Here is a 288358-nt window from a genome sequence, read left to right as displayed (position 1 = left end):
CCAATAACAGCTTGATCGGTCATGTAATTAAGGAAATATGACGACTTTAAGATAGTCGCTTTCCATGTAAAGTATAGCAAAGTAGCACTTTCAATGAGTGATAACTTTCGTAAAGGAAGCATCTTTCTGTTTTGATTTATTACTTTGATGAAATAGTTCTTTGGTTTTGCCAATTTTGGAATGTCATTACGGGGTCATCCGAGGTCACTCAGGGGTCATCTGAGGTCAAGTTAGTAAAAACTGTCGTATGGGCATGAAACTTGATGGGTACAGTCAACATTTCAAGGCAAATTTTTGGAAGTTCATTTTGGGGTCACCAGGGTCATCTGAGGTCAAATTAGTAAAACTGTCGTATGGGCATGAAACTTGGTGGGTACAGTCATCATTTAAAGCCAAATTTTGGAAGGTCATTTTGGGGTCACCAGGGTCATCTGAGGTCAAATTAGTAAAACTGTCGTATGGACATGAAACTTGGTGGGTACAGTCAACATTTAAAGCCAAATTTTTGGAAGGTCATTTCGGGGTCATCTGAGGTCAAATTAGTAAAAACTGTTGGATGGACATGAAACTTGGTGGGTACAGTCAACATTTAAAGCCAAATTTTGGAAGGTCATTTTGAGGTTAACAGGGGTCATCTGAGGTCAAATTAGTAAAAACTGTCGCATGGGCATGAAACTTGGTGGGAACAGTCAACATTTAAAGCCAAATTTTTGGAAGGTCATTTCGGGGTCACCAGGGGTCATCTGAGGTCAAATTAGTAAGAACTGTCGTATGGGCATGAAACTTGGTGGGTACAGTTACCATCGGCCAGATAATCGTGCCCAGCCGATAACCGCCAAATTCATTTACCTCTCTACCAACAGTTATCGCAAAAGCAGGCGGTCACAAAAGCAGGCGAGACTCGTGGTTCGAGAACCGCCTTGTTTACATAATGAATCATTGTGACTGAACGGAATGACGTGTGACGCTATAATTTGGTCCATATGTGTAAAACAAATAAGGCTACACATATCTTTTTACACCTTTGCATTTTGTCAAATATTTTTCGATTTGTTTTAAAAAGTACTTAGAGGGGAACTTATAAGTTGTGGACCCTATATTTACAGGTGCATCAATTTTATTTCTCACAAAATGACTTATAATTATGATGATTCCAAACAAGATTGTAAGAAATGTCAGTACCAAGATCTTTGAAACTGAAAAGATCTCAAAACCATGCTATGTATTTTGTAATCAAATTTACCTTTACTCCTGGTACTCCTGGACAAATAGTTTAGCACTATGGAAGATGTATTCTTTATGTTCCATCACATTGCAAACATAGACCAGGGCGAAAAAAGGCAAGCTATTTGACTTATATACAGAAGCTATTGGTGGATACCAACAATGATTTGCAACCAGATGCTATTACCTCACTAGCTATAATGGATCGTGGTTCTTGGAGAAACTACACAATCAAATGAAATGAATTAATGCAAACCTCAGGTGATAGCCCAGTATTATAGATTCAATATCTTACTAATTTTTACTTTACCTATGCCCTTGAAGTCAAAAAGTAATAACTTACCGGGGTATATTTTAATGCTTACTTTTATCTACAGCACAAAGCTAGGGATATACAAAGAGAACTGTGGCTTGGATAATGTACTCATATCATGGGGACATGATGGTGAGTTATACTTGATATGTGACACGATCTGGTCCATGGGGGCCAAAGGCGACAAATTTGAAACTGAGATAAAGGTAAAAAAATGGAGTAAAAAACAATAAAACACATAAGAAAATAGATGTCAAAAACTTCATAACTTTAGAACCCAGTATGCTAGACATTTGGTGTTTTCAGTAAATGATAGCCTATTGAATGTATAATGTAATAATTACAGTTACTCAATTTTCAAAAATGCCTGCTTTGGCCCCCATGGCCCAGATCGTGTCACATATTTGCTTATTTCAATTATTCAATCCCTTTGAATTTCTTGTTCATTCCAGTTCAGTATTATGTTTAATACAGACATTGCTGTATGCAGTTAAGGGGCTACTATACCCCTGGCCAATTTTATGCCTATTTTTGCATTTTTCTCAGAAATTATAGCACATTGGTGACATGTACATGTATATGTATGGTAAGACATGTATATTATAGGGGCAAGGACTACAACTACTGTACTGAAAATTCAGCAACCCAACAGTGACCCAAAGCAAGTAGTTATTGATTTATTGATCAATATTGGTTTCCCCTCATTTTTGAATGTAACCCCACAACTGTTGTCTGTGCTGAAATAAAATTGACAGTGCAGTAGTTGTAGTCCTTGCCCCTATAATATACATATCTTACTTATCACCAATGCGCTATAATTTTTACCAAAAATGCAAAAATAGGCACAAATTTGGGCAGGGGTGTAGTATCCCCTTAAAGAAGTTTCATTAGCCATTGACAAGTAAGAAAAATAGTTAGTCACCCTTTAAACCTTTCCAAATTCAACCTTCAACATAAAGGAAAGAAAAGGAATGTCCAAAAATAGTTTCTTATGAAAATTGCTGCAGGGTGCAAGTTTTCTATACCTATTTTAATATCATTACTAAATTAAATAGGCTTAAAAAAGATCCACCTATAATGAACCTGTTGCCTACAGACTGTATGTACATTGGTCATCAGATCAGTATTCGCTGTCGTAGTGCGCATTAGAATATGACTGTTGCTATAAGTGAACTCACTGGATTACTTTTTCTTTGTTACGAACCACTGATCGAAATGATCACAAAACAAAGCCTATGGCGTATCAAAATTCAAAACAGGTGTATGAGCCCGGGCTTGGAGCAGTAACCAATGGTTGCTAACATGCACTGCGACAGCAAATAGTGAAATACAATTAACTTTGTGATAATTTTATTCATGAAACCTGTACAAATCAGTACATGATAAATGCTGTAACCATTGTTTGTGCATAAGTGGTTTTTTTCTGTTGGATTTGAACATTGATTGCTAGTTGATAAATTTTAATTTATCAACTGGCAATCAATGTTCAAAATCATAAGTTGGCTAGACTGAAATTGTTTACTTACAGGTGTCATCATATTTTATAAGATATCATGAAAGATATACCTTGTCTTTCATGATAAGTTATAGACTGCACAATAGTGCACATTGGGACCATAGACTGTCTTGAGACACACATTTATCAATGTTACACTGGGTTAATGTACTGAAAAAGATAACGTATATGTGACCTGCTCTGACGAAAACCCGCCATAAGTCCCACTCAGCCATTTCGAGATACAGCGAGTCAAAATTGGGAAAGGGGTGAAAAACCTTGCAGATTTTGTTTTTCAGTGTTTTTTATTTTTTGATTGCTTAATATGTTAACTTTAACCTACCATTGAAAACAAAATATTCTTTTACGTCTAAATCATGCAATTCTAGCCTTTTCTGAGCCAAACCAAGTGTGCCATTTTACAACTTAAAGCCATTTTTCTTGCATTTGCCTTTTCTTTATGTGTCGCTTCCCCCTTTCCCATTGACAGACTGGGACCACATGTCCCAGAAACATAATTTTGATATCAAATGAGCGCTGAAGACCTATACTAAATGATGACATCAAAAACTCAATTTTCAAAATTAGTGACTTATGTCTGGTTTTGTGGGAGCAGGGTCACATATATATATATACCTATTATAGACCCGTTACAGAGCCTGTAGATGACTTTGAACTTGACTTTTCGAATTTGATGTCGCAATTGAAATTGACTTCTCTCTGTGTAATTAGGGTCATAGATATGATGCGTTATCACATAATGATAGTTGATGGGGACAGGTACGTAGCAATTATAATGCACTGTATTGAACTTTGATCAAAATCAATATTTGTAATTAATATGGAAGGTGATGACAAGTCTTCCCTATTTATTTGCTCATGTATAGAAAACCTTGGACCAACATGAAAACAAATAGCTATTATGGTTATTTAAATCTTGTGTGTTTTATTAGGGACTGCAATGTTTCATTTGTTATCTCATACATGAACTGTAGCACAATCTAAAGTACTGACAGGGTCACAAACTTTCTAGGGTCAAAAAAATGTACAATGTAAGGGAACAAACCAAAAGTTATAATTGCTTTCGTTAAGAGGCTGGCCCCCTCCCGCCTTCTAACGTGAATTTGAAATATTGAAAATTCCAACCCCAAAGAGCAACTTTTTTCAAATGTAATCCAAAGTTTTTACCCCCCCCCCTTAACAAAAGGACTTTCGTTCATAGGACGTCATTAAACTTTTGATTTATTTCCTATTAAAAGAAATTGTTTGACATCATTGGTGTTCTTTTTTCCGCTCAGAATATCTGTACCAAGTACTGGTAGCTAATGGCTGTACAATACCTGAAGAGGTAGGTATAGTTAGCAAGACATCAATGTACTTTATAGTAAGACACAGTCATATTTTTATCATTGTTAATATTAGAACCCCAAGTTATTTTAATATATTTTGACCCATATCATATAATGTGTAGTTATTTGAAACTGTAAACAAATAAAAAAATACTTAGAATTAAAAAAATGAAACTAAAAATAATGATGGCAAACTTATTTGGCTTATAAATGGTACATTTATGAACCATGAATTATACAATGATGTATATATTCATACGTAGCGGTAAACGTAAATAGAAAGTAAAATTATACTACTTCTACGATACTCAAATTTGGTACACTCACCGGAGCGCTTTCACCGGGTCAACCAGTGTCTTCAGCGGATGTTATTGCTCTGAAGATTGTTGTTGCTAGTGATGTAGTACCTCCGATGACGTCATCAAGACGTCACAGATGTTGATGACTTGGAAGATGTTGAGCCAAAATCACCAGCAAAAAGATGGGTGTGGGATGGGCAGCCCTTGTAGCCCGTTGGCAGCGAATGCTGCATACATGGAGCACTTTGAACATATTGCTCTAGCGTCTGCTCCTCACCCACCGCATACGTGGTATCGTTATGTGGATGAACTTTCTGCGTAATTAAATCGGCGCATGTGGAAGAGGTCACAAATCACATAAACAGTCAGGACCCTAATATTAAATTCACACGCGAGGAAGAGGGAGATGGGCAACTCCCTTTCCTTGATACGCCATCTTGGTCGAAGGCCATCATCGGAGTGATGGTACTTGATCCTTCCTTCTGGTTGATTGGTCACCAATCAACCAGATAGAAGGATCAAGTACCATCACTCCGATGATGGCCTGAGATGGAAGGATCAAGTACCATCACTCCGATGATGGCCTTCGACCAAGATGGTCGAAACTGTCAGGTCAGTCAAATTTGACTTGGTTTTGGCAAAAAGAACATTATGTTAGTTGTATCACACAAACCTGATGAATTTCTTCAAGAATCATATGCCATCATTTTGAAATTTCTTTTTTTTGATTTTGACTGCAGGGTTTATGTATGATACGCTACCATTCCCTCTATCCATGGCACACAGGAGGTGACTATACCTATCTATGCAACAACAAGGATGTGGAGATGCTTAGATGGATCAGAGAGTTCAAGTAAGTTAACTATGCAGGAACAGTAAGGGAACAAACCAAAAGATGGATGACTAGTTTTGTTATCAAGCTTATCCCTCCTTCCCATATCTATAATGAAACCAGAAATGGGTCTAAATTACTTCATTTTTTTAAAACCCTATCCTAGAGTGGCAAGTTTTCTGTGTCACAGAAAAACAGACAAATCCACAGAATTAAAGGAAAACACAGAAATTCACGGAAAACATGTTTTTCCTTGAAAAAAAAAAAAAAAAAAAATAATGAGATGTGAGGTAAAAATCAAGTTCTTCTTCAAAGATATCAGGTTTAAAACAGTTAAAAGATAATGCAAGTAACTTCTTTTTACCCCAAATGTGAACACTGAACTGAAATTACATCACAAAAAATCACGGAATTTAGTATTTAAAACGACGCATGGAAAATTGTGGAATTCTGTGTTTTAAATCACAGAAAACTTGCTACTCTACCCTATCCCTCCCTAATGAAACTTGAGTTTATTTATTGGGCTTCATATATCTATTGGTTTGTTTCCTATCTAGGGGGATGGAGCCAAAGGGGGAGGGAATGCTGCAGTTAGGACCTCCCCCTACCACTGATAGCTACTGATGCCTCCAAATACACTAACACTTTATATGACAGTTATATAATTAGGGATTCAATCATGTTTCACCATTGTTCATCACTGATTAAAAACAATGCGTCTGCAGCTTTAGCTGCCCGAGCGAAAGAAAATCACACAGACAATGAAAACAACAATGAAAACAAGCTAAATATCGTCTAATTCTCACGATGCCTCCATTCAGAATATCTGTTTGTTATTGCCACTCAACCTTAACATCGGTGATTTCTATGTTGATAGCCTATCAGCAATAAAACAAAAGAATGAAGCGGTAATGTTTAGCTGCTACTTTTAAAATAATATTAAGAAAGTGTTTACGCATAAGTTCCAGTCATGACAAATTTTACGCGCTCATGTGTAACACGTACGCGTAACCCTGCGTTCGCGTATACGCTACTGGAAAAGTGTGGATTCATCACAGATTAACAATGCTTGACTCCTGTACAAAGGAATAGAAAGAGTTATTGAACTTGCAATGGAGTTTGCCTTTCTTTGTGGAATTGGGGCTATGGCCAAGCTACCATAGTGATTTGGTATTGGTGCATAATATTTGTGTTTCTTTTTATCTTGCAGTAAATTTGACCTGTACTCAAAGGGTGATGTTCTTCCAGACATAGATGCCTTACGTCCATACTACCAGTCCCTCATTGATAAGTACGTACCTGGAAAAATCAAATTCTAGAACTTTAAACAGGTTTAGAAAAAGTGGGGGGATGGTCACTGGGTTTAACAGTTGTCACTTGCTTTCGCAGTTCGTTGGGGTTGCTACGGTCAAAATGCCCTCTTTGTAGGATTAGTACAAAACAAGCCCAAATGTTTTCATGGAGTAATCTCAAAACAGATGGGGCAATTGGATTTGTGGATTTCAAAGCCAAAGAAGAGGACCATGGAAGAAAACTTCAAATTCAAAGCCAAAGAAACCAACACAAATAAGGTTAGGCTAGTTGAGGAAGTGAACCAGTGAAGAGTTTAAAGCCAAAGACAGAACAAGGAGGGCCTCTGAAGAATATACGAGTAAAGAAAAAAAAATACTTGCAATAAAAATAGGATAGCAAAAAAGTAAACCAGTAAGGATTTCTAAGCCAAAGAATGCAACACAAATACATGTAAAACCAAAGAACGAACAAAAAGGGCAGCTGAAGAACAACAATAAAAAGCTTGCTTAATATATGAATCTACTGAATGATAATCCAATATAATCTACAATTCTATATTATGTAATATATATATTTATTTAAATTTTTTGATTTAGAAAAAGGGTTTATAATTATATTCAGTGTGTGTGTGATTTAAAACTTACCAATGCAATATGACCAAATCAGAATTTTATTTTTATTTTTGAAACTATAATATGTTGTGATTGAGTATTCATGGCATACTTAAAGGGCATTTGTGATCCACAGCCTCATCCCCCACTTTTCTCAAAAAAAAGTTGAGATTTTTATATCACTGGAAACCTCTGGCTACATAATGTTTATGTACAAAATATTTCTTGCAGATTAATTCGTTTTGCAAAGATATTGTGTAATTTGAATTTCGTTCTGGTGCACCAGAACGAAATTACAACGCATTGTCTATGGAGCAGTGTAATACACATAATCATGCATAACTCATAAACGCATAAAATCGGAATCAACTGAAATTTTGGGAATATGCTTCTTTTCGTGGATATGTACTGAAAAATGTCATAAAAAGAGGATGCTAGGATCACGAAATACTCCTTTAATTAGATATTATATACCAAGTGCTATATATAGGCCTATAGTGTACTTTTCTCCATGGGACAATTATATAAGTTTTCATGACTTTGAATGTTCTTTTAATGAAGATAAATTTTGGTGCTTTCAGCAGGTAATGAAAATATATGGGGCTACCAATTATGGACAGCCATTGCTACAATAAGTAACTACAATCTGGGGTGTACAGCATGTTTTGACGACAGTAATATTTTGTGAATTGTAGACCCAAATTTTTTCCGGCCAGGATGGCGCTCAAGAATCTAAAAAAGTGGGGGGGTCAATTTTTTTTTGACAATTTAAAAAAAAATTAGTAACTACTATAACATTCACAATAGGCCTAGGTCTATTACGTAACATTGGCACAATTTCGTAACACATTAATCTTTTATATGGCTCTTCCAATTTGCCGACAATCACATAACTTTCTACATATGGTTTTGACGACAACAGTCAATTTTTGCCGATAAAATTGTGTATTTGGGGGGTGTCACACCCCCCTCTAGCATCGCCCCTGATTACAATTCGGTTAAAAGTAGTTATTAATGAAGAATTACAACTTTGAAAAAAATTTGGTCTAACACCCTTATCCCACTTTATCGATTCTTATGTGTCCTGGCGGAAAAAAATTGGGATCAACAATTACCAATTTTGTCTGGTCTGATTATGACGATCGAAACGAGCTAAATATTTTTAAGTCGTCTGGGAAATCAAGACCTGTGGTCCCCACCACTTTCAAAAACCTGCCTTACAAGGCAGGCCTATCATTTTTATGATAGGCATGCCTTGTAACAAAAAAATACAACATTACTGACCCCTGTATGCATGACATTCTTGCTTGTAACTGCTTTATCAGTGATCCAAGCAATTTTACTCTTGTGTCGATTTTGCCCTTAACACTTGCAGGGCATGTTAACACATCCATTCTCTTAACAAAAATGCAATCTAATTTTTAGATTTTGTAATCATTGAAAGTGCCTTTAATTACCTCACTTAAAACTACCCTCTAGAAAACATTTCTGGTGTAATGAAAATAGCATTTGTCTCCTATTTGTTTAAAAAAAAATAGGTGTGCTGTGAATATTTCTCTCTTAAGGGATGGGGTATTTATTGTGGGACATTAGAGCACATCAGACATATCAAATTGCATTCTCAATACGAAGAATGTCCTTCTGATATCAAATAATTTTGATTTTTTGAAATTCGCAATGTAATACACATTTTATGGCAAATCATTAAAAATTGATATTTTTGATATTTTAACAGTACTCATAGTAAACTTTATAAATCTGATGATTTCTACTTGAAGTGTATGTAGGTGGGATGAAAAGCCGACGATCAATTGGAAATTTTGACCTTTCGTATTGAAGATATGGATTTTTTTCCCAAAACACCCAGCTACATACACTTTTAGAATATATCATTAGATTTATAAAATTTACTTCGAGAACTGTTACAATGTATATATCAAAAATGTGAAAAATATCAAATATTAATAATTTGTCATAAAATTTGTATTATATCGTGAATTTCAAAAAATGAAAATTATTTGATATCAGAAAGACATTCTGTGTATTCAGAATGCAAGTCGATATGTCTGATGTGCTCTCATGGCCCACAAAAAATACTGTCGAAACGCTTAAAACGCTCATTCCAGATCCCTTAAAATACTGGGCATATCTGATATTGGTCCTAAAGCTCCATGATCAGTTGTAACATGTCTATATCGAGGGGTCAGAGCCAAAAGGCCCAAGGTCCATTTTTGGTCAAAATGGGATTTTGGTACCAAAATAATCCTCACAACACTAATCAAGCTATAGCTACAGAAACTATTATCAGTGAAAATGTAAGGACCTACGTGTATCACTAATGCATGAAAAAAGTACAAAAATGACTGTAAATGAATGGCATCTTTTTACTTGGGGCCTTTTGGCTCTGACCCTCGATATGCTGCGTCTATTAATATGTTTATGTATCCATACATGTGTTCAGTCATACTGCGTGTTTCTACTGGGGAACGGTTGGCGGGTAATACGGTTTAGTTTAGATTGTTACACCCGGCAACCGTGATCCACCTCATGAGGTAGACGATGTGGTATGACACCCGTTATTTCTGCCAGTGGAAACACAACGGTTAACGGTTGCTGGGTGTTGAACATCTTTTATGTTGATTTCATGTATCACATCATGACCTTAAAAGCAGCTTGGGGTCAGGAAACTACTTTCAGTACTTCCGCGGTACACACCGCAACCCTTATTTTAAGCGCCTGTAGAAACGTGGTGGTTGTTGCCTGAATCGGATTATGGGTTACCGGGTAATACCGAGTAAAAATACAGAGTGCTCAGTGTAAACACGCAGTATAACACTGGTTAACTAAATTTAATACATAATTAATTCACTTCTTGCTGCACTGTACATATGTAAACAATATCATTTTATATATACCCAGACTTTGCATACATTTCTATCATAGGGTGATGTGAACCAATGTTTTGTACATAGTATGTTTTCAAACATGTCTGTAAAGGGACCAGCTGGTGCATTTATTTTAAGAAGCATAATTTGAATAATTCTATACTAATTAGAACCTTCCAGTGATGATTTAAAAATACACTGCAGTGGCATGTCCAGGGGTGCTTTGGGGTCTGAAGCCCCCAAGACTTTGTTAAAAATTATGCAAAATCAGCCGTTTTTTTGGCAATTTTAGCCATTAAGCCCCCCGCATACTCTGAAAACCCCTCTGAGCCCCCCCCCCTCCCCACAGGAACAGATCCTGGACACGCTGGTGCAATGCCATCTAATTCATTGACTATAAAGTCAAGTCGGAAGTTAGGTACTACTGTTTCATGCTTGCTACTTTAAAAATGGGATAAAACTGAAGGTAACATATGCAACCTTTTTGTGTGGGAAAGTGATAGATCAACAATTGCATTCCAACTTTTCTAGCTACTTGAAAAAGTTTCAGAAAAAAAACCAAGTTAAGTAGTAACATTTGACGGTACTGTATGCAATTGTTTTTTGTGTGTGAAAGTAATTTAACAATATGGAATAATAAAAGGTGTAATGTAAAATTATTGGGGCCAATGTTTTGCAGTATTGTTTTCTAACATGGCTGACATGTGACCAGTTGGTGCACTCATTTTGAGATTTGTACATTGAATAATTCTATACTAGTTTTAAATCCTTCCAGTTATGACACTGCCATCTAACTGAATGGCTATAAGGTCAAAAGTCAAAGGAGTTAGATACCAATTTTTCTTGCTTGCTACTTTGATAATTTGATAAAAGGTTTGGTTTAAATGTAAGTAGCAACATTTGTAGGTACTGTATGCAACCTTTAATGTGTCAAAGTATTATAATATGTAGCATAATAAAAGATTTACAATTGCATTTCCAACTTTTCTAGCTACTTGACACATTTGTAGAAAGAACACAAGTTACTTATGTAAATAGTAACAATTAATGCCAATATATGCAATCTTTTGTGTGTGATAATTAATACGTAGTAATAAAATGTGTAAAATTGCATTTCCAACTTTTCTAGCTACTTGACAAATTGACCAAAAATGGGCAATTCCAATCGCATCATTCTGCAATTTGAAGTTTGCCTATGAATTTCTTTTTGATGCAGCAGCCAAACATGTAATGGAATAGCATAATGGAAACTATTTTTGGTAGTGAATGATTAAGGTAGGAGAAACGTTTCCAAACCACCCTAATTTCCAGTAATTTGCATATGCAAACTTTGCATTGCTGAATGATGCTTGGAATTGCCCAAATAAAAAATGAAAAAAGTACAAAAATGACTGTAAATGAATGGCATCTTTTTACTTGGGGCCTTTTGGCTCTGACCCTCGATATGCTGCGTCTATTAATATGTTTATGTATCCATACATGTGTTCAGTCATACTGCGTGTTTCTACTGGGGAACGGTTGGCGGGTAATACGGTTTAGTTTAGATTGTTACACCCGGCAACCGTGATCCACCTCATGAGGTAGACGATGTGGTATGACACCCGTTATTTCTGCCAGTGGAAACACAACGGTTAACGGTTGCTGGGTGTTGAACATCTTTTATGTTGATTTCATGTATCACATCATGACCTTAAAAGCAGCTTGGGGTCAGGAAACTACTTTCAGTACTTCCGGTACACACCGCAACCCTTATTTTAAGCGCCTGTAGAAACGTGGTGGTTGTTGCCTGAATCGGATTATGGGTTACCGGGTAATACCGAGTAAAAATACAGAGTGCTCAGTGTAAACACGCAGTATAACACTGGTTAACTAAATTTAATACATAATTAATTCACTTCTTGCTGCACTGTACATATGTAAACAATATCATTTTATATATACCCAGACTTTGCATACATTTCTATCATAGGGTGATGTGAACCAATGTTTTGTACATAGTATGTTTTCAAACATGTCTGTAAAGGGACCAGCTGGTGCATTTATTTTAAGAAGCATAATTTGAATAATTCTATACTAATTAGAACCTTCCAGTGATGATGGAAAAATACACTGCAGTGGCATGTCCAGGGGTGCTTTGGGGTCTGAAGCCCCCCGCACTTTGTTAAAAATTATGCAAAATCAGCCGTTTTTTTGGCAATTTTAGCCATTAAGCCCCCGCATCCTCTGAAAACCCCTCTGAGCCCCCCCCCCCTCCCCACAGGAACAGATCCTGGACACGCTGGTGCAATGCCATCTAATTCATTGACTATAAAGTCAAGTCGGAAGTTAGGTACTACTGTTTCATGCTTGCTACTTTAAAAATGGGATAAAACTGAAGGTAACATATGCAACCTTTTTGTGTGGGAAAGTGATAGATCAACAATTGCATTCCAACTTTTCTAGCTACTTGAAAAAGTTTCAGAAAAAAAACCAAGTTAAGTAGTAACATTTGACGGTACTGTATGCAATTGTTTTTTGTGTGTGAAAGTAATTTAACAATATGGAATAATAAAAGGTGTAATGTAAAATTATTGGGGCCAATGTTTTGCAGTATTGTTTTCTAACATGGCTGACATGTGACCAGTTGGTGCACTCATTTTGAGATTTGTACATTGAATAATTCTATACTAGTTTTAAATCCTTCCAGTTATGACACTGCCATCTAACTGAATGGCTATAAGGTCAAAAGTCAAAGGAGTTAGATACCAATTTTTCTTGCTTGCTACTTTGATAATTTGATAAAGGTTTGGTTTAAATGTAAGTAGCAACATTTGTAGGTACTGTATGCAACCTTTAATGTGTCAAAGTATTATAATATGTAGCATAATAAAAGATTTACAATTGCATTTCCAACTTTTCTAGCTACTTGACACATTTGTAGAAAGAACACAAGTTACTTATGTAAATAGTAACAATTAATGCCAATATATGCAATCTTTTGTGTGTGATAATTAATACGTAGTAATAAAATGTGTAAAATTGCATTTCCAACTTTTCTAGCTACTTGACAAATTGACCAAAATGGGCAATTCAATCGCATCATTCTGCAATTTGAAGTTTGCCTATGAATTTCTTTTTGATGCAGCAGCCAAACATGTAATGGAATAGCATAATGGAAACTATTTTTGGTAGTGAATGATTAAGGTAGGAGAAACGTTTCCAAACCACCCTAATTTCCAGTAATTTGCATATGCAAACTTTGCATTGCTGAATGATGCTTGGAATTGCCCAAATAAGCAATTTAGTTTTATGTATCAACATTTAAAATTATTGCATTTGTAAGGAATATGGTTATGCTTGCCATTTATGTCTATCTCATATTTGTGACCAGGACAAGCCAAAGAAGGACAACATCGGCCATGTTGTTGACTGCTTTACCATTATAATCAGCGTTCGAAATTTTGGTTGTCCGTTCACCCGGGACAACTAAACAAGTCGCCGGACAACCAAAAATACTGATTCGGTTGTCCACCGGACAACCATAAATCTGTAGCCAAAATTCACCTTTGTATGTGTAATCGTGTATCTTTTATCACATATCATGTAGGCCTAAGAACCACGTACCTATACACTGATATTCAAGTATATTAATAGCAAAAACTTGTACGGACAACCAAAAACTTAGACGGACAACCAGAAATTGTAACCTGGTTGTCCGTGGGACAACCATTTATTTTTCCTTAATTCGAACACTGATTATAATCCTACTGTTCTTCATTCTTAATTTCTTTATTATAAATTCTTTATTTTTAATGTCACATTTTGTTGGTATTTACATCAAAGTTGATTTCGGTGCAAAAATAGCCTTTTTGCAACATTGTCCTTACTTTGCCTGATCTGATCACATTTGTGATGTGATCAAGCAAAATCAGTCGGAACTCGGTAATTTTGATTGTGAATTTTGTTCATTTTGAACAATTCCAACTAAAAACGAAGGTGATTTACTCACGTTTTAGTGACGTTTCACCACTACACTAGTGGCTTCATCAGACTGGCAACTCATCACATCTGACTGCTTGCTTTTATAGGCAACATGATGCACAGTAGACGGCGTGATGAGTTGGTCAAAGATGTTGTTTAGTGTGTAGGGCCCCTCGTCCTTGTTTAGAGATTTGAAAGATTCAAAGATTTGAAAAAGGTAATATTGATGTTGAAATGTAACCAAACAAAGAAAATATTTCCTTCTATTTCCTGTTGTTTTTGAAACGCTTTAATTGCTTATATCTTTGGAGCTGATTGTTCAATTTCAGTGGGGTTTCTGCAAAATGCAGCTTTGTAAATGCTTTTTACTACCTTAAAAGAAACCGGAAGTTTAATATTTCCGAGTTCCGACTGATTTTGCTTGATCGCATCACATATGTTGCTATTTGTAACAAAATGTGAGCGCTTATGTATACTCTGTAGAATGAATTTACAAATAATATGAATTTGTAACCTTTAATACCTCATGATTATTATGTATTGTTCAAAAACTTATGTCCATATTTGTAAAATTTATCATATGAATATTACTTCTATCAATGCAAAATATTGTATTATAAAAAATTGATACCATTAAACATTCATAATTAATTCAATTAAAATGAATTGCACTGGCTTTGTTTTCCTGGAGTGAGATAGTTAAAATAATTAGTTGGAAGCCATGGGCATTCTTTGATTTTCAAAGAACGTTTACATCAAATATACTCCATAAATGTTCCCCAAAAAATTTGGCAAGGGGGGACATCCCCCTACAAATCATAATCTACCTTTTTGGATCCATTCTGCAGCTTAAATGCAATAACCAGTTAACTTCAAACTTGATATTGAGATTGCATATATAGTGACCTAATGTGCTGTTTAGTTTTGTGGTATGTTATTTGCATATTTATGAATATTGCATATTATTATTATTAACAAACCTTTGTTATTTACACACCTTTGTGTGGGGGGCCACCTTAATTACGAACCGCGTAATTCTAGTTAGCACAAAACACAGTGTTTGGGGCCAAATTATTTTGTGCGCTTTGCACTGGCCCATCAAATAGCAAAACACACACACACACACACCTTCATTTGGGTCTAAAGTAGTCTGAAATTAATTTTTGTGTGCAAAAAAGTCCCAGCAAAATCGGAACAAAATATGCTTGTCCCCCGTCCCCCTAAATTTGAATGCTTCCACTGCCACTGAACACCAGAAGTTAAGGTTGATATCATTTTTCTTCGGAAGGGGGTCCCGAATATATGACCCCCCTATCACGGGCTAAATTTTTTAACGACCCCCTCTATCTTGGGTAGAAATTGTTTATTTCCCCCCTTCCGCCTACACAAACTCAAGACAAATTATTCATTGCCGGAACAAAGGCACTAAGCGCACCAAAACTTTAGAGCAAAGAAAGTGCGCAGAGTGTGTTAAAATTTTGATTGTAAGTGTAAAGAAGGCGTGCGGAGTGGGCAAAAAAATTGAGTCACCGGCGCTTGATAATTCTGTAAGTCCCCTATTTTTGGTGGTAAAAATTATAACCTTCCCTATTTTTGGTCTAAAGATTGAGCCCCCTATATTTGGTACCCCACCCCCTTCTGAAGAAAATGAGATCCCCCTAGTACTCAAGTTTGGTTTGGGCATGGGCGTCAATCCCGGACACTGTTTGACAATTTTAATAGGCCGATTGCCCCCCTCACATTTAAAGCCGGATTGGCGCTTATGGGTTTGGGTATGGGTGTATCGCTGAAAATATGAAAGGGGACTCGTCAATATATGATTTTGCCATCGATATACCACGTATACAAAAATTCGACATTTTCGGCTCGATTTAACAACTTTTCCCCAAACTTTTGACAATTTTCAAAAATTTAGGCTAAAGTGAGGCAAAATAGAAATTTTGAAAAAATTACCCACAGTACACTTGAAATTGTAACTTATCAAACAATTCGGGTACAATCTTGGCACCAAGGTTTTTCTTGAAGAAAATTGAATGATGACTTCAATTATCTTTGGTGCTTATTTTGTAAGTGGTGTCTTGTGTTTGGGGTGGATTTTGGATTTAAAGGGCAATAGAGGGCAAATGTCAAAGTTGCTCAAATGTGGTTAACTATCTTCAGTAGATAACAAGATGCCTGTATAAGCTATCTTCAGTAATGAGCAAAGTACCAGTATAAACCTGTCTTCAGTAGATATCAAAGTACCTGTATAAACTATCTTCAGGAGATAGCAAGGTACCAGCTATAGCCATCATCAGTATAGTAAGCTGCCTGTGCCTGTATAAGCTATCTTCAGAAGATAGCATTGTGCATCGCATGTATAAGCTATCTCGAGTAATGAGCAGGGTACCAGAATGACTCGAACTGTCTTCAGTAGATAGCATGCAACTGTATAAGATATCTTCAGGAGATAGTGGATAGATGGTGCATGTACATATGCTATCTTAAGTAATGAGCAAGGTACCAGCATAAGCTGTCTTCAGTAGATAGCAAGATACATGTATAAGCTGGCTTCAGTAGATAGCAAGGTACCTGTAAAAGCTATCTTCAGAAGATATCATTGTGCATGAGCTAACTTCAGTAATGAGCAAGGTACCAGAACAAGCTGTCTTCAGTAGCAGGTAGGCCTACCCGTATAAGCAGCATGGTGCATTAGCTATCTTTTCTGAGCCCGTTTCTGAGCGTTGACCTTTAATATTCAGGATCATATATGAAATGAAAGCATGAACTTGGTGAAAAGCTGTGAAAGGGTTGTGACCATAGGCGTAGATCCGGGGGGTGGGTTTACCCAAAAAATATTTGCCAAAGGGGTGGTCCATACAATCACCCCCCCCCCCCATGTTGACACCTGAATATGGGTTTCTGATCAAATGAACCTCATATTTGCCCATTTTAACCCCAAAATTTTTGCGCGCATTTACTTTTGCACCATAAGCCTATTTCACCAATTTAGCTACAAAACAGCAAACTTATTCGCGCGCATTTGTATACCATAAACTTAATCTGCCAAAAGGTGCTGGATTCACTATACTTCCAAGCTTCCCCCTATTGTCAAAAAGAAATCTACGCCACTGGTTGTGACTATATTAATAAAGAGTAATGTCATCTGAACATTTATGGTTGTTATCTCATTTTCCCATTCGTTGTCCTTTCTACGTTTTCCTTTAAAATTTCGGCCTGTCTATAAGTGTCTCGGGCCTCTCTGTGATGTGATAAATTCAGAACGGCATCAGACGGTGTCAGTCGGCGTCTCTGCCGTGATTTCGGTGTTGCTAATCACTTCCAATGGCAAGAGGCACTTGAACGACCTAAAAAGCCACCCAACCTTTCCTCAACAGTTTGCTCATATTTGGGTTGAATCGTCAAAGTAGCCCAAACAGGTGTAAAATGACAATTGACCTGTTGCTCTCTCGTTTACGCTCTCTTTTTGATATAGGGAAAATGCGTGGAGGTGTGAAATTGGCAGTTGGTCGTCCCTGGCCTTAATCAAACGAATGGCGGCGCATGTCATTCATGTCTGGGAGTTTTATAGCTCCATGGGATACGGTGATAGTGTGTGAGTCTTGTTGGGTGTGTGATTTGAGGAGTAGGGGTGTGCGTGTTGTGAGTATGTGGAGCCTGGTATGTGGGGTTAGCACGTGAGTATGGAGGAGGGGTGATCATCAAAGCACAAAGTATAGGTCTACACACAAAAACATACATAACCTCAGTGGCGTTAGTAGGCGGCCTAGATTTCTTATTAACATTGGGGGATGGGGTTGTGGAATAAAATTCTTGTATTGTGAATCCAGCAACTTTTGGCGACAGAGTAAGTTCCCGGAGTAAGTTTAAGGTACTAGTGTAAGAGAAGCGAGTAAATATTTTCCCATATTAAAGCTAAACTAGTGAATGAATAGACCTATGGTGCAAATTCTGGGGCTAAAATGGACAAATGTGAGGTTAACTTGATCAAACCCCAAAACAGGCGTTAACATTCTGGGGACGGGTCTGTGGATGATTGTATGGACCATCGATCCCCCTCGCAAAATATTCGGGGGGGGGGGGGGGTATCCCCCGGGATCTACGCCTCATGTACCTCTTGCTCTCCTCTGATATCTATACAGGTAGCTCTGAAGGTAGCTAATCGTAAACTATTCTGAGTATTAAATGAGCATCAGATGATGCATGTAGGCCTATATGCTATCTGAAATAATGAGCAAGGTACCAGCGTCTTCAGGAGATATCAAGATACATGTATAAGCTGTCTTCAGTAGATAGCAAGGTATGTATAAACAGCATGGTGAATAAGGTACCAGCATAAGCTGTCTTCAGTAGATAGCAAGGTACCTGTATACGCTATCTTCAGAAGATAGCATGGTGCATGAGCTAACTTCTGTAATGAACAAGGTACCAAAATAAGTTGTCTTCAGTAGATAGCAAGGTACCCGTATTTAAGCAGCATGGGGCATAAGCTATCTTAAGTAATGAGCAAGGTATCAGAATAAGCTGTCTTCAGTAGATATCATGGTACCTGTATAAACTATCTTCAGGAGATAGCAAGGTACCAGCTATATAAGCTATCTTCAGTATAGTAAGATGCCTGTACTCTGTGCCTGTATAAGCTATCTTCAGAAGATAGCATTGTGCATATATAAGCTATCTCGAGTAATGAGCAATGCACCATGCTATCTTCTGGAGATAGCTTATACAGGTGCCTTGCTATCTACTGAAGACAAGCTGTCTTCAGTAGATAGCAAGATGCCAACTGTAAGCTAGGCCTATATTCAGAAGATATCATTGTGCATATAAGCTATCTTCAGTATGAGCAAGATACCAGCACAAGCTGTCTTCAGTATAGATAGCAAGGTACCTGTAAAAGCTATCTTCAGAAGATAGCATGCATGGTGAATAAGCTATCTTCAGTAATGAGCAAGGTACCAGAATAAGCTGTCTTCAGTAGATAGCAAGGGGACACCTATATAAGCTATCTTCAGAAGATAGCAAGATGCTGGTGTAAGATATCTTCAGGAAATATCAACTGTAGGCCTATAAGCCATCTTTGGTCAACGTTTCTGTATAGTTTACGATTAGCTACCTTCAGAGCTACCTGTATTGCTATCAGAGGAGAGCAAGAGGTACATGTACTTAACTATCTTCAGAAGATTAGGCTATCATGCAAAGGCGTAGATTCCGGGGGACGGGGATACAACCCCCCGAATATTTTGCGAGGATGTTAACGTCTGTTTTAGCCCCAGAATGTATTCCACTTTTGCACCATAGGCCTATTTCACTAATTCAACTTTAATATGGGAAAATTTCACTCGCTTCGCGCGCACTAGTAGTAAACTTACTCCGGGAACTTACTCTGTCGCCAAAAGTTGCTGGATTCACAATAGGCGGGCCCCATCCCCAACGTCAAAATGAAATCTACGCCACTGAAGTTATGTGTGTTTTTGTGTGTAGACCTACTTTGTGCTTTGATGATCACCCCTCCTCCATACTCACGTGCTAACCCCACACACCCCGCTCCACATACTCACAACACGCACACCCCTACTCCTCAGTCAAATCACACACCCAACAAGACTCACACACTATCACCGTATCCCATGGAGCTATAAAACTCCCAGACATGAATGACATGCGCCGCCATTCGTTTGATTAAGGCCAGGGACGGCCAACTGCTAATTTCACACCTCCACGCATTTTCCCTATATCAAAAATAGAGCGTAAACGAGATAGCAACAGGTCAATTTGTCATTTTACACTTGTTTGGGCTCCTTTGACGATTCAACACAAAGATAAGCTAACTATTGAGGAAAGGTTGGGTGGCTTTTTAGGTCGTTATTAAGTGCCTCTTGCCATTGGAAGTGATTAGCAACACCGAAATCATGGCAGGGACGCCGACGGACACCGTCTGATGAAGTTCTGAATTATCATAGGCCCGAGACACTAGAGTGAGTTGTCCAACATTGAATGCTCAGATGACATTGCCCGTAGTTACGCAGGATTTCATTGGGGTGTGGGGGGAGGGGGTGCTGATTTTGTGAAAAGTGGACTTTCTTCCCAAAATTTGGACGTGCGTACGGGCCTCTTTTAATATAGTCCACTCACAACCCTTTCACCAAGTTCATGCTTTTATTTCCTAGGAGCCTGAAACGGTCAATGCTAAGAAAACAGCTTGATTTGTTTTTCATACGTGTTTGTTTTAAGCTTGATGTGTTTGTTTTAAAGGAGGATTTCGGGATCCTAGCATCATCTTTTTATGACATTTTTCGAAAAAAGCTCATTCCCAAAATTTCAGTTGATTCCGATTTTGAGTTTGCGAGTTGTGCATTGTGTATTTACCTCGATGGTATTACACTGCTCCATATTTATGTCGAAATGCGCGCAAAGCGGGTTAAAATTTGTGACTTTCTCCGCTTGGAGAGGGCACAGACTCGATTTAATGCTAAATTAGCTGATTCGATGGCTGATATTGGGAGATTCGCAGCGAGTGATATTAATTGTCTATGGCGAATGGAAAATCGCTCGCTAGAAATCGCTCGCGGTCGCCTAGGGCGGCAAACGTAGAGGGGCGCAGAAAAAAATGTGAAAAGTGAAAAAAGAAAAACGTGAATGGAGGAAGAAAGGGGAAGAAAAAAATAGCATATAAAAAGAAAAAACGGGAGGAAAAATAAAAAGGGGCGGAAAAGGAAAAGGGGACACGAGAAAAACGTTTTTCGGCACTATGGGATCTTTTAATGTTCAAGGGCACGTGCTCTTATGATGCTATGCCACTGGGTGGAATGCCAAGCAGGTACAAACCTCTCAAATATCAGTAGGTAGGGCCCCTATCATATTAATTATAATTATAATTACTGCCCAACACAGTTTTTGGTGACTTTGGTTTGAGAGTTGTTTTTAGGTAATTTTGGGTCGCTGATTTCAAATATAGCATAAGTTTTTGCATATCACGTCAAATTTTCACTCTATGGTATACCCCGCTTATATGAGAGGGTGTATTGCCCGGGTCCATAAAGTTACTAAATCACATGAACCCAATTCAAAGTCAAAAGGTAAATGCATAAATATCGACATAATAATATCAACTATATAAAGGTACACTAATTTGGCAAGAAGATTTGCCTTAGCATGTTTATGGAACAAATTTCCGTCTGCATGACTATAAATCATGTAGAAATATACAAGGTTCCATGTGTTTCAGAGCTCCATTATGTGGTGCAAAGCATCATGGGAAGGTATGATTGTCTGCTATTAAGCTGTATTTATCCCCGTATTTATCAGTCCAATTCCACTTAATGTACAATATTTTTAAGACAAAGGCAAAAAGTATAACTCATCCTGTCCTTGCTTATTAAACATGTGTTCTAAATAGTAATTCATGAAATTTCACCATTTGTCATAAAAAAAACACTTGACATGATAGGGAAAAACTGATGCCATATTTGAAATCAGCGACCCCAAATTAGTTAAAAACAACTTTTAAATCCAAGTCACCAGAAAAAAAGTTAAATTTTGTTGGCCAGTGAATTATGAAAGGTGCCGAGAGGGAATGGAGCAGGTTAGTTGAAAGACGGATCTAGCATAGTAGCGTGTACCCTCGGAAATATACTTCTAATCAATGTTTCTAGATCAGAAACATGTGGCATAGAAAAAGATGTTAAATCATTCAAAAAGTGTCCATAGGGGTCAACACATGCGACATGCCGTTCTTGAGTTATAAGCAGAAAGGTCAAGATTGGGGCGGTGGTCGTTAGTTTTTGGTCACACAGGAGTCGAACAATATAAATGCTACTATGTCAATGAAAATGGTCTCAAATTGTTCATTATGTAGGCCAAAAATGAACTATATTCTAGGGCCTATAGGGGTCAAAAACTGATAAATGCCCTGATTTCAGCAAAACTTGTCTAAAATTGTTTGTTTGTCAAGTAAAAATTTGTCAAAATCATAATAATTTTCTGTCTAGAATAATTAATGTAAAAATTTGAAATTATGACGAAATAAGTCAACCCCCATACTACCCTTTTGATCATGACCTAATCTGGGATGTTTGGCTGGTACAAACTTATTTTACATGACAGACAATTTGAGACCAGTCTCGTTGAAATTGGAGCAGATTTTAGTTGTTGATCCCTGTACATGCTAAAATTAGATCTTTAACCTTTCTTCTGATGAGAACAGTCCATCGTAGATAGGTCAAACTGTACTTTTTAAATCCTTAGAATGTGAGAAATACTTTGGAATGTAGTTTTGTTTTACAACCAAGAGAACTACACAGACACTAAATAGAAGCAAATAACAGCATTCTACTACCATGTAAATCTTTCTTCTAGATTTATTAATATATTCATACAAATAAAACTGTGATACATTATAGCAACAGAGGGTAGGGGGTCTATGTCATCAGGGCAGAATGAGAGCTCCCTTGTATAAATCCTATAGGTTCATTATTCCAAAGGTTCAGCATCACAAAATGTGTTTTATCCTTCAAAAACATGAAAATAACCTATTGTAAAGACTTCATTTGAGGATTATACAGGTTTATTTTGCAAGCATTATGATCCTCCAAGTCTATGTGGTCCGATTTCACGAAGCATGGCTAGTGGTCAGGCTTCCTAAGCCAGTAGGCAAGCCCTACAAATGTGGATCCATTGTATTGAGTTATCTTTCTAGGTGATGTATAATGTGAAATTGTAAGCACTGGTATATAGGACTAATTGGGTTTAAGTCTGATGGCTTAGGAAGCCTGACCACTAGTCATGCTTTGAGAAACTGGCCCTGTAAGTCTTAAGACTTAGGCTTACATAGGCTTCTTTTTCATGCTTTTGCTACACAAACTTTCCAGATGCACTAGGTGCAAATGGTTCATAATTCCTGTTTTCATTCAGCATGCTCAGATTAAATTGTGCATATTTCAGAATGCAGAATCTTGAAATGAATGAACTGTTGTAATTACTACATGTTAATATCATGGGTGTGCATGAGGGTTATGTGTTCTCTTCAGTAACGTTTCACAACATTAAGACGATAGTACTCTATACACGTAACATTTTACAAAATAGGTACCTGTCATTTTGTTACTTTGCTTAATGATGATTTAATTTCTACTCGAAAGAGAATATTACCACTTGGTTAATCCAAGTTTCCTTTGTAAAGATTTGAAGAAAAAATGAGTTGCTTTTAAGATGTAAAATTCAATTTTCTTTACATACTTCTGGCAAATATTCTATTTTCTGTGTAATTTACAAATTTTACACATTTTCATGACTATAGTGTCGGAATAAAGTATCTTTAGATGTAGCATGTTACACATGTCTCTGATGTTTACGAGGTTGACATTTAATCAAATGATGTCAGCCTTGAATAAATTGATTAGGTAGGATAAGTAAAAAATTGCTCCCCTCCACAACAACAAAAATGTAATGCATCAACCCATCTTATTTTGAGGAGATATGCAGCTTTTAGCATGTTTAGTATTCATAAAACCCATGGTATTTATTAAGTAAAGAAAAATATTAATGTAACTCCAGGTAAAGATTGCACTAGTCAGTCTAACAATTCACAATACATGTAAAATATGATATTAATAAAAATGATAAAAATAAGCAATACAAATCCCAGTTTTCCTCAAATCATATTGCAAAATGCTTGATACAATACATTTTTTTAGTTCTGTAACAGTGTTTTTTCCCATAACAGTGCATTCAATTTTTACTGAAAAGAAATGAATATGAAATATGGGAGTAGTAGATACACCATAGAGTATTTGATACCATCAAGCAAAACAAGCCTAAGCATAATATATTGTGATTTCCATACTGATGAATACCAGATCACTATTAACGCCCTGAGCACTACCTGCCGATCTAACATTGCCTATGATTGGTCAATTATGTGATATCTTCACTTTAATTACCAATCAGAATGGAGCTTTGAAAATAATTCACCCCAATTTTTTTGCATGGTGAAATTATTCTAACAATGTTGCTGATTGGTCCAACTGATAATGAAAACTTCTTTTTGGCCAATCGGCTGGTAGTCCTCATGGGGTTAACCATCATCCTCCTCCTTCGGCTGTGGAGCAGGAGACCACAACAACATTTCTCCATGCACAGCAATCTTTGGTAAGTGCTACCATCTGCTCTGTTTCAATCATACCTCCATTGTACCCTAGCACATGTTGGATGTTGGTTAAATAGGAGATGCATGGGCGGGCATCCAGGTTTACGTTTGCCATGAGGTGGCATGTAGAGAGCATACCATCTAGCAAGCTTCTTCTCAGGCAGTCGAAGAATGTGCCCTAGGAATCACAGCTTACACAGTTGATAAGAGGCTCAGAGCTGATCATGACATGGTGTTTGAGACCTGATCGTAACCCAACCGACCCTAAAAATAGGCCCAACCCTAGACTTTTTTCTTAATTTTTTTTGCATTTTTTTTTTAAATTAACAAAAAAATTAACAAAAGGAAACAACAAAGTTCCAAGGCCTTTATCATAAGCAATTTACAGCTTTTAAAAAAAATGCCGGCTGACCTACCCCAATTTTTTTATGTTACGCCAATCAAACAATTTTGTTTTAGGCCTTAGCATAATCCTATAGCAGGAGGTAGCAAAAGAAACTACTAACCATCCATACACAACCTGTTGAGCTTTTTTTTTTGTGTAAATTTGCCTAGCAGCAGCAAGAATGACATAAATGTCATCTAGTCATGAAGGGGTTAGTTTATAGTTACTTGGAATTCATCAGTATATGTGACCGTCCACGGCGAATGAGCCGTAATTCCTCCCCGGTCAATTTTGTTTTATTTCATGTTTAAAAATAAACATCATAAACTTAAAAATGGTATATCATTTGACTTCAAAGCGATATCCAGAAGCGGGGTTATGGTTTGTTAAACTTTGCTCCTTCAACAAAATTATAGCATTTTTTGTTTTTACATGCGTCTCTTTTTCCACATTGCTGGCAATACAGTCATAATTGTTGATTATGCATACCTGTACAAAATACAATGCCTGGTAACCCACCACTTGAACAGGATTTAGCAAAAGCAAACAAAGACCAGAGCTATTAAAAGTTCTATAGCCGGCCATCTAAGGTAGAAGCTTATTATCCACTTCAACAGTAGGATTATTGATTAGTTTTTGACTATTAAAATGAGACGGATGTCGGGCCAGCTTAAGTTATCGATGAATACGACCTTCGTACACATTTTACACCGTAACACAGAATACAATTTAGGGAATTTACGGCTCGTTTGTGCTGCCGGGTCACATATGAAGATCACAATGACATTCAATATTCCTTTCTCTACACATTGAAAATATTAAGACAGTAGTTTTGACAACTTCATTCTTACATATTCTTTTACCTTATTATGCTTGATGGCATCATCAAGCTTTCTTGCTTTCTAAGATTTATGACATTCACACATGAGGAAAGGGGAGAAATAATGGTCCCTAGGTTGGTCAGCAAAAAAGCTTTGTACAAATATATGGGACAATTTTAGTAAGTAATTTATCTTATGTACAAATGGATATGTTTTTGCATTATGTATGAGCAGACATTTCAGCATTGGATACTGCTCTCAGTAAATAAGATACAGTGGCTATATTCATAATTGATGCAAGTAATTCCTTGTAACTAGGGCGAGGTATTCCGTTCATGTTCAGCTTTGAGTGAGAGGGACAATTCTGAGGAAAACTTTGTACTGAGTTACATTAATTTTGAGCAAAATAATTTTCTGTATATCCTATTTAGGAATTACACTTACTGTGCACGATCCCTTCACTTAAAGCCATATTATAACATTTGCTGAGGAGGACGCCCTCACTGAATTTTTTTAATTCATTTTTTTACACGATTAAATTGTACTTTATTAAACCAATATAGCCTGCAAAAATCAAGACTCTAGGTGCTGTAGTTTTGTCAAAATCAGAGATTTTGAATAAAAGGCTGATTCAGCCCTTTATTATTACGATGGAATTGTTAGTCGAACGCATACACGATGTTCATAACACACAGTATGTACGGCGTGCGTGACGGTGATGTACACAACAAAGGGTCGTACCACAACATGACCGAAGGAGTGGTACGTATTGGCGACATGTGCGCTGGTAGTAAATTCCAATTTTCTTTGCTTTGCCGTAGTTGTTCGGCTCAAAGATAAAAGGGGATATATCTGACAGTAAAAGCTAACATTTTATGGCAAAGAAATGCTAATCTATTTTGTTTGAAAATGTTATAATATTGCTTTAAGGGAAGTTTTGCATATAAGTTAAAGTGTCTATTATGAATACAGCCAGTGCCTTAATGATAAATATTACAGAAATTATGTACTCTATTCCATTTATGACTGGGAGAACTTGGATTCAGCCATCTTTGGGTGTCACCTATGGAGGGAAAAATTATGCCATGCACCTCCAAACATTGATTTTAAGTGTGCTCATGTTTGCGTGGTATTGTGCCCATTACATGCATAAAGCAATTTATGTATTAACCTTAGTAATGCTCATGATGTAAGACACACATCATTTGATTTTGGGTCTTCCCTGAAAAATACCAAAGGTAAACTATTTTGGTTCCCATGCATTGTAATCCAATAAAGCGGATTTCACACATACGAGGCATCCAAATTCTCCCAATTTTGTGGCTTGACCATAAAACTACTTGGTATTTACAAGAGTTGGCTAGTTTTATTTGTGTGTTTCAAAGTGTCCACTTTCAGCAAACATTCTTTCATGTACAATACAATATATATACAAAACCATTCTCAACAACATGTGTGACACAATCCGATCCCAATCACACCAAAGTTGGTAATAATGAAATTGATTGAGATAGGCCAAAATAAGGAACAGAAAAATACAAGAAAGTGGACTTACAAAAGTTTGTAACTTTGCAACCAAGTATGCCATGGACAGGGATCTTAACATCAGTAAGCTTAGGTACTGAGTGCGTTAGTAATGGTAATAATACCATTTTCAAAATGTTCAATTTTGGTCTGAGCGGACCAGATCGTGTCAAATACAGGATATTGTGAACAAAAAAGTACATTACTTTAAGGGATACATGTCGGAAGTGTTAATTCTGCAAAAAGATATTTTCCATTTTATGCAAGCTATCACTGAAGTACAACACTTTCTAATGCAACAAATTAAATTCCAAATATGACTGATTCCAACTGCAGTGACAATGCTGTGCACTTACAACAACAAAATACTTAATGTGTGATTGTGCAATAAAATTTGAGTTACAATCACACTGACAAATTAAACACTTTTCTGCTACATCGTACTACAACACTAATGAAATGGTCCACCTGATTTAACAGATTCTTACAATGCAGATTTCACTTTTCGACATTAGTCCCATGATTTTCAGTAGTTTTCAGTCTCATAAAAAACAATAGCTAAGAGAAAAATTGGGCAACTTTTAGAGTAACCCCTATGCCTTGCCTTAATTTAAAAACTCAATCAATATTATACATGGCCAATAGCATGATAAAAATTCATAATGTAAAATCTGCTGTATAAATATCTTTGAGACACCCTGTCAGACAGGTCTTCAACAACAAGCAAGACAAACTCACATTAAAACCTACATATTCAGTTGATTTCCCTTCCCTTAAAATGACCTCAACTGGCCTGACCTTGCCAACAGGCAGCAGTAGCCAAGACACTTGAATGTTGATGTTGCCATTAGTTGTTAACATACAACAAAACTTTGTCACATAGTTGTATGTGTATACGGAAGGCACCACATCCAATTTGGCCCTATAGCGCAATTGGAGCCCGGTAATCATACCCTAGAGACATAATAAATTGTTACATGCGTAATAACTAACATTTGTACAATGTTATTGTTTTTCATTTAAATAAAAAACAACAGTGCTATGCAAATGTTCAGGGTAGGATAGAAAGAGCCATCTACCGGTATCTATTGGGGCACCGATAGTGGTACAATACCAAATTAGACGTTGTGCCTTACCAACATCATTCTAAATCTGTGTAAGACCTGTTTTTGATTTTTTTTTGTACGACTAAAGGTTAAATCCACACACAACTCCGATCTGGGTTCATGCCAGATTGACTATGGTTGCCAGATTGAATATGGTTGCCAGATTGACTATGGTTGCCAGATGACTTTTAACTCGGCAAAATAAAACGCCCTCAAGAGTCATTTAGCCATCCCCAAAATAGCATGAAATTATTGTTGTCATTATGCTTACTTGTGGTGACTGTTTATGATCCTTGGTCCAATAAAACTAGGCATTGCAAAAACCCTATTAATCCTCCACTTGAAAGACGAAACATTGGGCTATCCCAGTTGAAATCCATCCAACTGTACGGAACACAGGGGGTGTAGATTTCAAATGAGTCACTCATTCAGGCAACTCGATTTAAAATACATACTCTGTGTGTGGGAGACTAATGTCATGTCTCCCTTTCGGATGTATGGATTTCAACTGGAATAGCCCATTACGTTAGAATAATTAGAGAACGCTCATGCTTATATAATCAAGATGGGTTTCATGTTGACGCAATATAATTATTAACATAACATTGATATAATTAATAATATATTGAATTTCATTCCATGAAACTCATCATGACGTTGATGGTTTATGACTCTCTTGGCTTTGCTCGTACTCGGCAAGTATCGAGATCAATATATTCATGTATAAATTGTGATCAGAAGCGATAGTATACTGCGCAATGAAGCAAAAACTTTCACTTGAGCCATATCTTAACATTTTCTTGCAAAGTATAGTTATAGTCCAATAATGAAGGGTAGCCACCTGCCTATTTAATACTGTACAGAGTTTTTAGTTGAACCGCGATTAGCCAAGACATAATGAGTACAAAATATTATACATCCTCCATCCCAATATATTTACATTATAGTTGCAGCACTTAGTGTACACTGTTCATGCAAGAACATAATCATTGCTTTAATATCAAGTATTTTAAACATATATGTAATGGAGTTATTGGCAGTTATAACTACTTCATGTCAAGGAAATAGTATTATGAAGCATGAAGCTATACTCTCAGAAACAAGTACATATTGGAGAAGAGAAGCATCTGTGGGGAGTCTGAATACTGTATTCTTACGATCTTAGCTCAATTCTACAAAGACATGCATATGAAAATGATTGGTTAAGCATATTTGATACTTTTTTTCTCTGATCGATTCTAGGAGGCGGAGTTAAGAATGATGATTTAAAAATGTAGAAAAGAGATCACATAGAAGTTGGTAAGAATATTGCACCTTGTCGCATAGCTACAGCCCTTTCATATTGCATGTACATACATGGTCTGATTTCGTAGCATTAGTGGCAATTTTGCAACATTGGCTAGAATCCCTTTTCCTTGCTGGATGTGTTGCTAATGTAAGCTGGTAACCAATTCTATCAACATATGAAGTAGCACCACACAAATTCTTTCCATCACACATCAAGAATAGCACTTGCTAATTGAGCACCTGTGACCATTCCAAATGTGAGTGTATATGCAAGCTTGGATGCAGCCAGCCTGGGGTTGATGATGATGATGGTGGTGGTGGTGGTGGGTGGGGGGGAGGGTAAATGCCTGTTGAAGTGGACAACCATCCTGGTCAGTGGGATTGGACTCATCCCAATAATCATGAATCTGTAGGGACACTCATCCCTATCTCCTTCTGCATTACTCCAATAGCAACCAGTGTTCAAGCTGCGATGCTGTGGTCCAATTTTAGTAAATAATTTACAATGTTTCAATGGCAATCACATATTTTTTCAGTATGTCAAATATGAAGCATAAAACCTTGGGAGTGAATATTAATAACCACACATGATTGCTGCCTCTGAAAGTAATAATAAATATGGCATGTGATTGTTCATTTAATAATCAGGCAAATGAACAGTCCTGAACGAATGGGGGTGCTCCTGCACTTACAGCAAGTCTCTGACTAAGCTGTGTATAACAGACATACATGTATTAATGAGTGCTCAATGCCCAGTTTGTAATATTAATCTGCTACCATATGTGCTCTCTAAAAAAGACTTGTGCTCTTTAAAAAATGCTTATATCATCTTGTGAACAGGCCTTAATAGTGTACAAAGCAATTATTTGCTAGATGGATCTGATACTTTTACATGAGCACAATACCAAAATATATACTATATACTTACATGACTGGTTGAAAAAAGATATTTAAAAATTCATCTTTCCTACAACACTTCACAATTTAATGTCTACACACAATATGGTGCATGACAATGTTTTTCTCCTCGCATACAAATGACTGTTTTAAGGATGGTTCTGAATTTCCCTAAGACAGGCAATTTATGTTTCAACATTTACAGTTCTCCTTGCCATAGCACATTTAACGTTTGGTACCGAAAGCATTAGGTAGTGTAAGCTTTAACATAATAAGTCTCTATTTTCTATGTTACAGTTTATGAATTTGTATTAGTACACAATAGATCCTTATTATTAAACCATACATCGGTGCAAACATACCAACAACACTGATATGCATTACCCTGTATACAGACAGACACATTCTATAACAGTTGGTATTAGATACCAAATTCTTCATACAACTTTCCCTTAGTTACGAGTCCATCTCTTCTGGATATCATCTTTGATAATGTGACAATCCTGCCTCCTGAGTCCATCAAACGGTCTCAACATTTCTAGTCTTTTCAAGTTCAAACTAGTTTTTTTTCACAGAAACACTACATTGCTTCAAACGGTTGTATGAGTAGATGGTAGCAGAGTAACAGGTGATGATGGGAAGCCGGGAGTCTCTGGCGTTTCCGGTTCCTGAATGTCTTCTGTGTCTGCTGCCGATATGATACTCCGCTCTGTATCAGGGCTTGGGCCATCACTGTTGGCAATGTATGGAGTACTAGGAGTGTAACTGGGAGGATCAACTGATTCTTCTGTCAAAACAATATACATACAAATATACAGGTTACAGCTGGATCAAAATATGGTGGAAATTATTCAAATAAGTTGCTCAATAGGCTTTTATATACAACAAGTATGCATTATTTTGGTCTCCAACATGACATACCAATTTGGTGGAAGAACATGCTTTTTTCTTCCCCAAGTAAACATCTCCATACTGCTTGCTGTTGGATGAGTTCCATTAAAGGTAGGTGATCAGATTTTTTCCTATTATGTTTTGTGCCTCTACCCAAATAATCCAATTTCCAAGTTTTGAGGTAAATTGCACTAGTTGTTTTGATATTAGAAGTAAAAACATGTTTCACAACAGCCCATAGAATGGTATGTGTGGTATACCACAACTGGGGATGAGGCTATCACTTTTTCGTCTCAACATCTAAACAAAATATATTTTAGGCCTAAAATTCCACCAGGATTATAAGAAAATATGAGCTTTCTTCTGATGCCAAAATCTCCATTTTGATAGAAAAAAAGTCGGGAGGGGGGATGAGGCTGTGGATCAGGTCACCCATCTTGAATTGACTCTTAATTAAGTAATCAAATCTTTTAATACAGCACAATAATGTAGAGAGTGATAAAAAACAGCAAGCCACTTACCAGATACAACTGTAGGTGTTGTTGGCTCTGAATTTCCTGATGCTAGCAATGCTGTCTCTTCTCCTTGCGAGTCACCTGAACTTCTATGGTTTCTGTTCACATCCGGAGGGTGATGAAGAGGAAATGCTATTGGAGTTGGTTCATATGGGGGTGGACACTCTGTGGGTAGATCCACTTTGAAAAATCTATAGAGTAAAAAAAAATAAAAATAATTATACATGTATGTTTATGATCAAATCGTATGTATTGTATTCTCACAATTTTTCAGTCTCCAGAGAACATGGCTTTTAAAATCACATTACTGCACTTCTTTCTTTTTGTTCACTTTTGGAAGTCTTATAAAAAATATAATAAGTAAATTCAGCTACAAAGTAACAAAGACAAAAAATAAAATTAAGCAACATGTAGAATGTACTCTTTTCCACAAAGTCAAATGTGTGATAATTGAGTTGAAGACACCCTATTCCAGAATCCTCTGTCTTCCTCATGAAAATATGATAAAATGTTAAATAACACAAAGCTGTGAGAAACAGATTACCTGGATGCAAAATGGTTGCAGTTACAAAAATAAATACTGCCAGTGGCACCATAAGTGAGATGGGAGAGAAGCAGAAAGAAGATGTCCCTTGTCTAATGCCTGTATCATACTAAGACGTCACAAAGATTGTAGCAAATTACGCTTTTCACATCAACATCCATCGCTTGATCAGAAAAGATACCAAACCTTTACTGTTGACACTGTTTTTCTCAAAAAAGAGAGCATACTCCGTAACAGGCTTTAACATTTGAAACTGTCTGTTAAGCTTCACATCCCTCTTCACAGAATTAAACGACCTGTCAGGTGAGAGATTTAACTTAAACATCACAGAGTCTTAAAGATTGCAGGTGAGCTAATCATCGCTCTTCTGAGGGAGTACAGGAGAGTTTTACGAAGAGTGATTGCTCTTGCTCCCTTCATTAGTCAATACCTGATACTACTGGAGTTCCAAACTGGATTTCATAAATAATTGTTGACCACTTACGAGTATGGAGGGGGTGGTTCTCTGTAGCCAGCTCCATCAATGTCATCAAGGTTAGGAGGGGGTGGAGGGCCAGAGCCTGGTTCAAAGTCCATCATACCGCCATCTCGTAACTGCTGGGCTCCTGAAGAGCACAAAAAAATAAACATGCAAAAATGGTTAATGGCAGCATAGATTCTATGATGGCAGAGAGGTTTAGCTGGCTCTAAAGCCAGTGACAATAGGGAACTCTACACAAGATGCGGGATCTGCATTAAAACACATTCCTTAGATGCGTGTCAATGTGATCTCCTTTTGTACCCTCTTACGTGCGTAGATGGCATCGCATCATGAGGGCTCTACATGCACACAGTATTGCATCATGAGTACTCTACATGCACTGTAATGCACTTACAAGAAACAAGCTCACTACACGACTATTTCTCCTATGGATGTGCATCCCAAGAGATCGCATTGAAATGTTTTAATGTGAATCCCATTCTTGTGTGGACTAACTCATGAACTATTCAACTGTTCATAACTTAAAATTTGTGTGTTGTCAACTTTGTTTCAAATATTTGTTGGCATATTAAAGGTGAATGACCCGATTGACAACAGCCTTCACTTTACCCCATCAACATTTTGACATGACGAAACCTTTTCTTGTAACCCCAGCAAAAGTTTATGCTTTCCTTTACAGGCATGAACAGGTGATGGCTTCAAGCCATCTGACATGGTGGTATACCATTCATACTGATCTATGGACCATTGTATTACATATTTTTGCCCATGATGTCTAAACCACTGCAGCAATTAATCTCAAAACCTGGAATCTGATTGTTTTGATTACAAATGTAAACCATGGACAAACACCTTAGACAAAATTACGATTAGACAACCCGCTTTTACTCCCTCAATTCAATTACATCAAAACATTGAACTTAGGGAATATAGCAATAACAGATATTGGAAAGCCACATATTTGATTTCCTGTATTATTATTATTACTTATTGTTAAAAGGAGCAGGTTATCTTGCAACTGGTTCTGTATATACACTACTCAAAATATTTAAAGGATCAGAAATTGGCAATCCTGAATTTCCTTCATTCTTCCTGTTCTCATGGTGCTGACAAGTTTTCATTGGAATTCAGTACTTGGCAGTGCAGTTGAAAAATACTTATAAATAAGTCTGATCCTTTAAGGGGGTACTACACCCTGCCCAATTTTGTGCCTATTTTTGCATATTTCTCAAAAGTTATAGCGCATTGGGGACAAGTAAGACATGTATATCATAGGGGCAAGGACCACAACTACTGCACTGGAAATTTTATTTCAGCACAGACAACAGTTGTGGAGTTACAATCAAAAATGAGGGAAAACCAATATTTGATCAATAAATCAATAACTACTTGCTTTGAGTTGCTGAATTTTCAGTACAGTAGTTGTTGTCTTTGCCCCTATAATATACATATCTTACTTGTCACCAATGTGCTATAATTTTTGAGAAAAATGCAAAAATAGGTAAAAAATTGGCCAGGGGTGTAGTACCCCCTTAAATATTTTAAGTAGTTACATGATTAGGGCTCAAGACTTTACTTGCTGCAGCACAAATTGAACATTGGTTAGAGAAGCCTGGTCACCTTTTCCAATGTTCATGTATTACTAATTGCAATTAAATATCAATATTGGATTTCAAGGTAAACAGTTCTCTGTATAAATATCATAATGTCACTGTGTACAAGAGAATGGTTATTGGATTTTATTGAAATGTTGCATTCACACATCATTGACTAGAATGCGTAAGATACGTACTGTAGCGTAAGTAAGCCATGCGTTTTTGTCGCATACGATAGACCATGAACAGCATCATTCCAAGGAGGATGAAAGACGTTAGCATTGTTAATACCCATCTCATGTTATCTGTTACATCAACTGAAAAAGAACAGAAAAAAATTAGATAATTTAGCAAATAGTTGTGAAAAAACATAATAACAATATCACTACATTCACAAGAGCAATTCCAATTTTGATGCAAGAAAGAGCAATCGACAAGCTGAAGGACCTTGCCAGATACTATGTATATATCCTATACCCTAGAAACTAAAATCAGGTACCTGGGAGTCAAGGTTATGGCAGTGAATAACACACTATATATCCACCCTGCAGTGCAAAGCCTGATATCATTTGGCCTTATCAGCAGTGTTTAAAATTAATAAACAAATGGAAGCTGTCCGATAGACAACCTGGCCTAATCGTTTTGGTTGTCCACCTTATTGTTGGACAACCTTTGTTTGAACCAGGATTTGAACCTGGGACCCTTGGCTATCTAAACCGGCACTCTTCCCACTGTGCTATCAAGGAAGCCAATGGGATTGAAGCATTATAGTATACTATTATAGAGGCCCATGGTTCCAAATAATTTAAGAAGAAATAGTATTTTGTAAATTGTAACAAATTACAAAAACAAATTATAAAACATGGCGACTAAAAATTAATTAGTATTCCAGGTCAAACTTATAGCAAAACAGTTACAGTGTGTGTGGCCTGACAGAACTATCCAACATATGTGATTGGACACTACGAATGAGCCGTAAACTCGGCAAATTGTATTCTGAGTTACAGTGTAAAATGTGCGTGAAGGTCGTATTCATAGGTATCTCAATTCAGTGCGACAAGTATCTCATCAAACACTGTTTAAACCAATCAATAATCCTATTGCTGAAGAGGATAATAAGCTTCTACCTATTTCTATAGAATCCTTAAATAGTTCTAGTATTTGTTCGCTTTGGCTAAATCCTGTTCAAGTGGTGGATAACAAAGCATTGTATTTTGTATGTATAACCAACAATTAACAATGAGAGGACATTCCTGAACCTTGTTGACTTGGGGATGATTTGAAATGACCCCCAATTATGACTGTTTGATATTTATTACCAGAAATGTGGAAAAAGAGACACATGTAAAACCGAAAAAAGGTACAATTTTGTTGAAGGAACATAGTTCAACAAACCATAACCCCGCTTCTGTATATCGTTTGATGTCAAATGATATCCATTTTAAAGCTTATGATATATATTTTCTAAACACAAAATAAAACAAAATTGACCGGGAGCCGACTTTACGGCCGATTTGTGGTGTCCAGTCACATATAGGCCGTATTAGCAGTGTTCAAAATAAGGAACAAATGGAGGCTGTCCAACGGACAACCTAGCCTAATCTTTTTGCTTGTCCACCTCATTTTGGGCAACATTTGTTTAAACTGCTATTATTGCTACAAACATCATTCATTGCATCCTGTTGGGTTTCTTTTAGTTTTTTTGATTATGAATGGGACATAACAATTGATCCTTATTGCCATTTTCATTGAAAGGTAATGACAAGACGAAATTTGTTAACAGAAAGTTTGTGTACAGAATTTGGTTGTCCATCCGACAACCACTATATCATTTAAGGTTGTGCAAATTCAATTTTGGTTGTCCTGGGTGACCAATCAACCACTTATTTTGAACATTGCAGTTGCAGAATCAAGTAGGCCTACAGGGAATGGAAAGCCAGGACATGATCTAAGGATGTTGGGCTTTTATAATAAATTTTACTTTTGAAAATTTCCACAAATCTGAATGCAGTACTTACTTCCTTTTTGTGGATTACTGCCATCATCACTTAAACATGTGTAGCCGCAGCATACTTCTGGATCTCGTAGATAATTCTGACATCTGGGTTGACCACATTGTGTTTGTACACACATACTCTGTTCCCTATTGTGACATGTGCATTCCATGCAGGGATCATAGCCTTGTGGTTTGTATCTGTCTCCTTCTCCAACTAAGTTGCCCTTTCGATCTATGCATGGCTGTGTTGGTGCTGCAAATGTAAAAGGGATCAACGTTATTAAATACTTTACACACATGGAGATAATAAAAGTGAGGCAGATCAATTATATTCTGCGCATTCTCTTGGTCGGGCTGATGTCACAAAGGGGAAATAGCCTTGTAAAACCCAGTGTGCGCATGTGCAGTTCCCCTTCTCGAGCTGGTTGTTATGAGCGCGGCGCGCGCTTGTGCAAAGGGGATGAAGGGGACAATGTTCCCGGATGTCCGACAGAGTGAATACTACCTCTTTCAAAATACGAAATAATTATGTATCTCACCAGTATAGAATTAAGGGGAGGATACACATTGTAGGTAAGGAAAGGGACAAACTAATGCCAAAGATCAGTCTATTATGAACAACCAAAGACAAGGGATACTTTACATTTAATAACCCTAGTTAGTCCTTAAGAAATAAGAGCGAATCCGTACTACTTGACTACTTTACATAATTTTCAGAGAATGAACAGGACCAACTCTCAGTTTGTAGTACTGGCTTTTGCAAAGCCTATTCAACGATGAGATAGAAGTGATGTAATAAATCGGATTAACTACCATAGCAATAGATTAAAGCAATTTAGACTATATCGCCCTGCACTACAAGCAGGTTGCACTCATCACCTGTGTATGTCTGCAATCATAGATTGAATACAATACCGCTCTTTTCAGGTGCGAGTGATCAGCATGATATGGTTCAATGCATGTAGTGTAGGAAGATATATAGTCAAAAGTTGTATTCATCTATTGCTATGGTATTTAATCCGATTATTACATCACTTCAACAGCGAATATTGAGGAAATACTGCAACAACTTGATTTCGAGAAACAAATCTCTGACCATCCATGAATCGAACCAGGGTTCATCCACATATAAGCCAACTTAAATGATCAAACACAAGCAGGAAAACACATGTAGATCCTCAGTTCAAATCATCTCATTTTACACCCATAAATTTACTTCTCATTGGCGTTGCAACCTTATGATGCCATGGTACAGGTACCCCGTATGCTCCAATTTTCATCTTGATGATGATATGTGCCAAGGTGTCTCTATGAATCCTAGAAATGCCAGATCAATTCAATCGCCCTGCTTCTTCTTTAATGCTCGCTATCACTAGTAATAACTCGGAATATAGAATTACAATTTATACCAAGGCCTACCAATTAGACAGGTACACTAGATCATCTATTACTACCTGTATGATTCAAATGACGCCGGAAAAATGCAGAAAACAAAATGAAATTACCAGAGCAAAATATAATCACTGGAGGTCAACTCTCTCATATAAGCAGTACATAGCTTAGGAACTGTGTCAATAGGATGTGTGTTAATTTTATCTTATCTTAATGATACACTGTGGTGACTATCAGGCGCCGCAATAAGCAACTATATGCTGGCAGATGACTTTCACTTCCGGTCATCAGCTAAAATTTGTCGCTGCCAGTAGATTTATCTTTGATAAAATATGACACAAATTAGTAGTACCAGTTCAATCTTTTAAACCACATTTGCGTCCTTTAATGGTTCATTCCATTAAACATGATAAGGGAAGGGTAAATGTATTGTTTTCATTCCAATAAGCACGCAGTGCGCTTAACAAAGTCATTTTGGGTGGGCTCTTATTTTTGACCTATTTTTTTTTTTTTGTAAGAGGTGTTTATTAGAGACAAATTTATTTACGTTCTAAAAGGGTCCAGAGACATTGCAGTAGCTTTTCTGATGAAATTATAACATTTGACATCAGATAACCTTTGACCTGGCCCCTGCAACGTGTTCCAAAATGTTCCCCAGATCATTAAGTTTATTGTCACCAAGTTCGAGTCCGGTACCCCTTATAGATGTCCAAGAAATGCATTAAAAAATTTGACCTCTGCATGACCTTTGACCTGACCCCTGCAAAATGTTCCCCTGGTAATGAGATTTGTTGTCACCGAGTTTGAGCCCCACACCCATTACAGAAGTCCATAATGCAATTGTAAGATTTTACTCCCTTAATGACCTTTGACCCCAATTCTGTATGAAAGTTATAGGCGTGTGGTATAGCTGATGCATATATGCAAATGACATCAAATGTTGTACTATATAATATGTGGCAGAAAAAGCATTTTGAAGGTATTTGCACAGAGCATACCTTGAGAGGACACTTCGCTCATTTGCATGGCAGTCGGACTCTCCATTGTATTTGTTCATTTGTGTATGGAGAGCAATGGCGACCCTTCATTGTATTTGTTCATTTGTGTATGGAGAGCCATTCTTGGAGCCCATGGGACTCAGGCTAGGTCCTCAGGTAGAGTCAGACGCTGTATATACTAGAAACGCATATTCTTAATTCGCGTTTATTCAATGTTAGCATTAAATTGGGATTGAGCGAGGGCCAAAAGCAATGGAAAAACCTGAATTTGTTACATAAAAAGAAATGAAAATAAAAAAAAGTCGGGTTCCACCGAGTACATATTAAATGGGTGTAGAAATTGTTCTGAAAATATTAATTAATTTAGACAAACATATGGGATATAATGAACCTTTGACATGACGCCATGATGACATGATTTTATTAGTCGTTTTATATCACCTATACCATGTCTCATAATACCAATATTTTGTAATTTTATATAAGAACTAATATTTTGCATCATAAATGCGCAGTCCATATGTACAAACGAATACTAATCTTCAAGATATTAAGCTTTAGAAGACTTCAACTAAGCAGGTCATAGGTGCTGGCCTTGTCCTATTGTACTTGTTCATTTGTGTATGGAGAGCTCACTGACCTGTATAGAGGTCAATGGGAGAGCTTCTTTACAGGGCACTTCTCCATCGGTTTCAGGGCGTAGTTCATTGAACTCAACGGGCTGTTATTTGAAGTGCTTTTATGTTATTGCAAAACAGATCGTGGCGAAAGCTAATAAATAATTCATACCAGGGTTTAATTGATCTGGGATGCGGACATTTCATTATTCGCAAACCACCGAATTCGATATAGATTTGCGTTGTAAAATGAAAATGTGAATTAGAGTGTCATCCCCTTGGTATTTGGTTAAATACCAGAATTTCCCCCTTAATGACCTTTGACCCCAATTCTGTTTAGACCAATACCTTTATCATAGATAGCCAAACCATTATACTGGTGTAGGCTCCCAAATATTTCTTTACTAGTTAAGTACCAATAGAATATAAAGTGTTAGTTGCAGTATTTTACCTATAGTATCATATGAATATAAATTCATTGGTGTTACTACATTCATTTATCAAGGAATAGACATTTTGTGTTTTGTTTAATTATTTTCATGACTTTGTTTTTATTTCATCATTTCATAAGTTACAATTTGATTTCTTCCTAATTTATTTCTTCCTAACTTTTTTTTGATGTCACAATTATTACAAATTGAAATGAAAAGAATAGCTTCCAGCAGTTTCCAGTGTGCCCTCTTGTAGTTTGAGTTGAATTTACAGCCAATAGAGGGCCTCCTACAAAATATTACACATAGATATAATATGTGACCCGCTCCCACAAAACCAGACATAAGTCAATAATTTTGAAAATTGAGTTTTTGAAGTCATCATTTAGTATAGGTCTTCAGCTTTCATTTGATACCAAAATTATGTTTCTGGGACATGTGGTCCTCATTCTACGGTCTTTCAGTGGGAAGGGGGGAAGCGTCACATGAAGAAAAGGCAAATGCAAGAAAAATAGCTTTAAAGTTGTAAAATGATGTTTAAGGACTTTGTTTGGCTCAGAAAATGCTAGATTTGGGTGCTTTAGATGTAAAAGAATATTTTGTTTTAAATGGTAGGTTAAAGTAAACATACTAAGGAATCAAAAAATAATAAAAACTGAAAAACAAAATCTGCAAGGTTTTTCATCCCTTTCCCAACTTTGACCCGCCGTATCTCAAAATGGCCAAGTGCGACTTATGGCGGGTTTCGTCAGAGCGGGTCACATATCACCTGGACTTATATGAGTGTCCATCCCTTACCACAGCAGCAGGATATTTAGTTGTCGAAAAACATTTGGTAGATTAAGGATCACTACATCCATATATCATGACTTTACTTTCAAAATGAGACTTTTTCATCCTGAAAATTATAAGGCGCATTACATGAACTAAGACATGTTGCAAAATCAGCACATTTTTACATAATACCTATGTTTATACGACGTAGGTGTACAAAATGTGAAATCCCAATCCAAACACATTTTCTGATTTGACAAAACCTTCAATCTTTGGTACCAATGGCGACCAACTGTTGAAGCTTTTAATCGCCAGCAAATGCATGTATGTACATAACGTAGCATTCAATAGTACGAATGTATGGCTATGAATATATGCATTTATCATGACGTCTCGATGGGGACTTTCTGGAATTCATAATAGGCATACACTGTACATGCTGTAGTGTTCAATGGGAATCAGTTATGAACATTCAAAGCACCTGGCTGTACCAGGGAAGCCCCCAGTCATCAGTATTTTGTATTGCTTGCAATGCGTGCAGTCAATATGGGGACAGGTCAAAAGTTTTAATTGTTTTTAAGTACTCAAGATAGCGTCAAAATCAAAAAGAACTTTGAATTTGATGGAGAAGGAGGATGAAACAATTCAATCAGGGAATCCAACAGCAGTTGATACATGTACTTTTAATGAACCTAGGAGAACCTGGAACTGGAAAAGGAAGTAAGCCTAAAAACTTAAAATTGAACATAATTTAAACCATTGTGGCAGAATACGATGAGTTGGCGCCCGAGTTGGCAGTTTTGGCACCTCATTTTTTTTTACTTCAGAGCAAAATTTGGGCACCTAAATTAATAAAATTAGAAGCCACTGGCTCCTCAATTATTTATTGCACTGTATGGACATTTTATAACTTACTAAGGGAACAACCCAAAAGTTTGAAGTCCTGTAAATGAAAGTCCTTTCGTTAGAAGACTAACCCCTTCCCCCATCCCCTCTAACATAAGTGTCAAATATCGAAAATTTCAACCTGTATTCATAGGATACAGGGCCGTCGCTATCATGGTGAATGGTGTTATGGAAGGGGTGCCACAATGCTAGGATATTGATCACATTTATGGAAGAAACAAATATTCTGTTTCTAAAATATTTTTCTTCATACTTTTTGGAAAAAAAAAAAAAATTATGACTTGCTGGAATTTCAAATAAAAAGAAATTAAAGTGCCATACAGCTGCTTTAAAAAATGAACTTGCAGGTTGCGAGTTCTGCACTCTATATTGATTTAAAATCTTTTTGAAGCAACTGTAAAATGTCAATATTGTACTTCAAAAAATTCAAAAAATGTAATATTATATATTAAATCCTTAAAAAAAGATAACTTTGACCGATGTTTTAAAGCTTTAATGTACGATCTTTTTTCAGAATATACCTTTATTTTTTTCAAAACTGATTTTTTGGCATATTTGTAATACTTACACATGTTCCAACTTAAATCTATGAGCAAACTGTCAAATTCGCCCTGATGATTTTCTGTTGGTCCGACATATTATCATAATTTTTCAGATTATGATAATATGTCGGAACGATCGCAAATCTTAATCTCCTACGAAGCCAATTTGGTTAAGTTCCCTCCACAGCACACATGTGGAGGGAGCATAACCTAACTGGCTGCATAGGAGACTAACTCTGAGGCCGTACTCGAGATATTTCGAGTGATAGAGGTGAAGTTTATGATGTTGTTTCTTTGCAAATTTCCAATGTTTTTCGCGTCCAAATATTGGGAACTTTCATAATGATTGCATATTATCATTTGAAAGAAAAAAAGAAAAATTTAAAAAGCTTGTACATTAAGGCTTTAACTACTTTTTTACAAATGTAATTGGACTTTTTGATCCCTCCCTCCCTAATATGGGCACTGGATATAGCCGATACATATGTGCAAGTGATGTAATTGTAGGGTGTAACCTGTAGGAGGAGAAGCATTTTGAAGTTACTGGCAGAAAGAAGAAAGAAAGAAGAAAGATCGGATAGCAAAACAGTAGGCCTACCTAGCTCAGGCTAGGTAAATACCCTCTGTACACTAACACTAACCTGACCATAAACCCTGTCTAATCTTAAACCCCAAGACTAATACTAAACCCTAACTCTCTGCACCCAAACACTAATAGTAAACCCTATGATTAGTCCTAAACTTTATGACTAATCATAAACTCTAAGACTAACCCTAATCCCTAACCCTCTGCACCTTAACACTAACCCTGATCTTAAACCCTATGACTAATCCTAAACCCTAATCCTAAACCCTAACACTAACCCAAAGCCTTAAACCCTCTGTACCCTAACACTATTCCCTGATCTTAAACCTTACATCTAATCCTAAACCCTAAGTTAACCCTAACATCCCTATCCCTGTAGATACACATGCCTAAAACACTGGGTGTTGTGAATATTCTATAATATAAAAAAACATCAGACATGCTGAAGTTACTGATGTTCTTGTCCAGGGTACGATTTAACTTGTGACGCGGAGCAAAATGCTCCCCATTTTGGACAACCTGCTACACAAATTTCAGCTTGTATAGCAATTTTTTACAATGTAAACATATATGCTAATATATAAGAACATCACCTAAATAATGTTTTCGCTAAAAATTGCTATGCAATTTTTTCAAAGTAAATCGAACCCTGTCTTGTACGCATTCCTCAGCCTCCTCAGAATTTGTAATGGACACAAATTCCTGCCCATTTCTGTCCAAAAGCATTACTATTTTCATTAAGTGTTCATGATCCTGTCAATATAATTAACATGAACCAATATCAGAATTTATCAAACAAAACTTTTGAGCAGGCATGAGAGGTCAACAGTTGTCTGGAAGGGAGCCTGAAGGCAACACCAACATTTCCTGACCTCTTATCAAAATAATACCACCATATCTAGGCAAAGCAAAATAAGAAATTTAAGGACAAAGATTTTAATCTAGGTACCACAGCTTTATCTACAAAACCATGGATCCTTTCAAGTAAACCTATTATGTCAGCTATTATGCTTGCTTAGACTTCAAGAAAACAAGTATTAAGAAAGCTGAAAAGAACAGGTGCACAATGTAATACTGGATTTTATTCTTTAAGATTTAGGAAAAAACCAAACTTAATATTTTAAAACAAATACAATTCTACATAAACTTAGGTGGTGGGTTGATGAGTGTCAATGAAAAAATATGGTACTATAGTAAGGAAATCAACTGTTACCTTCACATAACATTAAAACCCTAACAAGTATGGTCCTCAAGTAGCCTACAATTTTGCAAAATGTATGGGAAACAGGACTTCACAGGAAACAGGACCTCTCCACCACTCAAGCAACAAGCATAGTTGCCTAAACTTTAGGCCTGAATTGTGGGAGAAATCACTGAGAATCTCCAAATTTCTCTCGTAAAGTAGTTTTATGAGTTGTGAAATTGTCAAAATTTACATAGAGATCTTTTAGACATCACCTACATACATGCTGTATTGTTTGTAATAAACTGGTGTTGCATTTTTCCAAAAGGGGTTGTTTATTACTTAATTTTCAGGGACAGAAGCTTCAAAATTCGCGGCAATCTTGGGAAGATTCACTCACTTCTGGCTTCAAATTCAAGATGGCAGCGCCCACGGAACTATGTGAACACAATATTTTCACAGTAAATACAATGAAATTACATCTGTAAGTGCACCATCCAACAAGAATCTGATGAATTAGTGAAATTCTACTCTCGGCCCGCCAAAAATTGCATGCTCCACCCCTCTCGGCCTGCCAAAAAAACTTTGCTCCCCCTTTGCACATGCCAAATTTTTGGGATCCCAATATGCAAACCTTAAATGGTCTAGATACATGTTGCAAGTGCAGCGAGCAGGAAAATTTGCATATTTTTAAAGCGTTTCTGTACTATTTTCCCAAGCCTTTTTAAAGCATTATATTTTAAATGCGCCCCATGAATGTGTGCCAAAAATCGCTTCCTCCCACCTCTCAGCTTGCCAAAAATTGCTTCCCCCCTTTCGGCCCATCAAAAATTTCTTGCCCCCCCCCCCCACGGCTCATAATTATTGCACAGCCCCTTAGGCAATGAACTGGATGGAAGTTTGGGTATTAGATTTTGTCCATTTAGTGATCGTCACTGACATGACTGGACATTTTTGCATTTTGTGTCCATTCTAAATGAGGATTTTGTTTTGATGAAAGAGTTAAAAGGCAGACACCTTCCATAAAAACATTAGTTGGAATTTGAGCAACTATATTACTGATAGAGGTGGCTGTACAAACATGCATTATTGTGCGATCAATCTATTATATTGTATTATTTTTGTGGAGGGCGTCTGCCTTTAAAATTTGGTCTCTTTTGTCAAAAATTAAAAACTAAATGAACCTGGGAAGAAAGGAAGTGGGCACTGACCAGGCTATCAACGGGTCGTGTGAAGCAAGTACGCATGTGAGCCACTAATTGATCCTGTATAGCATTGTGATCATGATTATTTCCTGTATGATTATAACCCAGCCAGCTAGCTAGCCAGCCATTAAAGATCCTCTTTGGGACCATAACACAGTATTACCAAATCCGCCAAGTGGTAGCCCAATTGATTTACAATTCACTATTGAAGCTTTCCCACAAGACTTTTTGGTATTTTCTGTCCACTGCACTAGAGGAACCAACATTTTTACGAAAAACTGGGAGACTTTTCGCCATTGGTTCCCATGATTTTGTGTTGTTTCCTGTCCCATTCAAAATGATACTTAAAAATTGTGTGACTTTTCAGTGATTTGACCTTTCGTATTCAGGCTGAAAAGTTTGACAACACTGTTAACACCCAACTATGGAAGTGTTAGTCTAAACAAGTAGGCCTTGGATTTCCTATTTCCTAGTTGTGTATAAACTGTACATTGCAAACAGTATACCACTGTATTACATTATTAGAATAACCATAGAGCCAGGGGCAAGGTTGCCATTAGTGGGTCTTAAGTGTTGAGCTCTTTGATCAAGATCAAAAGCTTGTCAACTTTGCTACTTGCTCATGTGAATTCTGACTATTCACACTTAAAAGTGCTTTGCAAATATGTCCGAGTACTTTTTCAGTATTAGAATAAAGACCAGAGCATTATCGGTCAATGATCAGTACAATGTAAGAATATAGACCAGTATATTATTTAGACTTGTACCTGCGCCTTATCTGTTTTGAGGTCATTGCGGGAAATCGGAGGGGTTTGCTTTGAATGTCCAGGTATTCTTCTCTCATGTTTATCATTACAGTCCATACCCCGGTAATTCTTTGTCACTGGCAGTGGTTTAGCTTGTAAGCGCTTAATTTCATTGGTTCCTTGACTGACAAAAGACTGCATCATAACGGAACAGCCAAACCCAGTATTCAAACAATTTTACTGCAGAGGACGCATTATTTGGGTGTAAAGGATAATGATGTACCCTTTATTTCTATTCTAATATATTACCACAAAATAGTGTGATTTAAAGAGAAAATATCACTTTTTTGCCCACATTGTTTACCTCAAGGTGGAGCTCGTACGTATAGCCAAAGCGGAAGTGACAGCGAGTATTGCGGAATATTGAATGCGTAACCAAGCGTAATGCTTTGCGTAGAATGTGTAACAGTGTTAATTTAAGTACTGCATTGCGCTTTGCTGTGCGCTGTTATGCGAGAAGAACATGAGGTTTTTGCCCTGGCCAATTTAAATAATTAAAGGTCTTTCACGCTTCCGCTAATCACAGTGTGCGATTTTGAATAATGGGTCGTGGAGGTAATCAGTGCTGTACGGTGCAAAAACTGATTGAGGAGCCAATGGCTCCTAACTTTATAAATTTAGGCGCCCAAATTTTGCTCCCAGGTAAAAAATCTGAGGTGCCAACGTAAACTGAACAGCCACGTGTGTTGAATGTTCATACATTGTAGCTGCTGTACTTTGATCTACATATTCCCATTGAACGCTACATACTTCATACGCAGCATGTACAGTGTAGGCCTATATGTTTTCCAGGAAGTCCCCATTGAGACATGATGATAAATGCATATTCATAGCATATATTCGTACTCTTGAATGCTACATTACATACATGTTTTGTTTTGGGCGATTAAAAGCTTCAGCAGTTGGTCGCCATTAGGCGCCAGGGATTGAATATTTAGTCGCCATCAGCAAAAATCTAGTCGCCAATGCGCCTAAAATGGTCGCACCGTACAGCACTGGAGGTAATATAATTGATAATATCGGCCATTATCTAATCATATATTTTCTGGTATACCAGAACGAAATTCAAAATTGACAAAATTTTTGCTAAACAAAAATCTGTAAGAAATTTTTAGTACATAGAAGCCAGAGGTTTCCAGTGGTATAAAAATCTCAACTTTTTTAGGAAAGTGGGGGGATGAGGCTGTGGATCACGAAATGCCCTTTTAATTGCTGGAATAATTTTTGTTTATAATGTGGTTTTCCTTCAGCTAATGACTAATGTCTTAACCCCTGTCAAAACGATGCAACCTGTGAGTAGATTCTTACACGTAACAATACCAATTTTAGGCATTAAAAAGATCAGCATGAACTAATTTCTGCCGATCCGTTATTTTAACGATGATGCATACCTGGCCGAAGTGATATCGGATCCAATTAACTGTTGAGCCTTAGTAAATGAAACATTCTGCTTACAATGTACCACAAGGTAAAGCCACTCACCTCTATCACAAAGAAATGCTCCAAGAGTGATATTACAGGGATGTAACTGCCACTGCCATAGGTAGAAATAGATGCCACGCTGTACATCAAGTGCCAAACAAAGCTGCAAATGGTCGGCTATATTGGGTGGTATTGCTGATGGCATGGCAATATTTGAGTTAGCAAGCCCTTGACTCCTCTTCATTCCAACCGGTACATCAGGTACTAGCTCCTCCCAATCGGAGCTGTTTGAGTCCCTCTGTAGGATATACCCCATCCAGTATGGGGAATCCACTTCCCAATTTTGTCTGATGACATAGTCTAACTCATCGTCAGTGACCATGGCTAAATTGCCACCCTGTTCTGAGCAGTAGTCCTGTGCCCCTGCATGTGTTAATGGACCAGTGAATGCTTCAAAACACTTTTCAGTTTTGCCATAATATGTCCAGCCAGCTGGACATTGATCTAGAAATTTAAAAAAGCAAAGAAAGAAATAAAAGATTAGGGAATACATGTAGACTGACAGGGTTTCCCAACAAATGGCTAGTGACCTTATTTGGGGCTGTGCATGCGCTCATTTACATGGATTCACAAGACGTCCAATAGTTTAGCTGCTAAGCCCCAAATTTGGTACAATTGTGTACTTTGTGATAAAAGCATGGGAGTTTGTGAAAATGCTCCAATCTTGTCAACAGATACACCAAATTATTCGTCTGATCACAAGGATGTCAAAACTGTATAGTTTGTGCTATCTACGACCCATCGCTAGAGAGTTATTCTACAAAAACCTCGTTTTTGGGTAAAAACATCACATTTTTTGGTTGTACGGGGGTACAAATTTCAACTTGCTCCGATTTTGCCAAAATTGGTGGCAAATTGTTTGTCTTGACATAAGAATCAAGAAACAGTATAGTACTTATTATCCAATGTGTACAGTTTTTTACTTTTTATTTGCAATGGAAGTCAATGGTCAACAGGGCCCTATGGCCAGCCGAGTGGCAGTTGACATTTTTAACCTCTATCTCAGCAGGTTAACACAGTAGATTCTTTTTATGACTTGTTTCAGCAACAGACAATTTGCCACCATTTTTGTCAAAATCGGAGCAAGTTGAGATTTTTACCCCTGTACAACCAAAATGTGTCATTTTTGCCCCAAAATGAGGTTTTTATAAAAAACGCTGTAATGATAGGTCGTAGATAGAACAAACTATTATTCATGTTTTAAACCCTTGTGATCAGATGAATAATTTGATGTGTCAATGTTTTAAATATCGTATGTCCCTAGATCTTTCTAGACATTTTCTAGATTACAATACCATTGCAATCCTTACCTGCTATTATTCTTTCTGCATGTCCTTTCCTATTATAGGACTGTGTACTTGATTGCTGAAGGGATCCTCCAACAAAATTTACAAATAAAGCTGAAAGATACAAGGTTCAGAAAATATAAATATTTCATTAAACATTTTCAGAAAAGGGTTTGAAATTTATTAATTGGCACACACATGATTGGGCTACCAGTCACCCTCAACTTCTAGCTTAAGGCAATTACCATGTCAATGAAGAGTGAAGAAGAGTGTTTACATTATGTGACCCATCACATCGAAACAGACCACCTTGCAGCAGAAATGAAAATGGAGATTTAAACACTAGGTTAAACCAAAATAGAATACTTTGGTTAAACTGCTGTTTTTTAGCTTGAAAATGACACCTTACTTGTTGAAATCAGATACAGTAAAAATGTTTTATGAGACAAAACAAGCTCAGAATTTCTTTTTATTTTCTTTATATTTTTTCATCTTCTTTCATTGTTATCTGCCAATGAAGCTACATGTAGCCGCGAAGTGGTCTATTTCGATGTGATGGGTCACATGTTAAAACTGGCTCAGGCTTGGACTCAATACTAAATCACCTACTTTTAGAGTCGGTCAGGTAAGGCCAATCAAATAATTTTTGTTTTGGGCCCAATTGTTTGTCACCTTGAAAGTCATTCTCTTGCATACAATGTGTAACCCAATTTTTAAGAATAGTTTCTGCTTTTTCCTGGATCACATCTTTTGTTCACCCAATCCTCAAATTGTGGAAATTTTTTTTCACTTTTATAACTGCAGTCAGGGCAAAGAATGGGAGAAAGTAATGTAATTTGTAAACACCCAGAAGCATCACTGTGTTATAGAGAAATTGATTGATTTTTATCCTTTCTCTAGGTACATGTATGACTGAATCTGTATTTAAAAATAAAAATTTGTGCGTAAACCAGGCCTTGAAATTTTCAAAGGCACTCATTTCAAGGCCATTAGGAAGCGCACTAAGGTCACTATGTACAATAAAAAAGAATGCTTTGAAATAGAGGGGCACCAAGGCCAAGCTTAAGGGCAACACATTTTGTAGGCTCTAATTGCTGCGGATTTACTAGCAGATTTACATGATTGAGAACTACAAGGTAATTAGAGAATTGAATATAAGGTAAGTTCCTATGTACCTAAATTGATACAGCCTGATAAAAAAAAAATCAACATACCAGGATCAGTGTACCATAAAGTACAAAACCACTCACTAACTTCAACTTGCATTACCGGTATAAAATAAAACCTATTAGATCAGGGGTGCGATTCAAAACTTGTGAAATATCTTGAAAGTAGTAGAAAATCCTGAAAAACAATGAGAAATAGGGCTAAAATCCCCCCAAACGGCCTAAAAATGAATAAAATTGACCCTGAAGAATCACACCCCTGCTTCGTAGTTTTACACACCATTGATGACATCATGTGTTTTGACCTGTAATAAATTACAGGTCAAAGGTTATCTTTATTACCAATCCTTCAAAATACTTTTTGAATACTCAATTTCATGTAATCCCGCTGCTGAGAATCGCAAATTTCAAAAACTTCTGTCAGATACTGAACTTTGTTTGAGTAATCAGTGGCTCAACATGCTGAATTTTATACTGCCAGATCGCTTTTGCAGAAAATCGCTTCTCACGCATGCTCAATATTTACTTCCGTTTTCAGAGCGGCATGCTGATTAATCGATGCAAATCGCCGATGCAATGCGAGTTGAAGTCGTTTGACACAATATGAATGCATCAATCATTTCCTATCAACTGGTTCTTATTTTGCAAATTAATTTACCTTTCTCGAGCATTAACTTCCGGAGTTAATTATTGACAGCAATGGATGCAGTTGTAAAAAATGTATTTTGTGGTCTTTTTAATATAATATTACCGTATTCATTCCAATAAGCGCCCAGGGCGTTTAACGAAGTCATTATGGGATGGGCGCTTATTTTTTACATGGTTTACCCAATTTTTTCCTAACAGGCGTTTATTAGAGACAAATTTACATACGTTATAAAAGGGTCCTGAGACGTTCCAGTAGCTTTTCTGATGCAGAAAATATATTGCATGTTTACACAGGACTTCTAATCCCCCAGCTATTTCACTGTATCGACGTCTATCCGTCACTTCAACATTAATGGTACCCTTTAGCAAAAATTGAAAATACCCTGGGTGGGCGCTTATTGGGGCATGGGCGCTTATTGGAACGAATACGGTAATTGTCATCTGTAATCGCGATCACCGTGACTTAGTATTAAATGCAAAAGCGATTAGTGATGATGCCTTGAAAATGACGGCAATTGCCCATCGATGCATCACAGTCGTTCAGCGATCAAGTATTGACATTCATATATGCGCAAAGTCGACGTAGAGTAGCCCTACTATCTGGCCTTTTAAACACGCTATACCCAGGCCTTCATTGTTGAAAATTTCAGGAGCTGTTAATCACTCTCCTGAGTTTACTAAGGTGAGGAGCTCCATCTTATAAATTCTGTATTAAAACATAGGGATTCAAGTAGTGAGGAGCTCAGTAAATCACACTCCTGGAATGTTGTTAAGGAGAGCTGTAGGAGCTCTGGTGCAAGCGAGCTCCTCAAAAATGAAGGTCTGTATACCTGAGAACCGCTAAGACCCAGTGACCGCTCCACCCGAAGCGGGGGTCACTGGGTTTAGTTGTTCTCTGGATATAGGATTGCCACTGTCTATAAATGCCATATAGTAGGGTTTAATGTCGAACAGCTGCACGCTTACAAGAATACCAACACAATGCATCAGGTGGATTGTAAGAGCAAGGTACTGTTTTTATTCTGGTGTGAACATGAGGGGAGCGAGGCCGAGCGGTTAATGCGTTGGACTGTGAATTCAAGGGTCACTGGTTCGAATCTGAGGCCCGCCTGAGCTCGGCTGGCTCTTTGTGTCCTTGAGCAAGGCACTTCACTCTACTTGCTTAAAGTGCTTTGGAGGATCTTCAAGGAGCCTTCACGGCTCTGTTTAAAGCATAAATTTACAATAGAATTAAGGAGAGAATAAACAACTAAGGAGAGCTAAAATCACTCGCCTGTCATGCCTGTATCAGATTTAAAGAGAGCAGTAGAGAGTGATTGCTCTCGCTCCCCTCAAAAGGAGAACCAAAAACCATGATCATGAACTGCCAAAGTCTAGAGATGTATGACGTCTAACTACCATAAACGTGGTCATGATGAAACTTGAAAGTGTCTGTTGAACTGTTTTCAATATCATGATGGACGATCCGGTGAACGTGATAGGAATTGATTCACATGATTGACTGTTTTGATGCCAACGGCACGAGACACACACTACACTTAGCGCGCGACACGAGGTAGCGCGTTATTGCCGTCTATACCGCATACGCGATCAGCACAGTTTACAATCAACGCGGGTATGCAGGCCCGCTAATTGCCGGTGCTGATAAAGAGCTAAATAATACGGCTATATATTGTACGATAATTTATGAACGCTGAACAATACAAAATTATATTATTTGGCTGAATGATAAGAATCCATGATGATATATCATCATGATGAATGATCATGGAATTCCGTATCATATGCCCAATAAAATTAGTTAATAATCATTCATTGTAAACTTAGCTGATTGAATGCTTCTTCCTCACATAGCATATTGAATTCTTGCACGGCATAAAACAGTACAAAATACGGCAATGAAAACATTGTCAAATGTCTGCTCCTATGTAAATAGCTAGCTATGGCTTTCGATTGTTTTTACACGATTTCATGGATTTGAAGCAACATAATTCTGAAACTTACCATGAAAAATAACTCCAATACAAAACGTGGATGGTGGCGATTTCATCATGCAATTATTAATCTACACCTCTGGTACATTAAAAAATCAAAATTATATATAAATATGATATTTAAAGCGTTAATTATAGCATTTTTCTTGTTTCACAAAATCACTTCCATTTGTCTATCATCAAACATGGCTACGTTTTGTGTGTAAAGGGTTCGTGGGCAAGTCGAATTCGTTATAGGGGAGTTTTTAGCATGTTAAAAAAATTAGTATAAATAATATAAGTTTGCACTGGATAATCTACAAATGTAATAATATTGCTAGCTGGGTAAATAAATATATACCAACGTGTGTTTATTAGATATTTGTTTTTTAATTATTATTGTCGCAAAATTGTATTTAATATATCTCATTTCGAGATGCTCGTCCCCATTTATGGACCGTACCACGATAAGCATTACATCCCAGTGACACTGTGACAGGTGCACAATCAGCCAATCTTGTTTTGCGTTTCACAGCGCACAGCGAAATTAAACAAAATTCCTTTCAAAAAGGAAAGAGGTAGACTGTGATGTTCGGATAAAGGGATGTTTTCATTTGCCATAATAATTCTGGCCATTCATTTAATAGCTGGGCGTTGGCTACCCCTGAGGTAGGCAAGTGAATCACTAAGATATGTTTATTTTTGTATAATTTATAGCAATTTTGAATTGATTGTATGTATGAATATTATATGTGATATAGGAGTGTCGGTGGTGGAGGGGGGGCTGGGCAAAATGGAGGGGATCAAAAGTTTTAGGTCTTCAAAAGGGGGGGATAAGTTTTCACCAATATTGATAACAAATTTCACGCGCTTCGCGCACAAGCATAATTGAGAATTATGGTCCGTTTTAATACCAAAATCAACCTTTGATTTTAACCAAATTATTACAGCAGGATAGCATAATAGTATATAGGCCTACATGTTAGGATAGGCCTATGATCGATCACTGAGAAAACAAGTTCTTGGCAGTACACAATGCAGCTATGTAAGCATCGTAACGGTGTCAAAATACGATCACATCAAATCAGCACTTAAAGCCATATAACATTTTCATACAAAATAGTTCCCAGCAAACACAAAAATGTTTTTAAAACGTTTTAAATAAGTTATATTTTGGGTTTTGGTTTAGGTAAAAACGTTTTAATAACATTAAAATGTCGGGTTGTATAAAGGTCATGAAATCGTTTTAAAACGCTTTGTATGAAAACACACTACAACAATATATTTTAAAATGTTTTTGAAATGTCATTGTAAACTATTTTTGCAAACATTTTTGGCAACATATTTTGTCAACACTTAAATAATATTATGTTAAAATAGTTGCACCCAGCAAACACAGAAATGTTCTTAAAATGTTTTCTACAAAACGTTTTAATAACATTTAAATGTCGGGTTATATAAAGGTCGTTAAAACATTTTAAAAACGTTATTGTAAATATTTTAGGCAAACATTTTTTGCAAAATATGTTTTCAACCCCAAAATAACATTCTGTTTAGAATGATTTGTACCAAGTTTTCAAAAAATGTTTTTGGAATGTTATTAAAACGTTCTTATACCCTTTATATAACCCGACATTTAAATGTTTTCTGTAAAACATTTGTGTTTGTTGTGCAGTAAATTACCAACAAATGTTATTTAATGTTATGAAAACGTTTTATACCATTATTGTACCCTTTATATAACCCGACATTTACACGTTTTCTGACAACCTTTTATAACCTTTTGCGAATGGTGTGGAAAACGTTTTGTGTTTGCTGGGTTAGTACAGACTAATATTTCTATCGTAATATTAAAACGACGGTTCCTGCGTTTTATTCAAAATTTGACAAAACTACAGCACCGATGGTCTTGATTTTTGCAGGGTAATGTGGTTTAATACCCCGGTATAGTACAATATAATCGTGTAAAAATAGAATTTTGAAAAATATTGAGGGCATCCTCCTCAGCAAATGTTATAATAATTATGTTAGAAGGTATCCAGATCTCTATAGGCTCTATATCCATGATATCATAGTTTCACTTTCGTCCTGCTCTCTAAATGTAAAAGAGTGAAAATCTCACTCCCGAAAAGAGTGATTCACTTATAAGACCAATCAAAAAGGAGTGAAATACGTTTTTTTAACTTTAAATACACTCAAAAAAGAGTGAAAACCACTCTAGAGTGAATTTGAACTCTTTCAAGGAGTTAAATGAAGGACAACTCTAAAAATGTGTTGTCCTTCATGAACTCCTTGAACGAGTTGACATTCACTCTTTTAGAGTGGTTTTATTCTTTTTGAGTGGTTTTAAAGTTTAAAAACACATTTCACTCATTTTTTTTTGGTTTTATAAGTGAATCACTCTTTTGGGGAGTGAGTTTTTCACTCTTTTACATTTAGAGAGTGATATCTCCCCCACAATAGAGTATCCAAGGGTAAGTCACATGAGAGGTTGGAGAGAATAAAATACGCCAAAAGTGGTAGTAGAGCCAAAAGTGCTCGATTGTATTGTCGAGTCAAAAAAGCAGCAACAGGAAATATCTCTCTCATGGTATTTTGCTGGATTAACTTGTGTTATCTGATTATCAAGTGGAGTAGAATTACTAGAAAGCTTGCTCAAGAGATCTCCAAGAGAGGAGCTTATGGTCAACATAGCAGACCATTTGGAAAACACTAGCATACAGGTAGGGTAGTGAAAACATAGTCTTCACGCCTTTGAATGAGACTGTGGTAGACCAGGGGTTTCCCTTGGGTAGATAGGATCTTGGATATTGCCTGATCTTGGATCATGAACTGAGACCATCAAAGGAATCTCATCAAAAAGTCAGCCTATCGAGATCTCCATGCAGGCTTAGTTAAGTAATAGCAAAAAGAATTATTTGTAATAATATAAGTTTAATATTATTCGTTGCATAGTGATTTGATTGACAGACATAATGCACTAATTAATAAATAATCATAAGTTGTTTGATATAATGAACAGGATGTTTTAATGTTTACTGTTGAGTGAACTCGGTAGCAGGTGATTTTGGCCTGGGTCATTTTAGTGACCGTAACAAATCATTTTAGTGATCGTAACAAGTTGGGGGCTCGTCTGGTAACTGAGAAACAGTTGATATTAATTTACTGAGTCTCAAAGTGAAAGTACAGTATGGCGTTCAATGCAAAAGTGTTTCTTGAAAATATAACTTGGAAGAAGTTTGATGTGTTGAAAAAGCCTGATTTAATAGAATTTGCGAAATACTATGATCTGAATGTAAAAGCATTCAGCAGAAAACAGGTAATCAAAAATGCCGTGATTGATGTTTTGGTTGATGAAGAGGTTTTCGAGGAATCCATTTTGGACAAGCAAAAAAAGGTTCAAACTGAAATTGGTGGGATTCAGTTAAATTGAAAGAGTTAGAAATTCAGTTAAAACCGAAGAATATAGAAATGGACCAATAGAAAATGGAAATGGACCAACAGAAAATAGAAAAACTGGAAATGATCAAGTCAGAGAATGAAAAACAAGATAAGATAGCTCTTGAACAATAAAAATAAATAAAAATAGACATGGAAAACAAAAAGCTATAGCGCTCGAGCAACAAAAGTTAGAAACGGAAGAAAAGGAAAAAGTAGCAAAATTGGAACTTGAGAAACAAAAGATAAAGCTTGAACACCAAAAATTGTAAATGAAAGAAAAGGGAAAACAAACAAAGCTCCAAATAGAAGCACATTTGAAAGAAAAAAAAATCGAGGCAAAATACAAGTTTGAGCAAGAGAAAGTAGAAAAACTATGTAACAATACCCATCAGGTTTCTCCTCAAAGTCTGCTTTGATAGTACATAGTATGTTAAGCTTGTGCCTAAGTTCCAAGAAAAAGAGGTAGACAAGTATTTTCAACTTATAGAGAATTGACCCTGCTGTTACAAAGTAGTTTTGTTGGGAGGGCCAGAGATATACTAGTACTCTATCAATAGAAGCTGATAGATAAGTACAATGCCATGAAGAAGTCAAACAGACAGTCCGTAGAGGTGCAAGAAAGCAAGCAGACCAAACTCATGTTGAATTTGCAAGAGAAAAAAACAAATGTGACGTGACTTGTCAAAAGCAGACACTTTTGGGCAAGATCGTAAATGGAGAAATAATAGCCAAACATCTGCCCGGGGTGATTTTTTCACAATTTGGGTTTGTTGCGAATTTGTGATGTTATTAATGTTAAAAATATTGTCTGATAGTTTCAGACCGGAATATAACTGGCATCTTTATTTATTTATTTATTTATTTTATTTATTATGCTTCATCACTGGCTCATATACAATTACAAAATATATTATATATAAATATTGCACATACTAATCAAGACAAGGTAAATAGAATAAAATGCCAGCGAAAAGAATGGGACAAACAGGTGCAAAATCACCTCTAGGACCATCCCACCTTTCGAATTTAGAAAACAAATTATGGGGAAAAAAACATCACTGCCCCATCCCAAATTAAATAAGCCTACAATTTGCGCACCTGCAGTAAGAGCTCCAAGAGCATGTTTTCAAAGAACAAAATTTTGAGAAAATGAGAATTCAAAATTCAACCACCCCGTCTTGTATTTTTGAGACATTTTCAAGGTAATTCCTACTCTCAACATTGTCAGTAATATTTTTAAAGGCCGATATCTCAATTTCCAATTTTATAATACCATAACTTACGAACTCATATCTTCGCTTAGGAATGTCCGATTTCATTGGGGAAATGGCGTTATGGAGCAAAATATCTCTATATTTAAGATACCGTATGTAAAAACCTCAAAATTTATAACCTGCCCAAAAGTGTCTGATTTTGACATGACACGTCACAAATGTTTGATAGGTGGCTCGGCTCGGGAATTAGGGAATTAGTTCTCATAGAAGAGTTCAAGAGATGTGTCATGCTGACATTAACACTCAATTGGATGAAAGTGCTAGCAACATTGCATGAGGCAGCAACAATGGCAGATGACTATATGGCTTAACTCATAAGTTGAATTTAGAATACACATGTAAGAGAAGCTATGGAAACATGTCTAACCAACCTAAAGTAAATCAGAGTGGTACCCAAGAAGGGAAAAATCAGTCCACTTCACAGCAAAGTGCAGGTAGTAAAGGGACCTCAGGTGAAGTATGCAAATTGTTTTCTTGGTTTTTTTTTGTATATAACATCTATGTGGCTCGTTGGAAACCACATCAGTAACCTGATAAGTGCAGCATCATACTCGATGAAACTTTTGTTTGTCTTATTCAACTCTGGACAAGGCACCGGCCATAACATTATCTATTCCTTTGATATGCTAGTGATGCCCATGATGCATTCTTGTAAGGTCAACTCCATCTCACCAATCTTGTGACGACAAGCACAGGGCACACAGTGTTACATCAAAATGTTGCGATGCTAAATGCAATGCAAGACAATCCTTTTCAATTATGGAGCAATTTCTTTGGTGCTTGTTAAACTTCTTTGATTATTAACATATAGGGTGATCAACTTGATCTTCACCCTCTTGCACGAGAGCACTACCACAGCCTACATCACTAGCATCAACCACCAGCTTATACTGCTTCTGAAAATCAGGTGCTGGTAGCACAAGTGAACGCATCAGAATTGAATTGATCTTGTCAAATGCATTCTCACATTGCTATGTCCATATGAATTTGGCAGTCTTTTCAACATATCAGTCAGAGGGATGTTATGTCCGGAAAGTTTGGACTTTCTGAAATATCCAACCATACCTAGTAATGGCATGTGTTCTTTTTTGGTTTTAGGTATGGGGTATTACTCAATAGCCTCTACTTGGGCTTTGGTGGGTTTTACCTGACCTTGACCTACCACATGTCCAAGACATGGCAAAACTCACTTTTTACCAGATTTAATGTCAAATTTGTTTCAGACAATTTCTGAAACAATTGATGAAGCTGCCCCATGTGTTGTTCGCAAGTTTGAATGTAAACAATTAGGTCTACATCTTCAACATACGCTGATCAACATCAGCTACGATTCTCTGAAAGGTTGCTGGCGCAATTGTTAAACCGAATGGCATAACCTTGAACTGATAAAGACCAAATGGTGTACAGAAAGAAATCTCTTAGGCACGGTCTGTGAGTGGAACCTGCAAGTACCCTTCGCCGGTTCGCTATCTCTAAGGACCGCTATCTCTAAGGTTCGCTATCACTAAGGTTTGCTATCATTAATTACAAACAAGGTCCACTATACCTAAGGTTCGATATCACTAATTCGAAACAAGGTTCGCTTTTTCTAAGGTTCGCTATCACTAATTTCAAATAAGGTTCGCTATCACTAATTTAAAATAAGACCCGCTATCTCTAATTTAAACAAGGTTCACTACCTCTAAGGTTCGCTATCACTAATTTTAGATAGACCCTTATCACTAATTTCAAATAAGGCTCGCTATCTCTAATTTTAAATAAGGTTCGCTATCTCTAATTCAAAATAAGGCCCGCTATCTCTAATTCGCTATAAGGTTCGCCATAAATTAGAGATAGCGGGCCTGATTTAAAATTAAAGATAGCGAACCTGATTTGAAATTAGAGATAGTAGGCCTATTTAAAATTAGAGATATGGCTGTTACGTTCAAACTTACTCACAAATTTTGAAATCGTCAATGCTTGGAATAGGGTACGAACCCGTCTTTGAATGCAAATTTACAGATCTGACACGAGTCTGTATGAACCATCTGGTTCAGGGAAACATGGTGAACGCCACTCACTGTCACTTGACTTGGTTCAATGCAATGATGATCATTGTCTAACACACGACTATTATTGAATCTCTTTCTTGAGATACTCCATTTTCAATAGATTCACTCTGTATGGATGTCATGGAATGCATCATTCATTCTGTTTGGAGTATTAGGAAAGACACAGTCATGGACAAAAGTTTGGAATATTTTTATTTTTTGTATCAAATGCAGTTTTCAATCATATTAGGAACAGATTTATTGTTCTGGAGTAGTGCTCAGTTGAATTTAATTGAAAGATATGAATGTCATTTGATGTTTACATCACACAGTTTGTCAATTAAACAAAAAATTAGTTGAGGAAGTGCATTACAATGGAAGGATCACACAATCGCAACACTTTTTGGTGTCTCTTTGTTTCACAAAATGAGATTAAAGACACTAGCAAACTGTATTGTTTAAACAAAAACTGAAACTCTCACTGTGACATGTTCAGATAAGTCTCTTGCTTGAGAAAACACATCTCAATATTTGGTGTGTCCACCCCTTGCCAGCTCAAGGTCATTTACACGATGTGACATTCCCTCGACCATGTTTGCCAAGGTCCCTTGTGGAATATCTCGCCAGCAAGCAATGAGGGCGTGTCTAAGTTCCTGCAGGGTGATTGTTTGGTTGTCCATGTTACATATCCTGCAGGATACTTCTGACCATAAGTTCTCTATAGGGTTCATATCCGGGCTCAAAGCCGAACAGTCCAGGTGTTCTACATTCTCATTTTCAAGGAATTCCCTCACGCGTGTAGGGCTCTGTGCGTCGTGGTGTTGTCATCTTGGATCACGAAATCGTTCCCGAAGTCTCTTCTTGCAAACAGAAGCATAACTGTATCAAGAACATACAGGTATTGGTCCTGGTTCATGTGTCCTTCTAGCATGTTGAGGTGTGATTTCGACCTACTGTGAAATGCTCCCCATACTGTGATTCCACCACCATCTCCCTGGACTCTAGGAAGGATACAATACTCTAGCAGGGTTTGACCAACCCACAGTGTCGACGTCCTATTCATATAAATATAAATTTAATACTCCGTTGGTGAGCGTGGTATTTCACCGAACGCAAGAAAAGGAGTTCTATTTGATTGGCTAGCAATCGATCGCTTAGGTCGCTCATTAGTCAACTACAAACTCAAAATGGAGCAATGTATTCAATTCGATTGAAATCGATTATTCTATTATTGACGTAGATAAAGAGAGTGATAGTGTGTCAATAATGTACATTGTATCGCACCTGGATTTTACATGCATTCCTTTATATAATTATTTTCTCAAAGAGTTGAATATTATCATAATTTTTATAGTGGATTTCAAATTTTGTACATCAAAATTGCAGTTAAACATATCCACAGCAAAATACCGGTCCTCACTAATTAGTGAATTTAATTTCCAGTTAGTGTATTTAAACTAAACCTGTGATTTAGCTGACAACAAATAAAATTTTCTTGCAATAGAAATATCATATGGGATACTGATATGGTAGGCCGCAACAGCCACAACGTGGAGCTGCTAAGCGTAGCTGACTTTTTGCTCCGTGGAGCCAAATTGACCAATCATGTTAGAGTTTTTCATTACTCGGAGGTAAAACTGACCAATCAAGTACGACTTACTCATTACGTGAAGCGAATTTATTCATTAAGAATTTGCCAGACGAGCTTCACGTAGTTGCAAGATATCCTCGGTCACGAAAGTTATGATTCAAAAAGTAGTTTATGAAAAGTACGAACCGACTTATTATTAAGATGGACATGCACTCATAAGAAACTCATACAGTATTGTACATAACTATATAGCTAGGCAGAGTGGTGGTAAACCATGCACACAATTCTGCGATCTGCAGTGTATCGCCGGGAGCTAATTTGTACAACTTGCGCGGCGTGGCCTGCGGAATTCGACCTTCAGCAAACCAGTTCGGATTTACTTTATATACTAGTAGGCCATACATACTGTACTAGTTACTGTCCGTTTTCCTATACACAATACTCAGTGCGCTCACCATTGACGCGTGACCTCTACAAATAGTGTATGTTGACGTCACTGTGTAAAAAAATAACCGGCCAATATTTAAAGTATTCTCTGAAATTCTAGAAAATATAGTTTTGTAACATGTCCTAAATTTTTAGCTAATTTATGTGTTTGGAAATATTGGTACTTTTGTGTTTTAGGAAGGATATGTAAACGACAGATAACACCAAAATATATGAAGAAATTATTTCTAATCCGTGTTAAGTCTGCAAACCAATATGCTTCTCATTTTCAAGAATGCTGGTTAACAATAAGCACACTATTGTCTCATTTCGTAAACAAAAACCCACACAGTATTGTTACCTTGCGTTCGCTTTATAATCATTCACCCAACTGAAACTATAATACCAGCTCATTGCTCATTGCACAGGTAAAACAGACACAAGTGCAGTGTGTATTTAACCAGAGAAGATCTGATGTAACATAGTTGAGCTGTTTTCATTGAGTGTTATCTTGGTTTAATAGCTTTTAATGGGGTTTAAGTCCTTCAAAGGTCGTGGTGAATTCTACTGTAGACATGACTGCATCATGATTATTTTAAAGTCAACAACATTCAACAATATGATCACCGTGATAGTATGACAGTATCAGTACCGTTGGTGTCAGTGATCCTGGCCTGACACAGTAGACAAACAAACAAACACGCCACACACATGACACATGCATGCAAGGTAACATTGACTATGCACTAATCAAACAATGGTATTGATCCTGTACAACTGGTTGTGGTTTATTTACATTCGATTCATTTAAAATCCCCATAGTAAACATTAATTTTGGCAAGAGTTTTTCTCTCTGGAACGAGGATGCATCCACTGGCTCCGCGTAATGAAAAGATCTAACATGATTGGTCAATTTAGCTCCGCGAAGCGAAAAGTAAGCTACGCGTAGCAGCTCCACGTTGTGGCGGTTACGGCCAGCCATATACTGATCATGCGAAAATCGTAAAAACATAGAATAGAAACAGTGTGGCAGACTCTCAAAATCTCACATTGTATGCTTAGCCTGAGTCGCTCGGCCTATCTCGAACAAAATCACCATGCGTAGCTGTTGAAAAACGTGAGGATTCATCGTACTATCACGGCAATTTTGACACGAAGATATAGGGACGATGACGGTGTGCAACCTGTCTTCGGACCGTGAATCGGTCATCTTGTCTGTAGAGGAGGAACCGGGCTTCTTCACTGAAGATCACATTACGCCAGTGGCCTACTGTCAAATCCATATGTCTCTGTGACCAAAGCAAGCGCGCATACCGATGTCTTTGCAGAATTATCGGCTTTCTTATTGGTCATCTTGCGCAAAAACCTGCACTAACCAGTCTATTGTTCACAAGTTTCCTGGTAACAGGCGCGTTTATGGACCTCAGCCATTCTGTTCGTAGCCAAGATGCAGACTTCGTGCGGCCATTGCGGCAAAGTCTAGTGTAGTAGTTCCGGTCTCTCGACGTCTCTTCAAAAATTTAGAGACTGTACCTTATGTAATTCATAAAGCGGCATCAACATCCTTCCGTTTGTAGCCGTGATTACGTAAGTCAGTGACGCGGGCGTATAAATCTCGTACCCCATGATCAGAAATATCGTATACAACATACAGTTGCAACAAAGTAAAACTGGTTTCTTCACACCGTAATGCAAAGGCCAATGTAACCTTATGAATCATATCGCTACATTAGGTATTATGTGATATGGAATGGTACCTTGACCTTGACATACATCCGTGATCCATTTTGCATGGCTGACGGGTCATTGATGGTAAGAAATCTGCACTTAAAAACAGGGTTATGCAAAAAAATAAAAATATTCCAAACTTTTGTCCCATGACTGTAGTTTCAAAATCTTTGATCAAATTTCCAAGAGTAAAGACTGGACCAATGTAAATAACGCGAGACTGTGCGTTTCCGTCGATAAATATTTTGTTCTGTCGGCAAATACTTTCAAAATGTTGTTTTTGATAACATACTACAAATTCGGATTCCCCTCATGTGTAATAATTTTGCTACTCAATTAATAATTAAATTTGATGATATTTATCTATTTAGAGTTCCTATCCTTTTCAATGGCATGGGGATTTGGTAACGCTTGCTGGTCTTGGTAGTCGTGCCCACGGGTCAAGTGCGTATATATAAATACGTACATGTATTTATAAATATAATCGAAGCATACTGCTATTGATTCAAGTAAATGAAGTTCTTGGTTCGGAGAATCGCGCGGAATGCGAACTGCACAAACCGCAATGACGGAGACGTCTCTTGGTAGTCGCTTTGGCTGCAGTGACACTTCTGGCCGGAATCTGTGAGTTTACATAAACTGCAACCCCGCCTCCTCTTGAGAGGGTACGAGAATTTGAAAAAAGTTCGTGTCCTTTCAAGGAGTATTTCGTGATCCTAGCATCCTTTTTTTATGACATTTTTCAGTAGATATCCACAAAAAAAGCTTATTCCCAAAATGTCAGATGATTCCGATTCTGCGTTTGCGAGTTACGCATGATTATGTGTATTACACTGCTCCATAGACAAAGTGTTGTAATTTCGTTCTGGTATACCAGAACGAAATTCAAGTGTCACGATATCTTTGCTAAACAGATTAATCTGCAGGAAATGTTTTGTACATAAACATTATGTAGCCAGAGGTTTCCAGTGATATAAAAATCTCAACTTTTTTTGAGAAAAGTGGGAGATGATGCTATGGATCACGAAATGCCCTTTTAATATTGCCCATAAAGTCAGGATAGTGCGGGCAAATCCAGGATTCTGTAACGACACCTACATCAACAGACTCTTGTTCCAGGAGCAATTCAAATTCGTCAAATTTGTTCATAAGTGATTGTGCATTTGTAAGCACAAAAGAAGAACATACATAGTTTATTATGGTCCACAGTTTTTAAGTAAGAACTTTTTAGCGTGTTTACAAGCGTTGACGAGCTTATTGCGTTTGTTCAAAGTAGCCAGAGATTGTTTGCAAATAATAAAATTTTCCCCATGACATCTGTTTGAGGCACTATTGTATGCTCTGGCTTATTTTCCACGTAATTCTGTAGTCGGTGTTGCTATCTTTTTGCTCCCATATGTATTGGTTAGGTTCCGTACTAAGTTTCCTTGTTTTGTTCTTAAAAATGATTTGTGATTAGCGTAACGAGTTTCAAAGGGTTGGCCGCAAGACAAACGTATGTTTGATCTGGTTTGTCGTCAGCGGTTTGTCGTCAGCGGTTGCCACGCCGCAGCGGTGGCTTGGTACACTATCGATCCTTTAAGATTCTTTAAGCCAGTGGCCACGCAAAGGGCATTCATTTTGCTTTCTCTGGATTTGGCTGGTTCCGGCTTTTGGACAAGATTGTCTCTCGATACTTTGCTGGATGTTGCTCATGCAGGAGTAACTTATTTTGATGCTATTCCTGTTGAATATTTTGTGGAGTACGTGGTTCTGCCCAATGTTAGTCGGGACGTTAGAAGCTACGTTTTTGCTGAAGTGCGGATTGTACCATGTGTCTGTGGCGATTTCTCCTTTGGTTATCAGGTAGATCAGGTTCGTGTTGTGATCTTGGCTGTGGTGTGGGGGATTTAATCTGGTAGTTATGTTCACTTTTGTCAAGCGCTTTCTGGTATAAAGGAGCGGTGTGGTTAAATGCCAGTGGAATGCTTCCTCATCAGAAGAAATCTCCGAGAGCCGCTTTTTGATGGATTCTGGAATGTTTATAATGAGGTGTAGAATAAATGAGCCAACTAATTCACAAGATTCAGCACTGTCATAGCTTCCCATGGTGATGTCAAATAAGTTAGAACATGATTTCTTGTCCCGTGATTCTGCTGACTTCTTTGCATCATCATAAAGGGATAAGGGACCAAGTGTTTGTGAATGGTCCCTAATTTTACATGACCGCTATCATTGAAGTCTGTTTTTTTCCAAGCGAAATCATTAGCACCAAAAACATATCAGAGGATTGTGGTAGGAAAGATGCAAATAGTCAAGACCCCTGGTAAGAACTTTGCGAGCACACAATTGTATTTGTGAAAGAATAATTTGGTACATTTTATATCGAGAAAGTACAAATTAAAACAAAGTTCTCACGACTTACATTATGGAGGTTGGTGGCCTGTGACCAGCATCCACTGGTCTTCAATGGCTTCTGATGTTGGTTTTGTTGGTAGCGGAAGATTGGGTCATCTGACCGGAAGTAGTAACTGATGTTGACAAAATATTTATACATATATTTTGTTTTTCCTCTGACCTGCAAGATATATTTGACTATATACTACGAGTGCCTTCTGAATCGACAGTGGTCGGGACAATGGTTTGTATTTTGGAAAACAAATTGTGACCAAACCTTGATACTATACCATTACTCACTTAAAAAGTCATTTTGTAGAACTTTGCACAAGAAAATAGTACGTACACATTTCTTTGGATTTGCTCCAACTATACAATTATTTTGGCTTACAAGATGATTGACCAAAACGTAAACAGAGTTTTGTTTTAAAACCAATTTTGACATCAAGGGACTTTCCTCCTTCATTATCTCACTCATGACATGAGATGAAAGCCATCGGTCTTTTACGTCTTTCATACTACAAGTGTCAATGGTCGGGACAATGGTTTGTATTTTGGAAAACAAACTGTGACCAAACCTTGATAGTATTACTCACTTTAAAAGTCATTTTGTAGAACTTTACACAGGGAAATAGTACGTTCACATTTCTTTGGATTTGCTCCAACAATACAATTAATTGATATATTTGACTTACAAGATGATACCAATACCAATAAAAACCATTACTCCAGAACTACTTGAGCGCCCTCTCCATGCAAATATGCATTTGTGATAAAAGATGAATGTTAATCATCCTGTTACTCCCGACACGTTCTGAGGTTGTTTCAATCATTCTTAACTATTTCTAAGGATTTCTTTACTTTGAAATGTAAGAAAACTTAACTTAACCAAATTTTCATATATTTTGTCCTCGTGTGCCTTTCAAACGGAATAAAGCCCCTCTAACATTAGACCTCTATTTATGACAGTAACTATACAGTTATTACAAATTTAAAGGCTTCAGAGGAGTTTTAGGAGAGATGCAAATAGTCAAGACCCCTGGTAAGAACTTTGCGAGCACACACTTGTATTTGTGAAAGAATAATTTGGTATATATATATTTTATATCGAGAAAGTACAAATTAAAACAAAGTTCTCACGACTTACATTGTGGAGATTGGTGGCCTGCGACCAGCATCCACTGGTCTTCAATGCCGACTGATGTTGGTTTTGTTGGTAGCGGGAGATTGAGTCATCTGACCGGAAGAGGCAACTGATGTTGTCAATATATTTATATATATATATATATATATATATATTGTTTTTCCTTTGTTGATAGAATTCACACTTGACGAAGGGCAATTCTACACGTGCACTTTAGAATTTCTTAATGTAACATATGGAAAGGTTTGTATACAAAACGATTCTCTTATAAACCATATATGCACAGTTTCCACCTCGATACACATGAGCACACATTTCGTCCAAGCGCTTGTCTCTACACAGTCTTTGATCATACTACACGGTTGAGTGCATAGCATCGTAAGAGTTGTGTGAACTTCTAGCTGAAACAGGCCTCTGTGATTGGTTTTTGTCGAAACCTTTTAAAAGTGTTCCCTTCATCCAATCAGATTTAAAAAAATATCAAACAAAAGCTAACACTTCCCCCTAAAAACACTTTTCCCCATTAGGTCAACAGATAACGCAATTCAATGTTATAGCAAGGCGAATGTGGTAAATCTGTTGAAAACTACCTAACCAAGCACATGTTTTGACCAAAATGTAGGTTTTAAAAATCTGTAGTGTTCCTTACAATATTTTTCAAATTTTATGTCATTAAATGAAAGAGCACACTTATATTGTCCATATATATACTAACCTCATTTTAATGAGCAAATATTAATGAGCAATGACTAATTCTCTTTAAATTGCAAATCTTGTGCAAAAATTTACCATTTTCGCCTGTTTTGCCATACGGTTGTAAATTTAATGAACATGATGAACTACGACTTTGCTAAAGAGCGCTTACAAATTGATATGTTTATCCAAAACGAAAGTAAGAGACGCAATCGTTGGGCACCAAATGCGTCGGTGCACGGTGTAATCAATACTGTATATATTTGTTATCGTATCGCAATTATAACTTTTAAGTTATTAGGTGTAAATTATGGAATCCTGTTCAATATGAACAAAGTTCAAGAATAATTAAAACTGAGTACAATGGCATTAATCAAGTGCGATTCTTTTGACCAATACACATGAACTTGCACGAACTTGATCTTTCATATACTTAAAAGAACAATGCGTTATTAGCTGCTGTAATAACTATCTTAGGTTTGAAAAACTAGGATAGTGATTGTATCCAGTTGTCAACATCACAAACTACTCCATTTATTTAACGTGTAACTATCACTTAATTTCCCACTATTTGTCATAGTTGACTTCTGATTTGCGTTAAATTGGATTGTCACTGTTTGTTAGTCGTTGTAGTGATATAGCGTTAGTGCTTGTGTAAGTGATTGTGCTAATGTTAGTCCAGTGTTAGCGTGAATATTAGCATTGGTCTTAGTTCGGTATTAGTGCTAGTGTTTTGCTATTGGTACAGTTTTAATGTAAGTGTTGAAGTTTGAGTTATCAAAAGGCGAGTACCATTTTTGAAAGTGAGGGGAACACAATATCATTATTAGTCATTGATTCTCCTGTGCATTGTCACTGTTTTTTAGTCGCTTCAGTGCTGTAGCGTTAGTGCTTGTGTTAGTGATTGTGCTAATGAATGTTAGTCCAGTGTTAGCGTGAATATTATTAGCGAGCTTTGGTCTTAGTTCGGTATTAGTTCTAGTTTTTTGCTATTACTGTATTAGTGTAAGTGGTTAAAGTTTGAGTTATCAAAAGGCGAGTGCCAAAGGTGTAAATCCATTTTTGAAAATGAGGAGAATACAATATCATTGTTAGTCATGAATTCCTTTGCGCAGCAAAACGAATATCTAGCGCATACCTTTTTAATACAATAAAAGTTCTGTAAAACGTCACGGTAGTAATTTTAAACATGGTTGAATCCAGGACCTCCGTCTGTATTACCAGAAAAGTATTGCCAAGAGTGGTGTTTGAGGAAATTGTCGTTGGAAGTATTTTATATTGATTATTTATTTTCATTGTAGGCAGAAATGTAACTATCCGTAGTGCGATAAACATTGGATATGACACACGCAGATTATTGCCATTTCGTTCAAACCTATTAATTCGTATCGTGCAATTGCCTTTTTTCACTTTTAATTACCACTCGGACCCTTTCCCACTTTGTGCTACTGCTGGCACTGTCTCTTTTCTGCAATAGACACAATAATAAACAGAAAACACAAGACCTGTGTTAAAAATCAAAATTTAACGTTTATTTTGTACACATGATAATACTTGAATCACAATATTAAGTAGTAACATGGTCGAACCAAAACGTAAGCAGAGTTTTGTTTTTAAAACCAATTTTGACATCAAGGGACTTTCCTCCTTCTTGTATTTTGGAAAACAAACTGTGACCAAACCTTAATACAATAATACTCACTTTAAAAGTCATTTTGTAGACCTTTACACAGAAAAAGAGTACGTTCACATTTCTTTGGATTTGCTCCAACTATACAATTAATTGATATATTTGACTTTCAAGATGATACCAATACCAATAAAAAAACATTACTCCAGAACTACTTGAGCGCCCTCTCCATGCAAATATGCATTTGTGATAAAAGATGAACGTTAATCCCGTTATTCCCGGCACGTTCTGAGGCTGTTTCAATCATTCTTAACTATTTCTAAGGACTTCTTTACGTTGAAATGTAAGAAAACTTAACTTAATCATGTCCTCGTGTGCCTTTCAAACGGAATAAAGCCCCTCTAACATTAGACCTCTACATGTATTTATGACAGTAACTATACAGTTATTACAAATTGAAAGGTTTCATTAGATGAAGTAAAATTATCATTGTGAATATTGTTAAAGGACACGCATCGAACTTTAAACGTCCACACCAAAGTACTAGTACCCTAATCGACTACATTCAATTAAAAAGTGTGGAAAAACAATAAATATTTTAATTATTCTCATTTTAACATAGTATTAGGGATAATTTTACATGACCGCTGTCATTATCGTTTTTTCGTCAGCAGATATAAGCGAAATCATTAGCATCAGAAACATATCATAGGATTGGCAGGAGCGATGCAAGTATTATAGTCAATACCACTGTTAAGAACTTTGTAAGAATAATTTGGTATATATATATTTTGTCTTTCTTGTGAACAACAAAAAAACAACCCAACTGTTGATAGAATTCACACTTGACGGAGGGCAATTCTATTATGTGCACTGTGGAATTTCTTAATGTAATATAGCCAAACAGAAGTGAGACACAATCGTTGCGCACCAAATGCGTCGGTGCACAGTGTAATCAATATTGTGTATTTGTTATAGTATCACAATAATATTAACTTGAGTTGTAAATTATGGAACCCTAATATGCACACTATGCACAATATGCATACTACGTTATATGTTCAACATGAACAAAAATTAATTACATCATTATAACAGAGTACAATGGTATTAATCAAATTAATCAAGTGCGACTGATTCGTTTGACCAATGCACATGTACTTGCACTCTTATACACTTTAAAGAACAATACATTATTAGCTGCTGCAAAACTATTTTAGGTTTGAAAAATTAGGATAGTGATTGCGTCAATATGTCAATATTACAAACTACTCCATTCATTTGACGTGTAACTATCACTTAATTTCCCACTATTTGTCTTAGTTGACTTCTGATTTGCGTTAAACTGCAATGTCACAGTTTGTTAGTCGTAGTGATATAGCGTTAGTGCTTGTGTCAGTGTTTCTGCTAATGTTAGTCCAGTGTTAGCGTGAATATTATTAGCGAGCTTTGCTCTTAGTTCGGTATTAGTTCTAGTGTTTTGCTGTTAGTACAGTTTTAGTGTAAGTGTAAAAGTTTGAGTTATCAAAAAGCGAGTACCAAGGGCGTAAATCCATTTTTGAAAGTGAGGGGAACACAATATAATTTATTAGTCATTGATTCTTTTGCGCTGCAAAACGAATTTCTAGCGTATATTTTGTTAGTACAATAAAGTATTGTAAAACGGAAGTTATTTTTAATCATGGTTGAATCCAGGACCCCCCGTCTATATACCAGAAAAGTATTGCCAAGACTGGTGTTTGAGGAAATTGTCGTTGGAAGTATTTTGTATTGATTATTTATTTTCATTGTAGGCAGAAAGGAAACTATACTAATATCCGTAGTGTGATAAACATTGGATATGACACACAAAGGTTATTGCCACTTCGTCCAAACCTATTTCATATCGTGCAACTGCCTTTTTCAAACCCACTTTTCCCCTCACAATATGGTTTAATCGCCACTCGGTCCTTTTCCCACTTTGTGCTACTGGCACTGTCTCTTTTCTGCAATAGACACAATAATAAACAGAAAACACAAGACCTGTGTTAAAAATCAAAATTTAACGTTTATTTTGTTCACATGATAATACTTGAATCACAATATTAAGTACATGGTCGAAACCAAAACGTAAGCACAGCTTTGTTTTAAAACCAATGTTGACATCAAGGACTTTCCTCCTTCATTATCTCACTCATGACATCGAGATGAAAGCCATCTGTCTTTTCCATCTTTCATACTACAAGTGCCTTCTGACTCGACAGTGGTCGGGCAATGGTTTGTATTTTGGAAAACAAACTGTGACCAAACCTTGATACAATTACTCACTTTATAATAGTGGGTAATTGTATTGTAATAACGTCATTTTGTAGAACTTTACACAGGAACAGAGTACGTACACATTTCTTTGGATTTGCTCCAACAATACAATTAATTGATATATTTGACTTACAAGATGATACCAATACCAATAAAACCCATTACTCCAGAACTACTTGAGCGCCCTCTCCATGCAAATATGCATTTGTGATAAAAGATGAACGTTAATCATCCCGTTACTCCCGGCACGTTCTGAGGCTGTTTCAATCATTCTTAACTATTTCTAAGGCCTTCTCTTAAGTCCTTGTGTGCCGTTCAAACGGAATAAAGCCCCTCTAACATTAGACCTTTAGTTATGACAGTAACTATACAGTTATTACAAATTGAAAGGCTTCATTAGATGAAGTAAAATTAACATTATTAATATTGTTAAAGGACATGCATCAAACTTTAAACGTTCACACCAAAGTACCCTAATCGACTACATTCAATTAACAAGTGTGGAAAATATTAAAATTATTCTCATTTTAACATATATTAGGGATACTTTTACATGACCGCTGTCATTGTCGTTTTTTTGTTTTTTGTTTAAAGCGAAATCATTATCATCAGAAACATATCATAGGATTAACGATTGGCAGGAGCGATGCAAGTATTATAGTCAATACCCTGTTAAGAACTTTGTGAGTACACTTTGACTTTAATCTTATTTGTAAGAATAATTTGGTACATATATATTTTGTTTTTCCTGTGACCAACAAAAAAAACACTGTTGATAGAATTCACACTTGACGGAGGGCAATTCTATATGTGCACTCTGGAATTTCTTAATGTAATGTAGTCAAACAGAAGTGAGACACAATCGTTGCGCACCAAATGCGTTGGTGCACAGTGTAATCAATATTGTATATTTATTATCGTATCACAATAATAATAACTTGAGTAAATTATGGAACCCTTATATGCACAATGTGCATGCTACGTTACATGTTCAACATGAACAAAAATTAATTGCATCATTATAACTGAGTACAATGGCATTAATCAAGTGCGACTGATTCGTTTGACCAATGCACATGTACTTGCACTTTCATACACTTTAAAGAACAATACGTTATTAGCTGCTGCAAAACTATTTTAGGCTTAAAAAATTAGGAGAGTGATTGCATCGATATGTCAATATCACAAACTACTCCATTTATTTGACGTGTAACTATCAATTAATTTCCCGTTACTTGTCTTAGTTGACTTCTGATTTGCGTTAAAGTGCAATGTCACTGTTTGTTAGTCGTAGTCGTGTTATAGCGTTAGTGCTTGTGTAAGTGATTGTGCTAATGTTAGTCCAGTATTAGCGTGAATATTAGCATTGGTCTTAGTTCAGTATTAGCGCTAGTGTTTTACTATTAGTACAGTATCAGTGTAAGTGTTAAAGCTTGGGTTATCAAAAGGCGAGTACCAAGGGCGTTAATCCATTTTTGAAAGTAAGGGGAACACAATATCATTATTAATCATTGATTCTTTTGCGCGACAGCGCCAGATGTCGCGCCTACGTGACACAGGGGGTGTTTAAGGGGAATGTGTTCCCTCTGAAGTGATACACTTTTGCAAAATGAAGGCCCAATTGAAACCATTTGGAGGACTACTTTGGTACTATTTATTGTGTACAAAAAAAACCGAAAATTGGTGAAATGATGGCCAAATTACAGCCATTAGTAGGCATGTTTTCACTGCTTTATGACATAGTGTAACTGTTGGGTGTCCAAAGCAAAATTGAAAAGGGGCTGTATTAGGGGATTCACCACCCCCACCCCCCCCAGACGTGAGAAACTTTTGCAGACTGAATACCCAATTGAAGCCATTTAGTGGGCCATTTTGGCACTATTATTATGTACAATTTCCTAAATTGGGTCAAATGAAGGCCGAAATTGAAGCCATTTGTGAACAAGTTTTCTCTATTAGTGTGTAAACATAAATTGTTGGGTGTCCAAAGAAGAAGCGAAAAGGGTGATTTGTTATCCATATATAGGGGGTTTATGCTGCCTTCATTTTGCAAAATAAAGCTCCAATTGAAGGCCATTCTTTAAGGGTCTATCATAAAGAATTAATTATGTATGTTCTGAATCACCCAGGCATGTGACACACAGCACATTATGGGTTTGATTGAAGTAGGAGGGCCAGCCCCTCTGTCGAAAAAGTGTGGGGGCACTGGCCCCTGGTTCCACCGTAGTTGCAATCGACAATGGGTGGAGTACACATTAAAGTGTAGGCTTACAGGTCGATCCAAAACGTCATATAGTCAGGCACAGCTCAGACTGGTCATGTAATAAGGTAAAGTCGAACCGTTGGACTATGTACCGGTAATGAGCTGCGAGTCAAGTAATTCCCGGGAATAATTTAATGGTTATATTAAACATATCGTAATGTTAGGTCGTACATCATGTCCTGTCGCTATAGGATTAGGATAACCAGTCTGGGTACAGTCGTATATACAAGTAGTATCAGTAATGGCAAAAACAGAAGCAACAGCAGTACTATACTTAAAGGAGGACGGTCCGATTCCATCACATGATATTGCTACTTGGTTGAACTCTTCACCTAGCAGCTTAGTTTAGAATCCTGCTTGATATCAGTACTAAAATAGTTCATCCATTTTGACGAAGAAAAGTGGGAACGAGGTTGTTGAGGAGATCATCCTCCTTTGATTCGGGTCGAAGGACAAATTGAACTACGAAAATTTTCAAAACTTGCAGGAACACTGTCAGCCGATTATGACTGTCTGTACATTTTTAGACTGGCAATGTCGATTTGCCACTACCGGGTGCTGCGTGCAAATTTCTAAGCTTTTTTCAATGCATGATAAATACCATAGTAGTCGGAAATAACAAAAGAAGTCATGGAATTATTTTATCATAAAGTGAGGAGACGAAGAAGCAGAACAAGGAAGAGAGTAGCTGTTCGTGATATGGTCTTAGTCACTGTTCACGTTAATTTATTTTAATATGCTTAAGGCCTAAAAAAGAGTCAAGTCTTTATCAGTTATTGTTGTGGGTCCATTGCGTACGTCAGGTAATGTCAGTTGCGAAAGTAGGGTTGATTAGGGTAGATTGTATGAGACAACCTCTATTTCAATTCAGTTCAAATCAGAATCAATGACCGGAGGCCTTCCAAAGTCAAATTAGCAATAAAGTCAACAATTCGGTCAATTCACAATACGATGCGCCTCCAGCGGTTGCTGGGGAGAGACCAAAATACGTAGTGCATTATGGGAAAATGTCGACATCCAGAGCCCGCGTAATACGAAATACAACACAGGGACATAATATGTTATTGTGTGAGTAAATATCAATATAGTGATATTACTTGTGAATGCACACTAAATAAACAATTAACAATCGTAGCAGATCCATTTTCTACATTAATCCAATGGTGGCCCTGGAGGGCAAAATTGGACTGGCAAGAGCAAACGCTGGCGGCGCATCGTATTGTGAATTGCGAGAAATTAAGGCTAAGTGCCTGCATGGGGAGTCAATGTTAGTAATGAAAGGGAGTCATAGCAACCGCTAAATACACCAATGGAAGCGGAGTGTACTGGTTAATGCTCACTTGTCTTTTGGATAACGTTTGTTGGGTGTGCCTATGTGTGTGCTGTATGGGTGTGGGGAGCGTGTGCTGGGGGCGTGCACATTGCATTATGTTACTTGATTCACACAACAACATACCGACCAGATATTTGTTCAATATTAGTGATCATCTGAGGATTTATTATGACAGGAAATGTTGAAAGGCTTTTGAATTTGTTTGCGTCATTTTGAAGAGGTCCTTGGAAATATACAATGTGGGTGTGGAGTGTGTGGTTAGGTGCATGTTTTTTTTCGCCCACTGGTGTGTATGTGCGTTTGTTGTGCATGTGGAACTGTGGATGGGGTATGTTCGTGCTTGTATTTGCTTGTGTGTATGCGTATGCCATGTATGCGGGAGTGGTGTGGTGTTCGGGCTGTGGGTAGTTATAGTGTGGGTAGTTATAGTCTCATCTCAAGTTGAGAGTAACGCAATGTTGGATTCCGCAGTGGCAGATTCGAATCAGCGCGTTTACTTGGTTGCGTTACCAGCGTACGGAAAAATCGTCCTGCCACGTGTGTATATGCCTTGCGAGATTAGTTATTTCGCGATTCGAATATGCTATTGCGAAATCCAACATGCCGTTATTCTCAACTTCAGACGAGACAGACCGGTTGTCATTGTGTTTGGAGTGTGTACAATTCAGGCCGCTGAATGTGTATATGCGTCGCGTGCAACTTTTCTACAATGTCTAAAATATTTAGAATAATATGAGCAATAATTTGTGATGTAAGAATACGGTGTCTTACCTTAAGTCATCGTCATAGAAGTGTAAAATAGTTTGGCAAAAATGTATTCCTTGTTTTGCTTGCGTGTCGTCTCAAAAGCCACGTGTTACAAGTACACATTGCGAAACGTTACTTTTAAGCCATAATGTACGATGTCAATTGTTGATTGTTCTTTACCAGATGATGAAATAACATTAGCTATAATGTCAAAAGTTTTCAGTCTAATTTAAATCCAAATAATGAGGTAAATGTAAGAAAACCCACTGGGTAACTTGGTCGTTTAACATCATGATATGGGGCTCTATGGGAGATAACTCATAAGTCATAACTAGGACATTAATTAGTTGCCCTACAAACACTATGAATTTGAGGTTCCAATGAGGAATAGGACTTTGGTGTGAAAAAATTAACCAAATTAACTTTAAAAGATCGTACATTATGGCTTTAACATCTATTCGTTCTTCAATATTTCGTACTTACATGCAAAAGTTTCCAAATACTGCCAATTGTCTCTACCTAGAAAAAAATCAATATACAGCTAATGTTGATTGCTCTATGTTTTATACAGATCACCATTTTAGCAACAACATTATCATCGCTAAAAACAACATGGCAGTTATCGAAACGTCCTTTTTTCTCTTTGAAAAAATCTCTTATATTAGTTTGACGAACATTTAAAGAAATAATCGTATAATGAACAGGTCACGGTGAATATTTTAAAGAATTTCTGTCCTTTGTTACCACTAGATTCGCAATTGCGAAATATTATAGTACAAGAAAGTCTCAATTACATCATCGTCAACCAAAATACATACTTGATTATGTACAAAACATTTCATACAGTGGACACATAGATTTAAAAAGCTTAATAAATAACTACGTTATTATATAAAATATAGTGATATATACATAAACTTTCTTCTGTACATTGAACAAGATATCAACATTGAATACCGTGGCACTAAACAGTATTTACTATAAAACTAGGATCCACGATAATTACAATATATCACAAACCGGGAAAGAACCAAAACTAAAACCTTAACTAAAAAACTTAAAATCATGACAAATGTGGTCAACAAATACTTCATTGTTTTTTGAACTAATTTGTCAAAAATGCCTTTGTATCTGTTGTGAAAAAATCTATGTGGTGATTTTATTTGGGGCTATATTTGTATTTTTCATTGCTTAACTTAATTTACAATGTTTCAGCTGTGGTCGAGACCAGCAGACCAGCTGTTGCCAAAAATAGTTTTACATCCGTGTAAGTTGTAAAACCCGTGTAAACTATTGATTTTGTAGTTTAAATCAATTGTATTTATTTGTTTGTCAGCTACCTTCGACTATATTCATAAATACGTATTTATAAATACGCACGTGACCCATGGGCACGACATACCAAGACCAGCAAGCGTGACCAAATCCTTATGCCATTGAATAGAATAAGAACCCTTTAAGACTGGAAATACGAGGGTCATTCAAAAAGTTCTGAAATTACCCATGGATATACTCGTAAATCTAGGTTACAAAATAAAAGTTATTTGATTAAAATGTGATTTTTTGGTTGTTAAGATGTGTTGATTTAAGTGAATGTTTTGTAGCCTAGATTTAAGAGTATAATCATGGGTAGTTTCAATTGGCTGGCGCATAAGATAATAGAGATGTAATGATGGAGGTAGAACATTTTGAATGACCCTCGTACATGGCTCCTGCCATTACACTTATTTGTAAACTGAACAAGTTGATCATGATGCAGTCATGTCTACAGTAGAATTCACCACGACCTTTACAGGACTTAAACCCCATTAAAAGCTATTAAACCAAGATAATACTCATTGAAAACAGCTCAACTGATTAAATCAGATCTTCTCTGGTTGTACACATGTGTCTGTTTTTATCTGTGCGGTATCGCAATGCGCTGGTATTATAGTTTCAGTTGGGTAACCGATTATAAAGGAAACGCAAGATAACAATGGTATGTGGACCTTTGTTCACGAAATGAGACAATACTCTGCTTATTCTTAACCAGCATTCTTGAAAATGAGCAACATAATGATTGTTGACTTAACACGGTTTGGAAATAATTTCTTCATATTTTTTGGTGTTATCTGTCGTTTACATATCCTTCCTAAAACACAAAAGTACGAATACTTCCAAACACCTAAATTAGTTAAAATTTTAGGACATGTTACAAAACTATATTTTCTAGAATTTCAGAGAATACTTTAAATGTAGCCTGTACCGTTTTTTTGTAGCATCCTTCAGAAGTGAGCGGTCCGTTACCAATATTTTCAGTCAAATCTCCATTCAATTAACACGGGGAGTTGGCTAGCTCATGCCTTGCCCTCACTCATATTTTTCAAAAGTGCGACTATTTCTGAACATCTAACCTAGCTGTAATTTTAGGTCATGTTAGAGAAATATATTTGCTAGAAGTGTGGAGAATACTTTAAATATTGGCCGGTTATTTTTCACACAATGATGTTAACTAGGCAAATGCATATTACTTCTAACATACGCTATTTGTAAAGGTCGCGCATCAATGGTGAGAGCACTGTGTATTGTGTATAGGAAAACGGACAGTAACTGCAGTATGTTTCTTATATAATTTATTTTTAGTCAGCTAAACTTTACTGGTGATACTGGTAGTAAAATTAACAATGCACAAGAAATCCCTACAAAATTCAATGACATTTTCACTAATATGGGAACTACCCTTGTTAATAAATTACATCTCCTATTGGTTTTCCACTGATCGATGACATTAGTCCAATCCTACATAAATCAATAATAAATAGTACTAATAAATTACTGTAAACCTTTGACGAGAGCGTACTTTACTACACTCGTCGCGTATTCACTGATGTGTTACATGCACATCCGATTGGCTGATTAGCTGTTAACGCAATCTTCTGTTGTCGAGTCACTGAAATACGCGTCTTATGCATTGTCAGTTCCGCCTTGTCAATATCGCGGAAATATGCTCTCGTCAGAGGTTTACAGCAATTTATTGTTGTAACTCACTAATTAACAAAATCGTGCTTGCAAATTTTCAAATTGCACTATTTTCACAAAAGTGGGACAATTTGGAACACTTAATGAGGTATCACATTCTGCGCATAGTAATCGTAATATTAATTTCAATGTTGTTAAAGCCATATGTGTGATTTGCTCCACAGCGACGCCCTCATTTTTCTCAAATTTCTACTTCTTGCATGATTGTAATGCCTAATGGTGTACTAAAATACCACAATGCTTTAATTACAGTAAAATTTAGAGCTTTTATAACCGATCCTCGGTTTTATACGCCAATGCCCCCGTAGAGCTCCACAGTTAAACGGATACGTGGTTTTCTTTCATTTTAACTCATTATTTCGGCTTAATGATCAAAAACTCTCCCTGACAGTTGTTGTTCATATTATGTAATTTTGGCAAAGAATAACAAAATTAAATTTGACCAAGATCATACATTATGGCTTTAATTCACCATGTTAAGAAATTACGACCATACAAACAAGTGTGGACTTTCTTTAGCACGATGTCTATGGCTGGCTTAATCCAGTGTGTTATTTATGTAATAGTTTATTTGCATGAACTGTGAATAGAACTTGCATTTGTCTATGAACAGCTCATAGTTCGCTGTCGTAGTGCACGTTAATACGCTGGCGAAGTTACGTAATAATCGGATTAACTACCATAGCAATAGGTGAAAACAATTTTTGAATATACCGCGCTGCAATGATACGTTCACGTGGTACCTCTGCATTGAACCATATCATGCTGATCACTTGCACCTGTAAGATTAGTATCTTTGAAAAGAACAGTATTGTATTCAATCTATGATTGCCGACATACACAAGTGATGAGTGTGACCTGCTTGTGGTGCAGGGCGATATGTTCAAAATTGTTCCAAGCCTGGGCTCATACACCTGTTCCGAATTTTGATATGCCATAGGCTTTGTGTTGTAATCGTTTCGATCAGTGGTTCGTAACAAAGAATCGTGATCCAGTTGACCTAGCAACGCTTATATTATATTCGTGTACTACGACAGCGAACATTATTGAAGTTACGATTTCTATGACAATACACGAAACATATTGAAAACACAGGGCGTACTACGTATACTTCAAACTGGAAGCCGAACAAATCATTGCACTTTGAACTTAAAAACTAGTCTTAAACAATAAGAATTGTATCATTACTATAGTTCAACAATCAGTGTATATCATAAGAGCACCAGATTTATACAATTGATTTATCTCTATATATATACATTGGTGGTTCCGGTACAACACCGATCATACTACACAATAAATAATTATTTCATTATGTACAGTACATCTTAATGATGAATTTATATATTATCCTTTGCAAAAGTGTATAAATATTATCTACAAAAGTCAACACAGCAACACTTCGTAACCGGCAATTATACAGAAAATCCGAAATGGCCGTGTTGGCAATATATTTACCTCACTGGAACGATTGAATTGCACAAAAGGCACGTTAAAACCATAAGGAAAAACAAAACAAAAGTTCTATCTCAATTGAATATATTTCTTTAGGAAGTAATGATCAATACTTGGTTGTGAATAGAGTGTATGATGAAGAATCATTGAGAAAGGTATTCATTTAGTCGAAATAAGTTACTTTCAAAATACCTTGTTTTCCTTTTCTTATTATGATTGACCGTGAACATGAACACAAGTCACAAAATGTGTGTGTGTGTGGGGTGGGGGGGTGTGTGTGTGGATATATGTATGGGGTGTGTGTGTGAGGTGAGTGAGTGATGGGAAATAGAAATATCCAAGTTATGAAATTAAAACCGATTCAAGGTACAAAATCAAAAATTTACATCCCTATAATATAACTTTTAAGTAAAGTTATTCAAACTAGAATTAAAAGTGTTAAAACACTTTTAATTCTAGTTTGAAATATGTTAATAGCCTAGCGTTTGGAATGATATCTTTGGTTTTAGTAAAGTGTTATTGTTAAAAATATCGGGGTTCCCGGGATTTCCGGAAGTGTTCTTTATAGCATGTATAAGACGTTGAAAATCGTCAAATAAAACAGCTCAAATATTAAAATAAGAAGTAAGATCCACAATAGCTATCTACATTCCAAGCGGAAACACGTTTTTAGAAATATATTATCTTTTCCAGGCAATCGCCAATAATAAAATATGGAATTCGAGGCCATCTGTAAAAAGTCGTGTGCCTAGATGGCTATGAACTTGGGACATCACAACAAATTGGTGTCTGACCTATTTTAATGATACATTAGTAATTATCCCCCATCAGTCAAAATTAATGGGTAAATTTTCTCGGGAAAATTTTCTGGACACGTGACCTATGCGTATCAATGCACGGTTGTTTGATGGGATCATTTATTAGTTTTTCAAACAAAACATCATGTACAATCAAATTTTAGGCTTAAATAGCTAGATGTGATATCATGCTAATGTATACAGATGCTTTTGAGTCATTCTCAACTTTGATTTCCCCTCTTTTACAAAATTATTCACTTTTATAGCATTTTTATAGCTTTTTCGGATATAAAATGTATCTATTAATGACAAAATTGGTGGCGCTATTTAGTTACTGGAAATTACTCTTTAAAGCTTTTAATACAGATAATTCCTTTTATTATATGATGAAATATGTTTATAAAATTTCCTTGTTGCTTGTTTCACCTATTTCAGCTGTTTTAATGGCAGTATTAATCACCTACCCCTTGCAAATAAAGAAATATGATTTAGGATAAATAGCGCCATCTATAGTTTGCATTTAGTTAATAATGAAGCCAATTCTATGTACATCAAACAATGTGAGTGTAACCTCGAGCCTGATCCCTGACCTCCGGCGGTGACCTCGCTACTTAAGTCAAAGTACACAAACGAACGTGAACGCAAGCAATTATTTATCTATAGGGTTCTTCTGTAAAAAACTAGCTTACCAATTATTGATCTGGCACCATTTCGACTGGGCACTTCTGCAAATTTACATGGAAAAGGAATAGAGGTAGTCATTGTGACGTCAACGCCGCCATCTTGTGGGTACGGAGTGCCTTGTTGCTAAGATCACCGCGTTGACGCTTGACTGAAGAGGTGCTTCACGCGGGGCGTAATGTCTAACGCATGACATGCAGAACGGCAGTATACCCACAAGATGGCGGATCTGCTGACGGCCTCTATTATATTGTTCCACTTCTTTTATAAATTAGCATAATAACATAGACGCGCGTATTTTGAAGCGCAAATCAATCACGTGTCCTTGCACTCCTCAAAAGTAATTGCCATACTGTGGTGTGTGCATGTAGGGGAGTTTATGTGGGGTAGTTGGGTGTAAACCACAGAATTAAAACCAGAGAACCAGGACTCGACCGCCATCTTGGTACAGGCATGGGGCAAAAATTGGGGGTATTCGGTTTCCCTCGGAATGCGCTCGAGGCAGTCGTTGTCATGCAAGCGCGACATGGATGATGGGCGCATTTGAGAGACGCACTTGATGCGACCTGCACGCGAGTACCAAGACGCTCTAGATGAGACGCAGAATTGTTTTCGTTCGTCTCCGCGCACCGTCGGCAAGGACCCGAATACCCCCAATTTTCTCCCCATAGCTGACGGCTCGATTGTACGTGGCGGTATAGGGAGTCCCGGTTCTCCTTCTCTAATTCTGTGGTGTAAACCCATGCTTGAGTATGTGGGATGTACGTGTAGTGTGGCGGTGTGGATGGGGGTGCGTACGTGATTGTGGTGTTTGTGGTTTGAGCATAATATGTTTCTTCCATTCGCCGATATAGAACAAATCATTGAATTGTTTGGCGTTTGTTCTCAACAAGATATTAGAGAGATTGCGATTTCCAAACGCCGTGATCGTACACCCGCCTATCTATTCAAAATCACTCAACTGTGACGGCACGATGTCGCTGATAGAGCCAGTTTCTACACGGACGAAATGAACGTGCGGACAACGTAGAAAAGGCACAAAATGTGTCCGTTTTACAATATATTAAAGACAGACAAGGATATTGTTGAACATGAAGGAAAGTCTAACTATCAATATGATTAATTTTGTTTGTAAGAAGTCGTTATAATAAAGCAACAGTGATGTGTAATCTTGACTTCATTCATACGTGTGTAGATTGTCTACCGAAATACGTTTAAGATCGGCAGTACAAAATAGAGATTTTAACCCACGGAAGACACTGAAATTGACAGTTTCGTACTGCGTCACGCGGTTTGTGCAACGGAACTAACTTTTCCCACGAAAATTATCATTTTGAAAATAAAATCATGATATATGCATGTAGTGGTCTTGATCTACCGAAATATTTGTGGTTTAGCAACCATAATATTCAGGAAGCACTGAAATACAATTAATTTTATGTGGCATGCTAGACCCGGGTGTAGTCAAAATTGAATTACACCTTAACAGCCGGAGACCGCTAAATATCTTGTTTGTTGCCTTCCTGTGGTCAGCATAAGCATTGATCTCGGTCCCAGCCGGCTTGTGCTCCTCCGTGACGAAGGAGACACTCCAGCATTTAGCCGAGGCTGGCGATATAAACGCCCATATGAACGCATGGACAGCGCAAGGCGTATGGAAAATCGCAAACTCTCTATTGTTCTGAAGCTCTTATGTCTTACATTATACCCTATAATTTCACACCAAATTAAACGTTCACAGAAACAACGAGGCAGACCATTTCGTCGGTCGCAACACAGTCATAGTGGCTTAGAGAGATTTTTCCAAATTTTTCGTTTCACATAGTGACGATTTGTATTACCATCTGTGTTATCCACCGATATTAGGGGACCAAAAATGCATCACATTCGGGTATAAAGTGAACATTAACATATATTTGTGACCTGTTCGAGGTTTTAAAATGAAAGTTGTTGGTATTCACTTCAAAGTAAAAACTTTGTTTCCTTATACCAGACGATGAGGTACGTAAAAATGACTTATATGATAAATGTTTATGTTCGTGCATACCGACTGTCGTGCGTTGGCCCAGCCTCCTTCATCTGCTACAACGGTATATCAGATTAATTTTGTACAGGAGTGCAATCTTAGTGCAAACCTCTCAGCATTTGGGCGTGGTAGTCTCGAACATCTAGTGATAGTAGATTGAGACAACTATAATCGGAGTCAATGATACCGAAACTGGTTCACGTCACCTGTCAATCAAACTTGGAAACGGTTTGTTTACGATTTGTCGTGATGATTGAAATTTCTGAACGCAGCGGATCACAGCGTGCCCTATGTTTAGTTTTACATTTTTTAAACATGCAAGTGGTCTCAAAAGCTAGATCTTAGTAATAAAAAGCTTTCTTTCTTGAAGACACCATGTCAACAATGCCTAGAAAAGTTGCGTTTTGCCTTGTAAAAGTACTGATACCGTTCGTCATTTTTTGAGATTCCTTTTCTCCGATGAAGGCACTAGATGAATCAACCTTCTATTTACGAACCAATCACGGGCTGTTGGGAGTTGCTCGTCAGACGCTAACCAATTTCTTTATCTCCTGGTTACAATAGGTAACATATTCACCCCGGATAAATGAACAGCTTGAGATTTGCTCGAACTCAAACACACGTAGTAATGAGAGCCCAGGCGTCGACCACTACATCTCAAGATGAATTCCGCGATTGCTAAAAATTACAGCAGACATAATTCACAAACCAATCAGGATTTAAATGACTTTTTGCTTGTAAGAATTAGGATATAGGGATTTTCACGTAAGAAGCAAGGATCCGTGTATTACAAAAGTGAATATATAATCTATGTCTTCCCAGTAGAATTACAAAAACTGCCATCAAACTATTTCCAAACCATGTTTCCGTCTGCCATCGATGATGCTGGAACATCGGAACTTTGGCTTTATACATTTTAAATATTAATTTCCGAACGATTACATAATAATGTTAACAAGAAGTTAAACACACTTGGTGATTTCATTTGTTGAACATTGCACATAATAAAGACGTACATAGTCAAATAGCAATTGTTGTCAAGAATTTGACACATTCTGACTCTAAATTCATAATTACATTGCAGTGGTGGCAGTTCTTTCATTCGAAGTGTCCGATCTGGAGTGGGCATCACTGACTTGTACCAAACGACCGGGTGTGTAAATTTTCCCGCCACGTCCGCCTGCTCCATCAGACAGATTAAATTCCGTCACATGAGTATCGGTACGCATAGTTGAAGACGGCATACCGAATTGGCGTGTTTGATACGGTTCACAACATGGGAGGTGAGCTGCAAGCCAATTGACCACAGAAAAACGTCTGAAATTGAAAGATGTATTCAGTTTTGATTAATAAAATGAATTTGGGTTTGTGCATAAAGGGAGTCTAAATAAGTTGTGACCAAAACAAAAACAATAACAAAAAGGTGTGTTAAATTAACTTGTAAAACGTGTGTGTCCACCTAAAAAGAACGCTGAACAATAATGAACAAAGGCAAAAGAAAGATTTAGCATGCATAAGTACAATCACATCAGAGCCATAGAAGGATAGGTTAAAAGAAAATCATCCATCTTTGAATTATCTGATCCATATGTCATGTTATTTCTCCCCACTGTAAGGTTACTTTTCCTTCGATAAAAACCCTCGGCTATTGATTATGTAATAGTTCAGTGACAGTAGTGTAGCCAAACTTTTGGAACAGAAGGTGGGCACAAACTTGTGCCGCTCCTACTAATTACGCAACTATTTAGTGGGCCTCTCCGTCACCCCTACCGCAATGGATCTGAAATGTTCAAAATTGGTTCTGAAGTTTGTCTTTTTCTACTCTAAGACCATTTTTTGCATTTGCTTCATTGTGATTAGCAGTTGTTGAATGCTTCTCGGAAATATCCCATCATGATATTGTACTCTATTTTTACCATAATACATCTTCACCTCTTTTGCTGTTTATACCACACCCATTACACCGGCACGCGGATACGTTTCCACATATGTGAAGCCCATAACAAGTTTATTTTCGAACACTGAACCAGGCGGAAACATTTGCCAATAGCCAGTTATCATAACCATGCATTACACACTGTCTTGTACCCCATGTTTGTGAATTTCATTTACATTTATGTAATGTTTCAGTATTTTACTTCATTTGAGATAAGCTCGCTCAGACGACAACAGGTTTCTCTCTATCAAACAACTAGCCACAAGCTAGATATATATATATATACGAGCACACGTTCCAAAATGCAATTATGAGGAACAGTTTGTGAAATTTAGCCACTAACTAAAATTGCTTACAGTAATAACTTTTGATATAATGCTCCTAAACCAACACCATGAAGCCATAATTTACAACCATAATTTCCTGCATTTTACGTAAATTGATACTTAGGACTACGACTCAGTGATCATAATTAGGTAGTTGGTTTCTCCGAATTTACATGCATTCATAAATTGATCGATACGGGTTAATGCAAGGAGCTCATGGCACAGAACTGTTGGCATTTAAAACAGGAATTGATACAATTTCAAGAATAAGGATATATCCTTTTTGCTTTTGATCTTGCAATAAGACATTAACATTACCCGTGTTTATTATTATTATTATTATTATTATTATTATTATTATTATCATTATTATTATTATTATTATTATTATTATTATTATCATTATCATTATCATTATTATTATTATTATTATTATTATTATTATTATTATTATTATTATCATTATTATTATTATTATTATTATTATTATTATTATTATTATTATTATTATTATTATGTATTATTATTATTATTATTATTATTATTATTATTATTATTATTATTACATGTATTATTATTATTATTATTATTATTATTATTATTATTATTATTATTATTATTATTATTATTATTATTATCATCATCATCATCATCATCATCGTCGTCGTCGTTGTCGTCGTCATCATCGGGGTGGTGAGGTAAGAGCCACAAGATTAAAAACACAGATATCAAGTTTTCTTTGCACTTTGTACTAGATTAGCGGACTATTAAATCGAACCTTCATTGTATACATTAACTAATGTGACCAGAATGGTAAAATAATACAAATATTCTGTAAGGTGCTTTATTTTTGGAATGAATGTTTATAAAAATGAAGAAACTGCAAAGGGAATGCAATACAACACAATCAACACTACATGTAGCAACAACGATTGAACGAGAACTGCAAAACAATTCACTTTGTTTGTACTTGTAAGGTTGCTTATTTTTCTTCATATAATGTACCCCCTATTAAGATATTAACCCCTGATATTTAGTAGGGCCTCTCCGTCACTCCTAGCGCAATGGACTTAAAACATTCCAAATTGGCTCCGAAGTCGATCAAGCTTGTCTTATTTTACTCTAAGGGCAGTTTTGCAATTGCTTCATTGTGATTAGCAATTGTTGAATGGTTCTCGGAAATATTCAAGTACTACATATCTTTACCATTCATCATTTTTTTTGCTGTTTATTCAACACCCAATACATGAGGATACATTTCTACATATGTTCCACGGGGACGTAGGTTAAGAAAGCTAATAAAAAGTTTATTTTTAAACACGGAACTAGGCGGAAACAATTGCCAATAGCTAGTTATCACTCCAATTTTATTAATGTTTTATCATAACTGGTGCATTACACACTGTCTTGTGCCCCAGGTTTGTGCATTTCATTTACCTATATGTAATAGGTTTCATTATTTTACTGCATTGAAGATAAGCTCAGACGACAACAGGTATCTATCAAACAACTAGCCATGAGCTAGATGAGTATCTCCACAAGCACGTGCTCCAATGTGCTGCCAATATTTGAAATACAATTATGAGGAACCGTTTCCGAAATTCAGCCAATAAATAAGATTGTTTACATTAATAACTTTTAATATAGTGCTTCCAAGCCAACACCGTGAAGCCATAATTTACAACCATAATGTCCTGCATTTTGTATAAATTGATACTTAGGACTACGACTAAGTGATCATAATTAGGTAGATTTATTCTCCGAATTTACATGTATACGTAATGGGTTATGGCCCATAACTGTTGTAATTTAAAACAGATATTGATACGATTTCAAGAATAGGAGTGTATACCTTTTATGCTTTTGATCTTGAAATAACACACATATAACACTACCCGGGTGTCTGTGTATTATATCTGAGCACAATGGAAAATACTTATTATAAGTAATATTTTTAGTTATTATTATTATCATTATTATTATTATTGTTATTATTATTATTATTATTATTATTATTATTATTATTATTATTATTATTATTATTATTATTATGTAAGCGGTAAGACCAACAAGATTAAAATGCAAAAACCAAGTTTTCTTTGCTCATTATACCTGATTAGAGGCCCTAACTAAAGTAACCAGCATGGTAAAATGATAAAAAAATATTCTGTATTGGGTCCTTTGTTTTTGAAAACTATATGATTATACAGATGAAGAAACTGCATCTCGAATTGGATATAATACAACACACTCAACACTGGCAAAAATGATCGAATGACACCCGCAAAACATCCACTTTGTTTGTAATTCAATTCGTCTATGATTTTTCTGATCCATGTTACTTAAGCCCTCTCCAGGTTGTAAGGGTGCTTATTTTGTCTCAGATAATGTATCTCTTGTATAATAGTTAGTGGGCCTCTCCGTCACCCCTAGCGTAATGGACGTACGATGTTCCAAATTGGCTCTGAAGTCGATCAAGTTGGTCTTGTTTTATTCTAAACGCATTTTTTGAAATTGCTTCATTGTGATTAGTAGTTGTTGAATTGTCCTCGGAAATATCCCATCATGAAATTGTACTGTATATCTTTACCATTATATATCTTAATCTCTTTTGCTGTTTATTTAACAACCCAATACACGAGGATACATTTCTACATATATCACACGGTGGACGTAGGTTAAGGGAGCCTATAACAAGTTTGTTTTCGAACACAGAACTAGGCGGAAACATTTGTCAATAGCTATTTATTAATCTTTTACCATAACGTGGATTTCATTTACCTATATGTAATATGATTCATCATTTTACTGCATTGGAGATAAGCAACAGGTATCTATCAAACAACCGACAACTAGCCACAAGCCAGATAAATATTTCGAATGTGCTGCCAATATTCATAATGCAATTATGAGGAATAATTTGTGAGATTTATCGAATAAAATTGCTTATATTTATAGCTTTTGATAGAATGCCCATACGCCAGAATTTCTTGTACCTGATGTTCTATACTTTGGATTAATTGATCACATTAGTAGTTTTATTTTCTGGATTTTATACATACACTGCTCGATATGGGTTAATAGCTAATGGCATAGAATTGTTGAATTTTAAAACTGGAATTGATACGATTTCAAGACTAAATGTTTCCTTTTTGCATTAGATCGCTTACCTTAAAAGAAAAAAGAAAGAAAGAAAGAAAGAAAGAAAGAAAGAAAGAAAGAAAGAAAGAAAGAAAGATAGAAAGAAAGAAAGAAAGAAAGAAAGAAAGAAAATAAAAACTGCAAATAGGAATTACCACTACACTAGTTTCCATGTATTATTATATCTCAGTGAAATTAAATATATTATTACTAAAAACCATCGTTTAATCGTCATGGCAAAAAAAACCTTTAGTTTTTAATCTTGTTTGCAAAAAACCTAAACTTTAACATTGATAGCAAAATGTCCACTTGACAAAGATGATTTGGCAATGATAAAGTCTTTTACACTGTACATAATTGACATGACCTGAAAAACTAAGGTATAATCCAGCCTGGTTAGATTATAGTCGAATCATCAAAATCTGTAAGTTTTTACCAATTCATTTACGATTAAAGCATAGTACTTGAAGTAGCTAATCTGATATATTTGACGGACACTAACGGAATCAAATAACACAATGATAGATAGTAATTCTATGAATTGCATATACGTGGAAAACGCCAGTAACTTGCTAATTTTTGCAAGCACGCTTGTAATTTGCACATTCATGTGTTGCAAGTGTGGAAGAGAGAGTTTCGTGCGCAATGATATCTTCATCGGTTGAGCAATGATGTGATTGGTTGAAATTGCATGTATTGAATGCGTATCATTGCTGTGCATTTGGGCATTACATTTTATGCATACAAATTTTGTTAAAGCAGCGCGTATTATAAGTAGAAGTGAGCTAGGATCTTCTATTCTGGATTTGGTAGATGGTAGATGGTATTGGCGAGAATGAAAGGAGGAGAGGGAGAAAAAATCTACCAGGCTTGTTTGAAATGCAATATTTGTATTAATAAACATTGGAAGCACTTAAAATAATGAACACAATGTAAAGGGGGAGTTTAGCCCGGAGTTTTTAGGCATAAATAAGAACAGTACGTTAGCTGTTTTCTCAAATGAATATTCCGTAAGTTGGTTCTGAATATTCATCAAAGACTAAGGTGTAACATAATCGACACTGAATATTCATGGCGTAAGCCTATACTTTAAGTAATTACATAATTGCATGTATAGCACATAGTAGACTCACCTTAACTCTTTACATATATTTGTACTAAATATTCCATATATGAAAGGATTGACGGCACTGTTTAGTGATGGCAGGTTCTGTATGATTGTGACGGCAAATGACGCTTGAGAGTGAGGTTTGATCACGTGAAAGGCATCCAGGGTATAGTAGAGGGAAAATGGACACCAACACACGATATACGCTGAAAGAAAGCAGATGTAAAAGTACTTGACATAATTATGACGTATGTAAAACTTACAATTGGCTTTGTTTTTGTTTGACTTACAATTTCTGATTTTTAAAGAGTTGAACTTGTAAAAAGTGACGGCAAAACACTGTTAAAGTTATCTTTAAAAAATGTCTGAAAACGCTTATTGTAGCAACTATTTCATTAAAATGTCATAAATATCACTTATACAAATTAGTTTGAACATTTTATGTCTTAAAATATATTACATTTAATGGATTATGTGAGATAGTGTGCACAGACTCAGGAAATGATTACTATAACGTCAGGTCGTAAGCGATAAAAAATAGCCAAAAGTGGCCAAACTACAATTTCACTTCTATTCAGTGCATCCGTCAGGTCTTTAGTATCTGACAAGAAAGAGAGAAGAAAGGAAACTGTCGTCCCGCGGGGGTATGGTACGTTGGGCAATCGCAGCAATTCTTACATTGTACAAAAGTCCATGGAGGTAAACGATTCTGGACATTTTAATAACCGTGAACTCACTTGGGAAATTTGTATGAGATGAACTTTCATTTATAGAATTGTGTCCCGATTTGAGGGCCTCTATGCAGCGATACTTGAAATGCACGAGTGCTTAAATTCATTGCGATGTGGTTCCGGCTAGTCAAATTGATGCATGATTTTTCCACAGACTGTAGCAGGAAAATGAATGGACTTTTTTCCAATAAGATAGATTAAATTAAACAAGTCTGTTTTGAATGCGCCGTCTTTGAGTTAACTCTAGCAGATTGAATTGGATAAATATTCATTAGTTGGGAAATCTTTGAAAGTTTCACAAATTGTTTCATTTTCTGTGTCTTGTAGAACTTTGCTAACATCAAGACTGTCGAGATTCCCTAAGTACATTTGAACACAGTTAATGAAAAACTGGGTTGTTTGATCTTCTTACTTTCTGATACAATGATTTACGTATAGAAAAAATCCATCCATATAACAATGCACTTAAGTGCAAACTTCTTTCAAATAAAAAGTTTACGCGCTAATGGTTTGTCGTTCTTTCAGTGCTACTTCTTGATCAAAATCTCCAGCGTTTTACGGATATTAACCAGAACATGTTGGATGGGTATATTCAATCAGAACATGAAGAATTCCACTGTTTAAGGCCACGATTTTTTCAATATCTCATCAACCAATGCAAATCTTAGAAACGTTTGAGCATGTATTTCAAAACGGTAGATTTCATGATTATAGTACGGCTAATATTCGAAGCTCCCCTAAATCATTATTATGAGCGATTCGATTTATTTATTTCATACCATTTGCATTGTTTGCGTTAAGTGGCTTAAGCCTCAATAAAACTAGATTTCCAATTCTGATTTATTTGATTGATAAGCGACGAGTACCATGAACACGCTGGTCCCAATATCTCTGATGTAATAAGATTAATACAAATCAAGCAATGCAAAAGGCCGATGTGTTCGGAAGATACGAAGAAATGGTACGCTCTTTTAGAGGCACCATTAATTGGCTAAAATACTGCTCCGAATGACCTCTGTGATCTAATGAGATAAGCTACAGCGGTGTTAGAAAAGCTTGCTATTTTGTGTCCTGCAGGTCAAACCACCTTTTCAACATCGGTTTGTCGATTCAGATTTATAACACCATGTATAATTTGAAAATATCTGAAGTAAGTCTGTATCTGCATGCTTTTAAACCTTTTCCTTCCCACTAGCGAAGCGCTAGCTTACCGTACCACCATATCAATATTAAAGCCGTTATTACACAGGAAAGTCTCATAGCAGATAAATTGTGTGTTTTAATAATCTACAAGATATTACGTGCTTTGACAATTTGGATTTAAGAACAAAAGACATATAGAGCGTATTGGTGTGCTCTGTTAATAACGCCAGCAACCAAGCTCCCGGGTAGGATGTCATGGATCTTCAAAATTCTAAAAGTTTTACCTGCCTACGATTATGAGCTTAGTTGAAGACACATTTTTCATTTCTCACGAGCTGTGTAAACCGCTCATGAAAACAAACCCTCTTTTTTACATTTTGAAATAAAATACCGTAAATACGTATTGTAAATAATACAATATCACACATTTCAAAAGGACACGTCTCGTAGGAATTCAATGTTTTATAAAATAAATAATGTTAAGAACATGTGTAGTTAAGCCTGGCGTTGACCTTACCTTGGTATAATATTTGAGTTAAATAATTAGTTTACATTTCCTGTACTTGATATTTGCAAAGACCATTTCCTGGGGGCGTTTAATCAGTTGGCTTTTTTTTCTACAATGTCTACTAAGGAAATGAATGAACAGAAGGAAACGAAAGCATTTCCTTCTTCAATGTTTGAATAAATCAATGTAACACATATTCATTGCCACACGCATGTATTGATCGAAACTCAATTAACGTTATAATAGCCTTAGCCATATTAGCAGCATTGAAAAATGCGCGCACATTAAGAAACTAAAATTTTGGCTGTTCTAATCTTGCAAAAGCCTCATAATGACATCACATAATGTCAGTGTCCGCTCTTAGCTCTTTCGGGTGATTTCATTACTTTTTATTCTCGTTATGAAAGAGAACCTTTAATGTCCTCATCTTGCAAGCTATATTTTAGTATTTCAGTGTCATCTATATCTATCTAATAGCCAACTCGAATGTTTGTTAAAAATGTATGTAGATGATATTTTCTTCTTCTTTTTCTTCTCACATAATAAACGTCAAACAATGTGTCAGCGCTATAAACGTCGTCAGTAGAAACTGCAGAGCAAACGATGCCTTACATAAACTTGTTTCATTTCTTGTGCAAATAACTGACTTACGCGACCGTTCAATATTTATGCCACGAGGAGTGGGAGCTTTGACAAAAAATCGACAAAATATTTCGCGTTCCCCCATCACATTCGTTCAAAATTTGTGAATTCTGCTTGTTTTCCCCTTTCTCCATTTAAAACGTAACATTCCCCCTCATGGCATGGCTCAAGTAAAAAAAAATTTCCCACTCAAAGATTCTCCTTACAACTCCCACTCCCCCTGGCGTAAATATTGAATCGTCCCTAACAAGGTTTGATTAGTTGCGTGTTGATGTAAGTAGTACGAAGGTCATGGTGATCATGGTGATGCTGAATGCCTAGTGGTAAGATTGTGATCGATAACAAAGGACGCAAGTTTTGATTCAGCTATATTGGTACATTTTCGGCACTGACATATTGGAAAATGTTACCAATTAATATTCTTGAGATTACAATGTACAATCTAGGTGTTTCGAGAGAAAAGTATGTAAATTTTGTCACTTTTGAAATGCTCTCTTTAAAAAAAATTAAAATTGGAATAATTTGGGAAATAATTTGGGCTGTGTAAGAACAAAAAGTACACCTTTCTCTAGTGGGCGCTTTCACATTAAGTTATTGTGATCACTTATTACAAGCACCTGCCGGGTAAAGCGTTTTAAAATATGCGGTAAGGACAGTTTAAAATTTAATGGTGGAAACCTTTACAAAAGGTAGCCTACCACTTTATAAATAACTTGTCGGCAAATAAATTCGGCATCAAAGGAACAATGCGTTACGTAATGTATTGGGTCTCCATGTTTATTATAACCGCCATGGTACTGCCACTGGAAACAATTTACAGTATAATACATGTTCGTGTCATTGTGTGATATCTAAAAGTAAATGATTTTACAATAATTATAGCATATTGCCAAGTATCCCCCTGAATAATCTGATTTGATTATACATTTGGTTTCGGCATTTAAAGTTCATGTGAGCTGGGAAATTCCATATTATGTAATCAGAGAAATTTTCCTATGAGATCATTTTGGAATGTCTCTTGTTTACAATGATATCATCAAACATGCAGGTTTATATTTGATTTGGGGATTCCCCAGATATTAGTATGTACATAGTGCATGACATAAGTAAACCACTAGTTATTATTTAATGTAAAATATAAATGTATATTTATGAGCTCTATGTCTAATATTATGCTGGTTTCATACTTGCCGCTGAGCAGCATGACGCTTCATCATGCCGCTTGTACTTTTCTGCAAGCGGAGCGGCACACCGCTGACCGACAGCTGCATGACTCTGAAAGCCACTATTGCCGCTCAGCACCGCTCCAAAATAGTATTTTGTTCTGAGTTGGCTTGAATTCAACTCCCAGCGGTGTTGCCGCCGCGGCAAAGCGGTGGAGTGGTGGATATATCGGCTTGCCGCTGGTCACCGCTAACGTTTTTGGTGAGATTGCGCAGTGAAGTAAAATCATCTTCAGAGCGCCTTTAGTTAAGGCAATAATAACTCAATGTCGTTGTGTAGTTAATGCGTTGAACTTTGAAGGTGCATCTAAATGCTCTCAAAGTAGGGCATAATGAAGCCCAATTCAGCCGCTGAGCGAAGGAAGATCGTGGATTATGCTAAAAGTACGCAGTTATCCCAAATAAGGGATACATAGTTATAGGTTAATGAAGGCGTATTACTTGTTGGGGGGGGGGGGGGAGAAAAAAGACAAAAGAATGCACACGCGTTGATGTTGATGCGGCAAGAGCCCAGCAAAGTATCTTGGTGACGGTACCTGTGCTGGCGCCCCAACATAAATCTTGCAGCAACAGATCTGTGCTTAGAATACATTGTTTTTTTAATACAGCACCACATTTTGTTGTTGGTAACCACTTTCTGGGACATCTTGTGGTACCAAATAAATTTGGCGGTTTTAAAGCAAAATTGTCACTAAAAATGTTGGAAAATAGAACCAAATAATTATAGATGCATCAACCCGCCCGAAAAACAGATCAATCCTACGCGACGCTAACGCGTGCGAAACACTGCGCGTAGTACTGAAGCATATTGGATTCATACTTCCGTTTCCTGGACCATCGCATGTCATACCTCTATGTTTGAAAAACACAATGTGCAATTGTTGTTTATGAAAAACAAATCTAAACGTTCATTTGTAATTTGCTTGAATTATACAATATCGTATAGTGTTAATTGTGTATCTTGGGAAAAATGTGTTTTGGGCCTTCGGTCTTCGATCGTAACACAATGAAGCACAATTTCGCGCTTAGCTTGTAAACTTGCATATGCGATTGAAAAATAACAAATTCTCTCTGATCGTGCTGATGTTAATAATACTATAATATAATAGTGATAGTGATGAAATTATATATTAAATTATTATTGATTGTGTCTTACGGCAGGTAATAAATGTCAAATTACCGCGCATCTTGACATGTGTAAATCTACATGTAACAAATATGTCATTTTTTTGTTTCACACATTAGGGAATACAAAGCATGATTATCAAATAAGTTGTCGGATATATCTAATGATTTAACGGCCTTAATGCAAGAAATTTCCTCAATATTAGTTACTGAGATAAAATAATGCATATTTGCGAGAAAAGGATTGATTACATGTGGAATTGATATTTTACAATACAAAGTGGCAAAAAACGATGAATAAATGATTGAATGAAAGGAGCTAAACATTGGAACCAGGAGCTCAGAATTTAAAAATGATACCTTCAAACCAATGATAATATTGTGATACAATATGCTATCGCTATATACTAAGTAGTACTATCCCAGTGAAATGAAACGACATATGACTTAAATTAACATTTGCCAGACATGACGTTCACATTATGCTGTTTCGAACAATTTCATTTCTTTCTGCTCCCATCTTTTATGCCCACTCTTTATTATCTGTCATGACACCAGTTGTAGACTTTAAATGGTATGATAGGCGTAAGTATTGGTAATGATGGAATATAGGGAAATGGGTCACTACCGCTTCACCATATTCCTCCAGCTACTTGTGTCCGCATGTTTCCCAGTAAGATGGTTATCCTCACCATATCTTCAAAGTGTAAGCTGACCTTAGGTGACCTTTGTCTTGTGAGATCAATACCTGATTTGAATGCATTTGTTGTCTACATCTATCAGAGTTCAGATCATATAATAAAAAGCTTGACAATTTGGCCAGTAAGGCTTAAAAGGCCGATGGTCATCTGCTGTCAACGTTGGCCGATTGCAGAACTTTATTATACAGAGAGCTACTTGGCCGACGTTTCAACAGACATTGAACACTGTCGAGGAGAGTGATATTCCTTCAGGAAGGAAGGTTATAGGGAGTGCGCTACAAATATCATGTACAGGTATAGTTCATATCGAGGACTTGGGACTCGCTGTCATAATCAAAATAAGGAATCGATACGGAGTTGAAATTCGGTGTCTTACATTGACTGATGTCCTGCTAAGACACAACATATATACGACCACCTCTCTTTAGAATCAATGTACTTGGCCGTGGGACATTTACAAAGGAATAAACTCATTACACGTCGGCAATTTGCCGGCAGATCCGCTATAAGCTATTGTGGCGTTAGGTGATGAACTTAACGACATGAAATCGGGAGTGCGCGTTAGTTGAATACTAACGGTTCTGAATTTTTTTTGTACTTTATTAAAGTGCCAGTTCACCTTCATTTCTTAATGAGTTGAAATTAAAACAACAATTGCTATACTGCCACATTTAGTCTGGTCGATTTGAAACTTACTTTGGAATAATAAGATCGTATCAATGGCATGACGAACGCATCTTCTTCGGGCACTTATAACACCAATCGTCTTACAAATGCAAGATATAAACTCGACAAAAATGCAACAATTTTGAATGCACTGCATGATTTGCATATTACCAAAGTCACACCAAACCAAGCATTTTGATACCTCGTGGAACAAAACATTAAGACTCAAACATGGTTCTTGATATTGTTGTATAACAGAGAAAACTTAGAGGTGAATTGCAGACAGGGATGTAGCCTAGCAAGATTGGGACTGATTATCTTTCAAATATTATATTATTATAAGGTAAAGAGAAGGAACGCTTATAAAGGGCAGACAAACGGAAGTGTGGGTGGACAACATCAAAAAATGGACAGGCCTTAAGGGAGAATGCATTTTAACACCGAATAATATCGTGAATAGCAGGAGCTCTGCGTCTCCAATGCTATCACGTTATCTCAACAGCTATAAAACAGAAGCAGTACACTACTGGTGTATATCTCTCCTTCTCCCCACTCTTTGATATATTGTTGTTAAAACATCGAAAGTTATTTTTTTTACACAAAGTATAGTAATATTTTTATTATTATGATTGTCAGTTATATTTACATAAGCACTTTATTGCTTAATGGCAAACGCAAGTAAATGGAGTAAAGAATTCGCAAACTACGTATTATATTATTTTTCCCAAAGTCGTGTCACTTTGTTTTTATACGTCGTGTCACTTTGGGACATTTATCAAAAATACCTGTTTAAAAAGCGATAAGAAAAGTCAAAGTAAAGTTTGAAATTATTGATTTAATGTCCTAAATGTTTTGCTTCGAAAGGCTGAAGAGAAAAACCTTTATAAAGTGACGTTAGTCATGTTCGTGTGCTACAGAGATTAAGTTCGTTGGCAAACATTAGGAAACAGTATCCACACTCGTGTTGCTTTTATAGTCAATTCATACTGACAGAGCTGGGTTAAGATTTTTTCCGATGTTTTCATCTTTTAACTATATAGGTTTGACGTAGTTGAGATTAACGTATATTAAGAAAACAAGTTGACGCAAACTGAACTGTATTGAAGACTTTATATAGTATAGTATATGGAGGTATTTACTTACAAACTCTTGGGAATGACACAAAATCTTGTTATTTCATAATTACACTAGTGTTAGAAAAATATGTTTCTGAAGGTGCATTAACCGACGAGTTTTAACATTTATCATTTGCGTGTTTGTAATAACAGGCAACTTCCATCAGTGATGATCAAACATCAACTTCGATGATCGAAAAACACAGCAGTCAAGGACGAAAGCAATTCAGTTTGTTTTCAATTAGCCAAATACAAATACCAAATACAAATACAAATATCGCATGTAAACCGGGTAATGTTGAAATTTTAATTTGAAATTTAAATACGAGTTTGTTGTGCGGGCAGAAAGGTGATGAATCGCCTCCCAGTTTCACTGATAACCAGAATGGAGTCAAGTGACTCTATAAGTGGAGTAAACTAGCACTGACTCTCCAAAGGAGTCACCTGATTATCACAGGAGAGTCAGTTGACTCTACCTGTGGGGTCAATTGACTCTACATTCAGAGTCGTCGACGGAGTCAAGAAATTTATGACTCTTCAAGGAAGTCAGACTCCGAAATTGCTTGGCTCTTGACACCATGGAATGTATATTCTCCCATTCCAAGGGCATGGTGGTCAAGACAAATTGTCTCCATCGTGTCGTCTGACAATCGCCAATGGCGTGAAACTCAGAGTAAAGTCTCCTATTCCGGTAGGTCTATACTTTATTTTTATCTTGATGTACATCTATGTGTATCATTATTTTGTCTTTTTTCGGACAGTCGGAGTGACCCTGTAATGGAGTCAGAATGACTCTATTAAATGGAGTCAGGGTTACTCTAGGAGCAGAGTCCAGCCACTACGCGACTCTATGTCCAAAATTACTCTATATTGGGAGACAAATGACTCCTGTGTAGAGTCATCAACAGTGACTCTTCAGCGGAGTCAAGGAATTTATGACTCTTCTAGGGAGTCAAATGACTCCCAATATGGAGTCATATTAGACATAGAGTCGCAGAGTGGCTGGACTCTACTTTTAGAGTCACCTAGACTCCAGTTTGGCTTTCAGTGATTTCCGATAAAATAATGAATTTCTTAAAAAGTAAAAATCGCAGTTTAATAAATAAGGGTGGATAATTACTATATCATTATAACAGGTCTGACATCAATTTAACTATTGTTGTGGGGTCCTAAGGTCATACCCATTTTAGGCTCACGCTCGTTTTTACAGATGGCCTGGAATGGCATATTTCGGTTTCAATGATTGCTCGAAAATAAGTAGCATGGTGTGAAGATCGTTTCCGCTTGGAATGTAGGCAGTTATTGTTGATATTACTGTTCGCGATTTTAATTTATGCACTCTTATATTATTGCCGAAAATTTTCGATGGCTTTTACTCACTACAAATGTCGTTTCCGTAAATACCGATATTTTTAACAGTACATGTACCGTTTTTTTACCAAAAACCTAGCCACATTTAAAATTCCTTAGACTGCTGAAATCATATATACTATATCAGGCACTTTTTAGCGGGATTTTGTAAGTTACAGAGCTGTTATTGTGAAAGGGTTGAAGGACTACAATATTATGGCATAGACAAGAAAATACTCGTTTAGTCTTTATTCCTATAAGCTGTACCATTAACTATACGTGTACTATGTTTATACTTTGTCTCGCATTTTCCTTTGGGTGTATGATTAACTCTACGAAAAAGGCTCGTTTATTTTTAGCAAAGTTATAATAATTAGTCAAGTGAAGTACGAACTTTTTTTTGCTTCAAAGCATCAGTGTCGTCTTACTGCTACATATATTTGAAAGAGCTCATAGTTGCATCATGTAGCATGAAAATTATACTCATCAGAATTTATTTGACTGAGTTTTTGAAATAGAAAAACATGGAAATTTGATTATTTATTGATACGAACTGATTGACTTGACAAATTAACCTAGATTTTCTACCATTTGGTATTTTGAATTGACTGTTTTAAAACTAGCGGAGAATATTATAACGTGAGCTTCTCAATCAACATGATCAAGTAGGAACGGAGTCCTAGATAAAACCACGCCTACCAGATAGTAGCTAAGGAATTTTGAATAGATGAGTGATTTGCCGTTAACAAAAGAGATAACACAAATATGCCCCAAATATGCAAAAATATCTCACAAAAACGGTTGCCAATGGTTTGTCGTTCTTTCAGTGCTACTTCTTGATCAAAATCTCCAGCGTTTTACGGATATTAACCAGAACATGTTGGATGTGTATATTCAATCAGTACATGAAGAATTGAATATATGAATACAAAACCCACCCAAGTCCATACTTTTGCCAAATTGAGTTAAGCATGGGAGATTGTTGTCATATGTATGAAAGAACAACTCAAATTCATCCTCTGTGTCTATTGAGCATGTCAAAAAATAGCATGTATGAAAGAATCACCCAAGTCCAGGATTTGAGTCTTGTAACACATTGATTGAAATCCAGTGTGTATAAAAGTCCACTTGTAACACATTCATTGCTGGAGAGTGACTTTTGAAACAAAAATGGGTTTAATCAAGGAAAGTGTGTGGTTTATATTACATGGCAGTATGCTTATCAACATTATACATATCTGTGTGCTTTATTTACCTAGGTGGGTTTACACCCACCTAGGTATTAGAATCAGTCGTGTTGTTCTTCCGCTGGCAACAGAGACTCATCTATCAGGGCCCAGTTCTTGAACCCCAATATATTTGTATATTCATTGAATAACCTTTGACAAATTTGGGTACAAAAAAACTCATACTCTGTAACAAATTCAAAATGAAATGTCACTTGCACATATAATCATGGAAGTATACTATATAGTGAGAATGGTCAGAACAGAGATCAAAAGTAGAATCAGACCATTTACAGTCTATGATCAGACTTGCAGCTGGAAGTTGATTCCCAATTGGGTAATAAAACCACCCCTTGCTGCAACATGAACCCAGTCACAACTCTAATTTCACTGACCTCCAAGCAGGTGATGTCAGCCACTCCGATTTCACCATTCAGAAGTTCACTGGCGGTTGTCATGGTTGTTGTGGATATTATAATAATGTGCAGATGATGAGCATTGATCATGTTGATTACCTAGCTGGGGATTTACACCCCCCCACCGAGCTAGGTACTGTTTTGCTATCCGATCTTTCTTTACCTAGCTGGGGGGCTCTCAACCCCCCGAGCTAGGTACTGCTTTTGCTATCCAATCTTTCTTCTTCTTCTTCTTTCTGACAACTTCAAATTGCTTCTCCTCCTACATGTTACACCCTACAATTATGTCACTTGCACCGCAGACCCTAGAAAGTTCTATGGTCTGTGCTTGCACATATGTATCGGCTATATCCAGTGGCCATAGGGTCTAAACAGAATTGAGGTCAAAGGTCATTAAGAGGGCATTTCCGGTATTTAACCAAATACCTTCAAACTGCTTCTTCTGTCACATATTATATATAGTACAATGATGTCATTTGCATATATGCATCGGCTATACCACACGCCTATAACTTGCATACAGAATTAGGGTCAAAGGTCATTAAGGGGGTAAAATCTTACAATTGTATTATCTGGATATCTGTAAGGGGTATGGGGCTCAAAGTCGGTGACGACAAATCTCATGACCAGGGGAACGTTTTGCAGGGGTCAGGTCAAAGGTCATGCAGATGTGAAATTTTAGAAATGCATTTCCTGTACATCTGTAAGGAGTACGGGGCTCAAACTTGGTGACAACAAACTTAATGATCAGGGGAACATTTTGGGTCAAAGGTTATCTGGGGTTAAATCTTAGAATTCACTTTCTGGATACCTGAAAGGGGTATGGGGCTCAAATTCAGTGACAACAAATCTCATGATCAGGGAACATTTTGCAGGGGTCAGGTCAAAGGTCATATAGAGGTCAAATCTTAAAATGTCTTTTCTGGACATCTGTAAGGGGTCCGGGACTCAAGCTCGGTGACAACAAACTTGATGACCACGGAAACATTTTTGAACATTTTGCAGGGGTCAGGTCAAAGGTCATCTGGGGGTCAAATTTTAAAATTGCATTTTCTGAACATCCGTAAGGAGAAAGGGACTCAAACTCGGTGACAACAAACGTCATGACCAGGGGAAAATGTTTGGAAAATTTTGCAGGGGTCAGATACCTCCACAACACCAACACGCCCCACCTAGGTTTGTGGTCTATGACCATCATTTGCCACTAGTTTGTATTATCTTACTAGTGGTAATCTCATTCCAACATTGTTGTCTTTGTATATGATTAAAAAAACCACCCAAGTCCAGCATTTAAAATGAACCCCCATGAAGTCTCTGAAATGCTAATCGCCATACCTAATACAGTTTAGCCCACTTTTGCACGTAAAACTTACCATATGGACCTGGTAAATCTAACTGAAGGAATTAAAATGATACACGGGTGTTTTTTCTTCTAAAAATCACTTCCCATGGACTTGGGTGGGTTTTAAATTCACGTATTCAATTCTACTGTTTAAGGCCACGATTTTTCAATATCTCATCAACCAATGCAAATCTTAGAAACGTTTGAGCATGTATTTCAAAACGGTAGATTTCATGATTATAGTACGGCTAATATTTGAAGCTCCCCTAAATCATTATTATGATCGATTCGATTTATTTATTACATACCATTTGCATTGTTTGCGTTCAGTGGCTTAAGCCTCAATAAAACTAGATTTCCATTTCTGATTTATTTGATTGATAAGCGACGAGTACCATTCACGCTGGCCCTGATATCTCTGATGTAATAAGATTAATACAAATCAAGCAATGCAAAAGGCCGATGTGTTAAGAAGATACGAAGAAACGGTACGCTCTTTTAGAGGCACCATTAATTGGCTAAAATACTGCTCCGAATGACCTCTGTGATCTAATGAGATAAGCTACAGCGGTGTTAGAAAAGCTTGCTATTTTGTGTCATGCAGGTCAAACCACCTTTTCAACATCAGTTTGTCGATTCAGATTTATAACATCATGTATAATGTGAAAATATCTTAAGTAAGTCTGTATCTGCATGCTTTTAAACCTTTTCCTTCCCACTAGCGAAGCGCTAGCTTACCGTACCACCATATCAATATAAAAGCCGTTATTACACAGGAAGGTGTCATTACAGATAAATTGTGTGTTTTAATAATATACAAGATATTACGTGCTTTTACAATTTGGATTTAAAAGTAAAAGACATATAGAGCGTATTGGTATGCTCTGTTAATAACGCCAGCAACCAAGCTCCCGGGAAGGATGTCACGGATCTTCAAAATTCTAAAAGATTTACCTGCCTACGATTATGAGCTTAAAGTTGAAGACACATTTTTAATTTCCCACGAGCTGTGTAAACCGCTCATGAAAACAAATCCCTCTTTTTTACATTTTGAAATATAATACGTATTGTAAATAATACAATATCATACATTTCAAAAGGACACGTCTCGTAGGAATTCAACGTTTTATAAAAAAAAAATAATGTTAAGAACATGTGCTGTTAAGCCTGGCGTTGACCTTATCTTGGTATAATATTTGAGTTAAATAATTAGTTTACATTTCCTGTACTTGATATTAGCAAAGACCGTTTCCTGGGGGCGTTTAATCAGTTGTCTTGTTTCTACCATGTCTACTAAGGAAATGAATGAACAGAAGGAAACGAAAGCATTTCCTTCTTCAATGTTTGAATAAATCAATGTATCACATATTCATTGCCACACGCATGTATTGATCGAAACTCAATTAACGTTATAATAGCCTTAGCCATATTAGCAGCATTGAAAAATGCGCGCACATTAAGAAACCAAACTTTTGGTTGTCCTAATCTTGTAAAACCTCATAATGACATCACATAATGTCAGTGTCCGCTCTTAGCTCTTTCGGATATCTAATGCCCAGTTTTCGGGTATCTAATATACAGTTGATTTCATTACTTTTTATTCTCGTTATGAAAGCCAACCTTTAATGTCCTCATCTTGCAAGCTGTATTTTATTATTTCAGTGTCATCTATATCTATCTAATAGCCAACTCGATTGTATGTCAAAATGTATGTAGATGATTTTTTCTTCTTCTTTTCTTCTCACATAATAAACGTCAAACAATGTGTTAGCCCTATAAACGTCGTCAGTAGAAACTGCAGAGAAAACGATGCCGTTTATATATAAAATTGTTTCATTTCTTGTGCAAATAAGTGACTTAAAGGACCGTTTAATATTTACGCCAGGAGGTGGGAGCTTTGACAAAAAATCGCCAAAATATTTCGCGTTCCCCGATCGCATTCGCTAAAATTTGAATTCTGTTTGTTTCCCCCTTTCTCCATTTAAAACTTAACATTCCCCCTCATGGCTCAAGTAAAAAATTCAGTTTTCCCACTCAAGGTTCCCCCTTAAAACTGCCACCCCCTGGCGTGAATATTGAACCGTCCCTAACAAGGTTTGATATAGTTGTATGTATACTTGTTGATGTAAGTAGTACGAAGGTCATGGTGATCATGGTGATGCTGAATGCCTAGTGGTAAGATTGTGATCGATAACAACGAACGCAAGCTTTGATTCAGCTATTTTTACATTTTCGGCACTGACGTATTGGGAAATGTTGGTAATTAATATTCATGAGATTATTCAATCTAGGTGTTTCGAAAGAAAAGTATGTAAATTTTGTCACTTTTGTAATGCTCTCTTTTTGATATTAAAATTGGAATAATTTGGGAAATAATTTCGGCTGTGTAAGAACAAAAAGTACATCTTTCTCTAGTTTCTCTACTTATTGACAATCACCTGCCGGGTAAAGCGTTTTAAAATATGCGGTAAGGACAGTCTAAAATTTAATAGCGGAAACCTTTATAAAAGGTAGCCTACCACTTTATAAATAGCTTGTCGGAAAATTGCAAAAAAGGCATATTACCAAGTATTCCCCTGATTTGATTATACATTTGGTTTCGGCATTTAAAGTTATTTCATGTGAGCTGGGAAATTCCATATCATGTAATCAGAGAAATTCTCATATGAGATCATTTTGGAAAGTCTCTTGTTATAAAGTCTTTAGTTAAAGATCATAATAACTCAATGTCGTTCTGTAGTTAACGTGTTGAACTGTGAAGGTGCAGCTAAATGCTCTCAAACTAGGGCATAATGAAGCATAATTCAGCCGCTGAGCGAAGGAAGATCGTGGATTGTGCCAAAAGTGCGCAGTTATCCCAAACAAGGGATATATATTTATAGGTTAATGAAGGCGTATTACTTGTTGGGGGAGAAATTAGACAAAATAATACACCCGCGCTGATGTTGATGCGACAAGAGCCCAGCAAAGTATCTTGGTGACGGTACCTGTGCTGGCGCTCCCAACATGAATCTTGCAGTAACATATCTGAGCTTAGAATACATTAAAAAAAAATACAGCACCGCATTTTGTTGGGAACCACTTTCTGGGACACCTTGTGGTACCAAATAAATTTGGCGGTTTTTATAGCAAAATTGTCCCTAAAAATGTTTGAAAATATAACCAAATATAAATGCATCAACCCGCCCAAAAACAGATCAATCCTACGCGACCCGAACGCGTACGAAACATGTCATACCTCTATGTTTGAAAAACACAATGTGCAATTGTTGTTTATAAAAAACAAATCTAAACGTTCGTTTGTAATTTGCTTGAATTATACAATATCGTATAGTGTTAATTGTGTATCTTGGGAAAAATGTGTTTTGGGCCTTCGGTCTTCGATCGTAACACAATGAAGCACTATTTCGCGCTTAGCTTGTAAACTTACATATGCGATTGAAAAATAACAAATCTTCTCTGATCGTGCTGATGTTAATAATACTATAATATGGATCAAGACTTCCTGCCCATATGCTGCTGGATCTTCTTTATACATCTGTGTTGTTTACCATCCACCTAGAGACCCGAGAGCTGACACCCTTCTTGATCACATTGTGTCAACAGTTGACAAGCTCAGAGTTGGTGACAATAAAGCTAGCTTTATTGTCCTTGGTGACTTTAATGACTTTAAAGATGAAGATTTATGTAATCACTCTTCACTTCGCCAAGTTGTCACTTTTCCGACTCATGAAAACAACTGTCTTAACAAAATGATGAGTGATGTCCATGATCATTATGAGAAACCTGAAAAACATGCTCCCATTGGTAAAAGTAAGCACTGCGTTGTCGTGTGGAAGCCTAAGACACAAATCTGTAAGCCAACTTCCAAAAAAGTAACCACGAGGCCTTTAAAAGATTCTTGTATGCGTACGTTTGGCCAGTGGATTTGTAGTGAATCATGGGACGGTGTTTTAGAGGGTTCTTCGTGTGATACTATGGCTCAATCACTTGAGAATGTACTTTCAGAAAAGTATAAAGAACACTTTCCCCAGAAATCTGGGGTGCACATATCTAATGACAAACCTTGGTTAAATGGTTCAATTCGTAGACTCATTTTGGAACGAAATAATGCCTTCCAATCAGGTAACATGATGCTTTATAAACCTCTAAGAAACAAAGTTATTTATAAAATCAAACAAGCAAAAAAGAACTACTATGCTAAAAATGTTGAAGTTTTGAAAAAGACACAGCCTGGGAAATGGCATAAGAATGTCAGGAATATTACTGGTCACAACAACAAATCTGGTGATTTTGACTTGTCATTCTTGGGTAACACTGTTAGTGAACAAGCTAATATGCTGAATGAACACTTTTCTAATGTTTGCTGCCAATTGCCACCACTCAGATTAGAATCTCTACCTTCCTACTTACCAGCCCTTGCTCCTCCAACAATCCATGTTTGGGAGGTTCAAAATCGGTTAAGCAAACTCAATGCTTCCAAGGCTGGCCATCCAGAAGATATTCCTATTAAGATCATTAAGGAATTCTCTTACGAGTTGTCTGACCCCCTAACTAAAATATTCAATGCTGGTCTCCAGGAAGGTGTATTTCCATCTGTTTGGAAAACTGCTACAATTATTTCAGTGCCTAAAGTCAAGAAACCGTTGACGGCAAATGAATTGCGCCCAATTGCCTTGACTAAAATCTTAGGGAGGGTGTTTGAGTCATTTTTGGCCGAGTGGTTAAGGGATGATTTTACTCCGGTTCTTGACAATAAGCAGTATGGCAATGTGAAGGGTACAAGTACAACTCATTATCTTGTTGACATGTTGCACAAGGTTATCTCTGGTGTTGAAAAACCATCCACTTATGCTACTTTAGTGGCGATAGATTTTACAAAAGCATTCGACCAAATAAACCATAGTGTTGCTTCTGGAGTGAGACCCTCAATAATCCCTGCGATCAGTAGTTTTTTGGCAAACCGTACACAGCGCGTTCAATACAAAGGCCAGCTTTCTAGCCTTAAAACCATCACCTGTGGCGTTCCCCAGGGAACAAAGTGATGATCTCACCTTGGCAGAGATCACTAACACTCAAGCCAAAACAAAATCAAAGCACCAAAAACTTCAACATCTAGATGCTTTAGATGATTGGTGCAAGGTCAACGATATGCTGCCGAAGCCAGCCAAATGTCATGTTTTGCATGTAAATTTCTTGAAAAATCCTGTCCAACTCCCACAACTTTCTCTAGGGGGTGAGGTCCTTCAGACTGTCGATCACATGAAGTTACTTGGTCCGGAAATTCAAAATAATCTGGGTTGGGACATACAAGTTAAAAACATGATATCTCGTGCAAGTAGACGTTTATTCATGCTCTATGCTCTTCGTAAACATGCTGCTCCAGTTGAGGATATGCTGGCCATTTTTCAGACCTATATCCAACCCATTTTGGAATATGCTTGTGCAGTTTGGCATCCAGCGCTTACTAAAAACCAAAGCCACCAGATCGAAAGGATTCAAAAACGCACTTGCAAAATCATCCTTGGCAATGATTATCAGGACTACGAGTCTGCTCTTCGTGAGCTTAACATCAACAGTCTTGCCAACCGTAGGGAAGATCTGGTTGTGAAGTTTGGCCAGCAGGTCCTCAACTCTGAAAGACACCGTCACCTACTTCCTGAGCAAAGATCTATGAAGTAAAATCTCCGACACAGCAGAATTTTTCCTGAACCGTTCTGTAAAACAAACAGGTTTCAGAATTCCACCATTCCGTTCATCATCAGTAAACTCAATTTGAAAAAGTAGTGTAATCCTATGCTTCTGCTGGTATTTTACTCCTCTGCCTGTATCTCTGTTTTCGTTTTGTTTTTAAGTAAATTGTTGAGTGTATATATAATGTATTTTTTTGATGTGTAAATTGTATTTTGTAAAGCCGGCGCTATTCAGCCTATGCTGCCTGCCGGCTATTTGTATACCGTGAATAAATAAATAAATAAATAAATAAATAAATATAATAGTGATAGTGATGAAATTATATATTAAATTATTATTGATTGTGTCTTACGGCAGGTAATAAATGTCAAATTACCGGGCATCTTGACATGTGTAAATCTACATGTAACAAATATGTCAATTTTTTTGTTTCAAACATTAGGGAATACAAAGCATGGTTATCAAATAAGTTGTCGGATATATCTAATGACTTAACGGCCTTAATGTGAGAAATTTCCTCAATATTAGTTAGTGAGATAAAATACTGCATATTTGCGAGAAAAGGATTGATTGCATGTGGAATTGATATTTTACATGTTCTAATACAAGGTAGTAAAGAAACGATGAATAAATGATTGAACGAAAGGAGCTAAACATTAGAACCAGGAGCTCAGAATTAAAAAATGATACCTTCAAACCAATGATAATATTGTGATACAAATATTGATATGCTATCGCTATAATTATATTAAGTAGTATTAGTTCAGTGAAACGAAACGACATACTGTATGACTTAAATTAACATTTGCCAGACATTAGGTTCACATTATGCTGTTTCGAACAATTTCATTTCTTTCTGCTCCCATCTTTTATGCCCACTCTTCCATTCATTCATTCATTCATTCATTCATTCATTCATATTTTATTTCCATAAAAATCAAAGACATTACATAAAAAAATATATATAAACACGGTACATATGGAGGAAAAGGCTGGAAGACCAAAAAGGTCTGAAAGTTAGCCTTTCCCTGAAATCAAATGAAATTAACAAAATAAATCAACATCACATAACATAACCAAAAGACAAGGGAAGGGGGGGGGGTGCTCACGAAAAATATCTTTATTATCTGTCATCCTGGCATGACACCAGTTGAAGACTTTAAATAGTACGATATGCGTAATCATTGGTAATGATGGAATATAGGGAAAAGTGTCACTACCGCTACCTCCACCTACTTGTGGTCGCATGTTTCTCAGTAAGATGATTAACCTCACCATATCTTCAAAGTGTAACCTGATCTTAGGTGACCTTTGTCTCGTGAGATCAATACCTAATTTGAATGCATTTGCCATCTACATGTAATCAGAGTTCAGATCATATAATAAAAAGCTTGATAATTGGTCCAGTAAGGCTTACATCATACTGTGTTACATGAATTGGCCAATCCAAGGGTCATCTCACATTCTGCTCTCAACGTTGATCGATTGCAGAACTTCATTATACAGTGAGCTACATAAATGATCCCAATAAAATATTCAATTGTGAATCGGTGAAGTGACAAACGTTTCAACAGACATTGAACACTGTCGAGGAGAGTGATATTCCTTCAGGAAGGAAGGTTACAGGGAGTGCGTTACAAATATCATGTACAGGTAGAGTTCATATCGAGGACTTGGGACTCGCTGTCATAATCAAAACAAGGAATCGATACTGAGTTGAAATTCAGTGTCTTACATTGACTGATGTCCTGCTAGGACACAGAAGATAAAGGCCACATCTCTTTAGAATCAATCTACTTGGCCGTGGGACATTTACGAGAGAATAAACTCATTACACGTTTAATTTGCCGACAGATCCGCTTTAAGCTGTTGTGGCGTTAGGTGGTGAAATCAACAACATGAAATCGGGAGTACGCGCTGGGTTAAATCCTAACGGTTCTGCATTTTTCTATACTTTAGTATCAGTTCGCCTTTGCTTCTTCATGAGATGAAATTAAATTCACAGTCGCTATACTGCCACATTTAGTCAGATCGAACTGAAACTTACTTTGGAACAATAAGATCATATCAATGACATGACGAACGCATCTTCTTCGGACACTTATAACACCAATCGTCTTACAAATGCAAGATCTAATCTCGACAGAAATGCAGCAATAAGAAAGCGCTGCGACAATTTAGAAATGCACTGCATATATGGTTTGCATATTACCAAAGTCACACCAAGCCAAGTATTTTGATACCTCGTGGAACAAAACATCAAGAATCAAACATGGCTCTTGATATTATTATATAACACAGGTAAACCTTGAGGTGTACTGCATATTAGGGGTGTAGCCTAGCAAGATGGGGACTGATTATCTTTAAAAGATTATTATTATAAAGTAAAGAAAAGGTACGCTTATAAACGACAGACAAACTGAAGTGTGGGTGGACAACATCACAAAATGGACAGGCCTTAAGGGAGAATGCATTTTAAACAACAGGAGCTGTGCGTCTCTAATGCTATCACGTTATCTCAACGGCTTACAAGCTATAAAACAGAGGGAGTAAACGACTGGAAATTGTGTGATTTCATCCCTCTCTCCTGCATATCACTACTTTTCACGCTCACTCATTTCTTGTCCTCTCTTGCCTCGATTCGGGCAATCATCCACTATGTACGTCTGTATGTATTTATATATCTCCCTCTCTCCACGACATATTGTAGCTAAAATATCGAAGTTAACACCAAGTTCGGTAATATTTTTATTATTATTATTATTATTATTATTATTATTATCAGTCAAAGTTATATTTACATAAGCACTTTGTTGCTTAATGGCAAACACAAGCAAATGGAGTTATGAATTCGCAAACTACGTATATATATTTTTTTATCCTTCGTGTCACTTTGGGACATTTATCAAAAATATCTCATGTTTAAAAAGCGATAAGAAAAGTCAAATTAAAGTTTGAAATTATTGATTTAATGCCTAAAATGTTTTGCTTCCAAAGACTGAAGAGAAAAACCTTTATAAAGTGACGTTAGTCATGTTCGTGTGCTACAGAGATTAAGTTCGTTGGCAAACATTAGGAAACAGTATCCACACTCGTGTTGCTTTTATAGTCAATTCATACTGACAGAGATGGGTTAAGATTTTTTCCGATGTTTTCATCTTTTAACTATATAGGTTTGACGTAGGTTAGATTAACGTATATTAAGAAAACAAGTTGACGCAAACTGAACTGTATGCCTGCTATTGGAGACTTTATATAGTATAGTATATGGAGGTATTTACTTACAAACTCTTGGGAATGACACAAAATCTTGTTATTTCATAATTACACTAGTGTTAGAAAAATAAGTTTCTGAAGGTGCATTAACCGACGAAATTTAACATTTATTATTTGCGTGTTTGTAATAACAGGCAAGTTCCATCAGTGATGATCAAACATCAACTTCGATGATCGAAAAACACACAGTCAAGGACGAAAGCAATTCAGTTTGTTTTCAATTAGCCAAATACAAATACCAAATACAAATACAAATATCGCATGTAAACCGGGTAATGTTGAAATAATTTTAATTTGAAATTTAAATACGAGTTTGTTGTGCGGGCAGAAAGGTGACGAATCGCCTCCCAGTTTCACTGATAACCAGAATGGAGTCAAGTGACTCTATAAGTGGAGTAAACTAGCACTGACTCTCCAAAGGAGTCACCTGATTATCACAGGAGAGTCAGTTGACTCTACCTGTGGGGTCAATTGACTCTACATTCAGAGTCGTCGACGGAGTCAAGAAATTTATGACTCTTCAAGGAAGTCAGACTCCGAAATTGCTTGGCTCTTGACACCATGGAATGTATATTCTCCCATTCCAAGGGGATGGTGGTCAAGACAAATTGTCTCCATCGTGTCGTCTGACAATCGCCAATGGCGTGAAACTCAGAGTAAAGTCTCCTATTCCGGTAGGTCTATACTTTATTTTTATCTTGATGTACATCTATGTGTATCATTATTTTGTCTTTTTTCGGACAGTCGGAGTGACCCTGTAATGGAGTCAGAATGACTCTATTTAATGGAGTCAGGGTTACTCTAGGAGCAGAGTCCAGCCACTACGCGACTCTATGTCCAAAATTACTCTATATTGGGAGACAAATGACTCCTGTGTAGAGTCATCAACAGTGACTCTTCAGCGGAGTCAAGGAATTTATGACTCTTCTAGGGAGTCAAATGACTCCCAATATGGAGTCATATTAGACATAGAGTCGCAGAGTGGCTGGACTCTACTTTTAGAGTCACCTAGACTCCAGTTTGGCTTTCAGTGATTTCCGATAAAATAATGAATTTCTTAAAAAGTAAAAATCGCAGTTTAATAAATAAGGGTGGATAATTACTATATCATTAACAGGTCTGACATCAATTTAACTATTGTTGGGGGGTCCTAAGGTCATACCCATTTTAGGCTCACGCTCGTTTTTACAGATGGCCTGGAATGGCATATTTCGGTTTCAATGATTGCTCGAAAATAAGTAGCATGGTGTGAAGATCGTTTCCGCTTGGAATGTAGGTAGTTATTGTTGATATTACTGTTCGCGATTTTAATTTATGCACTCTTATATTATTGCCGACAATTTTCGATGGCTTTTACTCACTACAAATGTCGTTTCCGTAAATACCGATATTTTTAACAGTACATGTACCGTTTTTTCAACCAAAAACCTAGCCACATTTAAAATTCCTTAGACTGCTGAAATCATATATACTATATCAGGCACTTTTTAGCGGGATTTTGTAAGTTACAGAGCTGTTATTGTGAAAGGGTTGAAGGACTACAATATTATGGCATAGACAAGAAAATACTCGTTTAGTCTTTATTCCTATAAGCTGTACCATTAACTATACGTGTACTATGTTTATACTTTGTCTCGCATTTTCCTTTGGGTGTATGATTAACTCTACGAAAAAGGCTCGTTTATTTTTAGCAAAGTTATAATAATTAGTCAAGTGAAGTACGAACTTTTTTTGCTTCAAAGCATCAGTGTCGTCTTACTGCTACATATATTTGAAAGAGCTCACAGTTGCATCATGTAGCATGAAAATTATACTCATCAGAATTTATTTGACTGAGTTTTTGAAATAGAAAAACATGGAAATTTGATTATTTATTGATACGAACTGATTGACTTGACAAATTAACCTAGATTTTCTACCATTTGGTATTTTGAATTGACTGTTTTAAAACTAGCGGAGAATATTATAACGTGAGCTTCTCAATCAACATGATCAAGTAGGAACGGAGTTCTAGATAAAACCACGCCTACCAGATAGTAGCTAAGGAATTTTGAATAGATGAGTGATTTGCCGTTAACAAAAGAGATAACACAAATATGCCCCAAATATGCAAAAATATCTCACAAAAACGGTTGCCAATGGTTTGTCGTTCTTTCAGTGCTAATTCTTGATCAAAATCTCCAGCGTTTTACGGATATTAACCAGAATATGTTGGATGTGTATATTCAATCAGTACATGAAGAATTGAATATATGAATACAAAACCCACCCAAGTCCATACTTTTGCCAAATTGAGTTAAGCATGGGAGATTGTTGTCATATGTATGAAAGAACAACTCAAATTCATCCTCTGTGTCTATTGAGCATGTCAAAAATAGCATGTATGAAAGAATCACCCAAGTCCAGGATTTGAGTCTTGTAACACATTGATTGAAATCCAGTGTGGTGTGTATAAAAGTCCACTTGTAACACATTCATTGCTGGAGAGTGACTTTTGAAACAAAAATGGGTTTAATCAAGGAAAGTGTGTGGTTTATATTACATGGCAGTATGCTTATCAACATTATACATAATCTGTGTGCTTTATTTACCTAGGTGGGTTTACACCCACCTAGGTATTAGAATCAGTCGTGTTGTTCTTCCGCTGGCAACAGAGACTCATCTATCAGGGCCCAGTTCTTGAACCCCAATATATTTGTATATTCATTGAATAACCTTTGACAAATTTGGGTACAAAAAAACTCATACTCTGTAACAAATTCAAAATGAAATGTCACTTGCACATATAATCATGGAAGTATACTATATAGTGAGAATGGTCAGAACAGAGATCAAAAGTAGAATCAGACCATTTACAGTCTATGATCAGACTTGCAGCTGGAAGTTGATTCCCAATTGGGTAATAAAACCACCCCTTGCTGCAACATGAACCCAGTCACAACTCTAATTTCACTGACCTCCAAGCAGGTGATGTCAGCCACTCCGATTTCACCATTCAGAAGTTCACTGGCGGTTGTCATGGTTGTTGTGGATATTATAATAATGTGCAGATGATGAGCATTGATCATGTTGATTACCTAGCTGGGGGATTTACAACCCCCCTCCACCGAGCTAGGTACTGTTTTGCTATCCGATCTTTCTTACCTAGCTGGGGGGTTTACAACCCCCCGAGCTAGGTACTGTTTTGCTATCCAATCTTTCTTCTTCTTCTTCTTTCTGACAATAACTTCAAATTGCTTCTCCTCCTACATGTTACACCCTACAATTATGTCACTTGCACCGCAGACCCTAGACAGTTCTATGGTCTGTGCTTGCACATATGTATCGGCTGTATCCAGTGGCCATAGGGTCTAAACAGAATTGAGGTCAAAGGTCATTAAGAGGGCATTTCCGGTATTTAACCAAATACCTTCAAACTGCTTCTTCTGTCACATATTATAATAGTACAATGATGTCATTTGCATATATGCATCGGCTATACCACACGCCTATAACTTGCATACAGAATTGGGGTCAAAGGTCATGAAGGGGGTAAAATCTTACAATTGTATTATCTGGATATCTGTTAGGGGTATGGGGCTCAAAGTCGGTGACGACAAATCTCATGACCAGGGGAACGTTTTGCAGGGGTCAGGTCAAAGGTCATGCAGATGTGAAATTTTAGAAATGCATTTCCTGTACATCTGTAAGGAGTACGGGGCTCAAACTTAGTGACAACAAACTTAATGATCAGGGGAACATTTTGGGTCAAAGGTTATCTGGGGTTAAATCTTAGAATTCACTTTCTGGATACCTGAAAGGGGTATGGGGCTCAAATTCAGTGACAACAAATCTCATGATCAGGGGAACATTTTGCAGGGGTCAGGTCAAAGGTCATATAGAGGTCAAATCTTAAAATGTCTTTTCTGGACATTCTGTAAGGGGTACGGGACTCAAGCTCGGTGACAACAAACTTGATGACCACGGAAACATTTTTGAACATTTTGCAGGGGTCAGGTCAAAGGTCATCTGGGGTCAAATTTTAAAATTGCATTTTCTGGACATCCGTAAGGAGAAAGGGACTCAAACTCGGTGACAACAAACGTCATGACCAGGGGAAAATTTTTGGAAAATTTTGCAGGGGTCAGATACCTCCACAACACCAACACGCCCCACCTAGGTTTGTGGTCTATGACCATCATTTGCCACTAGTTTGTATTATCTTACTAGTGGTAATCTCATTCCAACATTGTTGTCTTTGTATATGATTCAAAAAACCACCCAAGTCCAGCATTTAAAATGAACCCCACGAAGTCTCTGAAATGCTAATCGCCATACCAAATACAGTTTAGCCGACTTTTGCACGTAAAACTTACCATATGGACCTGGTAAATCCAACTGAAGGAATTAAAATGATACACGGGTGTTTTTTCTTCTAAAAATCACTTCCCATGGACTTGGGTGGGTTTTAAATTCACGTATTCAATTCTACTGTTTAAGGCCACGATTTTTCAATATCTCATCAACCAATGCAAATCTTAGAAACGTTTGAGCATGTATTTCAAAACGGTAGATTTCATGATTATAGTACGGCTAATATTTGAAGCTCCCCAAATCATTATTATGATCGATTCGATTTATTTATTACATACCATTTGCATTGTTTGCGTTCAGTGGCTTAAGCCTCAATAAAACTAGATTTCCATTTCTAAAATTTTATTTGATTGATAAGCGACGAGTACCATGAACACGCTGGTCCTGATATCTCTGATGTAATAAGATTAATACAAATCAAGCAATGCAAAAGGCCGATGTGTTAGGAAGATACGAAGAAACGGTACGCTCTTTTAGAGGCACCATTAATTGGCTAAAATACTGTTCCGAATGACCTCTGTGATCTAATGAGATAAGCTACAGCGGTGTTAGAAAAGCTTGCTATTTTGTGTCCTGCAGGTCAAACCACCTTTTCAACATCAGTTTGTCGATTCAGATTTATAACATCATGTATAATGTGAAAATATCTTAAGTAAGTCTGTATCTGCATGCTTTTAAACCTTTTCCTTCCCACTAGCGAAGCGCTAGCTTACCGTACCACCATATCAATATAAAAGCCGTTATTACACAGGAAGGTGTCATTGCAGATAAATTGTGTGTTTTAATAATATACAAGATATTACGTGCTTTGACAATTTGGATTTAAAAGTAAAAGACATATAGAGCGTATTGGTATGCTCTGTTAATAACGCCAGCAACCAAGCTCCCGGGAAGGATGTCACGGATCTTCAAAATTCTAAAAGTTTTACCTGCCTACGATTATGAGCTTAAAGTTGAAGACACATTTTTCATTTCCCACGAGCTGTGTAAACCGCTCATGAAAACAAATCCTCTTTTTTACATTTTGAAATATAATACGTATTGTAAATAATACAATATCACACATTTCAAAAGGACACGTCTCGTAGGAATTCAATGTTTTATAAAAAAAAATAATGTTAAGAACATGTGCTGTTAAGCCTGGCGTTGACCTTACCTTGGTATAATATTTGAGTTAAATAATTAGTTTACATTTCCTGTACTTGATATTTGCAAAGACCGTTTCCTGGGGGCGTTTAATCAGTTGTCTTGTTTCTACCATGTCTACTACGGAAATGAATGAACAGAAGGAAACGAAAGCATTTCCTTCTTCAATGTTTGAATAAATCAATGTATCACATATTCATTGCCACACGCATGTATTGATCGAAACTCAATTAACGTTATAATAGCCTTAGCCATATTAGCAGCATTGAAAAATGTGCGCACATTAAGAAACCAAACTTTTGGTTGTCCTAATCTTGTAAAACCTCATAATGACATCACATAATGTCAGTGTCCGCTCTTAGCTCTTTCGGGTATCTAATGCCCAGTTTTCGGGTATCTAATATACAGTTGATTTCATTACTTTTTATTCTCGTTATGAAAGCCAACCTTTAATGTCCTCATCTTGCAAGCTGTATTTTATTATTTCAGTGTCATCTATATCTATCTAATAGCCAACTCGATTGTATGTCAAAAATGTATGTAGATGATTTTTTTCTTCTTCTTTTTCTTCTCACATAATAAACGTCAAATAATGTGTTAGCCCTATAAACGTCGTCAGTAGAAACTGCAGAGAAAACGATGCCGTTTATATATAAAATTGTTTCATTTCTTGTGCAAATAAGTGACTTAAAGGACCGTTTAATATTTACGCCAGGAGGTGGGAGCTTTGACAAAAAATCGCCAAAATATTTCGCGTTCCCCGATCGCATTCGCTAAAATTTGAATTCTGTTTGTTTCCCCCTTTCTCCATTTAAAACATAACATTCCCCCTCATGGCTCAAGTAAAAAATTCAGTTTTCCCACTCAAGGTTCCCCCTTAAAACTGCCACCCCCTGGCGTGAATATTGAACCGTCCCTAACAAGGTTTGATATAGTTGTATGTATACTTGTTGATGTAAGTAGTACGAAGGTCATGGTGATCATAGTGATGCTGAATGCCTAGTGGTAAGATTGTGATCGATAACAACGAACGCAAGCTTTGATTCAGCTATTTTTACATTTTCGGCACTGACGTATTGGGAAATGTTGCCAATTAAAGGTGTTTCGAGAGAAAGGTATGTAAATTTTGTCACTTTTGTACTGCTCTCTTTTTTATATTAAAATTGGAATAATTTGGGAAATAATTTCGGCTGTGTAAGAACAAAAAGTACATCTTTCTCTAGTTTCTCTACTTATTGACAATCACCTGCCGGGTAAAGCGTTTTAAAATATGCGGTAAGGACAGTCTACAATTTAATGGCGGAAACCTTTATAAAAGGTAGCCTACCACTTTATAAATAGCTTGTCGGAAAATTGCAAAAAAAGCATATTGCCAAGTATTCCACTGAATAATGTGATTTGATTATACATTTGGTTTCGGCATTTAAAGTTCATGTGAGCTGGGAAATTCCATATCATGTAATCAGAGAAATTCTCATATGAGATCATTTTGGAAAGTCTCTTGTTATAAAGTCTTTAGTTAAAGATCATAATAACTCAATGTCGTTCTGTAGTTAACGTGTTGAACTGTGAAGGTGCAGCTAAATGCTCTCAAACTAGGGCATAATGAAGCATAATTCAGCCGCTGAGCGAAGGAAGATCGTGGATTGTGCCAAAAGTGCGCAGTTATCCCAAACAAAGTATATATTTATAGGTTAATGAAATCGTATTACTTGTTGGGGGGATTAGACAAAATAATGCACCCGCGGTGATGTTGATGTGGCAAGAGCCCAGCAAAGAATCTTGCAGTAACAGATCTGTGCTTAGAATACCACATTTTGGTGGGAACCACTTTCTGGGACATCTTGATAAATTAATTTGGCGGTTTTTATAGCAAAATTGTCACTACAAATGTTGGAAAATTGAACCAAATATAAATGCATCAACCCGCCCGAAAAACAGATCAATTCTACGCGACGCGAACGCATGCGAAACATTTACATGTTCTAATACAAGGTAGCAAAAAACGATGAATAAATGATTGAACGAATGGAGCTAAACATTGGAACCAGGAGCTCAGAATTAAAAAATGATACCTTTAAACCAATCATAATATTGTGATACAAATATTGATATGCTATCGCTATATACTAAGTAGTACTAGCCCAGTGAAGCGAAAAAACACATGACTTAAATTAACATTTGCCAGACATGAGGCTAACATTATGCTGTTTCGAACCATTTTATTTCTTTATCCCTTTTTGCTTCCATCTTTTATGCCCACTCTTTATTATCTGTCATCCTGGCATAGCACCAGTGAAAGACTTTTAATAGTACGACAGGGGTTGTAATGATGGAATATAGGTGAAAGTGTCTCTACCGCTTCACCATATTCCTTCAGCTACTTAGATGATTACCCTCAATATATCTTCAAATTGTAACCTGACCTTAGGTGACCTTTGTCCCGTGAGATCAATACCTGGTTTGAATGCATTTGTCGTCTACATCTATCAGAGTGCAGATCATATAATAAAAAGCTTGACAATAGGCCAGTAAGGCTTAAACTGTGCTACATGAATTGGACAAGCCAAGGGTCATCTGCTCTCAACGTTGATCGATTGCAGAACTTCATTATACAGAGCGCTACATAAATGAACCCAATAAAATATTAAATTGTGAATCGGTGAGGTGACAGACGTTTCAACTGACATTGAACACTGTAGAGGAGAGTGATATTCCAGCAGGAAGGAAGGTTACAGGGAGTGCGCTACTAATATCATGTACAGGTATAGTTCATATCGAGAACTTGGGACTCGCTGCCATAATCAAAACAAGACATCGATACTGAGTTGAAATTCAGTGTCTCACAATGACTGATGTCCCGCTAGGACACAGGAGATAAAGGCCACATCTCTTTAGAATCAATTTACTTGGCCGTGGGACATTTACGAGAGAATAAACTCATTACACGTTTAATTTGCCGACAGATTCGCTTTAAGCTGTTGTGGCGTTAGGTGGTGAAATCAACAACATGAAATCGGGAGAAATCCTAACGGTTCTGAATTTGTCTATACTTTAGTACCAGTTCGCCTTCACTTCTTCATGAGTTGAAATTAAAATCACAATCGCTATACTGCCACATTCAGTCTGGTCGAACTGAAACTTACTTTGGAACAATAAGATCATATCAATGACATGACGAACGCATCTTCTTCGGACACTTATAACACCAATCGTCTTCCAAATGCAAGATCTAATCTCGACAGAAATGCAGCAATAAGAAAGCGCTGCGACAATTTTGAAATGCACTGCATATATGGTTGGCATATTACCAAAGTCACACCAAGCCAAGTATTTTGATACCTCGTGGAACAAAACATCAAGAATCAAACATGGCTCTTGATATTATTATATAACACAGGTAAACCTTGAGGTGTACTGCATATTAGGGGTGTAGCCTTGCAAGATGGGGACTGATTATCTTTAAAAGATTATTATTATAAGGTAAAGAAAAGGTACGCTTATAAACGACAGACAAACTGAAGTGTGGGTGGACAACATCACAAAATGGACAGGCCTTAAGGGAGAATGCATTTTAAACAACAGGAGTTGTGCGTCTCTAATGCTATCACGTTATCTCAACGGCTTACAAGCTATAAAACAGAGGGAGTAAACGACTGGAGATTGTGTGATTTCATCCCTCTCTCCTGCATATCACTACTTTTCGCGCTCACTCATTTCTTGTCCTCTCTTGCCTCGATTCGGGCAATCATCCACTATGTACGTCTGTATGTATTTATATATCTCCCTCTCTCCACGACACATTGTAGCTAAAATATCGAAGTTAACACCAAGTTCGGTAATATTTATTATTATTATTATTATTATCAGTCAAAGTTATATTTACATACACACTTTGTTGCTTAATGGCAAACACAGGCAAATGGAGTTATGAATTCGCAAACTACGTATATATATTTTTTTCAAAGCCTTTTTTTTTATCCTTCGTATCACTTTGGGACATTTATCAAAAATATCTCATGTTTAAAAAGCGATGAAAAAAAGTCAAATTAAAGTGTGAAATTATTGATTTAATGTCCAAAATGTTTTGCTTCGAAATGCTGAAGAGAAAAACCTTCATAAAGTGACGTTAGTCATGTTCGTGTGCTGAAGAGATTAAGTTCGTTGGCAAACATTAGGTAACAGTATCCACACTCGTGTTGCTTTTATAGTCAATTCATACTGACAGAGATGGGTTAAGATTTTTTCCGATGTTTTCATCTTTTAACTATATAGGTTTGACGTAGGGTAGATTAACGTATATTAAGAAAACAAGTTGACGCAAACTGAACTGTATGCCTGCTATTGGAGACTTTATACAGTATATTATATGGAGGTATTTACTTACAAACTCTTGGGAATGACACAAAATCTTGTTATTTCATAATTACACTAGTGTTAGAAAAATAAGTTTCTGAAGGTGCATTAACCGACGAGTTTTAACATTTATCATTTGCGTGTTTGTAATAACAGGCAAGTTCCATCAGTGATGATCAAAAAATAGAGTGAAGTCAAGGATGAAGGCAATTTAGTTTGTTTTCAATTGGCCAGATGCAAATACCAAATACAACTCCACTTCCCCTTTAGCTCCCTTTTAAGACACTCAAGGGATTACTTGGGTGTTTTCATCCATTTGTAAATTCTCATATATCGCATCTATAAACCGGGTATAAATGTTGAAAATTGTCATAAATTTCAATACGAAAAAAATATTTAAAAAAAATTAAAAATCGCAGTTTAACAAAAAAGAGTTAGAATGAAAGCTACCTTCGTGTGGATATTTACTGTGTCATTATAACAGGTCTGATACTAATTTAACAATTGTTGTGGGGTCCCAAGTTCATGCACATTTTAGGCTCACGCGCTTTTTTTTTACATATGGCCTGGAATTGCATATTTCGGTTTCAGCGATTGCCCGAAAATAGGTAGTATGTTTTTGAAAATCGTTTCCGCTTGAAATGTAGGTACGTTTCTGTAAATACCTTTGTAACAGTACCGGTTTTTTTTAAACCAGAGCTGTTACAGAGCGTAATTGTGAAAGGGTTGAAAGAGTAAAATGTTATGGCATAAACAAGAATATGTTCGTTTAGTCCTATGATCCCTTAACTATACTATATATTTTTTTGTCTCGCATGTTTCCTTTGGGTGTATGGTTAACTCTGCGAAAAAGGCTAGTTTCTTTTTGGCAAAGTTATAAAAATTAATTAAGTGAAGTACGAACGTTTTTTGATTTGCTTTAACGCATCAGTGCCGTTTTACTCCTACATGGCAACCTAGGGCCCGAGTATAAAATGATAACTAATTGCATTCGTACAGGCATATATTTGAAAAAAGAGCTCACAGTTGTATCATAATGTATGAGCAATATTCATCAGAATATTTCAAAATTTATTTAACTGGGTTTTTAAAATGGAAAAACATGCAAATTTGATACGAACTGATTGACTTGTTTGATTACTTTCAGAATATGTAAATATTCTTTTTAGCTAAAAATACCAGATAAAACGTCAATAAGACTTGTTCAGACAAATTAACCTAGTTATTATAGCATTTGGTATTTTGAATTGACTGTTTTAAAACTAGCGGAGAAAATTATAACGTGAGCTTCTCAATCAACATGATCAAGTAGGAACGGAGTCCTATATAAAACCACACCCACCAGGTAGTAGCTAAGAAATTTGAATAGAATAGTGAATGCTCCATATATGCAAAAATATATCACAAAAACGGTTGCCAACGCCAAAGTTTGCCACTGAAATAGGTTTTACTTCTTGACAGCGTATTCTTTGACATTGTATCATTTATGTTGAGACTTATATAGTTAAAGTAGTAAAACCTAGACAGTTTTTAATTATAAAACGCCGCCGTATATTGGGTAATTTGTCCCCTTAGTAGTCATTAAAAGAGAAGATGACGGTTTATGCTCCATATTATTGTTCTAAGTTCTAGCATCACTACTGAGAACCTGAAGGAGAGATTCTGCGCTGAGCTTATTCATGCCGTAGCACGTTGTGCCAGTGAAGTCAAGTAGTTCCGATTAAAATTGCCGACAGCTTTTTTGCAGTCCAAGACTATCAATGTATCTCACGGTTTAAATTGGATTGAAACTGTGGGTTCAACGACTACAAACGCAAGTGTGATAAATTCCTTTTATTCAATGGCAATGAATCCTTTGCGATTTTATTCACGACATCACATCCACCCAGTCTTTCCCCCCTTAGGATTATGTTGAATTTCAGCTAACATAAGGACACATTATCAAGACGTATGCTATGCCGCAGTGCATTTATGGAAGGTGTACAACGTGTCTATCATGTTAGATAACGGTTGCACCAATTCAAACTATAAACTGGTGATTACATGTATTTCGCACATGATAAAACGCAGAATTACTGGAGGCTATGACCATCTTTTAACACAAGCTATGTAATCAAAAGAGATAGTATTTCTCTTAGGAGGAACAAATCGTTTTACCTTTAGGTCACACATTATCTGATAACTTGGATTCCGTTATCAAATTGCCTGACTACATAAAGATTACTTCCAAGTATCACATCTGCGAAAATACACGATATTAATATTTTGACTTTTTTTTTTTGGTTGAGCCTTTGAGGTGAAAACTGGTTCATTCACAAATGAGAATGCCTGCTTTGTATTCATTGTTAATATTACTGACTTTGGTATCAATTCGTAAGAAATGGCACAATAATACCACCTACAATGACTGTGATCAAATCAATGGCGTATTTGGGTTATGCATTGCAGCCATTTCATTAATGGAGCTTATTGCCGATTGGGGTTTTTGGAGTGATTTGTCGTCGTCTAATCTTAGAAGACATTATCCCAGGTTATCTGCAGACGAAATTTCCTCCGTTTCTATACGCGCGTGTATGTTCCCGAAATTATGTTGTTTTGATCTGCTTTTTATCAAACAATCTGATCTTTTTATCTTAGAATTCTAAAATTCACCACTGTCTGTCTTAATTTATGCTGTTGTATAACAATCTGTATGAATAACAATATGTGTGACAACATTATTTTATCATTACCATTATCTAAGAACTCAAAAGAGTAAATTGGGTGCTTCATTGGCGTGTAAGTGTTAATGAATGCAGAGGTCAGTGGATAAGGTTCTTGGTATCTGATAAAAAAAGTTCACTTACTTGTGTACGTTTCAACACCACCTGTTGTCGTAATCAACACTTGATGGGTAATCAAAATATGGGTAGTTGTTGATAAATTCTACAGGTGCTGTTGAAACGTACACAAGTAAGTGAACTTTCTGGATCTGAATTTGTTCAATCATGTATGCAGGGGTGTATATTAGGGTGCACCAGACCATGGAAGTGACCAGACCAAGTATCTGTGACCAGACGCCCTCATGTCAAGCAAATTTCGTTTAGTGGGGTATCCGTGACATTGAAATTGTTCTTGGCTAGAGACAAGGAATTTGCTTGACATGAGGGCGTCTGAAAAATACATCAGTACTACCAATACCTACCTAAAACAATACACACTGTCATTTTGATGGTCTTGACTTTTGCTTTTGGTATGAGCCCTCTGGAACTGGCTCTATGTCGAACTTGTGATGCGTTGACTTTACTGTAACCTATAAAAATGATAAAATATTAATAAGATAAAAAGAATTACCAAATACACCATATAAATCATCACTAATCAGGGATTTACAGCTAAGAACCATCCACCCTAAACATACCACAATAAACCATCGTAGCCAGGATCAGCTGCAAGAGATCTCGTACCAATAACCGAGACAAACAAGCAGTTAGTTCATTCCCCAGGGGAATTTCAAGTAAGCTTAATTATTTACGTGAACAAACAGAGACTGCGCCGCGCCGGGGCTCGAACTCACCTAGCTCATTAACCACCAATGGGTCTAACGGCTTGAGCTAACTTGACTTATCATCAAATGGGTATATCTATTATATATTCTTAAAAACTAAAGAAAGTTCCTGCAATCTTACTGATTGGTAAGCAAATGTTCTCAAAACAGATCCAAATAAGTAAATTAGGTACTTACTAGAAATATTTCTTATTCACTCCAGATGGCCTCTGGATTAGGAGTAGAGGCAACACCACCATGAACAAGGACGAGGGGCGTACAGACTTGATCGGATCTACAATCAGATCATCAATCGGTAAGCAACCCATGTGACTTCATCAAAATCCGTCACAAATATTACCGATAACAACTAGAAACACTACCACTCACCAAACCAGAGAGAACAAGATTCCTGATAAGAATCAAAATATTTCTAGTGCGTACCTAATTTACTTATTTGGATTTGTTTTGAGAACATTTGCTTACCAGTGATTTATGAACGATCCTGATGAATTTGTTCAGAATCTTACTGGTTCTTAGCCGTGTGATATGACACGATATAACACACTTTAGCGAGTGCGTGTCGACGCGATACTCGTACGCGCTATTTGAACCAATTGGAGGTGCATAGCAACAACGGGACTGATCAATTCTAAACCTTAGGTTGTAATATGTATGATTTAAACACTTCAATTCAAATAAATATATTAATCATAAGTATACCAAAGTTTAATCAAAATAAAATAATGATGTCGCCCTTGTATATGAGACGATAGATGCACGACAGCGGCTAAAAACAATAGCTTTATTCTCTAAGAATCACAAAGACAACACCCCATAAACAGACAATTACCCACATATCCTCATATACCGCACAATCCAAACGCACCCCAACACATCCTACCCGTTTCTATACCACCAAAGTAACGCTGACAAATTACGTATATTAATTCAATCCTGCTACCAATGTAAACTTTACAGATTACGGATCGCCTTGCACAAAATGTAATTACCATAGGTCTCAAAATACAAATGCATGTATATGCCCATTATTTACTAGGATCACCTGGACATACCCCCCTCACACATTCCTATAGCATCTATAAATCAAAACTCAACACTGTCCACAACAATTCAATTCTGCTACTAATGTTCACTTTCACTGTTACACGGATCGCCTTGCACAAAGGTAAGAACTTAAGGGTTTCATCTCACACACATCTATGTAGCACCAATTAAACCCAGAGGCTACAGGAAACAGATTCTACCTACTTAATGGAATATATCCAAAGCAAACTACTTAGTTAAAGTTTAAAGAGAGAACCGTTACCCAGATTTTGTATGCACAGGCATGCATGCTCGGTCAATAATTATAATTAACTATTCACGGTTGACCAGGATTCTCACAGGCTCTTGAACACGTAAGAAAGTTCCTGCAATCTTATTGGTTCTTTGCCGTGTAATATTACAAGATATAACACACTTCAGCGCGTGCGTGTCGACGCGATACTCGCAACGGGCTATTTGAACCAATCGGAGGTGCATAGCAATAACGGGACTGATCGATTCTAAGCCCTACCCAGCAAACACAAAACGTTTTCGACATCATTCGCAAAAGGTTATAAAAGGTTGTCAGAAAACGTTTAAATGTCGGGTTATATAAAGGGTATGTTAAGAGTATAAAACGTTGTCATAACCTTAAAACACATTTTTTGATTATCTACTGCTCAGCAAACAAAAATGTTTTACAGAAAATGTTTAAATGTCGGGTTATATAAAGGGTATAAAAACGTTTTAATAACATTCCAAAAACATTCTTGAAAACTTAATACAAAACATTCTAAACAGAATGTTATTTTGGGGTTGAAAAAATGTTTTGCGAAAAATGTTTGCCCAAAATATTTTCAATAACGTTTTAAAAACGTTTTCATGACCTTTATATAACCCGACATTTAAATGTTATTAAAAGGTTTTGAAAATAACATTTTAAAAACATTTCTGTGTTTGCTGGGTTCAAACATTTTCACATAATGTTATTTAAGTATTGACACAATGTTTGGCAAAAATGTGTACAAAAATAGTTTACAATAACATTTTTGAAAACATTTAAAAATATTGTTGTAGTGTGTTTTCATACAAAACGTTTTAAAACGTTATCATGACCTTTATATAACCCGACATTTTAATGTTATTAAAACGTTTTTACCTAAACCAAAAGCCAAAATATAACTTATTTAAAACGTTTTTAAAACGTTTTTGTGTTTGCTGGGTAGGTAATTCATTGTAAAATGTAGGATATAATTTAATTTAAATTTGGTATACTTATGATAAATTTATTTATTTGAATTGAAGTGTTTAAAAATGACGTAAAACAATGATGTCGCCTGTGTTATGTGAGGCATTAGATGCATTTACGCATCGCGCACACTAGCACAATTAAACATGAATTTACAAATGGAAACATGACATGCATAGGCAGATATACCAGAGTAAAAACTCCGGACATACCTGCCTGTGCGGGGACTTGAACTCCAGATCTCTCAATATATAGAGTATATTGAAGTCTTATTATGTTTATGATTAACTGAGACGTCGTCATGGTATTCATATAATGTTTACAAACTTTGGAAGTAAACATTTAAACTGAACGATGTACCAAAATTTACTTCAAGGCGTTATGATTGTGTGGTATACATAGCACAAAAAACTCCACATTTGTTTGCATGCGAAGTGATAGTACATCAACCTTAAACGCGAGGAAACGTTTGACTTATCCACAATTTTACATGTTTATTTTGATATAGAAAAGTTTTCGAAAATGATCGGGATGCCTATAATAGTTGTTGGAAAAAGTTCTTTGAAAAGAGATAGGCCCATGCCTATAGCAGCATCCTGGGTGTATTCATTACATTTTAAGCTAAACACGGGCTTGGGAGAACACTGTTTTAAATTGTTTTCTTTACGTTTAGATAGAAATTTACATTTTTATCCTCGTAATCCGGTTACCAATATAGGTTTACCACGCACTTATTTTCCATATGCAATAGGTTCTTGTCAGACTAGCATACAAACTTTTAAAATGTTTGTAAAAGATAAATACTATAATAAATGCGTGGGTCCAAGCGCAAGCTGAAAACATAAAGCCTTTACCTAAAAATTAACACACATCATTGTGGGAAAAACCTGACCTAAATATTGTATTCCTGTGTAAGAAATGTAACTTTACTGATAAGTTTCAATTTGGTCTTGGACTACTACACTAAGTAAGTCTTATATATGTTAAATGTAAACTAAATCGGTCGAACCTTGTGTGTTTTGTCTAGACCAAGCTAAGTGTAAGACTGATAACTTGATTATTTCAAAGGTCATGATTCCGTGTGGGACTTGAGAGACCAATATCTGATTGTCACAAACAACTCAAAATAATCATTACGTATTCGACATTAGAGGAGCTTTTCATTAAAGCACAAACGTTATGCGTCGAGAGAGGGCAACTCCTGGTGCCTGGACATTTATTCGCTAGGTCGAAAATGAACTGTTTGGCAGGATATTTAAAGGTAAAAAATATAGTATAAGGTTCTAATTCTAAAATTTAAGAAAGCAGTTTCTAGTTTTTGTCTTTATAACATAAGCAATTTTATAGAAAATTTGGACATTTAAGGTAAGTTGTTATGATGGACGAAAAAATATTGGCATGCAAAAATCAAATTTGGCGCTTTTCTCAAAATCTGCTTTTAGATTACTTGCATCATTTCCTTCTGAAAATGTATACTTTTATGTACATATCATTCACTACATCTAAAGATACAATACAAAAAAGTTCCAACTTATAGCGGGTTCCCTTAAATATGAGTGAAAATAACACAAAAATATGTCGTCAAATGAATTTATTCTCTAGTCGCTACGATCGCAGCCCCTTGAGACCAGGTTCACCAAAATATAACTTAAGATCAGGCGATAATAGGACACGCGTCACGTGACGTACGAGGCTGGCAAAACTACAAGTTGAAAGCACGTACAAAATAGACCGTTATCAATTACAAATTGAAAAACAAGTTACTTACAGCGGAGTTCGTTGTCAAACTCCAACAGTTTTAGAATAACATCATTTTGATTTGCCAACACATAATACATTTAGAATTGTTTGTGAAAATTTCAAGAATACGTTTAAATACAATGCAAACATAAAAATAGTGATACAGTAGCGTAGCGTGAGTGATCCTATGGCGGGGTGGGTTGGGCACCGATCATGATTGGGGGCACCATGTAATCACACTAATAAAATGTGTATACACACATATTTTGGAGCAATTGCTAACATAGATTTTCGTTTCTATATCAAATTATTCATCTTTTTCTGAATTTTTTGTGGTAATTTTAATTCTATAAAATGTAGATTTGTGTACAAATTGAGGGCGCTATTTATATATATTTTAAATTTAAATTAGCCAAATAATAAGACTTATACCTTACATTTCATGATAAAAAGTTTTAAAAAAAATCCCTTGTTACTTGTTAGTCTGTTTGCTGATGTTATAACCCCTATCTTGTAAAGACGCAAAAAACGATTTTGGATAAATAGCGCCATCATTGTTCAACTTTTCTTTAAAAATGACTCAGTTTTACATGGCATCAAACAACCGTGATGGGGAGCACAAGCCATTTTGACAATTTTCCTATGGGATTTTCTAAAGTGTCAAATCAATTTGGGGACACGTGCCTCCTGCCCCTATTGAACTTCGACTGCATTAACTCTGAAGAGGGACATCACATGACAATACAAATTGCATCAAAATTGTCAATTAAGTATGTTATATATGTTAAGGGGAGTAATTTGAGACTATAGTTTCGATGAAACCGGACCATTTTGAAAATTTGACTTGACATATTTGACATACGGTATGACCTATTCGATGTTGTAACTCCTGAACTAAGTACCGTAGAACAACTGACCTTTTTATTCCCCCTCCCACACACACATTTTCCTATAACATCTAATCAAAGCTCAACACAGTCTACAACCGTTCAATTCTGCTACTAATGTGCACTTTCCCGGTTACAGATCCGCGCTTTGCACAAAGTTAACAATTTAAGGTCTCGTCTCATACACATCCACGTAACACCAATTAAACTCAGTAGCTACAGGAAATAGATTCTATCCACTTAATGAAATATATCCAAAAGCAAACTACTTAGTTGAAGTTTAAAGAGAGAACCGTTACTCTGAAGAGGTCCATGAAAATACAAATTACACCAAAATTGTGAATTAAAGACCCATTCAGTGATCCTAGCGAAAGTGTAAAAAAATTTAAATTGTTTATAAATTGCTTAAAAGTGAAGGATAAGTCATTGAAATTGTCATTTGTTTTTTTTTAATGAAAAAATTGGCAAAACATAAAGAAAACAGCAGTATTAACGAAGTTGAAGCCCCATTCATATGAATGGCCTAGTGGACCAAAAAATGTGTAAGATTATACGTGTAACCTTACACGTGTAAGATGGCATCTTACACGTGTTAAAACCTAGCGAGATGCTTAAATTGACGAATCATATATAAAGAACCAATATTTAAACCGAAATAACCTATCATTTTACGCGTATTCATATACGACCAATGAAATCTCGCCATAACATTTCTTATACGCGTAAGAATTGCCTATTAGGGATGGACGGTATTCCAATGTGACTGGTACATACGACGTCTCAGACTGACACGTAATGTCATGAATGTTAACATGTGAAAGCGCGTCAGAATATACCTATAAAAATGAGTCTCAAATTATATTGTATGCCATTGTAATTTGTATTGTCAATTATAATACATACACCTGTACGGTACATCACTTTTATCAGTCATGCCTTACCCTTTTCATGCGGATATAGTATGTTTCGTGTACTAAAATTTATTTAAGCTTAAACTACGAGTAGCACTCATACAAATTACAAAATGTCTCGTTTACTATATTACAACTCTCCTTGTCTTCGGTACGCCGCCAATAATATCGCGTATCGTCCATCACTAAAATCCATATCTTATGCGTATAAGAAGTCGTGGGTGTTACAAATCACATAACATCTTTATATATTATTGGTCGAACTTTGTTACGCGTGAGATGATTGGCTGTTTGTGATTTCTTACTCTGTGATTCGTCAATTTGAGAATCCCGCTTCAATGTTACACGTATAAGATGCAACCTTACACGTGTAAGATGCAATCTTACGCGTATAAGATGCAATCTTACACGTATAACCTTACACGTTTATGGAAGCATAAGTGTATCATTTTGAGCAAAACCCAAGAATCGGTCGCTATACCCTGGTTTTGCCAGCCCATTCTTAGGTTTTGCTCCCCAAACTAAGGAATAGCTCAGCAAAACTCAAATCGGGTAGCGATTCTAGGGTTTTGCTATCCATTCCTAAGAATGGGCAGCAATACTATGGTATAGCCGCCGAATCTTGGGTTTAGCCAGGCAAAACTCAAATCCGGGTAGCTATTCTAAGGTTTTGAAGCCCATTCCTAGGAATAGCCCGCAAAACCAGGGTATAGCACCCGAATCTTAGGTTTGGCTCGGTAAAACTCAAATCGGGGAGCAATTTTAGAGTTTTGAAGCCCATTCCTAGGAATAGCAAGCAAAACCCAAGAATGGGCTATTGAAACCCAGGTATAGCGACCAATTCTTGGGTTTTGCTCCCCAAACCAAGGAATAGGCAGCAAAACCACAGTTTTGCTCGTAAATGATACACTTGTGCCGCTAAACCCCGGATTCGCAGCTGAAAAGAAGTTTTGCTCGTAAAGCCGAAGGACTTCTAATTATATTAATACGAATTTACGAGATATGGTAAAATTCCGCAAATGTCATTAATGCTCTGCGTGCTGGCCATTGCCTTCCGCATAAAAAGTCCAAGTTTTTAGATATTTTCTCAAAATATCAAGAGCTATCTCAAGAACCACTGAACCAATACTAGACTTGCTTGTACTCATTTCAATGCATTTTTCATGCTGATTGCTGATATGGTCATGAAAATTTACAGTTCGGAAATTTTTAAAATTTGTTTTAATATACCTGTCGTCTGAAGTCGACTCGACACCCGCGTGGAGAGGGTTAATTAACTAACCTTGTAGTGACATAAATGTTACCATGTGGTAAAAAGTGTATTAAAGAGCCATGCCTAGTAAATAATCAAGTAAAATACATGTTTTTAAAACACATGAAAGTGAATTGTTGGATTGTCTTCACGATATTGTTTTTATCATGTTCATCACTACATTCACTGCCACGTATGTAAATAAAGAAATAAAGAAATAAAGAAATAAAGAAATAAAGAAATAAAGAAATAAAGAAATAAAGAAATAAAGAAATAAAGAAATAAAGAAATAAAGAAATAAAGAAATAAAGAAATAAAGAAATAAAGAAAGAAATAAAGAAATACCTGTGTCATAAATGATTACACCCCTCCCTATTTTCTACTGTAAACAATATTTATTTTCAAAATACACTTTTTAATAGACTATTTATTTTCACTTCAGCTCAATTTAGCTGTTGTATTTGTAATTGCAATTAGATACTGTGCGTGTAAAAACATGATTTTAAATATAAATTTTGTATATTAAAGCCATATTATAACATTTCTGTAAAAATAGATTAGTATCATATATACACGCTGTTCGACACTGACACCGTATAAACAAGAACAAATGTATACGGTACCGTATCAAATTGCGGAATCACAACTGATTCAGTGTTTTCAGACCCGATTCAGGGTTTCCAAGCCCGATTCAAGATTTCCATAGCTAAACCCTGGAATGGGGAGCGAAACTAGGGTTTTGCGGCTAAACCCTGGTTTTGCTCGCTATTCTTAGGAATAGCCCAAAACCATAGAATCGCTACCCGATTTGAGTTTTACCGAGCTAAACCTAAGATTCGGAGGCTATACCATGGTATTGCTAGCTATTCCTAGGAATGGGCTTCAAAACTCTAGAATTGCTCCCCGATTTGAGTTTCACCGTGCTAAACCTAAGATTCGGGGCTATACCCTGGTTTTGCGGGCTATTCCTAGGAATGGGCTTCAAAACCTTAGAATAGCTACCCGGATTTGAGTTTTGCTTGGCTAAACCCAAGATTCGGAGGCTATACTATAGTATTGCTGCCCATTCTTAGGAATGGCCTGCAAAACCCTAGAATTGCTACCCGATTTGAGTTTTGGTGAGCTATTCCTTAGTTTGGGGAGCAAACCCCAAGAATGGGCTGGCGAAACCCGGGTATAGCGACCGATTCTTGGGTTTTGCTCAAAATGATACACTTATGCTTCCATACACGTTTGTCTTACACGTTTTTTGGACCACTTGGCCATTCATACATTCAAATACATGCAGCTAATTTAGATACTTTCAGTATCTAAATTACAGATTCATGTAAATTCCTTATTTTTGTCTTATAAACATGGCTTTCGGCTGAACTAATAGCAGGCTATGTTTACATATTTATGACAATGACAAAGGTACCAAAATCCTAATTTTGATGATTTTTACGATCGTCCGGATGAGCAAATCACTGAATGGGCCTTTAAGTATAGGTTTGAGATTTCTTTTGTGAAGGGGAGTAATTTGAGATTAGTTTCGATGAAATTGGGCCATTTTTAAAATTTGACCTTAGCAATTGACTTTTTTAATTCCTAGCGATGAGTAGGCAGTTTTTGAGTTTTGGCCATTATGACCTTCGACCTCTCATGAGCATAATAGAAAAATGGAACCAATTCTAGTTTTATTATTTGTGGTCTAAGGATGCCAACAAAATAATATTGGTTCCACTAATGTAGAAAATACAATACCCCAAAATCATAGCGCCATATGTGATGTGGTATATCGAAAGCAGACACTTTTGGGCAGGGTCGTAAATGGAGAAATAGCAAAAATTGTGCCCGGGGGTGATTTTTTCACAATTTTGATTTGTTGCAAATTTGTGATGTTAATAATATTTAAAATATCGTCTGATAGTTTCAGACCGGAATATAAATTGCATCTGGTATTTTTCAGACGTTATTCAAGGTTATTCCTACTCAACATTGTCAATAATATTTTTAAAGGCCGAAATTTCATTATTATAATACCATAACTTACGAACTCAATATCTTCGCTTAGGAACCCAGCAAACACAAAAACGTTTTAAAAACGTTTTAAATAAGTCATATTGTGGCTTTTGGTTTAGGTAAAAACGTTTTAATAACATTAAAATGTCGGGTTATATAAAGGTCATGATAACGTTTTAAAACGTTTTGTATGAAAAAACACACTACAACAATATTTTTAAATGTTTTCAAAAATGTTATTGTAAACTATTTTTGCAAACATTTTTGCCAAATATTGTGTCAATACTTAAATAACATTATGTTAAAATATTTGAACCCAGCAAGCACAAAAATGTTCTCCAAATGTTTTTTCAAAACCTTTTAATAACATTTAAATGTCGGGTTATATAAAGGTCATGAAAATGTTTTTAAAACGTTATTGAAAATATTTTGGGCAAACATTTTTCGCAAAATATTTTTTCAACCCCAAAATAACATTCTCTTTAGAATGTTTTGCATCAAGTTTTCAGGAATGTTTTTGGAATGTTATTTGAATGTTTTTATACCCTTTATATAACCCGACATTTAAACGTTTTTTGTAAAACATTTTTGTTTGCTGAGCAGTAGATTATCATAAAATGTTTTTTAAGGTTATGAAAACGTTTTATAACCTTAATATACCCTTTATATAACCCGACATTTAAACGTTTTCTGGCAACCTTTTATAACCTTTTGCGAATGATGTCGAAAACGTTTTGTGTTTGCTGGGAAGGGCCGATTTCATCGGTGGAAACGCCCGGTGGAAACGGCGTTGTAGAGCAAAATATCTCAATATTCAAGATATGTAAAACACTCAAAATTTATAACTTGCCCAAAAGCGTCTATTTTTGATATACGACGTACCACGTCACATAATACTAAGAAATCACTTTCTGGCCATCCATCAAATTCTTAAGGAATAGCGTTAGGGTTAGGATTAACGATTGATATAAGTGATCTTAATCAAACAAACTGATCCGGAATTAGCATATAGCTTTCCTTTGATTAGGATTGGTGCATAATAATAAGAGGTGTGACACATTCGAATAAAAAATAACATAGATCAGGATGCATTGTCTAAACTTTCCCACTTTGTCGAGAAATGTGGCTGATTAATAAAACATTCTGGAGCATAGTGCGAAGACTTTGCAATTTGCGCGAGTTACTGCATGGGTTGAAAATCTCTATAAAACGGATATAAGTAGATCATGAGCGATAACTTCTTCACAATGTTTTACTATTTAACTTGCTGTATAATTTGTTAAAAATGTGAAAAACCTTAATAATTTATCCGTTAGCCTCATCTATTTTTATATGTGGAAAGTCATTTTAGGAGTATTATTGTCTTGATATTTCATTTTTAACAGGTTTATTCTGGAGCTTGAATCTCAACAACGATGAATTGTTGAACACTTACGGGACTATCAAACACTTACTTTGTTCCGTTATTTAATGAAGAACATCAATCACGCTTGTCTTAAAAGTATAATACTATTAGCAGATAAATTATGTTAAAATAGTGAGAACACCATTACTGCAGATGGTGTGTCAAAATCAATCATTATAATCTTCATCATGATGTAAGGTATTTGTTCTTGCAACTGCAATTATTCATTTGATTTCATCAAAAATATTACTTTCCTTAATGTATTCTATTTGCTCTCAAGAGGTGCATTAATTTTGCATAGCCTGCTTTAGATGACGACGCTTTTTGATGGACAAGTCCAGAAAACATGCAGAATTAAGCGCGTTTCTTTTCTTTTAGAGAAATATGATCATGTCATTATTCTCTCGAGGAAACCGTCTAGTAATGCATTTGCAAAATGAACTACATGTTAAAGTACGTGAACAAATGGATCTTCAAAAGACCCTAGCTTTAAATTGGGAGTTCTCTCTATCAAGATGTGCCTGCGGATATGTCTGGGTTATCACAAACTTAAAAGTCCAAACCTTCGTATTGCCGTTAGATATATAAAGGAAATACACTTACCGTTGCCCTTCTTTTTTCCGCTGGACGACGACGGACCCATCATGTACCTACTTCGTCGCCAAATTGCCACAATCATAACAATGTAACAGATGGCTATGACTATCAATGGAATGTAGAAGAATCCAAAAACAACATACATGGTGTAGGCTTTATAGGGCCAGGTCCCTGGTACGAGTGCAGGTGGAACACAGTGGGGGAGCACAGGATCATCAGAACTTTGTTTGATTTCAACTATTTTAAAGACGATGGCAGATGTTATGGATAAGAACAGAGGAAGTGACCATGCTGAAGCCGCCATTATTTTCGATCTTTTGCCTGAAAAGAAAGCAAGAAATGTAAAAAAAGTGGATTAAGTAGGTAAAATAACTGATTGAAGAATAACATATAGGACAAACTAAATGATAATCCATTAAAATTACAACATTCAGAGATGAAGTGGACAGTAAAGCGCGCTTCAGACTCCGAGTATTGTACGTACAATATTGTATGTACAATATGTACGTTATTTAATCTATTGCCATTCTATTTCCAGTAATGTTTAAGTTCTAACGAATATATAAAAAAAAAAAATCGATAATATGTTACATACAATATCTAGCAGAAATATATTATCGATTTTACGTCATCAAACATTCGTTAGAACTTAAACATTACTGGAAATAGAATGGCAATAGATTAAATAACGTACATATTGTACATACAATATTGTACGTACAATAAAAAGTCTGTATACTGCTTAAGTCTAGATATTATAAGGACGTGTCTCACGCACGTATAATAAGAAAACATTGTTACTATGGCATATTTTCAATTGTTCAAACACTCACCACTTGTGTTAACTTGTCACAAACACAGGCTAGAAATTCAAATTCCAATCAATAAGCAAAAGATTTATCAAAAGTATACCATGGGGTCAACAGCACTTTGAAATGAAAAGGCGCAATAAATCTAAAAGCTGAAAACAGATTGAGTGTTGCATACCATGAAATGGTGGCTCACAATGTCTTCTCAATCCAAATTAATCTTGACAGTTATATAAGTCAACCATGTTCCAGTCATTTGTCAGAAAACGTAATTTCATTTAGACTGTTCCGGTCTAACTTCATTTAAGTAAAACCTTTCGTTTTATATCCGTGATAAAAGCAGGGTTATTCATCATCAATTGGTAGCTAAGGATTGATTGATTTAGTTAATATGAATCAACTATGACATTAAACATGTTCAACCAAATAAATGTTGTTAAACCAAAATGAATATTACGAGTTCAACGACGTTCATTGCATGTGTGATTTGTTTGTTCATTCTTTCCTCCAGTATTGATATTCTCATACAAATATTCTGGTTACATCAGAGTTATATTAGAAGTTGTGTTGTTTTTCCTATTGGTATATGGCAAATGGCTACCATACATAGTTGTAGCAGACATGGCCAGCCACTTTACAATTGTTTGGAAGTTGTAACAAACCTAAAATTAAAGCGAATAGAAACTAATTTTATTGAAACTGTGGACATATGATAGCCTTATGTGTCAGTTTTTGATACCTGTTTGACGCTTAGGGTATTGTCAAATTCTGATTTGGAGTTTTTTAAAAATATTACAAACAACCAGAAGTTATATGTTTAAACACAACAAAATTATAACCCATTACGACTAATCTATACTGATTACTTGAAGGGATAAAAATTGATGAATAAGAGGGCTGCAACAGAATACATGGGTATTTCTCCTTCCTGAAAGAAGTATTTCAATTCAGAGATCTGATGAAAAGTAATCAAGAAAATATATCTACCGTAAAACCTCGTCTACAAGCATATATAGTGTTTTTGATGAACGCTAAATTAATACGAAACAAGCGTAAATATGCCAATTGGTCTTACAATAATACTTGTTTGTATATGCTTGGATCTGTAATTTATTTGCTCAAACTTCATAGTGGCGCCTGGATTCATTCAACTTTCATCAGAAGCATTCTATATGCTTGTAGACGAGGTTTTACGGTATATTATCAAAATGTTTGGTACCCAGCAGATTACAGAGATCATCACAATTCTGCCACATCAAAATACAACAAACGATCCACCTAGTTTGCCTATTAATGGTGTACGAGAAAGGTCATTAAACTATAAACTGCTGTCATTTCAAGATGATGTAAATGTTGCATTTGGAAGAAGCTAGCCTTTCAATAAATGTGAAAACTACTGGGTACCAATCATTTTGATACAGCCTGTAGACAAACGATTCATTAGAAAACCAAAGTCTCTCTCATATCAAGTTTTTGACGACATTGATATTCATCCTACAGTCAGGCTGTTTTGACATGCATACTTCAAAGATGTTCAGTGATGCAGCTTTATTGTACTTTAGCATAGTCTGCTTATCAAGCATTGCTCAAGGCTGTTAAACCAACGCAGTCTACTTGTTAAAGTTGGCCTGACAAAACCACTATTAACCATCAATCTTTTAATGTTCTTCGGCTATAAAACGAGACTTCTAGCACAATTTTAAAGCGCATTTTGCGAGATACATTTATTTCATTGACTTGGATAAAACCATTGACATTGGCAAAATCCATGCATAGTTGTAGCAGACATGACCAGCCACTTTACAATTGTTTGGGATGTAATAGATAAAATTAAAGCGAATAGAAACTAATTTTTTGAAACTGTGGACATATGAAAGCCTTATGTGTCAGTTTTTGATACCTGTTTGACACTTAGGGTATTGTCAAATTCTGATTTGGAGTTTTAAATATTAATATTGTAACAAACAACCAGAAGTTATATGTTTAAACAGAACAAAATCAACCCATTACGACTAATCTATACTGATTACTTGAAGGGCTAGAAATTGATGAATAAAAGGGCTGCAACAGAATACATGGGCATTTCTCCTTCCTGAAAGGAAGTTCTGATAAAAAGTAAGCAAGAAAAATATCTTTATTATCTAAATGTTTGGTACCCAACAGATTAGAGATCATCACAATTCTGCCACATCAAAATACAACAAACGATCCACCTAGTTTGCCTATTAATGGTGTACGAGAAAGGTCATTAAACTATAAACTGCTGTCATTTCAAGATGATGTAAATGTTGCATTTGGAAGAAGCTAGTGAAAACTACTGGGTACCAATCATTTTGATACAGCCTGTAGACAAACGATTCATTACAAAACCAAAGTCTCTCTCATATCAAGTTTTTGACGACATTGATATTCATCCTACAGTATGTGTTGACATGCATACTTCAAAGATGTTCAATGATGCAGCTTTATTGTACTTTAGCATAGTCTGTTTATCAAGCATTGCTCAAGGCTGTTAAACCAACGCAGTCTACTTGTTAAAGTTGGCCTGACAAAACCACTATTAACCTCATCAATCTTTCAATGTTCTTCGGCTATAAAACGAGACTTCTAGCACAATTTTAAAGCGCATTTTGCGAGGTACATTTATTTCATTGACTTGGATAAAACCATTGACATCTAAGAAATAAATTCAAATAAGTCAGAAGATTGCAGTTTGATATTTTGTGTCATCTCAATAATATTGCATAGATTTGTAAATATGATAGTTGAAATTGAAGTTTGTGCTAGATTGTGCTATAAGAAATGTTGAAATATTTACGCATTTATTACATAGATTTGTTATTAAAATTTCGGAACACCACTGTGAATAATAAGAAAAAAGTGGCATTGTGTAATTAAAAACTCCCAATTTGACTAAGAGTGTGGTTGCCACGTTTAAAGCTACGGAAGTAGCAATTTGTAATGGTCATCAACTTGATAAATTAATGAACATCGGGTATCAAAAAAAAGTATCCAATGTCGGTCCAATTATAACATTATTATAACCGCAACATCCTTTTAATATCGTTTTGGATAGCGCAAGCAGGAAGAAATTGAATTGTGAATTCCTCAAGCAGGTTGGAGTATAAAGCATAGCAAGGAAAACGACTCACGAGATGTTTTGAAATACAACCACCGAGTCTGACGTGTTTTAGGCAAAACACTTGAAATAAGATATGAATATTCATTATAAATTCATAGAGAATACCTTATACGAGTTCTAGGGTCTCTGATCTGGTTTAGTTTACATTGGCATAAAATTACATATTTATTGGGTTGTTTGCCACAAGCACTTTTGCATCAGTAAACAGGTGCGACGTTGTACTCAAGTTTGCAGTAGGTAATAGCATCGCAATGTTGCACAAGAAAAAAATGTTGGCGTTATTTTAGGTTTCCAAATTCAATTCCGCAGTCTTAACATAAAAATACACCAATACATATATCAAGCTAGTATCAACTACTGAAATTAGAAAAAAAAGACATATGGAACAACATACGTATTTTATTTATTGTATCGCGCGGGAGCTCGATACTATTAGGGTTTTACTTCTGAAATCGACAGAGCGAAATTTCTGTGTTGGAAAAATAAAGAGATAATGGTGGAGAAAATATGATTAGGACTGCCTTTTTTTTAAATATCAAAGTAGCTGTGAGGAAACATGAAGTTATGCATACGGGCGAGAAGCCTTTTAGATGTACAGTTCGTAACAAAGTTTTCACAGATTCAATTAATTTGAAGACTCATGAACGTTTATGCTGAAGGTAACTCATAAAAAATACAAGGTTTGTCTCAGAGACCCGCAAGCATTATATCTTCAACAGGTCTTTTGTTGTAAGGAGAAGTCATTTCTTCGGATATAATAATATCAACAATATCAATCAGATACTTCAGTTTAATTTTCTTTGCTTACAAGAATTTCCTCATAAACTAAAACGGAAAATATAAGATATTTTAATATCTTATATTAAAAACCCTTAAACTAACTGGGTCCATTATTGTGGTGTATTAGCAAACCAAAATGAACGAGGGATATCTTGCACGTAGGCATTGGTGTGTCGGCCCCGTTCCGGGTCCAAGATGTCCGTTGGAAATTCACCCCCCCGTTATCCCTAATATAATATGTATTAGTAATTTCCATTTAATGTCATTGAGTATATTGATGGGTAGCCATTAAAACTCTTATGACACACTCCAAGTTTATGATATCTTATTCGCAATGTGCACCACTAACTTTGCAGCTTGTTGTTTATCAATCAGATAATTGTTTAAGTGTAATTTTGTACAGGGTTCATGAATATGCTTGATTGTTATATCAGTGGAAACCTCTGGCTACATAATTAAATGTATATGTACAATAAATTCTTGCAGCTTAATTCGTTTAGCAAAGATATCGTGAAATTTGAATTTCGTTCTGGTATACCAGAACGTGGAATTACAACACATTGTCTATGGAGCAGTGTAAAACACACAATCATGCATTACTCGCAAACGCAAAATCGGAATCAACTGAAATTTTGGGGAGGGGATAAGCCTTTTTCGTGGATATATACTGAAAAATGTCATAAAAATAGGATGCTAGGATCATAAAATACTCCTTTAAAAGGTTTTTGAGCTTTGTAATGCTTTATTGTTATGTTGTTGCACCAATATGGCTGTGGCGTGGGCAATTTAAGAACCTAAGATATAACTGATTATGCGATGATAAGATATAACCATAAATTCTTACAGTATGGGGGATTTGCTTCTAGAGTATTTTTCAACCACTAACCATAAATTCTTATAGTATGGGAGATTTGTTTCCAGAGTATTTTTAGAGCAGCCAGACTCTCATTATCATGGTTATCAAGAACACTCACTCCATGTAGAGTGGACACTGCCTCAAGCTTTAACATTACGTGTTATATAGAACACAGCTTAAAGCTTTCGATAAGAGATATTGTACATTATATTTTTGCCTCTAGTGAATATACATCATAAAGAGTTGGATTTTTGCAGATATATTAGTGACGGTGGTATCATATTCATCAAAGGGATTATGTGATCATTGACAAAAGACACTAAACCAAAATATCATCTTGGGACAAAACTCATGATTTCCTATATTTTCAAGGGCGCTTGGGAAAAACACGTACCCTCTCCAATACAATGATCTCGATTACGCAGTGTCTTCATAATCAACCCATGAGAAGCAAACTTACGCTAGGGTTATTACACTGTAGCTCAATAGCAATGAATGTCTCTGAAGGTGTCAATCCAAGGTTTGTTTATACCGGTATAATGGAAGTCACTGACATGTCATTACCCTAGTAGTTTGTCTGATTCAAGAAAATCGAATCCACATTAGTTTTTAAGATTCACTAGGCAGTTGTTAAGCATTCGCTTCTCACTTATTCCGATTAAAGAGAACAAGTGTGACTGTTTTACTTTAAGATTTCAAGAAAATATTAAAAATTTGTAATGTAATACCAATTAAAATAGTATATATGATCTACGTGATTGCGATTTGTTACAAGTTGCTGTTGCATTTTAGAGATATTGTCACTTGAATGAATGCAGTTGGTACTGCGAATGTCACTCACGTCACAAAATAATCCGTGCAATTTTGGCAAGATTTATTACACGAGTGCTTCCACTATGCCAAGCGAAACGCCAATTTCTGTACTTCACGGTAATACATTTATTTGTACTTACTAAATAATCTTAGCATAACCACAACATGGGCTTGACATTCGGGATGTGTTCCCTCGAAATTAGCGTAAAGTCACAAGTTGATGGTTTTGAGACCTTATTGTTGAGTTACTGTTCTTTTGTCACATGTTAGTGGTATGTCCTTTGTGAATTGGGACATACCATGCCGTACTCTGTATTCAATTCTGCCTCCGTTCACAAAGGAAGGACATACCACTGCCAATACTAGTGTCATCAAGCAAAGAATATCAACTCAACAGTTGGAACATTTCAAAACTCCCAACATAGGACTTTACGTCATTAGAGCAGGTCACATTTGACAACATACTTTATATTTTACTTATTAAACTTCGTATGGCTATATAAGCTTATCATATTTCGTTTTGTCACACTAAAATAAGACGACCTTGAGTTTCTATTAGCAGAAGCAACAGGCTAGATATCCTTTGATTGTATCGTGGTGTTGTATCATATAAGCGAATGTAATTTATTTTAAAATATGATGTATATTACACGGGCATTATTCCATTATAGATCATCCCAGCGTCTCAAAGAAGCCTTTAACAAGTACAGTTATGTTAATGAAGTGCCAAAGTATCTAAGTTTTGTACGAGTATATCTAAATGCTAATTGCAATTATTTAAGTCGGACAATTCTTATGCAGCAATAGTTTGCTACAACGGTTGCCCTTAGATTCAACTCTATGGCTTTTGAAGATGTAAGCGCATTATGAATGGTTATCTTTAATACTGTCAATCTACATTTAATTTCAGCATTGCTGTCGTTTCTGATGTTGATAAATATTTGTCCTTCCTCTATCTTTTTACCCTCCTAGTGGAACCAATTGCTATTGCCTCTCTGTCGTGTACTAAGAGATCTTCGTCTCCTTGGAATTACGAAGCGGATGATCCTCTTCTCGCTTGCTGGCTTAACATGTTTTAATAGTTCAGCAACCCATTGCAGGGTTTGGGCAATTTAGAAACGCATAAACTAGTTCTATCATCTAAGCCTGTTCTACAAAGCTCCCACAGAGTAACAGTTGGTCGGAAGTTATAGCACGTCTGACTGTGTAAGAAACAGAGCTCAAAGAAGAGTGTAAACAGCTCTTTTATGAAAACTTATAACTCCAAAATATTACATTGGACAAACAGGCCGTCAACTAGGGCGACGTTTAAAAGAACATAGATCTATTGGCCCGCCTCAGCCCCGGGGCCTCAGCATGCAGAACCCCTTTTGCGGCCACAGAATACAGTACCGACTTACGGCACTCCATAGATTGGGACAATATCAAAGTGCTAAACATTTTTGTGCTGAATGAAAATTTTAAGTGCTCATAATAAGTGATAATATGAATCATTTGGCTATACTATTCCATTTGAACTCCATACACCCTCAATGGAAGGGGTTTTAAACAGAGTCACCAATTCATGTACCCTATTTGAAATGTACACCATTATAATCAATCATCCTTTAGTATTCGGATAATAATCATCACAGTAATCATTATTCATTTTGCAAATTTTTCCGAAATATTTTAAATATGTTTTATTTGTAGGCAAGTAGCAGCTTGTAATGGCCATCACCTCTAGTCAAGGTAATAATACCGGCCAATAGCATACAGAATAATAATAAGCTTCTCAGCTTCTCAATATCGTTTTGGATAACACAAACAGGAACAAATTGAAGTGCGAAATCCTAAAGCAGTTTCGAGTATTAAGCATAGCAAGGAAAACGAGATGTTTTGAAAAACAACCATCAAGTCTCACGTGTTTTAGGCAAAACACTTGAAATGTGGATATTCATTATAAATTCATAAAGTACCTCATACTAGTTCTAGTCTCTCTGGTGTAGGTTACAATCGCATAAAATTACATATTTATTGGGTTGTTTGCCACAAGCACTTTTGCATCAGTAAACAGGTGCGACCTTGTACTCAAGTTTGCAGTAGGTGGTAACGTCGCAATGTTGTACAGGAAACAAGTCTAACGTTATTTTAGGTTTCCAAATTCACTTAAGCTATCTTAGCAGAAAAATACACAAATACTTTTATATCAAGCTAGTATCAACAATTGAATCACCTGAAAAGAAATATGGAGCAGACATACGTATAGTCTTTTCTTGTAAGAAATTTTACCGAATTTTATGGAATATCAATTAGCTTGTAGTAATTGGATACTATTGGTTTAAACTCAATTTACTTAATGGAAAATTTAAGGTACTAAACATTTAAACTTATTTGGTAAATAATACGGTGTATTTGTAGCCAAATGAGCTGGACACTCAGATCCTATTCGCAATATGCATCACTAACTTTTCATATGCATTATTTATTGCTTGCAGCGAAACTATCAATCAGATAACTGTTCAAGTGTAATCTTTTTCAGAGTGCATGAATATGTCCCGTGAATATGTTTCATTTGGTCTTCTGAAAGAATTTAATAATGCATTCTGCAAAAAGATGCCCATTCACATTGCCGTATGTTGTCAATCTTTAAGGGTTAATGTACATTTGTACAGTCTGATTTGGTATCAAGATAAATGCTATATATTTCAAGGTCATCTTGTAATTCCGAGGAGTTGTAAATTCAAAAAGAGTCCTTAGATATTTGAACTTAGATTAGAGATAAGCAATGAAAAACTGTAAACATTTTTAAAAACTTTCAATACATTGGCTACAAGAGTTTTAATCTTTGTTTATAATGCGAATTTGTTTGCTATCAAAGCGGCATTACTTTTTTGCCCTTTGTTATGTTGAGTGTTTCCCAACTATGGGACAGGCCCTCACAATTTAAGAATTTAAACTATAACTGAGTATGTGATGATTAGGTATTCAACTACCAATCACAAATTCCTGTGGGGTAGTACTCACTTATTTTGAAAGCAGCCAAACATTCATTATCAAAAACACTTACTTTTCTTAGAGTGGACACTGCCCCCAGCTTAAAGCTTCGATAAGATATATCATTGTACATTATTGTTTTGCCGCTAGTAAATATAAATCATAAAGAGTTAGATTCTGTCAGATATATTAGTGACGGTGGTATTATATTCATCAAAGGGATTGGTACCCGCCAGGAGTACGGGTACAGGTCCCATATACGTTAGTATATCATACGATTTCGCCAAGTAGTATGAAATTTAAAAAGAGCAAAGTACTGCATTGTAGATTATACTGACCAAAAGTTGCAATGATTATTCGCCGAAATAATCAAGATAAAGTTCTTAATTGCGTTCGTTATAGCCTGTCCCTTTGACATTTTAAATCAATGATTGCCTCAAATCTTGGTCAATCAATGATAGCACTTAACCTAAATTAAGTTATATTGTTAAAACCCTTTCGTCCATTTATAGTGACCGAATTTGATAGCAAATGGTGCAGCTTTAATGTGTTTTGGAAAAAAAAAACCCGGTTCAAAGGAAAGAAATAACGAAGCGCCGTCTGTTATCCATTCTTGCGTGAATCCTTTTATGAAACTGTCATATTGCCGGAACAGGAGAGGGAAAGAAGAGTAAGGAAAAACACGTGCATGAAACAAACTGATATCTTGACTTTGTTCTGGCTATCCTAGTCGTAAAAAGACGCCTTATTCTATTACCTAAATACTATATATAGTGTCTTACATGTTTATATCGTACCCCCAACAGGCTATACACAATGTAAAAATTTTCATTTTCATAACACTGCAACGGAATTGCAGAATTACGACCACCTGGTGAGGAAAGGAATAACAAGAACTGTCTTTAAAAAGACAACGCCATGGATGAAGATCTAGGTACGCTAGCAATTATAATTTTGTGTGTGTGGCACAACTAACCGGGTGGGAAATATTGGTGTTTATTGGTAAATACCACCAATAACATACTAGAAAATACTCAAGAATTTTCAAGGAAATAGATATAAAGAAGGTGGCATACAACATACTAGACATTATAATGTATACAAAAGACTGAAACTTTCGTGTATCTTATGCCTACCTGTACACACCTACCTTTAACTTTCTCAGGTTTTATGAAAGGAGAACTTCTAAGAATTATTAGAAACTCCGGCAATATATAGAAGATGCATAAAAAGGCACTAAAGCAAAATATATTGGGACAATAATAAAGATTAAACTCAGGACGTACCATATTTTCAAGGGCGCTTTAAAGTGCCCTGTCCAATGCAACGATCTCAATTACGTAGTGGCTTCATAAACAACCCATGAGAAGCATTTAGAGACTTACGCTACAGGGTTATTACATTGTCGCGTAATAGCAATGAATGTCTCAGATGGTGTATATCCATGGTTTGTTTATAATGTATAATGAAAGTCACCGACGTCATTATCCTAGCAGTTTGTCTATTTTAATAAAATCGAACCCCAAATTAGTTTTTAAGATTAACAAGGCAGTCTTCGGGCGTTCGCATCCGGGATTCGCGTCTCAAATACGCCAATTAAAGAGAGAAGAAGTATATCACTATTTTACTTTTATTTTATACCAGAGTTTTTAAAGATTTTAAACACTTCTATCTTACTTTGGTGTATTACTTAATGATTTAAATAAAATAATTATACAACTCTGGAGGCATAATTTGTAAAAGCCAAGGGTCAGTACGAAGATGACTTGGTTAAGAGGCTAACGTCATCGGGACAATTGCTAAAGTGTATGTAATGACATGTTATCCTTTATGCAACGTTACAATCCGCACATGCCGCATGATAAACATTATAGAGCCAGTGATTTTTAAAATTTGATGAATCTGTCATAGTCCTTTCTTACTTACACAGTCAAAAGAAATAATTTATATCATGTATTTCGAAGACTTCATTTTTGACGCATTTTTGAGGCATTTGGTTTTATCAAGCTTCATGGTGTCTAGATTGTTTAACAGATGCCCTGGACATCTTTTCCAATTGCATATAAGTTAACATCAAATTAATTTGATGAAAAAAAATCGATTACTGGTAATTCATTTCCGCATTGTGCGGTTATTAAAGACCCATTCAGTGATCCCAGGGAAGTATACGCTCGTATATATATAGTATATAGTTCATACATTTTTTTTAACGTGAAGGATAAGTCATTTTCAGTTGGTATTTTTGAAAAGAAAAATTTGGCAAAAAACGAAGAAAACAGCAGTATTGACGAAGTTGAAGCCCCATTCAGACACATGTAGCTAATTTATATACTGTCAGTATATAAATTACAGATTCATGCAAATACCTTATTTTTCTTAAATACGCAGCTTTCGCCTGAAACACTGGCACGCTATGTTAGCTCATCTATGACAATGACTAAGGTACCAAAATCTGAACTTTGATGATTTTTACGATCGTCTGGATGAGCAAATAACTGAATGGGCATTTAAGAGGGGCGATCAGAGGAGTAATACCCTTTGAAATAAAATACTGAAATCCATTGATAAAACCATTATTTTAATTTAATGGACAACTTTCTCACGTTGCAGATTATTACGTATAACACATATACACGTCATTGTTTTTTATGCAATGTTGTACAAAAATAACCTATCTAGGGCAGCATAATTATATTAATCAAAAACTCGATAGTAATCCCATTTTTCATCTATTTGATATTAGTACTTATTTGGTGTTTCTTTACCATTGCATTATCAAATTTCCTGGCCACCTAGCAAACAAAGATCGGTTAAAATTTCCAAAGGTAATTAAGAAATCGCGAGCACTCTTTTATAATTGATAATTAGCATAAATTCATGAAGGGATTGTGGAAACGATAATATGAGTTTGACATTTAAATAATGCTTTACTTTTTAAAGTTCTTGTGGTACAAGCTTATCAAATTTCTGATTGTCACAACAGCGTCTAAGGCTACTTGATTGTATCGTGATGTTGAATCATAAACAGCGCATGTAATTGATTTTAAAATGTGATGGATGTTACAGAGACATTGCTCCAGATCATTCACGCGTTGCAAAGAAGCCCATGCATTTCTTTCCGATCCGAGAGGTTTTGATTTTAATTATGAGACTTTGTTTTTCTATGATGTATATTATGTGCCCAAATATCTCTTTATGCGTAATTTCCCCCAGTTGTTGTTTTTTCTTCTAAGCATTTAATTGTAATCATTTCAGTCAGACCATTCTTATATGTATATAGCAATGGCGAAACGGGGAAAGTGCATATTGAGCTCTTCGGACAACCATCTACTCTACAGAACATGTTTAGCACCTTATGAATGATTGTCCTTTCTATTGTCATTCGACGCTTAATTTCAGCATTCCTTTCGTATTGATGTTGATAAAGGATTCAAAGTACCCCCTCTATCTTCTTACAATCCCAGTGAGCCAATAAATTAGCTTGTATGTAAGATAAAGAGGGGTGGGTGGAACCCAATCACCATTGTCTCTGTGTGTCTCCATTGTCTCTATCTGTCACAGTTGTCTCTATCATGTAACATTATAGGGGATTTGCCATTTGGTCTAATACCATTTGGTCTAATATCCATTTTGTCTACATCCATTTCGTCTAAACCCATTAGGTATATATCCACTACGTCCAATAATCATTTGGTCCTTTATTCATTTGGTCCGATAACCATTTGATCCGATAACCATTTAGTCTAATAACCAATAAGTCTAAAACCATTTAGTCTAACAACCATTTAGTCTAATACTCATTTGGTCTATAACCAATAGGTCTAATACCCATTTGGTCTAATACCCATTTGGTCTACACACCATTTAGTCTTACAAGCATTAAGTGTATTAATAAATAGACGAAATGGTATTAGACTAACTGGTTATTAGACCATACGAGTATTAGACCTAACGGTTATTAGACCAAACGGTTATTAGACCAAATGGTTATTAATGAAATATTAGACCAAATGGTTATTAGACTATATGGTTAGTAGACATACCGTTATTAGACCAAACAATATTAGACTAAATGGACATAAGACTATATGATTATTAGAGTAACTGGCAATTAGCCTTTCTGGTAATAGACCAATTGAATATAGACTAAACGGGAATTAGACCAAATGGTATTAGACCAAATGGCAATAGACCACATTATATTCGTATCCTTGGTATTACGAACACCCGGGTACGAACATAACGAAGTGAACCTTCCCCTGACGTGCTATGGCTTGACATGTTGTAGTTTCATCAACCCATTGCAGGGTCTGGGCAGTTGTGATATTGTTAAGCGATTTGTGAACATTAAAAAAAAACTTGTTTCATCATCTAAGCTTGTTCTACAAACTTCCCACAAATTGGGTAGGCATTTTGCCAATTAATTTTTTATTCTACTCAATGAATACGGAAACCGCATGTTATAGCAATCAAATACAATAAGTGACAGTTAAAGGTTCATTGGGCTGCTATTCAATTTGAATTCCATACACCCACAATGTCAGAGATGACGTTAATCTCCCACACAGTGGCCACTAGTGGGTGTAGTTTTCAAAAATTGAGTCAGGTAAACCCATCTAAAATTAACACTCTCTGTGTAGAAGATTAAGGTCATGTATTCCATAGGGGGTGTGTAGATTTCAAATGGAATAACCAATATTGTCCGTTGATTTTAATAATTTTTTACAACTAAATTTCACATTTGTTAAAGAATGAACGTACAGACTTGACATTTAATATGGAATATTTTTTTCGCAAAATTCCAAGACTGGTCTGGAAGGCGTCTGCATGAACCACGCGGGCTAAATATTTATTGGGGTGTGTCGGGAGATGGTTTAAAATAATTGTTTGCCAGAAAATGTGCTTTCCATTCGTTTACATATGGCGCTCATAATGTAGTGAATTGGCCTAAAATGGCGGATTTAAGGAGACTGATTTTGATTTTTGCGGAGGTAAAATTTCTGAATTTGAGCAACATTATTCTGAAATTTATTGAGGTTTGAGGCGATCTTACTGAACTGAAATACCAATAAGTGTTTGTCAGAACTGAAATGCACCTGTGATCTACCAGTTTTGAAAGTGGGAGGAGCTTTGAAAAATATGGCTCTTAAAAGTGGTCCGCACTCAGAAAATTTGAATGGTCCGCTTGGGCCAAATGTTATAAACATACTGTACACAAAGAAAGAGTGTGAGTTCATTAGACAACCAGGAATACGCACAGTTGTTTTGTACATTAAGTTAATAACATTTGGCCCCAGGGGGGCCATTCAAACTTTCTGAGTACGTACAGCTTTTAAGAGCCACATTTTAAGCTCCTCCCCTGTTCAAAACCTTGGTACATTGTAAGTGTATTTTTGCTGTCATGAATGCCAGTTGCTGACGAAGTTTAAGAAATATCACCTCAAACCCCTATAAATTTGATAATAACAGAACCATGTTGCATAAAGTCCGAAATTGTGTCTCCCACAAAGCTCAAATTCAGCATCTCTAAATCCGCCATTTTAGACTAATTCGCTACATGATGAGCACCATAATGTAAACATATGGCAAGCACATTTTCTATCAAACAATTATTTTACACCATCTCCCGACACACCCTAATTAATATTTAGCCCGTGCGGTCTATGCAGACTCCGTCCAGACCAGTCTTGGAATTTTGCGAAAAATATTCCATATTAAATGTCAAGTCTGTATTATAATGACATATAGAGGGTAACGTTATTAATGTTTTGAAGGGCAAAACTCGCTGCCCGAGATCAACGAATCGCGCATAGGACGCTGTACGGCGTATATGGAGACGGTATGCAGTAATATGTTGTTAGTCATTATGAGAAAATCATGGTCCTTTATGCCCGGTGGGCCACTCAAGTTTCATACTGTACACATGTGTGACCAGACAAATGTAAAGTTAATGGACTAATAATTGTTAACAATTAAGAAATAAAGGGTAATGCTTTATCCTTTACACCCAAATAATGTGTCCGAGGCAGTAAAAACGTAAATAATGGGTGAGGCGCAGCCGAACCCATTATTTAAACGTTTTACTGCCGAGGACACATTATTTGCGTGTAAAGGATAATGCTGCACCCTTTATTTTTATTCTATTACCACAAAATAGTGCGATCCTGGGCAGACACCTGGCTAATGAGTTTTAACGTTGCAAAATGTGCAGTCATGTCTATCACCCTGAAAAGGAAGATCAGCCTTCATACATATAACATTCAAGGAGAAACTCTTCAAAGAGTAAAACAACATGACTACCTGGGTGTAACAATTTCAGACGACCTAAAATGGTCAACTCATTGCAAGAAAGCGATCGCCAAAGCCAGTCGTACGTTGGGTATGTTGAGGAGGACCTTATCACCTTGCAACAAAGATGTGAAAGCGAAGGCTTATTTGTCCTTGGTGCGTCCCCAACTAGAATATAGTGGCGAAATATGGAACCCACACATACACCAGGACATACAGGCTCTTGAACAAGACTACCGTAGAACAACTAGCGTCACCCCACTCTTCAAACAACTATCCTGGGACACTCTGCATACAAGACGTCTTGTCAACCAAGCCACCATGTTTTATAAGATTCAATTCCAGTTAGTCAACATCACTTTTCCATCATACCTTCATTTGGCAACATCATCCACCCGTAACCAACATGATTATCGGCATCAACAACCAAACTCAAGCGTAGATGCATACGGCTATTCATTCCACCCAAGGGCGATAAGGATCTGGAATAAACTTCCTGCTTCTGCAGTGAATGCACCATCAATTTCAGCGTTCCGGTCGACAGCACTCCCAGTCATCAGGGATCTGCATCCACCGCCCAGCCTCAGATGTCTTTAAACCAATCTATTGTAGCACCAGCACCAGCACCTTGTATATACTTCTCCACTTTATGGCACTTCGTGATTTCGTTTGTGGCACCTTGAGTTTCACCGCACCGGCTGATAGGTCATTGGCCACCACCACTCCTAGTTTAGTCTACAAGACTGTAGAGGAGTATAACCACTGAAGACTGAAGAGAAGAACATAAAGTTCGTTGCCCTGGCCACTTGATTGCTAATTAATGGGCTTTCACGTGACGCGTTTCAACAAATCACAGTGCGCGATTTTGAATAATGGGTCGTGGAGGTAATATAATATGAAATAATAAAATAAATAAAATAAATAAATAGCGCCTTTTCCGGATCTAAGAGGGATCAAAGCGCTGTAATTTCGCTGCTATGGTGGATCATCATAATCAGATCGCACCAACTAGGCTGGTTGCAGCCGAACCTGGCGCAAACCTATCCGCACTTAGATTGTAACACCCACCAGTTATCTATGCAGCTCCCCAAATTCCATTGGGTGAAGGAAGTTTTTGATAGCCAAACAACTAATCACCGATTTTTGAAAGCAGGAGGAAACCGGAGATCCCGGAGAAAACCTGCGAGACCGAGCCTGGATCGGGATAAACCAAGTGCACATGAGTCCTTGGGCCGCGCCGGGGCTTGAACCCGGGACCTCAGTGGTGCAAAACGAGAGAACTACCGCTGCGCGAGGGAACTACCGCTGCGCTAATTCGCCCTCCCAAAGTTACATTTGAAAACGGACGAAATTAGGACAATTTATTTCTATGGTTGTCACTTTCAACAATCATTATTAAGTTTTGCAAATTGTTTCTGAAACATTTGAAAGAATCTTTCTATTTCAGGCTAAACAGAAGTAGCAACCAGTAATGGTCATCAATTCGAAGTCAGATGCGATAATGCCGGCCAATAGCATACAGTACAGCAATAATATAATCTTCTCAGCCTCTCAATATTATTTTGGATAACACAAACAGGAAGAAAATGAATTACGAAATCGTCAAGCAGCTTTGAATATTAAGCATAGCAAAGAAAACGAGATGTTTAAAAAACCCATTATATCTCACGTGCTTAGACGAAACATTTGAAATAAGATGTGAATATTCATTATAAATTCATAGAAAGTATCTCATACTACTTCTAGTCTCTCTGGTTTAGTTTACATTCGCATAAAATTACATATTTATTGGGTTGTTTGCCACAAGCACGTTTGCATCAGTAAACAGGTGCGACCTAGAACTCAAGTTCGCGATATAACGTCGCAATTATTATTATGACGTTATTTTAAGCTTCTAAATTCGAATCAGCAGTCCTATCAGAAAAATACACCAGTATTTGTATATCAAGCAAGTATCAACAACTGAAATAACCTAAAAATGGAACAACAGACGTGTAGGTACGTATTTATAACTTTAGCAGGTCTTTTGTTGCAGCAAAAAAAAAGTAATTTCATCAGATGATAATCTTCCTGTACTCCTGATTTCAGAAAATATTAAAAACATACTATCTTCTTGATCCAAATGAAAAATAGCTAAATCATAATCCTTCAGGTAATTGTTGAAGTGTTTTGATTATTTAAGTTTGTCTTTTGACAGAAATTCCAATTACGTATTTCTCGCAAACAGGGACGGTTATACATATTATGTTGTCATTCTTTCAAGGGATATTTAAGGAGGTGTACAATTTGGTTTTGTAACAAAATAAATTCTATAAATTTCAGTCATGTTATAATTCTGACGAATCATAAATTTAAACAAAAATCTTTAAATTCAAGATATGCAATGAAAATCTGTAAAATTCTAATAAATTTGTCCATAAAGTTTTATTCATATCAATTTATGAATGAGAAATTGAATGAGAAATTTCTTGACTACCAAGAAGGTGGCATTGCTAACGGAATAAAATAAAGTTCTTTTCTTTGCTACATTGCTATTTTTATAACAATTTGGCTTTGGGGTGGGCCCCTCCCAAATTAAGAACAGAATCTAAGTTATAACTGATTATTTCTCCCAATCAAAAATCTAAGATGTAACTGGATATGCAATGGTATTCCTATGATATAGTACTTGCTTATTGTAGAACAGGCATACACTCATTATCAAGTACACTCACTTTTATGTGAGTGGACACTGCCTCAAGCTTTTACAGCTTTAAGATTTTGATAAGAGATATCGTTGTACATTATATTCTTGTCGCTAGTGAATATAAATCATAAAGAGTTGGATTCTTTCAGATATTAGTGTCGGTGGTATCATATTCATCAAAGAGATTGGATGACCATTGACCAGTTATGTAAGATGTACATCAAATTTAATTAAAGCTGTACCTTGGATCTCAAATAGATAGCGGTGTCTATTTATTGCAAGTGACTCACTTATTTTGAAAACTTGCAGGTCGTGCAGGTGCCAATGAAAATGTTGATAACATGTGATTACGTTATTATATCTATACGATTTCGTTAAGTATTATGGAATTCGGACAGAGCGATTGTAGTATAATGCATTGCAGAAATACTGACCCATATTTGCAATGATTATTTGCTGCAATAATCATGCATGGTTTTAAATTGCGTTCGTTATATAGCCTCTCCTTTTGATTTTTTAAAATTAACGATTGTCTTAAATTATGGTCAATCAACGATAGCGCTTGACACCTAAATTAAATTAGAATATTAAGATCTGTCGCGCATTCAAATACCAATCGAATGTGATAGCAAGTAATGCAACTTTAATGCGTTATGATAAAAAAGGTGGTTAAATATGACAGAAACTACAAAGCGTCGTCTTTCATTCATTCATATTTTTATCAAACTGTCATATTGACAGAAGAGAAGGAGGAAGCAAGAGTAAAGAAAAACACGCGTATGAAACAAACTGATATCTTGGCTTTGTTATGACCATCCTAGTGGCAAAAAGACTCCTTATTCTATTACCTACAATAATATACTCTAATATCTTACATTGCATATTGTACCCGAATATAAAGAATACACAATGTAGGAATTATCATTATCAAATCACTGCAACGGAATTGCAGACTTTTGACCGCTTGGTGATGAAAGGAATGAAAAAAGGCAATAGACCAAAATATCTTGGGAGGTACATTAATAAAGATCAAACTCGGGACGTGCGATATTTTCAAGGGCGCTTGGGAAATGCACCCTCTCTAATTCAAAGATCTCGATTTACGCAGTGTCTTCACAAACAACCCATGAGAAGCATTTGGAGACTTACACTAGGGTTATTACATTGCAGCTCAATAGCAATGAATGTCTCAGAAGGTGTCAATCCAAGGTTTGTTTATATAATGGAAGTCACTGACGTGTCATTACCCTACTAGTTTGTCTGATTCAAGAAAATTGAATCCAAATTAGTGTTTAAGATTCACAAGGCAGTCGCTTCTCAATTACTCCGATTAAAGAGAAGAAGTGTGTGACTATTTTACTTTCAGACCAGACTTTATTCTGAGATTTTAAACCCTTTAGTTATAACCACTTCTATCATATCAAGCGAGATTTAAATAAAATATTTACACACAACTCTGGAGGCATAATTTGTAAAAAGACAAGGGTCAGTACGAAGATGACTTGGTTAAGAGGCTAACTCCGTTGGGGAATGCTAAGACGTACGTAAAGACCTTTATCCTTTATGAGATGTTACATTCCGAATAATAAAGCTAGTGAAAAAGCTAGTCAAAACTTGAATCTGTCACAGTTCCTTCTTTTGATAGTTATACTGTACAAGATAAATAAATCATTCGCAATATTTCGACGACTTCGTGGCAGAAAACAATAGCTGGGTACATGGCCTAGGCCTATATAATAGTACAATTGGGTCACCAAAACTTCCACGCCGATTGACTCGGACGACCTTACGTCACCCACCAAGCTGAAGACCAAAGGTTTAGTCGTAACGTCACCGATTCCATCTAACCAAAATGTACTGTGCGGTTATTAAGATGATATCGAGCAGTCAGAGGAGAAATACCCTTAGAAAATAAAATAATATTGTCGATGGTTTCTTGTGACTGGCAACAGTTGCAAAGGAATCAGTAGACGAGTAGTATTTGAACATTGTTGCTCTTATACCTTCTAATGATTTAAAAGAAATTATTAAAGTACTATTAATGGAATTTATTGATGAAAACCTTTTCATGCTTTTTTTTACATAACACGCAAAACTCAAAAATCATTTTTTATTCAATGTATTGCAAAATGACTTTTCTAGGGTCGGCATTAGTATACGACTAGTTAAAACACGATCACAGTTTTCATCTAGCACATATTCTGTGGCGGGATCAGGACATTATGGGGGCATGGGGAAAGACAACTTTCAATGGTGTAAAATTTAAATTAATGGTGTAAATAATATTTATCGAAAATTGTACTAAATGGCCTAAAAAGTAGAATAAAGGCTAATAAATCGTTTAAAAAATATAAAGGTGACAAGACTTCAAACAGGAGGACAGCTGTTTCCTTGCTTCCCTTGACTACGCCACTGCACATGTGTTGTGTTTCTTTACCACTGCGTTATCAAATTACCTGACAACCTATAACAAAACAAAATTCAGTCCCAAAGGTAGGTAAGACAATCGCGAGCACTCTTTTATAATTAATTGAAAATTAGCACAGATTCATGAAGGGATTGTGGAAACAACAAGATGTGGTTTGACATTTGATAACATACTTTGCTTTTTTAATTTCTTGTGGCTATAAGCTTATCGTATTTCTGGTTGTCATACTAGAACTTGTAGAAAGACGGCCTTGTGTTTCTATTTGCAGAGGCAACAGGCTAGACATCCTTTGCTTGTAATGTGTCATAAAAGCGAACGTAATTGATCTTAAAATGTGATGATGTTACACGGGTATTGTTCCATATAGATCAGCCAAAAGTCTCAAAGAAGCCGAAGCCGGGAGACTGTGATTTAATGTTAATTATGTGCCCAAAGTATCTGCGTTCATATCAGTTAGGCTGTTTCGCAATATCATATATCAGAATCAATTTTCTTCAGTTGCTTGCTTTTTTGTAAGCATTTCAAGTACATCAATGCGCTTGTAATTATTTAAGCCAGATCATCCCTATATAGCAATGACGAAGCCCCTTGCACTTAGGAAATGTAGATTGAGCTCAGTCGACAGACATCTATATTTTAAGATGTTTAGCACATTCTACTGTCAATTTACATTTGCTATCAGCATTGCTGTCGTTTCTGATGTTAATAAGGGATTTTAAGTACTTAAATGTCTGTCTTTCCTCTCTCTTCTCACAACTAGAACCCATTGACATTGCCTCTGTCATAGCATTATCTTCGTCTCCTTTGCCTCCTCACTTGATGGGGACTTAGGAACGTGCAAAACTTGTTCCATCATCTAAACTGGTTCGTTCCACAAAGCTTCCATAAAGTTGGTCGGTATTTTCCCATATACTTTTTATCCAGCTCAATGAATACACAAATGGCAGATTATAGCAATCTGAGTGATTGGAAATACGGAACTCAAAGAGTGGTGTAAATGGCTTTTTTTTAATGGAAACTTGTACAATTTTGTACAACTAAAAGTTAAAGAATTATCGTACTTATGTCAACGGACTATAAATGTGAATCATATGAAACAAAAATATTTGATTCAGTATAATAAGAGTCTCTTTCAATAATCATTATTAATTTTTAGAAATTCATGATGAAAATTTTTAGGGAATGTTTATTGCAGGCTAAATTTGTAATGGTCACCACCAGCAGTAGTCAAAGGAGATAATTCTGGCCAATAAGCATACAGCAATGATATAAGCATGATAAGGTTCTAAGCCTCTCAATATTATTTTGGATAACACAAACAGGAATTACTAAATCGTGAAATTCGCAAGCAGTTTTGATTTTAAGTATAGCCCAGAAAAACATGTTTTGGAAAGCATTTGAAATAAGATATAAATACTCATTTCATATTCGAAAAAATTACTCTTGTTCTAGGGTGTCCGGTGTATTACAACCGTAACAATTACATATTTGAATGCGTTGTTTGGTGTAAGCAATCATTAGCAAGCGGTAGAGACCTTGGGTTTTAGTTCGCAATAGGAGATGGCGTGTTGCACAAGTTGCACAAGAAACATATCTTTGTAGATATTTTTGAGATAATTTTTAAGTTTCTGATCTTGATTCTGCAGAGAAAAAATACATCAAAAGTGAAGTAATTTAAGCCTAGTATTAATATTGAACTTATCTAAAAAGAAACAGTAGCTTGAAAACTGGCGTATTTTAACAATACTTCAAGGGGTCATTCAAAAAGTTCTACCTCTCTTTTATAACTTTGGTTCTGTAAATGGTAGCTTCTTCAAACTTCATATTTATACACAAATAAGATATCATATACCGGAAAAGGTTAAAAGTCGTATAACGTTTAAATGAAAATATATGTGTATCCCTCCTACGAGATTAGCTCGATATGCAAGGTTATGATTTTAACTGAAACTACAATCAAGATAACAAGTTATAAAAATTCATTGTATTTTTAAAAACTTATCCTAACATCCAAAATTATTTATTCGCTTATATCTAATGTTCTTTCAGAGCATGAGAATCTGCTTAGGGACCACCTGTATGAACTGACTTTTAGTACCGTCTGAGGGCTGAAAGTTAACACCTAACCACTTTTTGTCACTTGCCGTTTTCAAACTTATTTTCTTGGCGTTTAATTACCAAGGTGGTATTTAATAGCAGGTTTAATATGCTTCCAAATAGCCTTTTTTTCTAGATACAGACAATTTCTGCATCAGTGTCTTTTGGGCATTTTTAAGAAAAACATTTGATTACATTATTCTTATCTGCTCTTATCTTTTCTTTGCTAAAAAGCAACGGTTTTTGTCGAAGTGGTTCTGATTGTTTTGTCATTTTACATCATTTTTACAACAAACGGAAAAAGATATTAAAACACGTTTTTCTCATCAGCTAGATAAGACCATAATTATATGTATGTATTTTGTATGCAATTTGTTACCTGGGCAGCATTATAAAACTATTTTACTAATTAAAAAAAACCCGATAGTGATCCTACTTTCCAATTATTTGATAGTATCAATTTCCATCTATTTAATATTAGCACGTATCTTGTGTTTCTTTACCATCGCGTTTTTAATTCCCTGGCAACCTGTAGCAAAACAACAAATTACAATTTCCGAAGGTAGGTTGGAAATCGCGAGCACTCTTTTATAATTGAGAATTAGCATAGATTCGGGAAGGAATTGTGGAAACCACAAGATGGGTTTGACATTTGATAAATGGTTTGCTTTTTAGCTCGGCGTCCACGTTGAGCTAATTATCGTTGGAATTTGCCACAAATGCCCAGGTACCTCTTAATTCAAAACAACTCCAAATGCGCTGCACTGATAAATATTTAAATATTCAAATTGGAAGGAGCTGTACACCCAATATAATGTCACAATTCACCTTCATTTATCAGGCATTTCCTACAGGGTGGTCCACCATTACCAATAGGGTGATTTCGGCATGTTAAGGAATTAAATAGTTTGGAATTTGAGACAAAGTGTATAGTTCTCTGCATACAAAATGAATCAAATTAAAAACTTAAGTACCAGCCAACTTTCATAGTTCCATTATGCACAATCACAACCCTGGTCAAATTGAATTTTATGTATCTAAATGGGCGCATTCTTAATGACACGGCTCCAAATCTCCAATTGGCAACCATATTGCTCAAATTATGACCTTAAGTGATAAAGAATGTGTTTTATACCAAATATATTTCTGCTAGATATTATATGTAACATATTATCGATTTTTCGTCATCAAACATTCTTTAGAACTTAAACATTACTGGAAATAGAATGGCAGTAGATTAAATTATGTAGATATGTTACATACAATATTATACGGCTAATACTCGGAGTCTGCATATGACTTTATGATAAAAAGGGGGTTAAATGTGACAGAAACTACAAAGCGTCGTCTTTCATTCATTCATATTTTTATCAAACTGTCATATTGACAGAGAAGAAGGAGGAAGCAAGAGTAAAGAAAAATACGCGTGTGAAACAAACTGATATCTCGGCTTTGTTCTGGCTATCCCAGTGGCAAAAAGACGCTATATTCTATTACCTAAAATAATATAGCAGCGTGTATACTGATATTGGACTCTGTCATGTTTGACATTTGCTTAAAAAAGTTACCTTTTTCAGAGTCTTCATTGAGCAGCGACGTAGCTTGCGACACCATCACGGCGTCTTCATTCAGCGTAGTGATGTTTTGTTTACAATCCTCCGGTCACATGACCACCCGATGTCGACGATACGTTCGTCCTCATCCACGAGTATGACATAGATGGATTTACATCGCACATCAACAGACAAGAACATTAAGTTCACAAACGAACCCGAACAGGAGGGTAAACTCCCGTTCTTGGACACTTGTATTCATGTTGAGGATGACGGTAGCACCAAGGTCACCATATATCGCAAACCAACACACACTGACCAATACCTCAATTTTGACTCGAACCACCATCTGGAGCACAAAAGGTCAGTGGTTAGAACGCTAATGGACAGAGTGGACAAATTAGTCACTACAGAGGAGGACAAACAACAGGAAACGAGCCATGTAAAATCTGCACTTAAGGCAAACGGCTATAAGTCCTGGATGTTTAAAACCCCAAACCAAAGAAAAGAAAGATCGCAAAGAAACAACTGGACAGTATGAGAGAAAAATCAATGTCCCGCTGCCATACATCAAAGGACTTTCTGAGAAACTTTCCTATATTTTCCGTGACCACGGGGTCAACGCTTACCACAAACCGGTCAATACCATCAGATCTTTCCTAGTACATCCGAAGGACAAAACCCCAAAACCCAACAAATGTGGTGTAATCTACAAAATCAGTTGCCCCGACTGTGAGAACACTTATGTTGGTGAGACAAGCAGATCTCTCGGCACCCGTTTCAAAGAACATACTAGAACCACTGCCCCCCGAACAGCAGTCGGTGATCACAAAGCTGATCATAAACATGATATTAGTATTGAAGATGTGGAAGTCATCGGCAGAGAAGACCATTTTTGGAACAGAAAGATCAGGGAAGCCATACAGATTAAGACACAAAGACCCACGCTCAACAGGGACGCCGGATACGACCTGCCCGCCATCTACAATGATCTGCTGACACTTGACCACCCATCGGGTGGTCATGTGACCGGAGGATTGTAAACAAAACATCACTATGCTGAATGAAGACGCCGTGATGGTGTCGCAAGCTACGTCGCTGCTCAATGAAGACTCTGAAAAAGGTAACTTTTTAAGCAAATGTAAAATAATATACTCTAGTATCTTACATTTCATATTGTACCCTAATATATATAAAGGTTTTTACACAATGTAGGAATTATCATTATCAAATCACTGCAACGGAATTGCAGACTTATGACCGCTTGGTGATTCATTCATATTTTTATCAAAGACAAGGGTCAGTACGAAGATGACTTGGTTAAGAGGCTAACTCCGTTGGGGAATGCTAAGACGTACGTAAAGACCTTTATCCTTTATGAGATGTTACATTCCGAATAATAAAGCTAGTGAAAAAGCTAGTCAAAACTTGAATCTGTCACAGTTCCTTCTTTTGATAGTTATACTGTACAAGATAAATAAATCATTCGCAATATTTCGACGACTTCGTGGCAGAAAACCACAGCTGGGTACATGGCCTAGGCCTATATAATAGTACAATTGGGTCACCAAAACTTCCACGCCGATTGACTCGGACGACCTTAGGTCACCCACCAAGCTGAAGACCAAAGGTTTAGTCGTAACGTCACCGATTCCATCTAACCAAAATGTAGTGTGGGGTTATTAAGATGATATCGAGCAGTCAGAGGAGAAATACCCTTAGAAAATAAAATAATATTGTCGATGGTTTCTTTTGACTGGCAAAAGTTGCAAAGGAATCAGTAGACGAGTAGTAATTGAACACGGTTGCTTTTATACCTTCTAATGATTTAAAAGAAATTATTAAAGTACTATTAATGGAATTTATTGATGAAAACCTTTTCATGCTTTTACATAGCACGCAAAACTCAAAAATAATTTTTTATTCAATGTATTGCAAAATGATTTTTCTAGGGTCGGCATTAGTATACGACTAGTTAAAACACGATCACAGTTTTCATCTATCACGTATTCAGTGGCGGGATCAGGACATTATGGGGGCATGGGGAAAGACAACTTTCAATGGAGTAAAATTAAATTTAATGGTGTAAATAATATTTATTGAAAATGGTAATAAATTACCTAAAAAGTAGAATAAAGGCTGAAAATCTTTTAAAAATATAAAGGTGATCAGCACCTTACAAGGGGACAAGACTTCTAACAGGAGAACAGCTGTTTCCTTACTGCCCTTGACTACGCTACTGCACATATCTTGTGTTTCTTCACCATTGCGTTATCAAATTACCTGACATATTGCTCAAACTATGACCTTAAGTTATAAAGAATGTGTTTTATACCAAATACATTTAAAGGTCATTCTTTTAATGCAAATTCTTGAGTTATTGAACTTTGTCACGACAGATTCGTTTGAAAATCTAGGCGATGCAGAGCTAAACTTTACTATTTTAATGGACTTTGCTAAGTTCACCCAATAAAGTCGAACATTTACTACTTAGTTTTGATATAGCCCTTTGTATGATTTGACACGTTTCGTTGACTGTGGACAAGTTAAATATACAACTATAATAGTAGCAAACTGAACAGTACCTGTGTTAGTAAATTTTATTCTGATTATTCAGTTCCAAAATAAACTTTGTACAGTATTTATGAGGAATGTATCAGAAAGAACATGATTAACAATAGGCGTTGTAAACAAATCAAAAGCAAGCAAAGTTAAATAACCTTATTGCAGACAAGTATACCAATCTGTGTTAAATTTCAGCACTGCTGTTGTTTTCGATGTTGATAAGCAATGCTAAGGGATCCTACTTAAAAGTATTCAAATGACTGCACTTCCTCTATCTTCTCACCATCCTAAGTGGAACCCATCGCCATTGCCTCTGTCTGTCATATACCATTATCCTTGGTATTGCGAAGTGGACATTCTCCTCACTTGCTGGCTTGACATACTGCAATAGTTTCATCAACCCATCGTAGGGTTTGGGCAGTTGTGATATTGTGTTTTAACCAAGTCTGTATTATTATGTGACCGTACACGACGAATGAGCCTAAATTCATCCCCCGGTCGATTTTGTTTTATTTTGTGTTTAGACACTCGCCACAACTCAACCGTGACCAGGACCTCGAGATCCCGACACTTCATTGATTCGACCTAAGGTCATCTGAGGTCAATCGTGAATTCAACTCCTTCACAACAACTCTGGAGTTCTCCTGATGAGGACGTGTGTCTTCACGTCAAAATATTAATTTGGTCTAGAATTACTATTTAATCTTTACTTGCTACAATATTATATTCACCGTCTAAATAAGTATTAAATAAGATGTTTTGGGAAACACTTGAAATAAGAATTCACAGAAAGTACAATAGTTCTAGGTTTTCTGGTGTAGTTTCCAACCGTAACCAATTACCGGGTATTTTATTGCGTTGTTTACACCAATGTATTATTATTACTATTATTATTATTATTATTATTATTATCATTATTATTATTATTATTATTATTATTATTATTATTATTATTATTATTATTATTATTATTATTATTATTATTATTATTATTATTATTATATTTAATATTATCTGACACCAAACATTATCTAAAAAGAAAAAGTGTAATTGGAGAAGTGACGTATTTTATCAATACATGTTGCATTTATAACCAAACCCGTTGGCAATTCACCAGCCTCTTATCCCTAAATATTTTTTCCTTCGATTTACTCACTTTTTTTAGTCAAAATAAATATTTTAACATTTTTAACAATTCCGCGAAACTCGATCAACTTTTAGCAAAACACAAAATAAATAATAATAAAAAAACCCCCAAAAAAACAAAAAACTAAAACAAAAAAACAACCCAAAACCAAACCAACAACAACAACTACAACAACAAAGCCGGCTGAAGTCAAAACACCAAAAACCAAGAATTTTGCTTTTGTTTCATCGCCTTATGACCCAGACCACATCCTGGTTTGATATCTTATTTTCAATGTTTTTCACCACTTACTTTTCATAATGTGGATTGACTGTTGCTTATAGCGAAACCAGCAAACAGAACGGTTGAAGGCATTTTTGCAGGGTGTATGAATATGTTTGATTGCTTTAGTTTGTCTTCTTAAAGAAAATCGAATTACGCATTCTGCGAAAAGAGGGACAGTTCATAACCCCTATATTGTCATTCTTTAAAGGGATATTGACATTGTATCAGTAACACAAACCGGAAATCAACGATCTGATACATCCCATCAACCACTTTTGATTTATTTTGCGAAGAAAGTCAATCATTTGAGAAGGGAATGGCCTAATAATCTATTGAAATTAAGACTTGTTATCCATAACAAGAAAGTGTATCTAGTAGTAATAAAATAACCCTTTGGCAGCAAAGACCCTCGCGATCCATGATCGAGCGGTGAGCGGCGTAGCGACGAACACCCTAGTTTCCATGGGTGTGTGGTACCAAGTACTTGTATAATATAGTACATGGTCTGAAAGCATAATTCTGTGTGTTAGGCGTCGGGCAATAAAATATATGTCATAAACACTAAAAGTTACCAAAAACTTTTAGAAATTTAAGGCTTATAATGTGAATTGTTTGCAGTCGTCATTGAATAAACACAAATGTTTTTTCTTTACAGCAATTAGGTTGTGGGGTGAGCCTAAGATATAACCGATTATACGATGATTCGATCAGTAGTCCCATAGATATTCAACAACTAACCATAAATTCATGTGATATAGTACTTGCTTATTTCTAGAGCAGCCAGACACTCATGAAGAACGCTCACTCTATGGAGTGGACACTGCCTCCAGCTTTGACACTATTTGTGTTAAATAGAACACAGCTGAAATCTTTCGATAAGAGATATCACTGTATACGACATTTTCTGTCGCTAGTTAATATTACATTATAAAGAGTTTGACTCTTTGACATACATTAGTAACGGTGGTATCATATTAATCTACGAGATTAGATGAAGTGAAATGTAGACGTAGAATTGTCTAAACATACATAATCAAATTTGAAGTAAGTACTCTTAGATCTCTTTAGATAGAGGTATCCAGTTACTGCATGTGAATCAATTATTTGAACAACTTGCAGGGTCCGGTAATTGTAGGGCACGCAGATGTTTAAAGTGGCCAAAGAACATTTGTTTATCTTTTTGACAACATACGTTATCTACAAATTCGTCTAGTAGTAGGAGCTTTGGACAGAGTGATCAAATTTTATTGTATTCTGGAAACACTGACCCAATTTGCAATAATTATTCGCTGAAATGATCATCCATAAATACAGGTGTAATAAGTAAGGTTCTAAATTATGTTTGTTATAGCCTCTCTATATTTGACTTGCCGCAATTTCTACCCAATCGATGACAGCACTTAACTGTAATTTATAATGATAAACCCTCCAACTGATACCGAACAGGATAACGAATGGTGTGTAACTTTAAATCGCTTTGAAAGGTAATCTCAAAATGAAAGAAATAACAAAGCGTCGTTTTTCATTCATCGTGATATAATAAAACTGTCATATTGATGAAACAGAAGGAGGAAATAAGAGTAAAGATAAACACGTGTGTAAAAGAAACTGATATGTGGACTTTGTTCTGGCTATCCTAGTGGCAAAAACACGCCTTATTCTATTACCTTAAATAATATACTGCAATAACCTTATATTTCATATTGTACCCTAACAGACGTTACACAATGTAGGAATTTTGGTTATCAAAGCACTGCATCGGAATTATACTGTTACGACCGGTTGACGATGAAAGGGATGAAAAAAGGTACCAAACCAAAATATCTTAGGACAATAATAAAGATTAAACTCAGGACGTTGACATTTTAAAGGCGCTTGGGAAAAAACACCCCCTCCAATACAGTATCTTCACAAAACAATAGAAGAGAAGAATTTAAGGAGACTCAATGCTACGGTTATGTAGCTTGGAAGCTGAATGAATGCCTCAGATGATGACTATCCATTGTTTGTTTATGTAATGCAAGGCAGTCTTTGGGCAATTACTCCGAATAAAGAGAAGAAGTGGTAGTCGTTACTTCTTGTTAGTATGGTCGAATAGTACTAATTAGATGACATAGCTATTTTAGTTATTTTCTTCATTAAGGGGTATTACACCCATTGATTTTTTTTTGAATTTTTTTTGCATTTTGTGAAGAAATTACAAAAAAAAATTGGACAAAGTGGTATGCAAAATGAAGGGCAAATCTTCTCGTTTTATTGGTGGCATCGGTATCAACGTAGCTTACATGCTTTTAAAAGTAGAAGCCAAAAGGTGGTACATCACTGATGATTTAAATTCACTTCATTTTGGAAAGCTTACTATCAACGGATTTCGTTAAAATTTTGGATATGTGTTGCTAACACGTTAGGGAAATAAAGTTGATATGTAAAATGGGAATAAGTGGTTCCTGATTTCTTTTATGACTTCATGAACTTGGTGCTCCACAACTATCAAAAAAGGAACTGGTTAAAATGCTTCTATTTTCAATGTTGAGCTATATTTTGTATTTTTAACTTGCGACATTATTTCACTGAAACTTAATTAAGCCACAGGTAACAGGTTACCACAACCATACTACAGCAATGTTGAAAAAATTGTATTTCTTGTCACTTATACCACCATATTGGGTAGTTTTCCGTAAGCTTAACGTTTGTGATTTTGGTAACTATTTTATATTTATTTGTGAAATCCGTCTCAACTAGGCATTCTAAATTGTACTCACCATTTACATCCCAAGGTATATTAGTATATCCACCTTGCACTTCTCGATATATATCCAGTTAAAGACAGAATATCAAAATTATTCCTCATTATGATATCACAAACTCTCACATGTGTATTCAAAATTGATGCTTAAATTTGACCTGAACCAATTGACCTATAACCTGACATACGGTGACCTAATAGCCTTTTCTTCTCCTAACAACACATTATGATATTATTGACTAATGACTATACATCCATTGTGTAAGTGTTTATATATTTTGCATGCACCACTAGATTTTCTATAGAGAGTATAACAAAGGATTTAATGTATTCTATTCATGTACCCTACTTGAACATGCTGAATAGAATAAATCATGGTTTGTTATGAAACACGCATCTGAGTAACTAGGGTACAGTAAACAAAATATATATAGGGCTAAAATGACTTACTACAATTGTTTAAAAGCACTTTTGTTCTTCTTTGTTTCATATTTTTGTTTATTTCACATGATCCGTGCATATATCGCCTAGCTATAAATGAAAACATATTTATTTAGACCAATCAAACCAGTATATGGGTGTAGTACGCCCTTAAGATAAACTTTCTTTTAGCCATTATCTCCTATAGCATGTAACAACTTGAGATATATATTAATTTGGTGTAATTGCGCATACATTGAATGTCTCAGATCATAGAAATCCAAGGTTTTACTAGCACGAAAGTTCATCTGTGTTGGTAAACTTCGTAATTGGTAATTTAAACTTATGATCTCAACACAAAATTAAGACGTACCTCAAATTTTTCGGTCACAACCAACCATCTCTCAACCGCGATGGGGGCCGATACAAGTTACCAAGGTTTTGGGGTCAAGTGTCCAAAAGGTCACTGATCCCAAACTTGGGTTGCCAGTCTCCAGATGAAGGTCAAAGTTGTGACCAAAAATTTGAGGTACGTCTTAATTTTGTGTTGAGATTGTAAGTTTAAATTACCAGTCATTAACTAACTTAGTTTGTCTGACTTAAGAAAATCGAATACAAAATTATTTATTAAGATGCACAAGGCAGTCTTTGGGCATTTGCTTCACAATTACACCGATGAAACTGTTATATTTATGATTTAAGTAAGAATTTTACACAACTATGGAGGCGTGATTGGCAAAAGACAAGGGCCAGTACGAAGATGACGTGCTTAAGAGGCTAACTCCATTGGGGGAACGCTAAGACGTAGGTAAAGACTATTATCCTTTATGCGATGTTACATGCTGCAAGCGATTTTCAAAATTTGAATCTCTCAGAGTTCCTTCTTATTTACCCAGTCCAAAAGAAATAAATAATTTCCGGTATTTCTAAGACATTGTGACAGAGAGTGATAGCTTCTACAAATATCTGGATTAAAGCTTTGAATCAGGTCAAACTGATCAATAGGACGTTCTTTCCAACCTTTTCTATTTCTAACCCCATATATTTATTTTACATCTTTTTCAAATGCGTAAGCTAATATCAAATTAATTCGATGGAACAAATTAATACTAGAGTCATTTCCGCGCTATAAGCAGTGTCTAGTGCGTTTATTATGAGAGAGTAGCTATAACGTTTGAAAATAGATGATATTCTCAAGGATTTCCCTTGACTGGTAACAGTTGCATTCAGCAAACGAGATGGTAATTGTAAGTCGTTTAACGATGATAGGGCAGCATTATTACGATATGTACTTATTAAGCCAAAACGATTGATCCCACTTTTCATCTACTCAGTACTAGCAGGTATCTCGTGTTTCTTTTCCATTGCATTATCAAATTTTGTGACAACATATAAGCATATCGTTACAACGCTAGCACTCTTTCATAATGAGAATTAGCATAGATTCAGGAAGGGATTGTGGAAACCACAAGATGGGTTTGACATTTGATAAATTCTTTGCTATTTACTTTTTTGTGGCTATAAGCTTATCATATTTCTGTTTGTCATACTAAAGTATGAGGTGGGGTTGTGTTTCAATTTGTTGAAGCAACATGCTAGACATCCGCTGATTGTATCGATTGATTTTAAAACATGATAGATATCACAAGGACAATCTTCCGTATAGATCAATTAAACATCTTAAAGAAGTTCAAAACATGCATCAGTTTTCCAAATTGCGAGATATTTTCTTTTTGATATTTTTCTATTCAATGCTGTGTGGCCACGTTAATAATTCATAACTTGTTTCTGTATAAACATATAAGCATTTTAAAGTCATATCAATGCGCGAAAATCATTCTTTACGAGACTCCCACTTATGTAGCAACATTGAAGTCATACGCCCCTTCGCTTATAATATCTACAGAGGGCCGGCCAAGACTGACTAAATTTTGACATCGTCATTGGTTTACCACGTTAACATAAAACTATGACAAATAATTCCAAAAGTGTATTTATGTTATCAAGCGCAATACCTAGTTTTATGAGTATGTTTTATAATATGTTTTATGATATAGACTTGAAAACTTGCACGTGTATAACATTGGTTAGTTGGTGTAGTGGTCAGCACCCTCGCCACAGGACCGGGCGTCCCGAGTTCAATACCCGGTGTAGGCAAATCTATTTTTTCCATTTATTTCAATCCAAAATTGTTTATTTTCATGGGAAAATATGTTTTGTGCATTTTTCTTTCTGAAACGGGGCCAATAGAGCCAAAAACGCAACTCGACTCGGGATACTGGCTGTTGCCACATAAAAATGACTTCGACCACCATCGTCTGAATATCAATGTGTAGCAAGGCGAAGACCGCCCTCTACTCGTCAGATGTTTATTCTGCACTGGTGCTTCTCATTTTAGTGCTGCTGTCGATTGTGATATTGATACGGTAAAGATCCAAAGTATTCAACTTTCTGCACCAGTCCTCTCTATCTTCTGATCATCCAAGATAAACTAATCGATATTGTCTCTGCCTGTCGTGTACGATTACCTTGGCCTTGAATTATTTCCCTCCCTTGTTTGCTCTTTAACTGTAATAGTTTCATCAGATGCTCTCATGAGAATATCTGCATGTAATCAGTGGTTATCATTTTTCCTAGTTCCTGCATCAAACTAGAACATCTAGGACTTGGTGATATAATGCAGCCCTGATGAAGTCCTCTTCTTCTTCTTCTAAGCCACTCTGTGATGTCACCATTGACCCATATTGCTGATGTCAGCTTCTTCTGAGTAACTATTTTATTTTTATCCACCACTTTTGCCTTTCATAGCGTCGTGGGGAAATGTAACTTTCTTTCCTTGAGAGTACTTCCTTTACCCCATCTGCCCACCTCTGCATTGGTCTTCATCTAGCTCTAGTTCCTGTTGTTTTGCTGTTATATGTTCTTGCTGCAGGTTGGCTAGGGGCCATTCGCATAAGGTGACCGAACCATCTTGTTGTTTTGCAACATATTCTGTGATTGGTGTGGTGTCCACCATCTTTCTAATATCCTCATTCCTGATTTTATCCCTCCTTGGGTTGTTCTTTTGTTGAGAGTCCATGTTTGGCACTGGTAGCAGAGAGTTGGGAAAAATATGGCATTGATGAGTTTTGGTTTTGCATCCATCGGTATTGCAGGATGTGTGAGAAGCGGGCCTAGTTGGTAGATAATATTGTTGGCCTTTTGACATCGTGTCTCTATTTCTCTGGTGATACTTCCATCCTCAGAAAAGATACTTCCCAAGTACTTAAACTTCTTTGTTTGTTTTAGCTTGCTGTTGTTAATGGTGATGTCAATATCCTTGGGTAATCGACTAACCACCATAGTCATATTTCTCACATGCTGCATTTAGTTTGTTGGTATGATCTTGAAGTCCTGCTGAGTCCTTGTGGATGAGGCTCTGGTCAGCTGCAAAGAGAAGCTCATTTATTTCTCCACTAGTTGGAATTTCTTCCTTGGCGATCTTGTCCATATAAATCAAGAAGAGCAGTGGTGACAGCATACAGCATTGACGTACCCCTGATGTTACTGGGAACCACTTTGACTGCCCACTTCTGGTTCTCACCATGCATTTGCTGTCTTTATATAGAGCTCTGATATTATCTAGCATTTGACCTCTTATACCATAGCCCTCCATTACAGCCCACAACTGTTCTCTATCCACCCGATCAAAAGCCTTTTCTTGGTCTACGAACACCATGTGCACCATAGTCTGCATATTGTTAAGCAGCATTGTTGTGGTAAATAATGGCTTGTTGATGGTACAACTCATTGTTGCTAATGTCAAACATGTCAAAGTAATTGTGATTGTATCACACAAGTAAATAAGAAACATGCGGTTGTGGATTTAATATGGTTTTGAAACAAATACTGAAAAAAAAAATCTAAATTGCGCTCGTTATAGCCTCTCCCTTCAAAATTTTAAGTCAATGATTTGTTTGCCTCGAATTCTGATTAATGAATAATAGCACTTAAAGGCCTCATTCAGTGATTTGGAGGATCGTAAAAATCATCAAAATGATTTTGGCACCTTTGGTGCCAAAAGCCGTGTGTTAAGGGTACTTGCCCATCAGGGGCGTGTTTGAAAAACGACATAGCGCATTAGTAAAAAGAATAAAAAATACTAAAATTTACACCTGGGTTCGAACCACTGCCAAGGCACTATGAATGCTAAAGATGCCTACTGTGCCACGGTGACAGTGGTTAACATTCGGCGATTCTCAAAGATATACATATCAACACGTTTCTAGTGTATTGAAAATCAGATTTTGGTAGGAATACAGTCATAGAAAGACATATGACTCTACTTGTCTGTTTGTTTTTCATTTAATACAAATGAATTTTGATGAATTGAATTGGTATGACTTTTAGGACTCGTGATAAACGAAGATTAATTTTGTAATAATAAAATGAAAACGCTGGGTCATTCACGACGTCATTTGTAATTCATGTCAAAACCTGGGGAGTGACCACACACATCCGTGTATACATACGTGCGCAATCGATACTCAATGATCCAGACAATACCATTTGAATATACCGCCCTTATGTACGCACCTGCTTGATACGTCACTTGCGGGAAGATATACTATACACTAATAGCTTACAAAAGATACTCCACCGTAAATAACTCTCTTCATTACCTCGCTGTGCCAGTGTATACGCGTAGTGTATGTGATTTTGAACCATATGTTGTTCAAAAATGACAAGAAGGGACTGTTTTAAGCTAAAATTTTGGCTATCAGCAGATGCCCAATGGTATCAGGAAGTGTTGCAGAAAGGTAAGCGTACTCATTATTTATTCAAAATTTATTTTTTTATAAAATCCGTATTGGAAATCCGAAAAAAATGTCAGCTCAAAATTCTCACCCTAGAAATATTGTGAAATAAAATCGAATCAAATTTAGGCTCCGTAAAGAACGTCCAATTATTCCCAGAGGGGTTTGATACACGCGTATATAATACATTATGATTTGGGGTTAATTTGAGAAGAGTTATGCCTCAAGTTTCAAAATACACCGAGTGCCCCTTTTTTGACCAAAAACCTCGACAATTCAACACTCTGTAAAAACAAATCAAGAATTATCTGGGATAATTGCAACTAAGTGTATTAACGTTATGATCTAAGCTACCAGATGCATCATTAATTTCATGACTATGATATTTAGTTGTGGGAAAAATATTACTTTAATATTTTGGCAAGATTATTTCCCGCCAAAAATTTCAACCAAAAAGAAAGAGTACCCTTAAGATAAAATTAGACATTTTAAACGAGTCTTTAATTTCTAATATTTAAGTATAAAAACTAACTACATGTATTTGAATGGGGGTTCAACTTTGTTAAAACTGCTGTTTTCCTCGGTTTTTTTGCCAACTTTTGAATCGCAAAAATATCTAATGAATATTTTAATGACTTATTCTACAATAGGCAATATATAAACAATTTTAATTTTTTACACCTTCATTATAACTGCGGCAGGTCCCGGACAGAACCTGAATCCAGTCAGAAGCTATCTCATTGGGCGATGAAAATATAATACGAAAAACATAGAAATATCCAAAACTATGGAACAATTTAGAGTCTCATTTTTTTTTTTTTTTTTTATCTGGAAATCCCTCGGGTAATTCTGGCTAGAAATACCCGAAATATCGAATCATGCTGTAAACATCTAAACATGTTAAACACCATCTGATCTCTTCACTCTACCGTGTACATGGTATAACAATATTGATTAATCGAAACAACTTTGTGAGAGATCAGTGTTACATGTCTTATTGGCTTTTAATGCGACGTTCTGAAAAGTAAGCGTGCTAACTAGGAATTAAACAAAATATTAATTCCATACAGCTTAAAAACACATAGCAAAGACTTGCAATTAATGGAGTTCACATAATTTTCTTTCAGACTTGAAAGCAAGTATACTTTATATGTACCTGCACTTGGTACTATATTTTATGATAATGATGATTTTACTAGAAGTCTCTTTTGCCTGCTCTTTGGAGCCTTGCAAATGTACTAAGTTATGCTACTCTGCGCATAACATATTCTCAAACGAAACCCACTCATATCGGCAATTAGCTATACTTTGTTCCAATATCATGATTATCTACCAACATTGGAACAAGCTAAATCCGTTGCTACTAAACATACAGCTAGCAAGACGTGATTTGCAAGCTGTATGCAAGCTTATATACAAATTCACGTTTCTGGAGTTACACTCCGTCATCAGTTGCGCTGCGAAGGTCTAGAATGGTTCTAAAACTGACCCATGTTTAGATTTTGAACATAAATTCGATGTGTCGAATTATGTATCGGTTAGCTTTTACTAAAGCTCTCACGAATTACTACAGCGCCATGACAATGTCATCTTGCGCCGTAATATTGAATAATTCCAGACACTCTATAGGCTTACTGCTTTACTTATTCATAGCAGTACAACCTATACTAGTAACATGCTACTTAGTTAAAGAATGTCTATAGTTGAATTATATCGTTTTTCTTATATAATATAGGCCTATATGGTATATCATATAAAAGCATACAAGAAACCATAGATTCCGAACTTGGATCTATGCAAATTTCAGCACGAGTATCCATTTCTGGTCTTTCGTGTGATGATTGTTAAAAAATGACCTTCCTGTCCTTAGGCACGAATATCCATTTCGGATCTCTCGTGTTAGGACAATAACATGAAAACAAAATTAATGAAGTCATGTTAGCATGATATTAAAGCTCAAGCTTGAACTTAAAAGCACATTCTAGTATATACTAACTCCAGCTCTACAGGTACAGAGCTGCTGTATCATCAACGCCGAATGTGCAGTGCAACTTTTATCAAGTGTGGTTTTCATGGCTGGTCTTGTAAACAAGCCAGCCAATCATAGTGAAGACCACAACTTACACGTTATTATAACTCACGTGCGGTTCCATTCAGGTTATCCTTTTAGCATTGTATATAGTAACAATGGTATTCCTGAATGGACAAAACAGCCGCCCACTTGAGTAGGCATAATGCTTGGCTATTTTATGACATGATTAAAAGACAGTCTCGCCTTTATAGTCATCCGTGGAATTTTTTCTGTCTGAAAAATATTGACTTTTTATAAATTAACTTTATCATAAAAGTCTGTGATAAAATTCCGCTCCAATGCAATTTCTTGTCTTTGCAATTGTCTTTTCTAGTTTTTTAGGAAAAACAGTCATCACGATAATTTATACTAATTAGGTACGTTGACTGCCACCTGACGATGTTAACTAGTAAAATACGCCTAATCTAGGCGTAATAAAAATGGCGGAGATGAAACTTGCCATATTGGAAATAAACACCCTTTCCTTGTGTGTCAATTCCAAAACTGGGATCACTGAATATGCCTTTAACATTATTAAGTTATAATATTAAGATCTCTCGTCCATTTAGATACCAAATAAATGTGATAGCAAATATTGTAGCTTTAAAGCGTTTTGAAAAAAGTTCAAAATAAAAGAAACAGGCCAAACAGAGCGCTGTATCTATCTTTACGTGAATCTATATGAAACTGTGATACAGATTGAACAGAAGGAGGAGTGTATCCTTGTGGCAAAGGGAAGCCGTATTCTTTTATCTGTAATATACTCTAATATCTCATTTTGTATTTCATTTTGTACCAAAAAAGGATTCACGCACTATAGGAATTTCACTATCAAAGCACTGCAACGGATTTGCAAAGTTACGACCGCATAGTGATGAAAAGGAGACAGTAATATGGATCAAACTCTGGAGGTGCGACATTTTCAAGGGCGCTTGGGAAAAAACACCCTCTCCAATACAACGATCTCGATTACATAGTATCTTCACAAACAACCCAAGAGAAAGATATCAGGAGACTTATGGTAGGGTTATTATATTGTCGCGCATTGGCACTGAATGTCTCAAATGGTGTATATCCCAGATTTGTTTATATAATGACATTCATTGAAGTGTCATTACCCTAGTAGTTTGTCTGATTTAAGAAAATCGAATCCAAACTTGTTGTTAAGAAATACATGGCAGTCTATGGGCACTAGCTTCTCAGTTACTCCGATGAAACTGTTATTATAGAGGAAGTGTATGACTAGATTTAACTACTTGAAAATAAGTCGTGTAGTACTTATTGGATGACACAACTATTTTACTTACAACATTTCTTCATTTTAAGCCTTTCAGCCATAATCATTTCTAGAGTGTAAATATCTTGCGTGAAGTTATTACTTTGGTCTGTTATTTAATGATTTAAATAAGAATTTTGCCCGACTGTGGAGGTATAATTGGTAAAGGGCAGGTTAAGAGAAGGAGAAGCCAACTCCTTTGGAATTACTAAGGCGCGCGTAAAGACCTTTGTCTTGTGATGTTACATGCTGCATAATAAAGCTAGTGATTTTCATCACTTGAATCTGTCATAGGTCCTTCTTATTTACACAGTCCAAAAGAAATAAATAATTTCCTGTATTTCTAAGGCATTGTGACAGAAAGTGACAGCTTCTACAAATATCTAGATTAAACCATTGAATCAGGTCAAACTGATAATGTTATGTCAATAGAAACTTCTCTTATATTTTCATCTATTTTGAACATGGTGTGTTCAAATTACATCCTTTACAATTGCTAAAATCAAATTAATTCGATGAAAAACATCGTGAGGTAATTTAAAATCGTTTGTACAGTCTTCCAATTATTTACAATTTTATCATCCCTACGACCCATTATTGAAAATCACGCACTGTGATTTATCAAAACGCGTCACGTGAGAACACATTATGTAACAATGTGCCAAGCGTAACGGTTGTGGTAACACATTCTACCCGTAGCATTATGTTTGGTTACGCGTACAATAATGATTTTGTGATACGCACTGTCACTTACGCTGTGGATATGCGAACGCGCCCACCTTCAATTAAAAGATAAAGCATCACTTTTTCCCCAAATATTTAAAGTTGTTTACATCAAGGTAAATCAAGTACGCGTATCTACACATTTCATTTCATTTCATGTTTATTTGACAAATCGACTGACATTACAAAATACAAGATAATCAAGCAAGGACCGCACGTGACAGCGTATCAAGTGTAATGCTATATGTAGAATGTGTTACGGCGCTTGACCCATTATTGCAGGATAAAGGGCTCTCACGTGATGTGTTTTAACAAATCAGACATCGCGGTTTTGAATAATGGGTGGACGGTCGGTAATAGAATGTAAAATAATTTAATTCAATGTGTAAAACTTATCCTTCCTTTGTACTAATTATACGCAAAAACGAACAGAATAATAAAAACCGTAATAGTAGCAGGTATCTCATCCATAAGTTTAGTAAAAGTATTGAGGGCTTTTCTCCTTGCTATTGCCTTGGTATTGGTGTGCTTCTGATGATGTTCATAAGACAGGGATTCGATAAACAGGGATCAAATTCTCTGTACCAATCCTCTATCTTCTGATCATCCAAGATAAACTCATCGCCATTGCCTCTGTTTGTTGCGTACAATTATCGTGGTATTTCGAAGCGGACCATTTGTATGCCTTTACATATTGTAATTGTTTCGTTAGTTCGGAAATCATAGGTTATCATTCTTCCGAGGCTATATTTCTTATGACTGCTTCAGTCATACATTAAAAAGACTTGGTGATAGGATACAACCCTGACCAAATCCTCTTTATATTCCAAACAATTCTGTGACACCATCACTTGTCCTCACCGCTGATTCCTGGTCCATATTAGCACATATTTTGGCGCTTTGTACGTCTTTGGATAATATTCTACACACACTATACTATGATCAGCGTAATACATCACATGTAATAGGCGAAAGTTATTCGGTTTTTGTTACTACGCGAGTCAATAGAGCCCCAACTTACGCCCGCGTAAATTCACAAAAGCGCGAGTCGGTTTTCGTAGGTACTGCGCCCATCTGTGGTGCGCCATTTTATATCAATCCATGAGTCCCACCTATTAACGAGCTTGTCAGAATATAAGTGCTTCTGATTATGGACAAGACTACCACATCAAGATGCAACACAAGAGCTACCTTATTTATAGAAGAATGTTATAAAAAGTCATTTAACTAAACTCCTCAACAAAGGTGTGGAGAGTTTTTTCAAGCATCTATATTTCATATTATTTGTAACATGTTATATCGTATTGCATATCAATGGACAGCTAATGTATTCCCCTTTACAATGACACTACATTTGAAATAATCAACCTTTTTTACGGCTGAGTACATGTCTTGTGAATGTAGTGGGGTCTCAAACACAATGTGCCAAATTGACCATTATTCTGTGCTCAAAAAACACTAGTCACTAACTTCAATAGTGGGTGGAAAAACCATACGCAGCCACAACAGCCTGACACCGCCTCCTCATGCTGCTCACCAGCCATGTCACACGTTGCTGTGGAATGGCATCTCATTGTTCAACCAGGATTAGTCGCAGGTCATTAGGTTATTCAATGTGTTTGCATTGACTACTCTGGCACTCACAGCACGACCAAGCTGGTCCTACCAGTGTTCAATCATGTTGAGGTCTGGGCTGATGGCAGGCCATTACATTGTACTCCCATATTCTGTAGGTAGTCGTTGATTACCCTGGCTCTGTGGGGCGAGCGTTGTCATCTTGGATGATTGCATTAGGTCCCAGATTGAAAAGATTTGGGATTGCAGGTTGCTGCACAGAATAATGGTCAATTGTGTACAATCTGTTTAAAACCCCACTACATTCACAAGACGTGTACTCAACCGTGAAAAAAGGTGACTGTTTCAAAAATAGTGACATTGCAAAGGGGAATAAGTTAGCTGTTCATTGATATGCAAAACGAAATGAACACGTCAAATAATCTGAGATATAGATGCATGAAAAAACTTTCCAAACTTTCCTTGAGGGGTTTATAAATTCTGGCCATTTCAAGATGATCCAATGTTGCATTCTGAAGAAGCAGGGTTGTCAATAAACACCAAAAACTGATGGGCACCAAACAAACATTTTGATATCGCCTGTAAAAGACAAGAGGTTTGTCTTGTGTTTTTATACAATATAGGCTGATGGTGATATACATGTTCAAAGTTTGTGCTATTTTCAAAGACTTCAAAATTCAAACATGCAGACAGACGACCTGTTTCGTCTAGGAAGGAGCCGTTTGGGATCGAGATTTTAATAATTTGTTCCAGAGATGAAACATACAATTTTTTTCAAAGTTATTCAGTGTGCATGCCCAAGGCTTCTAAGATCAGAATAAATGCATGTGTCATAGAGTGAAAACGGCAGTGTTGAATTACTTCACGCATCATGCCTACAAAATTCAGAAATATAAATTCTTAGACAGATGACGAATTCTACCCATTTATGGGCCCATTCCACAGTAAACAGCTTCATAATCACCAGACATGCCAGACGATTCACGTCAATGTATTAAAAACACTGGTCAGGTTTACTTCACACCAGTACTATAGCACACAATGATCTGGCAATAAAATTTACTTCACATCAATATCAATATGAAGATGATGCTCCACATTGAATGTCCCTTAATAGAGTGCATCTTTCAGACTAATTGGTGAATAGGTCGGTTATAATAGCATATTATGCTACTTAAAAGGCGCGTGTCTTTGTCGTCATTTTCCATCTAGTCGTCATTTTCGACCTCCTATTAATTTGTTCATTCTAACTTACGTGATGTAAAATGCCTTTTCTCGGCATTTCTATTATATTACAGTTATATTTGCTGTGCATTTAAGAAGACATTAAACACATGTCTGTGTCTCCAATGACTATTGTCTCCAGATAGAATCTCATCAAGTGATCCACACGGAGCAACAATTTGTTTTCACTCTGTCATCATAGATTCACTGCATGTTCCCAGCGTTGTCATTTTATACGATAGTTGGTCTCCGAATGTCTAGTGTGATAGGAATATTGAGCAAACATAGATATTGTATGTGGCACTTGAACCGATCATATAAGTCATAGGACCCGTTCTACATCTATTGGTTATATACGTTTTGACACAGAAATCAAAATACATTTAAATGTAAGCGTAGAGAAACCCATTAGTAAAACGGTTTTTGACAAAAAATCAACATGTATTCAAAATGTAATCACATCAGAAAGAGACACATTTATTAAATAGTTTCTGACACAAAATTCAGAATGCTTTTAAACGTATAAACTCCGTCGAAAATCCTTTAACCCGTCGTAAGTCCTGGCCCTTTGCAACTCTAACATGTAGATCCTAGTTACGATAGGTATGGGGTGTGTCGATAGTGAAATTCCTCATCTCAGCAATACATACTTTATTGCATTTGGTTGCAGTAGAAATGTAAAAAGTAATGTTTTCAAAATGTAATCAAATTATATACGCAATTGGTGATGCGTAATCAAATACCACTATCTAATATATGAATGAATGAATTCCAAAACATGGACTCATGTATTTTTTTCCCTATAAATTTGCTTGTAATTATCAGCAAATATATATCTATTGTCAATTGTCAATATTTTACACTCTATCAACTTTTATTAAATATATACATACCGCTTCCTGAAAAGTCCATAGGGAACACAATAGCGAAGAAGCGATCGAGGCTAAGAGCTACGAGCTGAAACGAGGACGCATACACAGCATATGCCTGTCAAAGTAATTGAAAACACAAATAATAAATACAGGGTTCACACTGTTGAATTGTGATAACAATTAGATATAGTTTATATAAACAAGCTTTAGACAACAGGGAGTACTCACTAGCTTCGAAATGCAACAAGAAGAAGAATTTTTTATTTTGTCATGAGCAGTGAGTACCAACATAGAAAACATAAAAAAAATCAAACTCTTAAATCTACTTTAGAAGTTGAAAACTGTTGAAAACTGGTAAAGAAAACATATCCAACATATGCAAGGTCAACAGCTTCAACTCATGTTGACAACGACTAGTGGTACCGCAACAAAAATCAAATCAAATCAAATTGCAATGCTACGCTCGAATGTAGAAATCGAAGATCAAACTCTCTATTCATAAAATAGTGTCAAATTAATAATAGTTTTAGCTTCTCTATATATGTCTCCAAGCAACAGAAAGCAATCTTAAGCAACACTGGAAAAATACATTAATGGAACACACTATTTATCTCTGTCAAAAAGTTGTGATAACCTTTACAATTCAGACATCAGGAAAATACTTTGTTATTTAAGTTAGCAAACAGATTTCGGTTAACATTTGAATACAAACATTTTTACAGGATGTTTTTATTAGATTATGATATCGAAAGGAAATTTCTGGTTTATAAAGAAAACTATAAACGAAAATTACACTACAAGATTCCTATTGGAGCCGCCTTCATAGGTACACCGTCGCTAAGGTACCTGACTACCTATAGCACCAATGTTGCTACGGCACAGGACTTTCCATTAGTGGCACTGGTAGTACACTGGTACTCTCCTGGTACTGCAAGCACAGTACCAGCAAAGTACCTTAGCGACGATGTATATCTGTATAGGCGGACCGATGGGAATCTTGCAGTGTAACTAAGGATGTAGTTCATCACGATCATCATTGATACTAAATGTGTCTTTGCACCCACAAATGGAGTTCACATCGTTGTCAGCCAGGAGAACGTCAAATTTGACATGTTTCCATCTCTTTAAATTATTCAACTTGTTCTCATTATCCAATGCCTGTCACCCAGCCTGTCACTAATAGTTAACATTCAGAAAGTCACGGTGCCCGGATTATCAATACAAACCATGTTTTCAATGTATATAAGAAGAGTATCTGTAACAATTTACAGGTGCAGCAATAAAATACATTTGTGTACACAGCTTAGATCTCACATGATTATGATCGGTATTATGAGTGACACTACAAGATAATGAGGCCGTAACAATACATTTTGAAGGGTAATCTACCCACCATTTAATAAATTTGGGTTATAGTAAGCCTGGTGATAAGGAAATGAGGCCCGGATTTATGATATCAAAATTGAGCTGATTATACATGATATCTCCAGAGTAATTCGTAACGTCATATCATGTGAGCAGCTGCCTCAAGGTGAAACTTCAATTACTGGTAAAACATCAATCATATCCATCAAATCACATATTTTTATCACAATAAGAAAGATAAAACTCATCAGAGGATACATCTAGTGCAATGTTCTTGGCTCCCAGATAAATGTCCTTATTTGGAGGTCAATGTTCTTGTTTGACAGATGTTGCATATATTTATAGATATTTGTTATATAATATATTTTGCATTACTTCACTTCACTTCACTCCACTAAATTTAATCTTTAATACGGAAATCGTAGTGAAATAATAATAATCGTAATAATGCAAAGCAAGGCAACAGAATAAAAAATAATCACAATTTTTGGAAATATTTAAAGGCAGTGCGAAATGACAAATGAGTAGTCTGAAAATTGTTTCAAGAGTTCATGATATAGATTGGCAAATAAACTGAAATTTCAAGTTGAAATCTCAAATGAAATAGCAAATGTGTAAACTGCGGTTTTGTTTTCTATATTTGTATTTGCACTCTGCGTATTTTCGCAATTGAATGTCTCTTAACTGATATTTGCATACGGCTTACTCGTATTTGAAAATACAGTTTGTAATACAGTTTGCTGGAGACTATAAGGCAGGTTAAAATCCGGGGTTGAAAAGTGTTTGTTCCCATGTATTATTGTTTAAATAACTGTTGCGTTATCTACAGAAAAACCTGAATCAATATTAATCTGAGTATTTTGTAAGTAAATAGCAGAAGCATTCAATTTATATACCGGTACCATATTATTTACGATTTTTTGAATTGTACCTTGCAGGTACTGTAACGTATAACTGAAACCAACGGGTCGATCAATAATTAGACACTATAGGTGTCGGTTTTAACCATCAAGTGAACGTTATTCAAAAATTACTTTGATATCAGAACACACAGCTGCTATATTTAGGCAGTATAACATAAAAAAAAAAATGTTCGCTTGTCTTCAAAGTGTGCACTAAAATAATGTGATTGTGAACATGTGATTAACTGTGCTTAAGGGGTACTACACCCCTGTCCAATTTTGTGTCTATTTTTTCATTTTTCTCAAAAATTAGAGCGCATTGGTGACAAGTAAGATATGTAAAAAATTATATTATAGGGGCAAGGACTACAACTACTGCACTGGCAATTTTTTTTATTTACAGACAACAGTTGTGGAGTTACAGTCAAAAATGAGGGGAATCCAATATTTGATCAATACATCAATAACTACTTACCTTGAGTTGCTGCATTTTCAGTGCAGTAGTTGTAGTCCTTGCCCCTATAATATATACATCTTACTTGTCACCAATTTGCTATCATTTTTGAGAAAAATGCGAAAAAAGGCACAAAATTGGCCAGGGGTGTATTACCTCCTTAATAATAATAAATATGATTTTCAAAGATGTACTGCATCTTTAATGCTCTACGTGCTATGCGCTTCAACGGAAAAAGTTCAAGTTTTGAAATATTTTCTCAAAATATCAAGAGCTATCTTAAGAACTACTGAACCAATACTAGGCTTGTTTGTACTAATTTTAATGCATTTTTCATGCTGATTCAAAATATGGTCATGACAATTTACATTTCTGCAATTTTTGAATTTTGAATTTTTTTGAAACATGTCGTCTGCAGTCGACACCCGCGTGAAGAGAATTAACATAATCGATTTAGGCAAATGCAATTACGATTAATTACTAGATTCATGTTATGCTTTTATGCCCAAGGGATAATTCTGCAACATATTTAACCTAATTTAAATCAAAATTGAATCAGAGAAGGCGTCGTTTTAGTGTACAAATTCAGTATTAGATAATATGGAAAGCATCAAATGCCTGACAAGATGAAGTCTTCGCTAAGCAAATACGAGGCTTATCTCCAACTCTTGTCATGCATTTTTCTGTCTCTTTTACATTTTCTCTCTCTTAGTCTTTTTCTCTGTCTCCTTTTCTCTCTATCTCTCCCTCCCCCATCTCCCCCTTTCCATCTCTCTCTTCCTCTCCCTCTTTCTATTAAAGTGTCTCTCTCTTTCATTTTGCTTCTGACCCGTTTTACCGGTACAACGGTCCACGCGCCTATTTGGGATATCGAGGTACAATATCTTTACCACTCTTTTAAGTGAATATAGGGCCTGTGAATTTACACCTAAGGCAAATTTTTAAAAAACGGCCCTTAAATGCGATGATGGAGTATACACTTTGGCTTGAAGAAGCGCTTTGGTTCGAAGAAGCACATGTTGCTTTACATTAATAAACACATCAAAAAAAAAAGTAACCACTTGATTAGGTAGTCGATACAATTTATATGAACATGAATAGCATTTTCTTAGCTGTAGTACAATAGCAAATCTGTGTAAAAACAAATCTAATGATCGACAAAATTAATGATTATACAGGGTGTAACAATAAAATTTATACAATTGCATTTTGACTTCTCAGGAAAAAACTAAAAGAGTTATGGCACAATTGTTATATGCAATACAATCAGTAATATCTTGGCTAAACGAAGACGTTTAATTGGTTTCTTTACTAGCTTGGGTTCAAAAGTTATGTCCGATTAATTAAAACGTCCAGAAAACGTGTTGGGCCACTTTTGCCATGTTTGCGCACATCAAGTTTGTACTACGTAGATATGCTTATCGTGCATTAAACATCAAAGAACTGACACAAAAGAATTATAAGTCGTGTTTCTTCATATAATTAACATGAACTTAATGACAATATGATCTTTCTTTAAAATCTATAAATGAAGTTATGAAATTTCTTTCAAATTATCTTATAAATAAAGTAATTTCTCATATCCCTGAGATATCGTTGGTAAAACTGAGAACAGTTTTTGCATCCACAAGTACAAAACAATAGGATTTTAAAATTAAGTGCAGCTTGGCTTCTAGCTGTTCTGGGGCGACCACTATTGCAGCATTTATGTTAACAAATTCCACATACTTCTCATAGTTATATGTAATTGTATGCCTTGATGGAAGACATGAGTTTGGAAAATGAGCTATAAGCAATCTTATGGTTTCTGCTTGACTCCATGTGCTACCGAATGTCACAACCATAAAAATACGCTCTTCCAACGTGAATTGGGGTTGAAGTTGTTGAGCTGCAGCCACGATTTCTAGTAAATGAGGTTGTTTTGTCAGTGATTAGTTGTGACTTTCCAAAACTCAAGGAGATATTCTATTATGTAATCATTTCTACCACTTCGAATACCCCATTGTTTAAAACTACCTATCATAAGAGCATCGTCCATGGTTCCAACTCTATTCAGTCACTTTTGTAACAGTTTAGACAAAAGTGGCCCAAGCGGTTTTAAGACTAGGTTACATAATTGGTCATATCTTCACTTTTATACCGTCAATTTTATTGAAACAAAGCTTAGCTGATGGCTAAAGAAATTATCTTGATAGACATATAAATATCAAACCACAACATAAGCGGCATACTTGTGTCATTCTATTTTCAAAATTGTACAAATTTTATTGTTACACCCTGTATGAAGTTTGGTGCGATTTCAAAAGTTGCAAATTCAAACAGATTACGCAGCATATCATGTTCCTTTCACCGGAAGTTAGTGGTATTCAGCGTGTGCCATCGATCGGTAACTGACAATGTTTACAATCTGGAGAACATTTTGCATGGTCGATACCCTTTTACACAGTAATTCACAATGCAACTTTTTTTAACTCATCAAATATCATTCACTAAATAATTTCTCGATCATCCCGATTTCAGTTAGCATTCAGCTAAAGAGTACCTCTACACGTTCATCATTTTATTGCATGCTCAAAGCAAAGTTATGACCATCCAATCAGGTGAGGACTTTGTGATTTGGATGTGTTTTAAACACTGGCCAATTCATTGCATTATTAGACCCACATTGAAAGCACCCTAAAAATACTGTGACTACGCCCAATATATGTAGACAAAATCAATGACCTTCGAGGAGCCCGAATAACAGATCAGTCAATCCCAAATGGAATATATTTTAAAGCAGTTATAGCAATTAAAATTATAGCTGTATTCATCATCCTGTAGTCTGTATCCTGATTTGATTCATAATTTGTTCAATAATAAATTAACAGTAATCAATATATTCGCAAGATTTTTGTATTTTGATGTTCTCTGTTTAATAAATGAAGTACAATTTTTATGTTTTTAAATATCTAGTTGACCATATTTCTGAGCTATTTAGCTATTTAGTGTTTAATGAACTTGAATCTCAACTGTTTTGTGTATCAACCCAACCACGATGACTACTAACAACTTGTCAGCGTGTAAGACATGTTGCTGTCTCCCTCAAGTCATCAAGTGATAAATTGTTACTATAGAAAATGTCCCGAGACGACCAATACACCGCAGTATATCCGCAGGTTTAACACGGTGAATCAACGATTTGTTTTAGTTCTACGAGTCAATGACTGTACGCAACAACTTAGATGCTTACAGTTACAGTCACTGACCTACCTAAAGAGTTAAATGTCCGAATCATTTGATTCCAATAGGCAATCGTTTTATCTGTTCAAGCAACAGTTATGAAGATGTCCTTTTCCACTTGAAATGGTTGAAGGTAACCATGTGAAGTATTGAACGAAGGCAAGCATTCATAAGTAATATGCTGGATTGTATTATCTTACCTGGAAACATAATTATACAAAATATTCCTGGTAAATAATGCAAGCAGTAAGAAACGGGTTGTCTACAAGTTCATTGGTATTTAATTGCATGCTCAATTCAAAATTATGACTGTTTTAAACACCAGACAATTCTTTGCATTATAAGCCACATTGAAAGCACCTGTGACTACACCCATGTAGACAAAATCAATGACCTTCGAGGAGCCCGAATAACAGATCAATCTGCTGTCTCTATAGCAGGCACCGACTTTAATTGCTGACAGGTTCCTTTACAGCAATCCCAAATGGAATCGATTTAAAGCAGTTATAGCAATTAAATTATAGCTGGATTCATCATCCTGTAGTGTGTACCATGATTTGATTCATAAATTTGCAATATTAAATTCGCGGTAATCAATATTTTCGCAAGATTTAAAATGTATTTTGATGTTCTCTGTTTTATAAATGAAGTACAATTTTTATGTTTTTTAAATATCTAGTTAACCATATTTCTAAGCTAATTAGCTGTTTAGTGTTTAATAAATCTGAATCTCAACTGTTTTGTGTATCAACCCAACCGCGATGTTTCAAGACAGATTCTCCTCCTCAGCCAGACTTAAAAATTGGTCCCACTCCTCTCTCTTTTGTGTCTTCTGCCAAAATTTTTGGGTATTTGGCTACAGACTGACCTCAAATGGGATGGTCAAGTTGACCACATGTGGAAGAATTCCAATAGACGACCAATACACCGCAGTATATCCGCAGGATTAACACGGTGAATCAACGATTTGTTTTAGTTCCACGAGTCAATGACTGTACGCAACAACTTAGATGCTTACAGTTACAAGTCACTGACCGACCTAAAGAGTTAAATGTCCAAATCATTTGATTCCAATAGGCAATCGTTTTATTTGTTCAAGCAACAGTTATGAAGATGTCCTTTTCCACTTGAAATGGTTGAAGGTAACCATGAGGAGTATTGAACCAAGGCAAGCATAATTCAAAAGTAATATCGTACGTTGAGAGGGCACTTTAGAAGATACAGTCCATTAATCATGTCAAAATTCAATAGAAAACAAAAGACATGGCAAGCTATAAGACATGCAAGCTGTTAGAAAATGGTTTATCACATTAAATTATGGTATATCGTTCAAACAACATTCTTCTCCAGAAAACCCGCTTGCTTTTATTGTTATGTTCTCTCTCTATATTTAAACATGGAAGAAAGAGATGAGAAGGAACCACAACGACTTCGATCGGCCAAGTTTTAATCCGCTTATCTATTGACGCATGAAAAGAAAAGCTATCAATGGTACTTACTTTCATGTATGATCCATTTACCGCGATCGATGCTTGGCAAAATCATTACTGGAAAAATGTATAACAAACCCATCCACGAACAAACAAACGCTACCCAGAAGTAAGATTATGGAATTTCACTGATGCTCTGAACATGTATAGTAGCTTTGTTTTGGGATATACAGTCAAACTGTTTTCTTGATCGTGTTGTGTAGAAAATGTCCTATAAAACATCGAAAAGGTAATCAAAATCGGCCGTTTTTTTGCTGAGTATCATCTTTAGCAAATAAGGTAAGATTTTGGTGACTTTTTCGATGAAAAATAGATGTAAAATGTTCTTAAATAATGCACAATGTTCCGGTTGAGTCCGGTACATAAAACCTGCTTAATTTAATAGTTGATATGTGTATAATCGTAACTAGCTAACTCGTTTCAGTGCCAAAGACTGCCAACTCTGAGAAAAAAAGTCATCAAAGTTCGGAAAAATTGGGCAAAATGGAAGAAAAAGATGTAGGCCATCAATGACCGATGATCACGTCACCAAAGAAAATCCTATAGGGTGCTTGCACGGAAGGTCATTAGTTCAAATCATCCTTCACACACGCTCCAGAAGACATGCAAATACGTGGAATACAATACCAATCACCTATTTAACGCGGGGTATTGATCAAAGTAAATCCTCATGAATAACAATGTCAACTAAATGTCGGTAAAGGGAGTGGCCAAAGTGAATGCGTTTGTTGTGGTTCCTTCTTATCTCTTTCTTCCATGATTTAAAGCACTCTCGAATTGCACTCTCGAAGAACGTCCGAATATTGTGATATAATTTTCAAAACAGGAATAAGAACAAAAAAACACGTTATTGTTAAACGTTTAAAGTGACAGCAAAATATGTTAGACTCCCAGTACTAACCTGTAAATATCTGATCAATTTACACATGATGTCGCCACCATAGAACCCCTCTGTATATTTATAAACGAGTTCCGCCCCTGGGTTTGTCAGTCCGACTAAAAGGTCTGCAATGAAAGACAAAAGACACAAATTGAAAAGCTATTGGAACAAGTGTGTTGTAGTTCATCACGAGAATTCTAATACGCTTAGAAGTGCTTTTATCTGATTCATGTATGAACTTTATTTTACAGACGTTTCTTTAGGCGAATTCGTGCTCACTGTAGTTGAATTAAATTTGATGTTTCGTCGGTAATTGATACAGCTCGTTCTATTACAAACATTAGCCACTTAAGAATTAACATGTGCTACGTCTTTGAGTCATACAGTCTCCATGTTCTAAATGATGACATCTAAAAGAAAGCATTTAGTTGTCTGAAGAGCATATTTTGCTTTTCAAATCTTTAATGATTTCATAAGCTTTTATAGAGACGCTATCATACGAACAGAATTGAATAATGTTCGAAAATCACTAGCAGACAGAACAGACTGCTTGGAAAACTAGACGTTTTTATCCGACAATTTATTGACTCCGTCTAGGTGAGGTTGAAGGAACTCGATAAAGAGAGCTTTTCTTGCAAGTAAAATGCGAAGCACAAAAACATTCTTTACACGGACTTGAATGCTTCTGCACCAGACAGAAGTACTCCAGTCCGTGTGAAGATGTTTTTTGCTTGAATACTTTTCTACCAGACAGAACTTTTATCTTCAACATACCAAAATGTCCTGTTTTAATTTGACTGAAAGTTATCGAATTTATCGAACTATTATTCAATAATTATGTTTCAATCTCTCTGGACTTTATCACAGTAAATTCTGGATAGTTACAAAAAGTTTCATTTTGATTTTACAGTGTAAATCAAACAAGCATATTGGGAAATCAGGGATTTAACAATTGCTATGTGCCTTACCTGCTAAAGCAAGATGTGTAACAAAGAAATTGACTCTAGATTTCTTATGTCGTATGGTATATACAGCTGTTAGTACTATGGAATTCCCTACGATTATCATAACAAAGAGTATCCATAGAACAATTCGTTGGAATTCCTGTAAAAAAATCACAAATAAAGTATGAAACATGTTTAAAACTTGCACATTGGTTGGGAACAGTCAGGGGATAACACTCTACTCTTTTCGAAACTATTTTGAGATACATTTGTAGGACTAGTTCTCTGTATATGAGACGGACGGCTTAACGTCCCCTCCGATGGAATGAGTACTTATGATCTAAAGCGCCATGAGGACCGGGAGAGCGGAAGTCTGAATTTAATCTACAGATGTTGCCAATTATTTTTTTATTTTTAATATCACAGCAAATCTCCACCACTGGGAACTGAACCAGGGACGTCATGCACCAAAGGTACGAGCCCTAACCTCTTCTTTACCATTATAGCGTCGTATACTGCACATAATCACGGATATGGGTGTTCTTCAATAGTTGTAAGATATTGTCCTAAAAATAAATGTCACTAATACTTAAAAACATTGCGGCACTGTGTGTGCAGTGCTTGGTACACCTAATACAGACCATTGATTAATATTTAAATACGTGGGTCGGATTGAAAATGAGGTATTTTCGTAAAATTCATATATATCAAGAGCGAAATGGTCTGTGATCAATTTTCAAAGGTGTGATACAGTTATTTCTGAGACATTAAATACATACATTTTTAAATGTTATATCACTGCTCCATATCGACATTAATTGAAATAACAGATGTAATCACAAGCAAAAAGTCGACCTTTTAATAATTTTTTGTTTTTATGTAAAGTCTGCTTTAAAATAATCGTCAAGGGCATATCAATGTGACATGTCAAAACAAAGCATCAGATGAGCTCCACAGAATATACACGGCAACAGAGTTTTTATTTACTTATTTTAAATATACATTCCTGGTATTACAATCTTCTTACAATTAATGTTATTAAAAGGAATGTTGTGCGATCTGGAAGCAATTTATGTATAAACATGTTGCATACACTGAAAAGTTCAGGTTCAATAATGTATATAATTGTATACTATGTGCTTGATAAATCGAATGCAGATCATTGGTTAATATTTTGAATCCGTGGGTCGGATTAAAAATGAGATACTTTCGTAACATTCATGTCAAAAGCGCAAGGGTCTGTTTTGGTTTTAGGTACAGTTTTATTTACAGATAATCGTCAAGGGTATATGATTGAGAAGTGTCAAAACACCCATTAGATGACGTCCACAGAATATACAAGACAACAGGATTTTGGGAAGTTATGTTGAATATGTAATTCCAGTCAGTGGCGTAACAAGGGTTGGTAGCGCCCGGGGCAAGAAACAAAATTGGCGCCCATGGTGCACTTATGTCCACGGCAAATTCACCGTGACCTTTCCAGTCATAAACCCGCTTAGTTAAGATTAAACCGATATATGCAGTACTAAACCATTATAGTAATCGATTGTCCAACGCAAATTTATTCCCACAAGATAATATTAATCCAATGAGCGATCGAATTGTCCGCCACGGTCGACTAATACAATAGATAATGACGCTATTGACATGTATGGGCGGAGCTCCACTGACTGAGTTTGGGGGTATTTTCACTGGTTTGCTGTCATTTACTCATCAAGGCGGTCCACCGTTATTATAAGGACTATACTAATGATTTAAAGATTGACATGTAGAGAATAAACCATACTTGATTGACAGGAAGTACTAAATTTGTACCTATTACGGTTTCGTGACACCTTTCTTGCAAATGTGACCAAGCCAGGGCGGCCTGGTGAAGCAAAATGTGCATTGGAATAACACGGGAGTCTGGATATAGATGGTATATTTCTTTCTCATAACAATGTATGGTCCCCTGTTATTAAAGCTGGTACCGGGTTGAAAATTCAGATATTTTGAAAAGAATAAGCAATTGAAACATAGAGAAAGTACTAAAATCATAGCTTTTATACTTTTTTATATATGACGCTAACTAGTTAATCTCCTATATCTCCAACACAGCGCTACCAGTAGGGTTCAATTGCCTATTGTGAGTGCCCCTGTGTTGTGTGCATACATGTAGTTAACAATAACTGCATGATGCCTATCCCCCCCTGAGAATATCTTAGACGCGGGCAATTCTTGAAACTTGAAAATTTGGGACAAATAAGGCATACCACTAATTAATTTTGGTTTAATACTAAAAGTTGAATATCGGTCTTAAAATGTTCTTTTAATTGATTTTGTGCTGAAATGCGCCTAAGGGTGGCGCCCGGGGCATGTTTCCCCCCTGCGGCCCCCAGTAGTTACGTCACTGATTCCAGTATTTTGTCAGGTCAAATCTTCCTACAAGAGAAAAGAGGTTTTTGGGAACTCTGTTGAATAATGTAATTGCAGCTATTATATCTTCCTACAATTTTATGTTACTGAAAGAAATGTTGTAGGTTCTCGAAGCAATTGTGTTGGTCGTGAAGCCAGATATTGGATTATTCTACGGTAAACTATTAGTATTACTAACGATAAAAAGTGGGTGGCCAGATTTCGTTCACAATGGTGTTTTCTATCATTGACTTGAAATTGCTCCATGTGGTTTGAATAATTACAAGAAAAGGGATATTTGACTGTACGCTATTCAATATATGTTACTGCCGTAAGAATAGGGTAGACCGGTTATTTGGCTACAATGAGAATTGATTTAATTAAGAACAAGTCGCTATAGTTGACCCGATGTATATATACATTTGTGCTCTTGAATTAAATTTCTTAGAGATGTATTTCTTCTATATTAATTGAAACAGTTGGCGTCTGAGATCAACGTGTTTAAATTAATTCCTTGCAAGTACATTTAATAATGTAGAATGGTGCATTTTTTCTACCAATTACTGGCAAAATGAATGGACATTCATAACAAGGTTTACAAAAGTAACAAACATTGTACGTGACATGAACAATATAAAATATGCACAAGCAACTGGAACAGTATCATCCTGATTAGCGTCGATAAGACAATTGTAAAGAATTACCCACAAAGCAAAAGCATACCTAATAATAACTGATAATTGATAATTTGATAAGCTATAGAACAATAATAATAATACAGACTTGACATTTAGTATGGAATATTTTTTTGGCAAAATTCTAAGACTGGTCTAGAAGGGGTCTGCATAAACCGCACGAGATAAATATTAATTGGAGTGTGTCGGGAGATGGTGTGAAGTACATTTTGACAATGTGCTTTCCATTAGTTTAAATTATGGTTCCAATAATGTAGTGAATTAGCCTAAAATGGCGGACTTAGGGAGACTGAATTTGATTTTTGTGGGGGTTAAAATTTCTGAATTTGAGCAACATTATTTTGATATTATCAAATTTATTGAGGTTCGAGGTGATATTTACTGAACCTAAATACCAATAAGTGTTCGTCAGAACTGAAATGCACTTGTAATCTATCAGTTTTGAAAGTGGGAGGAGCTGTAAAAATATGCCACTGAAAAGAGGTACGCACTCAGAAATTTTGAATGGCCCCCTGGGGCCAAATGTTATAAACTTACTGTACACAAAGAAACAGCGTGAGTTCATTGGACAACCAAGAATCCGCGCAGTTGTTTTGCACCCTAAGTTTATAACATTTGACCTCAGGGAGGCCATTCAAACTTTCAGAGTACGTACCACTTTTAAAAGCCACACTTTAAGCTCCTCCCATGTTCAACAAATTGGTACATTGCAAGAGTGTTTCAGCTGTGATGAATGCCAATTGCTGACAAAGTTTAGGAAATATCACCTCAAACCCCTATAAATTTAATAATAACAGAACAATGTTGCATAAAGTCCGAAATTGTGTCCCCCACGTAGCTCAAATTTAGCCTCCCTAAACCCGCCATTTTAGACAGATTTGCTACATTATGAGAACCATACTGTAAACTCATGGAAAGCACATTTTCTATCAAACAATTAGTTTACACCATCTCCCGACACACCCCAATTAATATTTAGCCCGCGCGGTTCATGCAGACCCCTTCCAGACCAGTCTTGATATTTTTCGAAAAAAATATTCCATACTAAATGTCAAGTCTGTAATAATAATAATAATAAACACGTTTTTAGGGCGCATATAATACCACAAGGAAACTCAATGCGCTAACAAAAAAGTTAAAAGCAGCAAAAAATATACAAATGCTGCGAAACGTTATTTCAAACACATTAAAAATCTTAAGGTACAAGAGAAAATATCATATACACATTATAAATCTTAAGGTACGAAAACTTAAGGTACAAGACAAAATATCATATACAATAATAAATCTTAAAGTACAACTCAGGAAAAAGCAAAATGGCAAAACCAAAAAAAGGATTGCATGATGCACATAGCAAAGATTTGGCAATAATTAGACAATATTAATTTGCAAACAGAAATGTCTTTAGGCGAGACTTGAACTGGAGGAGAGTGTTAGCCGAACGAACACTAGCTGGAAGAGCATTCCAAAGTTTTGGAGCTGCGGCAGAAAAGGATCTTTGACCATAAGAACTAGTCTTCATCATATTATAAGGGTCATTCAAAACGTTTTGCCTCAATGAATAAATAAGCAAATAGATTTAAGTACTGCAAATAGGATATACTTATAAATATGACTAGGTTAAATTGTGTACTAACAGCCCATTTTCAATACGAGTTGAATTATGCATTTTGGACATTTAAGAGTATACAATGTTGCATTTGGACGAGACAGGCTTTTCAATAAACATCAAAATTGGTGGGTACTAACCATTTCGATACAGCTTGTACATGTATTGTTTTTCCTCTGACTAAAAACATGGATACATGACGTCTAAAACAAGGTAAAGGGAGACACAGAACACGTAAAACTGTCTATGAGCTGTAAAACCACCTTTGTCAGCACCTGCGACTTTGTTATATTCACTGTCTAATGTGTGTCTGCATGGTGTTGGATTTTCCATTGGGCTATTCCAGATAAAATGAAAACTTGATCTAATAAATATTTGGAATTCCACCCTCCGATATCAATGAAAAGTACGGACGGAAATCCAATAAAAAATTGTAAAGAAAAAACACCTGAAAATTGAAGAAAACTTTGAAATTGTCAAAAAAAAACCATAAAAATAATTGAAAATCTCGTCCAAAACTAAACCAATATATTGAAATTCTGGCTGGTCCTCAAATGAATTGCAACATCCAAACATGTGGTTTGGGGTGGGCATCTTTGATCTCGAATGGTGCTCCTTATCAGTTGCTATCTAGGCGTTTACTTGTCAACAATTACTTGAAGATTTAGTTTCATGCTGTTGATGCCTAGATATTCCTTGGCATATGAATTAAACCGTACCCGTATAAACTGTCAATTGATCCGGGTATTGCGGGCAAGTGCAACAACAACATTTTTACGGGGAGGGATTACACGAATTACCAAATCAAACTTGGGTTATACAAACATGGCATATTTTGCACAAATGGGCATAATAGATTGGCACTTGCTAATTTTCTGAATTTTATTCTCAAGCACAAATGACTTGGGTGATCATAGATTATGGACACCAACAATCAGAAGTAAAAACAAGATTATAGATTCAAAACAGAATTTTTGTAAATTTCTCAACTTACCGCATAAGCTGTTAACCTATCGTCGATATGTGAGCCATTGAGGTCATCATCATCAGATGTGTTGTTGTTATTAGCTCCTGTCCCTAACTCCATTGGAATTGAAGTCACCATAATTGTCTCTCAAATAACATCAGAAATAGACAAAGCTTGGCTCATATGCGAGCGTATTAATAGTAATCTATTTAAACCACAGCAAGCCTTTCCAAGCAGATTCCAATGAGGGATCGCGATAGCTTATTGCATTACGGTATCCAGTCTCTAAACTCACTCGTCGCTGGCTAGTTTGGTGGTGACGTATGTGAGTCAAGTATGTAAACTTAACAGTAAGAAAGCAACAATACCACCTGACTATGAAATAACGTGGTTTTCTTTGGAGTGGTTGTTGTTAGCCACGAAGGAACATCGCAGTATCTTCGGCTTAGTTCTGTAAGGTAAATGAAAAACAAGACGTAGTAATTTAATATCAGAATCAACTACACTTCGGGCGCATATGAAACAAGTTGCAGTTGCTATTGATAGCTAGCTCACGCAATGTCATTAATAAAATTAAATTCAAAAGGTAAAATCAATGCTGAACTGGATTTCGGAAAGGATATGTTATTCTGATTTTTGTTCCACATTTTGGAATGAATGTGGCCCAGGAAAGTGTCACCCATATTAGCTTAGTTTTTATTCAAATCATATTTGTCGTATCTACTTTCGTAAGTTAAAAGACTGATTCTGATAAATGCATTTTATGTTTAATTTGGACAGACATATCATGTGTCAATACCTAGCATGAAGCGAATAAAATATAAGAGCTAAAGCTCAATTCAAACTATGAAATACCAAATTGGTTTTCGCAATTCAAGTGTTTTTAAAGTGTAGGTAACTCAAGTATATTTTGATTTTAATATTAACACTTACATAAGATATTTGAAATTGTAATTGATTGGTTTGAAAATTCAATATAACCATAGGATTATAAGAGGCAGATAAACACACTTACGGTATGCTGTTATCTTAATCCGGTATGAATTACTGGGTTAATATGTAGTCTTAATTCAGAAAAGATTGTCAATAAAGTGATTTGATATAATAAATAGTTTACATAAGTAAAACAAGCTTTAACGCCCCCACATCACTTTTATGCTATTGCTAATAATCAGTATGCTCCGATTATATTTATAAATACGTTTTTATAAATGCGCACGTGTCCCATGGGCACGACATACCAAGACCAGCAAGCGTGACCAAATCCTCATGCATTGACCACTATACAGAAAAGGATAAGAACTCTGTATATATATATCATCAATTTAATATCCAAATTATTACACATGGGGATTCCGAATTTGTATTATGTTATCAAAAACAACATTTTGAAAGTATTTGACGACGGAAAAAAATATTCAACGACGTAAACGTTTACAATAATCACAAATAATCACAAAATAGACTATTTTGCTGCACAGTAGTCTCATGTTGATCCACGTTTGCATTCAAATGTATAGGAAGATCACCCGCTATGTGGAGACTTACTGTCTACAAGCTTTTATGGCAGCGCGGAGGTGGTCACGTGCGTATTTATAAAACGTATTTATAAATATAGTCAAAGCATACTGATAATATTACACAAAGTACAGGAGATCATTACTGATGCTTTATCGTTTTCCCAGCATAATACAAGTAAAGTAGGTAATTGGGTTACGCATCCTGCACATCAACAAATAAACAAATCATGGAGAACGATTGCTCGCTATAAAAGCTAAAAAGTAAAAAGGAAAAAAGTTAAAATCAACGTTGAAACTTAAATCGTTACAATTAAACAAGACAACATATAAACACAAATTTCGACCAGGACACAACCAAACTTGAAAGAGCAAGGGTTCGAATCCGCCGGCACAAATTAGGTTGTCTGCCAGTCGGGCTTTTGTGTTTATTTGTTGTTTTGTTTAATTGTGACGCTTTGGGTTGGTTACATCTGTTACTCATGAATTATATCCAGTTTCCTCCTGCAACGAGCAATCGTTCCTCATTGTGTTTATTTGCTCATGTGCATGCGAGTAGCTCCATTACCTACTTTCCTTTTCTTCTAATCACACCAATAAATCTCAAACCATTTCTAAAAACTACAAATTTGATTTCGTGATTACGTAAATTAGTTTAAAGTAGTATATAAAATGGTTATGGAAACAAGCTTTTATTGTTCGTTCTGAAGGTGGAATCATTATGATTATGAGGTGTAAGGAAATAATAATAAAATAAGAAGCATGGCTAAGTATTCCATCTAAATGGAGAGGCGTCTTTGGAATAAGAGCTATTGATTTCAAAGCTTCTGGTGTTTTACGCTATAGACCAATTTAAAAACCTTCACCTTTCTGACAGTTCAAAAAGACCCAAAGTTAAAACTATCCCGAGAAATGCCGTTTCAATACAAGGGTCTACGAACCTGACAAAATCTGTGTGGAGCTATTTACCTCGAGGAGATGAGGGTTAGAGTGTATGATCAACCCAATACAATATAGGAAGCGGCGATGTTAACACCGATTATTATTATGATAGTCTAGATAGAAAGAGATTGGGTTACATCGCCTACAATCCATAGCGAATTGTATTAATCTAAATCTAATATCTCAAGCTTTGTCGTTGCCGTATTAAATACAACTTGCCTACGGTACACGTATTCATTTCTCGTCCAGCGGACTCTTTGCTGCCATTAGGTAAAAACTTAGCTGTGAACGCAGGAGGTCTCACAGAAATTATATCGTATAGTCGACAAGAGATTATCACGTTTCATTTTGTGATTACATTCTGTGTGATTTTGACGCTTACGCTTCTAATTATGTACTTTGTCACATTAAAATAGAAAAGGGTAAGAAAACGAAGTGTTTCTGGTAACTTAATACAAGATACTAGTATTAGATTATAACTATCAGGTCTTCAAAAATATGATCAACGTTTTATATGTTGCGCACTGTGCTATGAAGTGACATCACGTGATAATGTGCTTTAAATGTGTCCATGGTGTTTGGTCGTAAGTTGAAAAGAACAAAATATCTTCACCGCAGAAGTCGACTGATGTTTTTACAAGGCTTACTCGACAAATATTTGACAAGTGTGAGTTGAAAGGGATAGGACGCCCCAGTCTGCACAAGCTGTAGGTTGCATAATCTGTTGTTTTATAGGAAAAAGTCGAGATATCTATTTTATACAATACAACAAACATAATTTGTCAGCAGATTCGCAAATTATGATTGTTGTATTTAATTCCCGTCGATCATGCCACTATTTTTCCATTATCTTTTTTATATAGTTTCATTTAAGTATGCTTTTTCATTTATCGCATAATTTAATATTGCAGACTGCGAATCATCATCAAAAGATCATGATATGAATAAACAAATAAGCATATGCGATTATTCAGGTTGCATTGCCTCTGACATTGATACATCGATGAATATGATACATCTCATTGAAGACCACAATAATTATACAGAGACTCAAAATGCATTTTTTTCTGATATGATGTCGCTTTTGCATTCCTGATTCCAGCCAGCAATGTCAGCAATTACATACTGATAAAATATTAAGGCGCAGGTAACGTACAGCTAGTCCAAGTTTTACAGAGCAGGCTTTATGGGCCGTATGATGCATGTGCAACATCAAGCAAGTTTATCTGAAGTCCAAAGTGCAATATTGAATTGTTAACAGCATGCCTAGAGCTTGTTCAGTGAATATTAAAAATCCCTCAGGTAGATATCTTAAACTTAGTGACTTGTGTGTGTCAAACCAATTACTGCTTGGTGATCGTTATGGCTCACTTGTGTAAGTTATTTATACGATATCATCTCTCTGTATAATTTGATACATTGCAGACTGAAAAAGGTTCAAACACCACTGAACACAGCTAGTAATATGAATGAATAAACAACATCATCCCCAAAGTCGCTTGTAATCGCTGTGTATCAACTGTTGATTTAGACATATTGCATCTGATTGAAATGGCATTTGTTTCAGAGCTAATCATAAAATCATCACATAGACCAAAAGTGCAACATCCTTTCGAAGATGATGTCACTTATCTATTTATATCTACAGTATTTCCCCATTAAAATGTGTCAAATTACAGATAAGAGTATGGGCAATGGGCAAATTCTGTTATTGATATAGCCGCAGCCGTAGTTTGGAAACAGACCCTTAGAGTAACCGTATAAAATCATAGTAAAAGTAATCTTTGATATTCTATTGAAATATGGATATCGAAGGCACTTAAATTTGGAACCAAATCCCATTTTAGTCGAAGACTTAAGTAAACATCTATCCCTTGGTGAATATCGGTCAAGTGTATAGCATGTGTCCAAGTGATAAAACGGACACCTTAGAATAATAACTATAATCTTGGAATACGTGGATACAGCACAAGCCAGGACACGGTCACACCCGGACATGGCCTTTCACTCAATTTTACCCGCAAGTAATATAAAATAAATAGTATACGAGAAGGCAAAAAGGCAAATGTCGAAAAATTCGATTTTTAGATATAATGGATAACAAAAAGTATGAAGAAAATTTCTGATTGATATTGTTTAACATCCTACGAACTTTACTTAATTTCATCACATACTAACACCAGTGCAATCTTGGAAATTTATGAACTAGATCATCTATTTATCCTGATACAAAATGGTTTGCAAAAACGAATTGTTCGTGATCCACATATTAGCGTCGAATATACACAAAGCAAAAAATTGTTAAGAACAGATTACAAAACCTAAACTTACAAAGTCAAGTCAATACAGACGTTTATATGACCGATTTGCAGCATACAACACGTCCAAGCTATTTTACAAATCGCACACAAATTCCTCTTTTTCTGGAGGACATCGACTTTGTTGAGCAAGAGAGCAAATGTTTGGACTGGCAAATGATGAGATACGACCTGTCCACGCACTGATATGCTTGCCTTAATCTATAGCTGATCTGCCGGGCAATTCCATCTACTGGTCAATAAATATCGCCTCGAGTTGAAGCTACAAAATGTCACTCCAAAGGGACAAAGAGCTTTGTTCATCCACAGACTAAATGTCACGAACGCAGAGGGGTAACTTTAGGTACAGCTATGTGCAAATACGTTAAATTGTAATTCACCATGATGTCTGAAGTTTGAAATCAACATAACCATGCCTTTTTCAGGAGCTAGGATACCTATATATTTCATATTGTATTTAACAAGAAATGGGCTATAAAAATAGTCGTAATACGATCGTATTATCTACAAACATTTATGGTAAGGCTAATTGTTGCATTAATACCTGGTAAAATTAGACACATAAAATGAAAAGCCGCGTTGAGTAATTGTTCACACCTAGACTTTGTTCATACAAATTTTGAATACTTTTTAAATATCCATTTGATATCGAATCACACTTTCCTGGATTTATATTACAAAATTGGCGAAATTAGTATTGGCAAGTATCAAACGTGTTAAACGGAAGTTCAATACAAGTCGTGCTGTCATGTCAGCTCTCTGTTTGTTACTTAGCTCCAGGATTGTGTAAAAAGTCAAAGTGATGTCTGCACCACTGACCAAATGTAACAAATATTGAGAACCTGGAGAAAATTGACTGTAGTAATATAACATCGATTTTTAAGCAGCTTTAATCCACCTAATTGGACAGTCTCAACACCAGTTTGGTGCGCCGGGGACCCAGTAATGGCCGAATGAATTCTGACCATCGCTTGGCTCGTTGGATTGGTCTAAAGTACAGGGCAATACATTCAAAAATAGTGTAAATCTATTGCTATCCCAGTGGGCACACTCAAATCAGGTTGTGTTTGCAAATGGACTTCAACCTGATTTCAGCCTCCTTAATGTTTGCATTGAAAGTTGGTTGTAGTCAAAATCAAAATCGTTGAAATTTCAACGTTGTATCAACGTTGAAATTTTATCAACGTTGAAATGTCAACCTGATTTCAACTAACCACTAGGTTGAAATCAGGTTAGGTTGAAATTGGATTATGGATGTAGATTTGTATATTATTTACAGATGGTATGATAAAATAAAAATTTTGAATACCATTTTTCTCTAAAACACTGGCCCATTCATCCGTTTCTGAAATATATACCACAATAAAGTCAATAATACATTATACTTTCTGACAATAATTTTAAAAGTGTGCACTCCCGTTGAACTGTAAAATGTTGTTCTTAATTTTAATTGGAATTTACCGACAGACGATATACCCTAACGTCAACTGTCATATGTATGTAAGAACAAGTGATCTGAAAAACCCAGTTGTTTTCCTATGAGGTTCCTCAAACCTATCTTGCTTATTTTAGACTACAGGTAACAAGTGTTCAAATATAGATCAATATTGACTCCAGTAACTCCTTCGTGTGTACTCATACTGTATTCACTTCACAGAAATCGAGCACTGTTTCTTTCCATAAGCTCATACGCTTTGGCGACACGAATTCGATTTTGTGTTCAAATTAAATTAACTCTGGAATCAAATACTTTCTTGTAATAAAAATGTTTTCCATATTCTGTCTATATTCATACAAACATTTCATCATCTTGTCTAGGTAAATTAAAGAGCCTCCGTTGTAAGCTGTTGTCATAATTTTAAGAAATAAAGTAAGCTAGTTCCTATCCTGTGCAGTGTGTGTTATATTCTATTGCGGGGGGGGGGGGGCAACAAAATCATTATCAGTGGCGTATCGTGGGTCATCATATGAGAGGGGCACAAACCGTTTTTCGGCAATTTTCCTATGGGATTTTCCTAATTTTGCAATCGATTGGAGGGGCAGATTCCCCCGTACCCCTATGACGCTACGTCACTGATCATTAGCGTATTACAGGGTAAACGTATTATAAAGTTAAATTAAAATATTTACAGAGCTCCCCTTTCCGATTTTATGTCGTAATTACATACCATTAAACATGAGAATTGTCACTTGTAAGGTAATATATACTGCCTAATTCAGGCCCTGTTTGTTGTCATGCAGTGAATGAACTTTATTGAAAACTACTTATTTTAGTCATTAACAACACACACAATTTTGTTTACAATTCTATTCGTTACCATAATACCTGTATTATTGTTGTACAAATATGCCTTTAATTTAAGCTTAATAGCATTCACTGAGCAGTTGAGGGAGAGATACCCCCTCTGGCACAATACGTGAATTGTAGAAATTGTAAAATGTTTATTGTATCCCAATGTTACGCAATAAAATTTTGTGATTTTTTTTTATCCCTTCAAAGGGGCATTGTGATATTCCACAAAAATTGCGCCCTCAATTTTGGTCAAAGTCCAGGTGTTAATATGTAAGCAAAGTTTGTCCATACACTAATCAGCATTTGAAATAGTTAAGCTTAAATTAGTATCCTTCATGTAAAAGTGTATGATTTTTATTTTTTTATTTCTCGAGCAAGAAGTAATACACAGTTTTTACACACGAGAAACAATCTAGAGCCAAAAACAAAACCTACTTCATACGCGAGAAAAAAACCCGCTGATTTTGCTATTTTTATATCCACACTTAGATTTTAATACCCACCAATTATATGTGCAGCTCTCCAAATTTCACTGGGTGAAGGAAGTGTTTGATAACCAAACAATTAATAACCGATTTTTGAAATTGTTCACATTCAATTTACTTCTGGCATTACCTCATTGATTGTATTGATTATTGATTATTGATTGTAAGATTGTATGGTCCGATTTCTCGAAGCTTGGCTAGTGGTCAGGCTTCCTAAGACAGCAGACTTGCCCTACCTATGTAGAGCCATGCAATTGATAAATTTCTGAGGTGATGTAAGATGTGAAATAGTAAGTACTGGTATGTAGGACTAATTGCGCTTAAGCCTGATGGCTTAGGAAGCCTGACCTCTAGCCATGATTCGAGAAACCAGCCCTACGAAACTAGGGACAAATTTGAAAAAGGCTTTTTTTAAAAATTTTTGATGCCGGGTCATTGCAAAATTGCTCAATTGATCCTGCAACATGATCAAATCCGAGATCATATCTTCATCACATGGGCTCTGGTTTGTTTTCAATGATAGCATAAAGATGTGTCTTTCACACCTGTAAACACTGAGTGATTGTTAAAAACTGTTTTTTCCTTTATTTAAATATCACCACATTATATCGGGCCGTTTTTTCTGGGACACCCTGACTAAATCGGCGCGCTTTTTCTTCCTATCAAGACATACAATCTCACTATACACGAGCAAATTGAATGCGCCCGATAACTTACCTATACATGGGCCACAAATATATAATCAAATTTATTTTCAAATAACAATAAACATACTTGGCTTAAGGTTAAATTCCTGCAACGTTGACTAAATTTATATACGCTCCTGGTAATAAAAATGTTACTTTCACAGTGTCTCGAGTACCTGCTAGCTCTACAACGTCTCCAATAGTGCAAATACGCAATTATTGTTCGCCAATTTGTACAATATTTATTATTAATATTTTTTACTTTGATAAAATAAAGCCCGTTTTACAAAATAAAGCCCGTGTATTCACAATGCCACTGACCATGATTTTCAAACTGGAATTAACTTATTCATTCTAAATAAATCTAAGAATGATATGGACCCAATTTAATGAGCAGACCCAACTAGACCAACTATTTTATATTTTACTCTTATTCCAGAATGCGACTATTTACAGCATTCAATGTAATAATTCATTTGGTAATTGTCAAGAGATAATGTTGTTAATGCTTCGACATTTTCCCTAAATTTGATGGGAGTAAATACTACAGGGTTTTAGTTTCATACTTAATATTAATAATAGGTGTGTATATTGCATGAAGTGCTCTAGAGGTAGCCGAGTTGCGTTCACGTATTGTGAAGAAGCGATAAACCTTTTCAATTAACTACAGAGACTGTAACAATAAAACATTATACAATTGCAATTTCGCTTCTCCGAAACAAATCAAAGAGATCATGGCATTGTTTCTTTATTAGCTCGGGTTTAAACGCTATGCTCAATAACTAATTCGTCCAGAAAACGAGTTGGGCCACTTTTGACATTGTCGCGCATATCATTTCATGGTTAGTAATTATATTATTACTTTGAGAAAAATATAAAAGGTTTCATTTATGGCGTAAATCTGATATGCAGTAAAATCATTATCCGCGTAAATTGAACTCTCATGCTTTCGTCAAAGAGCTCAGAACAAAAGCAAAGGTTTTTTTAATGTTTTTCTTTCACTTAATTGACACTCTGATTAGTAAAGAACACCGACCAGATGATTCATGATTCAACTCAATTCAGTCACCTTTGCTACAAAGACAAGAAAGTGGCACAAACTGTTTTATAACTACTTTACGCAATTATCTTCGCTTGTAGGCAACCGATTTTATTGAAACAAAGCTTATGAAATTACCTTGTCGACCAAGTTAAATTCAGTACAACAAGTAAGTGACATGTTTTACTATTTTTAAATTGTATAATTTTTTGTTACAATCTGTACATATTGCTTGTTACAAAAATATTATTAAAATATTTTTATATAGAACACCTATATTATCAAGGGATAATGTTGTTAATGCTTCGACATTTTCCCAAAATTTGATGGGAGTAAATACTACAGGGTTCTAGTTCTATTAATAAGACGAGTGTATATTGCATGAAGTGCTCTTGAGGTAGCCGAGTTACGTTCACGTATTCTGGAGAAGTGCTAAACCTTTTGAATAAACTACATATTGATTGTAATTACAATAGTATTTTTATATAGAACATCTACATTCGATCTTATCCGGAATATTTTGCTTGGTATAAATTGACACTTCAACCGTGATATCGAACGATGACGTATATAGTGGATACAAAAAACTAACCTAAATGACTGCTGGCCTTATAGGTTATTTAAGTTTCATTCCAAATACATTCAGTCTGTTGCATTTAAAATCATATTTTGCATATTTGGAAATGGAGCATCTCATTGAGTAACGTAAACCTGTCAGCTTATGGTTACTAATTGAGCACTGTATACTAAGTGGTGGGTGATATGCGTTTGCACCATGTTCAATAAAGGATCTGACACCGTACGCGTGGCGTAGCGTCATATTGGCACGGGGTACGTGCCTCCCCCATTGATCTAAAAAACTGCCGAAAAACGGCTTGTTCCCCCATTAGACCCGGTGCTCCCAATCATGGTCGGTGTCCCCCTACCCCCAATGTGATATGACCCACGCTACGCCACTGATCCTACATATTTTTAGTGGATGTAGAATACTCGATGTAACATATCTTCGTTAGTTTATCTATTCCCATTCTATTTCTAGTAATCTGTAGCGGCATTCAGTGCTAGTTTGATGAAGCACAACATACTTCCCCCTATACCCCACGATTTAACATTCTATGGGTACCTACCGTCGTCTCTATTCTCGTGTCCGCCTTTGAATGTCTTCAAACGCCGCTGATATGAAAGTAAGTGGCTATGTTACGCCAGAGTTTCATATTGAAAAGAAAAACACATTGAGAAAGAAAAAACTCAACCGAGAACAAAAACAAATCAACCGAGGATAAAAAAAGATCACTGGCGTGCCAAACGTGGCCCCTCCCATCAGCAATACTACGTAAGATGGGTTATATGGAAAAATCTGAAGAGTTTAAAGAACTACAATAGCTACAGTGTGTACAACTGTTTGGAAATAGTGGACTGAAAGTAAGTTTAAAAGTCAATGCTTAGAAGTGAGAAACTTTTACAAAATTAAAACCCAATTGAAGCCATTTGGTGGACCATTTTGGCACTATTATTGCGTACAATTTTAGTTTGAAAGTCCGAAAATGGGTTAAATGAAGGCAAAAATTGAAGCCATTTGTGAACATGTTTTCACTATTAATGTATAAATTATTGCTTTTAAACATAAAGTGTTGGTGTCCAAAGCAGAAGCGAAAAGGGAGATTTGTTTCTTCATACACAGGGGGTTTGGAAAATTGTGCAAAACGAAGGTCCAATTGAAGCCATTTGGTGCATCATCTTTACACTTTCTTTCAGGGTCTAGAATAGAGAAGTGTTTATTTTGGTTCACACATGACATGTGACACACAGCATATTATGCACTCGTATAACTTGAGACATTGCTTGCAGACTGATAGAGATTCGAAAATGACCAAACAACATTATCTCCAAATTTAACCCGCATTTCTGAGTCGGCTAGGATCGCTATGCATTGACTGTTGATTTCGACTTTATAATACTTGCTGTTAAAAGGCTCTTTAAATGTTTAAACAACATTTTCAAAGGGTGAACTGAACATAGAGTTGCTTTAATTATTTCTAAACAAAATACGTTCAGCAGTGTTGTTTACACTTCCAAACGTCGTTTTAACAGCGTACGTCAACCATTGGTTGAGACAGAGCAAATGCTTTGATTCCGCGCAATCAAAGTGGAACGTCCTTTCGAAGATTACGATATTAATTTATTTCATATCTCCTGTATTTCTCAATCAATTCGAATCAGCAGTGTATCGCAGTATATATACAATAAAATTATTTCAGATTTCTGATAGATAGTTAGCATGGCTAGTTTGTTAACAGAAGATGGTAAAGAAACGGGATCTTTGCTTACGTTCAATTACGATAGGAACATTACGTCATTACTTGCCGTATAAGCTATGAAAAATTTTGAGCTGTTGAAAACAACCTCGTTTCTAAAAGTAATCAACGTTTTTTCTCTTTGATATCCTAGGGGAAAGTCGTTATTGAAGGCAATTACTAAAATTTGAACTAAATCCCATTTTAGTCGCAGACTCAAGTAAAGCTACATACCCCTCGTGAATATCGGTCAAGTATATAAAATGTATTAAAATAATAAACGGACACCTTTGAAAATGAAATTACCATGGGAAAATGTGTTAAACTTAGCGATTTAGAGTTAATTATGATACCTTTTCACCCGGAAATAGTGCGTCACACCAAATTATGTGATGCATTTGATAACAGAAATAGTACACTTTGTAACCCTTGGAGTTGATTGAATCACTAATGAAAACGTGTCAAGAAAAATGACACAAATCTATGACTTGACGAACTGATTATATGGTTTCTTTATTGAAGGGGAGGTGTAACAATATTTGTTTATGATATGGAATTTTTCAAAGTTACATACAATGTCAAACATCATCCCATTTATATATCCACGTGAAACATTTTAAGCGTAAATGTGAATAATTAACACTATTAGCGAGCCAATATGTAATGTGAACAAGCAAAATCAGTCGGAAGTCGGAAATATTGATTTTGGAATATAGCCAAACAAAAGTTTTTCCTTATGTTTCTTATTGTTTCGAGGGGTATTGAGGGGGCAAAATTACCGCAAAAAGATTTTGTGTAATTTGGTCGAGAGCAGGACATTCAACTCCATCAGTTCACCATTGGAGCCCTCCTGATGAGGATGTGTGTTGTACACATCGAAATATTGAGGTAAATATCTCAATATATGTTTTGTGTTGAATGGCAGTTTAAATCTACTTTGAAAAGTCATCCACGTTGTAAATACGAAAATTTGTAAACTCGTATTCGTGTTATGACAACGTTATTTCGGACGTGAATTTTCGGACGTTGATATGACTTCATTATGACGTTATTAAGTCCAGCATGATGCAGTCATGTCTACAGTAGAATTCATCTCGATCTTTGCAGGACTTGGTTTAAAAACCCCATTAAAAGCTATTAAACCAAGACAACACTCATTGAAACAGCTCAACTGATTAAATCGGATCTTCTCTGGTTGTGCACATGTGTCTGTTTTATATGTGCGATATCGCTATGAGGTGCTATAATACAGCTTCAGTTGGGTAACTGATTATAAAGGAAACGCAAGGAAACAATGGTATGTGGACCTTTGTTCACGAAATGAGACAATGGCCTGCTTTTTGTTAACCAGCATTCTTGAAAATGAGCAACATAATGATTGTTGACTTAACACGGTTTGGAAATAATTTCTTCATATTTTTGGTGTTATCTGTCGTTTTTACATATCCTTCCTAAAACACAAAAGTGCGACTATTTCCAAACACCTAAATTAGCTAAAAATTTAGGACATGTTACAAAACTATATTTTCTAGAATTTCATAGAATAGTTTAAATGTAGCTTGTACCGTTTTTTTGTGGCATCCTTCAGAACGGAGCGGTCCGTTACCAATATAGCTCAATATCTTCGGTCAAATCTCCATTCAATTAACACGGGGAGTTGGCTAGCTATGAGCTAGCTATGCTTTGCCCTCACTCATATTCTACGAAAGTGCGACTATTTCTGAACAACTAACCTAGCTGTAATTTTCTGTCATGTTAGAGAAATATATTTGCTAGAAGTTTGGAGAATAGTTTAAATATTGGCCGGTTATTTTTCACACAGTGATGTTAACTAGGCAAATGCAATATACTTCTAACATACACTATTTGTAAAGGTCGCGCGTCAATGGTGAGAGCACTGTGTATTGTGTATAGGAAAACGGACAGTAACTGCAGTATGGTCGGACTTTGTAACAGCGTATGAATCACAGAAAGTTAACTTCATACGTTTTTAAGACGTAAATACCACGTCATTACCGAATGTTTCAAAAAGGCTTTTTAAAATCATGTCCAGGTACGTTAAATTAACGTTGTAAATAGGTAACTGTGCGACGTTATCTTATTACAAGCTAAGTACAACGTGAGCGAGCGTCGTGAAAACACAGTGTGTTGGCTGGGTAGATATCTTTCATGAGTATTTGTAAATTTAGTATTGTTTCCTAGCAGGGAAAAATATTGACATAAATAACGTTAAATTTGGTGTCATTTCTTGATACATATTGATTTCAATCAAATGGCAACGAGTAACCGGGTCATGTATTTAAATTACATTTCTAGAGCAATGGGTCATGTATTCAAATTGTGTTGCTTTCTAGAGCAATTATGTGCACATAAATGGAACAAAAGCATTTCATTTTCAACAATGTCAGGGTAGTTAAACAAGCAGAGTACGGAAATCACCCAATTGAGGCCCTTAGGGCTGAAACAATACATATTAAATTGCTTGCACCATAAGGTTGAACCTTTAAGCAATGAATGAAGAGGTTTGAAGTCAGTCGGTACATTGTAACAAAAACACCGCTGTTGCCACTCGATATGAGCCTAATCCAGAATATACTATGATTAAACCGTCGAAACTGATATCAGCTTTCTCAAATCATCGCTTGAAAAGTTAAAATCAAATAAAGCTATGGTATGTATTTATTTCTTAATTATATTGTATTTATTTATATTGTATTGATATTTTTATTTTTTGGTGAACAATCGAATTAAGCTGAAGTAAATGAAAATTAAGACAATTGAAATGTGAAGATATTTGCTTCGTCGAGATGAGGTACCACGTTAGTGTTTGTATTAATAAAATGCTCATGGACATTTAAGATGGATTTTTGAGAACTCATGTATACAGGACAGGCGTTTATTTTTATTTACAAGAGTAACAATACAAACACCAAAACAACACCAAAACAACAACAACAACAACAACAACAACAACAACAACAACAACAACAAAAGCACAGAAATTCTGGGACTTAAATGCCCGGCTCAATGTCAGATCGAAACACATTATATTGCGAACTTCACCCTAAGTAAATGCCTAGCTATAGTTGAAAGACTGATTTAATGTAGGTTTATACCATCAAAGATGCTTTTAATTCCGTAGCGATTGTAAAATATCATGTCCTTGCACTTTATAACTAGTTTAAATACTACGGTGTAAACTAAGACAGTTCGACCTTGAAATCCACTCAGGACGTCTGTTATTGTAGGTGGATTTGTTTATAAATAAAACTAGAAATTATCTTATTTTTAATTGCAAGTGAATATTCATGTTTTATTCCCAGATAGATCGGTACCATCGTCGTGAAGCCATGGACCTTAAGACTTAAACATACGGTGCTCTTGCTTAATCTCCAGGCTTTATCCTACCATACATATGGGATTCTATTCTAATTCGTGAAATCAATTGTATGACTCGTTATCACCTAAAAGTGCAGTGGCTTTGATTATTTAATTTCGAATGCTGATTAAAATGAAAGGGGAATGTCTGGGATAGGATGTCAACCAATTCATTCAAGTATTCCACCGTTTTAAAGAGTTAACCTAAAGAGCGATCCAGAGCACGTGTAAAACGGCGTAATCTAAGCCCAAATCTCATTTAAGTAGAAGATGATATGAGGTCATCATTACTCCCATAGTGACTATAATATATCGTAAATGGTGTTGCAGAAACCCCATTTTTAAAGTAATAAGCTATCGATGCAGTATCGCTTAATTTTGAGGTGCAAACAGATTGGATAGCATAGTTTGAATCTCACAGAGAATGTTTTGAAACAAAATTTAATTGCTTGAAGTGAAATAGGTGCAATTTAATGTTATTGATTAGGTTCATCATGTTTGGTAATTAAGGATGAAAGAGTTTTTATTTTTCAAAACTAATTGAAGCTCGAAGAAATGTACTGTTTCGTCAAATGTATATCTTGCTAACAGTTTTGTCAGTGAACCACTGACCTTTTCAAAGCTTGTTGGCGTTATGATGATGCAATAGCAGATGACTGGCGGAAAGTTATGTCACTTTCGCAGTCTCCAACAGTGGATTATAAACATGACTTAGATTGTAGATCCCCTCGTCTCTGTTCATAACTGTCTTGATCTGAATTAGAGTTGTTACCAGGTTATGCAAAGTCTAACCTCACTCTTTGGTCTGGTCTCATGGTCTTTTACATAACTGTGAGGAGTAACATAGGGGACAATCTACACGTAAATACCCACAGGACATGGAATATATATGAAGATCCCGAAGAAGACATTGCTTTCAACTTCTTTGACATGTGCGGCAGACCTAGTAGTGGTAAACTGACATTAGTATTTCGCACCATCTCAGTTAAGGATGAATATTGAGGTAGAAAGGTGTGGGTTGAACATTGTCATTCAATACATTAGATTTATAGGTACCCCGTCATCACAGTTCTGCTTTTTATAATTTGTATTTTGCGTGTATGCTGAAAATGATAACTAACTATGCTAACATTAAAGTGCATTTCTTAATTATACTTCGTTATTAACTGCTTAAAGTCTTTCACTAAGGAACGGCTTACATATGTAAATGCAACGTAAATCAGAAAGGAGACTGATTTAATTACTCTGTGAAATCAGGTCAAGTAACACAAAGCACCGCGTGCCTCATGTCGTTAATGTTACTCTCACGAATTGTATCATAACCAAATGTACTATTTCAAAATCTTAAAATCGGGTTGAAACAATTCACAAAATTCATCGGTATTTTACGTTTGTTTCTAAACATTTAGAAAACGTAGATATACTCAGTAATCAAAAAACTGTGTTGTGTTTGATATTTGTTATCACCATTCCAGACATGTGCTCATTCGTGTTCAACTATGTCCACTCATCACATGAAAGTGAAATGATATGAGTAGGAAAGAAGTGGGGCACAGTTGAGAGGTCTACTCTCACGTGAATAGTCCCTCATGTGTACCTTATGGAGTTAGTTTCAATGTTGCGAGCCAATGTATTTTAACAGCTGTTTGCTTCAGGATATTTGGCCTATGTGAAAGTTAATTCATTGGACGTTTCAGCATTTGCTAGTGACACAATAGGAACAATAAGTAACACTAACGTTGCAAAAGCGTTGCGTCGGCAATACTTTTTTGCATAAACTTATTTGATGCGTATTCAACATTCAGTGTTGAAATGCACTTAGTGACACATTTACTTGAAGGAATGGGTGTAATATAGTCCTAACCCTCACCTATTTTGCAACTGACTTGTGTATTGTTCATTCTCAACAAAAAGCATCTGATCATTACGCTTATCAACACTATGTGTTATATAATCAGGAATATCAATGATTATCTAAGATATAGCATGTACAATCAGGTTTAAAAGAGTCAACTCCATTTTGATGGTTTTTTACATCCCAAACTTTTAGGTTTGTCATTTTCTTATAAGAAATATTCAATTTATTTAGCATTTCCAGGGTCTAGAAAGAATGTACAAAAACAACAATATTAGTACACGATCTATTGTGCAACATAGTGCTAACCCTCAAATTACAAGTGACTAGTTTCAAATTAATAATTACACAAATAATTCCAGCAACTCACATTATCTGCTGCAAACCCATGTACTTTATGCAAAGTGCAACAGTTACAGCATGCCTAAAGTTTGTTTTGTGAATATTTAAAAACTTATCTTAAATTATGTGACATTTTGTTGATCGGTAAGGCTCAGTTGTTTACGTTTAAAAAGCAATAACCAGACATTATACTTAGAGTTGAATACTTTTCGCTCCTGGTAATAAAAATGTTACCAACTGGCTTTAAACACAGATTCTGCTTTAAATCGTCTTCAATATTGCATACACGCAATTATTGTTCGCCAGCCGCTATACATTGATATTTATTATTTTAGGTATCTACTGGATTCAAATTAAATCTATGTATTCGTTGTCACAATGTTATTGACCCACCAAGATTTTTAGATTGGAATTAATTCACTGGGTATTGATCGTAAATTAATTCAAGAATGATGCGACAGGATTTATGACAAGTCATAACAGAACAAATATTCCAACTTATATTGCAGGGTAGGTATATTAGCTTATATTTACAGCTAGATTTTAGACTATGGTTGTCTAGGGAAAATGCTGTTAATGCTTCGACATTTTCCGACATTTGGTGGGCGAAAAAAATACGGACTTTAGTTTCATGCTTAAAGGGTGTGTATACTGCAAAGAGTGTTATAGAGGTAACCGAGTCAAGTTCATATAATCGGACAAAACCTATGAAACCAGTAGCCTCTTGAACGACAAATTTCATAAATCGTCTTTTGCTACAATAGTATAGTTTATACAATATTGTCCGGGTTATTTTGGTATATAAACGTTTATTCCGAATACGTTCAGTCTGCTGTATACAATATAATATTCTATCACATTAAATGGACAAAGAAACAACACACATAATGTTTCTATTACCATAAGACAGTTTTATCACAATTTTCAGCATTTAGACCAAGGGAACAACTAAAATATTTCAAAATGTTATACTTACTCATTGTTGCAATAATTTGGTTATTTTTACATTACTTCTTCTGTGTGCATTTTCCTTTTTAGTTTTTTTTTCTTCAATGTTGAAACATTGCTTATTATTATTATTATTATTATTATTATTATCATTATTATTATTATTATTAGTAGTAGTAGTAGTAGTAGTAGTAGTAGTATTAGTAGTAGTAGTATTGTTATTATTATTATTATTATTATTATTATTATTATTATTATTATTATTATTATTATTATTATTATTATTATTATTATCATTAAATATATGCGCTTGCATTGTGCTCAGTCGTATTTTAAGGGTACACGATGTATTGTTGCTCGAAGCAGCCACAAAAATCGATTTTCCTTATCTTAATCAATATATTATTGAAAAAAAACACTTTGATGTTTTGCAATAGTTCATTCTACAAATCATATACTTTGAAAACTTGATTTTATTATTGCTAATGAGTTATGTACATTTTACAAAAGTGGTGTTGTTTTAGCCCTCTTTATAACGTAACTCAAGAACCACAGGGCCTGTGATATTTGAATTCTTCTACACACTCGCTATGAAATGATCAATGCAATCTTTGCCAAAGCTCACTACCATTCGCAAGATGCTGTGAACTACCAAATCGCAACAGTTTATAATAGTTGCTGACCTTAAGTTTGAAATAAAGTACAAATGGTTTTCTTCTCTTCACAGAAGACTAAACAAGTGTAAACCAGCCCAACAATGAATCATAAAACATCTGGTCTTTGATTCCGCGCTAAGCATACAATCATCAAAAATACCAAAATGCCTTTGTAGGATTTCATGTTATTCACAATCACATCCCCAGTATTCCTCAATCGGTCCCAGCAGCTACCTCTATTTTATACAGATGTAATAATAGTACGTACTCAACTAATTGTCAGTGTCTTGGTAGTTAGTCTCACTTTTCAATCATAACCTGGTAAAGCAACGAAAGTTTGCATGCTGGATATTGACCTTGCAATACATCTATGATAAACTAGGAAAAATGAGCTGTAACTTCGTTACTAAAAGCAATCAACATTCCCCCACTTTGCTATTCTACTGACAAATGGTTATCGAAGGCAATTATATTTGGAACTAGATCCCATGTAAGTCGCAGAGTCAAGTAAACTTCTACCCCTTAGTGGTAGGGTTACTCAAGTGGATAAAACGGACACCTTTGAATTGGAACTGTTATCGTGGAAAAGTTTTGTTAAACTGAGCGATTTAGAGTTAATTATGATACCTTTTCGTCCTAAAATTTTGCATTGGACCAAATTGCGTGACGCAGTTGATAAACAGAAATGGTACAAATCTATGACTCGATTGCCTCATCACGAAGCTATGTATTTATGTCTTAATTATATTGTATTTATTTATATTGTATTGATGTTTCATTTTTTGGTGAACAAGGGAATTGAGGTGTGAAGTAAATGAAAATTAACACAATTGAAATGTGAAGATATTTGCTTCGTCGAGATGAGGTACCAGTACCACGTTTAATGTTTGTATTAATAAAATGCTCATGGACATTTAAAATGGATTTTTGAGAACTTTTCCTATAACAATTCATGACTTGCATTACCAATTAGAGAGAAAACGGATATATCAGCGACACTGGAATCAGTGATAAGCAAGTATCTCTAAGTTCCACGATACCAAGTGCCAGTCCCATTATCATAGAGATGTAAACTTGCCTTGTTAAAATGTCATTTTTCTTCACAAGAGCGACTCAGATCTTAGCGGCAGCTATGATGGACGAAATCAGCCTTTGTTTGATCTCTCTAATTAGGCAAGACAATATAGTGACAATATAGTGACAAATGCTTATCGAAGGCATTTATATTTGGAACTAGATCCAATTTAAGCCGAAGAGTCAAGTAAACTTCTACCCCTTAGTGAATATTGGTAAGGTTACTCAAGTGGATAAAACGGACACCTTTGAATTGGAACTGTTATCGTGGAAAAATTTGTTAAACTGAGGGTTTTAGAGTTAATTATGATACCTTTTTGTTCTAAAATTGTGCATCGGACCAAATTGCGTGACGCAGTTGATAGAAATAGTACACTTTTAAGCCTTTTGTGTTGATTGAATTACTAATGAAAACATGTCAAGACGAGTGATACAAATCTATGACTCGATTGCGTCATCACGAACTGGTTGTTTCTTAATTAAAATATTATTATCATAATTAAAGTTAGGCCTAATTATGAAACCTTTTCATCCTAAAATTGTTCATCGGACCAAATTGCATAACGCAGTTGATAAACAGAAATAGTACACTTGTAAGCCTTTTGTGTTGATTGAATTACTAATGATAACATGTCAAGACAAGTGACACAAATCTATGACTCGATTGCCTCATCACGAACTGGTTGTCTCTTTATTAATAGCGGTTTAAACATGAAGAGTTTCTTTTTATTGTTCAGAATTATTCTAAACTAGTTACATAAATTGAACCCACATGCTAGCAACTGAAGTATGTCGGTTTTGTGGTAAATAATTCTGAATTGATAGAGTAAAATCAAACAGATGTCGTAATATTGTTTTGAGATGTGGACTAGAAGTATGTCAATCAATTCGTTTGCTTCTGATTTTAAAACAGTATCTGTTGATGTAAATGTGTGTGTTCGATGGTCCAGCAAAATACAGTGTTTATTTCTGCAAAACTTGACGTAGGAAACAAGTAAAATACAGACTAGTCAGTATAGGCAGATGGGGACAAAAAAACAAACAATGTATAGAAGTAGGTAAAGTTCGATAGCCAACTATTACCAATTCCTGCTCGCCAAGACCCACAGAAGTGTTAAACCTGCAAAAACAACATGGATCAATAGGAATACAAAAGTGCACTAGAACAAGTGATGAAAATCAATGTGCACATAAGCAGACATGGCAAACCAAACAACCATTGTAGGCAAAAAAAAAAAACAGGCAAAGTTCGTTGGCCAAAAATGGCCAATTCCGGAGCCCACAGAAGTGTTAGGAAAACAGACAAAAGTACACTGGAAGTGATGAAAATCACTGTGCACACATAAGCAGACAAACAAAACCAACCAAACAAGAAACAACCGACGTTTCAGACAAACTGCTCTTCTTCAGGGACAGACAACAAAATATAAAATCAAACAGCGATAACAAATTCAAGTAAAAAACTGAATTCAAGTTCAAATAGAACACATTACCAAACAAGACAATCTCAGAGCAAAATAAGCTGTGTCTTTACTCAATGAAAGCAAGTTCACTACTATTTATTGTACGTTTTAAAGGTATAGATCTATAATGTTCATCATCCCTCTCAATAAATTCATACATAATATCTATCTATCTTGCGGACGCATCCGAGAAAGAGTTTACAATTCTTTTCCAGGAATCTCTATCAGCCATCAGATTTGGGAGGTCATTAATTTCTTGATTGACGTCCCTTGCCACACAGTCGATGTAGTTGAATGGTCTTCTTCCTCTACATGTTCGTGGAAGCCTCATACAGATGACATCTGAAATTATTTGGTCTTTTGCACGGTAGCAGTGGCCTGCAAATCTGGCTCGCCGTTGAGCAACGATGGAGGACACCTGTGGAACACCATCATAGATCTCTGCTTTGGTTTTATGTTCACGCCAGGATATATTTCGAACCCTCATCAACAGCCGGGTGTAGGTACCATCAAGACGGTCCTGAAGATCTTTCTTCATTGTCCAGGTCTCACTTCCATATAAGAGGATACTCTCTATGCAGGCTCTAAAGAAGGCAAGCTTGGTATTTCTTGATATGTTGGACTGCCAGATGGTGTGCAGTTTGTTGCAAGCTTTCCATGCTTGAGCTTTGCGAGTCAGAAAGTCTTTCTTGCTGTCGGCAACAAATGAACCAAGATATTTAAAGTCCGACACCTCCTTGAGTTGTGTGCCATCCCGAGAAAGGATTGGAGTTGGGTTCTTATCTCCATTAATACACATATATTCTGTCTTCTTGGAATTGAGAAAGAGGCCAACTTTGGCGGAAGCATCTTCTAAAGATGACAGAAGATCTTGGGCATCTTGTGATAACGTAGCTGTTAAAGCGATGTCGTCTGCGTAGTCAAGATCGGTTAAATACTTGTTCTTCTCTCTGCTCGTCTTATTGGGCATGATGTCAATCCCTTTGGACTTGTCAGTGTCTATCGACTGTCTGAGGAGATAGTCTACCACTATCACAAAAAGGTAAGGGGCCAAGGTGTCGCCCTGCAGGATTCCAGCAGTAGAGAGAAACTCTTCAGTTGGTCCATCACCTGTTTGTACAAAACTTGAAGGATTATCATACATTATTGCAATAGCATTCACAATCTCCTGAGGGATCCCATAATTACGAAGAATATGCAGCATGGCCTTCCGGTTAACACTGTCGAAAGCTTTTGAGAAGTCAACAAACACAATATATGCCTGCTTCTTTGAGATTTTAAGCTCTTCTATTATCCTTCTAAGGGCTAGAATCTGTGGTGTGGTTGATCTACCCTTGCGAAAACCATTTTGGTTACGTCTGAGAATAGGATCTAGATGAGGAGAAATCCTGTTGAGCAGCATAGTGTTATACAGCTTGGCAGCAAGTGCTGACAGTGTGATACCTCTATAATTTGATGGTTGTGAAAGATCCCCTGTCTTCGGGAGAGGTATAATTGTGGATCTTGACAAGGCTTTTGGCTTATTTCCTTCATGGTTTCATTACAGAAATCAAGCAGTTGCTGATGGAAGAGTGGGTTTTTCCAAACAATGGCTGGTATGTTGTCAGGACCAGGTGTTTTTGACTTGTTGAGCTTGCTCAGACCTTTTTGCAGTTCCTCCATAGTAAATGGACCAGTGTGTATTGGGAGATCGTCAGAGACGTTGCTGTTAAAGAACGTATCTTCAAGGTTTACGTCTTGCTCTGGTTTCCCTAGTAAGTTGGAAAAGTGTAGAAACCAGTTGTCACGACGCTCTTCAGATGTATTGCCTTTCACTCTAACCACAGGAGCAGATTTGGTGTCAGTTATCTCCCGGAGGAGTTCCCAAGAAGCTGCATGTTTATATTCATGATGGAGGTTGTCAAGTTCCTCTGTCTTCTTTTGAATAGAGGACTCCAGAGTTTCTGTGTAGGCTTTATCAAGAGTAACTTTGGCCGATTCGAGGAGCTTTTGTGAGGCTCGGGTGGATCTAGCATTGTGTTTCATAGATGCACTCTTATGTGTAAAAGAAGTTTTTTAATTTGTTATAGTTCCGTGAAATTGATTGATAATTTCTTTCCAAGATTTCAGAAATCATGTTCAGGATTGTAGGAACCATGTAGGCTACACCCTAAAAATGTCTTTATTTTTTTTTACAATTGTGGATTACACGTTTAAAATGGACACGAAACTGCTTTCATCTCATCAAACCTTTGTAGAATCTATTTTATGCCATGATAACTTCGTCGATTTTAAGCTAAAAACTCAATTGAATACAGCAATGAACATGTGACCTAAATTAAAATGACAATTTCAAATTAAAGGATTGTGTATCTTTTGCCACTTGCCCGGATAAATTAAATGGAATGACCCAATTACATAAAATCAGATTAGAGCTTCTTTTATTTGCCATATTGTTCGTGATCGATATTAGCTTTGAATGTTCACAAAACAAAAAAGGTAAAATGCCGAACCTAAACTTATAAGATCAAGTCGATATTTGTACGACCCATTTGTAGCATACAACACGTCCCCGCTATTATACAAAACACCAAAGTCGGGCAATTCCATCCACTGGTCAATAAGTGCCGCCTCGAGTTGAAGCTGCAAAATTTCACACCGAAGAGACAGAGATTTTGATGAATACCATAGCTCCACATGAGCGATTTTAAATAACGTTTCAAAATATGCGCAACTATCATCATAAGTTTGAAATGAACACGCTCACGTCTTTTTCAGGAGGTAGAACACATGCATAACGGAAGAATTTGTTTCGAAAAGGGTAAAACATTGATAGGAATGTTCTTTAAAATGAAATAAAGAAAGCATAGAATCAATGGAGTCAATTTATTTCAAATTGGACTCAAACAAAAATGGTGTTGTTTCAAAACATTTGCAAAATAACAGAGGTATTAAAATGCGGTTTTCTCTTTTCTTTTTGACATAAGTCTTTCAGGTCCACCTTATTTTTAAATAAACATTTTTTGGTAAAGTGGTTTTGAAACATTCGACAAATCTGTTTGTTTCCAAAAGGAATTAAATCCACTTGTGTCCAAAGAAATAAAGAAATAATATAGAAAATACAGTGAAAATAAAAGAATGAAACCAAACCGGTTTTTAAGCTTCAACATATAGTATATTTCATTGGGCTGAAATTAATTTTACCCAAAGAAGTGCAACATCCTTATTTAAAAAAAAAGAAACGTTGATTTTCTCAGAACAATACAAAAAGTCTTTATTCTATATTGTATTTAAGAAAGAACTACAATGTATAAAGCCGTAACATTATCTACAAGCATTGAGGATAATTTCATTTCCGAGGCTGCTATTCTCTTATAGCATTTTTTCTTAATTCAGTACCTTGTAAACTTAGACACATGAAATTAAAGGTCGTGTTTAGTAAATTTTAAACACCTGCACTTAAGCAACCCAGCCATTAGCACTGATATTAGGTAGAAACTAACTTGCCTCGCTTTATATTACAAACTTGGCGGAATTAATATCGGCAAGTGTCAAAACTGTGTTAAACGGTAGATTCATTACGAGACGTGCTGTCAGCTGTTTTGTTAGTTGTGCTATTGTGTTTGTGTAAAAAGCCAAAGTGATGGCTGCATCGATGACCAAAATGAACCAAATATTGCGAACATATGGGGGTGAAATGTACACAGGCATTGTGTAAAAAATAGACTGTGTGTCAACATTTGGATGTCAGTTAGATTAGATTAATAGCACGTGAAATGACGGCCAACTCTATGACATGTATTGATTCCATACACTAGGCATGACAACATGCTACGAAAAACAGTTCCTACTAGACTGGCCTGAGCTTTATTGCCATTTATGCTTTATTTTCTTAAACTGTCAAACAACATTCCCCCTAATAGTAAGATTTTAATGTAATTTGAAATTCCTTTCGTGAATTTTCCTCAAGCCACTAGAAACATATTATGATCTACCAATCAAGTTCAATCAAAACCTACCTCGCTTTCATACGAGTTTTACGTGCAGACGTTCATTTACCATTTCATTCAATTGCGAAGCAGGCAAGGTTTCTCAAAGAACCACGATCCATATTCGTTGGTATCCCCAACAGAAGTTTCATAGCCTGTCCTTTGTCGCCCTGGTCTCCTGTTTGCAGTACTTGCAACCAAGTTAGCTCAATCGATAAGGCGTTCGCTTATGGTGCAAAATTGAGTTTGAAATTCTTCTGGACTAGGAAGTTACTGCTAATTCTCGTTGCGAAGGTCAATTATTGAATGTCCAGAGTGTGCGCTTCTTAGCTCCAAGTCTACGGGTTGTTTGTTTAATAGTTTTTGGTATGATATGGGGCCGTAGTGGTCATGCTATGGGGCCATAGTGGTCTTCGACAACCTGTAAAGTGTACTGTGGCTTGTCGATCGACGTCTAGATGTTATGCCTGTGCGTAGCGCACTATAATACTTTTATAATGTGATGGAACATAAAGTGCCACTACACAAATCTTCTACAGGGCTCCGCCACTGGCATTCTCAGGTTGTACCCGAGGAAACGAAGTTGACGCTGTCACGCTGCTTTACTAAAATATGGTGTTGAGAGTCTAGGTGTCAGTCATAGCATACATCCGGGCAATGCTCACACAGTCAAGGTGCTTGATGTTGAGTATAATTCTGTACCATGATGTGGCGAATGCATTTATCTTATTTTCCATGTCACCAGATATTACCCATAATTCACAGTCATAGAAAAGTACTGTTACACAGGTGATGTTTAAATGCCTGATTTTGGGTGCGATGGAGATTGGTGGACGTCTCCGAGAGACTGTTAAGAAGCAGGTGCATTCCGCCTGGTTAGATTGCTGGTACTTAGACCATTATTGATCCTAAATATTTGAAGTTGGACCAGCATTGCAGGCAGCCTTTTAATGTGAGGGGGAAAATGTTCGTCCCCATTTGTCAATTCCGTCCCATTTTAAGCCATATTAATGACACTTTACTCCGTACCGTCCTCATTTTCGTCACTAAAAATGTCCGGGGTACGCCACTTAGATCTTAGTTAGACATATGCTTGATAGGTAAGCTCATACATCCAGTCCAGCAGCTTTGTTGTTGTTCATGTTCTGGATGGCAATGCCCGTATCCTCAAGGGGCGGCTCAACACAAATGGATATGTCCTAATCAGCAGGTAATAGAAGAGCTCATGTTAGTAGTTCCTTATCACTGGACGGGACTGAAATGATCGATCACTCTTCTTCACCTTTGGGTTATATCTTCTATTCTTACCAGATATGTTATAGTCGTCTTTTTTATCAGCTTGATTTTGTAGCAAAACAAGTTCGTCAGATCTGTAAGACTCATTCAGATTGGTATTGAACCATCTATCGAATTTCTATCGAATTTCTATTACAAGTAAGTTCCCTCTCTCATCTTCAGAGTCTTGTCCTATAGCCAGTAGGGATTTAGTTTCCCAACCACCTTGTATCTTCATCAGCTTTCTCAAACAGATCATCATACCTCTAAGTTATTGGTTTTGAGTTCACCCACTTACTGCTGATAAGGATGTGATCTATGTGTGGAGCCTCTGGATGTATTTTGTGGGTATATTGCAAAATCATAATGTCCCGGTGTGATAAAGAGTAAAAACGAGTGGTCACTTTTCCGTCTTCCACTATTTCGTTTTTTATATATGGTGCGTTATCCCCTCTATTACCATATAACAGCAAGGTGTAAAGCAAAATTATGCAGGAGACACGATTCGGCGGGAAGGCATAGGGTTTCTTCTTTTTAAAAAATCCCTGAATGATGATATTGGTTGTTATAATACTAGTATAATGAAGACTCTAGATCTGATTAAGTGCCAAAACATTCTCCAACATATTTTTGGATTTATTCTTGTCGATCAACGAAAAAAAGAACCAAAACTATCCTGTGATTAATTTAAACAGTGTTCACTCTTGTTCAAAACGGAAATGTTCCTGATTTAGAATTTATTGGCAAAACGTCAACTTTCATCTGCATGCAAGTACAAGCACTCACAAAAACCCAGTTGGTTTTCTATGAGGTTCCTAAAACCTATATTGCTTATTTAAGACTAAATGTAGCAAGTGTTCATAGATAGATCAATATTGACGCCAAGAAATCCTTACTCTGTGTTTATACTGTATTCACTTCACAAAAATCAAGCGCTGTTTCTTTCCACAAGCACGACTTTTTGGCGAACAAAATTCCATTTTTGCGTTCAAATGAATTCAACTCTGAAACAAATACGCTTTTCTATATGGAAAAACAAAGAAAATTAAAGCGCCTCCGCAGGTGTTTTGATCTATTCATTTATCTCATGGGTACAAAATAAGCTGATTTCTATCATGTGTAGCAGTGATTGTAACTTTTTCTGTCTGTTTCCTGAGGGTTCGCCCTATAAAGGGACAAAAAGTTTCAAAGTTGCACTCATATTTATTTCTAAGGGTCATGATATCAAAATACTGCTTGGCAGACAACAAATTCGTATAACTTTTAACTTTCAGTTAACCATTACTTAATACCTATCTTGAAAATGGAACTGGTAGTATATACACCGAATGATTTTCTCTGCACAAACAAATACTGGAAAATATTATTTGATCTTCTGATTTAGGATGAATAAGAGATAAAGACATTTCACACCATTTATATAGCCTTCATCATAAAAATAAACCATTTTAAAATCTTGTTGCTGTGAATATGGCTGGATAACTTAATACATCCCCCTTACACCTCTACTCTCATAGCATGCATAATGGAACAATAATTATAGTGTTGCCGACCCCGGGGTTTATATCATACATCTTTGCATGTATAGAGCAAACCGCCTGCAAATTAATTATATTGCGACTAGACATTAGTCACAAGTATAGGTAAAATAAGATTACTGGTTCTTAGCAGAAAAACTGTCGACATAGGAAAAAAGAGCCAAAATGCCGTCAACTACTCCAGGTAGGTTTCAATCAAAGAGCAACCGGTAATGTATTACAGGTACATTTCTAGAGCAATTATGTGTACATAAATGGAACAGAAGTCGCCGGGACAATGGAGCTCCCTAAGGTCCAAAAGAAGGCATAGTACAAATTCTTGCATCATGAAGTTAAACCTATAAGCACTGAATCAATAGTTTTGAAATTCAGGCAATTTGTAAAAAGAAACACATGTAGAAACGAAAAAAGTACCATTTTGTTGAAATAGCAAAGTTCCACAAACCATAACCCCGCTTCTGGATATCGTTTGAAGTCAAATGATATACCATTTTAAAGCTTATGATATGTATTTCTAAACACGAAATAAAACAAAATTGACCGAGGGAAGAATTTACGGCTCATTCGTCGTGTATGTCACATATGTGTAGGTTTTAAGACGAGTATTGATGCTAACAACGCGTTCACTGTGAGACACATCTAGAACTGTCAAGCTTTCGTCAGGATTAGCTTTGACTTCTTCAGGACAAAACTATGATAAGTTGTGCATGCAGACTCTCTCTTGTCTACAGAGTATCATAATGGGCTACCCCTTGCCCAATGATATTTAAATACATTGTCCCATTATATTGCGGTTCTGAAAATAATCTTAAATAGTATTGAACCATTCCTACTGACGATTTGGTGGTTCTGCAAAAGCTACAGAACCTTCAGTCAAGTTCATTTATGATCTGATTTTGTATGTTTCTCAAGTATACTGTATAAGCTTGAAATTTGTATTATTGTAAATTGTATAGAAACCTGAGCTCATTTGTGACATATGAACAAATGAAGCAAGCTGAACTAATGGAAACACAATTATGGGAATGTAAATGAGGTACCATTTTCAATGTTATATTAAATACTCCTGACGATGAAGTTAGAAAACGGAGCCTTTTGATATGGTAATTGCTAACATGCATCATTTGCATTATAATTTTAAATCTGAAACGGACACATCACCCAAAACTGGAATTAATGATAAGCAAGTGTCATTTTTAAAGTTTGAAATTCTACTAAAATTTAATGTTTCGACTTTAATATTCAACGCCTAGATGTTGTTGAAAGTTAAAGTTTTTAAACTTTAACTTCTCACATGACAAAGGTACCGAGAGGTTTCTGACATCAATCAGACGTTTAATATCGTGGCTATTGTTAATTTATTGTGGTCTTGTAAACACTGTACAATGTTTGAAGACGTACGCTGTGAGCCGTGTAATTAAGACGGTTCGATTTACAAACCCTTGTAGGACATTTTATTACATGTGTAATTGACAAATATTATTATATTCTTGCAAGTAGTCAAGAAGCAAGAAAAGCAAAATCCCGTGCATTTTTGTGAATAAGGTCCAGAATCAGATTAAATATCATAATCTCACCTCAACAAACTTGGGTATCAAACATTCTCCTTGTTCAGGAAAGAGTTAAGGTCATACAGGGATCAAATTTCAAAATTGATCAGATCTTGGTATAAATCACGCCAAAGTATTGTTCTGATCATAACGATTCAGAAAAAGTATAGTTTGACCTAACTGAGATGTATGATTCTCGAGTTATAAACAAAGGGGTCAAAAGTCACAAAGGGGTCAAAAGTCTAATTGTATGAGAAGTGATACCAATTTCAATTAAAGAATAGTTTGCACCATCTATAATGCCTCGTTACCTGAGTAAGCGGGTGAAAACTATAAGTCGAAGACAGCCCAATCTATAAATTTTCTGAATCATTAGTACAAGAGGAATACTTTAGTATGGTTTGAACAACATTTGACCAAAATACCTATTGCGCTTAACCTATTTGGCGATGTTACCTATGTAACGGTACATCCCAGATGGTTTAAACTATTCTTAAATTGAGTTGCTTCTGCAAGACGAACAATCTGAGATCATTTTGGTTTAAATCGGAGCATTTTTTAGGTTTTGACCCATATGGAACCCAAAATGCGACCCGCGTGTAGACTTAACTATACTTTTTCTGAATCGTGTTGACCAGATGTGAAAACATTGATGTGGTTTTGAACAAAATCTGATTAATTTTGACCTTGAGTTGTCATAACTCTTTTTGGAGCAAGGTGCATTTTTTCTGGTAATTTAAGGTCTCCAAGCGGCATAAAACCTGCATGACATATGAAAACCATACACTGTAACTGGACTAAAGTGATTATTCAGGTGTTCATTTTTAGTTTGAGTGAAAGAATGATAATGAGCTATTAAAGTCGATTAAAGTTTATAATTTACATAATCACCAACATCCTCTAGATGTCTTTCAGGGATTAATACCCAGGCCCCACAGCCAGAATTTATTGGGGGTGCAGGGGAGGCGGCTAAAAGTGGACATTTTTGTGATTTCAATGTTTTACCGACAAAAGCAGACTTTTTTGTAGAAAGTTTCTATTAATTGCCTTGCTGAATTTTTTTTAACTCTCGGAATAAAAATGATGTTAATTATAATAATAATATAATAAGAGATAATGATTGAGATTCTAATAAATATTATATTATGAAGAGGAAGACGTTTTCTGGGCTTTCATTTTGATTGGCTTTCTTTAACATAGTGCGCGGAAGATGGAGTAGACGTAAACTGATAATTGTGTTTTTGACTATCAATAAGATAATATTGAGTTGATACATTATATTTCGTTAGCACGAGACCGTGATTGCAGTTTCCCTTTCCGTAATTTGTGCTTTGTGTGTATTCCAAAAGACTAAAACTAACGCTGCTGATATCAAAGTGCATTGCTTAATCACATCTCGTTATTAACTGCTTAAAGCCTTCCATTAAGGAATAGCTTACATGTGCGAATGCAACGTAAAATCAAATATGCGAGTGATTTAATTATTTTGTGAATACAGGTCAAGTAATACAAAGCACCGCGTGCCTCATGGAGTTAATGACTGGTTATGATACAAGGTATATCATAACCAAATGTACTATTTCAAACTCTTTTTTAACCCTAACAGTACCCAGGTACTACAAAAAAAACTCTATACAAAGCGCCTGCAACAGCCAGCATCCCACGTGATGCGATTGCGTAATCATCTGAAATCACATAGATCTTCTTTCTTTTCCTTTCACTAAAATAACGTGGGTTTTAGGGTGTCCTTCATCAACCCTTCATCAACCCTAACAGTACCTAGTGCTACAATATACTACAAAGCGCCTGCAACACCACATTTATCTGAACTTAATGTTTATTTCTAAACATGACGCCGGTGTTTGATATTTATTGTAACCATTATAGACAACATATATCATTTGTGTTCAGCTATGTCAATGTGAAAGTCAAATGATACGAGTGGAACAGAAGCGCGAAATGGCCCGAAGTTGAGAGGTCTACTCTCACATGAATAGTCCCTCATGTCTACTTTATGGGGTTTGTAAAACATATTTGCTGCGACATTTCAGTCATTGCCAGTGACACAATAGGAACGACAAGCAACATTAACCATAGAAATCGTTGTGTCGGGGATACTTGTCTGCGTAAACTTATATCGTGTATATGCAACCTTCTTTTTTGAAGTAAGTAATAAAGCAAGTTAATTGTTAGCACTAAATTGCCATATTGGAATGTTAACAACATGCCTTAAGTTTGTTTAGTGAATATTGGAACACCCTCAAGAACGAGTTTTAAACTTTTTGACACTTTGCTGATTATTAAGACTCAGATGTTTCGCGTTCAAATACCAATAAACAGACACTAGTCCGCGTACTGTGATCGCATATTACCCACTACGCTAACAACACGCTACATACGCATAGCTACGTATTGCGCGCCTCGACAAGTATATTCTACGACGACACGGCCAATACCCTCTTCCGTATGACCTGATGATAGATGACATCCAGGAAATTCAGCGCTTACAAGCTTAATCACAGTCATTGACTAAGCATATCGCGTAATCGACTATTTTTCAGTTTCTTGATAGCCTGGTAAAGTAACTAGACTACTAGAGTCTTACTTATTTTGCAGGCTGTATATGGACCTTGCATACCTTCTATTTCCCATATATAATCTATGAAAGGGATATTGAGCTGTTAAAAACAACTTCGTTACTAAAAGCAATCAACAATTATTTCCCACTTGGCTATTTTACTGGAAGTTATCAGTGGTTATCGAAGGCAATTGAATTTGGACCAAATCCCATTTTAGTCGAAAACTCAAATAAACTTCTACCCATTGGTGAATATCGGTCAAGTGTATAGAATGTGTTGAAGTGATAAAACGGACACCTTTAAATTTGAACTATTATCGTGGGAAAATGTAAACAAATTTATAGCTTTTCACCCGAAAATATTGTGCATCAGACCAAATTCTATGAAGCATTTAATAAACTGAAATACACTTTGTAAACTTTTGTGTTGCTTGGATCACTTAATCAAAATACAAATCTATGACTGGATATGCTTACCACGATCTGGTGGTTTCATTGTTAATAGATGCCTAAACATCTATCAAACGTTCAGAATTATATTTTATCCTTGTGGTAAATGTAATAATTATGAGAAATCAAAAGCAAACGGATGCCGAAAGATTGTTTGAGATGAGGGCAAGAAGCACATCAATTATTGTTTTGTTCTTCTATTCAATCGGTGTTTGTTTAGGTATCTTTGAATTTATACTGATCAGGTTTTTTTTAATCAGCAAAATATACGTAGTATTTGTTATGCGCTGACTAGTCGTGTACAACAGTCCAAATTAATAATGGTCAACGTCCTACTCACTTTACTTTTATTTATTTCACTACCATTTTAACGTCAATGTAATGTCGGAAATCCATAAACCAGATTATCGTCTCTTATTTGTCCTGATATGCAATGGTTTCAAAGGTATTGTACGTGATCCATATTGGCGTCGAATGATCACAAAGCAAAAATTGTCAAGAACCGATCACACAAATCTATACCTACAAAGTCAAGTCAATACAGACGTTTATATGACCCACTTGCTGAATAAAATAAGCCCAAGCTATTTGAAAAATTACACACAAAATCCTCTTTTTCTGGAGGACATCGACTTTGTTGAGCAAGAGAGCAAATGTTTGGATTGAAAAATGATGGAAGACAACCTATCCATACACTGGTACGCTTGCCTATAACTATTGCTGATTTGTCGGGCAATTCCACCCACTGGTCAAAAAAAAATATCGCCTTGAAACTCACACTACATAATGTCACTCCAAAAGACAAAGCGTATTCATCCACAGACTTAAATGTCATTAAGGTTTCAAAGTGCGCAAATATGTAAAATTTAAATCATCACGCTGTTTTAAGTTTGAACGTTAGAACGCATACATATTCCGTATTGTAAGAAAGCATTGAGAATAAATTTTTCCGAGTTTGTTGCTTTAGCATTTTTAGTCAGTACTGTGCAAAATCAGACATATAAAACGAAATTATGTTTATACAGCGTGTCCCAAAAGTAACTTAACATTGTGAATTGGCCATATCTCAAATATTTCCTACTTCATACCAAAATGGAGAACATATTCACATAGATTGATCTTTTAGAATTATTCCGATACCAAAACAGCATTATTGATGACCCATTGACCATACTGTGCGACTGTACATATGTGTGTATCAAACCCACAAAAGCAAGCTCATGTGTTCTTTGTTCAAGAACATGAAATGATGTGCTTCCCTGAACAATAGAGTTGGTTCACTCACTGCACACGCTACATTTAGGTATGAACATTCATGGATTACATGGCTTAGCGTAAGCGTGACTGCTGTTTTAGATTATAATTAGGATATATTGACAATATTAAACTTTACTTTAAAACAGTTGAAGTGAAGATGAATTTCCTATAGATCAACGGATTCAGGTCGTATGGTTCTTTGCCGAGACAAAGTCGGACAAACTCACTTAAGCAATGTTTAAGGAACATTTTAATGTAAATTATGCACTACCCAGCCGAAATACAATCCAGCAACTAGTGCTGAAATTCCTATCAACTGGATCTTTTCATGATCTACTTAGGGCAGGACGTGGAAGAACAGGAAGATCGGCTACAAACATTGATGTCATACGAAGAGCGGTGGCGAAAAGCCCAAGGCGATCAGTAAGTCGACTTTCAATGGAGAACAACGTACAGCGTACAACTGTTCATCGAATCCTCAGAAAAGATCTTAAGCAGTTTCCATATAAAACCAAGATAAAACAGAAAATGAATATTACGCATTGAAAATAAACAAACAAACAATCAAACAAACACAGCCAAATTAAACAAAACCGATTTTAAAATGATAACACGTAATATCGTGTTCACGTCTCAAATGACGAGACTTATTTTGCGTTTATAAAAATGGGTTTTACGGTACGGTAGATATCCAATTATTTCATGCATGTTTGGTATCATAACATTTCTAAAAGAATTATCTATATACTGTGTAATTTTTGTAACAACACTATTAACCCAACGCAAGTTATGGCAAATTCACAATGTTAAGAGACTTTTGGGACACCCGGTATAAATAGCCGGAGTGATGGCCAAATCTATGACCAAAATGTACCAAATATTGAGAACCTGTGGGGTGAAATGTACGCAGGCATTGAGTAAAAATGGACTGTGTGTCAACATTTGAATGTCAATTAGATTAGATTAATAGCACGTAAAATGACGGCCAACTCTAAGACATGTATTGATTCCATACACTAGGCATGACAACATGCTACGAAAAACAGCTCCTGCTAGAGAGGCTTGAGCTCTATTGCTATATAAGTTCATTTTTTAAAACCTGTCAACCAACATATCACTTAAAGGTATGACTTAAATGTATTTTCCTCAAAACCATAGCAATATATTCTGATTACAAATCAAGTCCAGCCAAATCATACTTCGTGATAAACTAGTCGAGCACATGGAATCACACCCACCCATATATTTTCCCACAAGATGACGAAAGGCTGACGAAAAGAATATGTCACCAGTCGGTTAATAAAGAGAAAAAGCAAGTGGTCATTTTGCCGTGTTGCCCCAAAATAAACTGGTTCGAAATCTAATTGCTTCGATTTAGCTAAGCTATCTACAGGGAAACGATGTTGAATTCCTACAGATAATATTACAACGCGGGTAATTCAAATCAATGCAGGCATTGTATTGCTTGAATCATATAGCTACTTATTACATTAATAGAAGGCTCGCGGAATTGCAATTCAATCACTAGGTCCCGGGTTCACGACCGGGCAGGTAAAACCTTTTTATATTCTTCTTACTTGGGTCTTCGAAAGTGCAGTTCTATTTACAATATTCTTCTACAAATCATTGCGAAAATAACACGCGTTGAATTCGTTAAGCATACTTTATTCTATTAGAAAGTGGTGATACCTATAGTTTGTCTCATCTCAAGTTTAGCGTAACGCCATATTGGATTCTGCAGCGGCAGATTCGAATGGCGCGCGCTAAACCTAATCCCGCGGAGCGCATACATACGCGTGGAAGGGAGATTTGTCCGCATGCTGGCGACACGACAGCGTAAACACGCCGATTCAAATCTGCCACTCGAAATCCAACATGGCGTTAGTCTCAACTTAAGTTGAGACACACTACAGTTTGAAAATGAATAATGTTGAAAATTATATGAGATTCACAAATTATGAAAATATAACTATACGTGTTTGCATATCTCAGCTGATTTTCAATAGTTTTAGAATAATTTATAACATATTCTTGTGTAAATATGTCAAATAAAAACAAACTTTGTTTGAATTACGAAGTATAAGTAATTTCAGAGCTGGTAAGTGAATATGTTTTTATTTAATATATGAAAGTAAAAACAAACACTGACTGAATTGCAAACTAATGTGAAGTTTAAACAATTTGAACATGATGAATACGTTTTCAAGTATTATAAAGCAATACGAAATATAGGTGTTTGTATTGTAATTCAAATCTATTACAAAACTGCTTAATGAATCCATTAACTTCAGACACACAATTCTATGTTGTATGTTTCTCATCATATTGGTGCTGGTGTCCATACCTCTTATTAAGTTTAATAGTTTTCCCTGCGATAGAAAACGTTTATGCAGACACTGTTCCTGAACAGTATGCAAAGAGTTTTATTAAATTCCCAATGTCCTTTTAAATTCGGTCGATTCACAATACGATGCGCCTCCAGCGGTTACTGGAGAGAGGAAAGGCCAAAATACGCAGTGCAACATGGGAAAATGTCAACATCCAAAGCCAGCGTAATACGGATACAGCACATCAGGAACATGTCATTTTGTGTTCAAATGTCAATACGTCGTGTAATGATGTTTCACGTGAGTGCACACAAAAACAGCTCTTCTTCTTCTTCTTCTTCTTCTTCCTTTCACCAAGATTAACTCTGACTTCTTCAGGACAAAAGTATGTGAAGTTCTGCATAGTTCAATATCTACAGAGTATCATAGTCCCGGATCGTAGTGACCCTTGCCCAATGATATCTGTGTATCTTAAGAGATGGTGGCTTTGAAAAGAGTCGTTTATAGTATTTTTACATTTCCTACTGACAGAAGATTCGATGGTTCTGAGGAGTAGCCACCGAATTTTCAGTTTAAGCTATGGGTTGCATTTCGTATGTTTCTTAAATATAATGTATAAGCTTGATATTTGTATGCTTACAGATTGCATTGGAACCTGAACTTATTTGTAGCATAGTAACACTTTAATCCATTTTTATTTATTATACATTAGCCCTGGTACCTAAAGGTTCATATTTACATGCATTAGCGACGAATAAATGGAGTAAGCTGATCTGTAGGAAAGTTATGATAGGAAAAAGATATTTGCTTCGTCGAGATAAGGTACATTTTCAATGTTATGATATAGAAATACTCGTCAAGATTAAAATTGGGGTTACATAACGGAGAATTTCGCTGTTATAATTATATAACAATGCACAATTTCAAGAGAAAACGGCGGAATCTATGATAAACAAGTGTCTTTTGACATTGTTGACCTATGTGTACAGGACATGCATTTTCCTTTAGTTACAAGTTAGTCCCAATTTTGTGAATAAAACAATGAAATCCTGGGACTTCAATGTCAGATCCAACTTTAGCCTATAATGCGTAGCTGTTAAAGGTCAATTCTAACACGTCTAAATTACCAATTTCAAAAGAGGTTTCTGATATCAATCTGGCTTTTAATTTCGTTGCTATTCAATGAGCGTGGCCGTGCCGAACACTTTACGTAGTTTAGTGTAAACCGTGTAATTAAGATGGTTCGACCTATAAATCAATATAGAACGTTTTTTATTCAAGGCGGAATTGGTTATATATAAAAAACTATTTCTCAAATATTCTCGCAGGTACTCGTTTTCATCCCCAACTAGATCGGTAGCATACTCGGGAAGCCCATACCTCAAGGATTAAACATACGATGCTCGTGGTTTATCCCCAGGCTTTGTCCTGTCATCCATATGGGATTGCATTCTAATTCTTGAAGTCAATTTCATGACTCTCTATCTCACCTAAAAGTGCAGTGGCTTTGATTCTTTAATTTCGAATGCTGATTGAAACGAAAGAGGGATGCCTGGAATAAGATGTCAACCAATTCATTGAAACATTTCACATTTAAAAGTGAAAGCAATCCAGAGCACGTGTAAAACGTCGCAATCTAAGCCCAAACCTTATATAAGTAGAAAATGCTATGAGGTCATCATTACTCCCCTTGGTGGCTATAATCTATTGTAGATGGTGTAGCGAAAACTCCATTTTGCAAATAATACGCTTCCCAGTATTGCAAAAGGTGCAAATAGATAAGATAGCATAGTGTGAATCTCACCGAGAATGTTATGGAATATAAATTGCTTAAAGTAAAATAAGCGCAATTACATGTTATTGATCCTATTGGTATTGGTCAAATCTTGTTATTTACATTAGGTAGGTTCGCCCCTGCCCTTTTAGGTATTTTGTGGTACGAAAGTGCAATTAACAAGATGGTTTAAACTGAGTGCTGCATCTTCACTTCACGATGATATCGTCTTAATTTTAGTCGGTTTTTTTCTAAATGTTTTTATATTTTTGTGTTTAAGTGAAAGAACGAACATTGTGAGTCATGTGGATTAAAGCTCATTAATTTATACCATCACCAAGAGATTATCTTTATATATCAGATGTAAAGTAAGCATTTGATGACATACTTAACATATATATTATGTCTTTTAAACCTATCAAAGACCAACTTGTTCATGCTATTTAGATAAAATCCTTTAAATTTACCTAGACTACACTTTTTTAATGGCTTCAACTGGAAAATATGCAGACAATTGCTAAAATTGTCCTGCGCAAATGTGATTTATTTAGTTTTTGATGGGAGAAAAACAGATTAGCGCCATCTGTAGACATGTGGGAGGCAAATAATTTTAGTTTTGCTGGCAAAGTAGTGAAAAAAGGGTAATTGATAACAAGTATATATTTATCGTAACTTTCTTTACTAGAACACGTCACAGAAACTATTTCAACCATCACAGCGCTTTATAATGTGCAGAAGGCATATGATAGTAGTGGTGATGTTAGTATTTGGACAACATCAACACGATGCAACTATTGCATTAATGTAAGAAAGAATAGTAAAAAATCAGGGGACCGCGATTGCATACATGATTAGGTTTCAATAGAACGAGGCCACGTACCCCGTAATCACAGTTCCGTGTTCTATAATATTAAAAGTGTCATCGAAATGTGTTGCTTACTACTGCTTAACTGCCTTTTACAATAGACGAACGGCTTACATAATTATGTAATTGTAACGTAAAATCAGAAAGGCGTGTGATTTAATTAAGTTTGTGAAATGAGGCCGAGTAACGCAAAGCGCCGTGTGCTTCATGTCTCTAGTTATGATAATTTCAAGTAATATTATTCAATATACTCTTTAATACGTTTTCAAGTCGGGCTTAACCAATTATAAATACGTATTTATAAATGTCGAAATGTCGGGTTTAAAAGGGGTATAAAACGTTGTTTAAGTGTGCCAACATTCATAAAATATTTCTGAAAATGTGATGCAAAACATTCTAACAGAATGTTATTTAACAGTTGACAAAATATTTTGCAAAATTGTTTGCCCAAAATATGATACGAGTATTCATCAAGAGTTCTAATCCTTTTCTGTAGAGTGGTCAATGGCATGATGATTTGGTCACGCTTGCTGGTCTTGGTAAGTCATACCCATGGGTCGAATTCGAAGCATACTGATAACACAGACACATCAATACAAAATACTTTGCTTTAAACCATGGGGTCATGTATGTCATAATTACGTCCAATTTTTTGTGTGAAAGTGAAAATGATATGAATGAAAAACAATCACGAAATGGGCCGAAGTTGAGAGGTCTACTCTCAGGTGAATAGTCCCTCATGTGTACCTTATGTAATTTGTTTCTTTGTCGCAAGTCAATGGATTCTTAACAGCTGTTTGCTTCAGGAGCTATGGTCGTGTAAGAGCCGCTTCCTGCAACATGTCAGCATTTGCCACTGATACAATAGGAACAAGCAACATTAGCAATCGAAAGCGTTGTGTTGTGAATACTGTTTTACGTAAACGTATTTGATGCAAATGCAACATTTTCAGCACCCATTGTCGCAAAACGTATTAAGTGACAAAGTAAGTTTTAACGCCAAACATTGAAATGTTAACAGCATGCCTAAAGTTTGTTCAGTGAATATTAAAAAGCCCTTTAGAGAGATATCTTAAACTTAGTGACTTACGTATGCTGAACCCCTTACAGTACTTGCTGATCATTATGGCTCAGTTGATGTCGTTCAAATAACAATAAACATACGTGGCTTAGGGTGGAATCCCTTCAACGTTTATTATACCTTGCTGGTAATAAAAATGTTACATTCACAGTTTCTCAAGTGTCAAATAGCTCTAGGATATCTTCAACAGTGCAGACACGCAATTGTATGCCAACTTGAACATTGTTCTTTAAATATTTCAGCAATAAGTATATGCCCGAGTTCAAATTAAGCCATTACGCCATGTGTTTTTGGCAAAGTTGACAACATTGGCAATGGCGCCTTTTATTGATCAATCCCTTTCAGGCAACAGGAAACAACTATTGAACATGGGGCCTGAGAATCAAATAAAAACGGTGCACTCCTCTAGTTATGACCGGGCAAAAATCGGAAATATTGATGAATATAGCTAGTTTTCAATAGATGAGCTTTACTTGGTAATAACTCGATTTCATTTATTATTGCACACACAACGGTGGTTACTGGAACGAACATTATGCCATCTCTACACTCGAACCAAGAGAGTTTAAGTAGATGAAAATCTACTTCATGACCGAAAGGTTTGGACCTTGCACGACTCAAGGACCTATTGAATACGTATTGTCCCCTGTCTTTGGCTGAAACATCAATACTACTCTAGTAGTAATTTGAACCATGTATCGTGATACCTCAGCTTACATTAAGGGTGGACACCATTAACCAGTGTTAACAGAATGTGACACGCAGCTTACATTTTTTTAAAACTTTTTAAACAAGGGCTTTATGAAAGAACAAACCTTGAGACCCCTTACTTCTGCGCCCATTTGTGTCCCTATATATATTGACACATGAATATTAACCGCATTCCTGTTTTAAATCAGTTCATGGTAGTATGATACTAATACATTCAAACACCGACTGTCAACACATAATTATTTGTGACATTTTGACAAGGATATAAATTGTGAAATTTGGTTTCATCAGCTGTCTAAATCCGTATTAACGCCTCTGACGCTGTCCATCTTACGTACAGAAACCATACCGATGGCCTTTTTTATTAACACAATTGAAATTACTGTTGGGACGCGAATGAGCGCACTAGAGAGACGTTTAATAAAGCTTCTGCAACTGGCTATCTGGGACTGGCTACGCCAAAATATCGTTATGTAAATACAAGGGAGGTTTGAAATGTTGGGGCCTTTTGATAGGAATAAACAAGAAACTAGAACGGCAGATTGCCTGTGGCTAGTTGACAACCCATTTTACCGGATGATCTGGAAGCATTCCGATAACCAGGGATGTAGTTTTCAATGTAGATGTATTATCATACGGAAATAAGACACCGGTAATTGTCTTACATCTTAGGCGAACGGTATGGATAAAAAAAGGCACACTTAAACAAATGATTACTATAGAAGAGGTACTGGGTTTCTACTTCCATTCACACATGCAAATTGCATGAATTGCGAGCTGTGTAAAATTGGGAGTAAGTAGGAAGACAGGACTTCCCCAATGAAGCTTTTGCTATTCAAATAGTTATATCACGATCGAAACATGGGAAATGAGTTCAGGAATCATAGTAGACATACGAGGGGCGGTCAGTAAGTAATGAAAGTTGTCTTGTGACCCCATGTATGAATTATTTTCAAGGCATATCTCTATGATCTCATAAACATTGTAGCTTTGTCTTTCAAGCAACACATGTAAAAATGATATCGCACACTTGATCACAGTATTAGCATAACGACAAAGGTCTACAGTCACTGGCTGACAACGAGTCGGTTTATCATTTTCGACATGTTTGCAGAATAATGTTGCTTCTTCAAGTCCTAAATTTGTTGAAGTTCAAAGACGTCCCATTTCCAACCAAGTATGGTGACAAGTCTTATATTTTACCAAAAACACATCCAGGGCCTGGTGTTTACTCCTGCCTAAACCTAGACATATGCATCATGTACTTTTGCTGTTATCTAACGTTATAAACACGTGCCTCTGCTGTTATTTAAAAGGCCCGCTTTTTTTGGTGATTTGGCACTATCTATTGATTTTATGCTAATTCTGTTACGTAATCAAGTATATGGTATAATTTATACATGTGGTTTGAAATACAAAGGTACATTCTTCATGTGATCATCAAGAAATTCCATCTAAATATTCAATATAAGGGGTCAAAGGTCAAATTTCATCATACTGACCGATCCTCGTACCATATTGTGTTTTGCAGAGTCGTTTTACATTCAACGGGGTATCACGTTTTAAAATAAAAAGAATGATAATTTAAGTCGGTCAAAAGTTAGTCCTAAAGAGATTGGTGCTCACACTGGAAAAACAAAAATGATTTGTTTTGAAGTAGAATGCCTTATGTGTTTGCTCGTCAATACGTACTTTTAGAATGTAATCAGTAAACAGGAAATGGATGGCAGTACGGCAATGAGATTGGCATCAGTTGTTTAAAGTTGGGTCTTCCGTTCAGAGCCATCAAGCCCATGCGCGAAAAAATCGAAAGCCCACTATTCGTACTGATCGCATGGTTGGATATTTTCAATTTCGTCCTAAATGCATTGGCTTTTTATTAGTCTTACATCCTTTGGGATATTTACTTATTATTGAGGGAATCAAAGTTCGAAGAAATCATTGCACTGCCTAGGACGTCTTTAATTTGACCACCATTATTGCTACTGCGATTGGCTTAATTAACTGACAACTTCTAAGTGTTGACGTATGTGTTATTTGCAAAACAGTTTTAAAATCGTGCGATACGTCCTTCAATTTCAAATATTGATCCCAACTGGGAATACGACTATACCACGTGAGACAATGTCTTTAGCAATGAGATTTCTGTTTGCTATAAGATTATAGATCTCTGGATAGATCCTAGTAAAGGCTGAAAAGCTTACTAAAACATAATTTACTCTCACAGGAGCTACAAGTCACCAGTGTGATTTGCAGTTTTCGTATTGTCGTATACATATTGTGACAATAGGCTCATAAAATAGGGTTCATGGTTTTGCTTTGTGTCAATGAGAATTTGCGGTTGTGGTTCTGAAGCTTTATGACAACTGACCCCGTAAATATACCAAATCTGACGATTGTTGATAACATTTTCAGGGGAGTTGTGTGAAAATTAGGTCAAGCTTAATCCATTTAGTTCAACGTAATTAGGAATAAAAGTTACAATTTAGATCGAACTAAAGGAGTCGGATTGACTTGTTTTATCTGGAAAAACAAGACAAATGTTGTAATTCGAAAAAACAATAGCGTTGTGTTATTCTGTAAAGGCTACTAACCCGGATCTGCCGCACATCTCCGTATGCAACTGTCCACTAAGAACCCAATTATAAGTAAATGCCCGTTGTGAGCGCATTCTTTAAACCTTATTGATGATAACAATGTAATAAAAGAGAATCTTATTACCTTAATCAATCACTGTTCCTGTAGAACGTTTTAATAGAGTTTGTTGGTGGTGCTGACCGACCACAATCCAATGAATATCAGTAAAGAACAGTACACGTATAACCATGCTCAAGAAACAGACAGTGATGTGAAGATGTGTATTAGTTCATGTCCTTCACCTAACATACTTGTCCTTATTTCATTGTCCCTCGATGAAAACTGAGAAGATGTTTGATAGTAAACTTTAGCGATACGATCCTTTAGGTTAAATATGACTGAGCCTCATTCTTCGGAAATGCTTTAGGCTACGTTATAGTAGAATCGTTAATATAGGTATACCTGAACAAGCAAGTTGTGTTTTCCGTTTAAATCAAATGCAAGATATATCAATGACGCTTACTTTGCAATTGTGATTTTATTCCGGAGATTTCAAGTCTGTCATGCATTTTGTTTTCTATTAACTCAATGATAAAGAGCGTTGTATATTTTAGCTATTATGCCACTTAAAACCATTATCTAGCTATAACTGTTAGTAATAGACAAACTAGTCTCTATCAAGTATTACTTTTCCAAGTGCATACCCGTCAGGTCATTGCTTTAGGTAATGAACTCTGCTTAATTCTCCCCAAGAGATAATGGATTTCAGGTATTTAAGTATTTTCCCGCACTTGATCATGCTAAATTAGCAAGGTGTTAGCTATATATAATTAAGTATATTATTCCAAAACAAATAATTTGGTCTATTAACCAATGTAGAATATATATTTGTTGAAAACGGTTTAAAATACGCCGAGGCAAATTAAGAGGCAAATTCTATTATACAGTATCAGGATATTGTTAACCTAATCAATATTAATATATGTCTTTTGATTTAAAACTATGCTCATCTTATAAGATACTCTGCTACTTCAGTTGTCTAACACATTACTTACATTTGTCTATTTGCTTTATGACAAGGCAAGCCACATGTTATAATTTAATATGTTGCAAGATACATTTTTACCTTTTTAATTTTCACCCGCTTTTTAATCAGTTTAACTTCTTTCAACGAGTACATACCTATTTTCCAGTCGGGTGTTGCTTGTGGTTGATTTAAGAGTAATGCTGAATTCTTTACACCCAAATACTGTGTCCGAGGCAGTAAGAACGTAAATAATGATTGAGACACAGCCGAACCCATTATTTAAACGTTTAATAATCGAGACAAATTATTTTAGGTGTATAGGATAAGGCAGCAACCTTTATTTCTATTCTTCTACCGCAAAATAGTGCGATTTAAAGAGAAAATGTCCCAAATATTTATTCATAATTATTTATATTAAGGTAAAGCGAGTACGCGTATCCTCTGCGCAAATGACAGCGCGCATCGCGGACATTATTGTACGCCTTCCCAAGCGTAATGCTACGCATAGAATGTGTCACGGCGCTTGACTCATTATGTATAGGTTAATGAACAAGTATTACTTGTTGGTAGAGAAATTAGACAAAATAATGCACGCGCGCTGATGTTGATGCGTGTAATGCACGAGCCCCGAAGGGGGGGGTGCATTAGACGCATCAACATCAGCGCAAGTGCATTATTTTGTCTAATTCCTCGACCAACAAGTAATACGCGTTTATTAACCTATTTCATACACGAGAAGAAAGAAAAATGCGTGATATTTCTGTTTTTACAACGAATTGTCACTAAATATGTTGGAAAATAGAAAGAAATATAAATGCATCAACCCGCCCGACAAATCCTACGCGACGCGAACGCGCGCGAAACACTGCGCGTAGTACGCGGAGTGCACAATATACACAATCAATGCATGTTTCGTATTTTTCTAACCCTTGCTCTGATTGGTTCTCGCTATCAAAGAGTGTATGAATACAGAATAAAGGGCTTTCAGTGAGCGCGATTCTGAATAATTGGCAGTCGGGGTAATAGAATAAGTGATTTATTTCCAAAAATGTGTATGCTAACAGAAACTTAGTAGTGTGCGAAACCATTCTTGCAGATTCAGTCGTAAAAATGTCGTTTTGTTATTACAGAACGAAATTACGACATAGCAGTGGCAATATAATACACATAATCATGCATAACTCGCAAACACAAAACCAGAATCATCTGATATTTTTGGAATACGCCTTTTGTGGATATCTACAGCATAGATGAAATAAACGGTAAAGAGCATGCTATGATCACAAAATACTCCTTTAAAACAACAGGTCAAGTTTTAGAAATCTCAGCGTTGAATAGATCCGAGTTGGTCAAGAGTAATGTTCATTTGAAAGCAAAGAAGTTCCGCACAGTCTACGCGCTTAGGGATTCGTTAAATGTCACAATTTAAATGTTAAAGGGTTTCAGATATTAGCTTTGTTGGAAGCGCACGAGAAGTCAACAACTTGTCCAATTAAAATGTCACAATAGAATAATCTTAATTGTTTTTCTATTGACCAAATAACCAGGATACATGAGGTATTTACTTAGCAGTCTGCGATTTGCTGTCTAGATATATTATAATGTCCAATAAAACAATTGTGGAAGGCAAACCCGTAGGTACAGACAGAAAATATCGAAATACGAGTTAGAGTAAAATGACCTGATTAATTTTATTTTTACCTTCGAAGTATTTGATGTCATCTTGTTTGAATTGGTGGCCAGAGAGACAACATTCCATAAAAGCTCGCTTTAACCAGCAACGAAGAGAAATTCCAGCCAAGACCAGGACTCTGCAGTCTTCACTCACTCCAAACTCTCTGGCTACCAATTCTAACCCGACGACGTCATAATCCTCGATAATGTTCAATTCTAGACCTGGAGAATATTAACAGCTATCACACTAATATACACATATAGATTTTCTGTATGGTGGTGCTGACCGACCATATGCTGACCGACCAATGCTGATCTGTAACATTCATCAGTCAAGGATTTAACCTTTTAATCACCCTTTTTCCCGTTTTGTGGTAATTTTTATTTCATAAACTACATTTTTTTAAATAAATTGAGGGCGCTATTCACCTATATTTAAAATTTAAAATAATATAAGTTGTTTCTTACATTTTATTTTCATTCATAAGTTTTGAAAATTTTCCTGCTACTTGTTAGTCTTTTTTCTGATTATCAAATACCATCATACAAGTATACCGTAGAAACCCGTCTACAAGGAAATACCTAAGAAACGCCCTCAATAAAATTGGTTGCTTGTTGTATTTGGAGTTTGAGCAAATATATACTGGCACTGGGTGGCTATGCATTCCATCTAAGTATGTTGTAACACCAATCAATTGTATTGACATAATAACGACTGTTTCGTATATCAGGATCGTATAGCTCAATTGATAGAGCGTCAGACTTTGGAACTGAAGACATGCTGAAGAGAGCATGGTCCGGGCACCGGTTCCGTTTTTTCATTCTCGTTTAATTTTAACTTTTTGACATGTTCTTTTTATCTTTCTTCAAATCTACCTTTCTACTTTTAATTTTAGGTGTTTTATTTTTGTTTTTTAGTTTTTTTATAGTTTTATAACTATAGTTATAATTTTGTGGTTTTATAGAAACTAGTAAAAGCATTTATTCTAAATAATAGCGAAACCCACGGTTAGACAGATGTGTTGTAACTACTTGTCTGTCCTTGTCTTTGCAATAAAAACCTATGTTGCACCTTTGTGCCATCCCAATTCTTGAGGAATGGTAGGTAGGGTGCGTTTTTGGCTTAAGCACGATTTTGTTTCTACTTGAAATGAAATCAAAATAAATATTGTTCTGTTGCCACAATTGCAGTTTTTTCAATAAAAAAAAATAGATGAGGAATAATAATTATTCCATATTTGAATCTATTGTCCCATCAAGAATAGAGTGTCTTCAAAAACTTCAATCAATTCATCTGACAAAGGAAACTATTCTGGTCATTCAATTTTGTTTCGCTTGCACCTGTTATATCACAGGCGTTGGTAGAGAAGGCACACTTCTCTTGTCTTCACCGAAGTAGTGATGTAAACACTAACATGATTAATTACCATAGCTAGCAATGGACATACACTATTTTTTGTTCCACTTGAACCCATACTATAGGCTATTCGCTGTTGATGAATACAATTTCGAATATATAGCCCTGCACTTCATCGTTCACGTGGCACCTATGCATTAAACCATAGTTGTCAAAGAAATGCTAATCACTCGCCATGTAAGATTAGTATTTATGAAAAGAGTGGTATTCAATCTATGTTTGGTGACATACGCGGGTGATTAGTGCAATCTGCTTGATGGTAGTTATTGCGATTATTACGTCACTTCGACAGCGAATTGTAGTATAGACGAATCCAACAAGCCAAGTGATGGTCAGAATTTATTCGGCCATTATACGCTGGTGAAGTTGCGTAATTAATCGGATTAATTACCATAGCAATAGGTGAAAACAATTTTGAACATATCGCGCTGCGCTACAAGCAGGTTACACTCATCACCTGTACTGTGTATGTCTGCAATCATAGATTGAATACAATACTGGTCTTTTCAAAGATCTTACAGGTGCAGCATGATATGGTTCAATGAAGAGGTGCCGCCTGAACGTATCAGTGTATAACGCGGTATATTCAAAAATTGTTTTCACCTATTGCTATGGTAGTTAATCCGATTATTACGTAACTTCGCCAGCGTATTGGAATAAAACAGGAGGATGTGAGTTCATAAGGGCAATGTCGGGGATTATATAGGTCACAATCGATGTGGAGAGATGAGAGGTCCGACCAACAGCCATAGCGAATGGTTCATGTTCAAGTAATTCCAGCGGACGGTCTGTGGCTAGTAAGGAATCGTCTTTGACCACATGCGCAGATCTGTCTCGTCAGGAAGATATTTAATATCCCGAATTTATAATAGGCCTATGCCTACCAGTTCCATCGTATAACCGATCTGCTAGAGAATATTTGTTACCATGTTTAATAAATTCGTATTTATCGTATAATAAAATGTAGCCAAATGTATATTATGTGTCACACGGTTTTCTGCTGAACCCCTAGCAGGCTATGTTACCACATCTATGACAATGACAAAGGTGAATTTTGATGATTTTTACGATCGTCCGGATGAGCAAATCACTGAATGGGTCTTTAGTTCCCTCCTCTCCTTATCCTGCCAATATTATATGAATCAAAGAAAAATAAAGAAAACATAAAATTAAACAAGAAAAAAAGACAAAGAAAAGAAACAATAAAAGAAAAACAATAGAATAAATTAAACTAAATATGAAAAAAAAATGATCACGAAAGGAGTCTTTAGAAAATGCAAGAAAATATAAATGAAAAGTTTGAACAATATTTTGTTTATAAAAGTTTGTGTGACCGTGATGAGGCTCGAACTCACCATCTTCCGATCTAAAGAACCAAAGTCTTATGCCTTGCCAAGTGAGCTATGCTCGTGAGATGCGAAATAAAGATAAAATAATACATTGTATACCTGCTTGTGTCGGTAAATGATTTGCTCAAATTCCATAATGATATAATATTGTGGAGGGCGCTAGCGTTAAATATGCTATCATCACAGTCGCTTCTATTCCTTATAGACGGGTTTCTACGGTATACTCCTTGTATAGATGCAAATAAGATTTAAGATAAATATCGCCATCATTGTTCAACTTTACTTAAAAATGACTACAGTTTAACAATTTTACAGAATAACATGTCTTGGTGACTCTTTTCCCCATAATTAGTTTGTTTTGATTTAAAGGAAAGTCTCAATATCTTAGGAACAAGAACAAACCTCCCAGAAATGAATGCAAATTAATGTAATATTAGTTAACTTCACAGCTGGACATAATGTAATTTTGCAGCTTCGTTTGAATGGCGCAAGGCTCTAAATTCCTCGCTTCTTGAGGTCAAGAACTACGGAGTTGATACAAAATTGCTGACGGGCAAATACAAAATAGAAATATTTGATCCAAAATAAGACCGCCAAATGAAATCTCTCTCAAGCCTTTGTGGATTGACGGTAACTGTATATCAGTTGTGTTGTTTGAAAATATTTCTCCATTACACGTCATCGGGGCACCTCCAGAGCCAGAGTCAATTCCATCAATGAAAACGAATAAATCAATAAAACCAAGCCTATACTAAATAAAATTTCACATGCGTACATAAAACATATCATTATTGTGCACCATGTTGAAAAAGGAATCTTTGACATTTTAAGCCAATGTCCACGGGTTGTTCACAGATTGGGATCAAATTTCATTTCTGGTCATTTCCATGGATGGCAAAGTAATCTGCTGAAGTACGATGGCAGTCATACCCTGAATGCCATGTATAAGGGATTTGTTCATATGTTCATACGTAATGATCAAGCGATGTTGCAATAAGCTTCATATTTTAAACCAATTTAACTGCCTTTAATCATGTTAATCTTAAAAAAAATGTTGATTACACACACAATTCAACTTTTTGTTGTCAACCTTTTTAACGTAATTTTGTTCATTGATACATTATAAAATAGCGCATGCCTACATTTTTATTTGTATTATTCAAAATTACCATCGATTGTCAATAAATCTACATGATGGGTCTTGTGCCTAGAAGGCACATTTAAACAAACACCATCACAATATGCAGTAGACAAGATAAACCCGTCAAAAGGGCAAGCTTGATAACAAAGTACCAACGAGATTGCAGAGATGAGACGACGGCTTAATTAAGTCCCCGGCAAGCACCTCTTGAACAGTCAAGTCTGTAACTTTTCCTTGAACTCTGGTATATTGTTCGAGTATTTCATGTGCTTATTCGGTAATGCTGACTCAGATCAAGTACCCCGAATTTATATTCCAAAGGATAGTATATCTTTACCCTAGGACAAAATGATTGTAAACCCAGGTGTAGCATTGTATCGTGGAGATCTCTCTTGAAGACATGCAATATGAATATGTTGTCTATGATCAGGTGCATGATAATCCATTCTACTATTGTTTGAACTATACACAGTTGATGTGTTGACCTGGGTTTATTGAAGTAAAGAGAGGTTGAGAACTACGAACAAGACTGGATGCTAAGCAATGATTCACAAAACATGATTACTAATGTAGTTTTTTGCCTTATCGACATTGCGTTATTCATGTACTTGCAGCATGAAAATGTCATTTACTTTAAAGACAAACAGCCGTATCAATTTAACTCAAACGTTTTAATTTCTCTTTAAGTGTCAGACTAGAATTGGCGTGTTTCTTTTATATATCAAACTGCAGTATGCTTCGACTATACGTATTAATAAATACGCATGTGACCACATCCGCGCTCCCATAACACTGTGCAGCAAAATTGTTTAATTAACTTTGAGATATTATTGTAAATGTTTCCGTCGGCGAATACTTTCAACAATGTTTTTTTTTTCGATAAAATATTACAAATTCGGACCCCCACACACGTGTAATAATTTTACAATTTAATACTTAAATTTGTTATGATGTAGAAAGTTAAACATTTACTCAAAGCTTAAATTTGCTCACCTGAGAGCTTTCATAAGCAGAGTTACAATCTTGGCAATTAACTTGGTAAACAGTTCTACAACATTTACCGGGATGAACTTTATCCTTGGGCGCGATCAATGCAGTGCGAAGCGTATGGTTTGAAACGAACTACGGTAATACTTCGGGCTTGGTGAAAATTCGACAATGCTACCAATATGAGGTTTCTCACGGCTGTCATGATGTCTAGGTTAAGGAGTGACCGGTTGCGCGATATTAAACACCCAACCGCCATATCCGCAGAGTCTGAGATATTAATGTTTACTTAAATTTGTTGATATTTATTTAAAGAGTTCCTATCCATGTCAATGGCATGAGGATTTGGTCACGCTTGCTGGTCTTTGTATGTCGTGCTTATGGGTCTCAAGCGTATTTATAAATACGTATTTATAAATATAGTTGAAGGTAGCTGTACTGGCAGGTTTTCTTTCCAACTGAATATATACAAAATACATGTATGTTCTAGCATTATAAACTGGAGATCAAACTATCGCCTTATGTAAACTAACCATGCTTAAGTATTTCCTGAAGACATTTACAAAATCAATCTATATTCTAGCAAGTTTCATGTTTCTAGAACATGTTGGGAAGCATTGGAATCAAAATACAATTGTGAACTGAACTACATTTGAAAATTTTCCTAAATTCTTCGATTGCTGAGATCCAACACATTTTTCAAAGACATAGAGCCCAATCCTACTAATCCGACTGTTATTAAATGCTTACAATTGACAATATAGAAAGTGCATTCGCTTCCCAATTATTGCATATTATACTTCAAATATATATCTAAAGGGGATTTTCTAATGAATTTTTGCACCTGACATATTATGAAACAAAGTTAAGCAATAACAAAGATGATTCATTGATGCCATCTGATGGCATTTCATTAATGTAATATATTACTTCAAAACACAAAGGATGTCTAGAGTCTGTAACCTCATGGTATAGGTATACTTTACAGGCTGCGAGGTAGCGAACTTTAAAAGAAATAAGGAGAGGCAATGCAGTACTTCCCAATCTTACCAGGCGTTGTTTCTTTTACATTAGGGCATACTGTTTCCACTTGATGTTGCCACTTCAACATGAGCAACATGTTCTCATTAAAATTATAGAACCATTTGTTCTCATTGATTCCATTAACTGGTACATTTGATAACTGTTTATAATTTTCAACAATTAGACTGATAGTGAGGTAGGGTAGCAACATTAAGGGGACAGATTTAAAGCAATAATGTCAAGTGATGTGCGATTTGCATAAAAAAATAGATTCCTATTTAAATGTTAATTTTCACTGATAGCTACTGATCGCATTGTCCCCTTTTAATTTCGAGCCAAACAAATTAGGTAAAACGAAGAAAATTGCTATTTCATTCAGCTCACCGATTATTATTATCATGATTATCGGGAGCTTCACGCAACTGATGGGATTCAAACAAGACGTATAAGACGAATAGCGATATACACACAGTTTATGCGTCAAGTCGACGAAGCGCTTGCAATGCGTATATGTGACCGTACAGCTCGAATGAGCCGTAAATTCCCTAAATTGTATTCTGAGTTATAGTGTAAAATGTACTTGCATGTCGTATTCATCGGCATATTAGCTGGCACGACATCTGTCTCATTTTGATAGTCAAAAAACAATCAAAAATCCTATTATTGAAGAGGATAATAAGCTTCTACCTTAGATGGCAATAGAATTTTCAATAGCTCTGGTCTTTGTTTGCTTTTAGCTAAATCCTGTTCAAGTGGTGGGTTGTTACCAGGCATTGTATTTTGTTGTATAGGTATGTATAACCAACAATTAACAATGAGAGAACTTTCTTGAAACTCGTTGACTAGGAGATGATTTGATATGACCGCCAATTATGACTGTTTGATATTTATTGCCAGCAATGTGGAAAAAGAGACACACGTAGAAGCGAAAAAAGCTACAACTTTGTTGAAGGAGTAAAGTTCAACAAACCAAACCCCGCTACTGGATATCGTTTGAAGTTAAATAATATACCATTTTAAAGCTTATGATGTATATTTTCTAAACACAAAATAAAACAATTTTGACCGGGGAGGAATTTACGGCTTATTCGCCGTGACAGGTCACATATAATATCGCCAACCGTATTATTTATTATCATTATTGGCGGACTTACACGCAGCTGATGGGATGTACAACAAGACATACTACGAATAGCGGTACGTCACTGATTCAATGATTCAATATATACACGCAGGCACGAGGTATTTATTCAGCACTCGATCAATGAGCTCAGAATAAAAACGGGGATATCCAGTTGTATTATAAATGTTAAATTTTACTGTAATTAAAGCACTTCGGGCTTAGTCTTTCACAGGGCATTTATGTACACCAATGGCCATTACAATGGTCTAAAAAGTAGAAATTCGAAAAAATATTGAGGGCGTTGCTGTGGAGCAAATCACACATTATGGCTTTAACAAAATCAGAAGACTGGACCTGATGTGATTAATTTGCCCAAACATATGGAACCCATTTTAATCAGGTTTACATGAAAGAAAGTGCCCAGATTAATGTGATAACAACAACACCATGCATTCATATTACAGGATTCGGTAAATGCATAGTTTTAACTATCTGTCAAAGGTCAAAAGTCCAGTTTAGCTCCCCACATGGGTCAAATTAGAAAAGTTTCACTGATTTTTATTTAAACATTGTTTACACCTATTGCTATGGTAGTTAATCCTGTTACATCATCACTTCTACAGCAAATTTGAATAAATCTTAAATCAACAGCTGGTTATTAGATTATGAGGTCAACATTGGGTGTATCTTTGTACGGTATTCTCTCTAATATATGAATATTATAACCACCCGCTTACATTATCTCAAAGACTATAGTCCGTATGCACAAAAGAGTTAGACCGGATCTAAAGTTAGACCTGGTCTAAGTGGAATTTAATACCAGGAGAAAGGACATTTTCCTTTACATTTTCTTAAGTTCTTTTGTATTATTTTTGAACTTTGCATTTAAATCTTAAAAATTTGCTAGCTACTTTAGGAGGGAAATAAGAGTCCTTAAAAATCCCATAATTTTGGTTTCTAATGAAGCCAATTATAGGGCTTGCACTTGAATATATGTGTTAAGAATATGATAGTCGTTAGCTTGCGTATTGACAAAAAACGTGCGTTTTGAACTCAAAAACTGACAAAAATTCTGATTTTGTATGTGCAGAACAAAAAATGACAGCTGCCCTCATTCGTAAACACTCGGGTCACGGAAGATACACGGTACTATAGCGCAGCGTAGGCCATTGGTCGAGGCAGCCTAAAAGCAGATGACGTACCATGCTCACTGACCTCTAACAGAGTCACCAGGCTTCAATAGCCTTAGTCGGATGTCTCTCGGCCCATTATGCGTCTCAAAACTATTAAAAAGGTCGGAACAAAATGGCCATGCGTGGCTGTGGATTCGACCTACCATCATGGCGATTTCTGCCATGAAGATATCGGGGCGATGACACTATGTAAGGTGATACAGGAAAATTAATCATTCAAAACAACCGGTTGGAGCCGTTTCTATTTTTATAAGCATGGAACGCGCTTCAACCGCCGGTAACCGCCGGTTGAGTTGTGATTTCAACCCTTGTGGAAAGCTGTTTTCCTGAGAACCAGACAATCAGCATTCAATGTTTATTATTGCGTGATACTGCATTGGCGCACTTGTGAGGACTGATAATGCTGAAATTCAAGTTCAAATTCATTACTGAAATATTTGTTATCAAAATCTTAACTCTTTAACTTGTTTGACATGTCTTATCAAGAGAAGAATATCACCAAGGTGAATTAAAATAAATTCGACCTTGAAGAAATGGAAAGAGTTACTTTCCCTCTTAAGATCATTTATGATTTCACCTTTAAAATGGCATCAGCCATTCATCTATCCACTCAGTTTAATATATCTAGGCCTACCTCTACGATGAAAATGATAAGACATGTATGTTTTGAAGTATACGATGCAATTAAGCTAAACGATAAAGAAGTTAACCATAATTCAATTCCACTCAAGTAGTCATTGTAAATGATACAGTTTTTCTGTATCTGCCATTAATATTGAAAAATTGGAAAAAAATGAAGATAAAAGAAACGTAAAATTTGTTTTGATCGTATCTCGAAATCTATTACTCCGATATCCAACTCACTGTTCTCGACGGGCTTCCACATGGATAATGCTGAGATTACCAGGAAGATTGGAGGTGGGCATTGATTGAGTTATCTGACGATGTGCTCCAAATAGGATGTAATATGAGAAAGCACGATGAAATATTTTATGTACAATTGGATATGGACGAAAATGGCAAACAAACTGACCAGCCGTCTAACAGTCTCCATCTTGGATATAACATAAAAACAGGATATTACATTATTATTACTGCTTGTTGACAAGTTTTAATAAGGTGTCGTGTAATGGTTATTAATTAAACATGGTTGCAGTGGCGTAACTAGGGTTGGTAGCGCCCGGGGCAAGAAACAAAATTGGCGCCCCTATCCCCTACCCCCAGAATATCTTAGGCGCTGGCAATTATTGAAACAATCGCGCGCGGAGAGCGCGAAATTTTGGACAAATAAGGCCTGCCACTAATTAAGTTTGGTTACTAGAAGTTGAATATCGGTCTTAAAATGTTCTTTCAATAGATTTTTTGCTGAATGCGCACGAAGCGCGCGAAAATTTTGACTTTCATCGCTTGGAGGGGCGCAGAATCGATGCTGAATTGGTCAATTTGGCGCTCCCCTAGTTACGCCACTGCATGGTTGGAAGGAATAACAAGAATGGCTTTTGATGACACTTTAAGTCAATCTATATAACGGAAACCAACAGAGCCATCACTACATTTTTGAAAGTTATTAGTTATTAGTATTATTTATTGAGTCAGACAGCAAAGCTGTCTAAAGATCATAAAAGATAGCATCAGATACATATATATATAGAAATAAGCTTCGAGGCAGTGACTTGAGTTTTTTTCTTATAATTTATAACATTTCCACTTGATATTAACACGAGTAACATGTTTTTCACATTCAAATCTTAAATAATAAGTTTGATATAGCTGTCTTAAAATGATTATAAACGTGTGTTTATGCTATCCTTGGTAAAATTGTAGCATGTCAGCAAACGAATATTCTAACAATGATAATTTGCCATATCAAAAAAGCTAAATGCCTAATTGCCTAAAAGTATTGTACATTTCACAGAAAATTAAGCATTTCTGGCGTAAAAAGGAGCGTGAATGGCTTTCTGGAGCCGTTAATATTTGAAACGTCGGCAGTTTTAGGCAATCGGTACTCGGTACATTAGCAATTTTGCAACTTGTCTCGAAAATTGGCTACGTCACTGCTCTTACTATATTTCTCTCGCAGCCTCCTTTACCTTTAAAACATCTTTAATCTCCTTGTCTATTTGATAGGTCAGACCGTATACATGGTATACGACCAACAATTCTGACATGTTTTGATACAACAAGTGCCGCAGGGCCTCAGGAATGATGTCATTTTAAAGGGGGTCAGTAAACAACGCTTCCTGAAGGTATATGTGGGCACTCGTTTTAAACATCTTATTATTTGATGCAATTTAAGCATTGCTTGTAAAATTACTTGGCTCTTGGAAAATGCTGCAGCAATGTGCTTCAGGTACAGCAGGTGAAGTGATCGTTATCGAAGTAGTTACATGGAGATAAACGTTTTATAATTACGTTGTCATTTAAAAGGGGTTGAATGAACTTTCAAAGACATCAAAATATTTTGGTACACCCACTTGTAAGAATACACTAAATTATACGAAAAAGCCTTGTGTTATGCTATAGATTGCACACAAAGTTGAATGCGATTAAAACCAGCTGAACTGCAATTTCTGGTCAGGCAATGTTTCGTGTAAGCTGATTCCTCTTTCTATATGGAATGCAACTTTTTATATATTATAGTAATATAGCTTTATGGACTTATGCAGATACAAAATAACATCAGAATAACAAAACACGAGCGGCAAGCCTGCGCCTGACAGGATTACAGCATGAAGCGTCCTCATCAATCGGTATTGTATTGTATATTGCAAAAATACTTTTGAAGCATCTCGAAAAACATAGCTAAATTCATCTCCAAACTTTGTATGTATTTGTCGTGGGCGTTTGCAAGACAAGAAGCCTTTAGGTGAGTCATTGGGAGCTAAACAGAAGAATGAACTGTTCGCAGCGTATGTTCCATGCCAACCACGTTTCTAACTGCAAAATGATCTGTGTAGAAAATCAATTGTATCGCTTTCGTGCATTCAATAACATGCGCGAGATAACAACAACTTGAATGAAGGCACAAAGTGCTTCTAACTGCAGTACATGTCAAAGTGTCGACGGCACGAGTGAATAAATGTTTCACCATTGGTAAGATCAGCCACAAGTACGGAAATTGGAATAAATGTATCATCTAAATGACCTTAGATTCTCTTTTTTTCCCGAATCGATTAATCGAAATCAAAGCATAGCTATGGACGGAGCTACAATACTGGCCATAAGTGTTGGGACAGTTTTGATAGGGTTATGTAAATAAGCCCCCACTCCCCCGGTCAATATTGAATCCTACTTGTTTGGTCACACACGCCTAGTGGCACCCAACATTAATTGGTGGGGAAGGGGGTGTTAGGGTGTTAGGAAAATGTATAGGCTTGACACCAAAGAAACCCCCATTTCATCACGTTACAAACTACGGAAATAAGGCCTTAATAAAGTGTTCATTTTCCATAAGTGTCCCAACGCATTTTGGCCAGCATTGTTGTTAAGAAGAAAAATAAAGCTGAAAAAGAACCACACCTTTAAAAGTTGTGTTAGGAAGAAATTGAAACGAGACTACATTATGACTACACCCAGTTATGTTTTACTGTATAAACTAACATTGGATAATGGGACTGTTTCAGTTCCTCGGGAACAAATAGGATTGGTTCAGTTCCTCGAATCGCAATGTCCAAGAATGGCGAGGGCGAAATGCGATCGGCCACAAAGCGGCCAGTGATTACGACTGTGGGAAATTAGCATAAATCAGTACCAAAAAGTGATGGGCATAGGCTATCGATACCTGTATCAGTGCTAGCATTACCGTCAATTCGGCTTGAAGTGGCTAAAAAGAACAAAAAATGGGTCATTTTGCCGAAAGGTAGGGTGGGGGATTACTGTATACATGGTCGCTGATCACAGCATATAGGATTTATCGATATAAAGTTCAAGTAATTCCCATTAGCAAATTTTAGGATTAAGCTTAATTTATGATCTATTTATTATTATTGATATATTATTTGATTAGTTTCAAGTTCGTAAGATTTTAAAAGGTATGGCTTATTATTTAAGCATCTCTAATGCATCTATTGTATCATAATAAGCGAAACCGTCACTTTGGCACATAACAACGTGAGACCTTTGGCCTACTTCTAAAACACATGGTATACAGTCAGTCTACTCTAAAGTACAAAGTACAGACGCGGACGCACACATTGTGCCGACTTTGAAGGCACGCATACCTGCAGCAGAGACGCAGCACTGCACACTGTTTACGCGCTGTATACGCGCGCACTTTGTACTTCAGAGTGGACAAACTGTAGCCCGTGTTATGTATTATTCTTGTTGGCCTTTCTTCCGTATTTTAGTTAGTGTGTGTTGGTAAATTGAAAAAGAAAATGTTTATTTGGTAACTTATAATTTGGGTGGCGATTACTCGCTGGATTTGTATGACCTCGGCCATGATATTTTTGCTTTTATGATTAATTATGAGATACAATAATTTTTTTACTCGCTAAATTACACATTCTCTGCTTTGTCTGAGAGCCTCACGCAAATCTTTTAAGGGTAGACGCTTGAATTATTGTTGTTATGTACGTTTTACAAAAGTGTTGTTGTTCCAGCCCTCTTAGCAACATAACTCAAGAACCACAAGACCTACAAAAGTATATATCTGTGATATTTGAATTCTTCTACACACTCGCTATGAAATGATCAATGCAATTTTTGCCAAAGCTCACTACCATTCTCAAGCTGCTGTGAACTACCAAAACTGCCCACCTCCAATCTTCCTGGTAATCTCCGCACAGTTACTAACCTTAAATTTATTTGCTTTCTGCAGGAAACTCAGTTTGCTTATCACATTATAAATGACACTTCAAAATATGGATGTCTTGTCATTATTCATCAAATCGAAGATATAGGGAGATTATGTTGATATCATCGATGATTGGTTGATACCATCGCAAAAGCTTGATCATGAAGGATTGTGTAAAATATATCATGGCTTACTGTCTAGGGCAAATGTTGTTCCAGCTGATTATGTCAAAGAAAAGGTTATTTGTGGAATGTCTAGGTTGTGCGCTCTTGAAGCAGCAAAAGTCCCTGATTTGTTGTTTAATGGTTTATGGAATGATGTGGGGCCGTAGTGGTCAGCTACAACCTGTAAAATGTGCTGAGGCTTATGGATCAACGTCTTAGCGTTGTGCTTGTGCGTAGCGCACTATAAATCTTTTTCTTTTTTTATCATATTTATTGTATTATTTCAATGAACACTATTACCTATAACAAGTCATTAGATGACTTCTCTTATGAACATGTTATTAAACACCTTGTCTTATATGTCCATTTAAATAATTTGCTACGGTAAATATATCATTAACTTTGGATTAAAGGGGCATTTCGTGATCCACAGCCTCATCCCCCCACTTTTCCCAAAAAAAGTTGAGATTTCTACACCACTGGATACCTCTGGCTACATAATGTTTATGTACCAAATATTTCTTGCAGATTAATTCGTTTAGCAAAAATATCGCCAAATTTGAATTTCGTTCTGGTGCACCAGAACGAAAATACAACACATTGTCTATGGAGCAGTGTTATACGCATAATCATGCATAACTCGCAAACGCAAAATCGGATTCAACTGAAATTTTGGAAATAAGCTTTTTTCGTGGATATCTACTGAGAAATGTCATAAAAAGAGGATGCTAGGATCACTAAATCCTCCTTTAAACTGCTTAATTATGCTTTTGAGACAATAACAGATTTCTTTAAAAACAAAGCGAACATAAGAGTCTTGTCTACGATTCTGCTCATGTCACCTAGAACTTACATCTCTACCTCAGCTGAATAAATTGAAACAAGAAATCTTAAAGGCAAAAATAACTTGACTGTTCCACTGCAAAAACACCCCTGGTCAAGGTCGTTGAGACCATGTTGACTCTCAGGTTCCGTATCACGCTAATGGCAAGTAGTTCGCGCTACGCACTTGCAATTTATATATCGTGATCGAGGGAATTTTGTCATTAATAGGTGGTTGAGGTTTAATATATATATAAGGTGTCCCGTTAAGATTTGTATCAATGAATCCTAATATATTTTACACTTAGCTATCCAATTCCTTTTCTTTACAAAAAAGAAGATTTAGGAGCTAAATAATATTTACAATATTTTTATCCTTTTCACTCTGCTTAACATTATGTTTGTTGTTGATTTTGATAAATGCATAGTTAGCTTCAAGTTCTCCCCAGTGGCGTACCTGAGGGGAGGGGGTGCAGGCGCGATTTGTCTTCTCAGCTTAAAGAGAAAATAAAAAAAGGAACTTACAATCAATTAAAATCAACAAAATACAATGATTTAAGAATTTGACTTATCCAGTAATCTTCTTGTTGTTTACAAAGGTCTGCTGCACTCAATGTTCCGCGGTTGACTCTCTGAAATAATATACAGTTCCAACTTTGCAATTCCACGGCAATATGAATCATTTGTTAATAACGACATCATAACGATGTTGCCTATCCTTCCTCACACCCTGGGGTGCACCGCTCAGTCCGACACGCCGCTAATCCGACAACACAAATTCCCTATACTTAGAGGTGCGTCAGTCCGAAAATGAGAAGCACGGCGCTAGTCCGAAAAAAAGCAAGCGCTAGTCCGAAAATGAAAACCACTGCACCGAATTTGGAAAACACTTCTTCAGTCCGACACTGCGCTAGTCCGAAACTGAAAACCATGGCGCTAGTCCGAAACTGAAAACTACAGCGCTAGTCCGAATTAGCTTACATATTATACACCGATCGACAGTCTCATCCAACACTTTCTCTATCAAAATTAAGGTTTTGGCATCAGAAGAAAGTTTATATTTTTCTTATTATCCCAGTGAAATTTAACGCCCGAAATATTTCTCTTTTATATGGTGTGAACAAAAACGTAGCGATTTGTGGTAAAATTTTGAAACATATTGTTTTAGTGATATGCCATAATCTAAGATAGAAAACAGAGCATGAAAAATCGGACCACGCCACTTTAACTTAATTAAAAAAGAAAAAGAAAAAAGAAACCCCCCCCAAAAAACAAAACAAAAAACAAACAAAACACATCAAGCCGGACGTAGCATAAGTAATCGGAACGTTTTTAAAACTGCCGTAGGAGTCAAATCACTTTTAAGCGATTTTAAGTAATCCCTTAAAAGTGCTACTGAAGGTATATTCTGTCCTAAATATTGTTAGGTGTATTATTTAATAAGTCTTTGAAGACGAGTTCAACAAATTTATATTAAAAATGTGTTTGTCATTAGGGTTACTGCATGTTTTACCGAACAAAATGATGTTAACTATTAACTACTAAGAAAGCTATTGAGTCTTCAACCTAAATTCGTGTTGCATTTGATACAAAACACAAACAACCCAATTCATATGTTTCACATTCTTGTCAAAGTAAGCGGGCATATTGCCTATATAAACCAATGAGACTTTAAGCCAAGTAATGTCATTCAAACTGTTTTAAAAGCATTATATAATTGAATAGGTTCATTAAGATCGGAAGGCTATATCAATCAATTGATGAGGCTCGTGTATTCCGATTCACGTAAATCTTCCCATACTGTCCCTATCTCGGCACACTGTATCGCGAGTTGATTAGATGTGACTGCACAGCTTTGCCCGAAGAGAACCAAATTTATCGACAATATTTCTTAAGGTTTCTTCATTACTTATACAATCAGTGTTATTATAGGTGCATCCCTTAGGAAGCTGTTAGCATTCATCCATAAAATATCCTTCAAATTTCCTGATTATTTAAAATTAAAAACAAAGCACATACGTGATTAAAACAGTCTTACACGGTATCGTTTTACTCAACACCTTGCATGTGTCTTCGGGATTACCACGCAAATGATTAAATTATCAAATTTTTATTGGTATTTTAAGACCTTTCTGGTTTCAAAACCAGACAATACCAAATTATTTGTAATTAGTTGAATTAAGTTTTATGTAAATTTCTGACGTAAACTGGTAGTCTATACGTTAATGGTTTGCCTATATCGATTTTGCTCCAAGTTCATCCAGAAATTAGTTACAGTAATGTCTTGAAAATCATTTTGAATAATACACTAAGCCAAAAAAGAAACTTATAATTTTTCACAAGGTCATATCTTAAAATACTGTCCACAGGATTGCCTCAATACTTCACTCTAAACATATGTCAGTAACCAAGTAGTTGTCCAACTGACACAACAGCAAAATGCACTGATATGGAACAGATTTCTGGACTACATTCACAGCATAATTGGCACCCAGCAAAAGAAATATGTGAGTATCGTTGAACAGATGATAATTTACAAAACGTTGCTGCTTCTGCTTTTCACGCACGTTCTTTAAGAAACACTATTCCACACTATTCCACTTACTGTTTGGGAATTATCATCTGTGCAAGGGCCTTCTACATATTCTCACAGATTTCTTTTGCTGGATGCCAATTATTGGAATGCTTGTTTTAAAATATCGTACTTCATTTCTTTAAATTGCATTCATATTTTCCCTCAGTACTGTAGAGAAACATTAATAAATACAATGTTATTTAAAACGAATCTGGAACATTATTACTTATGTAAAATGAGTACAACATGCATGACCTTGAAAAAAAATACTTTGCTCAAAGTGCTACGATACTCGAAATAAATCTCAATAATCACATTTTTATTATACTTCTACTAGGATATGTATTAGACAAGCCGCCGCTTTACCTTTAGTAAGACATCTAATATAATGCAAAAAATTCAAATTGTATTTCATATGGCGTCTGGATCGACTCAGAATTTATACGTTCACTGCATTTTAAGGTAACTAAAGTATCATTATGATACATGGTTAATTCTCAGTTGCCAATAAGGCATTTTAGATATAAGATAACATCTGCTGATGCTATTTTAAGGAATGTCATATATAACATGTAGTGTTTAATTATAAAGCCGTTCTTAGAAATGGAGACAACATAACACAGAAAGAAATTGGCAATGCTTCTGTATTGATTTTCAATATTGCTATCTTGCACGAGAAATCAATCGTGAATTATAGTATTGCCAGTTCATACGTGGACTAAATAGAAATAACTATGAAGCCCAGCAACTCCTGCCATTAAAGAGATTACGAAGAGGCGTTTACGCTACTATCACCTGGTCATACGGCTTACGTACGACGGCATTCACCCGTTCCAACATCTAATTCACGTTGTGATAATGTATTCTATTCAGCGTTGTATGGCGTTGTGGAGAAATATGCATTCCAGCACATCGGCTTGGTCTATTATCGTTATGAATACGGCAGAGTGCCGAATACGCAAAATTGCTGTTCTGAGTAAATGGCGTTTGAAAATCTTGGTACCATTCCATTGGTTCTTCTAATAATAATATTGAGAACATTCTTGAGCACTCATTTGAAATGTATATAATAGAAGTGAATGTGCACGAATTATTTGCAAATATGTGTTCTGAAACAATCGATGTCATCTCTCCAAACGGGTATTTACGACTATTCCGCTTCATGCTAAATCCAAAATGTCTCTACCGCTGCGCAAATAGTTGTATACGAGGTCGATTACGCATTCAACTACGTGTAAACCATAACACGCATTCTTGATTTGGTGCTTTTGTGTAGAAATTACTGGTTGTTCTAAGGCTGTAGACTTTAAATTTGATAAAATAAGTTATAAATAGTCGTCCCTGTAATAGTAAAAACTCAAGGATTTTAAAGCAGAAATAACGATGTTGGCCTATATTTTGCACAGTGACCTTGAATCGAATCGCTACATTCGTTGCATGAGAAACATTTTCTAATGTTTCTTGTGTCATTTTGGAACACCATACATAATTTGCTATCAACGGCAATGAAAGCGTTGTACGGGAATTCCACAAATGATCGGTTCAGAATAGATTTCACCATCTAGAGGGCATACTAACTTAAATTTAGTTTGGAATAGTGTAAAATCCCGTTGCAGTTCAAGTTTCACGATTCAACTAAAAATCGCAAAATCGCTATATTGTATCAATATCAAGTCATAGTCAATGTCAATAGATTACAAGTTATTTTGTTAAAGGCATCAGTTGAAAAGACTGTCCATGTACTATGAACTTTAAGATTGATCATCGTTATAGCTCGGTCCATTCTACGTGAACCAACAACGAAAGCTGGCAGGATTTAATAGAAGACAGCATGTGATCGAATATGAATACGGCACCTGATGGGCTGATGGCCATAACCAATCGGCACTCGTCAATGGTACCAATGACCTCCCTCAAATTAGGAACAACCCGTTTGTCTGAAGGGTCATTAGTCCGTAAAGTGTTCAAGATAAGGTTAAAGTTAGTGTTCTGGTTAGGTTAGGGTAAACAGTGTACTTCGGTTATATTTATAATTGCGCTTTTATAAATACGCACGTGACCCATGGGCACGACATACCAAGACCAGCAAGCGTGACCAAATCCTCATGCATTGACCACTATACAAAAAGGGATACGAACTCTGTAGATAAATATCATCAAATTTAAGTATTAATTGAATTGCAAAATTATTACACATTTTGAAATTTGTAATATATTATCAAAAACAACATTTTGAAAGTATTTGACGACGGAATAAAATATTCAACGACGGAAACGTTTACAATATAATCACAAAGTTGAACAAAATAGACAATTTTGCTGCACAGCAGTCTCATGTTGTTCCGCATTTGCATTCAAATGCATAGGAAGACCACTCGCTGTGTAGAAGGTCACTTCGAGACTTACTGTCTATAAGCTGTTACAACTGACATGGCAGCGCGGAGGTGGTCACGTGCGTATTTATAAAAGCGCATTTATAAATATAACCGAAGTACACTGGTAAAATTAGGTGCTAGGATTAGATTCAGGATAAGGTTTATGGTTAGGGTTAGGGTGAAGTTTAGAGTTAGCATTAGGGCTTGGTTTACCCTATTGTGTTGAGTTAAATCTGCCGAATTTGCCGGGTTTTATCAAGATTGAATACTGCTCTCCGTTTATGTACGCTATATTTCGAAAAGGCTAATGAAAGATGCAACAATGTTGATGACCAAATGAACGTTACATAATCATTTGACTGCTTATACTACTACTTACAGCAATATTGTTGCTTATGGGTAGACTTGGCAAGCCCAAATAAGTAGAATTTTTTTGACCACATGTATGCATTTGCATACGAGGAGTAAGTTATATCAATTTGTTATCGAATATCAAACTTTCCTGATGTATAGAAAGAATTAATAAAACACATATTATGAGATCATAAATGCAGGTGTAAATAGCATATCTAAAATAACGTGGAGATGATCGGTACCGTAATATTAGTATAAGCATGATAAGGTTAAACGCCCTGTGGAATTCAAAGGCATGTTCACAGAAATGTGTGTCTTTGATTTACCTTTATAAATTTTTAGAGTATCTCCGGAGAGTGCCTGTAGTAAATAATTCAACTATATGCGAGCTATCACATAGGCTAGGGTACCGGGTGAACCGTGTATATCATGTCCCACATGCCGAGTATATGCCTGCTTTAAGAAGCACACAAAGAGTATAGTGCTTTGAGACTGTATGTGGAGTCTTTGCAGATTTTAAAGGTGGGCAGTCCGTCTTTTGTATCCTTCATTGAGGCATATCACCAATACGCTTTGAGCCCGTTACATGTATGAAAGGTGCATTCGAAATGTAGTAATTTTAGTTAATCAATCTGATTCTGCAATCTGATCATTTGGGGATTTCTCCAGCGGTTTAGGTTAAATACCACTAATTATGTATTACACGGGTTTCAATGGGAAAATGGCTAATTTCGGGTGGAATGTTCTCATATTCAGAACTCTCACAGTTAAATGCCACTAATATCAGGTGAAACTATGTGATTTAGATGCCAAATGATCAAAAATTCAACATAGGTTGACCTGAGACTTTTCTTGTTTTAACGCACTGAACCGTAAACACCTTAAAATGACAGTGCGCCTTCGAAGCTGAAAGTTACAATATGGTAGGGCGAATATTTACTAAAAACCAAAGCCGTGCGTGTGAATTTTGGTACTAATACAACAAAAATGTCATATAATGAGAGAAAATGTACCATGCATTTTGAAGCATCAAACCCTAAAAAGTACTGTTTTGGCTATATAACTTGATCAATTTCAGCGATTTTAATGCAGTCTTTTCAGATGCCATGAAAACAAATAGTAACTTCGTCGTATTTCAATGTATCGCCCAGGCCTATTTAGTGGTATTTAACCTTTAGATACCGGTTGGATATAAAAAGCAAAACTGTGTATCGGGGGGCACTTCAATATGAAAGGGAAATAGGTCTAGGGCTGGCACTTTCACAGGAAGGGGCATTCTGTGAGAGCAAAACGTAACAAATAAGGGGTCATTGGGTAAGAACATGAGTTTTTGTATTCGGTGAGATCAAAATGTAAAAAATATGGGGTTATTGGTGAGAACATGACCTTTTTTGAATGGAATCTGTGGTTGAGAGCCAAAAATGAGCCACAGAGACCTCGAACATTGAATGTCTAGTTCTAAATGGCTTCAAATGTCTTTGTTTTTTCAAAATAAGTAACAAAATCAGTGATAAATGAAAGTTGCTGTTCAAATTGAAAAATGAGGGTCTTTGGGTGACAGATCAAATGGAAAAATAAGGGGTCTTCGAAGGACAGAGCATGTGTTCGTAAACAATGGGGTCTTTGGGTGACAGCGACGCTAAAAAAAGGAGGTCTTAACAGCCCTACATACGCGTCACCTCCACAGTGGGAGTACCCCCGGGTGTTTATCACAGTGCGGTTGGTACGATTCACTTCGTATACATGTTGAAATATTAAACATGATTAAATATTATTGATGGATAGCATATTGTTGATGGAAATTGTACAATGATGTTACGGAAATTGACACGCAATGTTAGCTACTAAACAAGTGATAGCAGGACTGTGTTTAATTTTTCAACACAGTTTTTGGAGTGCACCACAATGAGGCTTTACTGGGATTTTGAAAAAAGAGCTTTCATCACATATCAAACTCTTACTTTTGATTGGTGTAAATAGGGGATTTTGGATTTTGTACATTTTGTAATATGTAAGTTGTAATTGAGAAACCTAACCCTGCTACTGAATTCGACTCGAAACTATTTGTTTCATATTATAAAAATTCGTAAATATAAGTGGCTGCGCAATAATTTTTGAGAGGTCGAAAGGTGGAAAGAGTTTTCGGCTACAGTTTGTCCACTCTGAAGTACAAAGTGACAACGCGCACGTATACAGCGCGTAAACAGTGCGCAGTCATGCGTCTCTGCTGCATGTATGCGTGCCTTCAAAGTCGGCACAATGTGTGCGTCTGCGTCGCTACTGTAGTCAAGGGGGGGGGGACAAAATATTCATGGGGTACATTTTAAATAAAATGCTGTAAACAGGTAAGGATAATGTTCTAATATGCAAAATATACTACACTCGCTTTATACCCGTATTAGACATCTTAGACCATTAAAGTTTGCAAAGTGGGTTCCCAAAATTTGGCAAGTGCAACGAGAGGTGGAGCAACAATGTTTGATATGTCGCCGAGAGGGGTAAGCATTTTTGGCAGGCTATTTTGAGGAAATAGAGCAATATTGTGTTTGGTATAGGTTTGCCACCATACGGGTAATTATTATTTGATATATTGTTTATTTTGTTATGTGCCCCCATAATGTATTTTGTCATCAGACATTAGTTTTCAGTTGTTCTGATATTATTTTATTTCTATTTGTACATTTGTACATGGAATATTCTAGAAATTCAATAGAAAATGCTAATCAGTAAAGTGAACAAGAAATTCATATTTAGTTATATGTAGAAATTTCTGGAAAATTAAGTGATGGCGCTATTACAGTAACCATGTATACAGATTAATGATTATGCAATGCATAATATACATTCTTGGTCATTATGTACTTTGATGATTGTTTGCATCCAGAAACTATTAATTCTTTGGTGATCAAAGTATGAAAGATTAAACACGGACTTATTTGTACTCATTGAAAATGTGTCTTATTAAAATTTAGGTTGAATTTATTGATTGCATAATGTCAGAGCTGGTCTCCACTATACTGAGAGCAGGTCTCTTATTTTATCCCTTGAGAAAGAAAAGTCTTGTCTTTTCGAAACGTCGGGTTTTTAACTTTGTTTACCGGTATATGTCTTATGTTACTCCCCCATTGGATGTTGTGTCACATTTTCATACAATTGGTGTGTTAGGTGAAACGTCCTTGAAATCTTAACCGTTTTAGTAAAAATGCACCTAGCCAAAAGTGCATTGACCTTTGTCACGTTCCTGACCATAGCTCCCTAAAAAAAGGTCGCAGATATAGGACAAACTATAACTTTTTTGATTCCTTATGACCAGGGGAGTATTTGTATATACTTTTAAAAAGAATTGGGATAATTTAAAATTTTGACCCATGTTTGATTTTAATTGACTCCTACCAAAACCAAATTTGTTCAGTACCTTTCAGGCATGACAAAAAACACTTTCAAACCTTTATTCTAAGATTTGGTCACGAAACATTATCATTCTTCCTCTACTAGGTTGGGTGCTAGTGGGGGTGTGTTGGGGGTGCGATAGGATGGGTGTGAGAGAAAATCTATGCACGTGCTGTTGTTTATGAAGACTATGGTTGTTACATCATGTAAAGTGATCCGTAACCTGGAAAATCTACATTAGCAGCAGAATTGAACGGTGTTGCATTCGAATTAGATGCTATAGGACCATGTGTAGAATTCGAGGTGTTGTTCTGTGAGGATGTTGTAAAATCAAAAGGACAATTCTTAATTAACTTAGTGTTAATCAAAATGCGCTGTCTTTTGAAATGGATTGACAAACAAAACCCTTTCAACGAATGTCACAAATCTGTGATATACCAATTTTGCAATGAGACAATCATTCTTACAAAATAAATTTATCTTAAATTGTTTAAATATGTGAATTGAATGCTATATCAACACAACTGTGTTTTAATATTTGCTCTAGTTCCATTCGATTTGCATTCGAATCATTGCATACCATTAATCGATATGATTATGCATTATCATCAACAATATTGTCTTGGTCCAGTATTCTTATACCGATATAAAGCAATGTAGCACTTAACGGCGACGGTTTCAAATCCACTTTTTGTGTATTAGTATAGAAGAGAATTCAAGTGGAATCAAAACAAGATCAATTTCAAAAGAATATTTTACATACATTATTTACTCGATAAGGGTTGCTAATTCACTCTGCGTTTTTGTATCCTTGCCATTTATCTCTTTATTCATAGATATACTTTGTTCCTCTATTCATTTTACTTATTCATTTATTCAGCCATTATACTATTTTTAAAAATATATCAATTAATAGATTTTCCTTTTTGAATATTAGTAACACATGAATACTTTAACGATTACTTGTTGTGATACTTGTTTCAAAGCGATTTCCGTAAAGTGTTTCAATTATGTATGTATTCTTGCTTGTTCTCTTTCAAACTGTATCACATCTACCCAATGGCAAAATTATTTGTCATGATATTCCACCATATAAAAGTGCTCCGTTCCCTGTGTGTTGGTTAAATAGGTGAATCAATATTGACCGCGTACATCAGAAGAGACTTTTAGTCAAATCGCGCACCTGCCGTGCACCTGTAGACTACTGCTTTTCACGCATTCCAGACAAGTACCAGTCTCACTCCTGGTGACAGAGTTCGTTTAAGTCACTCTGAAAATTGACCTCATGTTGTGCAATGTCCTTGGAAGTGAGCTCCCAAGGTCGTGTTTCATCATACGGAGAGTGAGAAGTGTACAATACCAATCAATCAATGCTTTAAAATCTATACGGAATGAGTTCGGCAAATGAGACATGATACAGTAAATCACTTATAGTGTTTCCTCTGATCATAGGAACCGTTACAAAGTGATACGAAGGGCTCCAGAGTTGCTGTCAATAACAGGCCCAGGAATAATGGGTAAAGGGTGCTTACACAGCAACTAACCTTTCCGGGAGTGTGTAGTAGCATACAGTGTGTGATTGCTACTTTATTTGATTGCCCAAAACCTGTTTACCGTAACTTTATCAAATATAGTGTTCTGAGAGTAGCTATGCAACTTAGCGGGCGGGTTTACTTTCAACGGAAAATGCTAATTTCTGGAAAATTAAGCAGAGGCGCTCTATTTATACAGATTAATGATTCTGATTGGCTTGTGTTGAGGTAATAAGCTATATTTAGAAATGATGTAATATGCTGTAATATGCTATAATTAGTGGGTGAATATTCTAGAAGTAGCACTCGTCAAAATCCATCCAAATTTGTATGACAAATTACGTCAAATGTTTGAAGCAACAGGTATGCAAAATACCAGATCAGATCAGATCTAAGGATATCAGGTTCACAAAGTGCAATGGAAACTATGCTAAGTCAATTTGTATGTATGAGTTTAGGTGAATATTTCCATTTTTATTTTGGCTGTCATATGTAATTTGATGATTGTTTTAATGCAGAAGCTATTAATTGTTTGATGATCAAAGCATGAAAGATTAAACACGAGACTTATTTGTCCTCATTGAAAATGTGTCTTATTAAAATTTAGGTTGAATTTTTTAATTGAATAATGTCATTATATCAGTGCTTAACCGTGCATTCAATAAGAAAGCAGCAGCACAATTGGTGTGGGTGTGTTGGGTGAAACGTCCTCGGTAATCTTAACCCTCTTAGTAAAAATGCACCTAGCCAAAAGTGCATTGACCTTTGTCACGTTTCTGACCATAGCTCCCTAACCAAAGGTCGCAGATAGGAATAACTATAATTATTTTTGATTTCCTATGACCAGTGGAGTAATTTGGTATAATTTTAAAAGAATTGGGGTAATTTATAATTTTGACCCCAACCAAAAATGCCTGAAGGAAGCAGCCCAAGCCAAATTTGTTCGGTACCTTTCAGGCTTGACAAAAAACACTTTCAAACCTTTGTTCTAAGATTTGCGTGGTCACGAAATAATTAGCATTTTTCCTCTACTAGGTTAGGTGGTACTGGATATGTGTTGAAGGGGGTGAGGGTGCGTGAGGATGGGTGTCAGAGAAAATCTGTTCCAGTGCTGTTGTGTATCGAGACTATGGTTGTTACCTTCGTGCAAGGCGATCCGTAACCTGGAAAATCTACATTAATAACAGAATTGAACAACGTTGTGACATTTGAATTAGATGCTATAGGTCCGTGTGTGGAATGGGAGGTGTTGTTCTGTGAGCATGTTGTAAAATCAAAAGGACAATTCTTAATTAACTTAGTGTTAATCAAAATTCACTGTCTTTTCAAAATGGATCGACAAATAAAACCCTTTCAACGAATGTCAAAAATCTGTGATATACCAGTTTTACAATGAGACAATCATTCTGACAAAATAACTTTATCTTGAATTGTTTAAATATGTGAATTGAATGTTATATCAACATAACCGTGTTTCATTATTTGCTATCTTTCCATTCGAATTGCATTCGAATCATTGCATACCATTAATCGATTTGATTATGCATTATTATCAACAATATTGTCTTGGTCCAGTATTCGTATACCGATATAAAGCAATGTAGCACTTAACGGCGACAGTTTCAAATCCAAGGTATAGATGCGAATTCAAGTGGAATCAAAACAAGATCAATTTCAAAAGAATAATTTACATACATTATTTACTCGATAAGGGTGGTTAATTCATTCTGCGTTTTGCGTCTTTACCATTTATATCTCTATTCATAGATTTATTTATGAATGTTATTATCTGTTCTTTTATTCACTTAGCTTATTCATGTAATCAGCCATTATACAATTTTTAAAAATATTTTGAATATTAGTAACACATGAATACGTTATCGTTGTTTTGAAACTTGTTTGCAAAGCGATTTCCTTAAAGTGTTTCAATTATGTATGTATTCTTGCTTGTTCTCTTTCAAACTTTATCACATCTACCCATTGACAAAATTATTTGTCATGATATTTCACCATATATTGTGCTCCGTTCCCTGTGTGTTGGTTAAATAGGTGAATCAATATTGACCGCGTACATCAGAAGAGACTTTTAGTCAAATCGCGCACCTGCCGTGCACCTGTAGACTACTGCTTTTCACGCATTCCAGACAAGTACCAGTCTCACTCCTGGTGACAAAGTTCGTTTAAGTCACTCTGAAAATTGACCTCATGTTGTGCAATGTACAATTTATAGTACCTATAGTACCTATATTAGGGATAGAGGACTCTGTCCTTGGAAGTGATCTCCCAAGGTCGTGTTTCATCCTACGGAGAGTGAGAAGTATACAATACCAATCAATCAATGCTTTAAAATCTATACGGAATGAGTTCGGCAAATGAGACATGATACAGTAAATCACTTATAGTGTTTCCTCTGATCATAGGGACCGTTAACGAAGTGCTTCAGAGTTGCTGTCAATAATAGGCACAGGTATAATGGGTAAAGGGTGCTTACACAGCAACCAACCTTTCCGGGAGTGTGTAGTAGCATACAGTGTGTGGTTGCTACTTTATTTGATTGCCCAAAACCTGTTTACCGTACCTTTATCAAATATAGTGTTCTGAGAGTAGCTATGTAACTTACCTCAATCAGAAAAATGAGAAATGGGCGGGTTTACTTTCAACAAGTGCCTTCTGCACACACAATTTGGGTGATTTCAGGTCACTTCTCGAATAATTCAGTCTTTCAGACTTCTGAAATCATTAAATATAAAATGTCTATTTCAGCTGATTGAGGACAAATTGAGATAGCTCTCTGTACACAGTAAAGGACCTTAACGTCTCATCCGAAGGACCGAGTAGTCTCATAGTGTTCAATTTCAGATTCTCCAGCCTAAGTGCAATACGCCACCTCAAAATATTATTTCAATAACTAAAACGAGTTTTATTCATGAAATAATAAGTGTCATGAAAACCTTCCATCATTCTAAAATGAACGAAACTTAAATATTATTATTTTGATAACTAAAACTAGTTTTATTTATTAAAAATAAGTAACCGTCATGAAACCCCTTATTCTAAAATGAACGACACCTGACCTGTGTACAAATTCAGTTGCGCGCACCGCGTGTCGTATTACCCACTACACATACAAGTACAACACACTATGAAATCAAGTGCTTACGCTAAACCACAGTCACTGACGTATGACTAAGAATATATTATAAGCAACATTCATTTTTTAAGACTAAAAGCAAAAAAATGTCGTATTCCTTTAAGGTTACCGCCTTTGAAGTGTTACGTGAGCAATGCGATGATCTTTTTCATCACCTGTGTTTTAATTTGGCGTTATCTTTCAAATAAAGTTCAAATCTTTTAGTGGTTATAACATATTGAAGGAAAACTGATACATGTCATCGATAAAAATCGTACTATTATTTATATAGGAGTTGTTTTACTTTGTTGTGACAAAGTATTTTATTTCACAAAACAATCATCCGTGCCATATGCATCTCAGCAAATGAAATTGAATTTGTCACCTGATTTCAAAAATAGATTTGTTTATGAAAAACGGGTTAGTTGTCTTAGTTTCCGAGATAAGCTGCGTAGACATATGCAAGATTGTACAACAATGCCAAGAGCAAACTAAGTTGAGCATTATTTAAAGTGCTTTACTTATCCGTGTTAGCTCGAACATTGATAGCACACAATTTAATTAATCAGATGTGTTTAAAGTATCGTACAAAACACGCTTAACCTAAATATTCAGTTGTATGTGATTACTAAGAATGTCAGAATAGATTCAGCTATATACTTCCTTACGTAATTTAAGAAATCAATTTCATTCTCCAATATAGTATGTAGTGTTGATTTAGATATAAAACAAACCGAAAGAAGAATGGCTTCAATGTGGCTCGAAAATGAACGAAACTTAAATATTATTATTTTGATAACTAAAAACTAGTTTTATTTATTAAAAATAAGTAACCGTCATGAAACCCCCCTTATTCTAAAATGAACGACACCTGTCTATAAATTCAGTTGCGCGCACCACGTGTCGTATTACCCACTACACATACAAGTACAACACACTATGAAATCAAGTGCGTAAGCTAAACCACAGTCACAGACTAAGAATATTTTGTAAGCAACATTCATTTTTTTTTTTTACGCAAAAAAATACCGTATTCCTTTAAGGTTACCGCCTTTGAAGTGTTACGTGAGCAATGCGATGATCTTTTTCATCACATGTGTTTTAATTTGGCGTTATCTTTCAAATAAAGTTCAATCTTTTAGTGGTTATAACATATTGAAGGAAACCTGATACATGTCATCAATAAAAATCGTACTATTATTTATATAGGAGTTGTTTTACTTTGTTGTGACAAAGTATTTTATTTCTAAAACAATCATCCTTGCCATATGCATCTCGGCAAATGAAATTGAATTTGTCACCTGATTTCAAAAATAGATTTGTTTAAGAAAAAACGGGTTAGTTGTCTTAGTTTCCGAGATAAGCTGCGTAGACATATGCAAGATTGTACAACAATGCCAAGAGCAAACTAAGTTGAGCATTATTTAAAGTGTTTTATGTAACCGTGTTAGCTCAAACATTGATAGCACACAATTTAATTAATCAGATGTGTTTAAAGTATCGTACAAAACACGCTTAACCTAAATATTCAGTTGTATGTGATTACTAAGAATGTCAGAATAGATTCAGCTATATACTTCCTTACGTAATTTATGAAATCGATTTCATTCGCCAATATAGTATGTAGTGTTGATTTAGATATAAAACAAACCGAAAGAAGAATGGCTTCAATGTGGCTCATTGCTCTTATTTCGTAATGAAAGACATGAGAAGAATAAATAATTCTCTGGGGATTGTGTTTGCTGACAACGTGTGCTTACAGCTATTATGGCGAGCAAATATGGACTTGTTTCTCAAACCTCTAGATAACCTCCCGATACGTGCCATTTGAAACACTACTGAGGCTATACCAGTCCTACAAAGCAATATCATGACAATGGATCCATGTCATTTATTTCTGATTTAATGAAATAAAGTGAATAAAAGTCTCAATGCACATAAATAGATAACGCAAATTCCTTACTTCATATTATATATAATAAATTTTTTTAATAAATTAACCATAAATCTGATTTACTTAGCGCCAAATACGCCTGTAATTAGTTAATCAACTTAAGTCCTAGGCCATGGAGGATATTGTAAATTTTCAGCTACGTGACTGTCTGAAAGAGATTCATCTGTCAGCGAGGACAGTTAATGAAGATCGTGTTAACAAAACCCATTGTCAGACAGTGCCTTATTGCTTTATTTCGTTTTACTTGAGCAACATTTTAGTTAATCAGCTTAAAAGATGATCTGGTTTTAGTGGTTAATAAAAAGGAATCCCACGTTCATAAATTTGTAACAAAGGAATAAATTGCTTTTGTATTAAAGTTATTTACACAATGATTTGTCTGTCAATGATAGGAAATTGATTCGCAATATTTCAATCATCAACGATATTTTGTTTCAATATTAAGTGAAGAATCCTGACAGGTATTAAAAGTGTGGAAATCCCCTGCGGTATGTTGTTCCTGTTATTATTATGGATATACGCGACATATTGTTTGTCGCAATAGTACTATCATAAAGAGTAATTAAAAGTATGGAGAAAACTAAGCACGAAACAGATTTTTCCGTATTGCACTGCTTAAGCCAGTTAATAATCAGTGAAAGATATATTTCAAGATGTTTTAATTAAATGTACATGATGTGCAATTTAAAAGTTATGTTTATAAAATTATTTTTATTGTTTGTACATCAACACGTAGCAATATCGTCGGAGTTAAAGTCGTTATTGGATATATTCTGACAACATTGCGAGAAATAAATGAAATCAATATTCGGTAAATTCTGACAAAATCACGAAAAATATTAGAATGGAAAATTAGAACGAAACGTTTTGAGCAATTTACAAATGGGCATTTTTACAAGCGAAGTGAACTTTAATGTTATTCATGATCTTAAATTGAAAAAATGAGTAATTATAATTATATAGGTTTATTTTCTAGAACAATAAAATCAAAGGTTAAGAATGTGAAAGCAAGGCAAGAAGTTTCATGTGAAATAGAAACAATTTTGATTAACTCGATTTCTAAAACAATTGGTAATAATGTGGTAAGACAACGTAAGCGACCGTAAAACAACACATACATAGCAGCAATTTGATAGCGTCAAAACTTTTACAAGCAGTAACTTACCTCCTTCACAAAGTGGGTCCAAATTGATAGACCAATTCCAATGTAATTTGTATTCAAACACTTTCTATATAGTTCTATTAAGACGACAGAGTTTAAACGAGGCCGCGGTGTATAGCTTTTAAGATACAGAATGGGTTCACATTTCTCAGTCGCAGATAGACTAAATGATGATATCAGTTCACTACTCAGGATCAGGCAAAGGAAGTCTACTAGATCATAGCCAAATGTGTGGTAATCAGTCACGGTGCTAAACCTCAGCGAACCAGTGATCGCTCTTACCAGTAGTGAGCAAATAAATATATCGCAATACGTCTTCTTGGAGCAAATACGGAGTAGATAACATCACGATGAGCGTCGATGGCTCAACTGAGTGAATCTGGCTTTTTTTAAAGTAACGTACACGTAGCGCCGCAGAAGGCGTAAAACAGGTTCTAGTACACTACAGTATAGCAGAATGACAATAACCAACTTGGACTTGACATCAAGCGTTTGGACATTGATTTGATGTTCACATTCAAATTTGTGTGATGGAACCCATTATTATATGGCTGGAACTAAATGCATTCTTTTTTCCTCAAAAGATTTTTTTACAGTTTCAGCTGATTGTTTATAACTTTAAAAAAATATTAGGTTATTATAATTTATGTACATATTTTTCTTCATTGTGGTTAGTAAATGTTTATTCGTAATCGGGGTTAGCAAGGGGCGAATATTTTGGTGAAATTGGGACGGATGGAATGGAAATTAATATTAAATCTGCCCTTTTTACATAATGTTTGCTCATCAAACTGGCACACATTTCCCAATGACGAGGTTTTGATCCCTAGGATTGTTTCTTTACGCGGCTGATTGCCTTTAAAAATTAAATTCATGAGCACCGAATTTTGTATTTTCTAACCTTTTCTAATCGTTTTCACTTTCACTATTTTTAAAGTTCAGAAAAAACCCACCGGGAGAAGAGCCTCGATTTCAAACCTGATATTCTATTAATTTGTAGTTGAGTACAGGTTAACATTCGGTCGTCTCGCACGTGTTTCAAATATCAGCGTGCTTAAGTTGCATGTTGTAAACTATGTGATTTCTGTTACATTGCTCGTGAATGAGGCTCAAATTATCACCACTTGAGTTAAGGTGAACAGTCGCTTTGTACATCTTTATACATTGTGAGCGCAATCAAAAACATGTTTAATTTCTTGGGAGTGTAAAATGTAAATTACGTTATTGATCAATATCTTTATCAAACAGGTAGAAGCCACTTTGTGATACCTGCATTAAACTTTAAAGAATATTAATCGAACTGATAAGAAATTGAAGAATTAATAATCATATGAGTAGCTCAACTCCCAACAATGTCTCAGAAATCAAATCACTTAGCCATTCTTTCATTTCAATGGCGCAATCCATATCCTATCAACCGGAAATGAAGGATATTAAAAATGTTACAAGTAGCATGACAACAAGTAATGTAAAACCAGGTCAATGCTTTAATAAACTTATATTTACAAAACAAACAGGTATAATTTTACAAATCATTGGAAGTGATTCTTACACCGAGTATATCATTTCCTCAATAAGATTGAAATATTTACGAAATACTGTAATTCTTTATATGAAATATGATATGAAGATAAACTCGGGATTTTGTGATACATACAGTCAGTTCAAGGTAGCAGTTAACGAATCATGATCATACAGACAAAGTGAATGTCGTTTTTGAATATCAAGGTAACCATAATAACCGCAAGGACGTTTTCTTTCATTTGAGATATCGGTGACGGCAAATGACGCAGTAATAACCAATTTATGAAACAAACACCGATATAAGGTACAGATTGGTTTATACACACGACAATAACCTTATTCAATCATGTTGAGTGCAGCGGACAATGGGACTTGCTACTGTAAACTTTGACGGAAAATAACAATTGCAATAATCACATATCTGAATGTACCAATATTATTGGTACTACGTTGAAGTTGACTTGATGTCTGCAATGCACCCGTTACCGTCATTTCGGAGAGACTACACGTCGCTATCCTTATACGGATGTTAACATTTAAAGTTGATAGTGATTGGCAGACGGCAACATGCCAATAGCGCCATTGCCACTTGCAACTTGGTGGAACGTAGGTGAGTTAAATTTCGCGCTCAAAACTAAAACTGAACATCTTTTTCCAACAAATTATCGCTTATCTTAATCTTTGTAATTTCTTTTTTTTATTTTGAAATATCCCAGATGCCTTGTGTAAAGGGTTTTAGAATTTTAAAATTAAAATTAGTCCAACAAATGCATATAAATAGGTTTAACGCATAACGAAAAATAATATATATTTTTGCACATAGAAATGATTTTTGAACAAGCTTAAAAGTAGGCTACAATTGTTTACTTTGTTTGTAAGACCTTGTAAGACTACATAATCCCAAGGCGAGTCGTACTCGTTATTTCCCATAATTTCAATAATTTTTTTTTTCAATGTAATTTCAATAAATGTTGCTTTTCATTACTTGATTTGATACGATTTTTAATTACAATAATATAAAGTAGTATTTACTTTACGATGTCTTTCGTCCATTTACAGATTTACAAAATACGTACCCTTATTATGCTTACCGATGCCGTCGGTAGATCACGTCAATAATACAAATATAGTGAAGCATTGTAGGAGTAATGAGATCTCCTTTATCACCCTTTCACTATCTATTGAATGAACATCTTTGAAAAAGATCTCAATCACACGAACAATGGCCAATCTGATGCTCTCTTTCACTGATAGCAAAGACACTGAGTATCCCCTGGTCACGTATGTATCAATGACATTCATTTAAAACAGTCTCTATGCCTATCATATCCGATGATTTCTTTTTTGGCGCACATCTGAAAAAATATAGGAACGTTTGAGACACGAGATAGGTCGGATGTTAAAAGCATTTGGTATTCAGGAATGTATATATTACCAACGGTTTTCCTCTTCCCAGCTTTTAATACATTGCCTAATATCATGATAAAAAGCTTGTAATATTGTAATATTGAGAACAAACATCAGCTCCATGAACGACCTAAGGCTAGCTGGCCAGCATAAATCAGCAACGGAATGATAGCACATCATAATTATGATGAAGCAGACGACACTACTCAATCCCATGCTGGAGTGAACGAGCAATGACGAGGTTGATCAAAGTTGCAAAAAGCAGCAAAAAAGCAGTTTGTGATACTTATTCTATTCCATCCATGCCCACATTTTGTGCAAGAGAGTGCCTCTTTGAAGTTTAACCACTGAAAGCTTGTACCTAAAGGCAACAGATAATGATCATTTCCCTTTTTATGGTCCACCCTATAAAGTTGTTCGTTCTCTCATTGGCACATACCTCATGGCTGAATTCAAGAGCTTATGAATCCCAATTGTTGTTCTAATTCACGGGGCCACGACTCGAGTGTTTGAATCTGCAATGGAACCTTTCTTGCCCTCGACAGTTGTTGTTTTCATAATATAAATAGAACGGTAAAGAAAAGCGTCTTGAGTGTTTGGGTGAAATCAAAATTTTACATGTCGTTCAATTTATTGAATTTATTCCAACCCTTGTAAAAAATTGCAAAGCGAATATCATCAGATGATGGTAAACTTGCACTACGGCTTTTTATAGACTACCGTATACAGGCTGTATCAAAATGATTGGTACCCATCTGTTTTGATGGTTATTGAAAAGCCGGCGTCTTCCAAATACAGCATTTGGTTCTCTTGAAATGACCAGAATGTATAGTTTTATAACCTCTCATAACATTAATCAACAAATTAAGTGGATATTATGTTGTATTTCGGCATGGCAGCCTAGTCCATAATCATAGGAAACTAGGGTACCAATCATTTTGATACAGCCTGTATATCCTATTATTCCAAACGGCGATGTGAATGTGTAACATTGGCGTCCCTTTAAACAATTTGAGAGCTAGTTTCTTGTTAAGTTATGTGATAGCAAAATCATCACGATAGTTCATAATAAATTAATAAAACAAGAATGATATTTATTGCTTTGTTTTCAAAAGGCACATGATTTTTAAAGGCACCCACCTGCGGTCCAAACTCCAAGCAAAGAAAAAACATATCTAATCCTCGTTTTACGGAAGGGGCAAGGGTTGTACCAACTATCCTAATGTTTTTCATTCGGCTTACTAAAACACTCATATTTACACTCAAATGATTGAAGCCCATCTTAGACCCATCGTGTGCCCTCATGTTAGTGATACAAATTCAAACCATCACCTTACCCAAGGCCGACCATTAGAAATAGGGCTAGGAAGCACACCATAATGTGTCTACAATAAAATCCACGGTTTTAATCTTGCTCTTCTAAAATTTGTGCTAAGGGATATGGAATTTTAACGTGGTAGTAGCATAGACATTTGCTTCCATATCTAACAGAAATCCGGAATTGTTTGTGGAATTTTTATCCGAAAATCAATTGAGGTCTATACTTTTCTTCATGCATCAAATTTGCGAGGGCATGCTCACATTATGACGTAACAGCGACATTATGTGGAGAATAAATGTGGTACTTATTTTGGATAGAAGAGATAACATTATATTATGACTTTTAATAAGGGGTTTAATATAGACTAAAGCGCGCTTCAGACTCCGAGTATTGTACGTACAATATTGTATGTACAATATGTACGTTATTTAATCTATTGCCATTCTATTTCTAGTAATGTTTAAGTTCTAACGAATGTTTGATGACGAAAAATCGATAATATGTTACATACAATATCTAGCAGAAATATATTATCGATTTTTCGTCATCAAACATTCGTTAGAACTTAAACATTACTGGAAATAGAATGGAAATAGATTAAATAACGTATATATATTACATACAATATTGTACGTACAATAAAAAGTCTGAATACTGCTTAATAGGGCTTACAACTATCCCCTCCTTTGTAAATCGTGTTACAAAATTTGGCTCAATAGAATAAAAGTACGAATAATACGGTTTCCAATTAGCAGACGTCTTTTTTTTAATTACAAGTCTTCATTTGTGTTAATTCTTGACATGTGTTAGTAATGAAGAGGGATAAAATATAAGATAATAGTGAAATGAACACGTTCGAAAAATTAATCAAAATAATGCACGACCGCGATCCCATAATAGCGCGAAGCGGTCTATTATTAAATCACATTTTAAAACAGAGCCTGTGCCAGATCAATTCCCGAGGACCTACAGATGTAGGTCCAGATACCTTATTATGAACACGTCCATCTTGGAATAATCGCGGAGCTATTTAACAATATATCCGATAAAATAATGATATCAGAAAAAACTGGGATACAACAACACTTATCACATGTATACAGCTAGCTAATAAAACGTGTTTTACCATGTTTACAGCCAATTTTAACAAAGTGAAGCTGATGGGCTACAATAGCGCGTTACCCTGAAAATTAAGAGTTTAGTTTCAGTGATCTTTAAAGAAATGTTATGGAATTTTCAGGCGGAGTATGTCAACACTTTACGTGTTATTCAGCGAGAAAGTTGAGAAAGTAAAGCATTTTTTAAATTAATTAAAATAACAAGGTTCTCTTTGGTTCAATGATATCAAGAATGAAATATTGTCATAATTATCTTAATCAAATTTGTTTTAATTAAATCCCCATTGCTTCTTAAAATCAGATATAATTTTATCATCGAACGGTATATCAAATTTTGTCATAATCGCTGAAAAGAGAATATGAAAATTGTGCGATTACGAGGAAACGGATTATGTAACCGCCACAGTTGTTATCAGCCAATTGAATTATCAATTGAAGTGCGAATAAAGATATAATGAGCGTAAAATGTTCTAGATTTGAAATACTCTTTGATAAGAAAGTAGTGCAAATTCGATGAGGCTAATCGGATGGGTGATATAATTCCTATGAGAATGGAATCATAATGACATAGCTATGATTGCCCAGGATTGACTGAATTGCTTCTACAGTACTTCTAGCCAAAAGGCATATTATTGATTTACCTGGATTTTAATTCCGTGTATTTACAGGTTTAATTGTCAAAAGAAGTACTTTTAAATACACAAAATAACTCTTGAACAAATTATTATGTTTTTGTTATTAATATAAATATGATATTAATTTAATTAATCAGTCATTAGTTATGATAATAACGCAATACGTGCGTAAAAATTTTAGCACTTATTTGATATTTGATTCGTTATATAATCTTATAAACATTTTAAACAAATGGATTGAGAAAAACTCTTGCCATGTATGATATATGCAAGTACATTCTAGTAGAACAATTCAAAGAATTTGCATTTGTTAGATCAAATACGATATTAATATTTTTGACCCAGATCGAACCACGAGATGTATGACAAAATACACAACAAGTAAACGATCCCGATTGACGGGAGTTCTCTGGTTTCTAGTAGATAAATTTCCATAGCACATGCGAGACAGTTTTCAGCATTTTCCTGTAAAGCATGAATTATTTATGTATGCAATTCAATCACACATCGAGTATTAGTTTCCGAGATAGCAATATGGCTGAGTACCTATTTGTTCTGGTTTAACTCCGACTGCAGACACCATACAACCTCAATCTTGTTAATATGATAAGAGATTACATGGCAGCCATTTCATTGCTGTTATTGTTCGATTGTTATTCAGCTCACATAGCTAAACATGATTGTTCCTCATTATAACACTAGTTCTGGTACCCTAGGAAAGAAAAATCCCCGAGTATTAAAGCAGCCATCCACTTTTTGCTATCTATGATAACACTTGTGAATTGCAAAATATACTGTGAGTGTAGTTACCATTGTACCAAGGACACGGATTTGGAATTTGCACTATTATTGCGGTGTCGAAATAAATGTTATGAACAATAAAGTCTCATTAACTGTTAACTTCATGCCGTGGAAACCGTTATGAAAAGGTCTTTTGGTGAGATTTTACGCTAGATTTTAAGCAATTTAAATCACAATAATACATAGTAAATGTACAAGTGGCATATATGGTAAAGGTATACAAGCATATTAACCAAATAATTCTTCCTTACCACAACAAACAATGACGCGATCGTTGCTGGGTGGTTAATCGGGGAGTATTATTTTACTGGTTCAGATTTGCACATGTTAGAACATAAGTCTGTTCGTCCTATATATGGCCAAACTTTTCGAATAATAAAAGCAGCACATTGTGTGGTCCCGGGTGTGTGCTATCATATTCAGCACTCCGTTTACGTGACCCTTTAAAGAGGGAAAGTAAATGTTATCTCTAACGCACCGTTCAAAGGAATCTTCCTATTCTCCAAGGAATCACGATAAAAGTGGATTAAAACATCGAGGACTTCGAACATAAAATCTCGGAGGTTACCCATGAAATTGCTGTACCTAAATCGACATTGGCAAAAAAACATCGAGGACTTTGTGAACATATAATCTCGGAGGTTACCCATGAAATGGTTGCGTCGACAATGGCAAAATATGTATGCGCAATATGCACTATAATTTTTGTGACTGTATAATTAATTGCTATAAGATTGTGTGTGGTACAGTTGATATTGGATTAAGTACATAACCACCGACATATCAATATCGATCTCTTTACAGGCCTGGTAATTCTGCTGATAATAACATTATTACGGATGCCAGAAATCACCGAACATTGTTTGACTTTTTAAGCAGGATAATATAAATGTGAATACGCACTTCTTCTTCTTATCGTACCCACACATGCTAGATAATGTGTTTCAGCCAGAGCTGGGCACAACTCTTAGCAATAAAATTTGTTCATTACAAGGTCCTCAGCTTTGCATTCTTGTTCCAATAGAAGACATCGCAATAATTATGTGCTCCATGATTTGTGGCTCAAACCAAAATATCGGCCAGTACCAGCTCTAAGTCTGTTGAGGTATTCCCATTCAGCCCAGTTTGAGTCGGCACCAGGGGAGAGTTTGGCAATAATAAAAGTAATTGGTATCTAACTCTACATTTTCACAAGTCTAGGCGCAGTTTGCACTATGATTATATTATTTCGGATGGTTTTTCGAAACACAGCAGCTTTCCAAATCATCTTTGCCCATATGAAAATGAAAAGGTACTCGATACACCCGAGTACACAGATTTTCCAAGCACAGCGAGTCTAGCCGCTACACAGTCTGTGTATATACTACGTGGTTGAGTGCATAGCATCATAAGAGCTGTGTAAGATCTAGCTGTAAACTAATGGAAAATATGGCACATGTGATTGGTTTTTATCAAAATCCAGAATGTTCCCTTCATCCAATCAGAAACGTTTTTATATCAAACGAAAGCTAACACTTCCCGCTAAAAATACTCCTTTTCATTCCGTCAACAGATGACGCAATATTTAATGTTTATAGCAACGCGAATGTGAAAAAGCTGTTGAAAACGACATATTCAAGCACACTTTTTGACCAAGATGTAGGTTTTAAGAGTCAAAACTTCAAGTGTTCCTTACAATATTTTTCAAATTTTATGTCATTAAATGTCCATAAACTGGCCTCATATCAATGAGCAATGGCCAATTCTTGTGCAAAAAGTTACAATTTCCGCCTATTTTGAGAAAATGGCAGTACATCATAATGATGAAGCGGACGGCAGCACTCAAACCCATGTTGTACTGAACGACAAAGTTGCGCTAAAATCACACTACATTATAGGCCTGTATATTATCTGTACATACATAACACTACCTCTTTACACTTCTTGTGAATTTGACTCGCAAAATATCTTACACATCTTCAACTTGATTTGACAACTTTACTGTTTCCAAGTGATGGGGGTGATGGTATTTTTCTCGAGATATAAATATATATAAAACCTGCCATGCCTTCAATCACAGCCTTTTAAAAAGTAGCTTTGGCTCGATAATCACAATATAGATAATATGACAAAGATTGCGAGCAGGAAAAAAGAAAAACATGGACTTATTCTATTCCACATGTTCCATGCATGCCCACAATTTGTGCAAGAGAGTGCCTCTGTGAGGTCTAACCACTAAAAGCAACATATAATGAGCATTCCCCCTTTTATAAAGTTGCTAGTTCTCTCATTGGAACATACCTCATGGCTGAATACAAGAGCTTATGAATATAATTGTTGTTCTAATTCACGAGTCGCAACTCAAGTGCTTGAATTTTATATGTCATTCAAGACCAGACATCCAGATGGCAAAATTGCACTTACGGCTTTTTATAGACCCTTATATATCCTGTTAGTAACTTATGCTCGATGTGAACTTATATCATATTTTAAAAATCCGTGCATGAGAACGAGCACGTGAAGGGTGACTAGCTGACTCCTTAGACTGTGGGTGATACGGAAAAGCTTATAGCATTATTCAGGATATAAACGGCGCCGTGAATGTATAACAATGGGGGCTCCTATAAACAATACGTTTGAATTTTTCGTTGGGAGTAATACTATGAAACGATTACTAGTTTCTTGTATTAATAAACAATTGTTAAGTTATGGGATAGCAAAAGCATTTTCAGAGGCACGTATAGAGTCCGATGCAAATACATAGTAGTCGTTAAAACCCTTGGCGTGCTCACATTATGACGTAATAGCGGCATAACGTAGATAATTGTGGTACTTATTTTAGTATAACTGGATAAAAGAGATCTACAGCTATACATTGGCAGCAAATGTAATTGGAAAGTACACATTTTGGCTCAGTAGGAAGAGGATTAAAAGTACGAATAACACGATTTCTAATCAGCAGATGTTTCTTATAGTAACCGCTGCAACATAACCTAGATAAGTGGGGACATAATCCTTGACATGTGTAGCTGAATCAATTATGACGCCTTCAGTAAAACATAATCGTTTCAAATATGTGAAAGTAAAATCAACACGTTGGAAATATTAAACAATATAATGAAGGACCGCGATGTCCGTAATTGCCCGGGCCCCTATTAAATCATTTATACTCAAAACAGAGCCTGTGCTAGATCTATTCCCAGGGACCTACTGGTGTCAATTCAGATACCTTATTATGGACACGTGTGGATACGTCCATCTTGAAATAATCGTGGAGATAATTAACAGAATCGTTCGAACTGATACTCTAATATCAAAAAACAGAAAAAAGCAACAAAAAACAAAAAAACTAAACAAAAACAAAAAACCCGACCATGTGTATCAGGCTTCTGCATAAAACAACAGTTGGCTAAACCAATGTGTTCTTACCATGTTTACCTTCAGTTTTAACAATGTTCACTTGATGGGCTATCATACCGCGTTATCTCGAAATGTTAGAGCTTAGTTTCAGTGATCTTTGATAAAATGAAATAAAATTACGGAATTTCCATGGCAAAGTATGCCGTCAACACCTAACTAGACTTCTCCTTAGTCCACTTGCCCATTTTGCATACTCTGGCTATTACATTTAAGCATAGACTCTGATTTGTATTAGTTTGTGTGCAATTGATAGATTTTCACATCTGATCTTTTCAGTCACCGTACTCCTTCTGTTTGTTAGCTTCCCAAGTGGATTTTTTACTCGGGCTTTCGCAAATAAACTGGTAGATTCCAGAATTGTTCAGTATTAAAGTGAGCCATTATGCAAGATATGTTACATTCAATAACATAAGTATACTTTACTTTTACTGTCACTAATTATATAAACTCTTTATGACCATTTTACTATTAACTATAATACACATTAGTATAATTTTGAGTTCTAACAGGATGCGTTCATCTAATATATACAACATACAACAATATTAATCACATGTATACAGCTAGCTAAACCAATATGTTTTACCATGTTTTACCAAATTTAATAAAGTGAACCTGATGGGCTTACCATACTAATACCCTTACATTTTAGTTTCAGTGATCTTTAATAAAATGTTACAGATTTTTTCTGGCGGATCCGAGTATGTCGTCAACACTAGACCTGTTTCGATACATCCACGATTGTTATTCAGCGAGAAAGTTGAGGAAGTAAAGCATTTTTTAAATTAATTAAAATAACAAGGTTCTCTTTTTTTAAATGATATCAAGATAATTTTCTTAATCAAATTTGTTTTAATTAAATCTCAATTGCTTCTTAAAATCAGATATGATTTTGTCATCGAACGGTATATCAAATTTTGTCATAATCGCTGAAAAGGGAATATGCAAATTTTATGATTACGAGGAAACGGATTATGTAACCGCCACAGTTGTTACCCGCCAATTGAATTATCAATTGAAGTGTTTGAGAATAAAGATATAATGAGCGTAAAATGTTCTAGATTTGAAATACTCTTTGATAAGAAAGTAGTGCGAATTCAATGACGCTAATTGGATGGGTGACACAATTCCTATGAGAATGGAATCATAATGACATAGCTATGATTGCCCAGGATTGACTGAATTGCTTCTACAGTACTTCTAGCCAAAAGGCATATTATTGATTTACTTGGATTTTAATTCCTGCGTGTATTTACAGGTTTAATTGTCAAAAGAAGTACTTTTAAATACACAAAATAACTCTTGAGCAAATTATTATGTTTAGATTATTAATATAAATATGATATTAATTTAATTAATTAGTCATTAGTTATGATAATAACGCAATACGTGCGTAAAAATTTTAACACTTATTTGATATTTGATTCGTTCTATAATCTATATATAAACATTTTAAACAAATGGATTGAGAAAAACTCTTGCCAAGTATGATATATGCAAGTACATTCTAGTAGAACAATTCAAAGAATTTGCATTTGTTAAATCAAATACGATATTAATATATCGAACCAGATCGAACCACGAGATGTATGACAAAATACACAACAAGTAAACGATCCCGATTGGCGGGAGTTCTCTGGTTTCTGGCAGACAAATTTCCATAGCACATGCGAGACAGTTTTTAGCATTTTCCTGTAAAGCATGAATTATTTATGTATGCAATTCAATCACACATCAAGTATTAGTTTCCGAGATAGCAATATGGCTGAGTACCTATTTGTTCGGGTTTAATTCTGACTGCAGACACCATACAACCTCAATCTTGTTAATATGATTGAGAGATTACATGGCAGCCATTTCATTGCTGTTATTGTACGATTGTTATTCAGCTCACATAGCTAAACATGATTGTTCCTCATATAACACTAGTTCTGGTACCCTAGGAAAGAAAAATCCCCGAGTATTAAAGCAGCCTTTCGCTTTTTGCTATCTATGATAACACTTGTGAATTGCAAAATATACTGTGAGTGTAGTTGCCATTGTACCAAGGACACGGATTTGAAAATGTCACGATTATTGCGATGTCAAAATAAATGTTATGAACAATAAAGTCTCATTAACTTTTAACTTCATGCCGTGAAAACTGTTCGTTTGGTGATGTTTTAAACTAGATTTTTAGCAATTTAATCACTATAACACATAGTTAGTAAATGTACAAATGACATATATGGTAAAGGTATACAAGCATATTAACCAAATAATTCTTCCTTACCACAACAAGCAATGAAGCGATCGTTGCTGGGTGGTTAATCGGGGAGTATTATTTTACAGGTTCAGATTTGCATATATTGGAACATAAGTCTGTTCGTCCTACATATGGCCGCACTTTTCGAATAATAAAAGCAGCACATTGTGTGGTCCCGGGTGTATGGTATCATATTCAGCACTCCGTTTACTTGACCCTTTAAAGAGGGAAAGTAAATGTTATCGCTAACGCACCATTCATTGGAATCTTCCTATTCTCCAAGGAATCACGATAAAAGTGGATTAAAACATCGATGACTTTGAACATAAAATCTCGGAGGTTACCCATGAAATTGCTGTACCTAAATCGACATTGGCAAAATATGTATGCGCAATCTGCACTATAATTTTGTAGACACGGATAGAAAAAATCATGCTAAAAATAAATTTTCTTATATCTTGTTATATCTTCCTATGTAGGTATAATTAATGCCTACTAATGCAATAAGATTTTGTTTGGTACAGTTGATATTGGATTAAGTACATAACCACCGACATATCAATATCGATCTCTTTACAGGCCTGGTAATTCTGCAGATGATAACATTATTACGGATGCCAGAAATCGCCGAACATTGTTTAACTTTTTAAGCAGGATAATAGAAACGTGAAAACGCACTTCTTCTTCTTATCGTGTCCAAACATGCTAGATACTGTGTTTCAGCCATAGCTGGGCACAACTCTTAGCAATAAAATTTGTTCATTACAAGGTCCTCAGCTTTGCATTCTTGTTACAATAGAAGACATCGCAATAATTATGTGCTCCATGGTTTGTGGCTCAAACCAAAATATCGGCCAGTACCAGCTCTAAGTCTGTTGAGGATTCCTATTCAGCCCAGTTTGAGTCGGCACCCAGGGGGACGTTTCACATTGAATAATAATAATAAAAGTAATTGGTATCTAAGTCTACATTTTCAAAAGTCTAGGCGCAGTCTGCACTATGATTATATTATTTCGGATGGTTTTCCGAAACACAGCAGCTTTCCAAATCATCTTGTCCCATATGAAAATGAAAAGGTACTCGATACACCCGAGTACACAGATTTTCCAAGCACAGCGAGTCTAGCCTCTACACAGTCTGTGTTTATACTACGCGGTTGAGTGCATAGCATCATAAGAGCTGTCTAAAATCTAGCTGTAAACTAATGGAAAATATGGCACGTGTGATTGGTTTTCATCAATATCCCGAATGTTCCTTCATCCAATCAGAAAAGTTTTTATATCAGACGAAAGCTAACACTTCCCGCTAAAAACACTCTTTTTCATTCCGTCAACAGATGACGCAATTTAATGTTATAGCAACACGAATGTGAAAAATCTGTTGAAAACGACAAATTCAAGCACAATTTTTGACCAAGATGTAGGTTTTAAAAGTCAAAATTTCAAGTGTTCCTTATAATATTTTTCAAATTTTATGTCATTAAATGTCGATATATTGGCCTCATATCAAAGAGCAATGGCCAATTCTTTTTAAATTACATTTTAAATTGCAAGTCTTGTGCAAAAAGTTATAATTTCCGTCTGTTTTGAGAAAATGGCAGCACATCATATGATGAAGCAGACGGCACCACTCAAACCCATGCTGGAGTGAACGACAAAGTTGCGCTAAAATCACACTACATTGCAGGCCTGTATATCATCAGTACATACATAACACTACCTTTTTACACTCCTTGTGAATTTGACTCGCAAAATATCTTACGAATCGTGGCAGGGTCGTAAGATAGATCGGTAGACATCAAATTTTCCGTCAACTAGACTTGACAACTTTACTGTTTTCAAGTGATGGGAGTGATGGTATTTTTCTCGATATATAAATATATATAAAACCTACCATGCCTTCAATCACAGCCTTATTTTAAAGTAAATTTGGTTCAATAATCACAATATAGATAAAAAAAAAGAGAAAAACATGGACTGTTTGGCAGTTTGTGATACTTATTCTATTCCATGCATGCCCACAATTTGTGCAAGAGAGTGCCTCTGTGAGGTCTAACCACTAAAAGCAACATACAATGAGCATTTCCCCTTTTATGGTCCACCTTATAAAGTTGCTCGTTCTCTCATTGGAACATACCTCATGGCTGAATACAAGAGCTTATGAATACTAATTGTTGTTCTAATTCACGAGTCGCAACTCAAGTGCTTGAATTTTATATGTCATTCAAGACCAGACATCCAGATGGCAAAATTGCACTTACGGCTTTTTATAGACCCTTCTATATCCCGTTATGCTCGATGTGAACATATATCATATTCTAAAAAACCATGCATGAGTACGAGCACGTGAAGGGTGACTAGCTGACTCCTTAGACTGTGGGTGATACGGAAAAGCTTATAGCATTATTCAGGATATAAACGGCGCCGTGAATGTATAACAATAGGGGTTCCTATAAACAATACGTTTGAATTTTTCAAAATACACTTTGTCGTTGGGAGTAATATTATGAAACGTTTGGTTACCATTTGTGGGCTAGTTTCTTGTATTAATAAACAATTGGCAAAAGTATTTTCAGAGGCACATATAGAGTCCGATGCAAATACTTAGTAGTCGTTAAACCCTTGGCGTGCTCACATTATGACGTAATAGCGGCATAACGTAGATAATTGTGGTACTTATTTTAGTATAACTGGATAGAAGAGATCCACAGCTATACATTGGCAGCAAATTACAAATTTTGGCTCAATAGGACGAGGATTTAAAGTACGAATAACACGGTTTCTAATCAGCAGATGTTTCTAATAGTAACCGTTGCAACATAACCTAGATATGTGGGGAGTATCAGCCTTCATTTTGTATAGATTCAAAGATGTGAAAGTGAAATCAACACGTTGGAAATATTAAACAATTTAATAAAGGACCGCGATGTCTGTAATTGCCCCGGCCCTAAATCAAAACAGATCATGTGCTCGATATATTCCCAGGGATCTACTGGTGTCGGTTCAGATACCTTATTATGGTCACATGTGGACACGTCCATCTTGAAATAATCGCGGAGATAGTTAACAGAATCGTTCGAACTGACACTCTAATATAAAAAAAACCGACCATGGGTGTCAGGACTCGGGATAAAACAACAGTTGGCTAAACCAATGTGTTCTTACCATGTTTACCTTCAGTTTTAACAAAGTGCACTTGATGGGCTATACAGCGTTATCTCGAAATGTTAGAGCTTATAGTTTCAGTGCTCTTTGATAAAATGATATAAAATTACGGAATTTTTATAGCGAAGTATGGCGTCAACAGTTAACCTATCCACGAATGTTATTCAGAGTAAAAGCTGAGAAGGTAAAGCATTTTTTAATTTAACTAAAATAACAAGTTTTTCTTTGGTTCAATGATATTAAGAATGAAATGTTGTCACATTAATAATAATAATAATAATAATAATAATAATAATAATAATAATAATAATAATAATAATAATAATAATAATAATAATAATAATAATAATAATAATAATAATAATAATAATAATAATAATAATAATAATAATAATAATAATAAAATGACACTTATAAAACAGGTCGTTGTACAAAGAAATGACTTAATGTTACTACTACTAGTATCTAATTGTAAAATCTTACGCTACCATCTTACCTTACAATCATAAAATACTCATACTGTGTATCAAAATATAGCCTACATTATTAAAAAACATAACGAGGAACTTAATCAAATTTGTTTTAATTAAATCTCTATTGCTTCAGATCAGATATAATGCTGAAGAGGCAATATGACAATTGTGTGATTACAAAGAAACGGAATGCGTAAGTACCACAGTAACCAGCCAATTGAATTATCAATTAAAATATTTGAGAATAATGATATAATGAGCGTGAAAATGTTCCAGATTTGAAATACTTTTGATCAGAAAGAAAAGTGCGAATTCAATGACGCTGATCGGATGGGTGATATAATTCCTATGTTATTGATTTATGTGGATTTTAATTCCTGCATATATGTACAGGTTTAATTGTCAAAAGTGTACTTTTATAATAACTCTTGGGAAAATTATTATGTGTTTGTTATTAATATTAATTGATATTAATTTGATTAATCAATCATTAGTTGTGATAATAACGCAATATGTGCATAACAATTTTAGCACTTATTTGATATCCGATTCGTTGTATCTTATAAGAATTTAAACAAATGGTTTCAGAACAGCTCTTGCCTTGTATGATATTTGTAATTGCATTCTAGTAGAACAATTCGAGGAATTTGTATTTGTTCTAGCACGTTTCAAGCATGTGGATATATATGACCGTACAGCACGAATGACCGTAAATTCCCTAAATTGTATTCTGAGTTACAGTGTAAAATGTGCATGAAGGTCGTATTCATTGGTTCCTCTAGCTGGCGCGACATCTATTTCATTTTGATAGTCAAACACCAATCAATAATCCTATTGTTGAAGAGGATAATAAACTTCTACCTTAGATGGCTATAGAATTTTTAATAGCTCTGGTCTTTGTTTGCTTTGGCTAAATCCTGTTCAAGTGGTGGGTTACCATGCATTGTATTTTGAATGGGTATGTACATGTATAACCAACAATTAACAATGAGTGAACTTTCTTGTTGACTTGACTTGACTTGGGGATGATTTGAAATGACCGCCAATTATGACTGTCTGATATTTATTGCCAGCAATGTGGAAAAAGAGACACATGTTGAAACGAAAAAGCTACCATTTTGTTGAAGGTGCAAAGTTCAACAAACCATAAGCCCGCTTCTGGATATCGTTTAATGTCAAATGTTATACTATTTTAAAGCTTGTGGTGTATATTTTCTAAACACGAAATAAAAAAAAATTTACCGTGGGAGGAATTTACGGCTCATTCGCCGTGTACATATGT

The 288358-nt window shown here is 35.8% G+C and overlaps 3 protein-coding genes across 3 annotated transcripts in view; 1 reads left to right on the top strand and 2 right to left on the bottom strand.

Annotated features, from left to right (window-relative positions):
* LOC140154215 (inositol oxygenase-like) overlaps positions 1-7431 on the top strand; it is an 18358-nt gene extending 10927 nt beyond the window's left edge. The window contains exons 8-11 of the mRNA XM_072176819.1: positions 1602-1669; positions 4331-4380; positions 5421-5533; positions 6723-7431. Coding sequence (XP_072032920.1) covers positions 1602-1669; positions 4331-4380; positions 5421-5533; positions 6723-6831 — 340 coding nt within the window. The 3' untranslated portion in view covers positions 6832-7431. The remainder of the gene's footprint in view (positions 1-1601; positions 1670-4330; positions 4381-5420; positions 5534-6722) is intronic.
* A 22412-nt stretch (positions 7432-29843) lies between these two features.
* LOC140155077 (integral membrane protein DGCR2/IDD-like) lies at positions 29844-52646 on the bottom strand. Its single transcript, XM_072177765.1, has 8 exons — positions 52474-52646; positions 48680-48769; positions 47370-47813; positions 36470-36700; positions 34649-34768; positions 32860-32980; positions 31838-32022; positions 29844-31212 (listed from the first exon to the last, which is right to left on the bottom strand). The coding sequence occupies exons 1-8, from the start codon at positions 52520-52522 to the stop codon at positions 31016-31018; spliced, it is 1437 nt and encodes a 478-aa protein (XP_072033866.1). The 5' UTR covers positions 52523-52646; the 3' UTR covers positions 29844-31015.
* A 29854-nt stretch (positions 52647-82500) lies between these two features.
* LOC140155079 (neuropeptide S receptor-like) lies at positions 82501-271340 on the bottom strand. Its single transcript, XM_072177772.1, has 9 exons — positions 270993-271340; positions 194589-195012; positions 188921-189056; positions 187974-188077; positions 179661-179754; positions 135539-135853; positions 124102-124209; positions 89930-90110; positions 82501-84710 (listed from the first exon to the last, which is right to left on the bottom strand). The coding sequence occupies exons 2-9, from the start codon at positions 194697-194699 to the stop codon at positions 84467-84469; spliced, it is 1293 nt and encodes a 430-aa protein (XP_072033873.1). The 5' UTR covers positions 194700-195012; positions 270993-271340; the 3' UTR covers positions 82501-84466.
* Positions 271341-288358: the final 17018 nt, after the last annotated feature.

This window comes from Amphiura filiformis, chromosome 6 (assembly GCF_039555335.1).
Source record: "Amphiura filiformis chromosome 6, Afil_fr2py, whole genome shotgun sequence".
Lineage (NCBI taxonomy): Eukaryota > Metazoa > Echinodermata > Ophiuroidea > Amphilepidida > Amphiuridae > Amphiura > Amphiura filiformis.
Note: the sequence above shows the minus strand (reverse complement) of the source record. Positions and strands in the feature narration are given on the sequence as shown.

Excerpts from the sequence above, each read along its gene's own strand:
- LOC140155079 (XM_072177772.1), bottom strand. The coding sequence starts at position 194,699 with ATGGTGACTTCAATTCCAATGGAGTTAGGGACAGGAGCTAATAACAAC. Across the intron at positions 189,057-194,588 it reads ATAGGTTAACAGCTTATGCG|GAATTCCAACGAATTGTTCT; the intron begins GTAAGTTGAGAA and ends ATTTTTTTACAG. Across the intron at positions 124,210-135,538 it reads CGGAAAAAAGAAGGGCAACG|GTTACAGTAAAGTCAACGCA; the intron begins GTAAGTGTATTT and ends TCATTTTTATAG.
- LOC140155077 (XM_072177765.1), bottom strand. The coding sequence starts at position 52,522 with ATGATGAAATCGCCACCATCCACGTTTTGTATTGGAGTTATTTTTCAT. Across the intron at positions 48,770-52,473 it reads TATTGGAGTTATTTTTCATG|CTTTATTTGTAAATTTTGTT; the intron begins GTAAGTTTCAGA and ends TGTATCTTTCAG. Across the intron at positions 34,769-36,469 it reads CAGTAATCCACAAAAAGGAA|TTGATGTAACAGATAACATG; the intron begins GTAAGTACTGCA and ends GTTCTTTTTCAG.